Source organism: Trachurus japonicus, chromosome 3, assembly GCF_045865225.1.
Source record: "Trachurus japonicus isolate A0001 chromosome 3, Traja_1.0".
Classification (NCBI taxonomy): Eukaryota; Metazoa; Chordata; class Actinopteri; order Carangiformes; family Carangidae; genus Trachurus; species Trachurus japonicus.
Genome location: NC_140909.1, coordinates 40,053,818 through 40,340,942, shown reverse-complemented (window position 1 = coordinate 40,340,942; position 287,125 = coordinate 40,053,818). Strand labels below are relative to the sequence as shown.

The window sequence follows — 287,125 nt, the reverse complement described above, 5'->3', positions numbered from 1 at the left end:
ACCACACTGTGCCTTGTTGACCTCATCCAACCAATATTTATTTGATGCTTTTTGTCCTTCTACTCTGTTAATGTACATACATGAGTTGAGTTTTTCATCAAAAGGTCACTTCATACACAAATTAACGGGAAAGTGGGCCCATAGCATGTGGGGAGAAAAAGATGCCCCCTTGTGGTTGTATGAGCAAGAGCTTTCATGTCACATAACACTGGTGGAAAGCAACTCACAATCCAGCAAGTACTATACTCACAAGCTCCAGTATTATTATTATTATTATTAAACCATCACCACCTGAACTGTACACATTCATAATTACAATTCAAAAATAGATCTGTGTTTACTCTGTGTTCTGATGTTAATACTCAACAACTCAACTTGAGCTAGATTTTGAGTGCAGAACATGAACAGAGTATGTATATGTTGCTACTTTAATTTACATAGGACTTCTACCACTACATAAAGTGGTCAGTTAATCACTCAATAATTATAAGCTATAAGTTCAAAGCTGATATAACAAACAATTGTTTTTTAAATGTATGCGTCTGTGGATTAATGGGCACTTTAACCAACTGCAGTCATTATCAAATGTCCTGCTCTGTCAACAAACAGGATAGTGTTTTTGTTTCCCCACTAACCCGCAGTCTTCTTATCTGTGCTACTGTGTACTTTGAGGAAATATCTAACCAAATGCTACTGCCTGTTCAATGTGTGTCTCCGTCTTTGTCTACAACTCCATGGCAACATTGTTACCATGGAGTTACCATGGAGCTGCCACTGTCTGTCCTGGCTGCAGCTCATACACACACTGACATTGTGATACCAATGGGAGTATAAACCCACAGCTCAGTGGATGTTGTCCTCAGTCCAAACTATTACTAAATCTTAGAGTATTTTCTTTTATCTTTTTTCCCCCAGAGCGTGCCTATGGTTAGTTCTGCATGTTTGAAGTTTACATCATGTCTAAGTAAGGGTACTGACATTAACATGGACTTGTACGTGTTGTGCTTTTTCGCTTATACACAGAAGCAACAGCAGGTGTCTGAATGATATATCATTAATACAGGGAACTTGACTTCAAATTACTGTCACAAGGTCAAGAGAATGTCACTGGAGAATTCAAACCATCCATAAGTTAGGAAATGGATTTCTGTTGCCAACTCAATTTCTTGTAATCATTCATTCATAATCACTTATTCATAGTGATCTTGGGATATGACATTTGTAGTGTGTTATCTTAAACCTCTAACACACTGTCAGCTGGTATGAGAACGCTCTGTAATATTAATTTTTCACCTTGTTTGACAAAGGGTTAAAGACTTTGTTGTGAACATGTTGGATCGTTTGCATATTCATGTGGAGAACTGTCTTGATTACTGCTCCTTCACGTGGCACTTGCACATTTTTAAAAAAATATATTTCACGAACTGAACATGTGCATCAAAGATAGATGTTTTTGCTCAGTGTCTTGTCAGATGAATATCAAACCATAATCTATGGAGAAAGTCTTTGATGTCTGAAGTGCTCCACAAACAACACTGTGCAAAATGCATCTTGAAAGAACAGTCAGGACACTAAATAATTTACGTGATATGAAACAGAGACCACAGTAAACAACCTAGAAACTGTGTAGAAACTTTTTTTCTTTTTTCTTTTTTTTTTTAAACAAATTGATACAAATACACAAGATACAGATACAAAAAACATTAGCTGCTGGGCGCTGACCATGTGGCTCAGCGTTAAATTGCACCTCATGTGGCAGAGGAAACACTAATAAATACGGACATGCAACAGTAACAAATATCTATCAGATGGAATGCACAAAAACACCAAAGAGCTGCTTGTGGGAACTGTAATTTTTCAACAGAAACATTTTTTTCTTGTGTCTTTTCAAAGAAGTGGGACAAAACAGACAAGGAGGGAGAAAAGCTAAAAAAAAATAATAATAAAGTAAAATAAAATAAAAGGTTTTGTCAAATTTTTGACTTCTGAACCGGGACGAGCTCCTGAGACCGCCATGGTAGAAGCGCATCAGTTCAAGTGAAAAATCTCATCGAAGTCTGCACTCAGAAGGGTAGTAATGGTTATTTTACATGTGCTCTGGGAGAGGGGGGTGACGTGCCTTGATCGGAGCACAGCCTGCTGAGAGCTCTTACACAGCCTTGCGGTGGTACTCTGGGGGTGCGACTTCGTAGTCACTGGCACTGAAGAGGGTGGATGAATTCTTTACCAAGTACCTGGAGGAGAAATTGTTTGTCAATGTGAAGCCGGACTGAAATGGTTAGTGATTTTTATACTAATAGTGCAGGCTGCCATTCTTCCTCTCCTCCAGGGGAAAATTACTCAGCCGCTCAGCCCTCAATCCTTTCAGATTAACATCCCACCAGGAGGCTCCTTTAAGGCAGATTTTAAAAATATATTTTTCTGGGATAAAAATTAGATGCGACAAGAAATACCAAAGTTATTTGCAGAACTCACACAGAGCAATCCACTGGGGAGTGGATAGTTAGAAAACATAGATAAAGCCTGTTAGGAAAAAATAACTTACCATATTCAAAAATATCTAATAAGAAACCTGACGAGAATGAAGGAAATGACTAAGTGGAGAAAGTTATTCTAGATTTTGTTACTTGTTACTTCTTATATGGCTACGGTCAGACTATTGAGCAAACACTGCTCTCAGTCTACAACATAATCTGTACAATCTACAACTGCACTCAATGCAGTGTACATATGCAATACTGATTGACAGAATTATTTACTTTGCATATACTGTCACTGGACTGTACATACTATTTGCTTTTTGCAATTACATTAACCTATAATATATCTGTACAGAATGAATTTCTTCTATATATTGTCATAGACACCACTGTAAAGTACATTCTTATGAATACTGCTCTTTTTATTTCTTTATATTTATTATCTCTATTGTCCCCACAAAGGATGATCTTGTTTAAGATAATTATGGTTATGGTGTCTGACTCTGTAGTGTATAAATACATTTATCATGTTTTTCTACATATTCCACAGTGCTGTGCACATGTTTTAACCACAGAGCATTAACCCCTATTTTAAAAACCATGAATGGGGCTACATAATCATTTCTGCAAAGGGATTAGTCATGGTTTTTCTAGCTACGTAATCAGAATAAAATCCATACAGGCCTCTAAAGAACTCTTTTCTCTAGGTGATGTGATGTCTCTGGCTCATTAACAGTATGAATGACAGCGGTCAGCACAAGGCAGTTTCATTCCTATAAGGAAAAGACAACCTCTATATGCTCACAAGTTATTGATTTTTCAATTTTTCTAGTCTTGTGTCTGACATGTACAAGTTTTGTCAAGTGAAATGAGCAATTCCTACAAACTGTACATCAAATATGTCGAGTTTGTTTTTCCAAATCATTTCAAAAGATACAAAACACAGTGTTGCCATGCTTATTTTCATATAAACAAACTGTCCTAGGGCTATATGAAAACATGCAAAGCAGAGAGACAGTAGAAAAACAACTGAAATATGCAAGCATATGTATGTCTGGGTGTATGTTATGAGTATTTACATTCACCTGTATGTTTATGAATAGGATGTGGCATGAGATTTGTTAACCCTATTGTATTGTTGACATTGTTTACAGTTTATTTGCCCCTAAATAAAAACTGCTGCTTTATTCATTTGTTTTGTTGGTTGTTTGCACACCAGACCTCCCCTCAAGTAGCCTACCGTTGTTTTGTAATGCAGTAATTAATTGTTTTGAACACAGCATTCATTGTGTCATTGTGTTGTTGTCATTATTACACAGCAGCAGTAAAGGTGTCGCCATGTGTGTCTTAGTTGGTCTGTGGTGGACGTTGGAGCTTACTTGAGGAAATCTTGGAGGTAACTGAGCAGCAGAGCCAGGCTCTTCTCGTCCAGTGGAGTGTAGGCCAGCATGGCTCCAATACGAACTGTTGGGGAAACCACATACGTATGACAACAATGCAACAGGATACTTCTTCAGTACTGATTTTTTTTTTTTTTTTTACATACCATGCTAAAGTAAAAATGGTGAGAAACAATTCATTTTGTAAAAAGAAATTATGGCAAACAACATAGGGATACACAGTCTCAAATCTATTACTCAATGTGTTTAATACGTCATTTAACGCATGATGCCTGTCCTGGGTGAGGGATCCCTCATCTGTTGCTCACCCTGAGGTTTCTCCAATTTTTCCCTGTTAAAAGGGTTTTCCATGGAGTTTTTCCTCAGTCGATGTGAGGGTCTAAGGGCAGAGGATGTTGTTGTGATGCCATGTAAAGCCCTTTGAGACAAACTGTTTGTAAAAATGGGCTATACAAACAAAATTGCCTTGCCTTGCCATTTTGGCAAACTGGCCCATTGCCATAATCCCTATAGTTTTAGGAGTAGGTTCATTACCTTTAATTGTCAGTGCAAGCTGTTTTTAGAACGGCGGAGCCGAGTCGCGAGCTGCTAATGGAATTTCTTGGTTTCCCTCATCAAACTCATCAAATACACAATCCAACAATCCAAGCGTGTTTCCGTTAGGGGCAGTTTTTCGGCAAGCAGTCTCTGCATTTGCCTTGAAAACAACTCTGTCTCGTAACGTTCTGTTATTATCTCATAGCGTGGTGAATGTGCAGGTCACAACTTGTCCACCAGAGCGTTTTGGAGTTGTTGGATTGTGTATTTGATGAGTTTGAGGGAAACCAAGAAATCATATGAGCCTCCGTAGCGTAGCTCTGACCAGCTTGTGGCTCTGCTCCGCTGTTCTCAAAATAGCTTGCACCAACAATTAAAGGTAACGAACCTACTCCTAAGACTTATGGCAACGGGCCAATTTGCCAAAATGTTGAACTATCCTTTTAAGAATTCACAAATTTAGAATTAAAACAAAATTACCACACTCCGTTTTTTTTATTTTCTTATTAACAGATGCCCAGTACATGGCAGATTGACTTTAAGAACACATCCAGAAAAATCAGCTGATCATCAAGATCATTTATCCATGTTGGTATTTTGTAGTTAACTCTATGAGAGAGAGAGAGAGAGAGAGAGAGAGAGAGAGAGAGAGAGAGAGAGAGAGAGAGAGAGAGAGAGAGAGAGAGAGAGAGAGAGAGAGAGAGAGAGAGAAAGACACACACACACACACACGTCTGTATGTGATAGACCTTTACTGGATGTGTTCATAGATCATTTCAAATCCTGTCTGTTTCATAGGACAGGCTTAATCACACTATTGAGTGTTTAGCTCTCTCCATATTGTTACCCAGAGCAGAGTATAATTGTGTGTATAAGTGTGTGTGTGTGTGTGTGTATGTGTGTGCTGTCACCAGGTCAGAGAGAGAGGTGCAAGAGGGAACAGTGAAAATGCATGTCGGATAAATCTCTCCTTCAAAGACAGAGTTTGGGGAAAGTGTTTAAGAACTTTCATGCTGTAACAAATATGAAGTCTATCAGCATCCACGTCAGCTGTTTTTTGTCGGGGAGATGAAATGTGTGGTGAAACAGAATGCGACTCAGTCACTAATCTTTTGATCTTGTTTATCTTGTTTCTCTGAATCGTTGTGAGGCGAAAGCTGAATTGAAAATAAGATTGGATGAACTGAGTCAACATGTAAGACCAGCATCACTCTCACATATCTGTAACATCATTACTCTACTGGGAAATATTGGATATTAACTGTATATTGTTGCATTATGTAATACTGTATGTGTCTTCTCAAATAACAATTCATCCTTTCTCTTATTGCATTGCTATGTCTGAGATTTGTTAAGACTCATTGGATGTTCACAGATGGAGGTATTCATTTAGAGCTTTAGTCAAATCAGTCGAGTCGTCTTAGTGTGTGATACTCACTTTAACCTCAGCATTTGTAAATATATAATTAACCTGAATTACTATACAATTAATGAGCTATTTTGCATTTTTTAAACTGGAGCTGTGATTCAAAGAGAAAAATACTTCTTGCATCTATTTTTCAGACGGGTGCATAGGACAGGGACAAGCTGATCAAGACATAGATATAAACTCCCAGACACTGTTAAACTTGCAAGGAAAATATTTAATAGCAAATTTCAATGCTAGACCTTCGTGAGGCAAACAATCAAAGGCTTTTGTCTGATGAAGGTCTAGCCCTGAAATGTTGCTATTTAATATTTTCCTTGCACGTTTACAACTGTAGCTGTGTAAGTTCAAATCTGACCCCTGCTAACAATGACTATCAACCAAGCTTCTATATTGTTTTCTTAAGGTCATTGAGCAACAGGTAAAATGTTGGGCTTACTTTAATTGTACTGAATACTTAAAGGCTCCTTGATAGAAGTTCAACATAGGATGGAGGCGTGAAGTACGCAACCTCTTGCAAATGTTTTTTCTGAATTGTGAAGAACAGTTATGTTTCTCTTTAGCCTCACAGCAATGGCTGTCAATATTGGAAAAGCTTTCTACAATTTAATTTAATGTAATTCATACAAGAATTTCCTAAGAATCAGAATATAAATAAATATATAAATATATATATATGTATAGTCCCTACCAAATAGGCGCAGCAAGTGTGGGGCTCCGTAAACTTGAGACATAGGCATGTCTGGATGTTCAGCCAGGACCTCGGCGTACTGCGGCCTCTCAAACTTGTAAAGCAGCTGCGTGCCCAGCATCACGTTGAAATACTCCCGAATCCCTGCCACCACTTCATTTACTGCATATTCCCTAAGTGAACAAAGAGGAGAAGAGTCACAGGTTTATCCAGATAGAGCTTTCATCACTGAGAGATAACAGACAATTATCGTTTCCCCTGAAATAAATCTATCCTGTTAACCTCCAGGAGAGAAAATTGTTAATGATTTGGACGTATGCACATCATGAACACTTTCTGATGTGGCTATTTGAGTCTGCAAAACAAGACAATTTAGTTTAAACTGAGCAAGCTTTTGCATTTACAATGGGGATGCCACTGAAATGAATGAATTCAAATTGGTCAAAATGACATGCCTGCAAAAATGTGGTTCGTCGGCAGAAAAGGACCAGGAGCAGTATGTATCTTATTTTCTTTTGTAGCCCAGATGTGGAACATGTATTTAGCTGTGGTAATTTAGATTTCCATCTACAGCTGAGGACATTGTATGTAAGTGTGATCATGCTGGGGCAAATTGCACAATTTTGTGTTTAAACTGCTTGTGATTCATGCCACAAAGTGGAGAGGAATGCGAGAACATACTGTGGCAGCCGGCGCAGAGAGATGGACACATGCAGTGATGCTGAGCAGATTATCAAAGGACACCACCGTGTCTCTACTTTCACACCATGTGAAGGAAGCCATGGCTTTCATCCTTACTTATTGTCCGAGTTTCCTTTGGACTTCTTATAGTTTGCATAGTCCTCCAGGACGGCCTCTATGTTCTTCTTAGCAGGTAGATGAAACAACTGCAAGCAACAGAAAAGTCTTCTCTTTATCCAAACTTTTATATTGATGGAACATCACTGTTGGGGGTCATTTTCAAGCTTGGTTGATCTTCTTTGCTAAAGTATCAGAGTACATAATAGCTCAAGGCAACGAGCCTAACAGAGGAAGGGAAAGTAAATGGGGAATAAAGATACACAGAGTTTCTTTACTGTCATTGTACAGTCACCTTAGCAGAACTAAAAATACATCAAACACATAGCCTTGTGGGGGGTTGTTTGTTTGTGTGTGTGTGTGTGTGTGTGTGTGTGTGTGTGTGTGTGTGTGTGTGTGTGTGTGTGTGTGTGTGTGTGTGTGTGTATTGTATTGTGTTATGTGGTTCTTTTTACCTGTTTCTGTCGGGTGATGAGGTCCCAGTCATCTACCAGCCAGGGCTTCAGCTCTTCGGGGATCTTCACCTTCACCTCCACGCGGTTGGTGAACATATCCTCCTGGACACACACACACATGCTATTGTTGGTTTCTTTCTTTCTTTGTTCAGCAGCAGTAATGTATTTGTCACCCACCCATTGTTAAACGCTCGTTCCATTTCTAATAAATCCCTCACTCTGAAGGAATTGTTTATGAACAAGAATATGGACATGTTGTTACTTGGCAGAGGGAAAATTAGTTTTTTCACTTAAAGAAGCTCTGTCCTCCGGGCTGCTCATCTATTGGGACTCCCCGCATGGAGCGCCGTGGTGGAGGACTGGCTGTCGTGTACCGGGACAGCCACCTGTGCAGACTGGTCAATTCAGAGCCTTTCTCCTCTTTTGAGTCTTTTATTGTGTTATAATTTATCGCCCCCCTGGCCATGTGGGAACCTTCCTCACCGATTTTACAGAATTCTTATCCTCCATTATTAAGCTAGAGAGAGTTTTAATCATTGGTGATTTTAACATCCATATTGATGTCACAAGTAACTCAGCTGCTGACTTTTTATCCATCACTTGACTGTTTTAATCTCACCCAGCATGTCTCTGGACCCACGCAAACCAAGGGTCATACATTAGACCTTGTTTTCTCATTAGGCCTAGATGTTGGAAATGTGCTCGTGGAGGACTTCCAGGTCAGTGACCATAGCTGTGTGCTTTTTAATGTAAACGTTCCCGTAAATCCTCCCCCTTTAAAAATAAAAACTCAAAGGCGGATTATAAACCAGGATGTTGCTGACGGTTTCTCTTCTATGTTTGAGCCACAATTACTGACGGGAATTGATCACCCAGATGTCTTTATCCAGTCTTTCAATATGCACTGTGCATGCATTTTAGATAAAGTCTCTGTGGTGAAAACAAGCTGTGCACCTGCAAATGCAGCTCACCCCTGGATAAATGACTCTGCCCACTCTCTAAGGAGAAACTGTCGAAAAGTGGAACGACTGTGGAAGTCAACCAAACTGGAGGTTCACAGACTCCACCTAAGGGAGCTTAGAGCCTCTCTAAATGAAATGCTGAGAAATGCCAGATCACAGTATTTCGCTCAAATCATATCCTCAAATAAGAAAAACCCTAAGGTCTTATTTGAGACTATCAGCTCCGTTGTCTCACCCTCTGTCCCGCAACTTCCTGTGTATTCAAATGCAGACAGCAATGAATTTCTTAACTACTTTTTGGTCAAAATCAGAGACATTAGAGAGAATATCTCACCACTGTCTTCAACTGACTCTGTTAGTGCACTGCCTGATTCTGTTGGTAAATTGTCCTGCACCTGGTCCTCTTTTAGCCAGGTGACGCTCCAGGACATCACTATGTTGTTGCAAAAAATGAAACCCTTCTCGTCTACTTCTGATGTTCTCCCCACTAAGCTGCTTAAAACTGTTCTCAACTCGATTGGTCCTTGTGTTGTGAACCTGATTAATCTTTCACTTTCAACTGGTGTGGTTCCAAGGTTCTTCAAACATGCGGTAGTCGAACCTGTTCTTAAAAAGCCATCCCTGGATCCATTACTACCTAAAAACTATAGGCCAATCTTTAAGCTTCCTTTTTTGTCCAAGATTTTGGATAAAATAGTGGCAGAGGAACTTGCAGTGTTCTTGGAGACTAATAATGTCCTGGATAAATTCCAGTCGGGTTTTCGTAGAAATCACTCAACTGAAACTGCCTTGACCCGAGTTTTTAGTGATATTATGATGAATTCAGAAAAGACAGAGACCCTGATTATCGCCCCCGAAACTCGCATCCCCTTCATTAAATATCACTTGGGTACCGTAGGCTCGTCCATTCAGACGAGTCTCCGGAACCTTGGGGTCATCTTTGACTCAGCCATGTCCTTTGAGCGTCACACCAGCAAGTTGATTAGAAACTGCTTCTTTCAATTGAGGAACATTTCTAAGCTGAGATCCATGGTGTGGAACCAGAGTGGAACTTGAGATGATCATCCATGCTTTTATCTCTCTACATCTAGACTACTGCAACAGCCTTTTTACTTGTCTTAACCATAAAGCACTTTATCGCTTCCAGGCTGTTCAGAACTCCACAGCTAGACGTTTAACTCACACTAGAAAGAGTGCACACATCACACCGATTTTAGCAGAACTCCATTTTATCCCAGTCCATTTTAGAATTCATTTTAAAATTTTAGTTCTTACTTTGAGGGCTTTACATGGCCAAGCCCCCTCTTACATTTCAGAGTTGCTCAAATTTTATACCCCCACACGCTCCCTCAGATCCTCTGGGCAATGCCTGCTTGTCATCCCCCACACCCATTTTAAATCCAGAGGGGACAGAGCCTTCCAAGCTGTTGCCCCCAGACTTTGGAACGCCCTGCCACTGTCCTTAGGCACTTTAAACTCCATTGAGTCTTTTAAAAAGGATCTGAAAACTCTGCTGTTCCGACAGGCTTTTATGTAGGGGTGGGTTTTCTGGGTCTTTGTCTTAATTTTGTTTTATACTGTGATGTTTTTTTTGTTTCTATGCTCCTCTGTATTTTAATTGTGTATTCTTTTTTTTCTTTTTTTAAGTATATTTTTCGGCTTTTTGCCTTTATTTGATAGTGATGATAGTAGAGATAGACAGGAAATGGGGAGGCAGAGAGAGGGGGAATGACACGCAGGAAAGGTCCGCCCGACGCGGGACCCGAACCGGGGACGCCCGCGGCGAGGACCGTAGCCTCTACATGGGGCGGCCGCTCCACCCACTGCGCCACGCACCGCCCAATTGTGTATTCTTGTTTTACTCCCTGTACAAATGTGATTTCCTGACTCTGTTGTGAAGCACTTTGTGAACCCCTTCTACGAAAAGTGCTATACAAATAAAATGTACTTACACCCAACGGGCTACTGGAAGGTGGCCTCCCTGTGTCCTTCACACACACAACAACCAAGAACATGCAGAATAGAACTAAAAGGCTTTACAGTTCTTTACCACAGCAGGATAAAGAGAGGTGCATAGTACATGAGCTTCTCTTCACTATACAAGGTCAAAACTCTCGGCTGCAGTTTCTATAGTTGACAAAAAGAGGTAAAAAACATTCTTATATTTTCTTATGTTTGTGTGTGTGTGTGTGTGTGTGTGTGTGTGTGGGGGGGGGGGGGGGCTGCTTAGGGCGGTGACACTCTCCACATCTAAATACATTATGGAAACGTCCATTTCCAATAGTTCAAATCAAACAGCCACAACAAGTACTGAGTGCATATAGATGGACATATTCTTCAGAAAGCCAACATTTCCATATTAAAAATGCTTAAAAAAAAAGGTCCTTTGTAATATTTAAATTTTGGGGGATACTGAATTTTAGGTCTGAGCTCCGTGGAAAACAGGGAACCGTGGACAGCTCCAGAGACGTGCACGATAGTAAACTGTGTAATATTATCCATTAGCAAAATGTCAGCAGTATGCCAATATAGCTGAGCACCTCCAGTAAAAAGGCAACAATGCTTTACTATCCAGTGTTAGGCACTAGTGTTATGACAACCTGATGTTATTTATCCCAAGATCTTTTTGCTTCTGACAGTCAAATTAGATAATAATAGAACCTCCACTCACGTGTTAGTTCATGTTTTACAGAAGGGTGTAACCTGATCACTGTCATTCCACAGATTTTAAAGTTCTGCTCCTGGTCTACAAATCACTGAATGGTTTAGGTCCAGAATACATGAATGACATGTTAGTAGAGTATAAACCCAGTAGAGCTCTGAGATCTACTGACTCAGGTCAGATAGTGGAGCACAGAGTTCAAACCAGACATGGTGAAGCAGCATTTAGCTGTGATGCTGCACACAACTGGAACAAACTACTAGCAGAACTGAGATCAGCTCCAACTGTAAACACGTTAAAAACATTTCTCTTTTCATGTGCTTATGGCTGAGCTCTTTTTAAGAACTTTAAACTTTATTTATCTTATTTTATTCTACTTTTTAAAATCTTTTTTGCTCTAGCTTTTAACTCTACGTTAAATGTTTACAATTTTTTTTTAATTTTCAAAAAATTGTTTGTTTTCATGCTGTTCTTTTTAAATATTGTGTAAAGCACATTGAGTTGCCTTGGTATGAAATGCGCTATATAAATAAAGATGCCTTACCTTGCCTAACAGTGACAACGATCATCTCACATGTATGGATGCCATACAATACATGAAGCAGTAGACACTATGTGTAACTGGTATCAGAGCATCTTTAAAGCTGATAACCTGGTTTGTATGCTGGTCATACTTTATTCTTCTACCAACTGCATGGCGCCACCGCTTTCTGTTGTTTATAGTTTTTTTTGAGGTAAACAAAGCTGTTCCTCTCTCTGCTAGGCAACGCTGCGAGCACACAGGAAGACTTGGGGACAGAGAGCAAATCAGCAGTCACCTTCTGTGACTCCTCATCAAAGTTTATGAGCCAGACAAAATGAGAGAGAGCAAGTGGACCATCATTTTAAATTTCACAGTCATTTGGACACTTGAAGGGCATTTTTACCCTGACATCTTAATATTTCCCCCACTTTGCTCGCTCCTCAGATGGTCCAGTCTGTAGTTTCATGAGAGGTCCTCTTCAAGTAATTAGTGATTTCAATTTATCCAACTATAAAGATGCCCAGTGGACAAATGGCTCCTTAAAACTAAGCCAGTAGATTCTGTCAAGTGTTAACCAGTATCTGATGGTACATACACTCTCCACAGTGGGATCGACCCGCGGCCTCTTCTTCCGTGGTCCCTGTGGCGGTTCTCCGCTGCTGGTACCTTCACCCGGCCCTGGGGCTAAACAACACACACATTACAGTTAATACATTGTGAAGAAATGTGTCTTCTTTTACTGTAGATGTAGATAAAGCCCAACTATCGTCTGATTAAATCTACTGTTATGCTGCTAATATATCATAGGACTGAATGTAGATTATTTTGTGTTTCAGGTGTGAGCGATGCTGTCAGTAAACAGGAGTTACATTTGTCACATGTCAACACACAATGTGCAGTAAACAAAGCCGAGAAATGAGGGTTGGGCCCAGCAGCAGGGCAATTATAAAAATACAAAAAAAAGAACAAAACTACAAAACAAAAAAAACTATATTGTGCATATTTCAGGAAATATGTTTGACATTATCAAATGTATAGCGTCTCAGTGCCTCAAGTGTCTCAAACATCATCTGATATCATAAAAAACTTTGTGTATTTAAGAACATGCTGAAATTTGTTGTGATTTTAAACAATACAGCAGTGTTAGAGCTAATGTGTGATGTGTGTTGCATACACAAAATGTATGTGGGTCAGTAACAAATAAGGGTACTTGGCAAGATGAGCAATTCAGAAATATCTTTAAAAATAGTTTTAAAAGCATCAGATTTGTTAAAATGTACATTTTGTATTCATGTTGGTTTCAAATAATTTGAAATGACATTTGAACCATTTCTAACAAAAGTGAGACTGAATGCCCTGAAAATGTCAAATGGTGTGACCACAAAAGAATAATAAATATTAAATATTTGATCTACCTACAGTGGATTTAAGTGTACTTATAAAATATATACCTTTTCTGAAAACATTAAACTGAAAAATATTTTTTGCTGTATATATCTAAATTTAAATACATTTTGCCAACACGGAGCAGGACTAAAACAGCACTTTATCTTCTAAAAAATGTGACAAGTTATGTAAAATTGGTCAAGAAACATATTGTTGCATTGCAAAAGTGAATTTCATTTATTCCACTTCTGGGTCCAGATTTATTTTCCTGTATATAGTCAGATGTTTATAAAAAAACCACACCACTTGTTGTGTCACGTTACTGACCCATGTGAAATCTACTATCAACATGTCATATGGAAATAGTTTACTTACTCTTCTGTTTTGCCTTTTTCACTTTCCTAAGAGCCAAAAAATACATTATGTGTGAAAATACAATATTAAATGTTTTATACTTTGTGCACAACACACAGTACAGATGGGTGACAAATTACAAGAAACATTTCAACAAACGTGTTGATAAACATAATGAATGCGGGCACTTTACGCAGGTGCAGTGCATGGTACAGTTCACTAATTCACATACAATAATTCTAAGTGGCATGTTTAAAAACTACTGAATTTACATCAAGTTGATAAGACAAAAACATCACAGATTTTCTACCACACACATTGATTGAAATGACGTCTGCATTTATGGTGTTTAGAATTAGTTGGATTACTGGGAGTGGGAGGGGAAGCAAAGTGAACACTTACAGATCGACATTTTTCTGCTGCACAGCAGCAATCTTCTTGCTTGGTGCTAAACCCCTCATCTTTCCCTCAACATAATGGTCCCTGGGGAGGAAAAAAAACAAGTGAGGATCATTACATGAATAGTCAAGTGACATTTGTCCATACTGTACTATCAAGAATGCCAGGTTGCAAATAAAACAGCAGATAATAACAAAACAATGGTCAATATTATTTAAAAACAAAAACATTGAAAAATATATTATGGTATTTCTTTGACTGTGGGGTTGGGGGTTAGTGGTCACAGAAAGATTGTATTGTCATGACAACAATGGAAACTTACTGATTAGCCTTTTGAAGCTCTTTTTGTTTTGCAAGGTTGCTGTCCACATATTTGAGAACTCTGCTTTCAGGAACCCATTCATCCCAGCTGCAAAAGAAACGCATTAAAACCCTTGAGACTCCATCACAAACAAAGCAACCTTCCTCAATAAAACACACACACACACACACACACACACACACACAAAGCAAGGTATCCGACATGAGCACTCAGGTTGAAAACAGGACAGATAATCAAAGTGAAACCAAACCAGGCTGCTCACTTTTTGTTCCATCCGCTGTAATGAATGAAGTATTTAATCTGCTTATCCTTTATGTTGATCTTTACACACTGTAAAACAAGAAAACACACGGGCCTGCGTCAGTCGTTGGCTGACGTTTGTTTCACTGTTCATATTTCACTCTCGAAGCCCATGCAGCACTGAAACACACCTTTGCCTCATACAGCAGTGGCCCATGAAAGCACAGGACTCTTTCACCTGAGAGGAGGGAAAGACAAAAGTAGGAAGTTGGGTGGAAACCGCGGCATGACACAATACACAGCATTAACAACACAACGGGCTAGCTAACAGTTAGCTTTGCGTTAACGCCTAGTTTGCCTATTTATCTTCACCCTAAGCAGTAACACTTCATAACATGTGAATTATGGGTGTGTTTAAAATAAAAAGTCACACACAACTGTGCGGTTATAAAGACCCTGACCCTCCCTGGAGACCACTATTGTCGAGCTGTACGTTAGCATTAGCTGCAGCTACAATAACAACAACAACAAACCCGCCCCCTTCCACAGATTCGTCCATTTTTCTGCACCGACCTTCTTGAAATTTAGGTTTAGGGTCCTGTTTTGGCGCCATTCACAGACTCAGCTGGTCGGATGTCTGAAGGATCAAATTCGTGCATTGCCAGAGTCCATTTCTTCCAGGCACAAACACCTCCGACATCGGAGCCAAAGCGAAGGAGAAGCCTAGACTGGCCTGCCTGCTGCTGCTGCTGCTGGGTCACCTGACCACGAAGCCTCAGGGGCGTGCTGCATTCAGGAGCTCCCCCTGAAACTTGTAAAATACAAACGCGTCTAACGTGCTCGGTGGATTTGAATTTTAATCACAAAGAAATGTGTTCATGGTTATATCATGGATATATTGATATGCGTATAGCCTACACATGTATCTATTTATACATGTATGTCTAATTGTTTATTTATCAAGTGCAACACACATTGATTTTAGACTATGTTGCAGATAGGGTGAATTTGCCTAATGTGGGACATTTTTTTAAATTCTGACTTCTGGTCTATAATGTGATATGAAGCAAACATTACATTAGCAAATACATTCCTTTTAATTAATAAATTATGTGCTATCCTTTGATTACTTCTAAACTCAAACAATTATCATGAACATTATCAAAAAAGACAAGATTTAGAAACAAGAAAAAAAAATCAGAGCCATTTACCCCTTTAACAGTGTTATGACCACTTCCAGTTATTAAATATAATTTTCTTTTGTTGTAAAATATCCCAAATAATGCATTATAACACTAAAACCATGTAAACAACCATTGTTATTGTTCAACCTATTCAGCTACACAGATTTACCTGAAAAAGCACTGTCCCACATTAGGAAAAAACACCTGTCCCACTTTAGGAAGGCATGTTCCTAAAGTGGAACAGTAGAATTTTTGATTAAAATTCAAAATATTGAGAATGGTTACACCATATTAAGATGTATTTCAATGCATCAACATTATGAATACATTTTGACAAAAAAAATGCAATAATATTATTTTTTAAAATAAATTATGGCCTTTGTCCAAACCCTATGTCACTTGCATTTTGGTGGTCTTCACACAGGGTGCACCCGGTTTGAAGGCTCTCCCTCCCAAACCTATGATTGGACATTTGAGATGTCATGTGATTCTGACCATGCAATATCACAGCTTGTGTGAGCCCCCACATTTACATTAACTTTCTTTTGCTAGAGGAAGACCTACACCCAGCAGAGAGAAACCTCAGAGTGCATGTAAGATGGTGTATTTTAAATGAGGCTACATAGGCAACAAAATTAAACAGAGCAACAGTGCGAGCATACACAGACATACAGACACAGACTCAAGGAGAGCAGCAAACTTCAGACTACATCATCACATGTGGCACTCTTTAGACTTTAAGAAAAAGACTGTCTGAGGAAGGGTTTTCAACCCAAAACATCACTCACCCCTTTTTGGGTGATAATAAATTATTGCTCTGGAGCTTTTGTTGTGCAGACTTTTCTTTTTCTTATCATTTACTTGTTTTGTCCGGCACCCAGTGTTTACATTTAGAGCATGTGCATGCTTTTTCTATTTATTCACTCTTTTGACTTTAGACACTAATATCAGGGTACAGTCCTCAGTGGGTTTTTGAGTTGTTTGTTTGATACTTTATGTTTTGTTTATGCAAATTCTTTTCATATCCAAAAGAAGTTTGCTCGCAAGACGTATAATTTTTGTCACAACTTAATGGACCAAGTTGCTTGAGCCGGAACAAAGAAACATCAGCTGAGGCCATGAGTGCAAACATCACAGTGCGTCTCCAGATAGGTTCAATATGAAGTTGTAGGCTACGTCAGTCTAAAATCACTTTCCAAAGTTTTCCCAAATTCCTGATGAAGCTTTTGTAAACTCAGCGGCCTTTGTGGAGTCTACAACATGGTTTCTCAGACTTGTCTGGCCTCCAACCATGTTTTTTAGGTCACCAATTTCTCATGCACTCTGAATTTAGCGAGTTGTCACATTGTCATGTGAATTGGATCTCAGTATACATTTGTGTTGTGTTTTTAATAGCACAGACAGACCTAATTTATCAGTTGTTCACATGTAGCCTCACATCAGTGATAGACTCTGTGCACCGCAGGATGACAGGAACTGATGTAATTTTCTCTTTTTTTTATCCATGTTTTGCAATCAGGACAAATTAAGCAGTGATAAGCAGAACGACTTTGAACATCAAGATGTGAAGTTAGAAAAAGGACTGGTGTTTCCACTAGGAGATAGGCTACAGCTGCGAAAGTCCAATAACGTACCCAGAGGAACAGACAGACCACAGCCTTGTGATGAATTACCCTTCAAGACCAATAAACATCTTTTCAACATCTCAAATAATGTTTACATTGCTGTTTGAGGCAAACTCAAGTTAAAATGGAAAATTCACTATTTATGGCATCTTCCTGGAGCGGTTATTGATGAGGAACTGCATGGGAGATAGCAAAGAATCATTACAGCCTATGATAGCAAGTGATAATTCTTCAAAGCATTATTGAACTTGTCTCATTCAGATTAAATCAAATGAGAAACCCACAATCCTTTGTTGCTGGTTTGTTTTCATTCTGCTTCTATGAAACCTGTTTTGCTGTATCACATATCTGTATATTCCTTTTGAAACTTTTGACTAGGCCTACTACTTTTCATGCTCCAGAAACGGTAAATACAGTTTACCGCAGTTGTCTGGGTCTCAAATCTGACTATCAGGGAACCGTGCCATCATGGCTCTAACGACCAACCCGAGGAAGAGCTGTACTCATTACACATCAACTCTCAGAGAGCGCTGGCATAAAAGCAGTGTATATTAATTTGTTTTAAATTTATACATTTTATCTTGTGTTTTTTAGTAATCTGTGTATTTTTGTCTTGTATTGTATCTTCTGTCAGATGGACCATAAGTCTGCAATAAAAATATGAATGAATGAATGAATGAATGAATGAGAACTACATTGGTTCTCACATCAGAAATGTTACTCACCACTCTAAATGCAGTTCTTAAAAAAAGAAAGAAAAGTAAGTTCATCTTTCCCTGACCCTGATTAGCATTTCTCATTGTACAGATGTTTCACTGCTCAAGACGTTCTCTCAATGTGCTGCATTTCTCTTCTGGCTCTGACAACTCATGAGAACCTTTGTCAGATAGAATCTCAGACTTCTTACACACTCACAGTCCTGCATCGCATTAGTGCTTTCAGTCAAATCACTTCAAACTTTCCTCATAAATGTATGGAATACCAAGGTCAGTCACTCACACATACATATACATAAATGTACTATAACATGATCTTCAAAGTTTGATTTCTATAATTTTGTGTGTCAATTTTGCAGTTTACAATTTTGGTATCCCTTAGTTTTTCAATGACAAATTCTTGGATACAGATTTTTATAACCACTTTTACACAGTTAACCAAGTCTCACTTTATCTAATCTTTACATACAAACCCCAAAAACTGCAGTCATCACATATCGGCTGCAAAATGAAACACTGAAATGAAAATAACTCTAAATCAGTGGAGTATTTGCATCAAATGGCAAAATCTTGCTCCGAATTTAAAACTTCTCTGTCTTCTATGACCTTGTATATACAGTACATTTCTATAGAAAGTGATTGTACAGTGATCAGCTGAGTTTCTGATATGTACACAGTAAACATCAATGCAATGCTTAAATACAATATAATTATTCTTTACAGTTAAAGTCAGTCAGGTTTTTATTAAAATATCAGAGCATTTGGTGCCTGAGTCTGAAACTCTGAGGAAAAGTTTTAATTGGTGAAAAACGTGGATGGATTTCAGTTATTTAACTGCTATAGCCTATTAACATTAAGATAGAGACGCCTTCTTATCGCATAAGTATCAAATACATTTTCTGTCAATAGATCATAAAGAGTCTTTTTAACACTGCTGTCATAGCTATGGCAACAAGTAAGGCCACATTAATTTTTTTTTCTCCTAGTTCATCTTACCATACCAGTGCCTAATGGTCGCAAACACTCACAACATGCAGGGTCGATTCTATTTCTGCTTGAACATTGATTGGAGGCCTGTTCTTTTACAGTAATGGTCTCATATCTCTTTTCTCCTGGTTCTTTGCCTTCATCTTCTTGAGGACACAGTGGGCAGTGACACATCTTCAGCGTCCTGAGAGGAGGCCTCCTTGGTGCTTTTAACAACCATGTTTTTCCTCCAAAATGTCAACAGGAACTGACCTTTACAAGACCCTCAGCACATCCTCATGATTAAAGCACCAGCAAAGATCAGAGGCACCGCCGACACACACTTCTATTTCAAATCCTGGTGGGAAATTGAACTATAAGAGTTCATCCACAGCTTCTGGGCAATATTTCTCAGAATCCTATTGACATCTGTGAAATAGACAACATTACACTGGTGCCTTTATTACCTCAAGGCCTATTACCTCAAGATACACATCCAGCCCTGCTATGGCAAAAGGTTGGCCTCTCTCACTGATATGATATGATGGTGAGATTGTTTATTGATTTTTATTATTGTTTTGCTTGGTGTGTTGTTTAAAGTGTTTTAGATAAGTTCAGAGTTACGTTGTGTTGTTTGTTGTGTTGTTTGTTGTGTTGTGTTGTGCTGTGTTATGAGGTTTTCCCAGTTCATTTTGGAGTCATCATCTTAGATTTTTTTTTTTTAAAGCTTATTTAATACACCCATTGAAAGCTCTTTTACAGTTTCAAAAGTCCTGAACTTTTGGGGGGATTTTATTTATTGTATTTATTTTTAATGCATCTGATTCATTTCAACAACAGATAATACAACCCCTGTGACACACAATCAGACAGCAATGTCTTCAAAACAGACATGACCAATAAGTACATACATGAAAAATAACACCACAACAAAAACATTTCGGACAGTCCCTGTGTAAATACAACAGGTGGTTCATCTTGTATTCGGTTCAGTTCAACATTTCACATTCAGATTCATTTAATTCAATCCGCAGCTGCAGCCAGCGTCCATCCTGCCAGACAGAAATAGAGCCTAGTTCCTGATATGAATGTACGCACACGACACCCAGCTGTGTGTGTGCACGTGCAGCTCGCAAAGTCACTCTGTAAGGCCTTTGTCCACGTGTGGTTCATGCTGTGCTCGTGCATGCAGCCACCTCTTTTTTTTTCCTGATGAGTGAGTGTGGAGAGTTCTCGACGCTGAGCATGAAAATCCGTCATGAAGTCTATTTTATCCACCCGCTTTGCAGGGCTGAGCCCATTAGCTGGTGCCAGCAGGTCCTTCCTTTTGAATGAACAATGAGACCAGCGGGACACAAACACCTCTGTTCCGTCTCACATGTGTTGTGTTCCCCCTCCTATTATTATGACCAGCCACTCCTGAACTGTGGACACCTGCTGATCAAATCACCTCTTCCCTTTGGACTTTTCTGACTGACAGGCAGATATTATTTATAGGTAAGAACTGACCTGTGGGAAAACATGAGCACATTCTTATTGTCACACACAGTTCATACAATTTTTTCTGCATATTTACAGCGATGACATTTATTTTGGTTATTTTGTACTGTGTTTGACACACTATGGTTAATATCCCACCCAGGTCTCTTCATCCTTTGTCTCAGCAGGTGATGAGTATAAGTACTATATAAGCTGGAACACGCAAATTGTTACCGGTTACATTATTCACTAAGACACTCACATGTGGACGCAGAACGTCACTTTTTTTTTACGTGCTCAATGAAAACACCAGCACATTAATGCGTATAGGTGATTGTCATGCGTAATTACGCACGCACTGACTTTAGATTGTGGACTACTAGAGATACCTCACTCCTAATGGTCATCAAACAAGCAATGTGATCTCAAATGTATTTTTTCCCCACATCAAATTAGCAGCTTCTGTATGCATAAAGCCCCGGACCAGCTACAGTGGTTTCTTTACTAATCAGCCACATTACGCAGGCGCGTGAAGACAAGAAGCGCAAATGACTGGAACAGTTTGTATGAGCAGAATCGAGTTAACAGGTTTATCGTATTTTCTGGTGCATCTCCTTTATGGCTCTTATGTTTTCCTCTTCTTCTTTTTCTTCTTTTGCCGTGCGCTCTCGGTGCGTCCTGGTCACTGTTCGCCAACACATTTCACCATCCAAAAAAACTCTTATCCTCGGTGAATCAGTCCTCTCAGTTTGTTCCTGAACTCTTTCCTCATGAGGCAGTAAATGATCGGGTTGAGGCAGCTGTTGGTGTGCGCCAGGCAGACGGTCAGTGGAAACACATATGTGTGCACTATGTAATACGCCCTGTCCCAATTTGCAACGTTGAGCTTGACCAGCACGCTCCACAGGGTGATGGCATGGTTTGGCATCCAGCACAAGAAGAACGACAACACGACGATGGTGACGGATTTGGTGACTTGGGATCTCCGTCTGGGGTTGCTGGTTTTCATACTCCGGTTGCGGATGAAACGCAGGAGCATGATGTAGCTGATGGACACGATGGACATTGGCAGAACAAAACCTACAAGGATTTTCTGTATGTGGTAAACTGCCAACCAGTACTGCCCACCGGGGAACCTCAGCAAACACAGTTTCTCTCCGGTTACGTTGCTGACAGTTGAGAAAATCGACGTCGGCGCAGTGGCCAGAGTCGCCAGAGTCCAGATGATTGCGCAGACCCATTTGGCGGAGCAGGACTTTTGCACGGTCCTGTTCTTCAGGGCAGTGGCGACCGACCAGTAGCGGGTCACGCTCATGGCCGTGAGGAAAAACACGCTGGCGTACATGTTCATCACGGTGATGGAGAGGATGATCTTGCACATGGCGTCTCCAAACGGCCAGCTGAAGTCCAGCGCGGTGTCCACGGCCCAGAAGGGCAGAGTCAGCACGAACTGGAAGTCCGTCACCGCCAGGTTGAGGACGAACAAGTTCACTCTGGACTTCTTCCTCTCTTTCTTCACCCTGATGAAGAAGAGGACCAGCAGGTTGCCCATCAGCCCCGCGGCGCACACCACAGAGTAGACCAGGCAGATGAGGAATCTCAGAACCGGACTCCCGTCAGCTGACACGTCGATGTCCTCTAGGTTGCTGAAGCGGTCCATGTCCAGCATGAGTGACCTGTTCGTAGGCGCGCTCTCATTCTCCTTATCCATAATGTCAGCAGCTCACACACTGCGCCTCAGGACGAACGAGGCTCCACAGCGCAGTCTGAGGTAAAGTTACACACCGACATGAAGGTGCAGCAGCTGGATCTGGAGTGGCACATCAGTGTGAAGCACATGATGCCATCCCAGCTCCTCTGTCCGCGTGCCCCCATCGCCCCCCCCCCCCCCCCCCATCTCCCTCCCTTCTCTATTCCCCAAGACGCACAATCATCCAGCACCACTTCTCTGTCAGTATGGCAGGAATGCTTCAAACCCGCCCCTCATTCACGCGGCCCGGGGGCGCGGGGGGGGGGTTTGGGGTGTTGATTGGACAACATCAGATTTGACGCGTCCGCTAATCTCGCGCGTGACGGTGTCTCCGTGGCGCGTGAGGACTTTTAATCAAAGATTAAACATCTAATTCATAAATGAAGATGTTTTCGCGTTAAGTGCGCCTCAGGCCAGGAGTTGACAAAGCGTGCGTAATTGGGTCTGTGCCATGACAGCAAGGGGATCGAACTTGATCACAGCGACTCTCTGCCGCCACCCAGTGTTCAGGTCTAGGTGGAACAGGATGGTGAAATGCAACAGCAGCATGAGAAGATAAACCCACACCAACACCCAGAGAAATAACAGAATGCATTTTTTTTATTACATCTAAACTTTTCTACATAAACAGGTAACATTCAGTAAACAACTTCTTCCAATGCAGGTAATAAATATTTTATTTTTCACTTGGTATATTTGTACAAACTGACAAGGGTCTACTGTACACCGTCTTCTCCTTTCCTTCCTTGAAAAGCCTTTTTATGATTCTTCTCGGATTGGAGCTGTGAAACAGAACTTGTGAATGTTTTAAGGCAGTGAGTGCAGATGTCGACTTGAGTCTGACTGTAAGATTATTTCAGTTGTATGAGACTCTTTATTGGCCACAGTCCTTTTTTTAATAATAATAATAATAATAATAATAGTAGTAATAATAATACAGCTTTCACTTTCTAGAAAATATATAAATTAATTTATTCTCTCGCTCTGAATTGACACACAACAAGCATACAAACGGACATCAAACACTCACGTTTGGATCGGAACTTTCAGTTTTCATGTTTCCATACAGACACAATATACACATTGTTGACTTTTCCCTTTTATCTAAGGTGAGAACCTGGCAACCTCAGAGTGGAGCCGCTTTTTATGGTTTGCCTGTGGAGCTCTTGAGAACACCATTAGGAGTAACTACTGATAAAAGTGGCCTTATTTCATCCACTTCATTCTGTGCAGTTATTGGTTTTGTCCCAGTGTCCTCACGTTAAGAGTTCAACCCAGCAAATGCAGAAGCTGCTGCTGCAAAGAACGCTGTATAGATACTCCACACACCTGTGTAGCTGAAGTTGGAGAAGGACTGAGACGGCAACAGCCCTGTGCTTATCCATCCCTGCATGCAATCTGACCTTTTCTCACACAAAAAGGCCCTTCAGTTAAAGGGGAAACAAAAAAAAACAACAACAAAACAGCTCAGTGATTACTGCTTCTACCTGAAACTAACAACTGGAAACCACAGGAGGGAGCCGTGGACACGTAATGAAACAATGTGCAGGGGGGGGGTCTGACTTTTTTGGTAATCCCACATGCATCCCAGTGTGTAGAGCACTTCAACGGAAACACATTCAAAACGGTCTGCTCTCTCGCTGCGGCTGTGATCTGCTGCATGGCCAGTGTGGGGAAAGAGGAAGTTTAAATAAATTAACGGTGATACTTCAACGAGTATCCAAATACTGGTGATTAATATTCAGACTGACACCATGGAAACTATAGGATCAGCGTCTTCATCCGTATAGGAAGTCATAGAAACACTTTATAATAATGTCACACACACACACACACCTGCATGTGACTGGTTAAGACTTATCAGTGTAGCATTCAATGAGCGCTAACTCAAAGGTATGTCATACATGTTTCATGTGCCACCAAATTGATGGGAATCCAGTTACACAACATCCCGTCACAAGACGACCACAACATGATGATAATGACCATCATCGTCATGCTTTCCTGTTTTCACACAGGGATGTGTTTTGCATTTTTGGCCTAATTGACAGGAACAGTGAGAGGCGAGGGGGCTGTCAATGTGCTATGCTTATCATTTGTTTTGTTTTTGTCTTACTGTAATTTATTTGTGGACTATGGGACTACAGATAGAAATGCATATAAGGCATATTTACAACAATGTTCATGAATATGCAGAGTCCCATTACAAATAAACAAATAAATGAAATGAAATGTAACCTATGTATATCTTTTTTTGGTAACACTTTATAATAAGTACACACTATTAAGCATTAATAAATACTGAATTCTTCATTTATAACGCATGAATACTCATTAGTATGTAGTTTATAAATACAGTTAGTGCTTATCAATGATAAGTAAAACATTTGTAACTGTGTTTATAAACTACATACTAATGAGTATTCATGTGTTATGAATGATGAATTCAGTATTTAGTGCTTAACTAATGCTTAATAGTGTGTACTCGTTTTAAAGTGTTACCCCCTTTTTAAAAAAAAATCCAATTCTTAGTGTCTACATGAGCCAATTTACAAACCAACACATGGTTCTTTTATAATTCTGTCTGTATAGTTTTGTAGTTGCTGAATTTGCCAAACTAAGAGAGACGTCAACTTTTATCTGGAGGTCATTTCTGTTGACTTTTGCAGTTGCCTGTGAATAATTATGTCCGACTTGCAGCCTGGTACAAATGGCTTCTTTTTATGTAACTGGATTCCAGATAATTTAGCTGTGTTAGAATTAATGTCTCAAGTGTGACTTAATCATTCATTTATGATCCATTAAGAGTTAACTAGTCACATAAAGTTGCAGTGACTCGATCACTCCTTAATGGTGAACAACAGGAATTCATAATACATCCTGAGTTAATTAATCTATTATATCATCATGAGTCATGCATGTATTAATTAAGCATGTGTTTTGTGCCCTTATTATAAAGTGCTTCTCGAGTCAGCTCCCAAGACAATTAACACACACATATCTCCATGACGGATAACTAAACAATATGTTTTTGAGAAACCGTGCAGCTGGCAAAGGATAATAAAATGGATATTAAATAAACTCATATCATCACAACAGCTGACTCACACTCTCACCCATGGAAAGCAAACGATTTGTAAAAATATAATATATAGAAATAAGAATACAAAATAAATAAAATACTGCACAACACAGGAAATACACAAGACTTGTTCTGGCAAATGATTGAGTCATCGAGTCAGAGCAGGGGAAGGGAGAGGGGAGGGGGGGCGGTTCCCATGAGAAGAACAGGGAATAAGAGTTAAAAATGTCAGGGGGTGGAGGGAGAGCAGGGGAGTCGATTTAGGTCGTCGGAAGTCTCCCAGTTAGTGGCTGAAGGACAGGGCGGGACAGGAGAGGGGATGTTGGGTGATGGGGAGGGATGGGGGGGCTGTCAGAGGTGATCACGTTATTGAAGTGGAGATAATTACGCTTTAAAGCGAGCTGCCTGTCTCAGACATCTGGAGGTGAAAGATTAAGAAGAGATTGTTAGGAAGGGCAGTCTGGAAAAGTTTCAAGGACGCACGGTAACAAGCCGGAGGAGTGGAGGGGGGCGGGGCCAAGTCCACTAGTGCAGGCCTCAGCTGGTGTGACCAGACCACAGTGGATCCCTACAACGCCTGTTCTGTTTAGTAACGGCGATGGAAGCAAAGAACAAAAGTGAGTCCACTCTTAAAATTGTACAATACATTCGTGAGCAAACCCTGTGTTTGAGGTTTCCCGAAAACCTTCGCCTCGCCTAAACACCTCATCCCACACCCACCCTCTCAAAGGGCTTTTAACTTCCAGACAGGTTGTGTATTTTTAAACCAGCTGGCTCTGCGCCCAGTATTAGATCACCCCCCCTTTTTTTATTTTCACTGTGGCACTAAATAGCCTGCTTACACTGTTCTGTGCTTTTCTACAAGCGCTTTCCCTAAGATTAACTCCATACACGGTTAAAAATATCAGTGGCAGGTCAAATCTTCACAAACTGCTTAGTCAGGGATGGGGCAGAGGTTGTGGCCGACCGTTTAAGACATTCTTCTGAGTCCCAAAACTAAAAGAAACAACAAAAAAAACACGCTGTGAAGCATGCACACAAACAGGCACTAGTTTAAACTCAGTCACTTGCCCCAGTGGAGCTGTGGCACATGTCACAAAACGCCCGTCCCTTTAAACTGCCACGACAGTTTCAACCTCCATCACAATTATTACTTCTGTAACATCCAATGAAGAAAAAAATAATGCTAAAAAGACCAGAGACAGAAGGACACAGCTGACTGAAAACACTGTAGCAACAGGTAACTGCAATCTGATAATTGTGATCATTTCCATAGGTACCGTAGATTATAGGTTTTTGGCATTGTGCAAAAAAAAAAAAAAATTTAAAGAACCAAATGAAACTAAAAGAAACTCTTCCAGCTCAAAACTCTAGACTGGTGAGAATAAATATTGTAAAAGTCTCCATTTCTAAATGCTCTATGCTGCCAAAGTCTTTGTAGGGAGCTTAAAATCAAGGAGTGAAAAATGAAAAACCAGAAATGGCTAATTTCCACTTACACACTCCCAACAGCATTAACCTGAAGGTCAAAGGGAATGCATATATTCATAGATTTATATATATATAGAGAGAACTGTTTAAATATCATACATAACTTAAAAGCATAATAAAATTATTAGTACATTAATGAACTGTAAATTCAGCATCTGAAAAGTTGTTGTCATTGAATAGAGAAATAATACACCATTCATTTGAAAATGAGCTCGAGCAGGAGAGAGAGAGAGAAAGGGGACAGAGATTTGAAGTTTCTGTTGGAGAAATGCAAATGGAAAATTTAAAGAGGAAAAAGCTAAAAGAGAGGAAAAAACAAAACCACATGGCAACAAGCTTATGTATAAGATTTTGTGAAAAAAAAAAACCCTCAGTCCTCCACTTGAAAACAGCGATAGAAGCAGCTCACTAGACTGAAACTGTCCCGATTTAACATACAAAAGTAAAAGAGGAAAATAGATTTTGTTCTCTGTACACGGTGCCACTCTTCGTTTTTTTTGTAAAAAAAAGAGCCGTCCTCCTTTGTGTTTTTGCTCAGGTAGCGTCTTTGCTGTTTTGTGCCAGGTTGGTTCCGCTACCGCAGGTAACGTGGGTTTCACGTGCTGGACAGGTTTCTGATCCAGAGTCACTAAAAACCAGCACGACTTCCAGAGCTGACCCGTTCAAGTTGATGACTTGTTACTGTCCTCAGGTCAGTCTAGTGAAGGGAACCCTCAGGCCTGTTACCCACTCACAACATTTAGTGCTCTTCTAGAGGCAGTCTCGCCCGTTGCGACCCCACAAACGTTTCAGTGGCTCGGCGCCAGTTTAGTTTCTGGATCAAAACTTTACCCTGCAGTTAAACAGTTTGCAACTGGGTTCATCACTGGATCATGGCTGAACCCAAAGTGAAGTCTTGACCCCTCTTGAGTCAGTCCAACGATATGACGTCAGGTATGCCGCCGTAAATGGCCGCCACCGCTGCCTCGGTGCTGCTCCGGCTGGCCACCACCCCGGGGTGTGTGTGCGAGGAGTGCGAGCCCGAGTGCGACGACGAGTGCGTGGAGTGGGTGTCGCGGAGGCTGCTGGACGACACCAGGCTGCTGCTGCTGCCCGAGCTGCTCGCCCCGTTGGTCGGCGGCGCGCTGAGCGAAGGGGCCGACGCCGCTCCCGACTGGTCGAGGAACAGCTGGGAGGCGGAGGACGAGCTGGTGCTGTAGGGCAGGAAGCGGTTGAGAAGCAGCTCGTGGTCGTCCGAGGCCGAGGCGGCTGCCGCTGCCGCCATCACCATGTTGTAATGCTGGAGCATGGGAGAAACACCAGAGAGAGAGAGAGGAGGAGGAAGTGTTACTAGTGAGGTGATCAGGAAGGTATCAGGAGACTTGGTACTGTGAGATGTTGGGACATTAAAGGTAGGGTCTGGAGTTTGGGCTCAACTGTGTAGCCTCCTGCCCCTGCCAGCAGCAGCTGTCAGGACCGTAAAGGAAAGGAAATATAGTCCGAATGAAGCGCTGGAGCCGTGGGCCGATAGCCGACCATCACCAACAACTGGAGCCTCCAGTGTTATGTTGTAACGAGCAGGGGGGCCGTTGTGGTGAGCTGGGAAGTGAGTGTTAGTGGCGGATGCTAACCGCTACCGCTAGCCAAGGTTACGACCCTCATTCTTTGCGGTCCTCAATGCTGATGCTGAGAGAGAGAGACATGCTAGCACTCGCTAACATCAGACAGCTAGTGCGGCTAGCAGCCCTGAGCTCTCCTACTCTGCTGCACGTAGCTTCACCTGAGCTCCGTCATTGGCTGGAGAGAAAACACCGACTCTCTCGCTCTCCACCCAGAAATGTCCACGACACGTGCACAACAAAACAAAGCAAAGGACCAAAATACAGGCAGGGGGAGGGGGCGCTGCAGACACAGCCACCACCACACAGGACCCATAGGTCATGATTAAGATGGATTTTATTTGTATAAGTCTTTGGGCAAAAAAAAATCCAGATTCTACCTTTAAATAACATTAAAACATCTTCACATCTCCAGGCAGCTCCACTTATGACTGACTCACAGACCTAGGCTGTCTTTACACTACAGGCCTTGATGCCCAATTCCGATATGTTGCCTATATCGGGGAGCATACATCAGTCCGACTGCCCACAAGTCCGACGGCTCATTTCTCCGACTACCCATTCTACAGTGTTGAGGTTAGGTTTAGGGTAAGGTTAAGGGTTAGGGCTACTTAAGTCGGAGAAGTGGGAGGTCGGACTGATGACGCAAAAATAAAGAAATGTATGGTCGGAGTCGGAGAAATGGGTAGTCGGACAGACGTCATGCGCCCGCCTATATCTGCATGCGTAGACGCGGTTGGCTACCAAAGGAAGTCAGCTGGCGCAGGTAGGAACAACACACACTGTCATCAATATGCGCTATTGACGCATTATTAATGACGTACGGCTTGCATTGCCGGGGAATATCGAATCTGTCTGTTTAGACTGCAGACGCGTTGGCGGATACCCGATCTGTATCTGATTTATTTCCACATATGACGGAGGCCTGAATCCGATCTGACAGTATTCAATATCATGCATTTTTTTCCTGTTTACACACTCATGTTACAGATCCGATCTGTGCCACTTCAGAGTTTGATAAAATCGGAATTGGACCACTTGAACCATGTAGTGTAAAGACAAGAGCTCTCACAACATGACGGCAATCCAACCAATCAGAGCACAGCAAGATATGATGCAGAATTCAGTGTATACATTTTGTGAGTGCAGTTTTAGAAAAAAATTGAGGAGGGGAAAAAAACACAACATTTTCCCTTTCCCCCAACCAGCAGCAGATCCATCCTCCTCTTCTTTTTTCAAACCTAGGATGTGATCTGCTGCCACTGAACTGATTACATAAATGTTCTCCATCAAAGACCTGTTGCTGCTTTACTGTATATACACCTGTCAGTGTGTTTCAAACAGATGATGGTGAATGTATCCTTCCTGCTTCTTTCCATTAATACAATAGTTAATTTCACATTCATTCACACATGCAGGTTGTCTGTCAACCTTCTGTAGAGAAAAGGAGTTGGACAACCCCGCCTGTCTTTTATCTCACGTCCTGTCTTATCAAAGTTTCTCTCGGCATCTTTGTGAACTGGTTGAAAGTGGAAACTCTGAGTTTGGGTTAACATTTTGTGCAATTTAGAATCAAGGTTGAGATATTTTATGATTATAGCTCCGGGTTTCTAAACACTAGAGTGAGTGGCAGACAATTTTTAACAATTATAGATAAGCTCTTCATATTACAAAAGAATATATACTTTATAACCTCCAGTGATATTGGATTTGGTCTTTTGTTTGTCTGGCTTGTGAGATATCCACCCCTGGTTTCTTGCTCTGCTCTTTAGTACTGCTCTTCTCGTGGCATTAAAAACATGACATTTAAAATATTCAACAGCAGCATCTTTCCAGAGGCAGCGCCACTGTTAAAACCACAGAACGAGCTGCCTCCTGCCTATAGGACACAGTCTGTGAACTAACCAGGAACACGCAGTCACTGTCACATTATTTTCAACCTCATTTTTCAGCACTGTGAGAATCATACTGTATGTAGAATCCCATTCTACATAACGGGGGTTTTACATGGTGAGTGTGACGGCAGAAATCTCAGAGGCAGATTCCTCAAAAGCAGCAATCTGAACAGCTGCATGTCGCACCACTCAAAGTAAGTGAGAAAACGTTTCTTGTAATTTGCGAGAACCAACTCTTTAGAACATGGGAGCAGGATGACAGATGGGGATATCAGAATTCAAGAGATGTCTGCATTCACATTTGACTGCCTCAGTGGATTCAACCCACCAGTAACTGTGGGGTGACAGCCATCATTTGTCAAACGTCTCGCTCTTGTATCTCCTTAAATAGCCTGTGCAGCCTAGAGCCTGCTCCTACGAGTACAAGACGTAAATCCACCCAATACCAGGATTCAAATATGTGAATTTTAGGAACAAAAAATCTCAAGAATTCCAGTGGGAGTTTGTTTCGGCTCATTCAACTCGTGATGAGCTGCTGTACGTACCTGATGATTGTCGCCTTGAAGGAAAGAGAAGAAGTTCAACTCTGGAAATCAAGAGGAAGCAGAGTCAGAGGTGAATGTTTAAATACATTTAAGATACAGCACAAACTCTATTATTCCAAAAGAAAATCTGTCTCATTTGCAAGAGATTAACCCATGGCTTCATGGAGCGTCCTAAACCTCATCGCCTGCCTGCCTGTCTGCTATTATTGATATTTTCCCACAAGACACTGCTTCTATCCTAGCAGCAGGCACGGCACTTCATCAACAGCGAGTCTTGCTTCATCTCAGAAACTCTTCCTCTCTGCTTCCCTCATTAACTACAGATGTGAACACATTTTGAGAGGATTGGATCCGCTTTAGAAAACAGTTTGACAGAGATTGGCAACGTCTCATTGAACATCTTGCAACGTGAAATCGACACTCGACACCTCTGTAACAGTTTAAGAGTAAAAATGTAAACGTGAGTCAACGTATTCATGGGATTGGAATGTTCTACTTCCTGTTAATGTCGTTAATGCTGAGGGGAAACAGTTCATTCTCAATATACGCTGCCCATTCCCAAAAAAAAGTCACCACTTGGATTTAACTAAGTTAATAGTTCAGAGCCTCCCATTGGATAATTACTGCATGGATGATTATGTTTAAGCTGGCAACAACTTATTTAACCCTAACTGATGCGGTCTCATTAAAATTAAACAAGCATGTTGGAAGACACATCCTGTGGTCATGGAGAAGATATTAATCTGTTTCAGAAGGGTCAAATTACTGGCATCAAGCAAATTAAACATCTAAGGCAGGGGTCTTCTACGTTTTTCAGGCCTGGGACCCCCAAACTGATGCAGAGATGGAGCAGGGACCCCCTTCTATATAAACATGTACAGGTACAGTGAGTAGGCAGCCATGCCACTCCCATTTATAAACACACCTTGTTAACTGATGCCAGTGCCAATATCAACAATGCCTGTCAAGTGCAAGATAATCATGCAGACAAGCTATTTAAGTTGAGGTTTTTATTTGTAACATAAATTTGGAAACGAAAAAATATTTTTTTAAATTTTCTTATCAACCAAAAATTCCACTACCCCCCTGCAGCATCTCTGTGGACCCCCTGGGGGTCACAGACCTCCTGTTGAAGACCTCTGATCTAAGGAGATTGCTAAAACTACTAAAATTGGGTTAATAACTGTCCAATGCATCATTAAAAACTGGAAGGACAGTGGGGAACCATCATCTTCAAGGAAATAATGTGGTCCAATGTGACCTCAGAGTCCAGACTTGAACCCCATTAAGAATCTTTGAAAAAATAATGCAACTCTGGAAGGAAATAAATGTTGTGACATTGCAGAAGCTTATTGAAACGATGCCACAGCAAATGCATGCTGTAATCAAAGCTAAAGGCAGCCCAACAAGTTGTAGTGTGACTTTTAGTTTTGGACAGGCAGTGTATATATTATTTATTTGTCATGTAACTTCTTATTTGTTGAGTCTGCATGTGTTTGTTATTACCTGACAGGTCGTTGGGGGGGTGGTAGTAGGGTCTGTAGTCTTGGATGAGTGGGGGGACAGGAGGGATGTAGCTGGTATCCATCGCTGGCATGCTGGGAGTCCGGCTCACGGGGGAGGCCTGGTGGTGCAGGTTCAACACTCTGCAGGCAGATACAGAGATACAGAGGGTAAAGAAGCCGCTTCGTTTATAATTAGGCTTTTATTTCATGTCAGATTTATCAGGTGGAGTCTCGGGGATGTGCCGTGTCCTCCACTGAGCTGCTAACACAAACCTCTCAACAACAACAGTCAGGGATCATTAAAGTCAAATGAAGCAGCTGCAGTTTCTGCACAGATAATGAATTTTAATTTGACCAAAAAAAAAAAAAAAGCAGCTGTTAAAGTTTCCAGGAGCCGTGATTCAGGGATGTTTCTTGAGCAGCTCAAAGTCTAAGAGGTCGAGCGTTTCGGCGAAAGCTCCTGAAGCCACAGCTGGGGAAGCGATGATCCTCTGCACGCGGTAAAAATGTGCAGATTTACTGATGTTGTTTTGGAAACATTTCACATCGATCAAGTCTGAGCTTTAAAAAAAAAAAGGAGCAAAGACACAAATGTTTCTCAGTCAGCACTCTCGGCTGCCTACTGTGAGCGCTGTCGATGTGAAATGCTAAAAGACACTCGTGCGTGTTCCAGCACAAAACATGAATCATTTACCATCCAGATACAGAACTATCCATGCAAGCAGCTAAAATGAGCTTCATTTCCACATTTAATGAATCCTAAAACTGAGGGTGGAGGTGAAGCCACAGGCCTCCGTTTTATGCGTCTGACCCTTTGTTGTTGATGACGGGCGGCGAGGTCGGCGACATCGGGGACATGGATGGACAGGCCCGCTTGGCCGGAGGGGGCAGCGGCGCCGGCGGTGGGGGCGGGGATTCCGGCCCTTCGTCCTCTGAGGAGCTGTCCAGCGTCAGGTCGATTACCTCCACTTTCTTGCCGTTGCTGCCGTCGCCGCCGCCGGATAACGCAGAGCTCCGCTGGTCTGAGCCGGAGGATGTTCGACATGAACCTGGGGAGGGACAGGAAACAGAGGTTGGTGCTCGTATGAACGTTTATAGAAAACATTAAAAAACACAAAGCGCTGCTGTGCAGTGTGAGCACGCACAAACACACACATACACATCTCCCCTGCTCTCATATGAATTACAGTATGTTTGTTACTATGGAGACAGGCCGTTTACTCAGAGGCATTATGATTGATGCCTCCCCAAATTAAAACTGACAATGCATAAACAAAGAAGGAGGGGGTGTAAATACACCCTCCCTCTCTTCCTACCACGTCTCTGTAATCCTAATTTAATTTCTTCCAGCCTGATGTAGAAGTAACCTCTGTTTTTCTTAAAGGGATAGTTCAACATTTTGACAAATTCGCCTATTGCCATAATCCCTAGTCTTAGGGGTAGGTTCATTACCTTTAGTTGTCGCCTTTCCCTCATCAAATTCATCAAATACACAATCCAGCAATTCCAAAACGCTCTGGTGGACAAGTTGTGACCTGCACATTCACCACACTATGAGATAACAGAATGTTACCAGACAGAGTTGTTTTTGAGGCAAATACGTAGCCTGAACTACATTCCAGACACGGCTGCTCAGCAGAGTGACTTCAAAAGCAAGTTGTTCCAAGTATTTGCTTCATGTGTCTTAATGTTACATAATTATACGTTATCATCTCATAGCGTGGTGAATGTGCAGGTCACAACTTGTCCATGAGAGCGTTTTGGAGTTGTTGGATTGTGTATTTAGTTTGATGAGGGACACGTAGAAATACCATTAGCCTCTGTTGTGTTCGCTGAGCAGCTTGTGGCTCTGCTCCGCCGTTCTAAAAATATCTTGCACCGACAATTAAAGGTAATGAACCTACTCCTAACAATATCGGGATTAAGGCAATGGGCCAATTGTTTGAATGTTGAAATATCCCTTTAACCACACCCTGCCCCCATCCCCTGTCCCTACACCCCTTGTCTTACCATCCAGCCCGTTGTTACAGGAAGCAGAGGACACCTCCTGCACTTCCTTCTTAGACCTCATGGGGGCCCAGCTGCCATCCTCCTTAAACTGGATCTCATCACAGTCCATGCAGCTGTTGAGGATCTCCACGAAAAGCCTGAGAGCAAACACACACACACACACACACACACACACACACACACACACACACACACACACACACACACACACACACACACACACACACACACACACACACACACACACACACACACACACACACACACACACACACCATAAACAAACCCATCCAAACACACACACACAAATTGGCATTTTGTCAACAAGGTAGAAAAGAGCCTCCTCTTAAAACTCAGAGAGAAATGAAACCCACTGAACAAAGTAGCATCAACTCTGAGCCGTGATGGCGCCTCTGCATCAAACACTTGATGGACCACTCCACCCAAACATCCATCTTTAGATATGACATTTTCTCCTCCCTGCAGGCTTTCACTGCAGCTCAGTGAGCGATGTTACTTTTAGAACATGCTGGAGAAGAGGTCTGAAAAGTTCTCACAAACATTTTCAATGCATTTTCTAAGTGACCCAGAGTCTCTGTTGTGAACTCTTGTTGACAGCAACATTCAAACCTCTCAGAACCTGATTTCACTTATACACGTGTTGAGATTTTGAAGAAATTGTGGAAGTGTGTCTGTGAAGGTCTGGATTTTGAGACCGTACATGTACACGTACATCGGCTACAGAAAGTTGCAGTTATTTCCTCTGAAAACACAAACATCAAACTCTGGAGACAGACATGAGTAAATGTGTAAACATCTTTGGAAATAACAACCACTCACTGAGGCTGTGCTTTTATCCAATGTCACTTTCAAGTGAGAGACATCAGTAGAGCTTCAGTACAGTAGAAACCTTGTTGTAAATATTAAGCGCTACTTTGTTTTCTTTTTCAGTGTTTGATGAGAAGATTGAGACCAGTCCCATGTCTTTGAATATGAGGCTGGTTGGCTAGATTAGCTTAGCACAAAGACTGGAAACAGAGGGAAAGAGCTAGCTTTCAAAATCTACCAAACAGCCTTGCTGAAGTTCACTGGTGAAATATTTGAAGAGGATGATCTGCTGGACTTTTCCAAGGCCAGGAAAGTCAGAAAGCATATTTCCCAGAATGTCCCATTTGACCGTCATTCCCTCATTTTCCCCACAGGTCAAACAGGTAGCCTGTAGGTGACTCACCCGTCAATGATGAGATGCTCGTAGGGGGCCTTCTTGTCACACACGGGACACACCCAGGTGGGCTTCTTCTCGTTCATCTGGATGTAGAGCGTGGCGTCAAAGCACTGCAGGTGGGAGCATGTCATCGCCCGGCATGGAATCATCAGCCGCATCTTCCCCAGCTGCACAGGGTGCACACAAACACAAACACACACACACAGACAGACATACAGTGTCAGGGGCGTGAAGATGACACACGCAGCGGGGTGAAGAGTGCACAGGAATGGCGTAAACATACCAAACCCACATGCAAAAGGATACGCGATAGGGGTTGGGATGACAGTTTGACAGACAGATCACACATTTATCAACCAGCTGTTACGTGCATGGAGGCATGTTGAGTCATATACAGTCATATATATATGCAGGGAAAACAACAGAAAAGAATGGACAGACATGTTTGGGCGTGACGGCTCGGCGCCTCGAATGCACAAAGAACAGGGAGCGTGTTTACCGGGCAGAGCAGCGACACTCGAAGGCTGGTTGTGGCTATTTCACTGTCGGGGTCGGCTGTTAGCTTCTCTTTGACTGCAGGACAGAGGGACAACACACAGACACCTTACCAACCTGTTCAATTTTGTATTTTACACTTAAAACTTCAGTATTTTTTCTAACTGAGGTCACAAATGTGCTGAATTCCCTCTACATCTTTATCTCTGGCATCTCTTCCCCCTATAGGATAAAACATATACAGTACAGGTAGATATAGAAAATATAATTCATTGCACAGTGCTAAAAGTGGGAAATATTTTTGACAATCTGACTGGGTGCAGAGCTCAGTCTCACACTAGTTATGGTTAAAAAAAAGAAAAAAAGAAATTTCACTTTCACCATTACAATCATTCACTCTCTAATACTGTAAATGAAGAATAACTTAACCCTCAAGCTCATGTCTACAGTAAGTCGGGTTTCTATGGCTACTGATGCATGGACAGGCTGTTTTTGTCATATTAGGATGCAACAATTTGGGCCTTCTCTCCCAAAAATCTACTCATCATTCACCCTGTTTACACCTGGAATTAACATCCATCTCGTATACAGATTGTATTTTGACCGGATAGCATTTACACCTGGCATTAAAGGGGACATATTATGGAAATATCACTTTTTGAAGGCTCTTTAACATATATTTAGGTGTTTGTCTTGACTTCCAGCCCCCAAAATGTGAGAATTTACCAAAAAAAATCTGTAATGATCAGGCTCCCTAGGTTTCCATGTGGTTTTCTGAGCTGTTCCCTCAGGTATCTCCCAGTGATGTAACTAACTTTTGAATTTGCATAACCCCACCCCTACCTGGTACCAGTAGAAGGGGTGGGGTGGGGCAAGCAGTGGTTCATTTGCATTTAAAGGGACAGACACTGAAACCAGCTATTCTTAACAGGGCTGTTTTGAGAGGATGAAAAGAGCTGTGATGTTTGATCCTTGGGGGATTTTGACCAAAGCATGTTACAGACATGTCTTTAAGACACCTGGGAACTATTTTGATTTGTGGAAAGGGGGCGTCATATGTCTCCTTTAAGATGCGTCTCCAGCGTCGACATTGAGATCCAACTGAGATCCGTCACATACGTATTTGTGTGGGTAAATTAAAAAAGAAAAAAGAAAAAAAATAGTTGTTGCGTATTTATATGTGTATACAGAACACATTACTGTTTACACTTCTGTTCAATGTGGTCACAATGCGTGCCTGATCACAATCTGTCCTCAATGTGTCTTGGGTGTGTTTACACCTGAACTTGTGTGGTCAAACACTATCTGATTTTTGCAATCCGATCACTGAAAAAGCATTAATGCCAGGTGTAAACAGGGTAATTAAGTTATGTATGTGTGAAAGTCTGGAGGTCATATTTACACATGATAACATGAGGCCAGAGACCGATGTGGTACCAGTGGAACCATGATACTTTGTCTTGTATTGCATTAAGTCTTTTTGTCTATTGGCAAAGTTAATAGAAAGGCTGAATTACAAATTAAGTTACAACACTCTATTGTATTAAATGCCAATCATCCCTATCTGGATGGTTCAATACTGACCCTGATGCCAATGTGAAATGTTGGATGAGTATATATAATAAAAGGTCGGCAGTCTGACTTACTGAGTGCCCGCGAGTGGTCTGGGTTCCTGATGCCTTTTGCCCGTAGTCTCTGTAGCAACACTGTCGACGACTGCTGCTTCACCAAGTACACCGCCATGGAGTAACTCTGTGGATGTAATGACGTCATAATGTCACTTTAAAACACACATTGAGACATTTCTGTTGCTCAGTGTCTGAGTTCTTTTCCAGTCACAGAGACTGTCCTTGAGTCTTTCTCACATGAGGTCAATTCTCTGGGCTCTAGACCAAATAGATGTCCAGCTCCACTATGTGTAAGTGTAAGGAGCAAAGGAAAATAAGAACTGACATCAGAGGCCAGAGTGTACCATCACTTCAGCTGTGAGACGTTTCCTTTACTGCCATCTACTGCCTGAGTGCAGACGGTGAGTCGAGCTCCACCAACATCAATAAGAGTCAGTGTATGAGAGAACGACTAGTTTCAGTCAAAATAACTGATGTATTTGATTTAAAATGTTTCATCAAAGGATGATTTCATCAATAGGCGCGCCGCACACTCATCCCCCTGCATTTGGATCATACAAGGTCATTGGTTTCATGAAGATGCGGTTTTCCCACTTTACTCAACCGTTTAATCATAATGTGTAAGATCTCTGGCTGTAAGAACTCGACCAGAGAGACAATAACTCACAATATCTACACCCCTGCTATTGAATCAGACCCAGACTTGTTGCATAAATTGGGATTTTCAACTACATAACGTCTTGTTTTTCCTTTCTTGCACTTTCACTTTCTTTTAACAACAGTGATTGACAGGAATAGCAGGGAAGAGGTGGAGGGGACGGAAGGCCACTCACTCAGAGTTAACACTAAGAAAACTACAGCAGGCTCAGAAGGAAATGTGCAGAAATGCGCAGATAGATTGATTATAATTATGTTATATATGCTATATTGCATTGAAGAATATGACAAAAAATAAACAGAATGAAAAAGAAAGATAAGAAAAAGGCTGGAACATTAGATTAGATCCAGAAGTTGGAACAGAGAAAACCAATGTTTTTCATTTAATTTAAAAAAAGCATTAAAACTGTCCTTATTGATGAAGAAACTACACAAGGCTTTGGTTCTTACCCTCCCGATCTCAGCGGTCCACGACACAACGATGGTGTTGGGGACAGTGGTGGACAATCTGACCAGTGAAGTAATATTAATGGGCCGACTGGGCCGCTTGGGCTCGACGCCGTTTTTGGTTGGAGGGAGATAACCCTGGAGAAGAGAGGTGAGTATCAGAGACAATACAGTTCTCATTAAGGTTGGGACAAATTATGGAAATATCACTTTTTGAAGGCTCTTTAGCATATATTTGGGTGTTTGTCAGCCCCTAAAGTGCGAGAATTGACAAAAAAATCTGTTATTTTCAGGCTCTCTAGGTTGAAATCCATGTGGTTTTATGAGCTGTTCCCTCAGTTGTCTTTCAGTGATGTAACTAGGTTTTGAATTTGCATAATACCACCCCTACCTGGTACCAGTAGAAGGGGTGGGGCAAGCAGCGGTTCATTTGCATTTAAAGGGACAGACACTGAAACCAGCCGTTCTGAACAGGGCTGTTGTGAGACAATGAAAAGAGCTGTGATGTTTGATCCTTGGGGGATTTTGACCAAAGCATGTCACAGACATGTCTTTAAGACACCTGGGAACTATTTTAATTTCTGGAAAAGGGGCATCATATGTCTCCTTTAAAGCTGCTGGGTGAGTGTGTGTGCGCTGAAGTCACTGCTCCTCACCGGCAGGTTGCACGGCTTCCCGTTGACTTTCACACACAGGTTGGGCGGGAAATGGTCTTCCTGAGGACAGCTGGTCTCCGACAGGCAAAACCGCAGCTGAACTTGAACCGAGAAGTCGCATTTGGTCCCCGAGATGTCCCTTTGAGGACAGACACAGGTTTGTTACTACATATCGGCAGGGAACCGCCGCACATTCATGAATTATTCAAAAGCCACTGGGCGTCCTGCATCATTGACAGGAGCGGCCTTACATCGAGCTGCTGATCTGCTGGACCTGCTGTGGTGTTAACGCAAAGGCAAAACACGTCTCCTGAAACCGCTGGCTGTTGTCTGAAGCTGCAGAGAGAGAGAGAGAGAGAGAGAGAACGAGAGGAAAAAGAGAGAGATTTCTTTTTAATATGTGTGAAAATAACATATAAAAACAAGATATTACAAGTTCAGTCTCAGTCACAAAACGTTGGCCAGTTATAAAAAAGAAAAAAAACAACAACAATGACCCTCAGTCATTCAGATCAGGAAACCAAACCTCTGTAAACCAGGCCAAACGCTATGATACACAGTGAATCACTGTTTGAACGGACAGAGGAGCAGAAAACAGAGAGCGAGCGACTGAGTGGGCGTCTCTTGCAAGTCGTGTGCATAAAATTTTCAAAAGCTAAAGAACACCTGGACGACAAAACCGCAGCACCCTACACAGAGGTGAAGACGGAGAAGAAAATATGTGTATGTGTGTGTGTGTGTGTACTGTGTGTGCGCGCGCTCTATTTATAGGCCAACCCACAGGTGCTGGAAATAACTGGTGCAACTAACCCAGCCCCCATTAAAGAGACAGCAGGTTCACAAAGACAAGGAAAGTATGTGTGTGTATATGTTTGCAGGAGATTAGCAAGGAAACCAGCAGCAGACTGTGTGTCTGACTCAGATCTATACTTCAGAGCTGCATGAAAAGATCCAGACCACGTGTCTGTGCAATATGCATGAAGCCAGAGGTGGGAGGTGATTAACTTAGAGGCGTAACATAACATTAAAATTGGAATAGAGGGAAAGAGCAAGAAGGACTGCATGGAAACAGAAATCTAAAAAACACAATGACAAACTATGAGCTGGAACTTGTTTATCCATCAGCATTGAAAAAGTGTGTATGTAAAACTATATATTTATGTTTTTATAGTTATAACGAACCTCTGAAATCAGACCAACCAAGTTCAAGTCTCCTCATTTTAGCAATGCACAGCATGTAAGAAGCCACTGTTCTGCTGTAAATATAATGGGAGGAAGGAAATTGATATAAAAGTGCATTAAAAGTTGCGTGTGTGGTTAGGCGTTTTAAAGTTAGTGTAGTGCAACAGAAAGAAAGCCTACCACCACGTCAACAGTTCAATCTGTGATGCACATCAACACAAACACACTTGGCCAAAACACATTATTTTATTGTCAAATTTGCAACTAATTACAGACTTTGCTCTCAGGAACTGTGATGTGTGTGGCAAACAAACAGTTCCATAAAACAGCGTTTTATAGAACTGTTTGCAGGACATCCCTCGCTGCGGAGGAACGGTTTTTCGTTCCTAAGATGAAAAACCAGCTCTACTCCACTGAGCAAAAGCTTCCAGCCCTCACCAGGAGACTGAACATTAGGCTACAGATACTATATGTGCTGTTAAAACACAGGAGTACTCTATGGCCTCCGTCATATCCAGTGTGTGAGCACAGATCTTTTGGGCTGCAGGAGGTGTAAATGACTGGGGAAGATGAGTCAAAGAATTACCTGTCATGAATCATGACTGTCGCTGTCGGTGAGTGACAGCTGTACGTGCACAATATATAAAACACACACAGACACACACACACACACAGACTGTAATTTCTTCCCGTGGAGGGTGTTGAGTGGGATGGAGTCTACAGTTCCTGTGGATGATTATTGGTCCAATCATTTTCCTCCTTTCATCATCCTTTCTAAAGGCCATTAATTTTCCCAGTAATGACCCATCTCACCGCCCACGTGATGTAGAATTTGTACAGACTGTATTTACCGTATGTTTCTGTCCCTGCATCTTTTGACGGGCAGTGTGTGTACTGCAGAGCAAAACCATGAGCATCGAGTGTGCTTTCGAACAACAGTCTTCCTCCTCTCCGGGCACACAGGCTATAAATAGAAAGTGCTCTCTCTACCTCTCTCTCTCTCTCACTCTGTCCTCGCTTGCTCTCTCCCTCCCTCTTTCTCTCTCTCTCTCTCTCTCTCTGTGGCAGTGGATTTGTTTCTGGTGTTTCAATGTGTGTGGTTAGCAGAGATATGAGAGGGGCTGAAATGAGCTTTGATTGATGTCTTCCTCTCTCTGCGTCTCTCTCACACACATAAACACATGCTCGCACATACATGTGCACCCCAACTTACTTTTAGTGTAACGCAGATGCAGACTCCCACATGCGTCTCTTTAACTCTGGTGATTTAAGATGCACATTGTGATTTCAGATGAAACTGAGCTTTGATATGAGACCACTGCTGTAGCAGAAGTCTCTTTAGATCAGTGAAACCTGTAGTCAAGTGCTCAGATTCAGGGTCAGAATTAAATCACAATGCAGAATTCATACTGTATTGTATTTGGCCAAAGTTCTCATTTGGCCGCTATTGCTGAACTAAATTCAAATTAGTTTGACAATTTGGGAAAAGCACTTTTTTTTTTCTTTCACTTTGCAGAGAATTGGATGAAGAGGTCGAAACTGGTAATTTGTCAGTTAAATGTGAAGCTCCAGCCAGCAGATGGTTAGTATGAAGAGTGGAAACAGGGGGAGACAGCTAGCCTGGCTCAGTCCGACTGGAACTAAATCAGTCTGCCAGCTTCTCTGAAGCTCATTAATTAACATGTTAGATCGAGTTTGTTCAATTCACGCAAAAAAAGTAAAAAAGAAAAAGACACTAAATGTTGATGCCCAACTAAACTATTTTTTTGAAAGTCGGTTCCCCTTTTATTCTGTGTTGTCTGTGTATCTTATTTAACAGAGAGACCGGCTAATTATGACCGCGTCTTAAAGGTGCAGTGTGTAAAATGAGGGGAAAACAGTGACATAGCACTTTGATTCTATTATCTATCTATTAAATAATTCTATTGTTTATTTATGAATGGAAACTCTTGAAACATGCTCTCTGGTTGGCTGGATTTTCCATTCCATACATAAATGGCAGCGCAAGATGGCAACACTCTCTAAGCAAGACCCTTGCTATAGGCTATGTATATATAAAAGACGAATTATAAGGCTATAAAAACCAAACAGATTTTATTCTATAGTGATTATGCACTTAAAAATATATTCATTGGTAGTAGATTCGGATAAACCTTGACAAATATTACATACTGGACCTTTAAGGTATCCTACTGGTTCTGATGAAGATGAGGATGTGACATTAAGAATTATGAGACATTTAGCTACTTGAGCAAACTCTTGTGGTGAGTGCCACACTACACCAGGAAATTGCTCGGGAGGGAAGAGTGGTCACATGTCAAACTCTAATGAAGATTTAATATGCAGGCAGGTGACTAATGAAAGGAAAAGCAACATTAGGTGTCTTAGTCTTAGTGAGGGGCTGGGCCACCATGAGCGACCAGAGCAGCTTCAGTGTGTCTGAACTCTGCTGGAGGGATGAACACCGCTCCTCTAAAAGATGTTCCCTCATTAGGTGTGATAGTGGTGGAGGAGAGCACCGTCTGACACGTCAGCCTAAAATCTACCGTAGATGTGTAAATGGGTTGAAATGTGGTAGTGAAGGCCACAGCATAAGATTCATAATGTTTTCGTACTCATCAAAGCCGTCAGTTCCCTGTGAATGACAGCATCCTCATCCTGGTCCTCCACAAATTTTTCAGCTTTGTCCTTTAATTAATCACCCGGCTGTGTGTTGAAACTTTTACACTTCAGGACTGAAGGTTGTGTGCTGTGTGTTACTGGATGAAAGTGACTGGCTGACCTTAAAGTGGTTGTGTGACTGTATTGTGGGGTTGGGGAATGGATGCGACACCCCCAATGATATTCCAATCCAATCCAATCCATTTTATTAATAAAGCACAATTTTAAATAAACACGTTAAACGGTTTCCAAAGTGCTGCGCAGTAAAATAAAAACTATAAAACATAATAAAAAGACAAAATACTAAAGATAAATAAAACATAATAGATAAAAAGACTGTTTTGTGTCTCCTTCCACTGAAGTAGAGACTTCATTCATTGTGATAACTACTTGTTATGTCTCAAACTTGTGAGTAAAAAGATAAGTGAAAAGAAAAATACTGTACAACAAACAACTTTGCATTATAGGAATTGCATTGGTGAAAAAAAACAAAAAAACAATTGAGAACATAACTATCAGTCAAAACTATCTTTAGCAAAGCATCATCTGCTTATGAATACTGAGACAAGTAAGCAAAAACAGTGCTGAAATATATTATTTCCCTGTTAAAATCTTCCACTTTAATGTAAAAAGTGTCAAATGCTTTTTTCTTCTCACTTATCTTTTTACTCACAAGTTTGAGACATAACACAGAGTTATCACAATGAATGAAGTCTCTACTTCAGTGGAAGAAGACACAAAACTAATGAGCAGGATTGTAATTACTGTTATTAAGCACTTTTCTGCCGCTGCATGTAATCGTATTTCTGCTTAGTGGTGCTTATTAGAGTATGAACATTAATAAATCAAGGGGACATTAATTTTGAGGCACAGGCCTAATTACAAAAAAAAAAACCAATAGCGTCTATCAGCACAAATCTCCAGCCGAGCTTCACAGAGGACTGGGAGTTCCATCTGATGAGACCTCACTGTGCTGTAAGGTGCAGGAGTTCAGCTGAGGTGTGATTTCCCATGGGTGTCAAGTGGACACTAGAGAGTTTATGGGGAAAAAAAGTGCTTTCCACGCTGTTTTGAAGAGAATGAACTCGAAAATGGAGACGTGATGCTTTGCAAATGTGTGTTATCACGAGGATACGTGTGCACGCTGAGGAAAAGCCGCGGTACAGCCACGGCGCGCCACGGAGACGTGTCGACTCTCGCCGCTTCGTTGGAATGGAGATGGTTGGAGCCCCTGCTGTACCGGCCACTGCCCTGCATTCACATTGTTTTATACCATTTCATACTGAAAGACAGATGGTGGGAAGGGTAACAGATGGGTGGATACCTCTAATGGGTTGATGTTTACACTGAAGAGGAAGTAAACTGAGGACAGCCCAGAACCATTTCATTAGCTCTCATATAAACAACTATTCCAGGAGGTATTTCTTATTATTTTGTCCAGCCCAGTTAGAGAAAATAATTATCAGTTTAATTTATACTCAATATAATGGCCGAGTGCAGCCCTAGTTTACTGTTAAAGGGACACAGAGGAGGTTTTTTTGGTTATAAAAAAAAGTCTCATATTAATATGGATGAATCTACGTTACCCACACTTGTTAATGGGTCCATTTTCGATAAATATATCGTTTTGTCGTTATAGTTATTTTGATATTATTATTTAGTGGTCGACTCGCCCAGCATTTCCTACTTTCGGTTTCCCGGCCCCGGCCAGGTGGGTCATGGGAATAACGCCACCGGATCGCCATTTATAGTCAGAACTACGACGGTATCTGATAGTCTTTCAACCTCTGACTTTCATTTTTGATGAAAACATTCTTGGCAAATGTTTTCGCTTTCGTCCGTCTTGCACCGGTCCAAGAGTTTCACCGTGTGTGCAGAGGCACATGGGAAATGTAGTGTGAAAACACTTAGCTTTCCAAAACTTCGCGTTGTCCGTTTATACTGTAGGTTATATTGGACAGAATTTCTTTTTCTTTTTTTAAAGTATTTTTGGGAACTTTTTCAATTAATTAACTTTTCTTTGTATATTTTTGGGGCTTTTTGCCTTTTTGGACATTGGAAGGCAGAGAGAGGGGGAATGACATGAGGCTATAAGGGCCGCCAGATTCGGGATTCAAATCTGGGCGCCTGCTAATCCCACTGAGCTATACAGCACCCACAATTAATCAATATTTATTTATTTTATTTACAGCTTAGACTGGGGGAGTGACACGTAGCAAAGGGCCACCAGGAGAATTGAACGGTGGATGCAGCCTCAAACCAGCACACCACACGGCGCCTCTTCAACACTATTTCTTATGTTACTTTTATCCTTATGAGGTGGACTGAAACAATATATCTGAGTAAACATAAGGCCCAACACTACAACATTTTAATTATATAGTATTTATTACAGGACCAGTGGATTAGGCTGGATTGGTTTCAGCTAGTTAATTAGAATAAAGACATCTTGTAAAATGTGAGTAAATAAATCAGATTGAGTACATGACACCCTGTGGGCAAAAAACTTCAACACTCGTGATGAATGAAACAAACCACGACCTATAATCTCTGGTCACAAGGAGATGAAGGTGACAGAATGGCTGCCATCTTCATTTTGAGGTTGAACATAAATTCTCTATACCCAGAGAAAAAAAAACAAAAAAACTCTGATCTGAGAGATACAACCAGCTCATGTTTGCACATATCTAGATTTATGAGCCGGTTTGGTCACATCTGGTCTCAAGGCACTCGTTACATTACAGTGAAGTTTCTCCTACAGCTACACTGAAACCAGCTGCATCGTAGCATCTCATAGTGGAAATAATGGGGGGATGGGGGGGGGGGGACTACCAACAGGCGCATTTGCCTGCTAGTATGGAAAGTATGAATATTTGTTGTTATGATGATTTTGACCTCACGGCATGTGAAAACCTAGAAACCTTTGGTTCTGGGTTGAGCTCCGGTCTGAGGAGAAGATGTGTGAGCTAAGCTACGGAGAATGTGCTCGGCTCTATAGCCTGTCTCCAGCACAACAAAGCCCAGCTGGAGTTTATTAACTTGTTAGTGGCGTTGCTACTTTTCCTCTGTTTGGTACACCGCAGACACACACACACACACACACAGACGCACACACGAACAAATGACAGCCACACACACACACATGCGCAACGTTCACAGGCCGAACAAAGACGAAAATCCTTTCAGCGTCACTCAAATTGAAAATCTACAGTGCTGGAAACATCCGCAACAAAAGGTCAAATGTGGATGTCACACCCACGCTGACAACTGAAAAAACTTTCCACAAGTGTTACTCCCCCCCCCCCAAATTGCAGTGATTACCCTTTATTATCTGCATAAGGGCGTTGTGCAGTTATATACTATATATTATAGGGCTCATTAAGGCATTCCAATGTGATGACATGCCTCCTAAGGCTGGCATTATATTTTCTCGTCCTGGCAGCTGGCCCTCCTACTCCTATCACTGTTACTGCAGCAGGCATTTCACAGTATCTCCTGAGCCGCCTTCATGTGCCACACCTCGGCCAATATACCATGGAACACAGAGTTATAACCAAGAGTCGGGTTTGTCTAATCAGGCGATGATGATGATGATGCTGGTGACGTTGATGACACATCGGCTCGGGCATTAAAGGGACTATGAAGAGTTTTGGAAAGCAAAGTGTTTTCACACTACATTTCCCATGAGCCTCCGCACGCACTGTGAAATTCTTGGACCGGCGCAAGACGAAAGAAGCGAAAACATTTGCCAAAAATGTTTTAATTAATCAAGAATGAAAGTCGGAGGGGTGGTGTTTAGCTGAGTTGGTAGAGGACCCGCCCCATCTGTTGAGGCTATAGTCCTCGCTGCAGGTGGCCCCGGTTCGAATCCCCCGTAGAGCGGCCTTTGGTCAAAATCCCCCAAGGATCAAACATCACAGCTCTTTTCATCCTCTCAAAACAGCCCTGTTCAGAACGGCTGGTTTCAGTGTCTGTCCCTTTAAATGCAAATGAACCACTGCTTGCCCCGCCCCTTCTACTGGTACCAGGTAGGGGTGGGGTTATGCAAATTTGAGTCCTAGTTACATCACTGGGAGACAACTGAGGGAACAGCTTGTAAAACCACATGGATTTCAATCAGGGAGCCTGAACATTATAGATTTTTTTTGTCAATTCTCACATTGTGGGGGCCGGACGGCAAGACAAACACCTAAATATATGTTAAAGAGCCTTCAAAAAGTGATATTTCCATAATATGCCCCCTTTAAATAAAATAATGCTGCTTTAATAGGCTCTGAGAGATGGAAGCCATTTTGTGCAGCGTGTTTATAGTAGAGCGCAGCCAGGGCTCCTTTGTTGATGTTCATTTGTTGTGAGAAGCCTGAGATGTTTAGAGTGAAGGAAAAGATTTTGCTCGGGAGCACGCAGGGGTCAGAACATGTGCTGCTAAATGTCAGGTGCTGTTCCGATGCGAGGAGGAGGCGCTCTCTCTCCGTTTCTGCCGCTGCAGATGTTTAGGAACAGCGGCGGCAGAACCTGTTGTATGCATCTGATAATGTATGTGATATACTATCTCTACCGACTCTGTGAGGACAAGGGCGAAACGTGACGTACAGAGCAACTGATCTGCGCTGATTAAAGCCTGGTTGTTCAAGGACACTCCAGCAGCCTGCTCAACTGCCACCATGGAGACTTGAACCCAGAGCTTATGGATTCATTCATTCAACATTAAGTGTGCTGCTGTAATTTTACTTTCTTTATATGAGACTTCTGGCAGTTAATCACAATAAAATCTGACTCACTTCAGTGTAAAACACTGGCACCAGCAAATCAAAAAAGCAATAAAACATGGTAGAGTATAGAAGAAGAAATAAAGCCTGGCTCTAATGACAACCTGTCTTACAGTAAATATTGACCTAAATCTACCTGTTTATTGATGTAAAAATATACAGTAATTAAAAGACATCAAATCAGACTGTGTAAAGGACAGAATGATTAAACCTCTAATTATTTTCATTATTTCCCCTGGTGTTTAGAGAGTCCACCAACATTTATCAAGATAAAGACAGGCACAAAAAAAACCTACAGCACATAAGACCAAAGCCATTATTATATAACACTTGGTAAGGAAAAGTGGTTTCATGCCAAACTTATGGAAATCTCCTTTTTAAGTGAGATTCAACCCTGAATATTGAAACCGGGGGGAAAGCACGTGCTGTGTGTTACTGGCTGAATGTTGGTGTGAGTGCTAGAAAATACAGTGATTGTGTAACCGCTCTCTGAGGTGTCAGGCCCACAGGTCTGTGTTGCCACTCATTTGTAAATGAGTGACAACATTTTGGTGATAAACACACGGATGAAAGTGTGTTTTCAGAGGCAGCTACTATATGTAACTATGTAACTATGTAACTTACATTTCCAAACCTCTATGTAAATGTGTCCTTATATGAATATCTAAACACATCTGTCTTTCACACTTTACAATCCATTCAGTGACAAAATACCACATAATACAAAGCAGATGGCCACAAACACTGAACACATAAACTTCTCTCTGGTTGTGATTTATGTTACTGTAAGTTACGTACGAAAAGTATAAAGGTAATTTAACACTTTAAGACAATAAACAGAAAATGTATTTAAACTAATCCATACAATCATTTTATACCAAACTGAGACTAACCAATATAGAATATACCTATTTTCTGTATACAAATAACACCATAATTGATATTTTATGTGAATTTCCATATGTGTCATATCTTTATGTCATATCATTTGCGTAAAGGTTGAATATCTTGGGGATTTTATTGGTTGGAAATAAAATGAGAAATAAATTGACAATAGTTAATAACAACAGCAGCAGTCAGATGTCACCACGCTGACATGACTCATGTCCTGGCACCGCTGGATGAGGAGATTGTTTTTTGCTTTTGTTTTCAGATCCTATGAAAGAACACAGAGTGTGACCTATAGTCTAAATGGCCACAAAAAAAAATCATAACGATGAAACCCTAGTGTCTAGTTTTGCAAAGCATTCAGTATATAAAAATGAAACCATCGGGTGACTCATCTTTGAAGGAAGCAACGTCTGAACATTTCTCACCACATTATTTTACTCCATTGTATGAATATCACAGCAATTTTCCCGTGTAACAAGCCATTATGCCTGAAACGCTCATCAAACGCAAAATGGACTTGCATCTTTTTCCCAGAGATATGGTGATTAAATCATGTATAATGCATGTGCACCACAGTGATATCCAATAATGAGCAGAGAGGCACAGTTCTCTACGGAGGACGGATAATGATGGAGATGAGACTGGAGTTCAACCAGTGAGGTTGCCGTGGTAATGAAAAAGTATCCAGATTGTTGACCAGTTTAGACTGGCCCCACTAACCTTTATCCTACAGACTGATAAGACTCAGCAGAGAGCACGGGGTGACACGGGAGGGAGGGATAATGACAAAGAGAGAGAGAGAGAAGGGGGGGCGGTGTTGTGTGAGTGATAATAACTGAATTTCCACACACACACACAATGCACAATGAGGTTAAGACAGAAAATCAAAGTACATGGTTACACACTGTGATCCTCATTTCACATAACTACAGTTGTGTCTAGCTCCTCTACTGTATCGTCTGAGTGGGAGATTTCATCTTACTGCTTTCTTAAATCGTTCACTTACAGTGTCCTACGGTGGCCCAGAGAGCTCAACACACTGCTACACATGCAAAGACACAAACACGCTACAAATTTAGAAAACAACTTCAATCAATTTGACAAGACACTAGGGATGTGACGATTACAGATATGATAAACCGCAGTAATATTCCAGACGGTTAGTATTACCGTTCCTAATTTTAATTATCGTTAAAACTGTGATTAATTACCATATTTTGAAAAACTCACGGTGATAATGCTCACTTCCTGGAGAGGCAGCAGCACCTGAGAGGCACTCCCTTAGAAGCAGGCGCCAGGCCAAAAAAATATAGCCTAATATGCCAAAAATAAGTGATGTATTCATTCATTCAGAAATCAATCATCATTTCCATTTTTGGAGCCTCTGTGCAGCGCTGTTTTGCAACACGAGTCAACCTGCTCCGTTGCTTAGTAACGATGTGAGTCATGTGCTCTCACAACCCAATGCGACGCCATAGCGCATTCGGGGCAACACGCTTGTTTTGTCGTGCACGTCCGACCTCCTGTCCCACGCGCCTCGTCTGTTTATGGTTTTTTTGGTGAATACCGAGTATAAGAAAGTTGTGCCTGAAAAAAATTCTAGAGGAAACACTGATATGTGTGTTGTACTTTTTAAACATTTTTAACACATTCAACAATACTGTGATAATAATGATAATAGGGCTGTGCGGTATTTGTGGTAGACGGTAGAAAATTTGGCCCACGGTAGAGATTTGCGTTCTACCGTCCTATCGTCGATGATGTCATCGCACCTGCCTCAGAGACAGCGGAGCAGGAGAGGAGGCTACAAAACCCATTCAGAAACACGTCCATTATAATTTTTACACTTAATTTATACCGTGATATATTTATACCGTTACCGTGAAGGGATTCGATATGAATTTTAGGTTATACCGCCCAGCCCTAAATGATAACTGTGATAATTTTGGTCACAACAACCGTGATACAACACATGTGCTGAAAAAACTCACACCACAGCCGAAGGGTTTCCAGGGACGTAAAAAAAGTGACGGACCAGACTGAAGCATCCTGTTGTTCAGTGTTTCTTGACTTGAGAAGTTGTGATTGTGGCTATCGGTAGGGTTCTGTGCATGTGTTGTCTTTAGTTACCAGTGTGTCGAGCTGTCAGGGCCACTGTCGTACACATCCAGATTACTTCCAAGTGGTGAGGCTCAAACAATCTAGGGACATGGTAACTCTTATAACAGGGCACATTGTGTTCATACTCAGATGAGTGACTGAACCACAGATAAGATAATAAAGCTTTAGGGGAGATCTGTTGTCACGCATGTAGGCCGCATACACACAGAAACACACACACACACACCCCTCCACAGCAGTGTCTGTGATGCAGCTTGTTTATGGATGCTATAGCAGAAGGTACAAAACTTCTGCCAAAACAAGCTCTCTTCCATTTAAAGCCCCGTGTCTGTGTCCAGACGGCAATAAAAAAGCATCCAAAGCTTCTTAAATGAAAGCATCCAAAACTTCTCTAAAAAAAGGGGGGAGTGGGACGTGCATGAGGTCACTACTGTAGTAAAATAAGAAGAGAACTGGTACACAGTTGTAGTGAAGGAGCTAGACACAGAACACAGTCTGATCTGACGCTGCATCAGGATGTCAGATCGCTTTTGTTTGTTCATTCTTTACACTGCTATTACTGTCACTTCATGTGAATGCAAATCCAAACAAACTGTCAATGCGATGCCATTTTAGCTCCATGTTGAAACAATTACTGCATCTTTCTGCTCTTTATGACATTGTGGCGCTAACCAACCCTCATCCTGTCTTGTATGGTTTTCGGCTCTGGTGTTTTGTTGGAAGCATTTCCATTTTTCTTTTTTTTTTGCCAAGTTGTTGTGTAATTGCAAACAGACCAAAACTAATTTCAATTTTAAATGTCACATGGGTCTGAATTTTTACAAATGACCTCCAGTTCTTACTGAGGAAAGAGACTTATTACTTATTATTTATTCCAGTTTTAGATGCAGGGATGCAACCAACAAGTGATAATCTGTCCTTTCACTGCACTGTCCGTCATGCATATGTGCTCTTGTAAAACCCTGTCAGGATCCCGGTTAAGCGCAAACACGGCCAACAAAATCAGACTGCTCCAGAAAAAAACAAAACAACACACACACACACACACACACACACACACACACACACACACACACACACACACACACAGCAAACCAGGAGAGTAAGCAAGTGGGGGGAAGGGAGTAAGAAAGAAAATGAGAGAGTGGGGGAGAGTGGAACAAGAGGCGAGGCAACAGGAGGAGCAACAACAATGGGAAGAGACAGAGAGAGAGAGAGAGAGAGAGAGAGAGAGAGAGAGAGAGAGAGAGAGAGAGAGAGGTACAGAGGGATTGAACAGTAATCAGAAGATCAGAGAGAAGTAAACAAGCAGAGTGGAGTCTGTGGCAGAGGAGGGTGAGGGAGTGAGGAGACCATGGCTGCCTTAAAGCAACGGCAAAGAAAAAAAAAGAAAAAGAAAAAAGAAAACCTTCCAGTCTGCACACGAGTGAAGAATCACAGTTAATCAAGTGCTTTTCATTACTGCCCTGCATTGTTATTAGGATAAAGAGGGTCATCACCTCCGAAGCTGCAGCTGAGTTTCACTTTCTGAAGTAAATTCAGTTTGCTCTAATGATGTGCACCGTCTTCCTCTGGGTTCCAGCTCCTCTTACTCATCCTTTCACTCTGGCTGCCTCTCTGAGAACAATGCGATCAACATGCATTATTTATTGGAAAGTACGTTTGCGTTTTGAAAGTGCTGTATGTGCAGACGCGTGCGCGTGTGTGTATATGGGTTTGTGTGAGAGTGGCGCGATTCAGATGAGGGGAGGGTGTGTTCTGCGGGCACAGGTGTACGCCTGTGTGATTTCATCACTTTGCATGCAAATTTTAATCGAGGACGGCCACAGAGACGGGGGAGAGAGGATGGAAGACATAGGGAGAGAGGGAGAGGGGGAGGGAGGGAAGAGCCAGAGGAAGAAGGGGAAATGTGCAGGAAATGGATAGAGTGAGAAAAGGAGAGGGAAGAGGAGAAAGATGGTGTGATGACAGAGCTGCAGGCATTGTGTTTGTACATGCATCTGCAGGCAAATTAATCACGAGATGGTCTCTTACTCCATTAAAATGCTAATGTAGGAAAATCTAGACATTTCCATATATTTGCAATACATCCCAGAGCCCAGAGTGTGTTGTCATGCTAAATGCGGGCTGGGAGCTGGATGCACAGCTAATATGATGCCAAATCTGACCAAGATTAAGCCAAGATTAAAAGCAACAATTTAAGGGGCAGACGGCACAGAAGACATGGTGCTTCCATTCTGGGCCTTCATGAAATGAATCAAGAGGAGTTACTGGATATTTGGGTTATTTAGCTTCTTACTGTCAGTGGGGTCTTGACGTGAACACAGTATTTCCACTTTCCAGCCAAAGTTGGAGTAGTTTTAGTTATTTTACATGCAAAATTTGTATATTTGCATTTTTGTGGGCGTGGCACAGCTGGAAATAAACATCTGTGCAACAACCAGGACTTTGTAGTATTTCAATCAAACCCTGTGACAGATGGTGGGTTGTGTGTTTATGACAGCTAAATCTGATCAAACCACACTCTTCAAGTCTTAATGAATATCATTTGAATATATATCTATATTATATAATAATATATACTATATTTTAAACTTGACTGTCGCATACTTTATCATTCAGATTTGATGGTATTCAGAATAACCCATTAGAAGTTGTTACAGTTAACTTTTTTTTACAGTATACACAATTGGCTTTTATTTACAAAAAAACTAACAAACATATTTAATTAGAAACATATAAAGGAGCTTCTCTTTTTGGGTTCCCTCCTTCTGTTTCTGCAACATGGGAACAAAACTGAGCTTTGTTAAGAGATGTGATGGTCTTATGCAGAGCCAGAACACAAATATTTTTTCAGGAGTGCGTCAGAGTGAGGCTCAACTAGAAGAGTTTCCTTCAAGCATCATTGATGTCTGGTCTCTGACTGCTCTCTTCATGTAGTATCCTTAAAGACACAGGTATTATATATTTTTAGATTCTAGATATATAGAATATAGATCTAGATATACGGTATATAGTTAAAGAGACTCAGATTGAATATATATGGTAAAATATGTGGTGTATATAATATACTCCCTAACACATTGGATTGGATTAGGAATTCTTGATATATGGCCAAAAAAGTGTTTTTGAGGTCACAGTGACATTCCACCAAATTGTTGTTTGTGCTAAATCTGAAGAGATTCCCTTCAGGTGTTCCTGAGACACCGTGTCCACATGACATACAGACATATTTATCTGTGGACAGACAGAGTAGCGCCTCTGGCCTCTGTCAGCAGCACAGAGGCAACAACACTGTCAACATGTGTTGTTGATGGTCCACATGCAGGGGGATTCATTAATATTCAAGTGGCTCCATGATGAAAAATTGGTCTAATAGCTACCAACATACATACAATGAAAATATAATGATGATTCATCATAACGCAGCACTGCACCACCCAGCAGAAACAGATCCCAGCACAGCAGTCCTCATGTAGCCGCACAAACACATGTACAGCTACACTGAAACCACAGAAAACCAACTGTTTGCCCTGTTAAAGTTCCTGCATTATGCTGTTCATATCTTCAATATCTCCCGTTACTCTTTCAAAATAAAAGCCCTCTAATGTGTCACTGAAGAGAAACCCTGTATCTCTCAGCAAGGCTTTTATTGGAAATATCTACATCTGAAAAACTGCATCAGATGAGTAATCCAGAATGGAAAAGTACAGAAAAGAGCTTGAATATAATGAGTATATCAAGTTAGAGCAGTAGAGATGCACGTTATGTATGTACACAACAGAACAGGGCAGGCACAAGGAAAGATTGTTTTCCCAAGGCCTGTGTTTGTGGGCAGCCTTCAACATTTTGGCAAATTCGCCTGTTGTAATAATCCCTATAGATTTAGCAGTAGGTTTGTTACCTTTAATTGTCGGTGCAAGCTGTTTTTAGATGGGCGGGGCAGAGACGTAAACTCTGCAAGGTGCGCTGTATTTTCGCCTTTCCCTCATCAAACAAATCAAATACACAATCCAACAACTCCAAAACGCTCTGGTGAACAAGTTGTGACCTGCACATTCACCACGCTATGAGATAATAACGTAACGTTATGAGACAGAGTTGTTTTAGAGGCAAATGCATAACTGGAACTACATTCCAGACACGGCTGCTCGTGCTCGGCAGAGTGATTTCAAAAGTAGCTCTGAGTACTTGCTTCATGTGGCATGATGTTACATAATTATATGTTATAATTTCATAGCGTGCTGGATGTGCGTTTTGGAGTTGTTGGATTGTGTATTTAGTGTGATGAGGGAAACATGGAAAAACCATGAGCCTCCGTTGTGTTAGCTGAGCAGCTCACATCTCTGCCCCGCCAATCTAAAAACAGCTTGCACCGTGATTAAAGGTAATGAACCTACTCCTAAAACTATAGGGATTATGGCAATAGGTGAATTTGCCAAAATGTTGAAATATCCCTTTAACCCTCGACAAGAAAAAACACCATTAAGTTAAGATTTGAAGGGAATCTGAGAGGACAAACTCTCCAGCTTTTACTCTTTTCTGATGAGTGATGTTTAAGGCACCTGATTAATTCACAAAATTCTCTCAGGTACCAACTGTGAGCCCCGGAGAGAAATGTGAAAATGATATTTTAGCATTAACTTCTCTGTGCCTGTCATCATCACATTAGCAGGCGGCACAAGACTGGCAGGAGGCCTTTTACACAGCAGAGGAAGTACAAGTGTCAGAATTAGCTGTGACTGCTGCCATAATCAGTATATGAATTATATACTGATATACAGAAAAATCCACAACCCGGCCAATCATGTTTTTAGGAGTGAGTGAGTGAATGAGTGAGTGACAGACAAGAGAGAGGGAAGATTGAGTGAAAGAGGAGAACGAGTGATGTAAAAAGTAAGAGGGAAGAATAAGGCTATGTTTACACGGAAATGATCTGAACAGAAAACGCAAAAGTGGCGTTCCATTCTCACTTTTTATTCCGCGTTTAGACAAGCGTTTTTTGTGGGAAATATGCGTGCATACGGTGACATAGAAAAGTTGGTTGAATCCGACATGTTTGCTGTCATTTTCCTGTACTGGCGCAGTGGCGCACGCCTGTGACGTAAACATGTACATGAGCATATCGGAGCAGACTTTAGACGGGAACGCGACAGTGGAGCGTTTTTAAGATTTGCACTCTGGAGGGTGGTGTCACTTTTAAGCCACCAAAATGCCGTTGCCGTCTAAACGAAAAATGAATGATTGACTGATTGATCAATTGTTTGCCCGATGTTCTTTTTTCTTTCTTTCTCTCCATCATGTGTTTTGTTTTCTCTTATCACAAGCTACCTTAATATATCTACCCCCCCCCTTTTTTTCCTTTTCTCTCTCTTTCCTTTTCTTTCTTCTTTTTTATTTGCTGCTGTGTTGCGACTTTTGCTCTTAATTGTCGTGTGCTGTGTCATGTCTTGTCATGTCTTTATGTTTGCGTTATGTCTGTCACTTGTATTGCACAATAAAAATAAATAAATAAATAAATAAATAAATAAACGAAATGCACATCCGATAAAATATTTTGTCGTTTTCACCCGCGAGGGTTCCTCGGTGTGAGGAAGAGAGTGATAGGAAAAAGAGTGAGTAGAGAAAGTGAATGAGAGACAAGGACAGAGAGAGAGATGTAACTAGGTTCCCTGGCTGAAGTGAATGTTCTATATGTTGCATTTCTATAATATTTATTTTAACCATGAGGCCAAACCTGATTCTTCTTATATACAGTGAACACACTGAAATAAAGTGAGACTCTCCTCCACTTTCACCCACATTCACTATTCAAAGACTGAAGGTCCTGATTCCAAACCGTGAAGCTGCTGAACAAACGCACAGAGACACAGGTCCTTACCTAGACTGGTGGGCTTGATGAGCTCGTCCAGCATGTCGTAGAAGGGCAGCCTCTGGAGCTTCACATCTGGATGGACCGGATGCAGCGTGGCCGAGGTGGGCAGGTGGTGCGTCAGCCCCGTCAGCTCGTGTTTCCCGGGGCCGAGCAGCGAGAGGGGCAGTAAGGCGGCGGGAGACGGGGCTCCGCCGTGACCGGCGTGACCCTCATAGGCCAGCTGTGTGAGGCCGGCGGGCAGCGCGGCCCCCCCTCCCCCCACCACCCCGGCCGTGGCTGGGTGGTGCGGTCCGGACAGGGCCAGCTCTGAGTGGGAAACCATTTTGGCAGGAAAGCGTCGTCGGTACAGCTCTTTGATCTTCATGTGCACGGCGGGGCTGCAGCCGGCTTTCAGCAGATGCAGAGCCTTGGTCAGCAGCTCATGTTTGCGTCCGTGCTTGTTGCGTCCGGCGTAGCCCAGCAGCACCTGCAGCTCCGACACCCGCAGGCTCATCACCATCTGCTGTGGTGGGAGAAGGGGGGGTGACAAGGATTAGAAGTCATGTCTGGTCCACTCTGGCATCATTGCCATATCAAAACTGTTTCAACAAAACACTGTGTGTCTAGATGGACAGGAAACAAAAGTTTTTCTGTCTCTGCACTCTGAGGAAAAAAACATGCACAGTAGGAAATTAAAAACTTGCTTGTGTGCAGGACAGAGGCCAAAGACGTTGTAAATTATGTGCGTAATTCAACAGACTGACAGAGGCAGAGATTTATGAGAGGCCAGAACCCATCTACTACTTTGTGTGAACAACACAGCTTCACTATCAGCTCATCCTGAGGGGGGGGGGGGGCATGGGGCTGCTCAGCAAGTTCTTCTGCCATGTCAACCTGGTCAGGAGTGACATTCAAATGCACAAATGTGTACAGTGGCATGCAAAGGTTCAACCACCCCTGGTCAAAAGTTCTACTCTACACTAGAGTAGCAGGGGCAGGTGGCCCAGACCTTTGCTGCAGGCCCTTTTCTTTCTGTTCTTTTCTTCCTTTTCATCTTTCACGAAAATAAAAAATGATGTTTAAAATGTAAAGGGAATGTGTCATCTGTTACTTTATGCCCTTTGGAGATCATTTCATCTTCCACTTCCAGACTCAACCTGTCTCACCTGTGAGGAGCTGCTGTTAAAAAATACTCTTTGAGTTCTATTAAAGGGATATTTCAACATGTTGGCAAATTTGCCTATTGCCATAATCCCTATAGTTTTAGGAGTAGTTTCATTACCTTTGATTGTCAGTGCAAGCTGTTTTGAGATCGGCGGGGGACAGACGCAAGGTGCACGATATTTCCCTGTTTCCCTCATCAAACTCATCAAACACAATCCAACAACTCCAAAAGTTTAGTTTAGTTTAGTTTATTATTACGGGACAGTGTACAATACCATTAATCAAGAACAAAGAAGAGATGGTTGTACCAGATTTAGCCACTAGGGCTAATTTCCATCTGTAAACGCTCTGGTGGACAAAGTTGTGACCTGCACATTCACCACGCTTTGAGATAATAACAGAACGTTACCAGACAGAGCTGTTTAAGAGGCAAATGCGTAGCCAGAACTACATTCCAGACACGGCTACTGGGTGGAGTGATTTCAAAAGTAAGTCATTTTGAGTATTTGCTTCGTGTTGTAATGTTACATAATTATACATTATATCTCATAGCGTGGTGAATGTGCAGGTCACAACTTGTCCCCGAGAATGTTTTGGAGTTGTTAGATTGTGTATTTAGTTTGATGACGGAAACATGGAAATTCCATTAGCCTCCGTTGCGTTACGTGAGTAGTTGTGCGTCTCTACCCCGCTGATCTCAAAACAGCCTTCACCGACAATTAAAGGTAATGAACCTACTCCTAAAACTATATGGATTATGGCAATAGGCAAATTTTCCAAAATGTTGAATTATCCCTTTAACTGCTCACATCAAAACAGAAATTTTGACCAGGGGTGCCCAAACTTTTTCATGCCACCATAGGTTCATCAATATTCTTTTTTATCTGGCTTCATGCGGTTGGGTCGTCTCCTAAGAGTCTGTCTGTCCGTACATTAAAATACCTTAACTCAGCACAGTTTGCTCACAGATGTTTACACAGAGCTACCGTCCTCCTGGCAGAGAAGCTACTTTTACTGAACTATGATGAAATACTCAGTGCAGAATCTTTTCATTTTCTAATGTGTGTGTGAGAGCCTGTCAGCCTTAGCAGCACCTGTTGTAATACAACACACACCACCAGTGCTGGGAAGCGGGCAGGAGGTGCCATAAGATTTCATCAGTTTTGGACTGAGAAAAAAAAAACTTTCACCAACAATGGATTTTCCCTGGCTCAACACGAAGCTGAGGCAGAACCTCCCAGGAGGAGGTGGGATGGAGAAGCTGCAGCAAAAGCTTGGGAAAAAAACACAGACTATAGGTTCAGTTTAAGGTGGCAGAGCAGGCAGCTCCTCATCAGACCAGACCAACTGTCCAGTGCTCACACATATTGTATGAGCAGATTATACAAACAAAAGTTAGTTGATTATATCCTTAGCAACTGTAACTTAGAAAAAAAAAATTAGATGGGCAGAGTGACTAAAACCCCTGGTGTGAATTTAAGTGCTTTGAGTTTGAAACCTCCTCTCAAAACCAGAGAGGAGAGACAAGAGATCAGGAAAAATGTTCTGAAAAGTAATTACAGATATTTTTTTTTCTTTTTACCTGAACATGATCATCAATCATGGTATAAACGCAAAGAGACAGCACTTCCTTCAATTATTAAAATCAGTGAGGATGTACAGTAGTTTGTTAGAATGAAATCAGAGGCAGTTTCACCACTAATAATCAGCTGTCTACAGTCAGTTCAGTCTTGGCCTGTCTGACACTTCATTACAAATAAGAAAAAAAGTAGACGCAATACTTCAACATCATCCATTGTTTTTAAGACACACACAATATACAACATGATACATACATACATAGATACAACATGCCCTTGTTTATCTAAAGGTTGAGTTTGGTGAGATTCACTCTGCTCAAATGAAACCTCAGCTCGTTAACAAGTGTCCGTCACCAGCATCTAATAACCATGTGGATACACACACACACACACACACACACACACACACACACGCATAATGGGGCTGCATGATATACTGTTTGAGCATTGCATGTGCAGTAGTCATAGGATGAGCTGCTTGCTCCTAGAATGAAAACGCCACCTGGGTGTTGAAGCCCGACTCACTAGCATTAATTCTCATCTCGAACACGGCCAAAAAACAAAACAAAAACAAAAGCCTGAGGCCAGACCCAAGTCATTTGTTGTTGTTTTTTCAGCCACCTGCGCGTCCGGTGGCGTTGTTCATGCCGGGCCGGCCCATTCAGCTCGGCTCTCTCTCTCTCAGCTCACAGTCAGCCCCTCCCCCCCATGCACACACCGTCAGCCACACACTCTGAAAATAAGCACCAAGCAAGAGGGAGAAACAGGAAAAGAAGATTTAGTCCCCAAAAGAAGGTAAACATCCAAAATATGTACAACATGTATGTATTGTATTTTTTTTAATATCGCAATATATATTGCTGAAAATAAATTGCAATGTCAGTTTTTTCCAATATCGTGCAGCCTTAGTACACAATAATGATAAGTTATGTACAGAATTTATATGTATACACTGCAGTGTCCACCCAGAGGATTTACTCCAAATCTTTATGCCTAGATTTTTTTCTCATAATGCAGCACAGTCGTGTTTGGTCTCTCCTGGGATCTGCATTCAATTGACATTTAAAATGACTGCTGTATGCAATTTCTGTGACCCAGCCATACCAACAGCATCTTACAGCTGCAGAATGAAAACACTAACACACCCAATACAAACAGTAAAGGTTATGAAGGATTATCTGAAAATCCATCATTTGGGACTGAAGTAGCCCTTACCTCACTCATTAGCTTCAGTTTGACTTCTCTCCAGCTCTTTCTTGATCCTCTTTGCAGGAGTACTGTTGGGTCAGCCTGTTTTACTGCTGCCCTACTTTGCTCTAAACACCATCCCCATCCTCATCATCAACAGTTAAAAATAACCAAAACAATACCAAAACTATTTGGGTGTTACAGGTGTGACAGCAGCCTCTTGGTCTGCTCCACCCATGGTGTATTATCACAAATGATGTATTAACAGCAGACTGGAAAGGAAGCGAAACCCCTGCATGTTGCAGTTTACTGTAAGACCTGTTCCACTTTTGCACTTCTAGCTTTCAGTGGCCACAAGTGCAGCAAACCAAGTATGTGCTTTAAATAACAGCACGACGGTTGAAGCAACATTTATTCTTTACCTGTGGACCATGAAGGCAGATAACACTGTACGTGTTTGCTATCTTTTCTTATAACATGGTACTTTTGTAACCGTGGCAAAAACTGGCATCACCAGATAACTGGATGTGGATATCTGGTTAGCAACAGGAACGGTTAAAGGGATATTTCAACATTTTGGCAAATTCACCTATTGCCATAATCCTTAAAGTTTTAGGAGTATGTTCATTACCTTTAATTGTTGGTGAAAGCTATTTTTAGATCGGCGGGAAGAGACGTGAGCTCTGCACGCCGCACAGTATTTCCGCCTTTCCCTCATCAAACTCATCAAATACTCAATCGAACAACTTGAAAACGCTCTTGTGGACAAGTTGTGACCTGCATAATCACCACTATGAAATAATATAACATTATGAGACAGAGTTGTTTTTGAGGCAAATGCGTGGCCGGAACTACATTCCAGACACGGCTGCTGGGCGGAGTGACTTCAAAACAAAAGTGCAAGTTGTTCCAAGTATTTGTTTCATGTGTCGCAATGTTACATAATCATACGTTATTATCTCATAGCATGGTGAATGTGCAGGTCACAACTTGTCCACGAGAACGTTTTGGAGTTGTTGGATTGTGTATTTAGTTTGATGAGGGAAACGTGGAAATACTGTGTGCCTCCATTGTGTTAGTTGAGCAGCTCGCGTCTCTGCCCTGCCGATCTCAAAATAGCTTGCACCGACAATTAATGGTAATGAACCTACACCTAAGACTATATGGATTATGGCAATAGGTGAATTTGACAAAATGTTGAAATATCCCTTTAAAGGAAAGAGAGGCAGATTGTTTGATAGCTGTCATTAAAATGAAAGCTGCTTTAAGAGCATATAATGTTTGGCCTCCATCTCTGTTACAGGGTTGGTTGTGGTCCACCAGTTGTCCATGAGCCACAGAGGGAGAACCACTGGTTTTACATAAAGCAGATCTAAACAAATCAGAGACTTGTTGACAGGAGAAACAAATCAACAACAGACGGTAACAGTAAAAAATGTTCCTTGCAAATCCCCAAACACCAAGATGATGTCATCAAAAGTTATAAAACTAGCAGCTACTGTCTGTAGATTGTGTTCTCGACTCATCTGTCTCACATGACAACCAAGAGCTTTATCTCCTCACTGTGTAGAAGCTGGAATAAGTACATCTGATTTACTCAACAATTTCTCCACTATCAAAACAGTTGCAGGTTCATTTTTCTGTCCATTGGCCGGTCACTGAATTGTTGCAGCTGCACACACACAATTATGCGATGGCCCAGTTTATGGGGATGTTTGGTTCCTGCTCCTGCATGTAAAGGACTATTTTAGACAATCTGGGCTCCAACCAAGCTTCACACTGCCCAGTGTGACAGAGCGGAGGCTGCTGTTTACACACCAAACACTGCATCTTGTGTACAGCTGCCACATATGCATAGCCACACACACACACACACACAGAGTTGTGTTTCCAACACTTCAGGGGACATTACATTGGTTTACATTTCCTGGAGACTTATGCTGCATTCACACAGACACCCCCCCCCCCCCCGTGTCCATTCACATACCGAGCGGGTGGGACAGTGGATTATGACCGTGTGAAGACTAGGGATGCACATTTTGAATGTTTTTTCTGACCAATAACCAACGCTCGTTAACCGATTATTAACCGATTATTAACCGATTATTAACCGTTAACCGATAAGACTACATGTGTGTTAACGGCAAAAAAATAAATAAATTGATCGCTCCAATTTTTTTTACACACGTGCATTGTGACAGCTGATCAGTGCCACATCCACTGTGCTCTGTCTCAGCTGATGGTGCTCATGTGGAGGTTAGATCGTCCAATGTAGAACTGTTTTATACAAAGTGCAGCCAAACACCAGGCTGAAGAGAGAGGAACATCTGAATCTTTTTGTACCACAACCGTTTTAGTGTTGTTTAAGCTTCATAAATGGGGGGGTGGTTAGGTTGAGTGACAGATTCGCAGACAGTTTACCGGCCGTTAATTGGTTGCTTCGAGTTCAGTGGGCGGGTTCTCGGCCGGCTAACCACTGCACCTCTCCAAATATGGAAAGTAGACTCCACCTAAAATCCAACATGGCGCAGTTCAAACCCCCATAGTAGAGGCACAAAACAGACTCCCCCAAACCAATGGGTGACGTCATGGGTGCTACGTCCATTCTTTTTACAGTCTATGTTGGAGAGTAGCAAAGTCCTCTTTTTTTCTTTTTCTTTTTTGCAGCGGCGTTGTTACAGATAATGCCAGTGTAGGCTACATTTATTGTCCGACCTTCCTTCACGGGGGCTGCTGCACATACTGTCAGTCCTCCTGTGTAACTTTTTGCTGCGAGGTATGACTCAAGGCACGTGGAAGTCTGCGCGTGTTGACAAGCCCCATGAGTTGACGACATAAGGAGCTAATAAAAAAAAGAAAGAACCGATAGTATTAATCGGTCAAAGTTGTTGTTATCGGTTAACGGTTAAACGGTTAATCATGTGCACCCCTAGTGAGGACAGATTTACATCTTTAAATGCCAAAACACAGCACGTGGTTGGTGGTGATAACACACAGACAGGATTTTACAACTCTGGAAAGTTCAGACAACCGTTGAGACAATCTTGTGGTGAGCAACAGAAACACAGCGTTCATCACTTGCATGTATGTGATTGGCCAACACAACGACGTGTGATGGTGACCCAACACATCGCTTTGGATGACCCCACTTGATTGATCCACAGCGCACTTCTCCTATTCACACGAGTGTGTGTGTGTGTGGGGGGGGGTTATTCACACACACTGTTGGTTCACAGACTTACCCAAACTCACACACTTAGCTTAGCATTAACCCTTCTTGTCCCCAGAGGGAAGTCAAGTCCCCACAGTGTGACTGTGTAAACAGATTAATGTCTCTCCAACGTGAGCAGTGCACGTACATACAACACACACACACACACACACACACACACACACACACACACACAGGTATTAACAAGTGTATTAAATCCAGATGAAGCTGTCTGTCCTCGTCTCTGTCACACAGTAAAGTCGGACTCAGGAGGGGAAAACAGAATCAGACCCATATGTGAAAGTAATTGTGATGCCTTCAGTGTGAAGCAGAGTGCAGCTCTACAAACACATCAGTCAACCAGACGGCTCCTGCAGCAGGACATCAGCCTCCATCACAGCCTGGCAGCAGCTGTCCGTCTATGGATTTCTAACTGAATAATAATCTAGATAATTCAATATTTTTCTTTTTAGTTTCCCTACACTTGGACGGAGCAGAGTGTGGAATAACACACACACACACACACACACACACACACACACAGTGTATATTGGTTTGGCCAAGGAACTCTCCTGTTGGCGACATAAATGACCAGTTCCATGAAATATGCATGTGGAAGAGAAGCGGGAGGGGGGGCTGTGTGAAAAAAAATGATGACACCGGCTGCCCACCATTTCTCGCTCTCATGCACGCACACACACACACACATACATGCACACACACATACACACATATCCCTCATCCCCACCCACTCTCTCTGCTGCAAAGCAAACACTCACAAAAGAGAGACAAATGCACACAAGCACAAACACTGGCTCACATAAACCTGAAACACACACACACACACACACAAAAAAAACATGCACACATGCACACTCCTCCACCATACTGCGGATGTGTAACATTCCTCTGGCTTCACACACACAAAAAAAAGAGGGAAAACAAACAGAAGAGAGAAAACAGTGGAACGGGTGGTGGTGGAGCTGGAGGAGAGACAGATGAAGCTGGGTGCTCTCTCTCTCTCTCCGTCTCCTCTGTCCGTCGCTCCATCACTCAATCAATCTCCTCCTCCAGGACAGGTGGCCCCCAAACTCCTCCGTCAACAATCACTGAATGAATCTGTGTTCCCAGCTTTGTTTACACACTGATTTATTTGACGCGACGGTTTTTCTTACACACAAAAAAAAGCACCGTCTTCTACCAAAGTCACAACAGCAGGTTGTTAAGAGACAATGAAGCTTATAGAAAAAAGGTCATACCAGCTTAAAGCAGATATCATCGGCACGGCCGTTTCGGCTAATGCTGTGTTCAAGGCAGGCTTTTGAAACCGTAAGTTACAGCTTCAAGTCACAACTACGACTTGGTAGCGTTCCAGGTAACCCGTAGCTCGTGTTTTTACCGTCCTGTTGTCTGTGAAAGTTCCCTATAACGGCCACTCGTAACTTCCGACCCGTGAACTCGTACCAGATCGAACTGGTATGACTTCACAGGAAGGAAAAACACAAAGTACGAGTTTCCTTGAACGCACCATGAGTTAGCAGCCCCCGCCCTTGTCAGGCATCAATTGGTCCTCGTGCTACGTCACCACATTCACGCGCATCCCTTGGCTGCACACACAGCCCTTCATGCCGTTCTCTCCCCTCATTGGATAACACTTGTATCCCACAAGGAAAATTTTCTCCTCGGGTTACAGCAGAGCAGAGTGACGGAGAGACTCGTGTTTAGGCTGAAATACTTCATGTAAGTGATTGCTGACGGAAAATAGGACTATTTAGGACTTATATTAACAAAAACATTCCACTGATATCTGCTTTAATTTCTCATCCTTGAACTGCTGATCACTGGGGGTGGGGGACACTTGGAGAGCCCGTCCACACGGATACGGGTTCAAGTGAATCTGCATACGTTTTTTATCGTTTGGGCGTTTCGTTCAGATGGAAACGGCGTTATCAGGGGGGAGAAAACGGGTCCCAGAGTGGGAAAATCTGAAATTGCTGCCCAAGCATTATTGTGTAGACACCTAAAACGGATCTTTCGTGAAACAATGATGTCATACCCCCCCTGAGCCACACCGCTACACAACAGTCTATGGACGTAACGTAACAACAACAGCGGTGGACTACTGTCGGTCACTCGGACACTGCAGCTGAATTGCCTCCGTTAAATCATCTTCAATCGTCATATTGGCACTGACACGACTCCCAGTCAACATTTAATTAGGGGTGGGCGATATGGCGATATTAGATTGTGAAGGATTAAAGTGTGTAGACGATCTGCCAAAGTGCAGAGATCGTAGGATCGTCTGGGGCTCATTCTATAAACTGCAGTTCTATGCTGCAAAGCGCAAACAAAGGACATTTGCAGAGTTTGCTAAAAGAGATAACAACAGTTACTTTAGTTTGTATCTTTATTTGACCCTTTTCAATCAGCTATTTAGTGTTTTGATACACTTAAAATCCTGTTAAAATGACTGTGTTGAATAAAACAAACAGTAATGTCTTCATTGATATTTTACTTTCATGTTTATTGAAAGCTACCCACTTTATCAGAGTGTTGTTGTTTACCTTCTAGTATGTTTACGTTGTTTGCACATGTTGGCAAAACTGCAACTATTTAGATTAAAATCTGTTCAGAAAGGTTCTTTGGCCTAAATTGTCTGTTTTTCTTTTTTCGATTTAAGATCGTGATGAAATCGAAATCGTGACTTCATTTAAAAAAAATCGTGATATGATATTTTTGCCATATCGCCCACCCCTACATTTAATCAACTTATTTTGAGTTTGAATACAGCGGGGGCAGTCTGGGGCCGTTGACTCGCTGTTTTGCTAAGCAACCGGATCCAGGGCGAGAGAGACAGGCCTTTCCGTCAAAATAAAAGCATCAAGCTAATAAAATGCGGTGAAACTCTTTAATTTAAGGAATATAATTTACAAGAAAGTCCCTGAGCCATTAAGTTAACCTTTTGCTTTCATTATATTACAAGTTAATGTCTATTTTATAAGTTTTATGTTGGTGAACACTTTTACTTTGGTGAGTTGGGTGATTTCTGGATCTGCTAGAAGACAGGAACCAGAATGAAGACAAAATTCGGAGTAAACAGAAAGCAGGGTCTTCTCCTCCTCTCTGAAGAGCCTGGTGACGCGAGGCTACACCGGGGGAGTTTTCCTCTTCTTCTCTGTTTTTATTGTACATGTGTGGCAGTGTTACAGCGCCACAGACACTCCACACAGGCCTGGAGTATGAACTACAGCATTTTGAGTCGTTTTCAGTGGATCTGTGTGTACGCAGATATTTCTGGAAACTATGTTTACGGAGATTCTTTTCAAAACGAACAAGAAAAAGATTGTTTTGGGTGAAGCTATGTTTCCGTGTGGACAAAAGAACTGCTGCTGTAGCCTACTGTCTGAGAATGTCCTGATTTTCCCCATTTTATACTGCTGAACTAAAGATATTTGGGCTTTTGTGGGACAAAACAAGCTGTGTAAAAAGGGGCAATCTTGGATTCTTGATCAATTCATTGAAAAAAAATAATAATTAAGGCATTAATCAATAATGAAAATAATAATTACTTAGAGCTCTAACTTGCTTATTAATTTGGGTTAAAAACGCAATTGCAGCAGCAAATCCTGCTGCATGAAACTGATGAAAGGACTGGGCTGTATCTGAATTAGTTGGTTTAGTCACGACAGTGATCAAAGCCACTGAAAAACAACAAGTTAATGTTTTAAAGAAACATCACAGGCATTTTGACTTTATAGTGTCATAACATTATTTCTAGTGTGGGAGACAGTGCTCACTGATCTCCTGAAGACACCAGAGTGAAGATCATTTTAATGCTTTTTAACATGTTTGCATAATTCCGAAACAGAAAAACGAGTGCGAGGCTGTAAACAGCATGTGTGTGAGAATGTGCTCCATTGTGGTGGTTCACTGAAACAACCTGACATGTAGGTGCAGAGGGAAGCTGCAACAAAGGAAGGAGGGTGAAAGGGGGAGAGCGAGGATACAACACAAAGAGAATAGCTGCTGGTAACAGGGGAGTTTTTACACACAAACACACACACACAACAGTGTGGCTTTCCGAGATCCAGAGGAAATTCTTTAAATTTACCTTACGCCTGGTAAATACTCCACTGCATATGTGGAGTATATTTAAATGTGACAGTTTCTGTCCCAGGATCCACTGTCCACAGAACGGAAAGGCCCCTGAAACAACATATTATCAACACATGGTGCTGAAGCTGAAAGCCACAAAAAACCCAGAGTGATGAAATCACTTCACACAGTAACGAAAAAGCTCAATTCACTGTTGTTCTACTGCTTTAAAGAAGTACCGTCGTCTCATCAGGCTAGAAGAGTTCCTGTGTTCTAAGACTGCTGCATTCATTATTAAACATGCACATTTATCACCATACGTAGACATTTAAAAACTATAAATAATTAGGTGAGGAGAGAAATGCCCATGTGTGAGCCTCTGCATCTTTTACACTGTAAAATTAAACAGTAACTTTTTGCATATTAATTTCTGGCTTGTGAACAATCATCAGAGAGGCTGTAAAAGGGGTTAACTTAACTAAGACATGAATCAAGCAGCATTTATTTCTAATTAACAGCCCATGGAAATAAATGAAGCTCAATTCACTTCAATGAATTCAATTAAAGCTGAGAAAGAGACGGAGAGAAACAGTTATTACTCTTCAGCTTCTTTTTTTTTCTTCTTTTTTTAACCTTCAGCCATGGCCTTTATTTTCAAAGTGGGAATTTTTTAAGGTACTGTACGTTTTTGAGGAAGTCTGGTATGTTATCTGCTTTTCAACAGCAGGAGTTGAGTTCCAGTTTTGGCAGTTTTTAGTCCCCCCCCCCCCCCCCCCCCCCCCAAAAAAAAAAAAAAGAAAAACTCCCCTGCTGATGTAGTACTTCCTGCTGCCCTGGGCACTATCCAGGTGGAGTTTGCACTTCTGAATTTTGCTGATTAATCAAACACAGGCCTCAAAACTTGTTGTAATGGAGCTGAACTTTAGACAGGGTTTTCTAATTGAATTCTTTCACCTATAAACTAACCGCCATCTATCAGATAAGTGATGCTCACCCTACCTGGTTTTCCTCATTGCTAAATTCAGTCTCTTTTTTTGAGTGTATGCGTAACAAAGATAAACTTGAGTTCATTTGTGTAACTGTGCTACATGAAGAGGAAATGACATGGAGCAGGTGGCCCCATCAACTCCATGCAGCTGCAGAGGTACGACAGCTCCATGTGTTGGTTTTTCACCACAAGTCAAAGCAGCTAATCTTTCAAAAAATGTTTTCAACAAGAACAGATGGAACAGGATCCAAATAAAAGCCCATGCTCGTCTCCGCTGGCACAGCAGTAAACATTAAAACATACAGTTATGCTTCTCAGTAAAACGCTGCTTCTCCTGAAGACAAGAAACAAGTGATGATGATCTTTAGATGTGTGGCAGCAGCAGGCTGACCAGAGACACTAAGACAAGACAAGACAATTATAAAAGTCCAGTAGAAGCTGCTCTTCTAGCTTTAGGCCTGCTCCCCTCAGCTAGTCACTCACAGAGTGATGTTTGTGTTGGCATGTTCCTTCTGTTCAAACATGTCAGTCCACTGGACTCAGCTTCAGGTCACTTATAAACCCTGATAGTAAAAACTGGGGTTTCAGGTCCTTCAAGCTGGACAGACAAGCACAGGAGGGGAACTGATCTACTGACTGAAGTACGTCCAACTCTATACCATAGGTTCTTCCTGATTTCTTACTTTTTTGCATATTTGTCACACTTGAGATCGTCAAACAAATGTAAATATTAGAGGAAAAAACCCCAAGGATATATAAAATGTAAGTTTTAAATGAAGATTCTATTTATTGGAGGGAAAAACAACTATCCAGCTGAGTTCAATTTCACTCTCCACACCCAGGCCTGATCACCACCAGACCTGTCGCTTCAAGAAATCACTTCAATAGAATCTGTCTGACAAAGTGAAGGAGGCTGAGAGATCTCAAACAGCAACACATCATGCTGCGAGCTAAAGAAACAAGAACAGATGAAAAAAACAAAAAAAAATCTATCAGTGTGAACAAGCCATTTCTAAAGCTTTGGAAGTCCAGCGAACAGCACTGTACGTCACAGACCAAACAATCAACAAACACGTGAGCTAGTGGTGTAAACATGGACAACGTCACAGCTCTTTTTTTTTTTTTTTCTTTTTTACAATTTGTCAGACTAACACATTTACATGTACGGTATTTCAAAAGTCTGGTTTTAGTCAAACTCACAGTGTCATGCCCGAGTGGATCGCTGGAGCTGTGGGCCGATACCCGGCCATCACCAACAACGGGAGCCTCCAGTGTTTTATTGTAAGGAGCAGGAAGGCTGTTGTGGTGAGCTGGGAAGAGGGTGGTAGCAGCGGATGCTAACCCACTGTTTCCCATTAATTAACAAGACACAGTCTCGTTTGGGCCCACCACAGTCTCTCACAGAAAAAAAAAAAAAAAAAAATGAAAACAGCATTTCACCATCTCTCCCCCCCTGCCGTCTCTCTCGCTTGTGGTCGCACCACACGTACACACACACATGCGTATACACGCATGTACACACACAGACAGGGGCGCATGGACAGGTCGTGCTTGGCCGCTAATAAACTGTTAATGTGCTATATCGCGCCATGGTCTCCTGAAATCCTGTGGGAAACACTGTAACCGCTACCGCTAGCCGAAGTTAGCATCGAGCTAGCTCATCAGACAGCTAGTGCGGCTAGCAGCCCTGAGCTGCATGTAGCTTCACCTGAGCTCTGTCATTGGCTGGAGAGAAAACACAGACTCTCTTGCTCTCCACCCAGAAACGCCCACGTGCACAACAAACCAAAGCAAAAGACCAAAATACAGGCAGGGGGAGGGGGCGCTGCTGACACAGCCACCACCACACGACTAGAAGCCCATAGGTGATGATTAAGACGGATTACATTAAAAATAACTTTTTTGGGGGCAAAAAACTCCAGATTCAACCTTTGATGAACTTGTATTCTTCTGTTGCTGCTGCTGACTGCTGACTGCTGACTGCAACCCCCAAACCTGGGTACAAACCATGTTAATCAATAACTTTCTGAAAAACATCAGTTTTATCAAAAAATATCAGTTTTTCAACAGCTAAAAAATGAAGATGCATGTTTTCCTCTGCGTCTTGTGTCCTTCTGTCTCTCATTAAACCAACACAGAGCTTTTCAGAGAGGACGGCCGTGCTGTGAGACGGTGTGTGGCGGTGAAGTTAGGCAAGCTCTCTGTTTAAAATGTCAACAAAGCTGATCCCAGGCTGCACTTCTGCACTGTGATCCAGTCCCCTCCTGGTGCCGATGCAGCTGTCTAATGAGAAAACAGCAGTACAGGTGATCACAGGGAGTGGGAGAGGAGGGGAGGGGGGCGGTGGAGGATTAACAAGCAGAGAGCAGCACAGACAGCGGCTGCATCAGCTCCCCCCCTCCTCAGCTGATGGTGTCTGTGATGCACACTTTCATTGTTTTCTGACCAACAGAGAAGGTGGAGGGAGAACTCTAGCAGCATCCTGTTGTTTCTGTGTTTCAGTGTGGACAAGGATCTTTACAAAAATAAACTAAAACATATGGAGGCCCTGCTAACTGGCTTCCATGTAATTAACCGGTTTACTGTGGACTCTCAGCTCTGAGAGCTTGACTTAAATAAAGCTGGCTCCAATCTCATCTCTCCCACAGTGTTTGGTAGATTTGGGTGCAGGGTTCACCAAGATAAAAGCAAACTTTTTTTGACCTTCTGAATGTTTTCTTTTCTTTTCTTTCTTTTTTTTTTTTTAGTTCAATGTTTACTAAGATTTTTTCAAGACCTGAAGAAACCCTTTAGATCCTTGTTAGTCTGGAGTGTGCAGGGTAATAATATGCTATGTCCAGAGCCGGTGAGAATGACGGATGGAGGAATGAGATGATGGGGGATGGGGGATGGAGCATGGGGGATGGGGAGAGAGAGCAGAGGAGAGAGAGAGAGAGAGAGCAGCTGAGCCTCCAAACCAAATGAAATTCTCCACAGCTCCAGTGAAAACACAGCGGGGAGGGGGAGGGAGGATAAGGGAAGATGGGAGGAGGTGGTGAGGCTGGAGGGGGGAGCTTAGATGGACATGTTATCAGAGAAATAAAGGCTCCTCAGTTCTGCACTGGTGAGGCAGCACTGAACTGCTGGAACTGTATTCAAACTTTTTGGATTATAAAAATTAAATGTTGCTCATAATTATATGTCATACAATATATTTTATAGATAATAAAGTTTTTAACTATCAAACATTTTAAGTAGAGTTGTTAAGTGGCAGAAGCAACTGGAAGCTTTAGCTCTCTAAAGTCCAATTTCAGTTTTTTTTAAAAATAAGATAATATCAACAATCTGTCATTATGTTATGGCCAAGTATATGGTCTCAGAGAAATCTGGATTTCCCTGCCAGTGTGTGGCTGGTGCATCAGTAATAAGACACTACAAGCTTCATGTGCTGCTGCCACAGAGAAGAAACAAGTCAGAGGCACTCGTCAGAACAACTTCAGACTGATTTGTCTTTGCAGCTGGGGGAAAAAACCCATCTGACCACAGCAGCCAAAACCATCCAACACAGATCCAGGATCTGATCTTGTTTTCTCGATTAATCCATGTGACTATAGAAAAATGTTCATCACGTCAATCAAAGGGAAATCTCCCATTTAAAAAAGCACTCAAACCCTTTGGTGACTCTCTGCCATAAATACATGTGATTACCTCAGGGTCATTTAAAGGAGATATATTATGCCCCCTTTCCACAAAATAGTTCCCAGGTGTCTTAAAGACATGTCTGTGACATGCTTTGGTCAAAATACCTCAAGGATCAAACATCACAGCTCTTTTCATCCTCTCAAAACAGCCCTGTTCAGAACGGCTGGTTTCAGTGCCTGTCCCTTTAAATGCAAGTGAGCCACTGCTCACCCCCATTTCTCACATTTTGGGGACAGAAGGAAAGTCAAACACCCAAATATATGTTAAAGAGCCTTCAAAAAGTCAGGGCTCCAGACTGCCCCAATATGGGGGAATTTTACCCTTAAAATTTGAGACGGTGCAAGCTAATTTTTCATCTACTTGCGTATACAGCCAGTACATTTTGCTGTTTGCAAAGAATCTGGACTCTGTCATTAAAGGTGTCAGGCCAATGAGTGTGAGGATCATTAATGAAAAGAAATGTGAATATTTGCTTTGCAAGTTTATGTCTCTAAATGTTCTGCTTGTGCACAGTTTGGGGGCACTGTGCTCCGAGTAAAATTGTGTTAGTCTGGAGCCCTGAGAGTGATATTTCCATAATATGTCCCTTTAACACAAGAGTGCATGCCATTTGTAGCCTCACGTGAGCAGGTGTGAGCAGGTAAGTCTAACTGTGCGTTCACACCAAAAGCTTCCAAAGCATTAAAAAACGCTCAAGGGTGGGCTTCAGACAAGACAGCTCCCAAAAGCCGCTTTGGCCGCTCGTCACGTGACTGACGTCAAAGTTCGATTGCGCTGGTCACTGGGGAGCCGAAATACAAAAAAAAGAAAAAAAAAGGCAGCCGACGGACATCTCTATTCTGACAGGTTGCCGCCGGTTACCGCCGAACCGCGTCATAGCTAATTACCCTAAAGTTAACCATGGCTCAACTTCTCGTCTGGTGACGCTTTGGACTCTTTGGAAGCGTGGTGACGCCAGTTGACGCTTTGGACGCTCAGTGTCGCCGGGCTCTCTTTGAAAATGAATTGACTTTCGGCGTTTTGATGCTTTGGAAGCTTTTGGTGCGAACACACAGTAAGGTAAGTCAACCACGACATGCTTTAATTCTTCTGTCAGGTCATCAACATCATTCCTAAGTTTGCTAACTGAATGCTTTTCACCTGGATGCAGCTCCTCTGGTACTGGTTTCAGTGGGAGAGTTTCACGACTGCCTAAATGTCAAAATGTCATCTAACACAGACTATGCACAAAAAAACCCACTCAAAGGACTTTTTCTTTTCCAGGACGCTTGGAATAACACCACCCACTACTCAATTCTATTACAGTAATATTTTAAAAACAGAGCACTAAGCTAAATATAGCACGTTTCCATTCCTATGTGTTATCAGGCACCAGGAGACAGGATTCAGAGTGACACTGCACCGGTCAGAGGCTTAGCCTACATGTTATCAAAAACACCTTTATACACAAAGATTGCTGGAACATGCAAATTAACTCTTGCATGCATGCTCTTTCACTTTCTCACAAACAATCTCACGCTCACTTACACCAAAGAAGAAAAAAAAAACCCAACTTCTACCGTCAACACACACCTGTTAGCGGCACTGTGCTGCAGCTCACAGCAGTCGACTGCAGTGGAGCCATAATGAAAGGAAACAGGCCCGTTTGATGAGGAGGGACAGGTTGGAACTGGCCAGCTGCCGAGCCGCCCTCAATGGGCTGTTTTATCTGTCAGGAGAATCACTGGCCTCCAAAAAAACTGCAGAGTGGCTCTAGTTTCTGAGAAAGTCCTGCCCGGTGCAGACTACCACTCTCACATCTGCCATCATTTACTTTCCAGAATTCGTCTTTTTATTTCCCTTGTTATTTTAGGGCCGTCAAGATGTTTGATTATTTTCCTGCTGTCATTTCTCTGGTCTCTTTTTACACTTTGTTTTTTCTTTTTAAAGCAGAGACTTTTATTGGCTTCTCGTATTTCTACATCACATGAACAGATTACAGGCGAGTGCCCAAACAATACAATGGCTCAGCAAATACAGCTCACCACATTACACCCAGCGAGCACTTTAACTGTAACACCTGTGCACCTGCTTATTATCCAACCAGCCAATCATGTGGCAGCAGTGCAATGTCAAAGGCTGAGTCTGAATTCACTCTCTAGTAGAGTCCACTATGGTGAGTTTTATTTTTTCTAGTGCAATTACAGTATTACACCCTGTAGAGTGGACACAGTCTCCCTCAATGCATTGTGAAAAATAGTGCATCATTTACAGCTTACTAGATGAGCAACAAATGTTGACTATGTGCTATGAACAAACAGACAAACTGAAATGTCCCATGTTGCATTGCGGCTCTTCAAATTATAATGGCAAAGTATGAGGGGGAGGTTTGTAAAAACTCCTGGCTGTCATCATCACTGTTGCTGCCAGTTTATGTGAAATGCATTCTGGGATACTGGCTGTCTACTTCACTGTGAACACAGTCCTGTCCAGTCCGTCGGTCACTGACGAAGCCATATTAACCATCATGCATTGCATTCATGCTGAAAGGCAACGATCAGTGTCCAAAAGAGTGCATTCACTTTTCCAATGAGCTTGCTACACTGACCTCTCTGGACAGTGAGCAGTAGGAGCTGCACCATTAATCTTATTTTCATCGTCATCGCGGCATGCACAGTGAACACATTGCAAAAGGTTGTCTGAAAAGTGAAGAGTAAGTTTTATTTACAGTCGCATCTCATACCTGTAACATAACAACAACAAGAACGGCGGGTCCCATGGATACGGCGCCTGAAACGCGTCCATGCGGCATTGATCGGTATATTTGTACTGACACGACTTCTCCTGTTTACGCTCAAGCTTTCCACTCTTCTTCTCTGTTTGTGGTACAGTATTTGTGTGGCAGCGTCACTACAGGCCTGGTGTATGTACTACAGCGTATTGAGTCATTTTCAGAAAGACACAGGAACTTGTTGGGTAAAAAAAAAAAAGGAAAAGCACTGAGCTCTGATACAGCAGAGAAACAGAGAAGCGAGGGGTGAGCATGAGGAAACCAAGAGAGTGCTGAGGAAGCAAGGGAGGAGTGGTCAGAGTGTACGCATGCGTGGGAGTGCATCGTCAGGGTGTGCGCATGCGTGGGAGTGCATTGTAAGTTTGGTGTCTAGGTGCCTACAGAGGGAGTCAAGGGGGGTAACGTAGATAACGCCCGTCAGCAAGACTGTGTGGCGCCAATGAAGCTGAACTTGGGATGAACCCCAACACGTGCCATAGTAAGACACGTCCATGAAGGCGGGGATTAGCATCGTGTGATGTCGTATAATATTAGTTGAACAAATCAGCGGGACAGATCGTAGTCGAACCATCATCGTCAACCGTCATTTGAATAGAAGGGAGGATCGTAAATAAAAAGCGAAGACAAAGAGGTAAGAACTTAGTCTGGTCCGGAACAGGCTCGGGTTTATGTCCATTTTTCATAAAGCGGCGTAAACTCTACTGCACCAAAGCTCAGTCTATTCTGATCGTCTTGTGGAGCTATTCTGATACTTTGAGGGGATTTTTCTTATAACTTTGATGAACAACTTTTATAACTTTTGAGCATATTCGATACCATTATTTTGTACTTATCACATGTTGGAATAAAAGGATCCTTGATCGCAACTGGCCCTGTTTTGGATCTTATTTTTCCTCCGACAAACTGTACAGTTAATATGCACACCTGAATATTTGCCCAATGTTCAGACACAACCAGTGATGGAAATAATGGCATTATAAAATAAGGGCCTTACTAACGCTGCTACTTTTTTCATTAAGTAATCAAAAAAGTTACTGTTGTCTGTTTCCCCATTTATAATGCTGTTACCGTTACTGACATTACTTGACATTATGTACACATTTTTGTCCTGTCCATCGACGAGTCGGAAAAAAGCTGTTTATCTGGAACTAACCGACTCACTCAGTATTCTTAGTATTCCTCAGCACAGACTGCACCGCAGAGCCTGCCTGTGCGGAGGAATACTGAGAATACTGAGTGAGTTGGTTAGTTCCAGATAAACGGGAGGTTAGGGTTATGGTTAGGGGGGCGAGTCCAAGTAATTTCACATAACGCAATAGTTACTTTTCCTGGTAATTAGTTACTTTTTTACTGCTTGTTTTTTATTTTTTTTACTCTTTATTCTCCTTTCTTTTCCTTCAAGACGACACGCTACAGCCACTCTTGAATGTATGTATTTAAATGCTTAGTGTCTTATAAGCCCATGTGGGTTGGGCACACAAAACAAGAAAAATTATGACCCTTAAATAAAACAATCAATCAATATTTTTAATTCAGTTACTTTTAGGAGAAAATAACTAATTACTTGGTGATGCAGGTAACAGTGACTCTTCACAGCTGCAGTGAGCTGACGAAACATTGAAGCTGCAGCAGCAGAGGAGAGGACCACATCAGGTTCCTCTCCTGTTGGCCAGCAACAGAAACCTGAGGCTGCAGTGGGCACAGGCTCACCAACGCTGGACGGCTGCAGACTGGAAAAACTCCACCTGGTCTGATGAAGCTGCGTTTCTAATGAGGCGTGCAGATGGTCGGGTCAGGATCTGGAGTCGACAGGACAAATCCTTGGACCCAACCCGCTTTGTGTCAACACACCAGGCTCCTGCTGCTGCTGGTATGATGGTGTGGGGAACATATTCTTGGAACATTCTGGTCCCCTTATTCCCAAAGAAATCTGAATTCATTTGAATGCCACAGTCTATGTGGGTGTTGCTGCTGACCATGTGCATCACTTTATGGCCACAAATTGACCATGGCTTACAGCATGATAATGCACCATGTTGTGAAATATCTCCAACTATAGCTCTTCAGAGTATAGCTCAGTGGCCTAAACCCAATTCCACACCTCAGGGATGTGACAGAATGGAGGAGTCGCAGCAGCTGACACATTACACAATCATGTCATGTCAGAAAAAATGGGAAAAATTCCATTTACAATTTCTCAAAGCACAAACTGATGCAATTAAATGTTACTGTTTGTGCCACCAATGCAAAACAAAGCCATATATATGTTGCTTTAGGTTGCTTATAAACAATAGAGAACTCAAACTTAAAGAAACTTAGAGAGCCAAAAGCAGCTGCAGCCATTACTCACTTCATTTGCACCTGTGCTTTTCTGGTGTGAAACATCTTGAGTGAAAAAGGTCTGCCATTGATTTGTGTTCCTCTTTGTCTTAAATGTCATCGCACGTAATCAGCTTTCAAATGTTCAAAGGGGAATCGACCACAGACAAGTGCAAACTGCAGATTAACTTATGTGCAGAGCACACAAGCTGTTATCATGCTATAGGCTCACTTCAACTGTGTCGACATGCAAACAGCAGAGACAGAGACAGAGAGCATGCACGCCACAGATCTGGCACACAAAGGGTTAGCATGCGACAATAACAGTTCACACACACACACACACACACACACTCATCAGGACCCACGCACAACACAAGAGATCGTTAACCTCTCAGAGATCGCATGTGCTGGTCAGTTGGCTGGTTTGTATGAGTGTGTGTGTGGAAAATCTCAAATCTACCATTTAGTCCCATGACCATCAAATGATGTGCACGCAATGACACTTACATGTGGAAATAAACCTGTAAACAAGCTGAAAACAAGTGTCCAAGGATGAAGAGTGTTTAGGATGATGATGATGAACTCTGTTTCTGTTTTAAAAAATCCTTCTTTCAAGACCGGAATGTCCCGGTACAGATTTAGCCCACGTAGGAAGACAAATTTAGGCTAGCTTTTTTTTTTTTTAACACTGCCTAAGGTGACACAGTACACCATAAATATTTTCCCTCCACTGATGACGACACTGAGAGGTAACGTGGTGAAACAGGAGTCTCTGCACCACACCTTGATCCCGACTCTTCACTCGCAGCCTGTAGCAGCATCAGGATGTTTTACACTTGAAGAGATTAGTCAGAAAACGTTGGCAGCCGTGTTGAGGTGCAGCGAAACCTCTGTGTTAAGTTAGTTGGCTGGCTGAGGAAGCTGATGGTTTCTAGGGTTCCAATTGATCAAATATCTACATTTATATATATATATATAAAGGAGGCTAAACTTCTCCAGCACTAGGAGGTTCAATCCCACAGATGTTAATCTCTTTATCAGGCACTTTGTCTCATCGCTCCTTGTTAGAAACCCATAACTCAGTTAACTTAATGTGTAAACTCTTCCTCTGAATGTATTTATGTAAATGACATTTAAATGTCAATGGGATTAAATTAAATTCCCCGCAGGGCCGCCGTGAGTTTTAACTGCGTCTCGGCATCAGACTGAATGGAGCATAGTAAAAGTCTAAAACGTCCGCTGGTGCCCCCTCGAGATGAAGCTGCCCATTAAACCTGACGTGACCGAAGCAGCAGCAGCACAGACCCACATCTTTTCCCTTTGAGCTCCACACGTTTGTTCGCAGAGCTGGGAAAGAGAAAAAAAAATCTTTTGCACTTTAGTTGGTTTTGAGGAGGTGAACAGTAATGCAGTTCTTCTGAGTCCCAGGAGACTGGGAGATGGTGAGGGCTAATAATGTTGTGCCAAGCAGTTTCTGCAGGATGTGTGCGTTTGTGTGTGTGGGTGTGTGGAGGTTGTGTAGGTGGATGAGGGAGAGGAGGAGGGGAGGGGGTGCACACTACCTGGCCATTATATAAAGCTCCCACTCTCGGGCTAGAGGGCTGTGTACTCTGTGCCAGCTCCCTCCCCATCCTCCCCCCACCTCCTCTTCCTCCTCCTCCTCCTCCTCCTCTCAGCCCTTCCAGCTTCTCTGACTCAGGCTTAACTCTGAAATACCTCCTGCCTGTTGTTTTCTCTCCCTCCTGCCTCTGTGCTATCACAACTAGTGCACACACACACACTACAGATGAAACAAAAAGAGACAAAGTTTAGGACAGAAATATGGATCGGGCCACCCCCCCCTGCGAGCGGGATCGGTTCATCCAGCCTAACTGGACCGAGTTCAGAATGATTTCTCCTTTAATCATTAGTGACCGCACCTGAGCGTACACAGCTCCCACAGGCAGTTAGCGGGTTTAAAAACTTGTCTCTTTCAAGGCTGAACGGTGTAAAAAAAGTTGTCCAAACAGTGCAGGTATACGCGCTGCTCGGTATAGCAACCAAACAAAACTGTTCTGGTGCCATGTACGAGAACAAAGACAAAGCTGGCAGGAAAAAAAATGGCACAAAGGCAAACTGGCACGAAGACTTGGGGGAGGGCAAAATGCCATATCGCTGACCCCTGTGTTGAAGAAAGGACACAACAGAAGCTACAGGGCCGAGGGCGAAGACATTCCATGCCCTAATCCTGCTGCACTGGTCTGAAGAGAAGATGAAGAGCAGGAGAAAGACACCAGTGAGCTGCTCTCGCCCTCTGCGGCCTTTAATCCCCATGGAGGTCGGCTAGGCCGGCTCCAGAGTGAAGGGGGGAACAGCAGCAGAGGCAGTAACCTGTGACTGCGGGGCCGTGCAGCAAACATGTTCCTGGCACAGAGCACACATGACTTTTTATCATTAGAGGCTGTGGCGCTCTGATGTCGGAGCTTCGGCCCGGGACCTGCAGTTGCGTTGCTGCCGTCTCGTTTTTCTGAGCTTCATTCAAAGAAAGAAGGCAGCTGGCCCGCGCTGAATGAAGTCTCCCAAATCAATTCCTACTCTGCTGCTGCACATATCTCGGTCACTACAGCTGCATGATGGGAAAAATGTGCTGCAATTTGGTCTTGCCGAATCCATGACGCACGGTGCAGGGAAAGCTATTCCAGTGATTATTTTTTCTAGCTCTGAACCAAACGTGGAGCTCAGAAGATGCTCATAATACATCACTCCTCAACGCTTTATATGCTTCCCCCATGGTGTTGAAATGATATATTATGTATATGTATTATATTATTATATCATGACAGATTGTTGACACCCAAGAGCTTTGTTTGTTGTGGTTGTTTCTTCAACCTGCTCAACATTTACATTGTTAAGCATCAGATTTAACTTGAGTTTATTGCTCGATGAATGATTTGTACCAAATTTAATGCTTTTTGTTTTCTGTATGTTTAAAACTAATCTGCACCGATTCCAATACTGCAATCAATGCTTTGTTTAAAATTTCACTGATAGGCGTACATACTGTATATTGTTGTATCATCAGAACACATGGATATTGTTGCATTTCCAGCACCAGGGGGAAGTGATTTGTGAAAATCTAAAAACAGCTTGCACCAACAATTAAAGGTAAAAAACCTACTCCCAAAACTATAGGGATTATGGCAATCGGCAAATTTGCCATGTTGAAATATCCCTTTAAGTAGATAGATAGAACCATACTATCGCTGTTGGGGTGAAAACCATTCCATCTGAGTTTATTAATTAACAGTATGTGGTCAATTACATGAAAGGCTGCACTACAGTCAAGTAATACTGTCTCTCAACCAATCTTCTGTCATTTGAGTAAAATGGTAAATGGTCTGTATTTATATAGCGCTTTTCTACCTGAAACGATACCCAAAGCGCTTTACAGTACATCACATTCACACATTCACCCATTCACACACACATTCACACACTGATGGCGGAAGCTGCCATGCAAGGCGCTAACCACGACCCATCAGGAGTAAGGAGGGTAAGGTGTCTTGCCCAAGGACACTATGGCAGCAACCGGGACAGAGCGGGATTCAAACCACCAACCCTCTGATCATTGGACGACCCGCTGGGACCTTCTCCCTGTAAGCATATTAATTAATTAAGTTTATTAGGATCCCCATTAGCAGGTGCAATTAACTTAATTAATAAATTACAGCCTCAGAGAGAAAGTCCGTCACAGATCATACCTGGTTCTGAGAAAATATATATGAGGTGTAGTGTGATGGTTGGTATTCTTGAGATAGCAGCTTTATATTGTGTATTCACGTTACTACTTTAAAGGAGACATATTATGGCCATTTTCCACAAATCAAAATAGTTCCAAGGTGTCTTAAAGACATGTCTGTGACATGCTTTGGTCAAAATCCCCCAAGGATCAAACATCACAGCTCTTTTCATCCTCTCTAAACAGCCCTGTTCAGAAAGGCTGGTTTCAGTGTCTGTCCCTTTAAATGCAAATGAACCACTGCTTGCCCCGCCCCTTCTACCGGTACCAGGTAGGGGTGGTGTTATGCAAATTCAAAAACTAGTTACATCACTGGAAGACAACTGAGGGAACAGCTCATAAAACCACATGGATTTCAACCTAGGGAGCCTGAACATTACTGACTTTTGTCAATTCTCACATTTTGGAGGCCGGAATTAAGTCAAGACAAACACCTAAATATATGTTAAAGAACCTTCAAAAAGTGATATTTCTATAATATTCTATTCTACGGGTAAATGTTTTAACTTTACACTGGCTGTTGAGGCGGACTTGGATACTGATACAACCTGTTAAGTCATACTGAAAGTCACAGACAGTACTGACTGACTGAAACAGTGGTTCACCGACGTGGCACGTCGTGCGTAAGGCTTCTTAACCAATGGACGTCTGACAGCGGTCAACACGAGGCAGCGGCGCTGTGAGCGGCTGCACTTGCACAGAGCTGTTGTGCATCCACGCACAGTTTCCGTTGAAGTGGTTAGCTTATCACTAGTGCACCATGGTATATTTTACATCACTATCTACACTTAGTGGAAACAGACACAGGTAGGACAGCACATGTTCAGTCTAATGCAGGGGTGGTCAAACTCATTTTAGTTCAGGGGGCCACACACAGCCCAATTTCACCTCAACTTGGCCAGACCAGTAAAATAACAGCATAATAACCTATAAATAACAAGAAGTCGAAATGTTTCCATTTGTTTTAGCGCTATTCATTGTATTATTCACTGTATTCGTATCATTGCATTTTTTTTTATTGTATTCAGTATATCTTATTCTATTTTAAAGCCTGACCAGGGCCAAAGACTGCAAATTAGCTGAAGCTAGAGGTCTTATGTATCACATTTTCTGTGGCAATGTTGTATGTATTGTCCCTGTTAAATAAACATTAAAATAAAAATAAATAATAAAAAGAACAAGTACATTAGAAAGACATTTACAGTTAATGAACTGTCCTTTTAGTAAAACATAACAACCTGAAATTTCTTGAGAAAAATACATGACATTTCAACAATATACCTCCTCTGTCTTCTATGTCATTTTCACACTCGGGTGTCAAACGTACAGCAATTTGCCAATAATGATAATAATAATAATAATAACTTTATTTACATAGCACCTTTAAAAACACAGGTTTAAAAAGTGCTTGACAAAAGCCAGATATAAAGACCACAGAAAACAAATCACATATAAATGTCATAGGAGATGACAGCCCAAGCAGCACAGGCAATACAAGACTACAACAATAAAATGAGACGAGGAGGACTCAAATTAAAATGCAGGATGCTACAGTTAATTAGATAAAATAAATAAAACAAATAAAAGGTGGAAATACATAAAAGGAGATAAAGAGATTACACAATTGTTCTCCCGAAAGCTGTTTTTATGATGACTGTAATAGGTTTTTGTTGATACTTTCACAGAAGTGGTAATTAGTGATGCCAATAGTGATCATTAGATTAGAATTACTATTGCTTCTGAGGCCGATCACCTGTGGTTAACACTCTGATGTTTGCAGCAGACAGAAGCACTGAGAGCTGTGTGTAGTGTGGTGCTGCCTCCCACCTCATTCACTGCACTGCCACAGGTCAGGCCACCAGAGCAACACGAGATGTCGACTGTGTGGAACTTAAACCTAACGATGCGCAAGATAAATGCTCAGTACTGGTCCTGGATCAGTCCATCTCACTTAGGGATAACTGGGGGAAAACCCACAACAGTATGATATTCTGTCGCAGTTGGTGTCAATGATCAATGATTCATCCCTTAATGTTTTTACAGTATCTATGTGTGTATTAGTTTTGTCCATAATTTACAACTTAGGTGTTAACTGACAGTGATAACTGTGACTGATACGAATCAATTATATTGTTCAAACATGTGAGGACATCAGGACCATCTGAGCAGGCCTCAGTCAACAGACTGAGCAGCAGACTCGCCACACAGCACGTCCACATGCTGCTATTTCTGAGCAACCAGCAGACAAGCTGCTCGCTCTGCTCAGGACCCAGGCCTGGCCTCAGAGTCTGCTCTGCAAGACCCCCTTTTCTTACCTGTTGTTAATATCATTGATCAGAGTGGACGCAGAGGAAGAGGAGGAGGTTGTTGTTAACAGCTGTGCGTTTTCATTTTGCTAATCTGTTTATACATTATTAAGTCTGGTTATTATTCGTTATTTAGCTGCTCAGCAGAGGTGACGGTGCTGGTTATACACAGCAGAGGATTTAATGTGTGTTGTGTTTACAGACACTTGTCTTTTCAGAACACAAGATTTTTATCTCTGTCAATCATTGGTTTGTGGCTGGTTAATGAGTTTCAGTTAAAGGGATAGTGCAACATTCTGGCAAATTGGCCCATTGCCATGATCCCTTTAGCAGTAGGTTCGTTACCTTTAATTGTTAGTGCAAGCTGTTTTTAGAACAGCGGAGCAGAGTCGCGAGCTGTTCAGAGCTACGCTACGGAGGCTCATGGGATTTCTTGGTTTCCCTCATCAAACTCATCAAATACACAATCCAACAACTCCAAAACGCTCTGGTGGACAAGTTGTGACCTGCACATTCACCACGCTATGAGATAATAATGGAACGTTACCAGACAGAGTTGTTTTAGAGGTAAATTCATGCAAAACAGCTGATGCGCGTTCCTGTCAGGGGCAGTTTTCCGGCAAACAGTCTCTGCATTCTGTCTCGTTCTCGTTCTCTGTTCGATTGTGTATTTGATGAGTTTGATGCGAGAAACCAAGAAATCCCATGAGCCCCCGTAGTGTAGCTCTGAGCAGCTCGCGGCCTGGCTCGGCCATTCTAAAAATAGCTTGCACCAACAGATAAAGGTAATGAACCTACTGCTAAAACTACAGGGATCATGGCAATGGGCCAATTTGCCAAAATGTTGAACTATCCCTTTAACACTATCAGAGTGAACACGAGCAGGATCAGTGTGAGAATATGCATGCAGAGGCTCGGCCATGTGTTTATGTTTGACTGTTGTCTGGATGGATGAATTCGATATACAAAAATGTTCTCCTTTAAGAGTCACCAGTTAATCTCATGTGCATGTGTCTGGACGGTGGGAGGAAGCTGGAGAACCCAGAGAGAACCCACACAGGAACAGGGAGAACATGCAAACTCCACAGAGAAAGGCCCCAGAAGGCTCTAACTGTGTGAGGAATGTTGTGTGATAAAACATGGCTTTGGTCCACATTTCTATCCCATCTGTCACTACCTGTTTGTCTTCCTGATTTATGCATCAGTAAGAAACTGTTTAAGCACTTGGGTGCATCGTTGTCAGTTAGAAATGTGTGTGTCCTGTGTCTTAATTCATTAGATTCATCTCTGTCAATTTTTGTCCCTTGTTGTTTGGTTCTAACTTTTAAATTAAAATCAATCACTTACAGTATGTTACTATTACTGTGTCTGCCTGCTATCCGTGATGGGAATAACGGCGTTATAATATAACAGCACTACTTTTTTCAGTAACGACGAGTAATCAAAAAAGTTACTGTTTCCCCCGTTGTAACACCGTAACCATACTGACAATAAAAAGAGTCATTACTTGACTCAAGAAGTCCAATCACAAAAATATACACGTTATATACTTCTTTTTTTTTTCAGTCCATCAACCAGTCGAGTTGGTTAGCTCCAGATAAACGGGAGGTTAGGGGGGCGGTCCCAGTAAATTGACATATTTGAACATTTTATAAAAAAGTAACGCAATATTTACGTTTCCTGGTAATTAGTTTCTAATGTAGTTATTCAGTTACTAACTCAGTTACTGTTTGGGGAAAGTAACTAGTAACTATAACTAACTACCTTTTAAAGGTAACGTGCCAGTCATTATTGCTTATGTTATGTTATCATGTGGTTGGTATTAGTTCTTATGGTGTTTCAGTCGTCTTAGTGAGTGGTTTGGTTTGATGAATAAACTAGCCGATGCCTTAACTCCTTGTGGAGTTAAAGTATCTACCTTTTGCCCGTGCGGTTGTTATTCCACAGGTAACGCGGTGACCTGCTGGATCATCACAACATTTTCATTTCATTCCTTCCTTCCATCAAAGCACACAAACGCTGTTTGCTTAAAAACACTGAGGGGAATTTCTGCTCTCCGCCGGCCACTTCCTGAAGAATGAGGAGTGTTTGGTGAATCAGTGTCTTAAGCTGCAGTCCCTCAGGTTACAGGTCACTGGAGAGGCTATGGCATGCGCTCTCTTCTATTATTAGCAATTAACCCTTTGGTTTGCCGCTCAGGACTCAATAGCAACGTCTTTACCGGCTGGATTCATTCTCCCTCACACACACACACACACATTCACACATCAGCACTTTGCCTGAGACAAAAGGGCAGCGGGCTGCAGGTGTCATGATGTGACGTTAAGCAGAGACAGCAGAGGAAACTATCAGCCGGGTGGGCATGTGCAGTGTCTTTCTTTTCATTCAGTGGCATTTTACTCAGTTTCCAACTCTCCAAATGGAGGGAAAAGAAAAACCTGTCGGAATACTTTTTAGTATGTTTTTCAGAATAAGACAGCACTTCGTTGTTTCCTGGTTCTTATAAGAGCCTGATACATCTAGACAAACAAATCTAGACAAATTGTTTAATTAAAAGTGTTTCCTTTTGTTCATATAATAGACAGAAGGAATGAATCTTAATGAAGTATTCTGTCCAAGCTTTTGTTTTTTGTTTTTTCATTACTGTCTCCCCTGTTCAGGCTGTAATTATTTCCATGCAGATGTTTCATAGTTTTTTTCCTCATTAACTTGCAAATTTATGCAGCAGGATGCAACAAATTCTTCCTAAATGATTGTTTCTATTTGTGTAACTCGTGGTGTAGGTGTGATCAGGTGTGTTACCGGCAGCGTAACGTCAAACACACCGCCCCGTGCCAGTGAAATGTCAGAGTTGGGCTCCAGATTTATTGGAAGACAGCAGCTAATCTGGATGTCATGTCTTGCACAAACCGCAGGCAACGCTGCCTCAGATCATAAGTGAATTATGAGTCACAAATTACAAAAAGTGAAAGTCGAACTAAACTCACGACGCTCCGGTTGCACAAAGCAGTGCGAGTCTGGTGGAGATTTATGGGCTGGAAGAGGGGGGGGTCTGACAAAACACACCACACTCTTAAATCCTGCAGCAGGATAAAAAAAAAAAACATGTTTTATGGTGACAGGCTTTTCACAAGACATTTTTTTAAATCGTTTATTCCTCTTGATTCACACCAAAATCTCTCTGATATTCCAAAATTACAAAAAAAAAAGAAAGAAACATTACAAATCTGCCAAGAGGGAGCTCAGTGATGCCTATCTGTCTGTTCCAGTTGGAAACACACAATTGAATTTAGAAAAAAAGCTGAAAAAAACACCCTGCTACCTAGCCATGTGCATCTCAAATGTGACACGTTTCCAAGGCAACAGGCCTGCGTAACAAAAAAAAAATAAATCACCACAGGACTTAAGAAAAAAGCTTAGCCTAAAAAGTCGATGACTGCAGACAACATGCGCTCTCACAGGACAGAAGGAGCGACAGTAACAGCATGAGCTGAATACATGGTGGTGGAGAGGAACATAAATCAGAGCGGCCGAGGTGACTGAGCCCTGGTTGTTATCTTCATCCGGCAGCAGCTGATAAACTTCACTAAACAAGAAGAAGAAGAAGAAGAAGAAGAAGGAAAAAGGTAACCAACTCAACGGTTTGTTCCAGCTCTGGCACCACTGACGTCTCTGCACCAGACCAGCTCGCGCCTCCTTCTGCCATAAATCTTTAATCTGCCTCTCACCAATATGATTCTTACATTTCCGTACTTTTCCTGCCCTGCTCTCTCTCTCATCGCCTGGTACCAGCTCAGAATCGCTCGTGGTACATCTGCACGAGGATGCGAGGCTGAAACGCAACTAACAGATGACAACAGTTATCATTCACACTGGTAATTTCCAATGTGAACATCTAATTCTCTTTAAAAGCAAAAAAAAAAAGAAAAAAAGACTGACTGCGGCGATGATGACAATGACAATGAGGGAAATAGGCAGGTGCTGAAAGGATGTAGGGGAGCAGAGATGAAGGCCTGTATCATTAGGGATTAACCTAGCCACAGGCTCTACAAATAGACTGTCTCCACCTATAAGCCGCCAGCGCGCAGACAGTTATTTGTATTGCCAGGTTGCTGCTGCAGCAGCTCCGGAGAAGAGAGGAGACAGTTCAAAGAAGCTGAGGCGGATCGGGACTCCTGTGAAACAAAATGCAATGCAACAGGACACATTTGGGGGCCTGGCAACATCAGAAGGCTTCCACAGAGCACTGAATTGTGTTCTGGGGCCGCCGCGTCGCAGACTTCTATATGCACCACTTCAGTGATGACAATATACAACCAATGTACTCCAGATCACAGGTGGAATTAATTAGTCAATGAATCAGTCATAATCAACATAATCATTCCCCAGCTCTCTCCTCTCTCAGCTGTGAGGGTTTGACTGTAGGACTGCAACTAACCATTATTTTCATTATCAATTAATCTGTCGATTATTTAAACGATTAATCGATTAGTTGTTTGGTCAATAAAATGTTAAAAAATGTTGAAACCAGTGTTTCCCAAACCACCAGATGACGTCCTCAAATGTCTTGTTTTGTCCACAAACCAAAGAGAAACTCAGTTTATTGTCATAAAAGAACAAAGAAACCAGAAATATTCACATTTAAGAAACTACTTAAACCGATTGTTCTATTATCGAAATACTTGGCGATTGATTAAATTAATTAATTAAAAGGGACAACGAGGAGTTTTGGAAAGCTAAGTGTTTTCACACTACATTTCCCATGAGCCTCCGCGCGCGCGCACGGTGAAATTCTTGGACCAGCACAAAACAGTCCAAACATTTGCAAAGAATATTTTCATTACTGTAATCAAGAATGAAAGTTGGAGGTTGAAAGACGATCAGATACCGTCGTAGTTCCGATATGAACGGCGATTCGGCGGCGTTATTCCCATGACCCACCAGGCAGCGTCCGGGAAACCGAAAGTAGGAAATGCATGGGCGAGTCGACCACTAAATAATAATATCAAAATAACTATAAAAGATAAAACAATATATTTATCGAAAATGGACCCATTAAAGCAGAAGTAAGCGATCCGGACGTTCTTGTCAGCCGATGGAGTTAGCAATCCCCGCCCTCGTCATGGATCTATTGGTCCTCGTCCCTACGTCACCACATTCACGTGCATCCCTTGGCTGCACACACAGCCCTTTATGCCGTTCTCTCTCCTCATTGGATAAAGGTTGTAGGATACAAGGAAAGTTTTCTCCTCGGCTTACAGCAGAGCAGAGTGACTGACAGACCCGTGTTTCGGACCAAACACTCTATATAAGTGATTGCTGTCGGAAGATATAACTATTTAAGACTTACAGTATATTAACACAAACATTCCGCTTACTTCTGCTTTAACAAGTGTGGGTAATGTAGATTCATCCACATTAATATGAGACTTTTATAACCAAATACAAACTCCTCGTTGTCCCAATAATAATCGATTATTGTGCGATTAATCAATCAATTGTTGAAGCTCTATTTGACCTGTCCAATAAAACAAGACATTTGACTTCACCTGAAGCATATCCAGAATGGGAGGGGTGTAAACAGATTTCACTTTTCGCTGGCAAAGACCAAACTGGGCTGAACAGTTCACTGAAATGTAATCAAAAGCTGCTGTGCCAAAATTGGCAGAATGCAATCTGAAGCTGCAATTTTTTGGATAATTTGCCTCATACTGCCATTGTGGAAGACAAACATCCATTAGAGAGACCAAAACAATAAGGAAGTCAAGGCTAAATGATCATGTTAGTAAGAGTTTAAGCTGTTTGATGATTAACAGAAACTAATTTATTTCCAAACTGAATCTCTTGGTTGGAAACACGTCACTGCCTCCTGATCATTGATAGAAAAATGTTTTAATCCACTGAAATGATGCACAAATATTAGCTGCAGCCTTATAAGTCCATGTTTTGATACAGTCTGCAGCACTGTAATGTTTCTGTAAAGTTTCTGTTGTCTTCCTCTGTGCCTTCCCTTGTCATTAATATTCTCTGCATCCACAGCCTGAGAGCTGTGTCTTTGTGGTGGGCTGGCGACTCCTGCCACACACTGTCACTGTTGTATGTTCGCTGTCAGCCCAGTGCTCAATATCACAGTTTCAAGCTCTCTGCTCCTATGGCGCCTGACAAAAGCCCCAGATGGTTCACATGCACAGAGGAGACTAATTGATTCATTATAACAACACTTTGATCTCAGGTGTGGAAAAAAGATCACGTGTATTTTATACGTTTGTGTCCTAATGAGTATAGGCAGGTTATAAAAAGGAGAAAAGGTTCTTTAAAGGAATTTTTAGAACAGCGGAGCAGAGCCGCAAGCTGCTCAGAGCTATGCTATGAAATAACAACGGAATGTTACGAGACTAAATTCATGCAAAACCGCTGATCCGCGTTCCGATCTGAGGCAGTTTTTCAGCAAGCAGTCTCTGCATTTACCTCTAAAACAACTCTGTCTTGTAACGTTCCATTATTATCTCATATCGTGGTGAATGTGTAGGTCACAACTTGTCCACCAAAACGTTTTGGAGTTGTTGGATTGTGTATTTGATGAGTTTGATGAAGGAAACCAAGAAATCCCATTAGCCTACGTAGCATAGCTCTGAGCAGCTCACGGCTCTGCTCCGCCTTGATGTTAATTTAACTGTTCATCACTGTATGTCATGGTACCATCCTGTGTCTGCAGTACACAGATCTGAAAAAATGCATGTTATTAAATATAAGCCTCCATTACATTAAATACAATAAAACATAACCACATTAACCCTGTCAAGTACAGAGGTCTCAGCTGCTGCCTGAAGAAGCTGACTCTTCAGACCTGTTGGTCCTTTACTACAAACCTAAAAATAGATTAACTATCTGGAAAATGTCAAATCAGAATATTTCGCCACATCTTCACCTATAAAGAGGACAGAGTCAAGATTAAATAAATCTGACTCGGTTCTTTCAGTTGAGTTAAAAATATCATGGTTGACCAACAAATCATCTGTAAGACGACTCAGTCGTCCACAGCGGCAACAATTAGTTAATTAACTGATGTGCAAAAAAATGAAGGACCAATAACTTTGATGACTGAACGTTTTTTTTTAGTTCCCATTTGTGTGCATTTGAGGCTCGATCTTAGTAAAGTAAAAGTCTCCGGGTTTTGGACTTGAGCTGAGCCAATTAGTGGATTAATCGAATCTCAGAAAATTGATCAGCAACTCTTTTGCTAATTGATAAATCACTGCAGGATTTTCCAAGCAAAAAGGAAAAGCTTGTTTCAAGCCATTCCATCCAGTTTGCAATTTTGGTTTTTCTAACTCTTGATTGGACAGAATAAGTGTTTGGAGATGTCAGCTTTATATTCTAACGGGTGTTTCTCTGCATTTTATAGATCAAACAATGAATGGAGAATAAATATTCAACAGTGAAAAGAACTGATAAGTGCAGCTCCAGTGTCCCACGTCTATGGTCTGTCTTTAAGTGAGATGAGGATCAGGCATGATGGTCTGGACCACTCACTTAGTCAGTCTATTTTATCTAGAGGAATGTATAAGTGAGTGGCTGCTGTAAAACCAAATAGCAGGTTAGTAGGAGCCAGCTCAGTCACCAGGAAGTCACTGCAAATCCAAACCTCATTCGTTTGGTTTCTAAACAAAACCCCGGGCCAGTGTGTGTGTGTGTGTGTGTGTGTGTGTGTGTGTGTGTGTGTGTGTGTGTGTGTGTGTGTGTGTGTGTGTCAGCCCTCAGTACTTCTACAGTGGCCATATGATGCTGTGAATATAATAGTTAAATTGTGCGTCTATCAAGGTCTCCTCACACTTCTCACAAGTCAAGTGTGCAACTTTAACACTCACACAAACAGACTAGAGGGAGCTTTCAGTTGAACATCCCACAAACATCACCTTTACCCTCAGTCACAACAGAGCACATCTGCGGATCATTGTTTCTTTCTTCCAAATATAGGCTAACCCATAACAATACATGGCGTTGTCTGTGTGAGCTACAGTCCAAAACCTCAGAGCTGAAACTATAACAATCATTTCTCCCATCAATTAATCTGCCAATCTGACTGATTGATTCATATACAGAATGTGCGGAAATAGAAAGATGCAATTAAATGCCGATATTATCTCCTGGCTGAAACTCAAGATGGTATGTTCAGATGCAGAAAGCTGGTTCTGTTACACTGTAATAAAAGTAATAAAAAGATAAATAAATCAACAAGTCAACAAGCAACTATTGTTTTGAGTCATTTTCAGATTGTCCAGGTCAAGAAATAAAACATCCTCTCAAATATAATGATTTGCAACCTCATATTCTTTTGTGATAATAAACTGTGTCTGGGTTTCTGGTTTCTTATCAGACAAATAAAGACTTGTGCAGTTCTCTTTTTTTCCCTGAGACTGTGTGGATCTACTAAATAATTTGCAGATGAGCTGACAGTGGAAATAAGTATTAGTTGCAGCCCTACCCCACAATAATGAAAAACAGCAAGCCAAGTTAAAAAAAAAAAGAAAAGAAAGAAGAAGAAGAAGAACAAGAAGCTGTAACTACCTCTCCACAGCGACTGGCCTGTGACCGTCATTAACCAAAGAAAGCCTGTAAATATTACAGATGCTGGGTTTGTCAAAAAAAAAAAAAAAACAGGCAGTGGGGCTTAAACAGCAGCTAGTAGGATGTGTGGAGCTGAGCAGCAGCTGGCACAAAGGAGCACGTATAGATCCACAGCAACACGCTGGGGGAACAGTCTAAAAATAGCCCAAGACTGTGATCAATAACTGCTAGATAGATTCCAACCCGGCTTTACAACATTACATTAAAACATGGTTTTTGGAGCGACCAACTGCACCAACACTGTGCTGTGCTGTGATGTGAAGTGAAGGGTCATCAAGGTGCATGTCTGATCACTGACCCCCACCCCACCCCACCCACCCACCTACTGCTCTCTCTACATGAACCTGCTGCCTTACAGGCTCTCAGTTTGATCTCACAGCTGTGTTTGACAATATGCTTCATACAGATGATATGACAAGCCTTTTAACTCTGGAAATACACACACACACACACACACACACACACACACACACACACGGGTCAGACTGACATGTGGCTGATGTGCAGGCGCATCCTTACATGACACTGTGCCTTTATAGTGTAAATAACTCCACACATGTATGACCACTCAAAGTGCAGTGGGGGCGGATCGTCTGGAGCAGAGGGCTCCAGCTGTGAGCTTCTTTTCCAGAGGTGCACATTCCTCATTAATTAATTTGAGATGAATTGATCTAATAATGTGGATCCAGGCCTGACCCAATGAACACACGGCTGGTTTCACCTGTGCATGAAGAGGCGTGTTGTTATTATGCGACTATCAACAGGTAACGTTAGTTGAGCTGCAGACGGACTCGGTGTGTGGTAGCAGTAAGGTTTTTAATTTTTTTTAATTTTTTTTTTTACAATACTAATTAATGTGTGATGTTAATGGGAGCGCCAATGACCAATCGCGATGGTTGCTCGGCAGGTTGCGTGTTTTTCAAACATGAGCCGAGCGGCACATGAAGCCGCTGTCACATCCAGACCGACTGACAGCGCCGGACCGAGCCCGACGGACGGCGCGACAGACGCCCCGGAGCTGGCGGTATCTCTCCCGAAAACAGCAGCCAGCGGGGACAGTCTACACCCCGAGGCTCGCCCCGCCGCCGGCAACTTAAACCAACACACACAGGACGGTTTTAAAGTGAGTCCCGCCCCGCCAGCGCCGGGTGTGCTGGAGAAAACGCTCCGTTCACACAAACCAACATCAACATAAACACGCTCCTGCAAGCGCTGCCTGGCGCTGGCGCTGCTCAGTGAAGTTGCTGCCGTGTCGGAGCCGCCGACCCCGGGGCCGGCCCCGGCTCGGCCCCCGGAGCTTTAGCTCACTGAGCCGCAGAGTCTCTACACAATCAAACGCTCGGCAACCGAGTAAATTTCAAATGATTTCAGGCTGCGCCTTACCTTCAGTTCCGCACTCTCCGCCATCTTGTATTTCTATGCGCAGGCGTGGTGAAGTGTTGTCACATGACTGGGACGCGCAGAGCGTAGCGTGAACGCGCACACAGCGGGAGGGGGTGCGTTCAGGGACACAAACGATAAAAGGGAAATAACACCTTCGCCGTGGTGTAAAATGTTACAGAATAGAACAATGTGTAGGCTAATTAATATTAATCTTCATTGGCGCTCCACTCAGGCTTTTATGGACGTTTATCAAATGACTGAAATTCCTATTTAGTTTTATATAGGCCTAGATAATAATAGCCTACCATCCTCTAACAAACTATTTTGCTAAATGGGTAAAAATAACCTAAAATTAAACTTTCTTCTAAGTAAACTGCACCGCTGGAGGTAGAACAGACTGCCTACAGAACCTGTAACCTAGTTATTACCTGTTATTTGCACCTAAATAGCTAGGCCTACCTTTGTTACATTACATTTTCTTCTCAGTATCATTATCAAAAGTGAAATATGGTACATTTTAATGTGGAATAGAATCACAGTGATCACTGATTGTTACTTGTCAGTTTGGTAGGCTACTAAATGCTCCTTGCTCCTATGATTTATCTAATGTCTACATGATCTACAAACTCAGCAGAAATGTGTTCCAGTTTCTGCAGATCTCATCCATATTCACACATTTATATGATGAAAACATTAAGTGTTGTTAATTTCCCACATTAAAGCAGAAGTAAGCGGAATGTTTGTGTTAATATAAGTCTTAAATAGTTACTATATCTTCCGACAGCAATCACTTATATAGAGTGTTTGGTCTGAAACACGGGTCTGTCAGTCACTCTGCTCTGCTGTAAGCTGAGGAGAAAACTTTCCTTGTATCCTACAACCTTTTTCCAATGAGGAGAGAGAACGGCATGAACGGCTGTGTGTGCAGCCAAGGGATGCGCGTGAATGTGGTGACGTAGGGACGAGGACCAATAGATCCATGACGAGGGTGGGGGCTGCTAACTCCATTGCCTGACGAGAAGTTAGCCAAAACGACCGGATCGCTTACTTCTACTTTAATCATTCACCAAATACAATGAGAATATCTCTTTTTTTTAGCAGCTGTAGGGTCAGTGGATTTTTCTCACTGAATGTTTGCTCTCTGAGCAATGATGTGATAAACTATGTGATTACTTGAGTAGCTTTTAAAACATTCGCTTATACTTTGCTGTAAGTTGAAGGACGCCACTTAATAAATGTGTCTCATTGTTCACAATCACAGTGAGGAACAGTTTTATTCTGAAACTGATTTGTTAACTGTGATAAATGCAAGTCCACAGTTGTCATGGAGTAAGCTCATGCTGAACAGACTCCACTAATAAAGATTAGATGCAACTGGAAGCTCCAGAAAGTTAGCAGGCCTACAGATGGACTGCTACCTAGAATAGAAAAAAGTTTGTCTTTGTTTGTTACCACCTATATTACTACTGGTGCTTTTTAAAAAAAAAAAAATCATAAATCTCAACTGTGGCTTTTTAGATGTCAACAGTTGAGTTACTTTCAAAGCTCTTCCATTAGTTTTTCAGTGACTTTGCTCTACTGCTCTCATCTCATCTCTGTCTCAAATATTAATTAACATCTTATTTACCATCTTTAAAACTATACCACCAGTCCCTCATCTGAACATGTGCACCTTCTCCCAGACCACAGGCCTGTATAACCAACACAGACACACCTCTGGTCCAGATATGTCTGCTATGCAAGTTAATTCGTTCTTCTTCAATGACAGTTAAATCTTTTCTTCCATCCAGCCTGTAACTGAACCACTGAGTTACAGACTGGATGGTGCTGTAGAATCCATACAGTGGAAGATCAGAGTAGATCATCTGACCCAGTGTAGTAGATCTACTCTTTCTGAAAAAGAAAGAAAAAAAACACACAATGTACTCAAAAATTGTACACTTAGCTACATATTACCTGTCTTACTACTGGATTTTATTTGTGGATTTCAGAGTAATGAAAACTAAATACCAACATCTTGTCAGTGTCCGTTGTCTGGTTACTTTGGACCAATAGATACTGTCAGCCAGGTTTATGAAAAACTAAACCCAAATAAAGACCACAAAAAGTGAAGTGGTAAAGTGAACCTTGAAAAAGATATTTATTTATTCATATACTTACAAAACAGGCAAGAACACATAGGGAAGCTGAGGCCAAGACACAGGACATCAACAGAGAGCATGGACAACAGACAAACTAATGGACAATGAGGAAACACTGAGGTAAAATACACAACAAGACACATGTGGTGCAATCAGACACAGGTGGGACACATGAGGTATTCACAGACAAGACAGGAACTTCAAAATAAAACAGGGAACAAGACAAACCACCACAGTTACCACTGAGGTACTGAGAAACTGGAGCTATTGCTGATATGAGAAAACCTAGCTATGGAGATATTCATATCCTGCACAAGAATACACTTAAAAAAAAATAAAGATACAATTGACATGCCTACTTTCAAATACTGATACTAACTGCAGATTTTAACCTTGAACATTTGTTGCAAACAATATTTCATCGCAGACAGTCAGCGCTCTACTTTATTCTGTAATAGCATCAAATGCTAGTTCCTCAATGCAGATATGAATACATAGGCTATATACAGTTGATCTTGGTCTAGGTTATCAACTGCTAAAAGTTACATTCTGGGCTCAAAAACTTTCACTTCTAGTCTCAAATGTAGACATGAAATTCATCAGACTTGTTCAACAAACAACCTTGGCCTTGATTTTTTTTTTTTGTGTGAACAAGCACAAATATGTTCTTGCAGAGTGACATAACCCTGGATAACATGTAAGGATTTATACAATGTAGCAGATGTATCTATGATGGACTATTCCTTCTCTGCACAGGTGACGGATCATTGGAAACTTTAGATTTTCTTTTAAAATAGGTAAAAAGCAGAACGAGAATAAAAGGAGTTTGTCAGAGCCTCATGTCCACAACAAGAGCCTGAGCTCAGGGAGGGTTTGTAGGCTACTTCTTGTCAAACCTTTTGAGAGAAATGATCAAAAGCATTGTATGGGTCTGCACGCTGAGGGGGGCATTTTGATTGGTACTTTCTTTTTCTATAGTGACTCATACTTCATGGTTAGAGCAGTTATGATGGAGAATCTCCACTGGAGAGAGAGATGAGAGACAAAATAACCCTCAGCTTGAGACCAGAGATAGAAAAGAAGTTAGAAACTGGCTGGTAGGGACAAACAAAGATGTTACATTGTGTTCCATCAGACAGCACTGACCAGAACTAATGTCTGTCTGTTGATCAATCTCTTACGAGTTCATTACTGTATTTGCACGCCTTTTTTTCAATGTTAATACCAGTGTGCTTTTTTGTGAAGCACAGACAAAACCAGGATTATGGCTACAAGTGAGGAAAATAAAACTTTGTCCTCTGTATGTTGTTCCTGGAAACTTTTAAACCTTTATAGTAACTGATGATGATGAAGTTCTCATACATGCAAATTCTAATATTTCAGATTTTTATCTGACTACGTTTTGCCTCAAAAAATGACTGAAGGATTTAAATTTTCTTGACCATGGAGAATGTTTTGAAGTAGCATTTGCACTGGTCTCAATCTGCACCCAATATGGCGTCAGTCAATTTAAGATACTGCATCACCTTCATTTCTCCAGAGTTAGACTCTCTAAAATGTTCCCAACTTGTGGACTCTCACCATCTGATGCGCTCATTCTGGCCTTGTCCCAATCTGCACACCTACTGGAGCTCAATTTTCAGTACATTATCAGATGTTTTCAAATTGGCTAGATCCAGCCAGATCCACGGATAGCCCTTTTTTGGCATAGTGGGAGAGAACAATAATAATCTTTCTGGAACCAAGCTTGAAATAACAAAATTGGTCACTTTGTTAGCACAGAGACTGATCCTTCTCAACAATCCTCATCCACCGAGCTGGACTCAGTGGCTGAGGGAAGTGATGCAGCTCCTTGAACTTGAGAAATTAAGATTTACAATTCATGGCTCCTCTGATAACGTTGAGAAAATCTGGAGGCCATTCATGGACTGCATCAGAGCTATGCTTTAATTCCCCTCTTTTCTGAATGGTACTCCACCACTCCAACTTCACATTCTGTATCCATTTGCCTGTAGCATGTTCTGTTCTTTTCTGTTGAGCTGTTATTTTTATTATATTGAAAAGACAAACAAACAATAAAAAGAAAAGAAATAGTGTAAAACTTAAAGCAGAAGTAAGCAATCCAGTCGTTTTGGCTAACTTCTCGTCAGCCGATGGAGTTAGCAGCCCCTGCCCTTGTCATGGATCTATTGGTCCTCGTCCCTACGTCACCACATTCACGCGCATCCCTTGGCTGCACACACAGCCCTTTATGCCGTTCTCTCTCCTCATTGGATAAAGCTTGTAGGATACAAGGAAAGTTTTCTCCTCGGCTTACAGCAGAGCAGAGTGACTGACAGACCCGTGTTTCGGACCAAACACTCTATATAAGTGATTCCCGTCGGAAGATATAACTATTTAAGACTTATATTAACACAAATATTCCACTTACTTCTGCTTTAACTGAAACTTTAAATGACTACATACAATCTTAAAGGTACAAAGGATTAAGAAGAGAGGTGTTGAAATCTTATGACCAGAGTATTTGTAAAATTCATGTTATAAATCCACACACACAGTTCACTTAGGGACTTAATTAAAAATACTTTTTATACTTATTCAATGCTACAGCTTCTCTCATTCAGTCAGCTTTAAGTAAAGTTGGATAAAAAGTCTAGATTGGACACTGGAGAGCTGCATCAGGGTGAAACTCCAAGTGAGGTAAAAGAGTTAGTCCTGGGTGAACCAGCAGGTGGCGCCCTATCATTTCAAATGAAGGTGAATCAAAAATAACATGAACTGAATCCTCAGTACATGCAGCCCGTCAGTGATACAGCCCGTAAGTTATTTGTTCCCATCACCTTTGTCTCCAGAAGCCAAAGATCTTCTATGAACAATGAAAAATGATCCTTATTGGATTTGAGTGAAATAAAGGTCAACACAATAACACAATAACCAGAAGATTTGTGTTTGTTAATTTCCCCCACATTGATCCTATTCATTCACCCTTCACCAGTTTACCCAGTTGTCATCCAAGCCCCCCATCCCCTGCATCATTTGAATGTGGAGGACACGCCCCCCCCCACTTTGAGGACCAGTAATGGTTTTACACTTCCATCCTGAACAAAAATTCACTATAATACCAAAACGCATTAGGCTTTATGCCCAAATCCATTATCAGAAAATGCTTCTTCCCTCAAGGTGCAGACAAATAATCTATTGACAAACTAGTTGTGCTGCTCGTTTTATACACAGAGAATCACACAGGTTTTTATTATATCATTATGTATTGCTGCCATCTGTTGTATTGTTGATGCCCAGTGATGGGACAGGTGTCTGCTGACCGCACATGTTTATACAAGCAAATGATTAATCATTAATGCACACGGCAAATACTGAGAGACAATATGCCCCACAGCAAGAAAAAACATTGTTCTGCTTTTGAAATGTTTGTTATTACAGTGCATTGATTTAATGTTTGTTTGCTTGTGTAAAAGCACTTCAGGTATACTCACTCCACAAACATGTACAACACTACTGGATACACAGTTTATACTGTGGCATGAATAAAATACAGTGAAGTATTCAAACCCTGCACTTTTTGCACACTTAAGACTGAGAACGTGTAAAACTGCCATTATTGTTCTTCATGTATATTCAGAGCTTTAATTTAGTATTTTAACAGAAGCGTCTGTGTCCCAGTTACAGTTTTGAGTTACCCATGTCTCACAACAGGAACTGCAGGCCTGGGTTTGGACAGTTTATCCTCAGTCTTCTTGACACATCTTCTCAAACTCTAAGGAAAAATGGCTCTGATAGTCTGTGACCTTCCATCTGCAGGTCCCTCCACAGCTGTTCTATAGGGTTTCTGTCTGTTACTTTGGCCCCATTCAAGGTCAGAGGACAGAAGCAGCACCACCATGCTTCAGCACAAGGATGCTACTAGCCAGGAGACGAGCAGGGCCTGGTGCTCAGCAGACATAGGGAACTCTATATGGTTGTCCTTCTAGCAGGCTGTCCTGCAGAGGACGTGTGAAGCTCTTGTCAGTGAAAGTTGGGTTCTTTTTGTCACCTCTCTTCAGGTCACTCAGAGAGGGGAGTCTATAGGTGTTTCCAAACTTCTTATATTTCAGAGGACCTAACCCTCAAACTCTAACTCTTACTTAAGAGATGGTTTTATACCATTACCCTGATCTGTATCTGACCACAGTTCTCTCATGGAGGTCTACAGAGAGTTTCTTCGTTTTACCACAGCTAGACTCCAGCCAAGCTATGGACACATCTCAGGGTTAATTAAAGGAAACAGGCTGTAAGTAGAGCCAAAGAATGTATCTCCAAATGAGAGATTTAAGTTTGGTTTTTATTGAGTTTGCTCACATTTCTAAGAACATGCTTCACTTTGTCAGTATATGAGATTCAAATTAAATCTACAATATAATATGTAAAAAAAAAAAAAAAAAAACCTGAATGGGTCTGAATAGTTTCTGAAGCCACAGGAAACCAAATAAAAGATTAGCAGATAAACAGGTTATAGATAAAATGACAGACATATGACGACAGAAAATACTGCTGTTAAATATCAATGAATTGGTATTTTATGTGCATAATAACATTTTACATAATGAAAGTTGTGGTTCTACACTTTTAAAACACACGATTGCTTTAAATATCACAAACTAGGATAGTTTAAGAAGCAGCTCCAGCTATAATATTATAAAAGCAGTTTACATGTAAATGCATCAATGATAAATAAAAAAAAACTCAAAACCAGACACGGGGGCCATAATAGGCTACATGATTTTACTTTTGATGCTTAGGTACATTTTGTGAGCAAGACTGGTTATTTAGAAAAATTACAAAAAATGTCATATAAATATCCAGGATTGCCATAAAGCAGTCCTGCTTTTTACATGCAAAAAATCCATTATGTCAGTCATTGAGAAAGCAATATGACAAACTGTCAGAGGATGGATTAATTTGAATATTCTCACAGTGTCTGTGGTCACATTATCCAAACAGTTTACAAACTTGCATATAAAAAGAAAAAGTTTGATTTGAGATGTTGCTAATGATAACAAAGTGTGTGTCATGTGAAATCACAGATCTACAAGGTAAGAAATATTTTTCATTGTTTTATATCTCACCTGTTTGAAACATTATTCTCCTCAGCATCTTCTTGTGATTTCATATTGTGTGTTTTTTGTACTTTTGTGAATGATGTTGTATTTTGTAATTGGTAAGGACCACAAAGTGAAACAGTTTTGAATTTTTTGTGTGTGTATAGTTTAGTTTAGTTTAGTTTATTATTGCGTGTCATGCCATGCGCCGTGGAGCAATGTGAGAACACAGGGCACATTTTCAATGAGCCCCTTAAGTCCTACTTTAAATTTTAAAGTTTTGATAATTATGAAATTATAATGAAATAATTTATCATGTCATTAGTCAGCAGCTTTCAGGCCCTCTGCCCTTAAACTCACTACAGACTCAGTTTGCAGTTTAACTTTGGAGGGTTGGAGAATAGCCTGAAATCACCATGTAAGGACAGATTGTTTTCCACTTATCACCACAGATGCATTATGGAACAGATCTATTGGTACATGTGTGCCGAGGGGCTCAAAGGGTCAGGTGGCCACAAAACAATTACAGAGAAGTAAAAAAAAAACTACCCCAAAGACAGGGAGGAGCACAACAGCCACAAAGAGACACACAATGACTACAAAGAGACATAAAACAGCTACAAAGACACACAACACAACCACAAAGAGTCGCAAACAACTACAGAGACACAACACAACCACAAAGAGACATAAAACAGCTACAAAGACACAACACAACCACAGAGACACATAAAACAACTACAGAGACACAACACAACCACAGAGAATAACTACAGAGACACAACACAATCACAGAGAGACATAAAACAGCTACAAAGACACAACACAACCACAGAGACACATAAAATAACTACAGAGACACAACACAACCACAGAGAGACATAAAACAACTACAGAGACACAACACAACCACAGAGAGACATACGTAAAACAACTACAGAGACACAACACAACCACAGAGAATAACTGAGACACAACACAATCACAGAGAGACATAAAACAGCTACAAAGAGACACAAAACAACGACAGAGACACACAAGACAACCACAGATAGACATAAAACAACTACAGAGAGACACAACACAACCACAGAGAGACACAAAACAACTACAGAGAGACACAACACAACCACAGAGAGACATAAAACAACTACAGAGAGACACAACACAACCACAAAGAGACACAAAACAACTACAGAGAGACACAACACAACCACAGAGAGACATAAAACAACTACAGAGAGACACAACCACAGAGAGACATAAAACAGCTGAGACACAACACAGCTACAGAGACATGACACAACCACAGAGAGACATAAAACAACTAGAGACACAAAAAACAACCAAAGAGAAATGCCAGTGGGATGCAGCGCAACAAGATCAGAGGCCAAAAAACACTACAAAGACAAAAAGCTTGAACACAAAGAGACACAAAACAACCACAGAATGAGACACAAAATGACTACATGTGTAAATTGAGCAAAAAGAATGTGCAAAGTGAAGCCAAACAACTACAGAGACACAACAGCAGCTACTAAGAGATAAGAAAGGCACACAATGACTGCACATGCAACATGACTACAGAGTGAGCAAAACAATGCAGAGTGAGGCAGAATAACTACAGAGATATAAAACCACCACAAGGACAAGTTACCACAGAGCTACTATAAATAGATCAACATCACCACAGAGATGTAAAATAATGAGAAGAGGTGAAATGTGACCAGACACATGTACATACGACACACAATCCACTCATGCATGTCTCATATGACCCTGAATCAGGATGTGGATGATGTTAAACATGGAAATAAAAATGCAGCCCAGCCGCTCCCCACAGGTCTGAGCCCAGTTCAGCTTCAGAGAACTGGCTTTAGCATGGAGGACCCTCACCATCACAGAAAATTAACATTCATTGTGCGTCAGTGACATTATGTGAGTATCTGTCTCACTATGAAGCATCCAGGGACCGAGAGCCGTGTAATCAATATCTATTAGTCCTCCCATCGGAGAATTAAATTTCACTATTAGATCAGCCTGCTCCCCTGACTCAACGTCAAACATTATAAGTTGACTGGACATGTCATGCACTGATGTCGCCGCCTAATGAAAGAGATCATGTTGAACTCACATACAATAAGAGGCAATATGATCCGTCTCATGAGGAGCTGTTCTGTGAGGAAGCCAGTAGGTGTCAGGATCACACCAGGGACACAGATAGGAAAAAAAGTAAGGCCATAAAGCAGAGAGTGGCTTTCACATTTTATTAATATTGACATGGATACATACATAAATGGTAAACTTATTGTTAGACTGTGTCAGAAACCAAGATTCATTTCTTTCAGACGTACTCTGTTGTATTTTTTATTTTTTTTAAATTACAAACCGAATTCAAACAAATGGGAGAAAATGCAATGCAGCGGTGTGAATGGCAGTTTACACATAATTCATTATACAGAGTCTTCCTCTTATAAAAAAAGACCATCGGATGATGGGGAAAAGTTTTGGTTTTTGTCTGTTGTGACTCACAGATGCATTTGATGGTAGAAAACCCCTGAAACAGAGAGCATTATGGGACCAGCTTTGTGTTTAAAATATTCTAAACTGTACATGATATCTAGAAATGGCTCAGGACCAGGTTTCCGGTGAGAGAACGTGTTTCACTGTTTGATGTCAAATCTGACCGGCCGTTGTAGTTAAGTGCTCACGATAATGTGCTCCATTTGAAATAAAACAATCCCTCTACTCTGGATCCAGTAATTTGGTATAGGATGGCATGATCAAATTCAAAATGTTGCCCATTTAAAGTGCTTCACAACATATGCAGTGTTACAAATAACCTAGACAATAAATTAAACCAAAGTCAGATAAATAACAAATATATGTAAAAACTCAAAATATTCAAACAAGCAACAAAAAGCTAAATAATGAGATACATTTTGAACTTAATATCACAATTATACAAGCCATTGCACATTGTCACATGATATATATATATGTATATGTATATGTATATAGTGTTGTTTTTTTCTTCTTTTCAGAATAGCTAAAGAGCAGACAGCTTTGATTCAGAGAGACTCCTTGGTTTCAGCTTTGCAGGTTCAGATCAACAATCCTTTTGTTTCACAACATAAAACAAACTCCAAGTTTAAATAAATCCTGATCGAGTCTTCAGAGGAGACGTCGCTGCTCGCGTCTTCTCTGCGCCCACGTGTTCACACAAGTGCTAAAATCAGTAGTGTATCTATACAGCAGGTTGGTACAGTAATCCTTGGGTTAAAGGTGGGAGGAGGATGCATCAGAGCTCTCGAGGTGGACCTGTGTGTGTGTGTGTGTGTGTGTGTGTGTGTGTGTGTGTGTGTGTGTGTGTGTGCAGGTGTATGTGAGTGTGTACTTTTTTTTTTCTTTCTTTCTTTTTTTTAAGTTTTAGTTTTTGGCTGTGCTGGGATCAGGTGCAGGGGTGGTGCTGGGCACTAGGGAGGCAGCAGCGGGGGTTTGAAGGTGCAGGCTCCGGTACACTGACGAGGGGTGAGCATCTTGCAGGAGAAATGATGAAGGGCGTCGTGAGCTTCTGGGGAGGAACAAGTCCAACAGTGAGAACATGCAGAGCAGCACACACACACACACACACACACACACACACACTCAGTACTCCCACAGAACACAGAGTTCTTCTCTAAATGGCGTCAAAGGATAGTTTCACATTTTTAAAGGCTGTCTTAAAGGTCCAGTGTGTAATATTTGTCAAGGTTTATTGGCAAAATCTGAATATTCTACCAATGGCTATAAAATAAAATCTGTTTGGTTTTCATAGCCTTAGCCATTTCTTCTTTTATATATATACATATAGCAAAGGTCTTGCTTAGAGAGTGTCGCCATCTTGCGCCGCCATGTTTGTACGGAATGGAAAATCCAGCCAACCAGAGAGCAGGTTTCAAGAGTTTCACATTCATAAATAAACAATAGAATAATAGATAAATAATAGAATAGGAATGCTAGATGTCACTGTTTTCCCCCCATTTTACACACTAGACCTTAAAAAAAAAAAAAAAAAGCAAAAAAACCTCACATGTCCATTTGAACCTTTTGACCACGTTTGATCTGTTTTGGTCTTTCTATCTGTTCTCATGGCTGGATTCACCTGCTACAGGGCCCTCAGGCAAAACAACTGTTTTTGGACCCCAGCTGATGTCGTCTGACAGTCTCATCATGTGTGCACACACACACACAGATTAATTGACTAACAGGAAAAACATAGCTGATTAATAGTTTACATCATTTTTGATTGAATATGCAAAATTTGTTTCCAAGGTTTTTTTTCTCTATGACAGTAAATTCAACATATTAGATTTAACGACTGTTGGTGAGAAAAAGCCAAAATAATAGAAGCTTTTTCATTATTTTCTGGTATTTTATACGTAATGAATCAACTGTTAAAAAGGAAAACTGTCATGTGTGGAAAGAATTGTTGACTACAGCCTTAAAATTCCTCTAGTGGAATAATATGACTGTGCCTGAAGACTCAAATGTGTCCTGACATAAAGAAATGAACAAAATACTTTCTAAAAAAAACAAGCCCAATATAAACTAAAGGATTCAGAGTCTTTAAACCATGTTGACACAGGGAACGTCTGCACACCAGGTCCATAAGCTGGAGGATGAGCAGAAATTAAAGCTACTGCAGTGATGCAAGTTTCTGACAAATCTGCAGGTGATCAAATGAATGCAGACTTGGATAGACGCCCTGGTTGGTTGGTGATCCAGCCATGATTGCTCCTTCTCTCTGTACTGGTCATAGAGAAATCTAAAAATCCACAGCGAATCCACAGCTCTCCCACAGTTAAGAATCTTTTCAGTACGAAACATCTTCTCATGGGCCAGCTTTCCATCCAAATGTACTGAACCGATGTGTGTTGCCTTCAGTTAATTGAAGTAATTAATGTGCCATTAAACCACTACTGAAGACCAGGATGCTGCAGTCAAACATGATCAAAAGAAAAATAAGAAACATATTCTTATCGCTCCATGTCGATGTTTTCACCTGCTGCCAGTTTTCATTGTGGTTAAGGTGCGTGTGTGTGTGTTTGGAAGCCTCTCATACAGTACATGTTACATGCCAATTGAAAATGTACTGAAAAAGCCAGTGGATGGAAACACACTATGGAGAGCCGTGGTGGAGCTGCAGTGACAAAAAGAGTTTGTGTGGTAAAAGGTGAGTCTGGGAGATGAACTCATGTTTGACTGGATTCAGATGATAAAAGCTGTGAGTGTATTTACAGTTTAACAAGGACTGTGGCTTTTCCCATCACATTGAGATCTCTATATAGCCCACTGAAGAGAGCTGCGGTGCATTCAGTGTACGGTGGACATGTGAGTATCGCTTTAAGACTGAGAAAAATGTCAACCTATCCTTTAATGGTGTCTTACTGCAATTATTGATCACAAGAGATGTTTATAATAATAATTTTTAAAAAGTAGCACTTGCATATTTATGTCCGTATAGGCAAAAAAAAGAAGACATGTGTTCATGTTCCTTTTTGGACCAGATAAAATTACCTTTTAGCTTCTGCTGTATTGCATAACGAGCCTTTCTCTCTTGGTCCAACTCGCTGCACAAAGTGTCTATCGGAACAAATAAAATAAAATGAATAGATATAAAAAAAAAGGTCAAAAAGGAGGAAAAAGGAAATTGTAAGTGGCTGCGTAGCATCTGAAGCGGAGGAGTGTAATGTATGCCGTTTGCCCCTATGGTATTTAGAGTGACCCCTCTGTGTACTTGAACCCTGTATTTAAACTACTGTAACATTACACCAATCCTTTAACGGGTGGCATTAGTTGCTGTCTACTGCATGTAACTGATACAGCACGACATAATGGTCTGTCTATTCAATTTTCCAGAGCATGATTTAGGAGAAAATAACCTTTGCATACAAAACAATGTGGTTTCAGTTTCACCTTTTGATATCGAAGAATTTAATTCAACTGCAGGAGGAAAAAAAAAAAGGAGTTTACAGGAAAAAGGCTGGGCACATATCGCAATATTTCAATATGCAAGTGTCACTTTTCCTTTCTTTTCTGGTTTGGAGGCATGTTGGTTCGGATTGATTGAGACGGCCTATGTTATTTAAACGTTTTTGTTTTCTATTGTTTTTTTCCCCATAAACTTAAAGAGCATTGATCTACATCTGCCTTCCAGTCAGAGTCTACGAAGGCACAAAGTTTTAGAGAGAGACCAACCTCGAACAATCTGCAGCTGCTGGACCATTTCCTCTCTGTAGGACAGCTCACGCTTCATTTGATCCTGAAAATTATCTGAAGAGCATAAAGGACAAAATGACTCACTCTGCTCCCAACGTGTACACTGAAGCGGAGGGGTTCAGGTCTAAACTAATATATATATATTTATATACACTGTATATATATACATACATATAGTATATGTATGTAAAGGCTCTCTTCCTTTATTCTGTCTTATGCTTCTTTTTTTAATGTTTTGTCTTTATGTAAAGCACATTGAGTTGCCTTGGTATGAAATGCGCTATATAAATAAAGATGCCTTGCCTTGCCTTGCCTTACATACATACAGTACATACAAATATATATGTGTTATATATACATATATACACACACACACGCACACATATCTCTGGATTTCAGACTCACTTTGGGTCCTACCTTTTAAATGCTGAAATTCCCTCTCCAGCTTTTTCCTCAGCTCCACTTGCTCCACCAGCTGCTTCTGCAACTCCTCTGCAAAGAAAAAGAGCAAAATGCATCAAATTCAGCACTGGATATTTTTTTCATTTTTATCTGCTGCATGAAAACAGGCCTAAAACACAGAAACACATCCCAGCTGACACCTACAGTGCTTCTGAATAACCAGCAGGGATGGAAATGAAAATGATGATGATAATAATGATAATAAAAAAAATTGAAAATATCAACAAAAAACATATTTTTTTTTTAAATCGGGGGAAAAAAACGTTCTCCACCCTCATCTACCTCACATCAATTTAGTTCCACTTACTATGATATATTTTGAATTTCTCCACATAAAGATGATTTATTTGAGCCCAGTAAACCGATTTCAGGTGCGTTTACACCCTCCATAACAACCATCTCACCGCTTTGCTTTCGCTCGCTGCCACAGTAATTGCCATGCATTGCCTGGAGCTGCAGATGATAATAATGGAGTCCCAGGGTTTTTCCAAGCGTTGTAAAATAATTAGCTGCCGTGCCTCGGGGTTATGGCTCTGTTCCTTAAAATATTAATAGCCTCTAAACGATTTCCTCTTACAATAATAAGTCAAAACTCCCACATCTCGTGATTAAGTGGTTAACAACTATAGAAACACTTTAGGCCCATAAAATGTAAATTCACATTTAGATTTTGGCACGTCATCTCGGGCCGTGGGCTTTGAGCTGCGAACACAGACTTTTATATGATGCACATTTGAATTTATTTTAACAAGTAAACATAATAATATATATTATAAATATGAAAAACAACCTAATTAGCAAATAATGAGCTGCATTTAGTTAAATTAGATGGCCTATTTAATTTTGAGGTAAATAACATGTTTTGACCAGGCCCTACAGCTGCTAGCTGTCCATACATCGCCCCAAATTACAAAGTACACAGGAATCTTATCTGACAATAATCACCATAGCTGCCTCACTTTCACATGCCTCTGCTCCTGAACGCAGCCTCTTACCTTTAGCCATGTTCTGCAGGTCTCTCTCGTGCACACTGATGTCGATGCGCAGAGCTCCGTCAGCTGCGCCAAAACAACAAAACACACATTAAACCTACAAATGAGTTATTTGTATGAGGAGAGCGTGGAACCACAGGACAGTGATGATCAAATATGAAAAAAGAAAAAGAAAAAAGAAAAAAAACCTTGTCTGTCCTTTGGCTCCTGGCAGGATGCTGCAGAGCGCAGGTTCTGCGCGTCGCACACGTGATGAGCACCTATAGACACAAGCAGGCGCACATATATATTTTTTCAGTTAAAAGAGAAAAAACCGCCTCAATTTTTCATGAAGAGCCAGAGCCTACCAGAAACTGGTTAAATAATCACCGTTGGATCTGCGGGGGCTGCTCGATTGTTTGGACCCAAACGACGAGGGCTCCTTCTCCTTTTCATGCGCGTACACCTGCGAAATGAGGCACAGACCGAGTTCAATGTGGCGCACCAATTATATGTCATTTAACGCACTTCTTCAAGTAATTGGGGCGTCAGTTCTTCAAAAAGCACGAGCCCTGTAATTTACTAATTCTCCAAAAAGAAAAAAAGGAAAGTGAATAGATTTGAATTAAAAAAAACAAAAACATTAAAGTGGCGAGAAGACAGGAAATAATTTCTATAGAAATACACTGGGAATGAAATCAGACTGAATTAGGCTGTTGTACTTGAATCACCCTGATTGGAAACAGCAACATTAAGGTGGACTCTAATAGATGTTTTGGAGCTAAAAAGCACTTAAGCAGGACACGTGACCTCTTATTTAGATTTATAAAATGTGCCAATCAAATATCTACATCTGTGTTTTTTTTATTATTATTCTAATTCCGGCCCACTTGGTCTTGATTACATTTTTATCGGCCTCCTCTTTTCCATAAACTCTTGTATTCTCCACCACTGCGACAATTCAACTTCCCCCCACGGGGATCATTAAAGTTTCATTTAATCTAATCTTACTTCATGAAGAGGAGAGCCATTATGCATCTGTCTGTCCTCGTCTGATGACCCAGTGTGCGCGGAGTCCTCCGGTGATGCTGCCGCTGCTGCTGCTGCTCCGGGGCTGGAGGGATCAGGATGCTCCTGGCTCTCCTCCCCGCCTGAGGGGAGCCGGTCCGGCACATGGTCGCCCCCCGGTGAGATCTGGATGGTGTCCTCATCGTCCTGACCCCGATTGGACTCCACATCCACGTCTGGGTCGTCGTCGTCGTCCTCCTCCACCACGCTGTCCCTGTCCGGTGATATCGATCTGTAACTCGAGCTCTCGCTGATAAAATCCGGGGACAGGTAGCCAGGGCGCACGCCGTAGCTGTCTCGGTTGCCATAGAGTTTGGCGATGGTCTCCGCGTCTTTGACCACGGGTCTGAAGGCCGAAATGTAGCTGATTTTCCTCTGGGGGGTCTCGTCCCCGGATTTGTCCTCGTCGTTCCTGGTGGAGGAGGACTGGGAGCTGGGGCAGCGCTCTCCCTCCAGCTGCGGGTGCGCGTGGTGGTGTCCGGGCTCTTTGGGTGTGTTTGCGCCTCGGTCGCTTTGGTCCGATAGGTCGAGCTCGGCCTGCCGGAGGCCTGGCAGCTCGGGGGGAGGTTTGGGTGGAGAGCCCGGGTAGGGGGGCAAGGGGAGGCCGCCGGGTGTGGGCCAGAACATGGGGAAGGCGGGGTAGAGCGCGTCCTTCGCGCCGGGCCAGAACACACCGGACACGTTGGTTTTGCTCGCATCCGGCACAGCGTCACTCTTTTTCTGACACAGGCCGTAGCTGGGGAAGCCGTAGGGGTGGTGGGGGAACAGAGGCGGGGGGATTTTCTGAAGCATGCCAAAGCTCTTGCTGGGCACCGGGATGACCGGGTAGCTGCGCGCGCCGCCCGCCAGACTCAAGTTATTACTCCCCTGATCGTCGTCGCAGCGTAAAGTTTTGTGGGGGATCTCTGGGGAGCTGGTCCGGGCCAGGCTGGACGAGGCCTGGGATTTAATCGGCGAGGACATCCCCGACCCGCTCATGGGCAGAGTCCTCTTTCTGCTCCCCCCGTTGAACATGGCCTTTACATCCTCCCACGCGTGGTTAATGTCATCAGCTGAGCCCTTTTCCGTCAGTTTCAGGTGGCGTCTCCACGAGTTAAAATTGGCCGCGTCCGGCTGCAGGTACTTGGACTCTGGGGTGCGGTGCGAGTGGAAAATGAATTTATTCGGGGAGAAATACATGTTGCAAAAGCTGCACTTGATGCACTTGGCTCTGGAGCTGTTGTATCTGGCGGGGATGAAGCTTCCTCTGCAGCCCCACGCGCAGTCGTGAGTCACGTCAAATGCGAAGTTTTCGGGCAGCTTTGGGGGGCTATGCGCCCCCAGGAAGGACTTGCAGAGCCTCTCGGCCTCCCGCTTGGTGATCATGCCGCAGCGCCTGGAGGAGATGGGCATGGCCCCCGCGCGCCGCAGGAGCTCCAGCTGCACGGGGGTGCACTGCACACAGGTGATGCCCAGAGCCACCCGGCGGTTGTGGATCTCGTTGTAGCTGTAGTTCTTCAGCAGGGTGTTAGAGATCTGCGCCAGGCACAGTCTCTCCTTGCCGTCTATGACCAGACACACGATGGGCACCCCGTACAGGGAGGTCTCGCTCACTTGGTTGGGTTTGAGGGAGCTGGGGGGGCTGGAGAAACTCTGCGCGTCCTGCTTGGAGCCCGGGGAAGAGCTGGCGTCTCGTCCAGCGTCTCGAAGCTGTCCGGGCATGGACTCCATCCCTGGAAGTCTGTCGGTGGGAGAGGAGAGAGGAGAGAGGAGAGGAGAGTGGAGTGAACAAGGAGGCCACACACACACACACACACACACACACACACACACACACACACACACACACACACACACACACACACACACACACACACACACACACACACACACACACCATCCACTGCGACGTCTGAAAACGATTCAGTTTGTGGGGTGGAAAAAACCAACAAAGACACCACACAAATTCCATGTAAATAAATTACACATGGTATTATAAGAATATCAAGTCTTAAAAACATACGACGATAATAGGTTTGATTATTAATATATTTAAAATTGTTGAGTAAAAATGATGAGTAAAAATATTTATAGTTTATAATTTTCACGGGGTATAATAATAATAATTGTCTAATAATAATAATAATAGTAACAACAACAATAATAATAACAATACCAATAATAATAATAATAATAATAAAGGTGATCATTTTGATTTATATTTACGATTATATTCGATTTAGAAATGAGCAGACAGTGAAACTAACACGAGACTGTTGCACGAGGTCACGCTGTCTCACTGAGAAGTGAAATCAATCAGTCGTGTTGTTAATTATTTCTCGTATGGTTTCATTCCTCCTCTCTCGGGTTATCCGGGTTCCTGCGCGGAGGTGGATCTGCTGCTCCTCTTATCTTCAAATCGGCTCAGCACTTATGGGGCAACTGCTTAAGAGTCACATAAGATCCTTACAGGCGGATAAGGACAGAAGGAAAATGCAGCATGAGCTGCGCCAATGCGCTTAGCAGAGAGGAAAAGAACAACTCTAAGCTGCTTTCCTGGTAATTACACAGATCCAAGCGTGCGTCTTCGCATTGTTAATAAAAGACTAGCCCTATATATAATTAAAGCTTCAGTGTAGATTAGCCTCAGCCAGTCGCTGGAAATTAGGTTGAAGCGGGCCTATCTCACGTTCACCTGACCATACTTACTTTTTACCTCGAGTCACTGGACACTAAAATACGAGGACGCAGCTCGCGGCTGCGTCAACACTCACCCCCACTGATTGATGTGATTAACAACTATTTTTTTTAAGAGTGATTGATAATCGATATTCGACACGTTCCGATCACATCCCAAATTCAGAAATAAAATATACCATAAAAACACTCACAGCAAAACCAGCAGGACTTCAGACTGAATAGAGAGAAGAAAACACATACCCTCTTCTCCTCAGCAGACGACACACTCCAGCCGGACTTAGGACGAGGGGGGTGGGGGAGAATAAATAGGACGACTATTACGGGATGTAAAGTGAGGCCAGGTGAGTCCAGAGAGGGACGGAGGTGAGAAGCAGCGGGCTGGGCTTCAGTGAATGTCGGTGCAGGCAGCAGCAGACAGGACCTCCATCCTGTTGGAGCCCGGGGAGGTGAATGGTGTGGAGACAGGAAGCACATGGCATCTCTCTCTCTCTCTCTACTCCCCCCTCCCTCTCTCTCTCTCTCTCTCTCTCTCTCTCTCTCTCTCTCTCTCTCTCTCTCACACACACACACACACACACACACACACACACACACACACACACACACACACACACACACACACACACACACACAGATATGTAGAACAAGCGCTACACACCAGTTTTAATTTACACTGATGTCGCGTTGACGCACAAATATGATCAGAAACAGGACTAATTATGACCCCCCCCCACACACACACAGAACCACTCTGACCCATTTGTTACTGCAGCACCTAGAAATAAGAAAAGAGCGACATAAATAACACCAGCACAGGAAAACCATAGAATACAAATGAAATCCAACAGTCATAATTACGGCCCTCGCCCCCCGCACCCCGGACCACGTCAAGGTTGGACCCTCTGGGGGCCCCCGGACCCCACATAGAGAAGCACCAGCGGCCTGAAGTGATCGGGCTCAGTGTGCACTGAGGATTATTTGTGCCGCAGCAGGAGCGAGCTGACAAACAGTGGCACTTTGCAGGGAGGGCAACAAGAACGGCAGAAAGGCCCGGGCTCATTTATCAAGTTACACCGCCATCTGTTAGGCTTCCACCGGCCACGCGCAGCACTCTGAGGCCTCGGCGACGGCGGAGCAGCACGAGAGGGAGATCATATGAATAAAATACATTTAAATAAAAAATAAATAAAAATAACAGGCTTTCGATTTGGTGCCTTTTGTTCGTGCGTCTTGTAATTTGGAGGCGGTTAAAGGCGACACGTTTTCTACTCTGCAATCAAAGCGGAGTGAATCCGGATGAGCCGCCGCCGCTGCCGCCGATGATGATGATGATGCCTGAGGCCAGACTGTCACACACACGCACACAGGCAGAGAGGAAGCCCAATAATCTGTAAACTGAAAAGGAAGAAAAAAAATCAGCGGTGTAAACGGGAAGAGTGAAGCCCATTGTCTGCTTTAAAGACACTCACTTATTATTAATGAGCGGATCCATGACTTCAGTGAGATCTGCTGTCACATATAGAGGAGTCCATGTACCTGCAGCAGGTGGGAACACAGGGCCACATTGAGGCCCTGGAGGGCCCCGGAGCCTCACAGCACACATTCATTATGTTGTATAATGGAAGGGACACATGAAACCATCATCTAGAGCTGAAACTATTAATTGATCAACCAGTGATCAAACAATTTTGATTGGACTTTTTTTTATATCAGTATTTACATTTTTGATTAAACAAGTCAGAAGTCACGACAGACTAATATTTTAATATATTCACTTGTGCTTAATATTGGACTAACTGTATCCATTATTGTCTAGGCTACTTGGCAATTTCTGTGTGTTAATTACAAGAAAAATAAAAACAGTTAATAAAACACTTTACATCAACTACTAAAACAATTCAGATCTGAAAACTAGATAGGATGGAGACCATGTGAGCTTTAGTGGAGCTGATATAGTATCTAAAAAAAAAAAAATTCACCATTAATCAAATGGCATGGACCCCAGGGATATGAAGTCAATGGGCTTTTGGAGCGCCCAGGCAGCTGGCTATCATGCCTGGCTGCTAATCCATCTTTGCCTCTCCTAGCAGACTCAGGTTGATGTTAGCTTCCTGCTGATATATCCATGTCAGTGTTTGTGTTGTCTGAATTTAAAGGACCCTTATCTATAAAATAAACAAAAAAGTGGGGAAAAAAAACAAAAACAAAAACAAAAAACTTGTTGGCATTTGTGCAAGGAAATCGTTATGACCCAGATAGCCTGCATTTTATTTTCAGCGACATTAGCGCTGTTTGTGATTACAGCGGCCTCTAGTGGTCTCCATGTTGCTACTGTGGGAGGAGATTGACAAAACATTAAATTCTTTTCTTTTTCTTTTTTTTTTTACCTAATAATAGACATTATTATTATTATTATTATTATTATTATTATTAGGGCCTGAACCATCATCATCACAGCTGGGTCATATCACAGGTTAGACGACCTAAGAAAAGACCTCTGTCAGGCATCTGTCTCATACTACAAAATAACATCATCAAAGCAGAGCAACAGGCTGCAGCAGACATGACCTTGACATGAGTAAAGTTCAACATCTGCTCTAAGTTTGACTCCGTTCTTCTCCTGCTTTGAGACACAGTATGAAACTTCTGCTTAATCTACACTGTACCCGCTGTTTCAGGGAATGACTGAGGTTGTTTTTGACAATAATATATTTATGATGTTTAATTACATTTACAAATGTGTTTAGAGCGGAATGCATGTCCATTTGAAAAGAAGAAAAAACAACCCTTTTGAAAGTGGCTACAGTAATTCACATTATTGAAGTTCACCATAAAAGTTAAGTAAAAAAATATAAACAATGAAAGGGAGAGAAAGACTATTGCAGTTGGTTACTATAGTTTATCAATGTGATGCTTTGAAGAACTCCCCATAACTTCCTTTAATCTTATGTTTCTTTATAATATAATTAAGTCAATTTTCAATCCACCACGCCCATTAACAAAGGCCACACCCACTCCTACCTCAAATCCGATTACAGATACGTACTGCTCATTTGGGGGTTAAGTAGACACCGATAATGGTATCGGAGTGTGTATATTTGTTGTGGGGTGGGGCTTGGAGGGTTGAAGCAGCCCGTCAGTAAAACTTGATCCTGGAGCCTGAGAAAAGCGCAGAACGGCCCTGGACTCAGTGAGCGGCTGCACCTGTCAGGGCAGAGCAGACAAACGGCCTCTGACACCGTATCACAAATAAACAGACAACAGTTCATACTTCATACATTTGGACTGATGCCAGTGCGTGTGTGCGTGTGTGTGTGAGGAGTTTGGAGAGTGTGAGATGAGTGTGTATGAAGCATCATCAACCTGTGTGTGCAGCCTGAGCTCGCCAGTTTTACCTCCCTGCAATATTGATGCTGAACCTGATCCTGAGCGCATCCTCTCCTCTTTCACCATCAAGAGGCTTCCCCTGCAGCCCCCGCCAATAATTACAATTTTATACTGTAATTATTCCTCTCCTTTTAATTATTTAGACCGCCGACTTGAATGCAGCCATTGTCGCTGCTTATTCCGGGGGAAACGTGAGCTGACGTGGCGGGATCAGCAGCGAGGAGTTTTTAATTAGACATTTCAGCGGTAATTTTAGGCGAGCTCTTTATTATTACTGTTGGATACAAATTACCCGGGCCTCATTCATATGCGCTCGATTGTTTAAACAAACCTTTAAGATGAAATATTCATGCGCTGCAGGTTGAAGCGCCTGCACGAGGAGCCCCACCTCAGCAGGTGAACAGGGAGCTGATGGATTATTGAACAGGGACCATAGTGAGGTTTGGAAACAAGGTTTGATCCCATTTAGGCTACAGGCGCGGTGACATGGAGGCTGAGGACGTCTGTACAAGAGACTGGAGACTTGACTTATTCCTCAAACACCGAGATGGAAGTCACAGTGAAATCAGTATAAACTTTACACGAGAAGCTGCCCAAGTCTTTCTGCTCCATCCTCTTCTTCTGTCCCTGTCACACTCTCTGTTTTCATCTTTTTATTTATTTTATTTATTAATCTTTCATTTTCGCTTTAGCTAATTTATACGCCTGACAGATCCCTCCCACTGACGCCTGAACACACACACACACACACACACACACACACACACACACACACACACACACACACACACACACACACACACACACACACACACACACACACACACACACACACACACACAAGTCAATGACTGCTGCTCAATGCCAGCGCCTGTTTTCTCTTTTAATTCTTTTGTTAATTCTTTTTTTCCTCATTGTTTTCAGGTGTTGCAATAAAGAATTTCTGTCTTGTGCCAAACACTTTGAAAGATGTTAGAAAAACACACACGTCATTTTGCTGTAGTATAATTATGACAGTGAGGTTTTTATGAAACCTTATGACAGAACTAGAGCCTGTTTTGTTTTTATACTTGATTTTTTTTTTTTTTTTGAAGATCAAGTCCAGACCTCTTTTTAACCAATGTCACATCACTCATTTCATTACTGTCCAAAGCAAACCTATAAATACTGGAAAAACATATACGCCTGCTGCAGGAAACAGCAATAAGAAAACGAGGCTTAACACCTCTATGAGTAAAACATCCAGCGTGTGTGTGTGTGTGTGTGTGTGTGTGTGTGTTAATGCCACGGATCGTTGATTTGAGTACAAACCGCGAGGTGGGATTGGAGGCTGCTGAAGTATCATATTTTTCTGCAGGGCGTGTTTCATCTTTTTGTGAAAGCTTTATTTCCTGAACATATATATATATATATTATTATGTAGGTGTCATATGATGTAAAAAGAGAAATCAAGGCCGCTTCAATCAGGACAGGTCTAATAACAGCAGCAATTGAGGCCAAATGTTTTATAATTAACAGTTGTATCAGCACCCTATAAAACCATGACCCCTATAAATCCCATTTTAGAGACCAATCAATCCTCCTCGTGGACGAAAGGCCCTATTGATCCTCTGTGCTCGGCTCACTTAAACGCTTTCTCCGGATCCTTTTTTTTTGTTTCCAGTGAAAAGAGCATTTCGATTGCACTTTTTATTGGAGGAAAGATTCCGCCGAGAGGGAAAGCGATGGCTCGAAAATGAAACGGTGACATTTTAATTACAGGACATTGATAAAGGGATCTGGGTAATGGCTGTGTACAGGGGCGGCCGCTCATTGTCCCGCCTGATGTGCTAATCAAGTCGGACTGCTGTGGAAGAAAAAGGTCAGCGGCCGACACAAAGCAGAGACGCTGCACGGTGGGAATTTGGGAATATGGATGTCCCGGACCGCCGGAGATGAAGACGCATCTCCAAACAATGCGCGGTCAATAGGGAGCCGCCACATGAGATCATGGAGCGTCAACATTTTCATTGCGGACATATTATCGCTATAGGTCACAGCACAGCACAGCCATACATCACCTGATGCTCAGTGATGGGAATAACGGCGTTATAATACAACGACGCTACTTGTTTCAGTTACGAGTAATCAAAAAAGTTACTGTTTCTTCCTTATAACGCCGTTACCGTTGCTGACAAAAATGCTCCGTTACTTGACTCAAGAAGTCCCATGACAAAATAATACACCCGTTAAAGGGATAGTTCGATATTTTGGCAAATTAGCCTATTGCCATAATCCCTATAGTCATAGCAATAGGTTTATTACCTTTAATTATCGGTGCATGTTGTTTTGAGATCAGCGGGGCAGAGACGCGAGCTGCTCAATGAACACTATAGAGGTGAACGGTACAGGTCCCCTGTCCCTCATCAAACTCATCAAATAGCTACACAATCCAACAACTCAAAAACACTCTGGTGGACAAGTTGTGACCTGCACATTCACCACACTGAAATAATCATATAGTAACATTAAGACAAATAAAGCAAATACTTGGAACTACTTTTTGAGTAAACAGAAGCTGCACTAAACGTGCACTTTTGAAATCACTCTGCCCAGCAGCTGTGACTGGAATGTATAGTTTGGGCTATGCATTTGCCTCGAAAACAACTCCATCTCGTGATGTTATATTATTATTTCATAGCGTGGTGAAGGCGCCTTAGTTCAGCCAGCCGGCCAACTGGCAGGTGAGTTAACGCTTGTAATAGTGTCAGGTTTATTATTTAATGCAGCGTCCTTTTTCATTTTCTCTTTTGAATAATGTTCTCACTCAATCTATATCTTTTGAAAAACAACTAAACCAAGTCAGGTCTGTTTTTGTTTAGAATAAAATATAGAATAGAAAATCCAGCCAAGGCCTGATCACGTTAACCTCTACTAAATGATATGCTCCTCTTTTTTTCAAGTCTGCCATAACAACACAGTACTCACATGTACATATGTACAAGGAGAGTTATTAAATACTGCACATGGAGCGCAATGCTGTCCCTCATATTTAAATAGCATAACAAATGAGTAAATGTTAATGTCATAGCTCTTATTCTGATTGCCAGTGAACAAAAAAAATATTTTCAAAGCTGCTCCAGTGTGTGAGAGATGAGGGTCAACATCTGCAGGCCTGTGTAAACATGAGTTTCAAACTCAAGTTTAATAATATGAGTGTACCTCTTTGTGTTAGACAGCGTTTCCTTGCTGAGCTGCAGTAGACCCACAGGAGCTGGAGAAGAACGCTGTCCCCAGAGATTATGCTGTAGGAATCACCAAGGAAATGTAGGATTCACCTGCTGAGGACAGTGAACATGTGCAGACAATTAACCATTTGACAGTTGTTGTGATATTTCAGAGTCAGGAGCTGATTTTTAAAAACTTGTCCAACAGGGAGGAAATGTGAGAGCAGACCCTCATTGTCCCTGGTGGATGAACCATAATGGACATAATCTTCACACACAGGCAGTCAGACGTAAAGCCACCACTATACGACCCCTCACATCCACTCCACAACTCTTTCCAACTCCTTCCCTCAGGCCGTCGCTACAGGGTCCCTTTAGCAAGGACAAACTTGGTGAAAAAATCATTCATCATCAACAACTCACTATGAAATCTTTTACGTAATGTTCCTTTAAGGTCTTACTCTGTATTTATCTGTGCTATTCTCTATCTGCTGTTTGTTTTATGTTACGTTAAACTGTGTTTTTCTTAACTTATGTTTCTTTTATGCACACGTCAAAGAAACATTTCCACTGCTTTTTGCAGGGGACAATAAAGGTTTTCTGATTCTGATTCTGATTCTGGACCTACAGTGATCCCCGGACTTCTCCTCCAGTACCATAATCTCCACATTGGCCACAAGGCTTGGGTGAGACATCTTACCAACCACTGGATGCAGAAATTCATGCCTTGCTAAAAAAAAAAAAAAAATCCCATCTGGGTTATTTGGTTTGGTTGAAATATAACATTTCCATCAACCTGTGCTGTACTTTGTGTTCTTGGAAAATGCTAGCATACTAAGATAAACGTGGTGTCTGAAGGAAAGTCATATCAACACATTAACTTTAGCATTTGCATATGTCTTTTTTTTTCATTTGAATCAAGGTTATTCTAAAAAAGCAAAGAACTGGTTCCACCCAGCTACACATGGCCGTGCTCTGTTCCATCTTGAACAGAGCATCAGAAGAAGTTTTGCAGTTCTATCCAAACTTCTGCGGAGCCTCTTGTAGGCAGCATCATGCAGCTATTATAGGACAACTCTGTTAATTATCCTTCAGCAGGTGTCCAAGGTTTTTTTTTTTTTTTTTTTTAAAGATCCTGCAGTAAATGTGAGAAAATGAAACGATTTCCTGCCCGGCTGGAGTCTCAGTGAAGGATTTTTGACAGACAGCACATTATCAAACATGAAACACTTAATACTCTACAGAGGCGGTTCACTTTCTCACTGGACAAGAAAAGAAAAGAGATACAAGGACGAGCCGTATTCTGGCTCACAGTGAGTATTTGTTGCACCACACTGCAGCATGAAAAGGGTCACATGGGAAGTAAAAGTGTCCGTCACAGCGGGGGGATCAGTCAAGTTAACCTCAATCACAGCATCATTTTGCTTACGCTGATTTTCATTAAAGATCAAATAAAGCTGAAGAAGAGAGATGAAGTTCTGTATAATCATATGATATCAGAGTATGGACGAGATGTAAAAATCACACACGCTGTCCTTCTGCTTTCTGAGACGCCTATTTAAAAAGCTGATTAAACGCACAATACAATGCAGCGCAGACCCACTACATGCTGCTTAGGCATGTGTCAGGGTCCTGAAACATCTTCATGTTACACACAACTACATAATTATTAAATCAGGCTGTCTTGTCAATAGACGTGGAGCTGCATTCATACAGAAAAATTGTATAAATAACATTGTACAAGGTCTCTGACTCATGAAGAAAGTATGACCGAAATGAATTAACTCTAAAGAAGCCATGAAGGCCTCCAGTATGTGTGGAAGCTCAGAGCGCACATGGCTAAATACCAGACTCGTTTGTTGAAATATGAGGTGATAATCAAAAGAGAGCTTTCCTCTGATCTTGACATGAGCTTGTTTTCTTCAGATCATAGCTACTTGATGCCAAAAACAACAAAAAAGCCATTTTGAGAGACTGATAAAAAAAATGCAGTAATTAGAAAAAAATTAATTAACATGAAATAATAAAAAGACCTCTGACACTCAGTAAATGAATCATTTATTTGTGTTTGATGAGCTTATGTGAGTTTGTACTTGAAAACATGAACTGTTTACCAAACCCAGTAAAACACAACAATTTCTTTTAATCTTTTAAGAATACAGAAGCTTTTTGTCACCTGCTGTAAGTACTGCAAATTTAATTTTTTTTAATTTTTCAGACTCCATTGCGTTAGCTGAGGTCTCTGCCCCGCCGATCTAAAAACAGCTTGCACTGATAATTACAGGTAATGAACCTACAACTAAAACTTTTGGGATTATGGCAATTGGCGAATTTGCCAAAATGTTGAACTATTCCTTTAACATGTAAATGAATATATTTGCCCTCAGTCTATTGCCTGGCTCATATTGGTAGCTCTATAACTGTTTACCAAAACCCTGTAAAACATGACAACTTATTGGTTTTAAGAATACATTATAAAAAATTAGCTTTTTGTCACCTGCTGCTAAACTCATTGTTAGGTGAATGCAACTTCCTCTCAGTGTGTTTTATAACATGGCTGTTTGTTTTTGCACTTTTATGATCTTTATGCTTCCAGTGGTGGAAACATCCTTGACTCTAAATAAAACTTGGTTCTTCTCTTCATGTTGTGGGCTGAGTGGGAGTGAGATGTGAACACTGGTGTTTTCAGTATGTAGCTGAATCAAGAAAGGTGTATGTAAAGGATGTCAAGGCCTTGGTTATCTGAATACTTTTTAGCTTCATACCTGCACTTTTAAATGTTCTTTGTGATTTGTTGAAGGCCACAAGCTGAAACACACTGATCTGATTCTTCACACTAGCAGAGCTGTCACAATCCTGAGATTTTAGCTGACGATCAGTTGCCAAAGACATAATTGCACCGGTTAAATTGTTCTATTCTGATCATTTTTTGCCAACATTATAGTATAAGCCTAAACATAGTTAATTTATACACATACACCTTGTGGAGGATTCTCCTCCAGCTCCAAATTTCACTCCACTCACTCCCTTCAGCTCTTCCATGACTGGGCAACTTCAACATTTCTCTTATTAATAGTTAATCTCTGCAGCATTAGTTTTGTAAACCCTTGTGCCTTATCAGAAAGTGGAAACCCCCCTATGTCAGAAGGTTTGGCCTTGACTGGCATCAAACTGCCCAAAAAACAAACAAAAAGAATCTAAATTTACCTGATGATGGCGCTTGAGGCAAAAGTCATCACCGCAGGCTGTATGGATCATCCTGTGGGGAACATGAGTGTGTGGACAACATTTCATTGTTTTCCATAGAACAGTACAGTCAACATTTTTAAATCTGGACCTGAGTGGTGCACTGACCGGCAGAGTGATGTCACCAGCGCTGGAGCCAGAAGACAAACATGGCAACAAACCTGCAAGAAGTCAGGATGCTGCGGCGCTTGTTGACTGTGAGGTCAGAGTGTCTCTGAAAGACAGAGGCTGTGAAAACACATCAAGGTGAAATACACTTTAACATGAAGAAATTAATCAAAAGTTGTTTAAATAAGTCAACATTCATATTCATTCAGCCACCTTGAGCTTCAGTGTTTACACAGAAAAAGCTTTTATAAGATTAATTATTATTAATTATAGAGAGTTTATGTAAGATTGATTTTTTAAATCATTTTTTTGGAAGACTGTCTTCTATTTGAAAATGAGTGTTAACCACATTAATCAATCTTTGATTCTAGACATTCTTAAAGGTTAGTTCAACATTTTGGCAAATTTGCCTATTGTCATAATCTCTATAGTCTTAGGAGCAGGTTTATTACCTTTAATTGTCAGTGCAAGCTGTTTTTAGATCGGCGGAGCAGAGATGCAAGCTGCTCACGAAAAGGAAACCACGTTATGAAATAATAACGTATAATTATGTAACATTACGACACATGAAGCAAATACTCGGTTGCGTTTTTGAAATCACTCCACCCAGTAGCCGTGTCTGGAATGTAGTTCCGGCTATGCATTTACCTCTAAAACAACTCTGTCTGGTAACGTTCTGTTATTATCTCATAGCGTGGTGAATGTGCAGGTCACAACTTGTCCATGAGAGCGTTTTGGAGTTGTTGGATTGTGTATTTGATGAGTTTGATGAAAGAAAGTCGGAAGTACCGTGCGTCTCTGCTGCGTTAGCTGAGCAGCTTGCGTCTCTGCCTGACGATCTAAAAACAGCTTGCACCGACAATTAAAGGTAATTAACCTACTCCTAAAACTATAGGGATTATGGCAATAAATTTGCTGAAATGTTGAACTATCCATTTAACATTTAAATGAATATATCTGCCCTCAGTCTATTGCCTGGCTCATATTGGTAGCTGTGGAATTTATGAAAACGTAGAATAGTAAACACACTTAATTGTTTATGTGTGATTCTGCAGAGGACGCTGATTGTGTGGTTAAATGACTGGAGGGAACTCCTGACTTTAGGGTTAAAATCAAGTTAATGGCAGGGTTTCATTTTATCACCTCTCATAAAACCAAAAGAAAAATGTATTTGTATACTTTGGAGTATTTACCACAGGTTAATGCACAAATTAACAGCCAAAGATCACAGTAAAACTAAGATCGATTATGAAATGCCAATTTTAAATGATATAACAACAGCAAGGTGTCCACAGGTCTGAGACATGTACAGAAGTCACTCTATCAATAAAAACACCGTCATCATCCTTCTACTAGTTCTACAATACATATCTGCAGCCATTTAAAGGGTTGAAGCTGCATTTTAACGAAAACATCAAGCTGCATGTATGTAGTTTATACTCAGCTGGGAGGTAATTAGGAACACCAGGCTGAACTAACACACCTAATTCTGCTCTGCTGTTTACAGTGTCCAGGTTTAAGTCAGGTGTGGATTGGATGACCACTTTACAGGTTGTTGCAGTGTATTGATACTGATACTGCGATTTATAGTCTAACCCACTGATATCACTGTGATGATGGGTTGTGATTGACACTAAATCCATTTATAGTCAAACAAATGCTGTACATACTTAAAACCTACATGTACTTACATCTCAGGTGATACCCAGATGTGCTCCATAAAGCCATGTATGTGCTGGTATATTGGACTGAAATGGAGGATAACCTATGATTAATTTTATTTTTGATATACTGGTGTTATTTATGATTTTGTTTGTTAGTTTGCTGTTTTTTCATTTTGTTTTTTCCCTTTAAGTATTTTTCTTTTTAATGTAATATTAAAAAAAAACTATGCTGAGCTGATCGGTTTACGGAGACCATTTGTAAAATGAATTGTCAACCTACTGGATGTTGAATTACTTTTGATGTACAAGTCGATGTGAGGAAATATAATAAAGAACAATTTATATAGTCTGCATCTCTACATAGTGAACACACCTCTTAGTGTTGTACAATGCTACTTGCCAGCAAAACAAGCAGATCACCATTAAATTAAATGAGCACAGACCTCGTGAGAGTAACTGTTGCACCGCTGTGGTATTGCACTGTATTAGTTTCCATTTGGTGTCCCTAATAAACTGGTAACTGAGTGTAACATAATGATCAATTCATCATTTCTCATTTGTAGTAGGATTTGACACAATTTGGAAATCAAAAGCAGCAACAGTTTCCAGGCTGATAAACAGAGTGAAAGCTGGAGTCAAAGCCAGACAGCGACAGTCCTGTAAGAAGAAGAGAGGCCTGATGGTCACTCACTGGACACACAAACACAAACAGTCGATAAATAGTGTAGACAAACAACCTACAAAATAAAAGACTGTGAAGCAATCTCATAAAAAATAATGTTTAAATACACTTTATTTGATTTTATTTGTGCAGGTTGGAATATGTGCCAACACGGATAATTACAGGAAAGGCCATAATCAGCCAGTAATAACACAGCACTAATAATTTCTGCTGAGTCCCATCACTGACTTAATGCTTTGTGGTTTAGGCAAACAGAGGTAAAATAACAGAGTCACAAGAGGAGAGCTCTGTTAGAAGCAGGCTAAAAAACAACAAATAATAATAATAAATATTCCCACTGATAAGGCAGATTCATATTCAAATATCACAGTCAATGAGTACATAGCCAATAAAAAGATGTGTCTGATCTGTTCAGAAATATGAATTTTTTTTTTTTTTGGTAGTCTAATTTAACATTTCACAGAGAGTTCATCAGCAGCCAATGGCCACCACACACTCTCTTCATAGAACAATAATTTAGTATTTACATCTTCAGTTACATTTAAGGCTGACTCATTAGCAGGTTCCTGTCTCACAGATGTATGAACAGTATGACAGAAAGTACCCACAGTGACAGTTGAATACAACTAAAAAATATCTATGTGGCAAAATGCAGAGTACATGTTCCATTCATTGTGCAACCATTGGGGAATCCACACTGATTTATTTCAGTGAGAGCAACTTCTTCAAATGTTCACCAAGAGCTTCACAGAATATCAGAGTAATATTGATGTCACCATTCTGTACAGACGTCTTTCACAAAAGAATATTTATGTACATTAAGGAAAAGGTTGTGTCTCATCTTCTGGTAAATAATGGCACTAATGCAGTGATTTTCAACCTTGGGGCCGGGACCCCACGTGCGGTCGCCTGGAATTTAAATGGGGTCGCCTGAAATGTCTAGTAATAGATAATAAAAAAAATATATATATTACTGACTTTTTTTTAAAACAAATTATTATTCTTTTAATTAAAGCAGAAGTAAGCGGAATGTTTGTGTTAATATAAGTCTTAAATAGTTATATCTTCCGACAGCAATCACTTATATAGAATGTTTGGTCTGAAACACGGGTCTGTCAGTCACTCTGCTCTGCTGTAAGCCGAGCAGAAAGCTTTCCTTGTATCTTACAACCTTTATCCAATGAGGAGAGAGAACGGCATAAAGGGGCAGTCCTCTCTGTGTGTGCAGCCAAGGGATGCGCGTGAATGTGGTGACGTAGGGACGAGGGCGGGGACTGCTAACTCCATCGACTGACAGGAAGTTAGCCAAAACGACCGGATCGCTTACTTCTGCTTTAAGGGTTAGGGTTCAAAAACACCACACACAATCTTAAACAACTGCATCTATACTTTCACTTTCTCAAATATAAATCGAGTTAAAATAAAATGCAACATATAAAAATATCTGAGCTGGCGCGTCTTGATAGACGGCCGCGAACACGTGACTGCACTTGATCACGGGGGCGCCAGAAATTCGTGACGTCAAAATGGGGTCACGAACCAAAAAAGGTTGGGAACCACTGCACTAATGAGATGTGTTAATAGGGGTGGGGGGTGGGGGTCCTCTACTGGGCCACTCAACTAATAGAAACAGTGTGTCTGGGAGGACTGACTGCTGTAACAGAGAGGGGACTTAAAGGTGTACAGAAATGGCCGTTTGTCCCATTTGTCGCGCCGAGTTGTCACGAGCTGCAACACGAGTTTACCCGAGTAAGGAAAACAAATTTGATTGGTCGTTATCGAGCGGGCGGGATATTCAAAGTTTGGGGCGAGCCCGAGCTCTGTGTGTGTGTGCGTGTCTCAGACATTTGAATGACGGATTACGGATCCAATATCAGTGGCTGGTGAATCGTGTGCAGGCTGACGTATAATCCGTGCGCCTGCATTATCCAATGCGAAAAAAAAAATACACACTTTCATCCCGGATTTACTCAAAAATAGAATTTTGCACAAAGTTTGGCCTACAACGTCTGAAAGATGAGTTATCACATTAATTTTATGATCCAGAGTGGGCTCAAATTCAGTTTTCTTTTCTGTACACCTTTAATGTTGAAATAAGCAACATTTATTAAACATAATGAAATGTTGGATGTGAAAAATGTTAAAGGGATACTTCAAGGAAGGGTTCGAACAACTTTCGGAGTTATCAAAACACTTTTGGAGCTCACTTTTGAATCATCCAAAACACACACTATACTGCTTGTCCGTACTGACCTGAGTGTTGTAGTAGTAGCTAACAGTGGCTGTGCAAGATTTGCTGCAAGATGTTCTTCTGTGTTTACATCATACATCCAGTGGTTTACAACAACGAACAAACATCTCGCAGCAAATCTCCAGTTCCAGTTCTCCAAACCCTTCCTTGGCATGACGGTGAGTCGAAAATTGGTGAATTATCAATTATCAAAAAAACAAAAGAACAAAAAAAAACAAACACAATCTAGTCTCAGTGTGTCCAACAAATTCTTCTGACAGAAATACTCCACTGAAAACCTATTACTGCCTTTAATCATCTTGTTAGTTTTGGGAAAAGCTCACGGGTGAACCTTGAGTTGAGACTGATTCTGTCAAATTGTTTTTCTCCTTCTTGAGACATTTATCCTGCTTTAATTATTTGTGGGCTTCACTTTGTAGTAGTAAAGCCCACAAATAATAATAATAAAAAAATATCAAGTTAAAAAAATAAATCCTACGTTTTATATGCACTGTTTTGAATGCACTCTCTCACTCCCCCACATATACAACAGGTCTGTCCATTCAAAATCAAAGAAAATGTTCAACAAAGTAACAAAATGCTAAATGAATTCTCCGTTCTGCAAGAAAGTGAGTTCTTTAAAGTATCAAGGACATGACGGAGGCTGAGTCTGAGCTGCTAATGAGTTCTAGTAATAGACCAGCCATTAAAACCATCATATCACCATATGTAACAGGGTATGTACAGTAACTCCACTTGTGAAACGGTGCTTTGACGTACTGCTGTTCTTTTTCACTCATCAGCCACTGTCGGCTGAGTTTATTAATGGCATCTACTAGGAACTTAAGCACAAAACATTTCGTCAACACCCTGTGGAAGCAATTTATCTAAGTCACTTAACACATTGTGTCATGAGAAATCTGTTTCATTCATTGTTTGGCTCATTGTTGATCTTTGGCGTTACGTGCACATCATTAATGGTTTTCCTCCACGTTACCTAAACTGATCTCATTGGGCAATAAAATAAAATAATTTCCGTATATATTTTTTTGCTAAAGGGAAAGATTTGCTGGTGGATAAAACAATTACTTCAATAAAAGAAGTGTTGGTTTCTACAGAGAGGAACAGTTACAGTGTGCAGTTTCTCTTACTCTTAATAGTTTCAAAAAGAAAATCAAATAACTGCTGAATGGGAGTAGAGACCTGCTTCAGCACTATTTCCTCTCCGACAGTTCATTCAGTGGCGCTCAATGTCAGGCATGACTGTGCAAATGGAAATAAAAGATATGCAACCGGGTTAAAACCGGAGTAAAAAGGAAATAAACCCTGGTTCCTCCTGAAGAGTGTGAACAATAAATTGTTTGGTCAGTGAGCTTGAGAACCGAAGAAAGACGTGTCGATATTTCATTCCACTGTAATAACGCTGCAGCGCTGCTTCACACTCTCCACTACTGCCGGCTTCTTGTCGTCCACTCACTTTAACCAATGGTCTTGTGAGGTTTGGTTTTACCAATGCTCCGAATGCTCCGGCTCAGGAGGTTAAGATGAGTACGTTTTTAGTGGGGGAAACGTCGCTATTAAGAGTGACAACATAAGTTTGCTGAGGTAATAAATTACACCAGTGGAAAAAACAGGCACACACATGGGCAGTTACTCACAGGCAAAAACCTTAACATTCACTAGAGGGCTGTCAACAGTAAAGCACAAGACGGTAATTTGAGATGCCATCCTCGAGACAGATCACAACTCTGCCGGCGTGTTGCAGTCTTATGCTTTGAAGTTGTTTGCTGCCGCTGATCCTTTAAATCAGGAGCATTTATCTCCATCCACCGCGATGCTCAATGCATTTCTGTATACATGTGGGGACAAAGCTTGCAGATGGAGACCCACATTAGGAAGAAAGCACAGACCTCTGCTCGTTTTTTTGGATGCAGAGAATAATATTCAGTTCAAACAATGTGAGTTCCTCATTGTCTCGGCGCACGAGTGCTGTTAAATTAAGAAGTACTCACATGAAGTATTTAACATCTAGAGATTTTTTTTGTCCTTGTACATGAAGTCACATGTACAGTACTTGAGTACTTGCTCCTGAAGACTTTGACAAAGATTCAGTATCAAACATCCAGGTCCGTTGAGGGGGGAGGGGGGGGTCAGACGCGTCCCTGAGCCGGCTGAGCTCGTCTCTCCTCCAAACAGCGACACACCCACATCGACACCACCTCCGCGTTACCGTCATTGTACTGTATGATGAAGGAATGATCCTGAAAAGAAAAGAGAGAGACACAATGAGGTGGTTTTGGTAGAAAGTAAATACGACCTGTGTGAGGTTGCAACGTCTGTCCTTTTTTAATAAATTATATTTTTCTACATCAAGGCTATGAGTTGAGCGACTGCTTCTTTCTTCCTTCACTGTTTTTGTTAGAATAAAGTTAGTCCTTCAGGGTTTTATCTGAAATGCCAAAATGTGAGCAGCTGAATTCAAAAAGTAATAAAGAGGTGAAATTTCAAGATTAATATGGAATGATGATTTACTACTCTACAGTTTATTTTTTCAGACTGAAATTCCACAAAAGAGGCAGATTTCTTAAATTTATCCTCGACTAATTTTAGATAATGAAAACCGCATCCAAAAACATAAAATTAAGTAATAATCAACCCAAACTTCCAGGTAATTTAGGAATCACATCTTTGAATGTATTCAATGGCACATGTTTTTGAGTTAAGTCACTCATCTTAAAATGTTGGAACAATGAATGCTCTATACTCAGAGAATGACCTTCAGAATAAATATCATCTATGGAAAAAAAAGGAGCTATTTACCACAAGTTACTCATTAAAACAGCTATTAAAAAATCTTTATACCTAATTCTGCAATCTTATTTTTATTATCAAACAGATTGGAGCCACAAACGTTATTACACCGTTGTGAGAAATGTGTTGTTTAGTTCTATTTGTATAATTATTCTAAATCATGATTCAAGGAATAATAGTAAAAATACAAATAAACTAAATAGGAACGTCATTAAACCGTCTTAAATATTAATGTGCGCCAGATTTGGTTTTAAATGCCACACGTTTAAGTAATGGCTTGTCAGGGCGGTTTGTAGGGATAACATTGGAGTTAAATCTTCCACATGAGTCAAAATAGTTGTAAAATGTGATGAACGGTAGCAGGTGCACTAACAAATCATTTTGTCAATCACTGAAAAATGATTTTCGACAAGAGAACGAAGACTTCACCTCGACTGATTTTCATCGTTAGTGCCATTAATGAGCTGTAGAAAGCTCACCAACATGACGTGTGTGTGTACTGGGAGCTCATCGACTTAGTTAAGTGCTGCCAGTGTTCAACTTGTTACTGCTGCAGGACCCAAACAGAGATGTCACATGTGATCTCTCAATGACAACACTTCCAATCACTGGCCTCATCTAGACGACTCTCCGGAGCAGAGCGAGGGGCCACGGAGGTCATGGGGGGGGGGGGCAGTCAGAGGTGAGAGGGGAGGAGGCTGTAAATGAGACAAGTCAACTGAGGCTGACCATGAATTTTATTTGCGCTGTCTGGATGTCCAATTAGATGCAACAACCCTGCAGCTGGTCAGTTTAAATGAACTTGTCAACAGTGATTTCCACGACATCTGTCCTTAACAACAAGAGACGGTCGCTGCTGGACAGTGGACACTGTTAACAGGAGCTCAGCTCTGAGGAAGGAGGTCGCTCACAACTGAGGTGTTTGTGCGACAAAGACTTCTCCTTGTCTATTTTTGTTCACAATTGTAACTCGAACAATAAATCATCTGGGATGTTGCAGTATATAGGCCGGATCCCATCATTAACAGATGTATCAATATTATTGCCCCATGTCAGCCTGTAACAAATTTCATCAGAAACAGTGTCACTGGAAGAGAACAGAGTTTAATTTTAGCCGTGCTGGTGGCATGTCTCTGTTGATGCCAATGTCAGTCCAACACTTTGGTTCAGACTGAAATATCTCCACAACTCAGAGACAGATTGCTATGAAATCTGGCACCGGCACTCACCCCCCCCCCCCCCCAGGATGAAGGTCTGTGTCCGGTCCTTTCTGTAACTTTCTGAAACTGTTGAGATGACATTCAGAGTGGCCGGCTGAACTGAAGAGAGGGAGGATCCAAACTACTCTGTAGCTCTTTTTCCTTTGCTATGTCTTATTCAGATAATTAAAGGTGTTAGTTACAAGTTTAATTCCTTCCAGCCAGTAGATGTCGCACTCCCACTCACCCGCCATTTAGAACTAGCCTGGCTCCACCCCCCTACGAACTTCTGTTCAATTTTTACTTCCCTTCATTACTTCGCCTGGGACTGAAATGTTTTTGTGGCTTTTGGCTTTGGCTTTCCTGCAGAGAATCTACCGGCCAATCAGAGAACAGAGGAAGTGGCTGATGTTGAGCGGACGATGAACAATTTTTGAGTGCTGATGGAACGTAGGCGACTGAGCAGAGCTTTGTTTTGGAACGTGATATGAGACGTGCCTGGTGCGATGTTATGACGTGGCGTCACGTAAATTAGCGGGTTGACCCGGGTCTGGCGTTCCCACTGCAAGCCGATCGGAGCCGAGCCGAGTCTAGCATTGCCAAAAATGGAAGTAGATGTTTCTCATTGGAGAGTGGCCAATGTCTTTGCACAAATTAAATGATGTGCAAGAGACTGGTTGGGACCACGCTAATTCAGAACAATGGCACTGTTGACCAAAACCAGTTCTGAGAGACCATAGACAGGCCCACACAAACAAAATGGTAGGATAGGATAAAAAAAGTATATTATGTGTTAATGTGAATAGAACTTACTGGTCACCGAGAAGTTTATGTGACCAGCTGGCACTCATGGTGAACACATTCAAGGACTAACACTACATTGCTGTAAGTACTTTTCTGTTCATTTAAACATGAACACAAACCGTTCACAATGATTTCTGTTCTTTGCAGAGCTAGAGGTCTGTGAGCAAACACACTAATCAGAAAAAAATCCTCCTCTCATCATAGCGGCGTTACTAGCTTGACTCAAATTAGAGGTGGAAGGCGACTCCAAGGTGAGCAGTGTTGTTGTCAGCTCTTTCATCTGCGGTCAGGTAACGTTAAATATCCCCAAGCAGCAGCCAAACTGGTGCAGACAATGTAAGATTAGTAACAAAGTAGGACAGACTGGTGGTGACGGTCCACTTTGTTCCTCCGGAGATCACTTGTGTCTATTTGTGGTCACACTGAAGACTGTGTATATGAAAAGAAAGCATGTGAGGAACACTGAATGTTGTTGGTAAGTTTTTTGTCGTATCATGATTCCTATCCAATCAGCTCGCTTGGACTTTGTTGTCCTTTCTTTCCTAAGTTTAGATTCTGAACCTCCGACTGCCACATGGGTAGTCTGATGTGATTGTGTATCTCAAAGAAAAACACTTTTCACTGGGCTCTAATCCTGCACAAACTGTAAAGATTGTGAAGGACTGGGGGGAGCCCCATCAATCCTGTTGTCCTTCTAATGGGCAGCTGGGGTTAACACAGTCTGAGGTTAATTACTCTCATATCAGTGGAAGCGTGTGTGTGTGTGTGAGTATGCCACGGGTGGAGTGGACGCTCCTGGGCGCCCCTATGTGCTGAATACCCATCTCATCAATCATTCCTCCTTGCCTCAGTAGAGAGGGAGTGGTACAGAAATAAAGAAGGAGGTTCTTGAGTGATGTTTTTAAAATCCAACTCTCCACCTCTGCTCCAGAGATTAACCCCGGCAGGCCGGAGACATCCGCTGGACTCTGACCTGGATGAAGGTGTGCGTCTCCTCATCCCACACTCACACACTGTACATACACAGGACATTTTAGAGGCACAGCATCTAAGTTTTTTGTCCAAGGCGAAGTCCCACCCTCTTAATTTAATAAACACCTCCACACCAGAGCAGTGCCTCCCCCAGAAGATAAAGTCACAGTCGTATATTACAAGTTGCCACCTGCTTGCAGATAAGATGGTATCACACCTATGATTAAAGTTATGCCTGATCTCCTTCCACCCAACATACAATGAATGACTGCTACATGGAAGCATGTTTATGGATTAGCTTTAAAGGGACAGTTCCAACATTTTGGCAAATTGGCCCATTGCCATAATCCCTACAGTTTTAGGAGTAGGTTTGTTACCTTTAATTGTTGGTGCAAGCTGTTATTAAGAACAGCGGAGCAGAGCCACCAGCTGCTCAGAGCTACACTACAGAGGCTAATGGAATTTCTTGGTTTTCCTCATGCGCGTTCCTGTCGGGGGCAGTTTTTCGGCAAGCAGTCTCTGCATTTGCCTTGAAAACAACGCGAATGCGAGCGCATCACGGCTGCCACACGTTACCTGCTTTCGTTTGATGCGTCGGCCGCGACCCAATGCACATCTCGACGTGAGGTGAATGAACATAGTGACGAGATCAGAACAGACAGTCACTGTCAGAGCAATGGTGGAAACTTTTGAAGAGAGGCTGACAGACCTGGTGCGAAACTTTATGTTTCCATTACAAATATGGCAACATATACTTGTTGCAGCACTACACAGCCAAAACGCACAATGCTGGCGGTCTCCACTTGGGGCAGACAACAGAAATTTAACCCGGAAATTGTGAAAAGCCCCACCGATCTGTCACCATTGGTCACAGATCTAGCAGCAAGTATATCGCCCTTATCGGCCCTTATTATCTCATAGTGTGGTGAAAGTTCAGGTCACAACTTGTCCACCAGAGCGTTTTGGAGTTGTTGGATTGTGTATTTGATGAGTTTGATGAAGGAAACCAAGAAATCCCATGAGCCTCCGTAGCGTAGCTCTGAGCAGCTCGCGGCTCTGCTCCGTCGTTCTAAAAATAGCTTGCACCAACGAACCTACTGCTAAAACTATAGGGATTATGGCAATGGGCCGATTTGCCAAAACGTTGAACTATCCCTTTAAAATGACTAAGATAAAACCAGAAAGCACAGAACAGAGACAGCAAAACTAAACACTGTTCACTTACTAGATCACATGACTGTGTTTTATGTCGTGTCACTGAAGCCGGGCATACATTTTAGCCCGTTTTTGACCCGATTTCTGAGTCGCACGACTGGGCCAGATTTACTGGAAAGTTTCAAATGTTTGTTTTTTTAATTATATAAATTTTTTCTAGATAATTATTTCAAATACATATTTTAATGAGCTGGTCTCTGTTGTTCTTGTACAAAGACAATACATAATCTTGGAGCTTGGGGGGGGGCGTGTTGAGCAGGCACCCCATATACAGAGGCTACAGCCCTCAATGCAGCCAGTACCCTTAATTCCCCCAGTGGCCCTTTGCTGTGTCTCCCTCCGCCAGTTGTCTCACTCAACTGTCAGTTGACTGTTGTGTCTCCCAACTGTCCTATCAATTAGAGGCAAAAAGCCCCAAAAAATACTGGAAAAAAAGATCCTGATTGACAGAAAGCTTTAGAACAGTTACTAAATGGACACTGATCAGGAATGAGCTTTCAATCTAAACTTTTACGCCGACACGTACCAGAAGCTTTGGACTGAAATAAGTCATTACAGTGCTCAGAAACAAAGAAATTTAATTATCCGTCATGTACATTACCATGACAACTGTGGAAATCTCCAGTGGCTTTCAATCATGTGATTTGATTGAAATTTTCCAGAACAGCTTACTAAATGGACCCTGTGTTGAGTTTGCTTTTGTTAAAGTGAAAATTAATTATTCATGGTTCTTTTTTTTCTAATTGTGGTTAGTTACTACATTAAAAAACTGCACAAAAACGCACACAATATGTGTCACACAATTAGGATCCAAGAAAAATGACAAAAATTAAGCAGGTTTTAGGGACTGGACACATTTAAATGCTGTGGAGCAGAGAGATGCTGATCTTTACATAGCAGAAAACATCAGGAGTGAGATCTGTGTTATGAAAACACATCTGGAACAAAACACATGATCTAAATTATTATTTTTTCTTAAATTTGTGCATCTCCGAATGGCCCCATCCCCCAAAATACAAGACCACAAAGCATGAAAAAAGTGTTTAAGACTGTGTGGGGGTGAATACACACGACACATACACACCATGGTATTGAATATATTACGCATACATCCTCTATCTCTCACAATCACCTAATAATTACATGTCCTGCAACTTCAATTAAGTTTGAAACCTGTAAGGGAGGAGTACTAAACACACAGTGAATAACTACTCCTCGTTAGGTCACTGAAGGTGTTCTCACTTTCTCCTGTAGCAGAGTGGACAGAGGTGAGTCGGGGGAAGGACTCATTTAAAAGTTACATTAATCACCGTCTGGCCACATCAGAACGGGATAATCACCTGCAACTACTCGGCTCAAATAGAAACGGCTTAAACCCAGGGGAAATTCTACCTAACTGTTTAATTGTTTGAAACCTTTGAAGGGTCCATTTAATCTAAGATTAATTTATGCGATTTTAAATAACACCATGTATGATTAATACCCTCAGAAGAAATTAAAAGCAGTTTGAGGCAATTATAATAAGAGACTGGTCATCACCTCATTAGAATAATGTTGGAGGAAACATGGTGTGTGTGTGTGTGTGTGTGTGTGTGTGTGTGTGTGTGTGTGTGTGTGTGTGTGTGTGTCAGTGTGTGTATGAGAGAGACCGAGAGAAGGGTGAAGAGGTAGATAGAATAACTAGGGCTTTACAGATTTGCATGCTAATCACCAGCTCCCTCTGGAAACTAGCTGGCATGTGTATGAGTATATACTTGGGGAGATCTTAGTGCACAGGGAATGTCGGGAAAAGAGAATTATAATGCTGTTTCTCCTCTAGATGTAATGATCCAGGTATCCAAGTGTCCATTTATCAAAGCTACCTGTTGCTTTCAGGACTGTGCATAGGCTGGGTGTTCTCCAGATACAGCACCTATATGTCGACAAACCCCAATATTATGGCTCATTGTCAGCCACCAACACAGAGAGAAGCAGAACAAAAACAACAGCCAGAAAGGGCCAACTGGACTCTATAATTCTTATTGCATGGTCAAAAAGTTCTGGACCCCAACAACACATTTTTCCTAAACCTAGGGTTCCTACACATTTGAAAATTCCATACTTTTCCAGACCCAAATTTCCAGACTTCTCAGAAAAAAACTTGTTGTGTTTGTGATATACAAGTAAATAGATAGCATAACAAAAAAATCATTTGTTTTCATTATTCTGAATGTGTATGCCAGTATGTAACCAAATACTTATAACGCATACAAAACAATAACCCAAATAACTTCAGATAAGACCAAACCAAGATAATTCAATACAATAGTTAGTTTCCATTTTCCATACATTTCCAGACTTGGAAATGTATAAAATCAAATTCCATACTTTCCATACTTGCATAAACCAATGTGACTGTAATGTGCACAGGGATTCCTTCTCCAGCTCTCTTTTTATTTGCTACACAACAGTTTGTGGCACATTTCATGTCAACAACAAACTGCAACATTGTGTGTCTTCCAGGAAAAACTGTCTAAAATTGTGCACTTCTATCCTCACATGTAAACGTACTACTACTCGCCTTAAAAGTGCGGCATGACCCAGTTCTGACAGACAATAAACCAGCCCTAGGAGCATCATCATTCACACACCTAGGTTTACTCATCAACCATGTATAAAAAAGATAAAATACAAAATGTTTTTGGTAAAAAGTTGGTTTAAGATAAAATATTGTTGGGCCGCCAAACCAAGGATTTTGGCTCAACAAAAACATGATGATTTCTTTGTTATGTGGAGTCCAGGTATCATTCAAAATGATGTAATTGAACAGTTGCACAGTAATACCAAACTGTAGTTCAAGTAACACTTAGACATTTCACATTCAGAGAGTGCAAACTGCTTCCAAAGTTTGAGATCCACAATAACTAAAACTCAAGTACGACACCTAGCAAAGAAAAACAAACAAACAAAAAAAAAAACTACATGATTAGATGTGTAATGTGACATCCTCAGGAATTCTTTCACTAAAATACCAGGGTATAATCAAAAATGTGAAAAATGTGAAAGCCAGGAATGTAAGAGCACCTCCATCACTGTTGAAGAATTCAGGCAGTTCAGGAAACGGAAAAGGAGGCTGAATGAGCGGCTCCATCTGCTGCTTTCTTTATCCAAATTAAAAAGCACAATGGCGGTTATCTTGTCGACTGCATGCCTCATCTCATACATGTCCGCCTCAACAAAGTGGTGTCACAAAGTCAGTCAACAGGGACGTTTCTCCAGAGATACAGGATTTTGGCTCAGATGTACAGCAAAATACGAAAAACCGATAAACACGAAGAAGAAAAACAACAAAGACAAAAAAACAAGGAAAAACCTCTATGACTGCAGGTTATGAGTGGTTTTCATATGTCTTTATGTCTCCTGATTTAATGAATGGATGGAATCATTCAATGAAGGAGTAACCTAATAAACTGTGCATGCCATGGTTTATAGGACAGAGCGTGTTAATATTAACTAGTCAGAGGACGTTAATATCCACCATCGTTTTTTGTGTAGCACTGTAAATGGTCAAAAACACTGTGTGTGCTTGTGTGTGTTTAAGTTGAATCTAGAATTGGGTAAAATTCAGAGACAGGAGGGGTTCCTTTGTGGAAAAACCCAGGGGCTCATCTGGTGTCTCCAGGGTTGAAAAGGGGCAACGAAATGTGTGTGTGTGTGTGTATGTGTGCATATGAATAGAGGAGCAGAATAGGAGGGCTGCGCTGACAAGGGTGCTAAAAGGCTGTTTGAAGGCTGCTGGCTGGGGAGTGAGGGATGATGAGGGGAGAGAGAGGGGGAGGGAGGGGGAATGAAATGTCCATCAAATCACAATCAACCAATATACGGTTGTGAGGATCATCGCGCTCTATCTTCTTTTCTACACATAATTCTACACATAAACGTATGCAAAAACACGGTTCACAAACAAAACAATGTTGCACCGTTTGCATTTGCTTCTACAAATGAACCAGTTTTCTTACACTAAATATAATTAACGAAGCAGACAGAACAGGCTTTGTGTTTAAGGAGCTTGGGGGAGAAAAAAATACGGCCTGTTTACAACAAAAAGCAAGAAACTTCAGACAGGACAGGTCATCACCAAATACCTGCAGCTACCGTCCTGGGAGCGGGCCAATGGAAAGTCTCCTCAACTGACCAACGTCATGAGCTTATGATGACAGGATAGGGTGTCCACAATGAAAGATGCATTAGTATGAGGAGAGAAAAAACACCCTCACTTTCCTCTCTGATGGCTCATCATGTCATTCTTTACAAAAGAAGGGACAGAAGAAATGAGGAAGAAAGATCTCTGAGTGATACAAGAGAAGCACCGGGCCTGACACAGCCAGACAGAGCTCAGTTAGAGATTTCATCTTGATTAATTAGAGTCCAACTAACTGACAGACAGATTATGAATCATGGTGTAAACCATCTGCGCTCGGATCAACTCAGTGCTTCCGCTGGTGTTAAAGCTTTTTGGGTTAGGTATCAATTTACAAGGCACTGAGTGCTACTCACTCTGCACCACAACACTACAATACAGAGGGAGAGCACAGTAATGGGTGATTCCTAACACTAAAAACTACCATAGATTGTAAGAGCCATAATCTATGAAGTTAATAATAAGTTTTGAATAAACAGATATTTTAATATGTTTAATATATCGTTTTGAAATTCATACATTATATTTTTAGTGTTTGTACTTAAATGATGTCACATGCAGTCCAAGTAGGTTTTGGATAGAGCTGCAGCAGGAATGGGAGCAAACATTTTTCTACCGTATGATGAGGATGTAGTTGACTTTTTTCTTTAAGTAAACCTTCAGTTTGAAATGGTTTACATCTCCTGTTTTCATTCGTGAATGAAAACTTACCTTTCCTGCAGCATATAAGTGGCTTTTGACACTATAAGGAAAGCCACAACACAAAATCTAAAACACAACACAAAATTCTAAATTGACTGACTGACAAACACGTGCACGTGCAACAATTTAGATATGGGATTCTTCAGAAAGGGAAGTCGGCTTCTTTTGTGTTGCTTTGGTTTGACACTGAAAGTACACACTAGAGTTTTTGACAATGCCACGTATGACTTGTTGCTGTGTGAACACATGGTTACACACTTTGCTGCAGCTGGTTTCCAGCCTTATACTGGTTGAAATAAAAGGAAAAGTGTGCTGCAAAAGAATCGGAGAAGACCTCAATGCACTGCAGTACAGTGACTGTACACAATGCATAATAACGCATCAATACTTTAGCGTTAGGAGGCTGTTTTTTTTGTATTGGTTGAAGAAACAGTGTTTTATCAAGTACATGTTCTCATAGCTCAATAGGGTTCGTTGTACGGCTGTCAATCTCCCCCCAAATCAGATTTGAATTTCTAAAGTTTCTTATGTTAAATATTCAAATTATATTTGAATTTTTAATGGTTTTTTTTAGTTCATTATATACACCTATACCAGCTTATTATTACGTCCCGTGTCCACAAAAGGGCATTTCAACCAAATCTGTTATGTAACATTTGCAACACACTCAAGTTTTTTAACTCAATTAAGTAGTGGTGCAATGGATCACAGTTGATCCGTGATCCGTTCTGATTGCTCTCCACGGATCAGTACGCAAGTGGTCCTCGGATCGATCAATGAAAAAAAAAGATGTGCGTGTAGTATAGGTCCACCGCCCCAGCCGAATAAACAGGCAATTAAAAAAACTCTGCTCGTAAATTTGAAGCTGCAGCTCTACTTCGTGCACAACAACAAAATTGTTTGTTTTATTAACATGTTTACTACCCCGAACGTCGTGACACACAACGTTAATTTGCGTCGTTGTGGAAGGCACATGTTTGAAAGTGAGTTTCCACCTTCGAATGTTCTCATTTTGAAAATAATCAGAATTCTGTTCGAATAGCAAAGTTCACTCTGACAGCCCTAGTTTGAACTTAGAACTGCAATTCTTATTAGCTTTTATATCTCAGGCACCTAGTGATGCTTCTGAAGAAGATGGGAGAATACTACAGTCCAAACATGTCAAGGTATCAAGAAGAACATGTTGTCTGACACATAATAAGTATTACATTTTCTCATGTTAATCCTCATCTGATGTGTTACTGCCATCCTTCCCCCTGCACTGGTTCCCCCTTGATTTCATGCCAGTAATATAATATGATGCCAAGAAAAAAGGTTTGTCTTTACCTTTAGTTGGGTAAAAAATGATAAGGTTGTGAGTGAGATTGATAGTTTGAGCTAAGCGTTCAGTGTCGTTGTAACAGTCTGCGTCAAGCTTCAGGGACAGAACCCATCAAGAGCAAGCAAGCAATCAAACAGCAGCCCTTTAAAGAGTGTCTAATAGGATAAAATCCCTGTGACAATAATGACGTCAATAAAAGCTATACCAGTGATTAGAGGAACCACATGCTGAAACCTGATGAGCAAACAAGCTTTACTAGGTGAGTCTGTATGCTCATAAAATTACATTATTTTCTCAGTGTCTACACTATTGTGTGATTTCAACGCATTACCTTCCAGGAGAAATGAGTTGCTGGGATAAAAAACTGAGAGCAAATGGCAGCACTTTCTGTACAGCACAGGGAGAGGAGAAAAGGGGAGCTGTGTCTGGCTGCATTAACATACAGATAGAATAGGTAAAGAGTTTTAATGTACTCAGGAGGCTGGGGGAATGGGAGAGTGGAGAGAGAGAGGTGGAGGAAAGAGGGAATGAGGAGGAGAGAAAGACAATCAGCAGGCTGGTGCCACAAAGGCAGGCATCCATGACCTTACATCAGTTCAGCACAGGCAGAGGGAGAAATGAAAAGGCCTACAGGAGGACAAAAATATAGGTAAGGGAAAGAGAGGGAGCAAGAGGGCTGAGGAAAAGAGGGAGTCGGAAAAAAGACAAAACTGTGAACATTTGAAAAACAGCACACAATGAATATGAAAAAAGTGGGGCGAGCTGCCACAGCTCCAGTCCACAACACAGATTCAAAGAACCTTTAATAAAACTATGCAAAGACACATCTGGTTAGGAGGGTATCCAAATGGAAAGAGTTTTTTTTGTCTCGGTTCGTAGCTTACTCACTAAGAAATGAGGATTTGAACTGCACCACATGGTCAAGGCTTCCTCTATTGTATTTTTCGTCAGAATTGTTCTTAAATAGTTCCTCTGACATTAAAGAAATGAATATATATGGTACAGAATTACAAAATATTCACGCTGTAGCGATGAAGTAGTGGATAGCTGAGAGAACCGGAGCTCTGGATTAATTGTATTCATATCCTAGAGGATAAATTGACTATTCACAGGAGGAAGTTTAATATCGTCTGTTAAGTATTGGCAATGGATGCTTGAAGAAACCTTTGTCCTTGAATAATTCTGTGTCTGAATGAAGCTTTGGTTGTTAAACCAACTAAGTATTGAAGGACACACAGGCACAAGAACACACTGTGAAAATTCAGTCTCCTCAAGAATGATCATATTCTTGTTTGAGGTACGAGTACATTAGCAGCTGTGAAATACGTCGGGCAAACAGCCAGACTGAGACAAAGGCTGATTGATTTTTCAGTCAAACTAAAGACGGCATCATCTCCGCTACAGAAATGATACAGACTGACACACTAAAGTGACTGGAGTCAGAGGTGTCGCTCAACACTTCAATGTAAGCTGCGTTAAAACAAAGGTCGACAAGTCACAAAAAAACTGAGCAGGATGCTGCTAAAAACAACGAGCTGAACTTCTTCCACTTTTGTCTAGAGGCGAGGAATTCCCAGTGAGTGTCTCAACAATATTTCCTGTTACTCCTCTTTTCGTGGTGTGAGACTGAGAACACGGAATCTGTTAGCAGCTCTGCATTTACACCCTCCAGTCCTCACTCTCCTCACAACACAAACCTTCACCCCTCTGGTCTCTGTGGACCCAGCCGTCGCTGTCCTTGGCGCTGACATAGAAACCAGAGTGCGGAGCAGCTCTTAAAAGGCAGTTTGTGCTGTGGCCTAGTAATACTAATGCCAGAACAACAAAAAATGGTCAAGATCCTAAACTCTGGTATACACTGGGGCAGGGAGGTTTGGAAGGGCTGGAACTTATGGCCCCTTTCTATTACAGTTACAGCTCGACTCGACTTGTTCATTTTCCATTACAAACACATGAGTATTTCATAGTGCCTCCTCAACACGGCTGCACCGGTCGCTCCGTCTTGCTCTCTTTTTTGGAACCTCTCGTCAGCCACCAAACATAGTCGTCTACACCTGGTTGACAGACCACAGTGCGGTTTTCCACACAGCAGCTGTTTAACTTGTGTGAAAGAATAACAACAGTGGCAGCACAGATCGGTGGGTGCTGCTGCCAGTGTGTTTTTAAAAATAGCAGGTTTGATTCTTGTGTTGGATGTCGCACTCATGACTCTTCCAGTGACGACACTCTCTGGCCAATCAGTCAGTTGGCAGTCGGCAGTCGGTCACATTTTAGTAGCGACGCAGCTTGCTTTGAACCCCGGCTGAGTGGTAACCAAAAGAAAGAAGAAAAAAAAAAGACCAGGTACTATCCTGAGTGGAAAAACAAAGAGGAGTAGAGTCGAGTTGAGTACTGTCAGTACAGTGCACTGTTCTCCCTTAATTACAAAACTCAACCACAGCCTCAAATTGTGCAGCTCTTGCATTTTGACAAACTGACTTCTTGGACTGTTAAAACCAAGATCTCAAATGACACCTGCTTTATTCTGTCAGTGATTCAATTGTTGTCTCTTCAACTTAAAACTGTTCTATTTCTATTTTACCTTCCATATGAGACAAAATTTTAATAAAGTAGAAGTATTTTACAGACAAACCTACATGACAAGAAGTATGCACTGAGTGTCATTCTAGTTGTGTTAAAGCAGAACAATGCATGTCGGCCGGAAATAGCTCGCTCCTTAGTTGGTTTCTCTTTTTTTCCCTCTCCGGAGCTCCCCCACAGTTCTGGTAGGCACATGTCACTGTCGTAAAAAAAAAAAAAAACCTCGCCGCCACCACCTCCGCCCCCTACACGTGCTTGTGTTTACTGCTGTTTGCTAAGCCCTGCTAACACCGAGCTAATGCTAACACGGAGCCATGGATGTATTATGCACGGAGCTAACGGAGCTAATGCTAACACGGAGCTAACGCTAGCACAGAGCTAACGCTAATACAGCCACACACAGGCACAAAGACACAGACATACACACAGATGAATAAATGTTCCAAAACGCGAAGATGTGTGTGTGTGTCATGATGTATTACATTATCTTATAAAAGACCCATGGTGTGTGTGTCTGTGTTAGCATTAGCTCCCCGTTAGCCACAAGCTGAACTTCCTCAGTACAAACATTTCATGTTTCCATGGTTTCCTCCGACTTTCCGAACTCAAACCAATCACGATTCATGACATGCATGACGTCATATGCGTTCTTATCTCGTACTGCCGTAAGGCAGTTTCTCGCGATACTTCTATCCATTGACGAGATTTGTAACACCGAGACGGACGACTGATCTTGCAAGTGCGGTTTTCAGCCAGTGGGGGGGGTGAGCGCATTGGCCTAGACCCCATTCACTTCATAACAGGTCACTCAACCATCACAGTGACTCTGAGCCACAATAATTACAGCCCAAATCCTGCATAGTTCTGCTTTAAGGCGGGCTTACACTGCACGACTATTCGTCTGTTCACATCTCAAACTGCACGAGCTTCCCTCTTCAGTCCTACGTCTCAGATCAGTCTCAGACCTTCACTAATTGCACGTCGTTCTACGATTGCTCTCCACCACGATTACCCTGCGATGCCGCTGAGATTTGTGCTGCTCTATAATTGCTCGATTGTAAACCTCAAATTGACATTGGTTCCTGATGTTGGTTCCTATAGCGGAGTCCATGGTGGAAGATCAGACCGACAAACACACAGACAAACAGCGTGCATCACCTCCAAGGACGGTGCTGCTGGAAAAAAAAAATAGAACAGCGCTACTCTCCAGCCAGCTGACGTGTAGCTCACCTGCGGCTCCCCTGCAGCTGTCAGAGGAGCCTCGCTAGTTCTCTCTCTAGCCTGCACTTTGTTTAAAAGAGTTCAACATGTGAAGATCTAACTACCATCTGAACACCGGTCAGCTGAGCCAGAGCACAGTGGACGTGGCTGGTGTGTGGGGTCGCTATTTTATACTGTAACAGCAAGAAAAAAATAATGGTCCTCAATTGCTGATTGTCTGATAGTCTGTGTACATTTGTCGGGCTGATCTTCCATCACGGACTGCGCTGCATTACTGATCATCACCCCGTCACCCTGTCTGTCACAGCTACAGTTGTGGCTCTAACTTCACCCTGTCACTCCTCTCTCTCTCTGCCCGTTCTAACTCCATCTGACAAAGTTCAGCATCACATTCAGGTTCATAAAGGTCTCATTGGCTCTGTGCTGAAACAATCTGTCATGGCAAAAACTTGTCGTATGTGCAGAATCGTGACGTAGGACCCCATACATTGTCTGTCACGACGAGAAATTTTCTGGCATGTCAGAAGAAATTTGTCGGGAGGTCGGCGACTCGTCTGTAGGACGTCTGGACGTGACGCAGCGCCTCACTAACTATGCGTCCCGATAAATGCTCACGACCCCGCGACCCCTCTACAATTATGCAAATTATGCTGCGACTCGTCTGGAACGACAAAATCGTACAGTGTAAGCCCGCCTTTAAAGAGGAACTATGCAAGTCTGGTCGCTTTTTTGCTGTTTTGCTAACCCTCCACCTGGCCATGTGCATTTGTTTTTAATGAAGCTGGCGAAAAATCAATCCATGGAGCGGTGGATAACGTTATATAACACACACGATGTTACGACGTGTATATTTGTGTAGTCCTAACTGTCATAAACAAAAGATTGCCGGTTACGGAGTGCATTTGCAGAGACGAGAGCTGGGACACCAGGGCGATGGCCAGGTACTACACTGATGTTGTAAGGTTGGTTTTCAGCATGAGACGCCAGGTGAAGACAGAGAGCCTCCGTTCTCACTCGTACAAGTCACAAGTCATGTAGTTAACTATCACAATTACTCTGGAGCTTTTTAATTAAGGTTAAAATGTAGCATAGCCACAGGAGAAATCCTGATTAGTTCCTCTTTAAGAGGATAAAAAGGGCCATGAACAACATACTTTGCAAAGATCATCTTGGCTATTCATTTGTCCTTCTCTACAGTCTATCTACAGATTTAGGCTTAGGCAATAATGTACTAACATATTCCTCTTTAAATTAACTAACTATACACTCCAGGACATGGATGAATAGATTATTGTATTGTATACATTATTCCCTATTCACCTAACAATTTCGATGACCCTGTCAGCTGAATGAGGAGTAAAAACGTTGTGTATGACTAATTTGCAGATGACCTGATCATGACGTGAAGTCATTTACCTTTAACATCCTGACAATTAATCACATTTAGTACAGTATCATGTCATAATGACACATTTACATGGTGTTGAGAACTTTCTCTGACCGACCAACAGCAGAACAGGCAGAAGCACAGAATAATACTTTCCTCTTTGTCCCTTGATCAAATTTTCACTGGGTTATAAAACTTAATTTTGTAAACCAGAATTAGTTGACTCTTGCACTGCACCTAGGCCTGATTCATTCAGTTTGGCTCCAATGTGGTGAATTAAATGAATAATTGCTGAAGTAGGTCTTCAACCTGACTCAAGGTTTCTGGTTGACCTCCCTCTGACATCTTTCATTGGGAGCAAAAAGTTCGTTGCTGTTGTTTCCACATTCGCAATGGCAACTTCGTGGGTCCTTGACCCAACACCACCTCAATCTTTGCGAAAAAAAACAACTGCATAATCCAAAAGCTACAGAGATAATAAAATTACGTTTAATTGAATTCTCGGTGGAATTATCACCTTCTATACACAGTTATTCAAAACTTAGATTTTGTGGTCCTTGGAGCTGTTATAATGGAGGGCTTGGTTTTTACTCACCATGAGGTTATTAGGAGCAGGCCTCTCTTTGGGTTGCCGTCGCATACTGAAAAAAAAAAGAGACACAAGCAGTATATATCCAGCCACTATTCAAGCTGTGTTTGTAGAGTGCAAGACATTTTCTTTTGTTCTAACTTTCATTTTTGGCAGCGTGAATACTCAAGAGGAGTCCTGACACAAAACCATTAATGCCACAGAAACTAAAAGTACTTTCACAGACCGTTCTTTTTATCAACAAATACAAACATGTTTTAGAAACATATTAATTAATATTTCTAAGTTCAATTAATATTCCCTTTTTGTCAGGACCTTAAAATTGAAGTAGTTGGTCAAGTGAATTTGTGTGTGTGTTTCTGTGAGCGTCCTCCACAGTGTGTACACATACAATACACAATCTAGGGGGGGGTTATCTGCAGTTAGTCATGTGGCTGGTTTATGTATCAAAATGAATGGGCCGTGACCCCATAAGAACAGCCTGGGAGAACGCGGTGCTAGAAGCGCACCCAGGCAGGGCAGGGCACCTGTACCTCCGTGTGTCCTGAGAGAGAGGTGCCCTGTCTGAGTAAATAAACACACATGGGGGGTTTAAACAACAGCTGGTACAGCCAGCTAGCGAGCGCTGAACACACACGGGCCCATCGCATGTGGTTTGAGGGTGTATGTAAATGTTTGTGCAATGTAAAGGTTACAAGAGGCTAATGAATCGGAGGGTAAACACACGTCTTTGTCCTGTTGCATTAGAACCAGCAGCAGCGAATGTCCTCACTGAAACCATTACATCCAAAATGCATCCACATGCGCAGACTAATGCACTCCAATGCCATTGTTTACCTTTATACCTTTGATTCAGCTACAACAATTCAGCTGATAGATCCATGTTTTATAGATCTTGTGGCCTTTGTGGGACTCAGATGTTTGACTTGTGATTATAATTTGTACTAGCTTAATGTGTTTGGCACAAATAATGCAGCACACAGACAAGAGCCACTGAACACAGAGGGATAGTTCAACATTTTGGCAAATTGGCCCATTGCCATAATCGCTATAGTCATAGCAGTAGGTTCGTTACCTTTATTTGTCGGTGCAAGCTATTTTAAGAACGGCCGAGCTGAGCGGCAAGCTGCTCAGAGCTACGCTACGGAGGCTCATGCGATTTCTTGGTTTCCCTCATCAAACTCATCAAATACACAATCCAACAACTCCAAAACGCTCTGGTGGACAAGTTGTGAGATAATAATGGAACGTTATGAGACAGAGTTGTTTTCGAGGTAAATTCATGCAAAACCACTGATGCACGTTGTCTTCAGGGACAGTTTTTCAGTAAGCAGTCTCTGTATTTACCTCTGTCTAGTAACGTTACACTATTATCTCATAGCGTGGTGAATGTGCAGGTCACAACTTGTTTTGGAGTTGTTGGATTGTGTATTTGATGAGGGAAACCAAGAAATCCCATAAGCCTCCATAACGTAGCTCTGAGCAGCTCGTCGCTTGGCTCAGCCGTTCTAAAAATAGCTTGCACCGACAATTAAAGGTAACAAACCTGCTGCTATGACTATAGGGATTATGGCAATGGGCCAATTTGCCAAAAATGTTGAACTATCCCTTTAAAATCAAAAGGAGTTCGGTGAAAAAAAAAAATCAGCATCTGTCCTTCAAGAATCAAATCTTATTAAACAGTAAGAGCAAATGACTCACCACTGAGTGATGAAGTGAACAAACTTTTCGCTGAACTGGTCGACAGGAAGAACAGGGGGATCCTGCGGAGAAGAACAAATCAGACTACGTTTCAATCTGCGAATAGGATAACCTGCTCAATCTTTAAAAAATACATTATCCCAAAGCATTCAATACTGTGTTCAGAAGAATGGAACGGACTTGAGGTCACAGTCACTTTGACCTTTCACTGCCAAAATCTAATCGGTTCAAATTATATTTGTGCCGACTTTGAAAAAAGGTGCTGCCCCCGCCCGAGGTGTTTGTATGAATGGGACGATTGGACCAACAACCCAAAGACATGGCGTCTCTGACCACGGCTGGCACAGAGGCATGAAAAGGTTTCAAAGGCATGCTAGTTGGGTGATATCCATTGCAAGATTTAGACATCCATTTGTCTACTGTGTTGATCCAATGTATGTATGTTGTATGAGTGTAAACCATTGAAGGGTCTTGATTCAAAGAGGTACAGCTTTCTTTTGCGGAGACCTTATATTACAGTAACGTCTGACCTCAACACTACATGCAGCGCTCTTTATTCCAAGGCAGCAGTGAGTAGTTATGACCTGTCAAGTTCAGGTGCAACAATTGCTGAGTGACACATTTGTCTCATTTTGTCGACCAAAGAACGAATCCTGCGATCCACAAAGTTCAAGGAGGTGAATTAAAAGCGAAAACGTGGTATGTTAGAGGTGTCATGGCCCTTACAGCGAAAATAACGAATGTCACCCCTGGACCCGTTCTTTTATTAAAAGTGGAAACATTATGGTATGGAGACGATCTGAGGGCCTTTTGACTGAATCTAGATTAATTTCTACCTGTGAAAAGCATATCAAGCTCTTCTTCGGTAGTAAAAACTGTTTAAATGTACAACATCTTGATTCTGATTCTTCTTGATAACTGGCTGATTTATTAAACATTTTTGCTCAACTACAGTGTCTATAAAACCTTAAAGCAGAAGTAAGTGGAATGTTTGTTTTAATATAAATTAAATAGTTATATCTTCTGACAGCAATCACTTATATAGAGTGTTTGGTCCGAAACACAGGTCTGTCAGTCACTCTGCTCTGCTGTAAGCCGAGGAGAAAACTTTCCTTGTATCCTACAACCTTTATCCAATGAGGAGAGAGAACGGCATAAAGGGGCGGTCCTCTCTGTGTGTGCAGCCAAGGGATGCGCGAGAATGTGGTGACGTAGGGACGAGGACCAATAGATCCATGACGAGGGCGGGGACTGCTAACTCCATCTGCTGATAAGAAGTTAGCCAAAACGACCGGATCGCTTACTTCTGCTTTAACCTTTTGTCAGACCTTTTATGAAAAAAGTGCCACACTCAGTCTTGTTTAAGCTATTCAAATAAAAAACACCTGGATAATTCTGTGGCCATGCGGAAAAAGATTTTAAGGTCAGACAATACTTAGATTGAAATTTTTGGTCCAAACTCCAAGCGCCATGTTTGGCAAGAACTAAACACAGCACATCATCCATAATACGCCATTTCTGCTGTGAAGCATGGTGGCAACATTATGTTGTGGGGATGTTTGGAAAACGGATGATGCCAAGTACACCCAAATTCTTAAGGAAAGCCTGTGTCCCGCTGCACAACAGCTGAAGATGGGTAGGTTTTCACCTTCCAACATGACAATAATCCTAAACATACCGCCAAAGAAACAATACAGTGGGATAGAAAGATCCTAAGTGGCTAAGTCAGAGTTCTGACTTAAATCCAATAGAAAATCTTTGGATGAACTCTAAGAGAGAAGTCTACTGCCATCACCACAGTATTTGACTGAACTTGAATGGTTCTTCAAGGAAGAGTGGGCAAATATTCCCTGATCTAGGTGTGCAATGCTATAAAACACATGTCCAAAGAGTCTGGTTGGTGTTTTTAAAGCTAAAGGTGGATCTATGAGGTATTACATCAGGGGACTGATTATTTTTCCAAGTCTGTTATTCTAGTTTTTTTTTAATTTCTATTAATTGTCAGAACTTTAAAAAAAATTATTATTATTAGTTTTTGATGTTGTAAGAATAAATTCATAAAATGAACCTGGAATAAGTTTGTTTGTAATGGGGTTTGATTTCAGCCTGTATGACAAATAAAACTAGAAAATTTCCTCTCGGGAAATTTTGAATGGGCCACGGGAGCTACTGCGGGTTGTGCCATCTCTGTCAACATGGGAATCAAACCCACGATCTTAAGGTCAAGACAGAGCTGATCAGACAGACACATGATCATCTTTCTATAAGCACTGATATGGAGGAGCTGTAACCACATTAGGTTACCTGTGTGTGTGTGTGTGTGTGTGTGTGTGTGTGTGTGTGTGTGTGTGTGTGTGTGTGTGTGTGACTGTAATCACATGAAGCTGGCTCTAGAGTCTGTGTGTGTGTGTGTGACTGACTTGTCACATAGTTAGTTAGTAGCTGCATCCTGTGTCAGTCTGATTTAGCTGTGTCTGTGTTTATAAACATTTAAACGAGCGCCAGGTGGATTGTTTATGAAGTTAACGAGCCCTGGCCTGAGGATCAAAGAGGTTACCACGGCGATAGGGGCCCCCGCAGGCTGAGACAGACAGAAACGTGGAGAAAAACAGCCATTTTCTGCCTCTAAACCGGCCTCACAATTAGGCTTAGCATGACAAAACGGTAACTCCTATCAGAACAAAACACAGATCAACGTTGCTCTAAGGACTTACTGAAAATTTCGGTACGATTTGGTGTTTCTACAGTAAATATTTTGGCGACGCTGGCAGTTTTAAAACATCAGGCCGTTCTGCTCCTCTCAGAAAATATTTGTATTGGACTCAATGAGGAGCAGGGACAGACGTGGCCGCACTCAGAGGCTGATTCTGTAAGTTCTGTAAGTCTCTCTGATATTTTGAGCACATGACATGAGAGATAACAAGTTTGTCTTACAAATTCTGAAAAAATTATGTCTGTAGAGTGTAAATTGTGGCCGTGGTGGCAATTTATCCAGAAAAAATACAGAATGTTTCTTCACTCTCTCCCACTCTAACCGATGATGTCACGCACTCTGACACGAACATTCCATGCAATACACACCCATTATAAACTCATAATTTCTCCAAAAATGATCATGGTCATTGATCAGGGATTGATCAAAAACTATATGACCTATCAAAACGTGGAGTAATACGACAATACACAAGACTTGTGTCTACTGTTTAAAGTTTAAATGGAGTCTCTAGGTGAAAGTATGCCTGAGCAGTAGACGTTTGTTAAACTCCAATGATTGGTCTTTTTCGCTCTTTTTTTTCCGGCCGTCCCATTGACTTACATGCAAAATTTTTGCGCAGTTTTTCGCGACTACGTCGCGAAAAATTCGTAAACTGTTGAGAAAAGTAATAGCACAGCGATCCCGATCAGGACGCACGTTTTGATATATAATATGTCTCTTCGAGTTGCAGGACTAGTAGCGAATCGAAATCTGGCCGGAAGTGGAAAAATAACTAGAAAAAGCATTTCCAAGAATGGAAATGGTGTGACTGCTGACAGCAACTGAACGCTGTTGCAGAATTAGCAAATAGTGCAAGCAGTGATCACCATACAAATGTTTGACCAAGGTCGGAATCGAACCCACATCCTCATGGTCATTAGACTTCCACTCTGCCTCTAGGCCACAGTGCACACACAGTTGCAGAGACTGTTGTCTGTTAATGATCTGCACACTGTCAACATCAAGAAAGCTTGAGAGTCAAGCTTGAATGACTTAGAATGAAAATGTCTGTGAATTTCAGGCTGAGCACTAACCATATGGCCACAGAGAACCTGAGTTACAATGAGCTTTATACTATGAGGAATCAAAGACTGTCCAATGACAGCTGAATAATTGGAATCAAAAGTCAAGCAATGAAGTGAAAAGACTGAGGCAGGAATCGAACCCATGACCATATGATCACTAAACCTTTACTCTGCCACTCGGCTACAGAGAGCACACTGCTTTCAAGACTGTTGTCATTCATTGTAATGTGATGATGTGCTGCAAACTGGTACGAGTAATCAAGGAGATAACAAACACCTGTAACCAATTGAAGGCGGGGGAGGAGAGCAGAATTCAACATAACATAACAAGAATTCTGCCCTTGGATTCGAACCAGTGACCTTAGGGTTGGCAACCAGTTACCCTACCCCCTACACTACAGTGGAGTTGTGAAGAAGAGAGGTTGAGACTTTGATGAATGTGAGATTTTTTGTGAAAAAGTTAAATATTTGAAAAAGTATAAATAGTTAAAAAGAGAAAAGTAATGCCGATAAAGTTCAAAAAAAGCTGCACGTTTTGATATATGAATTGTTGAAATAGCACAAAGTATGAAGGACTAGAAGAAGACCGTAAAAAGGCGGAAGAAAATGGCCAAACAGAAGAACAATAGTGTGACTGCTTCAGCAGTCACACTAACTAGAAAAAACATTTCCAAGAATGGAAATGGTGTGAATGCTGGAAGCAATGCTGAATGAGCTGAAGAAATTGTTGAAAGAAAGAAAGAAAGATTGAAACAAGAGAGAAAAAAGAAAAGGACAGAAAGAAAGAAAGAAAGAAAGAAAGAATCAAACAAACAAAGAAGTAAAAAGACAGAAATGGAGTGAAAGAAAGAAAGAAAGAAAGAAATGGAGTAAAAACAAAGGAAGAGAAAAGGAGTAGAAAGAAAGAAAGAAAGAATCAAACAAACAAAGAAGTAAACAAACAGAAATGGAGTGAAAGAAAGAAAGAAAGAAAGAAATGGAGTAAAAACAAAGGAAGAGAAAAGGAATAGAAAGAAAGAAAGAAACAATCAAACAAACAAAGAAGTAAAAAGACAGAAATGGAGTGAGTGAAAGAAAGAAGGAAAGAAAGAAAGAAAGAAAGAAAGAAAGAAAGAAAGAAAGAAAGAAAGAAAGAAAAAGAGAGAGGGGGATGATAGATAGAAAGAGGTAGATGGATGGATGGATGGATGGATAGAGAGGGAAGGATAGAAAAAGTTACATAAAATACAAATGAAGGAGTAGAAGAAAGAAAGAAAGAAAAAAAGGAGACAGAGGGGTTAAAAATAGGGAGGGGGGGGGATAGATAGATAGATAGATAGATAGATAGATAGATAGATAGATAGATAGATAGATAGATAGATAGATAGATAGATAGATAGATAGATAGATAGATAGATAGATAGATAGATAGATAGATAGATAGATAGATAGATAGATAGATCGATAGGACACATGTTAAAAGCTGCATCCTATGTCCCAGGCTCCACCTGTAATTGTACTACTATTAATAGAGTTGGAAAGACTAAACGTCTGAACTTAAATTCATGAGAAAAAAATTAATTGTTGGAGATGTTTACATCAAAAGTATAAAATAATTGAGAGCCTGATGAATTTGAGCTGAAAACCTGTGTGTGTGTCTGGGTGTGTGAGTCTGACGGTCTCTCTGTCTGCGTGTACATGTGCAGAAAGTAAAACTGTTGATAAGCGCCACAGAACTCCTCTCTCCCTAATGATCTGATTGATTGGCAGCCTGCCCTCAGAAGTTACCATGGCGACTACCATGCTTACATTTTACTGTGTGGAACAGTGTTGTGTTTGTGTGTTTGTCTGTTTGTGTATGTGTGTGTGTGTGACTGACTGTGTGTGAGCGTCTGTGTGTGTCTGTCTGTGTGAGTGTGATGCCTGTGTTTGTGCGTGGACATCCTCTGTCAGTCTGGTTTATCATGTGTGTGTGTGGGGCTGTGTTTAAAAACATCTTAACGAGCGGCCAGGCTGCACCTGCACTGTTCTAGACTTTGATAACGAGCTGGCCCCTACAGCTGGACCAACTGCACACAGAGCAGAGCAGAGCAGAGAGATTTGTGCTCTGAGCAGCTTCCCAAAACAGCCCAGTAAAAGAGAACCGTAACTCTTATCAGAATGTGGCCATCTGACCATCTGGGCAAGCAGACCTTCCTGAGCGAGGCAATGTGCATTAAATGTTTGTAGGGCAAAAACTTTTCTCAGGGTCGCAAGGTAGAAAAGGGGGGCATTTCTGCTTTTCTAAAAAAATCAGCTCCTACTTTTCTATTGAAGTGGATGAGCCACTGGAGCGGGTCTAGCTGGACAATTAGGCTCACAGAGACAATTCTGTAAGTCTGTCTGCTGTTTTGAACACATTAAATGAGACACAACAAGTGTGGCTACAAACCGGTGAGGAAATCATGTGTCTAGAGTTTAATTTGTGGCCGTGCTGGCAATTTATCCAGAAAAAATCCTGAATGTTTTTCGATCCCTCTCACTCTAACGATGATGTCACTCACTCTGACCCAACCCCATACACACTCATTGAAAAGTGTGAAATTTGTCAGAAATCCTCATGTGCTTTTAAAGGATTTATCTCAAAAACGGTACAAGCTATGAAAAAGTTGTAAATACAGGATGAATACATTAGAAGTTTGTCTACAGCTCAGAATTTGAATGAAGTCTCTAGCTGAAAGTATGTGGACGCTTTAAAGGCTGAAAGAAGTAAGAAGATTTGAAGAGTTTCAAGACTGTTCCAATGCATTCTCTATGGGGGAAAAAAAATCAGAAATAGTTGAACATTGCAAAAAGTATGAATAGTTGAAAAGAGAAAAGACATAGCACACCTGTCCCGAAAAGGCTGAACATTTTGATATTTGAATTGCGCCGGCGTCAGTGCGGTTACTGCGAATCACGCGAGATTTGGACGGACCAGGAAGAGGAGCTTCGAGAAGCTTCCGCTACAAACAAGCTTAAAATATAGACTTATTTAATTTTTTTCGGGACAATTACGCAATTTGGGGCTTCAGCACAAGACGGACATTACATACGAGCATCATGGAGGTATTTGGATGTTTTTTTGTGTGTGTTTTTTTACGAAGAGCTCTGGTGTCCCTTTACAACCGTTATATGGACATGCACTGCTACGCTGAGACCCCCTGTAACTCAGAGAAGGGACGGAGGACTCTGAAACTTCTTCCAGCCCTTAGTCCACATGAGGGTGAGTAGATACAGTAATGAGCGAAATATCATTCTAGGGTGAACTATCCCTTTAACAGCAAGTTACAAAGTTGAGCTCCTTCTCCTGCTCTCATTCAGCCCATGAGAGCAGAGAGCTCCCTGGCTGCATTTAAAAAATATTTAGGGCCCGAGCCTGTGTCAACGACCCAGGGAGGTCCCTATTGTTATTCGACATCCACATTAATCAACGTGCAAGTCGACGAGTAACAACAAGTAAGCAAGCAAGTAACCAAGTACTGCATAGACCTGGCGCAAAATATCCCAGATATTGTAAAGTTTATTTGTTATTATTAGGGCCCGAGCGGCGACTGCAAGTCGCCCAGCGAAAGCCCTATTGTAATTGCTATGTTTATTAGGGCCCGAGCCTGTGTCAACGACCCAGGGAGGTCCCTATTGTTATTCGACATGCACATTAGTCAACGTGCCAGCCGACGAGTAACAACAAGTAAGCAAGCAAGTAACCAAGTACTGCATAGACCTGGCAGCAAAAACCCCAGATATTGTAATGTTTATTCTTATTATTAGGGCCCGAGCCTGTGTCAACGACCCAGGGAGGTCCCTATTGTTATTCGACATGCACATTAGTCAACGTGCCAGCCGACGAGTAACAACAAGTAAGCAAGCAAGTAACCAAGTACTGCATAGACCTGGCAGCAAAAACCCCAGATATTGTAATGTTTATTTTTAGGGCCCGAGCGGCGACTGCAAGTCGCCTGGCGAAAGCCCTATTGAAATTCGTTCATGCCCCAACGTGCAAGTGACCCCAAAGTGCAAGTGACCCCAAAGTAATCAAGTAGTGAAGTAATCATGTGGTATGGAAGACCCCCCGGGGAAAAATTGCTATATTGAAATTGTAATGTTTATTATTATTATTATTATTCTTCCGACATTTCGTGCCTCAATTTCGCCCCTTTCCCAAATGCGAAAATGCGTATACTTTTGCACGGACGTCCGGCCTGATCCGAAATTCGATATTTTTGGGTGGTCGCACATGGTCGACGCGAAATGGCGAAATAGCGCCCCCTACAAACTTTCAAAATCCCCATAGGGAATTTGACTGACTTTGTCCGATGTTGATAAAATTTGGTACACATATGTATTATACCCAGATATGCAAAAAAGCCTCTTGACCTCATGACCTCAACCCAACAGGAAGTCGGCCATTTTGGTGTAGATTTTTCCCGCCTAAAATTAACTCCTCCCAGAGCGTTCGCCCGATCAAGTTGAAATTAGGTATACCACATCTCCAGACCTAGCTGAGCTTTCGTTGTGCTCCGTGAGTCCGTAGGTCAAAGGGCGTGGCTGCCAGCGCTCATCAGACTTTGGCGTTCTCGCCATGTCCATACGTGTGGCTCTCACGCCCACATACTTCATCCAATCAACTTCAAACTTGCTGGACATGACGATGGCGCCGCCCTGAACGTCCCGATATATTAACTTCCCACGTAACTCATAGCGCCCCCCGGTGGTAACAGGAAGTGTACTAAAATTTGGAAAATGTACATACTTTGCCCTATCAACTTCATTCCACTTCTACAACATGCAGAACCAGTTGGTGAAGCTACATCATGAACGCTGTGAGGCTACGAGTAATGGCGTCCCTGTGGGGGCGTGGCTAACATTCCTCGCTATGACAATACGTTTGCCCTTTGGATGGCTTTATTGAACTCCTATCAACATGAAAATTGGTACACAGGTCCAGGGTCACGACCTCAACGTTTCTATGTACTCATAGGCGATCTCACTCATTCGCCCCCTAGTGGAAACAGGAAGTACCATATTTTGCATCAACATTGTCCGATTTCCACGAAACTTCACATGTGTGATGAGGGACTGACTCTGAACACAGCTGCACGCATCCCATTACTGCCCCCTGGTGGACGATCCTTTAACTGCTCATAACTCCCTCATGCTTTGTCCGATTCACTCCAAACTTCACATGAGTGATGAGGGGCCGCCCCTGAACGCACCAGACCACATGCGGTGACTGCCCCCTGGTGGATGAACGAAACATTGCAATTTTGGCCTCCTTCCAGGTTTTTTCTCCATTTCTGCTCCGCGCCACAGCCCCGGCGTGCCTCAGGCCCCGCGGTGGCATGGGCGAGCGAGGGCCCGCCATCGCCGCTTGCGGCTTTAATTAGGGCCCGAGCCTGTGTCAACGACCCAGGGAGGTCCCTATTGTTATTCGACATGCACATTAGTCGACGTGCCAGCCGACGAGTAACAACAAGTAAGCAAGCAAGTACTCAAGTACTGCATAGACCTGGCAGCAAAAACCCCAGATATTGTAATGTTTATTATTATTATTATTATTATTATTATTCTTTTTCCGCCGCTTTGAACGCGATTTCGACCCCTTTCCCAAGCCGGGAAACGGAGGAAAATTTACACGCACGTGGGGACTGTGGCAACTCGGCGTACTGTGGTGGTCTCGCATGTGGGCGTGGCCAAATGGCACCACAGCGCCCCCTAGACCGCGCATAGGGAATGAGGGTCTGCGACACCGATTTGTCCGAAACTTGGTAAACATATTCATCAACCCGAGATCTTCAAAAAATTTCATAAAATGACATACCCTAAAACCAACAGGAAGTCGGCCATTTTGCTTCAAAGTTGGTTTACGCAAAACGAACTCCTCCGAGGGGTTATGCCCGATCGGCTCCAAATTGGGTCCAGAACATCGCCAGACCTAGCTGAGCTTATCTTGTGCTCCGCAGGTCTGTAGCTCAAAGCGCTTGGCCTCTGGCGTGCCCCGAAGTTTGGCGACTGTTTCGGTGCTCGCCATGTAAATACGAACGGCTCTCATGCCCTCATACTTGATCGTAGACGCTTCAAACTTGGTGCAAAAATCTATGGAGAGACCCTGAACGATCCGACATATTATTTGCGTACGTCGCTCATAGCGCCCCCCGGTGGTAACAGGAAACGTACAAAAATTCGTTAAAAATACGTAGTTGACCAAATCGACTTCGTTACACTTCTAGTACATGCAGACCCGGATGGTGAAGCTACATCATGAACGCTTTGACCCTACGAGCAACGGCGTCCGTGTGCCGCCGCGGCGAAAGTGTATCATCCCAATTTAAATTTCGTTTGCCTTTCACGCGCACATACTTCGTCGTAGCCACTTGAAATTCAAAGGACATGATGTTGGCTCCTCCCTGAACGTTTTGATGTATCGACTTCCTGCCTGGCTCATAGCGCCCCCCGGTGGTAACAGGAAGTACGCAAAAATTCATTAAAAATCCATACTTCACCCGATCAACTTCATTCCACTTCTAATACATGCAGAACCAGTTGCTGAAGCTACATTATGAACGCTGTGAAGATACGACGAACGGCGTCCGTGTGCCGCCGCGGCGACTGACGATTTTTTATCGTACAATTACGTTTGCCTTTTTCGTGGCTTTAACGAAGTCGTGTCCTCACGAAATTTCATCCACGGGTCAAGAATGGCGAGCTCTTTCAGGGGATAGAGTCGTTTCCCATGGGCGTGGCTAAATGCCTCAATAGCGCCCCCTAGAAGTTTTTCCGAATTTCTTCATAGACAAATTTCGCTTACTTTATCGTACACATACGAAACTCGACACACACGTGTATCATACCCAAACATACAAAAAATTGAATTGGAGCCACGCCCTAAACCTAACAGGAAGTCGGCTATTTTGGTTAGCATTTCTTTGACGCAAAACGAACTCCTCCGAGGGAGTTCGCCCGATTGACTTCAAATTGGGCACGGAACATCTCCAGACTGAGCTGATTACGGCTTGTGCTCCGCAGGTGTGTAGGTCAAAGGGCGTGGCTACTAGGGCACGGCCAATTTCCCGAATTCAGCTAAAAAGGTTTAAATGCTATCACGCCCACAGATTTGATCGCAGCAGCTTCAAACTTGGTGCACATGATGATGGCGTGACCCAGAACGATGCGACATATTATTTTCCTACGTCACTCATAGCGCCCCCCGGTGGTAACAGGAAGTGCGCTAAAATTCATTAAAAATACACAGTTGCCCCCATCAACTTCATTCCACTTCTAAAACATGCCGAACAAGTTGGTGAAGGTATTTCGTGAACGCTATGACGCTACGGCTAATGGCCCCCTTGTGGCGGCGACAGGAATAGCGCTCCACCGTGAACTGCCACCTCCCACGGATTTTGCCCGATTGACTTCATATTCGCTACAGATCATCAGGAGACCGAGCTGGTCAAACACTATAAAAAGCTTTTCTCTACGTGAAACGGCGTGGCTGCTAGGGGGCGACAAAGTTGGTCAACTGCTCGTTTAGTCGCCATGCTATTACGTTTGCCTTCCACGCCCACATACTTGATCGTAGTCACTTCAAAATTTCAGTACATGATCAGAGGCCGGCCCTCTACGCCTCCATTTGATCGTACGCTAGCTCGCTCAATACGCCCCCTTGTGGACACAGGAAATGTCGCGTTTTGCATCGACATTGTCCGATCAGCTCGAAACTTCACATGTGTGATGAGGTCACGACCCCGTACGCAACGGCCCACATCCCGTTACCGCCCCCTGGTGGACGAACCGTAAACCTGCCGTAACTCCATCGTACGTTGTCCGTTTTGCTCGAAACGTCACGTGTTCGACGAGGGGACCGCCCTCGACGCAGCCGCCCACGTCCGGTTGCGCGCGGGGGTTTTCGAAGAGCGGCCCGGGGGTAGCGGGGACGCCGAGTGGCGTGGAGCGAGGGCCCGTCATAGCCGCTTGCGGCTTTAATTCTTATTATTATTATTATTATTATTATTATGCCACTTCGAACGCCATTTCGACCCCTTTCCCAAGCCGGGAAACGGACGAAATTTTGCACGCACGTGGGGCCTGTGGCAACTTAGCGTTGAGTGGTGGTCTCGCATGTGGGCGTGGCCAAATGGCAAAATAGCGCCCCCTACAAACTTTTCAAAAACCCATAGGGAAAAAAATGACGTTAACGAAAGCGGACCAAAGTCGGCAGACATATTTATCAATGCGAGTTGAACAAAAAATCCTCTTATGGCGAAGCCCAAAACCCAACAGGAAGTCGGCCATTTTGGTTCAAATTTCGTTTACGCAAAACGAACTCCTCCTAGGGGTTACGCCCGATCGGCTCCAAATTGGGTTCAGAACATCGTCAGACCTAGCTGAGCTTATCTTGTGCTCCGCAGGTCTGTAGCTCAAAGGGGTTGGCCTCTGGCGTGCCCCGAAGTTTGGCGACTGTTTCGGTGCTCGCCATGTAAATACGAACGGCTCTCATGCCCACATACTTGATCGTAGACGCTTCAAACTTGGTGCAAAAATCTATGGTGAGACCCTGAACGATCCGACATATTATTTGCCGACGTCGCTCATAGCGCCCCCCGGTGGTAACAGGAAACGTACAAAAATTCGTTAAAAATACGTAGTTGACCAAATCGACTTCGTTACACTTCTAGTACATGCAGACCCGGATGGTGAAGCTACATCATGAACGCTTTGACCCTACGAGCAACGGCGTCCGTGTGTCGCCGCGGCGAATGTGTATCATCCCAATTTAAATTTCGTTTGCCTTTTACGTGCACATACTTCGTCGTAGCCACTTGAAATTCAAAGGAGATGACGATGGCTCCTCCCTGAACGTTTTGATGTATCGACTTCCTGCCTGGCTCATAGCGCCCCCCGGTGGTAACAGGAAGTACGCAAAAATTCATAAAAAATCCATACTTCGCCCGATCAACTTCATTCCACTTCTAATACATGCAGAACCAGTGGCTGAAGCTACATTATGAACGCTGTGAAGATACGACGAAGGGCGTCCGTGTGCCGCCGCGGCGACTGACGATTTTTTATCGTACAATTACGTTTGCCTTTTTCGTGGCTTTAACGAAGTCGTGTCCTCACGAAATTTCATCCACGGGTCAAGAATGGCGAGCTCTTTCAGCGGATAGAGTCGTTTCCCATGGGCGTGGCTAAATGCCTCAATAGCGCCCCCTAGAAGTTTTTCCGAATTTCTCCATAGACAAATTTCGCTTACTTTGTCGTACACATACGAAACTCGACACACACGTGTATCATACCCAAACTTACCAAAAATTGAATTGGAGCCACGCCCTAAACCCAACAGGAAGTCGGCCATTTTGGTTAGCATTTCTTTGACGCAAAACGAACTCCTCCGAGGGAGTTCGCCCGATTGACTTCAAATTGGGCACGGAACATCTCCAGACTGAGCTGATTACGGCTTGTGCTCCGCAGGTGTGTAGGTCAAAGGGTGTGGCTACTAGGGCACGGCCAAGTTCCCGAATTCAGCTAAAAAGGTTTAAATGCTATCACGCCCACAGATTTGATCGCAGCAGCTTCAAACTTGGTGCACATGATGATGGCGTGACCCTGAACGATCCGACATATTATTTTCCTACGTCACTCATAGCGCCCCCCGGTGGTAACAGGAAGTGCGCTAAAATTCATTAAAAATACATAGTTGCCCCCATCAACTTCATTCCACTTCTAAAACATGCCGAACAAGTTGGTGAAGGTATTTCGTGAACGCTATGACGCTACGGCTAATGGCCCCCTTGTGGCGGCGACAGGAATAGCGCTCCATCGTGAACTGCCACCTCCCACGGATTTTGCCCGATTGACTTCATATTCGCTACAGATCATCAGGAGACCGAGCTGGTCAAACACTATTAAAAGCTTTTCTCTACGTCAAACGGCGTGGCTGCTAGGGGGCGACAAAGTTGGTCAACTGCTCGTTTAGTCGCCATGCTATTACATTTGCCTTCCACGCCCACATACTTGGTCGTAGTCACTTCAAAATTTCAGTACATGATCAGGGGCCCGCCCTCTACACCTCCATTTGATCGTACGCTAGCTCGCTCAATACGCCCCCTTGTGGACACAGGAAATGTCGCGTTTTGCATCGACATTGTCCGATCGGCTCGAAACTTCACATGTGTGATGAGGTCACGACCCCGTACGCAACGGCCCACATCCCGTTACCGCCCCCTGGTGGACGAACCGTAAACCTGCCGTAACTCCATCGTACGTTGTCCGTTTTGCTCGAAACGTCACGTGTTCGACGAGGGGACCGCCCTCGACGCAGCCGCCCACGTCCGGTTGCGCGCGGGGGTTTTCGAAGAGCGGCCCGGGGGTAGCGGGGACGCCGAGTGGCGTGGAGCGAGGGCCCGTCATAGCCGCTTGCGGCTTTAATTATTATTATTATTCTTCCGACGATTCAATTGCCATTTTGACCCCTTTGCCAAGCCGAGAAACGAACGAAACTTTGTAGCCTCGTGGGGCTTCGCGAAAATTGATATATGATGCCAGCGTCGCATATGGGCGGGGCCAAATGGCTAAATAGCGCCCCCTACAATTTTCCCAAAAACCCATAGGGAAAAAATGACGTTAACGAAAGCGGACCAAAATCGCCACACATGTTCATCAATGCGAGATGAACACAAAATCCTCCTATAGCGAAGCCCGAAACCCAACAGGAAGTCGGCCATTTTGCTTCAAAGTTTGTAAACGCAAAACGAACTCCTCCGAGGGGTTACGCCCGATCGGCTCCAAATTGGGTCCAGAACATCGCCAGACCTAGCTGAGCTTATCTTGTGCTCCGCAGGTCTGTAGCTCAAAGCGCTTGGCCTCTGGCGTGCCCCGAAGTTTGGCGACTGTTTCGGTGCTCGCCATGTAAATACGAACGGCTCTCATGCCCTCATACTTGATCGTAGACGCTTCAAACTTGGTGCAAAAATCTATGGAGAGACCCTGAACGATCCGACATATTATTTGCGTACGTCGCTCATAGCGCCCCCCGGTGGTAACAGGAAACGTACAAAAATTCGTTAAAAATACGTAGTTGACCAAATCGACTTCGTTACACTTCTAGTACATGCAGACCCGGATGGTGAAGCTACATCATGAACGCTTTGACCCTACGAGCAACGGCGTCCGTGTGCCGCCGCGGCGAAAGTGTATCATCCCAATTTAAATTTCGTTTGCCTTTCACGCGCACATACTTCGTCGTAGCCACTTGAAATTCAAAGGACATGACGTTGGCTCCTCCCTGAACGTTTTGATGTATCGACTTCCTGCCTGGCTCATAGCGCCCCCCGGTGGTAACAGGAAGTACGCAAAAATTCATTAAAAATCCATACTTCACCCGATCGACTTCATTCCACTTCTAATACATGCAGAACCAGTTGCTGAAGCTACATTATGAACGCTGTGAAGATACGACGAACGGCGTCCGTGTGCCGCCGCGGCGACTGACGATTTTTTATCGTACAATTACGTTTGCCTTTTTCATGGCTTTAACGAAGTCGTGTACTCACGAAATTTCATACACGGGTCAAGAATGGCGAGCTCTTTCAGGGGATAGAGTCGTTTCCCATGGGCGTGGCTAAATGCCTCAATAGCGCCCCCTAGAAGTTTTTCCGAAATTCTCCATAGACAAATTTCGCTTACTTTGTCGTACACATACGAAACTCGACACACACGTGTATCATACCCAAACATACAAAAAATTGAATTGGAGCCACGCCCTAAACCTAACAGGAAGTCGGCCATTTTGGTTAGCATTTCTTTGACGCAAAACGAACTCCTCCGAGGGAGTTCGCCCGATTGACTTCAAATTGGGTATAGAACATCTCCAGACTGAGCTGATTACGGCTTGTGCTCCGCAGGTGTGTAGGTCAAAGGGCGTGGCTGCTAGGGCACGGCCAAGTTGCCGAATTCAGCTAAGAAGTTTGCAATGCTATCCCGCCCACAGATTTGATCACAGCGGCTTCAAACTTGGTGCACATGATGAGGGCGTGACCCTGAACGATCCGACATATTATTTTCCTACGCCACTCATAGCGCCCCCCGGTGGTAACAGGAAGTGCGCTAAAATTAATTAAAAATACATCGTTGACCCCATCAACTTCATTCCACTTCTAAAACATGCCGAACAAGTTGGTGAAGGTATTTCATGAACGCTATGACGCTACGGCTAATGGCCCCCTAGTGGCGGCGACAGGAATAGCGCTCCATCGTGAACTGCCACCTCCCACGGATTTTGCCCGATTGACTTCATATTCGCTACAGATCATCAGGAGACCAAGCTGGTCAAACACTATTAAAAGCTTTTCTCTACGTGAAACGGCGTGGCTGCTAGGGGGCGACAAAGTTGGTCAACTGCTCGTTTAGTCGCCATGCTATTACGTTTGCCTTCCACGCCCACATACTTGGTCGTAGTCACTTCAAAATTTCAGTACATGATCAGAGGCCGGCCCTCTACGCCTCCATTTGATCGTACACTAGCTCGCTCAAGACGCCCCCTTGTGGACACAGGAAATGTCGCGTTTTGCATCGACATTGTCCGATCGGCTCGAAACTTCACATGTGTGATGAGGTCACGACCCCGAACACAACGGCCCACATCCCGTTACCGCCCCCTGGTGGACGAACCGTAAACCTGCCGTAACTCCATCGTACGTTGTCCGATTTGCTCGAAACTTCACGTGTTCGACGAGGGGGCCGCCCTCGACGCAGCCGCCCACGTCCGGTTGCGCGCGGGGGTTTTCGAAGAGCGGCCCGGGGGTAGCGGGGACGCCGAGTGGCGTGGAGCGAGGGCCCGTCATAGCCGCTTGCGGCTTTAATTAGGGCCCGAGCCTGTGTCAACGACCCAGGGAGGTCCCTATTGAAATTCGACATCCACACCGATCACCGACAAGCAACAAGTAACCAAGCAAGTAATCAAGTACTCAAGTGACCTGGCAGGAAAAAACGCTACCTTGAAATGCAAATGTTTATTATTATTATTATTATTATTATTATTATTATTATTATCCGACTTCGAACGCCATTTCGACCCCTTTCCCAAGCCGAGAAACGGACGAGATTTTGCACGCACCTGGGACCTGTGGCAACTCGGCGTACTGTGGTGGTCTCGCATGTGGGCGTGGCCAAATGGCACCACAGCGCCCCCTAGACCGCGCATAGGGAATTACATTTTTCGTCTCGGATTTGGACGAAACTTGGTATACTTAACTATCAACCCGAGATCTTCAAAAAATTTCATAAAATGACATACTCTAAAACCAACAGGAAGTCCGCCATTTTGCTTCAAAGTTTGTAAACGCAAAACGAACTCCTCCTAGGGATTACGCCCGATCGGCTCCAAATTGGGTTCAGAACATCGTCAGACCTAGCTGAGCTTATCTTGTGCTCCGCAGGTCTGTAGCTCAAAGCGCTTGGCCTCTGGCGTGCCCCGAAGTTTGGCGACTGTTTCGGTGCTCGCCATGTAAATACGAACGGCTCTCATGCCCACATACTTCATCGTAGACGCTTCAAACTTGGTGCACAAATCTATGGAGAGACCCTGAACGATCCGACATATTATTTGCGTACGTCGCTCATAGCGCCCCCCGGTGGTAACAGGAAACGTACAAAAATTCGTTAAAAATACGTAGTTGACCAAATCGACTTCATTCCACTTCTAAAACATGAAGACCCGGATGGTGAAGCTACATCATGAACGCTTTGACCCTACGAGCAACGGCGTCCGTGTGCCGCCGCGGCGAAAGTGTATCATCCCAATTTAAATTACGTTTGCCAATTACGCGCACATACTTCGTCGTAGCCACTTGAAATTCAAAGGACATGACGATGGCTCCTCCCTGAACGTTTTGATGTATCGACTTCCTGCCTGGCTCATAGCGCCCCCCGGTGGTAACAGGAAGTATGCAAAAATTCATTAAAAATCCATACTTCACCCGATCAACTTCATTCCACTTCTAATACATGCAGAACCAGTTGCTGAAGCTACATTATGAACGCTGTGAAGATACGACGAACGGCGGCCGTGTGCCGCCGCGGCGACTGACGATTTTTTATCGTACAATTACGTTTGCCTTTTTCGTGGCTTTAACGAAGTCGTGTCCTCACGAAATTTCATACACAGGTCAAGAATGGCGAGCTCTTTCAGCGGATAGAGTCGTTTCCCATGGGCGTGGTTAAATGCCTCAATAGCGCCCCCTTGAAGTTTTTCCGAAATTCTCCATAGACAAATTTCGCTTACTTTGTCGTACACATACGAAACTCGACAGACACCTGTATCATACGCAAACATACAAAAAATTGAATTGGAGCCACGCCCTAAACCCAACAGGAAGTCGGCCATTTTGGTTAGCATTTCTTTGACGCAAAACGAACTCCTCCGAGGCAGTTCGCCCGATTCCCTTCAAATTGGGTACAGAACATCTCCAGACTGAGCTGATTACGGCTTGTGCTCCGGGGGTGTGTTGGTCAAAGGGCGTGGCTGCTAGGGCACGGCCAAGTCCCACGAAGCAGCTAAGAAGTTTGCAATGCTATCACGCCCATAGATTTGATCGCTGCGGCTTCAAACTTGCTTCACATGATGAGGGCGTGACCCTGAACGATCCGACATATTATTTTCATACGTCACTCATAGCGCCCCCCGGTGGTAACAGGAAGTGCGCTAAAATTCATTAAAAATACATCGTTGACCCCATCAACTTCATTCCACTTCTAAAACATGCCGAACAAGTTGGTGAAGCTATTTCATGAATGCTATGAAGCTGCGGCTAATGGCCCCCTTGTGGCGGAGACAGGAATAGCGCTCCACCGTGAACTGCCTCCTCCTACGGATTTTGCCCGATTGACTTCATATTCGCTACAAGTCATCAGGAGACCGAGCTGGTCAAACACTATTAAAAGCTTTTCTCTACGTCAAACGGCGTGGCTGCTAGGGGGCGACAAAGTTGGCCAACTGCTCGTTTAGTCGCCATGCTATTACGTTTGCCTTCCACGCCCACATACTTGATCGTAGTCACTTCAAAATTTAGGGACATGATCAGAGGCCCGCCCTCTACACCTCTGTTTCATCGTGGGCTAGCTCGCTCAAGTAGCCCCCTTGTGGACACAGGAAATGTAGTGTTTTGCATCGACATTGTCCGATTAGCTCGAAACTTCACGTGTTTGATGAGGGGACCGCCCTCGACGCAGCCGCCCGCCTCCGGTGGCACGTGGGGGTTTCGAAGAGCGCCCCGGGGGTAGCGGGGACCGGGGGGTGTGGGAGCGGGACGCTGAGTGGCGTGGAGCGAGGGCCCGTCATAGCCGCTTGCGGCTTTAATTAGGGCCCGAGCCTGTGTCAACGACCCAGGGAGGTCCCTATTGTTATTCGACATGCACATTAGTCGACGTGCCAGCCGACGAGTAACAACAAGTAAGCAAGCAAGTACTCAAGTACTGCATAGACCTGGCAGCAAAAACCCCAGATATTGTAATGTTTCTTTTTATTATTATTATTATTATTATTCTTCCGACGATTCAATTGCCATTTTGACCCCTTTGCCAAGCCGAGAAACGAACGAAACTTTGTAGCCTCGTGGGGCTTCGCGAAAATTGATATATGATGCCAGCGTCGCATATGGGCGGGGCCAAATGGCTAAATAGCGCCCCCTACAATTTTCCCAAAAACCCATAGGGAAAAAAATGACGTTAACGAAAGCGGACCAAAATCGCCACACATGTTCATCAATGCGAGATGAACACAAAATCCTCCTATAGCGAAGCCCGAAACCCAACAGGAAGTCGGCCATTTTGCTTCAAAGTTTGTAAACGCAAAACGAACTCCTCCGAGGGGTTACGCCCGATCGGCTCCAAATTGGGTTCAGAACATCATCAGACCTAGCTGAGCTTATCTTGTGCTCCGCAGGTCTGTAGCTCAAAGGGGTTGGCCTCTGGCGTGCCCCGAAGTTTGGCGACTGTTTCGGTGCTCGCCATGTAAATACGAACGGCTCTCATGCCCTCATACTTGATCGTAGACGCTTCAAACTTGGTGCAAAAATCTATGGAGAGACCCTGAACGATCCGACATATTATTTGCGTACGTCGCTCATAGCGCCCCCCGGTGGTAACAGGAAACGTACAAAAATTCGTTAAAAATACGTAGTTGACCAAATCGACTTCGTTACACTTCTAGTACATGCAGACCCGGATGGCGAAGCTACATCATGAACGCTTTGACCCTACGAGCAACGGCGTCCGTGTGCCGCCGCGGCGAAAGTGTATCATCCCAATTTAAATTTCGTTTGCCTTTCACGCGCACATACTTCGTCGTAGCCACTTGAAATTCAAAAGACATGACGTTGGCTCCTCCCTGAACGTTTTGATGTATCGACTTCCTGCCTGGCTCATAGCGCCCCCCGGTGGTAACAGGAAGTACGCAAAAATTCATTAAAAATCCATACTTCACCCGATCAACTTCATTCCACTTCTAATACATGCAGAACCAGTTGCTGAAGCTACATTATGAACGCTGTGAAGATACGACGAACGGCGTCCGTGTGCCGCCGCGGCGACTGACGATTTTTTATCGTACAATTACGTTTGCCTTTTTCGTGGCTTTAACGAAGTCGTGTCCTCACGAAATTTCATACACGGGTCAAGAATGGCGAGCTCTTTCAGGGGATAGAGTCGTTTCCCATGGGCGTGGCTAAATGCCTCAATAGCGCCCCCTAGAAGTTTTTCCGAATTTCTCCATAGACAAATTTCGCTTACTTTGTCGTACACATACGAAACTCGACACACACGTGTATCATACCCAAACATACAAAAAATTGAATTGGAGCCACGCCCTAAACCTAACAGGAAGTCGGCCATTTTGGTTAGCATTTCTTTGACGCAAAACGAACTCCTCCGAGGGAGTTCGCCCGATTGACTTCAAATTGGGTACAGAACATCTCCAGACCAAGCTGATTACGGCTTGTACTCCGCAGGTGTGTAGGTCAAAAGGGCGTGGCTGCTAGGGCACGGCCAAGTTGCCGAATTCAGCTAAGAAGTTTGCAATGCTATCACACCCACAGATTTGATCGCAGCGGCTTCAAACTTGGTGCACATGATGAGGGCGTGACCCTGAACGATGCGACATATTATTTTCCTACGTCACTCATTGCGCCCCCCGGTGGTAACAGGAAGTGCGCTAAAATTCATTAAAAAATACATCGTTGACCCCATCAACTTCATTCCACTTCTAAAACATGCCGAACAAGTTGGTGAAGGTATTTCATGAACGCTATGACGCTACGGCTAATGGCCCCCTTGTGGCGGCGACAGGAATAGCGCTCCACCGCGAACTGCCATCTCCCACGGATTTTGCCCGATTGACTTCATATTCGCTACAAGTCATCAGGAGACCGAGCTGGTCAAACACTATTAAAAGCTTTTCTCTACGTCAAACGGCGTGGCCGCTAGGGGGCGACAAAGTTGGTCAACTGCTCGTTTAGTCGCCATGCTATTACGTTTGCCTTCCACGCCCACATACTTGATCGTACTCACTTCAAAATGTCAGTACATGATCAGGGGCCCGCCCTCTACGCCTCCATTTGATCGTACGCTAGCTCGCTCAATACGCCCCCTTGTGGACACAGGAAATGTCGTGTTTTGCATCGACATTGTCCGATCGGCTCGAAACTTCACATGTGTGATGAGGTCACGACCCCGAACGCAACGGCCCACATCCCGTTACCGCCCCCTGGTGGACGAACCGTAAACCTGCCGTAACTCCATCGTACGTCGTCCGATTTGCTCGAAACTTCACGTGTTCGACGAGGGGACCGCCCTCGACGCGGCCGCCCACGTCCGGTTGCGCGCGGGGGTTTCGAAGAGCGGCCCGGGGGTAGCGGGGACGCCGAGTGGCGTGGAGCGAGGGCCCGTCATAGCCGCTTGCGGCTTTAATTATTATTATTATTCTTCCGCGCGTTTGAACGCGATTTCGACCCCTTTCCCAAGCCGAGAAACGGATGAAACTTTCGACGCAGGGGGGGAAGCCCGAAAATTGCGATTCAGTGGTGGTCTCGCATGTGGGCGTGGCCAAATGGCACCACAGCGCCCCCTAGACCGCGCATAGGGAATGAGGGTCTGCGACACCGATTTGTCCGAAACTTGGTAAACATATTCATCAACCCGAGATCTTCAAAAAATTTCATAAAATGACATACCCTAAAACCAACAGGAAGTCGGCCATTTTGCTTCAAAGTTGGTTTACGCAAAACGAACTCCTCCGAGGGGTTACGCCCGATCGGCTCCAAATTGGGTCCAGAACATCGCCAGACCTAGCTGAGCTTATCTTGTGCTCCGCAGGTCTGTAGCTCAAAGCGCTTGGCCTCTGGCGTGCCCCGAAGTTTGGCGACTGTTTCGGTGCTCGCCATGTAAATACGAACGGCTCTCATGCCCTCATACTTGATCGTAGACGCTTCAAACTTGGTGCAAAAATCTATGGAGAGACCCTGAACGATCCGACATATTATTTGCGTACGTCACTCATAGCGCCCCCCGGTGGTAACAGGAAACGTACAAAAATTCGTTAAAAATACGTAGTTGACCAAATCGACTTCGTTACACTTCTAGTACATGCAGACCCGGATGGTGAAGCTACATCATGAACGCTTTGACCCTACGAGCAACGGCGTCCGTGTGCCGCCGCGGCGAAAGTGTATCATCCCAATTTAAATTTCGTTTGCCTTTCACGCGCACATACTTCGTCGTAGCCACTTGAAATTCAAAGGACATGACGATGGCTCCTCCCTGAACGTTTTGATGTATCGACTTCCTGCCTGGCTCATAGCGCCCCCCGGTGGTAACAGGAAGTACGCAAAAATTCATTAAAAATCCATACTTCACCCGATCAACTTCATTCCACTTCTAATACATGCAGAACCAGTTGCTGAAGCTACATTATGAACGCTGTGAAGATACGACGAACGGCGTCCGTGTGCCGCCGCGGCGACTGACGATTTTTTATCGTACAATTACGTTTGCCTTTTTCGTGGCTTTAACGAAGTCGTGTCCTCACGAAATTTCATCCACGGGTCAAGAATGGCGAGCTCTTTCAGGGGATAGAGTCGTTTCCCATGGGCGTGGCTAAATGCCTCAATAGCGCCCCCTAGAAGTTTTTCCGAATTTCTCCATAGACAAATTTCGCTTACTTTGTCGTACACATACGAAACTCGACACACACGTGTATCATACCCAAACATACAAAAAATTGAATTGGAGCCACGCCCTAAACCTAACAGGAAGTCGGCCATTTTGGTTAGCATTTCTTTGACGCAAAACGAACTCCTCCGAGGGAGTTCGCCCGATTGACTTCAAATTGGGCACGGAACATCTCCAGACTGAGCTGATTACGGCTTGTGCTCCGCAGGTGTGTAGGTCAAAGGGCGTGGCTGCTAGGGCACGGCCAAGTTGCCGAATTCAGCTAAGAAGTTTGCAATGCTAGCACGCCCACAGATTTGATCGCAGCAGCTTCAAACTTGGTGCACATGATGATGGCGTGACCCTGAACGATCCGACATATTATTTTCCTACATCACTCATAGCGCCCCCCGGTGGTAACAGGAAGTGCGCTAAAATTCATTAAAAATACATAGTTGACCCCATCAACTTCATTCCACTTCTAAAACATGCCGAACAAGTTGGTGAAGGTATTTCGTGAACGCTATGACGCTACGGCTAATGGCCCCCTTGTGGCGGCGACAGGAATAGCGCTCCATCGTGAACTGCCACCTCCCACGGATTTTGCCCGATTGACTTCATATTCGCTACAGATCATCAGGAGACCGAGCTGGTCAAACACTATTAAAAGCTTTTCTCTACGTGAAACGGCGTGGCTGCTAGGGGGCGACAAAGTTGGCCAACTGCTCGTTTAGTCGCCATGCTATTACGTTTGCCTTCCACGCCCACATACTTGATCGTAGTCACTTCAAAATTTCAGTACATGATCAGAGGCCCGCCCTCTACGCCTCCATTTGATCGTACGCTAGCTCGCTCAATACGCCCCCTTGTGGACACAGGAAATGTCGCGTTTTGCATCGACATTGTCCGATCGGCTCGAAACTTCACATGTGTGATGAGGTCACGACCCCGAACGCTACGGCCCACATCCCGTTACCGCCCCCTGGTGGACGAACCGTAAACCTGCCGTAACTCCATCGTACGTTGTCCGTTTTGCTCGAAACTTCACGTGTTCGACGAGGGGACCGCCCTCGACGCAGCCGCCCGCGTCCGGTTGCGTGCGGGGGTTTTCGAAGAGCGGTCCGGGGGTAGCGGGGACGCCGAGTGGCGTGGAGCGAGGGCCCGTCATAGCCGCTTGCGGCTTTAATTATTTTTATTATTATTATTCCCCGAGTTCGAACGCGATTTCGACCCCTTTCCCAAGCCGAGAAACGGATGAAATTTTACACGCAGGGGGGGAAGCCAAAAAATTGCGATTCTGTGGTGGTCTCACATGTGGGCGTGGCCAAATGGCACCACAGCGCCCCCTAGACCGCGCATAGGAAATGGCAGTCTGCGACACCGATTTGTCCGAAACTTGGTAAACATATTCATCAACCCAAGATCTTCAAAAAATCTCATTACGGACATACCCGACAACCAACAGGAAGTCGGCCATTTTGCTTCAAAGTTGGTTTACGCAAAACGAACTCCTCCGAGGGGTTACGCCCGATCGGCTCCAAATTGGGTCCAGAACATCGCCAGACCTAGCTGAGCTTATCTTGTGCTCCGCAGGTCTGTAGCTCAAAGCGCTTGGCCTCTGGCGTGCCCCGAAGTTTGGCGACTGTTTCGGTGCTCGCCATGTAAATACGAACGGCTCTCATGCCCTCATACTTGATCGTAGACGCTTCAAACTTGGTGCAAAAATCTATGGAGAGACCCTGAACGATCCGACATATGATTTGCGTACGTCGCTCATAGCGCCCCCCGGTGGTAACAGGAAACGTACAAAAATTCGTTAAAAATACGTAGTTGACCAAATCGACTTCGTTACACTTCTAGTACATGCAGACCCGGATGGTGAAGCTACATCATGAACGCTTTGACCCTACGAGCAACGGCGTCCGTGTGCCGCCGCGGCGAAAGTGTATCATCCCAATTTAAATTTCGTTTGCCTTTCACGCGCACATACTTCGTCGTAGCCACTTGAAATTCAAAGGACATGACGATGGCTCCTCCCTGAACGTTTTGATGTATCGACTTCCTGCCTGGCTCATAGCGCCCCCCGGTGGTAACAGGAAGTACGCAAAAATTCATTAAAAATCCATACTTCACCCGATCAACTTCATTCCACTTCTAATACATGCAGAACCAGTTGCTGAAGCTACATTATGAACGCTGTGAAGATACGACGAACGGCGTCCGTGTGCCGCCGCGGCGACTGACGATTTTTTATCGTACAATTACGTTTGCCTTTTTCGTGGCTTTAACGAAGTCGTGTCCTCACGAAATTCCATCCACGGGTCAAGAATGGCGAGCTCTTTCAGCGGATAGAGTCGTTTCCCATGGGCGTGGCTAAATGCCTCAATAGCGCCCCCTAGAAGTTTTTCCGAAATTCTCCATAGACAAATTTCGCTTACTTTGTCGTACACATACGAAACTCGACACACACCTGTATCATACCCAAACATACCAAAAATTGAATTGGAGCCACGCCCTAAACCCAACAGGAAGTCGGCCATTTTGGTTAGCATTTCTTTGACGCAAAACGAACTCCTCCGAGGGAGTTCGCCCGATTGACTTCAAATTGGGCACGGAACATCTCCAGACTGAGCTGATTACGGCTTGTGCTCCGCAGGTGTGTAGGTCAAAGGGCGTGGCTGCTAGCGCACGGCCAAGTTCCCGAATTCAGCTAAAAAGGTTTAAATGCTATCACGCCCACAGATTTGATCGCAGCGGCTTCAAACTTGTTGCACATGATGATGGCGTGACCCTGAACGATCCGACATATTATTTTCCTACGTCACTCATAGCGCCCCCCGGTGGTAACAGGAAGTGCGCTAAAATTCATTAAAAATACATAGTTGCCCCCATCAGCTTCATTCCACTTCTAAAACATGCCGAACAAGTTGGTGAAGGTATTTCGTGAACGCTATGACGCTACGGCTAATGGCCCCCTTGTGGCGGCGACAGGAATAGCGCTCCATCGTGAACTGCCACCTCCCACGGATTTTGCCCGATTGACTTCATATTCGCTACAGATCATCAGGAGACCGAGCTGGTCAAACACTATTAAAAGCTTTTCTCTACGTCAAACGGCGTGGCTGCTAGGGGGCGACAAAGTTGGTCAACTGCTCGTTTAGTCGCCATGCTATTACGTTTGCCTTCCACGCCCACATACTTGGTCGTAGTCACTTCAAAATTTCAGTACATGATCAGGGGCCCGCCCTCTACGCCTCCATTTGATCGTACGCTAGCTCGCTCAAGACGCCCCCTTGTGGACACAGGAAATGTCGCGTTTTGCATCGACATTGTCCGATCGGCTCGAAACTTCACATGTGTGATGAGGTCACGACCCCGAACGCAACGGCCCACATCCCGTTACCGCCCCCTGGTGGACGAACCGTAAACCTGCCGTAACTCCATCGTACGTTGTCCGTTTTGCTCGAAACGTCACGTGTTCGACGAGGGGACCGCCCTCGACGCAGCCGCCCACGTCCGGTTGCGCGCGGGGGTTTTCGAAGAGTGGCCCGGGGGTAGCGGGGACGCCGAGTGGCGTGGAGCGAGGGCCCGTCATAGCCGCTTGCGGCTTTAATTATTATTATTATTATTTATTATTATTCTTGCCTACTCGAAATCGCATTTTTGGGGACGTTCCCATGCTCCAAAATGCATGTAACTTTGCACACATGTCCAGACGGCCCAAAAATTTCATAATTTGGGGGCGTCGCCCATGGTCGACACAGAATGGCGGAATAGCGCCCCCTACAAAGTCAAAAATGCCCATAGGGAATTTTGCTATCTAACTTTGTCCTATGCTCACAAAATTCGGTACACAGCTGTATTATACCCAGATATGCAAAAAAGCCTCTTGACCTCATGACCTCAACCCAACAGGAAGTCGGCCATTTTGGTTTTGATTTTTCCCGCCTAAAACAAACTCCTCCCACAGCGTTCGCCCGATCAAGTTCAAATTAGGTACGCAACATCGTCAGACCTAGCTGAGCTTATCTTGTGCGCTGTGAGTCCGTAGGTCAAAGGGCGTGGCTGCCAGCGCTCAATACACTATGGCGTGCTCGCCATGTACATACGAGTGGCTCTCACGCCCACATACTTCATCCAATCAACTTCAAACTTGCTGAACATGATGATGGCTCCGCCCTGAACGTCCCGATATATTAACTTCCCACGTAACTCATGTTGCCCCCTAGTGGAAACAGGAAGTGCCATTTTTTGCATCAACATTGTCCGATTTCCACGAAACTTCACATGTGTGATGGGGGACTGACCCTGAACACACCTGCATGCATCCCATTACTGCCCCCTGGTGGACGAACCTTTAACTGCTCATAACTCCCTCATGCTTTGTCCGATTTCCACGAAACTTCACATGTGTGATGAGGGACTGACCCTGAACACACCTGCACGCATCCCATTACTGCCCCCTGGTGGACGAACATTTAACTGCTCATAACTCCCTCATGCTTTGTCCGATTCACTCCAAACTTCACATGAGTGATGAGGGGCGGCCCCTGAACGCACCAGACCACATGCGGTGACTGCCCCCTGGTGGATGAACGAAAAATTGCATTTTTGGCCTCCTTCCAGGTTTTTTCTCCATTTCTGCTCCGCGCCACGGCCCCGGCGTGCCTCAGGCCCCGCGGTGGCATGGGCGAGCGAGGGCCCGCCATCGCCGCTTGCGGCTTTAATTAGGGCCCGAGCCTGTGTCAACGACCCAGGGAGGTCCCTATTGTTATTCGACATGCACATTAGTCAACGTGCCAGCCGACGAGTAACAACAAGTAAGCAAGCAAGTAACCAAGTACTGCATAGACCTGGCAGCAAAAACTCCAGATATTGTAATGTTTATTATTATTATTATTCTTCCGCGCGTTTGAACGCGATTTCGACCCCTTTCCCAAGCCGAGAAACGGATGAAACTTTCGACGCAGGGGGGGAAGCCCGAAAATTGCGATTCAGTGGTGGTCTCGCATGTGGGCGTGGCCAAATGGCACCACAGCGCCCCCTAGACCGCGCATAGGGAATGAGGGTCTGCGACACCGATTTGTCCGAAACTTGGTAAACATATTCATCAACCCGAGATCTTCAAAAAATTTCATAAAATGACATACCCTAAAACCAACAGGAAGTCGGCCATTTTGCTTCAAAGTTGGTTTACGCAAAACGAACTCCTCCGAGGGGTTACGCCCGATCGGCTCCAAATTGGGTCCAGAACATCGCCAGACCTAGCTGAGCTTATCTTGTGCTCCGCAGGTCTGTAGCTCAAAGCGCTTGGCCTCTGGCGTGCCCCGAAGTTTGGCGACTGTTTCGGTGCTCGCCATGTAAATACGAACGGCTCTCATGCCCTCATACTTGATCGTAGACGCTTCAAACTTGGTGCAAAAATCTATGGAGAGACCCTGAACGATCCGACATATTATTTGCGTACGTCGCTCATAGCGCCCCCCGGTGGTAACAGGAAACGTACAAAAATTCGTTAAAAATACGTAGTTGACCAAATCGACTTCGTTACACTTCTAGTACATGCAGACCCGGATGGTGAAGCTACATCATGAACGCTTTGACCCTACGAGCAACGGCGTCCGTGTGCCGCCGTGGCGAAAGTGTATCATCCCAATTTAAATTTCGTTTGCCTTTCACGCGCACATACTTCGTCGTAGCCACTTGAAATTCAAAGGACATGACGTTGGCTCCTCCCTGAACGTTTTGATGTATCGACTTCCTGCCTGGCTCATAGCGCCCCCCGGTGGTAACAGGAAGTACGCAAAAATTCATTAAAAATCCATACTTCACCCGATCAACTTCATTCCACTTCTAATACATGCAGAACCAGTTGCTGAAGCTACATTATGAACGCTGTGAAGATACGACGAACGGCGTCCGTGTGCCGCCGCGGCGACTGACGATTTTTTATCGTACAATTACGTTTGCCTTTTTCGTGGCTTTAACGAAGTCGTGTCCTCACGAAATTTCATCCACGGGTCAAGAATGGCGAGCTCTTTCAGGGGATAGAGTCGTTTCCCATGGGCGTGGCTAAATGCCTCAATAGCGCCCCCTAGAAGTTTTTCCGAATTTCTTCATAGACAAATTTCGCTTACTTTGTCGTACACATACGAAACTCGACACACACGTGTATCATACCCAAACATACAAAAAATTGAATTGGAGCCACGCCCTAAACCTAACAGGAAGTCGGCCATTTAGGTTAGCATTTCTTTGACGCAAAACGAACTCCTCCGAGGGAGTTCGCCCGATTGACTTCAAATTGGGCACGGAACATCTCCAGACTGAGCTGATTACGGCTTGTGCTCCGCAGGTGTGTAGGTCAAAGGGCGTGGCTACTAGGGCACGGCCAAGTTCCCGAATTCAGCTAAAAAGGTTTAAATGCTATCACGCCCACAGATTTGATCGCAGCAGCTTCAAACTTGGTGCACATGATGATGGCGTGACCCTGAACGATACGACATATTATTTTCCTACGTCACTCATAGCGCCCCCCGGTGGTAACAGGAAGTGTGCTAAAATTCATTAAAAATACATAGTTGCCCCCATCAACTTCATTCCACTTCTAAAACATGCCGAACAAGTTGGTGAAGGTATTTCGTGAACGCTATGACGCTACGGCTAATGGCCCCCTTGTGGCGGCGACAGGAATAGCGCTCCACCGTGAACTGCCACCTCCCACGGATTTTGCCCGATTGACTTCATATTCGCTACAGATCATCAGGAGACCGAGCTGGTCAAACACTATAAAAAGCTTTTCTCTACGTGAAACGGCGTGGCTGCTAGGGGGCGACAAAGTTGGTCAACTGCTCGTTTAGTCGCCATGCTATTACGTTTGCCTTCCACGCCCACATACTTGGTCGTAGTCACTTCAAAATTTCAGTACATGATCAGGGGCCCGCCCTCTACGCCTCCATTTGATCGTACGCTAGCTCGCTCAATACGCCCCCTTGTGGACACAGGAAATGTCGCGTTTTGCATCGACATTGTCCGATCAGCTCGAAACTTCACATGTGTGATGAGGTCACGACCCCGTACGCAACGGCCCACATCCCGTTACCGCCCCCTGGTGGACGAACCGTAAACCTGCCGTAACTCCATCGTACGTTGTCCGTTTTGCTCAAAACGTCACGTGTTCGACGAGGGGACCGCCCTCGACGCTGCCGCCCACGTCCGGTTGCGCGCGGGGGTTTTCGAAGAGCGGCCCGGGGGTAGCGGGGACGCCGAGTGGCGTGGAGCGAGGGCCCGTCATAGCCGCTTGCGGCTTTAATTATTATTATTATTTTTCCGCGACTTTGAACCTCGATTTGACCCCTTTGCCAAGCCGAGAAACGGACGAAATTTGGGACACACGTCGGGACCTGAAAAAATTTCGATCTGATACTATCGCCGTTTGTGGGCGGGGCAAATTGGCACAACAGCGCCCCCTTGAACTTTTGACCCCCGGCCATAGGGACCAAAATTTTTTTTCTCGCAGGCTGCCCAAACTTGGTACACATATGTATCATACCCAGACATGAAAAAAATTTGTTTCGTGCGAAGCCCAAAAACCAACAGGAAGTCGGCCATTTTGGTTAGCATTTATTTTACGCAAAACGAACTCCTCCGAGGGATTACGCCCGATCGGCTCCAAATTGGGTTCAGAACATCGTCAGACCTAGCTGAGCTTATCTTGTGCTCCGCAGGTCTGTAGCTCAAAGGGGTTGGCCTCTGGCGTGCCCCGAAGTTTGGCGACTGTTTCGGTGCTCGCCATGTAAATACGAATGGCTCTCATGCCCACATACTTGATCGTAGACGCTTCAAACTTGGTGCAAAAATCTATGGCGAGACCCTGAACGATCCGACATATTATTTGCGTACGTCGCTCATAGCGCCCCCCGGTGGTCACAGGAAACGTACAAAAATTCGTTAAAAATACGTAGTTGACCAAATCGACTTCGTTACACTTCTAGTACATGCAGACCCGGATGGTGAAGCTACATCATGAACGCTTTGACCCTACGAGCAACGGCGTCCGTGTGCCGCCGCGGCGAATGTGTATCATCCCAATTTAAATTTCGTTTGCCTTTCACGCGCACATACTTCGTCGTAGCCACTTGAAATTCAAAGGACATGACGATGGCTCCTCCCTGAACGTTTTGATGTATCGACTTCCTGCCTGGCTCATAGCGCCCCCCGGTGGTAACAGGAAGTACGCAAAAATTCATTAAAAATCCATACTTCACCCGATCAACTTCATTCCACTTCTAATACATGCAGAACCAGTTGCTGAAGCTACATTATGAACGCTGTGAAGATACGACGAACGGCGTCCGTGTGCCGCCGCGGCGACTGACGATTTTTTATCGTACAATTACGTTTGCCTTTTTCGTGGCTTTAACGAAGTCGTGTCCTCACGAAATTTCATCCACGGGTCAAGAATGGCGAGCTCTTTCAGCGGATAGAGTCGTTTCCCATGGGCGTGGCTAAATGCCTCAATAGCGCCCCCTTGAAGTTTTTCCGAAATTCTCCATAGACAAATTTCGCTTACTTTGTCGTACACATACGAAACTCGACACACACGTGTATCATACCCAAACATACCAAAAATTGAATTGGAGCCACGCCCTAAACCCAACAGGAAGTCGGCCATTTTGGTTAGCATTTCTTTGACGCAAAACGAACTCCTCCGAGGGAGTTCGCCCGATTGACTTCAAATTGGGCACGGAACATCTCCAGACTGAGCTGATTACGGCTTGTGCTCCGCAGGTGTGTAGGTCAAAGGGCGTGGCTACCAGTGCACGGCCAAGTTCCCGAATTCAGCTAAAAAGGTTTAAATGCTATCACGCCCACAGATTTGATCGCAGCAGCTTCAAACTTGGTGCACATGATGATGGCGTGACCCTGAACGATCCGACATATTATTTTCCTACGTCACTCATAGCGCCCCCCGGTGGTAACAGGAAGTGCGCTAAAATTCATTAAAAATACATAGTTGCCCCCATCAACTTCATTCCACTTCTAAAACATGCCGAACAAGTTGGTGAAGGTATTTCGTGAACGCTATGACGCTACGGCTAATGGCCCCCTTGTGGCGGCGACAGGAATAACGCTCCATCGTGAACTGCCACCTCCCACGGATTTTGCCCGATTGACTTCATATTCGCTACAGATCATCAGGAGACCGAGCTGGTCAAACACTATTAAAAGCTTTTCTCTACGTCAAACGGCGTGGCTGCTAGGGGGCGACAAAGTTGGTCAACTGCTCGTTTAGTCGCCATGCTATTACGTTTGCCTTCCACGCCCACATACTTGGTCGTAGTCACTTCAAAATTTCAGTACATGATCAGGGGCCGGCCCTCTACGCCTCCATTTGATCGTACGCTAGCTCGCTCAATACGCCCCCTTGTGGACACAGGAAATGTCGCGTTTTGCATCGACATTGTCCGATCGGCTCGAAACTTCACATGTGTGATGAGGTCACGACCCCGTACGCAACGGCCCACATCCCGTTACCGCCCCCTGGTGGACGAACCGTAAACCTGCCGTAACTCCATCGTACGTTGTCCGTTTTGCTCGAAACGTCACGTGTTCGACGAGGGGACCGCCCTCGACGCGGCCGCCCACGTCCGGTTGCGCGCGGGGGTTTTCGAAGAGCGGCCCGGGGGTAGCGGGGACGCCGAGTGGCGTGGAGCGAGGGCCCGTCATAGCCGCTTGCGGCTTTAATTATTATTATTATTATATTCTCCCTAAAATCGCATTTTTGGGGGCCTCAACATGCCCCAAAACGCGTGAATTTTGGCATGCACATCAGGCCTCGCGAAAAATTTGATATTTTAAAGTCGTTGGAAATGGGCGTGGCCAAATGGCTGAATAGCGCCCCCTACAAACACGTGTCAATGGCATCGCCATCGTCTTACTTTGTCATACACACACAAAATTCGGTAGACATATGTATTATACCCAGATATACAAAAAATCCTCTTGACCTCATGACCTCAACACAACAGGAAGTCGGCCATTTTGGTTTTGATTTTTCCCGCCTAAAATTAACTCCTCCCAGAGCGTTCGCCCGATCAAGTTCAAATTAGGTACACCACATCTCCAGACCTAGCTGAGCTTATCTTGTGCTCCGTGAGTCCGTAGGTCAAAGGGCGTGGCTGTCAGCGCTCAATTCACTTTGGCGTGCTCGCCATGTCCATACGAGTGGCTCTCACGCCCACATACTTCATCCAATCAACTTCAAACTTGCTGGACATGATGATGGCTCCGCCCTGAACGTCCCGATATATTAACTTCCCACGTAACTCATAGCGCCCCCCGGTGGTAACAGGAAGTGGACTAAAATTTGGAAAATGTACATACTTTGCCCCATCAACTTCATTCCACTTCTAAAACATGCAGAACCAGTTGGTGAAGCTACATTATGAAGACTGTGAAGCTACGAGTAATGGCGTCCGTGTGGGGGCGTGGCTATCATTCCTCGCCATGACAATACGTTTGCCCTTTGGGTGGCTTTATTGAACTCGTATCAACATGAAAATTGGTACACAGGTCCAGGGTCACGACCTCAGCGTTTCCATATGGTCGTAGGCGATCTCACTCCTTTCGCCCCCTAGTGGAAACAGGAAGTGCCATATTTTACATCAACATTGTCCGATTTCCACGAAACTTCACATGTGTGATGAGGGACTGACCCTGAACGCACCTGCACGCATCCCATTACTGCCCCCTAGTGGACGAACCTTTAACTGCTGATAACTCCCTCATGCTTTGTCCGATTTCCACGAAACTTCACATGTGTGATGAGGGACTGACCCTGAACACACCTGCACGCATCCCATTACTGCCCCCTAGTGGACGAACCATTAACTGCTCATAACTCCCTCATGCTTTGTCCGATTCACTCCAAACTTCACATGTGTGATGAGGGACTGACCCTGAACACACCTGCACGCATCCCATTACTGCCCCCTAGTGGATGAACGAAATATTACTTTTTTTTGCCTCCTTCCTGGTTTTTTCTCCCTTTCACCTTCGCGCCACATCCCCGGCGTGCCTCAGGCCCCGCGGTCGCATGGGTGAGCGAGGGCCCGTCATCGCCGCTTGCGGCTTTAATTATTATTATTCCTCGTCAATTCACCTCGATTTGACCCCTTTCCCAAGCCGAGAAACGGATGAAATTTGGGACACACGTCGGGTCTCACTTAAAAGAGATCTGATGCCATCGCCGTTTGTGGGCGGGGCAAATTGGCACAACAGCGCCCCCTGGAACTTTTGACCCCCGGCCATAGGGATCAAAATTTTTTTTCTCGCAGGCTGCCCAAACTTGGTACACATATGTATCATACCCAGACATGAAAAAAATTTGTTTCGTGCGAAGCCCAAAAACCAACAGGAAGTCGGCCATTTTGGTTAGCATTTATTTTACGCAAAACGAACTCCTCCGAGGGGTCACGCCCGATCGGCTCCAAATTGGGTTCAGAACATCGTCAGACCTAGCTGAGCTTATCTTGTGCTCCGCAGGTCTGTAGCTCAAAGGGGTTGGCCTCTGGCGTGCCCCGAAGTTTGGCGACTGTTTCGGTGCTCGCCATGTAAATACGAATGGCTCTCATGCCCACATACTTGATCGTAGACGCTTCAAACTTGGTGCAAAAATCTATGGCGAGACCCTGAACGATCCGACATATTATTTGCCGATGTCGCTCATAGCGCCCCCCGGTGATAAACAGGAAACGTACAAAAATTCGTTAAAAATACGTAGTTGGCCAAATCGACTTCGTTACACTTCTAGTACATGCAGACCCGGATGGTGAAGCTACATCATGAACGCTTTGACCCTACGAGCAACGGCGTCCGTGTGCCGCCGCGGCGACTGACGATTTTTTGTCGTAAAATTACGTTTCCCAATTACGCGCACATACTTCGTCGTAGCCACTTGAAATTCAAAGGACATGACGTTGGCTCCGCCCTGAACGTTTTGATGTATCGACTTCCTGCCTGGCTCATAGCGCCCCCCGGTGGTAACAGGAAGTACGCAAAAATTCGTTAAAAATCCATACTTCACCCGATCAACTTCATTCCACTTCTAATACATGCAGAACCAGTTGCTGAAGCTACATTATGAACGCTGTGAAGATACGACGAACGGCGTCCGTGTGCCGCCGCGGCGACTGACGATTTTTTATCGTACAATTACGTTTGCCTTTTTCGCGGCTTTAACGAAGTCGTGTCCTCACGAAATTTCATACACGGGTCAAGAATGGCGAGCTCTTTCAGCGGATAGAGTCGTTTCCCATGGGCGTGGCTAAATGCCTCAATAGCGCCCCCTTGAAGTTTTTCCGAAATTCTCCATAGACAAATTTCGCTTACTTTGTCGTACACATACGAAACTCAACACACACGTGTATCATACCCAAACATACCAGAAATTGAATTGGAGCCACGCCCTAAACCCAACAGGAAGTCGGCCATTTTGGTTAGCATTTCTTTGACGCAAAACGAACTCCTCCGAGGGAGTTCGCCCGATTGACTTCAAATTGGGCACGGAACATCTCCAGACTGAGCTGATTACGGCTTGTGCTCCGCAGGTGTGTAGGTCAAAGGGCGTGGCTGCTATGGCACGGCCAAGTTCCCGAATTCAGCTAAGAAGGGTTAAATGCTATCACGCCCACAGATTTGATCACAGCGGCTTCAAACTTGGTGCACATGATGATGACGTGACCCTGAACGATCCGACATATTATTTTCCTACGTCACTCATAGCGCCCCCCGGTGGTAACAGGAAGTGCGCTAAAATTCATTAAAAATACATAGTTGCCCCCATCAACTTCATTCCACTTCTAAAACATGCCGAACAAGTTGGTGAAGGTATTTCGTGAACGCTATGACGCTACGGCTAATGGCCCCCTTGTGGCGGCGACAGGAATAGCGCTCCATCGTGAACTGCCACCTCCCACGGATTTTGCCCGATTGACTTCATATTCGCTACAGATCATCAGGAGACCGAGCTGGTCAAACACTATTAAAAGCTTTTCTCTACGTGAAACGGCGTGGCCGCTAGGGGGCGACAAATTTGGTCAACTGCTCGTTTAGTCGCCATGCTATTACGTTTGCCTTCCACGCCCACATACTTGGTCGTAGTCACTTCAAAATTTCAGTACATGATCAGGGGCCCGCCCTCTACGCCTCCATTTGATCGTACGCTAGCTCGCTCAATACGCCCCCTTGTGGACACAGGAAATGTCGCGTTTTGCATCGACATTGTCCGATCGGCTCGAAACTTCACATGTGTGATGAGGTCACGACCCCGAACGCAACGGCCCACATCCCGTTACCGCCCCCTGGTGGACGAACCGTAAACCTGCCGTAACTCCATCGTACGTTGTCCGATTTGCTCGAAACTTCACGTGTTCGACGAGGGGACCGCCCTCGACGCAGCCGCCCACGTCCGGTTGCGCGCGGGCAGTACCGGTTCACCCAATACGCACACTACGCACGTTGCGTAGGGCCCCGCAAACTGATAGAGGCCCCGCGGGGAAAAAAAAAAAACAAAACAAAACCTGACGACGTGACCGTCCGTCGCGCAGGTGTGCCAGATTCCCAGCGCATACAGCCTGATCCAGCCTAGCAAGACAGCGTTAAAAACGTCACGATGAAGCGGAGTTATCCCTCAGGGAATGAAAAAAGGAGGAAGAAACAGCTGACCTGCAGGAACAGCAGTCAGGTAACTCTCCTCTCCGGGTGGGAGAGTGGGAGGGACTAGTCCGTGTTTGACCTGCATTAACAGAGCGCTGAGCCCTGGGTGAACCCCGGTCTCTGTGTGCATCTTGCTGGCCTCTATAATTTTATTTGTAGTGTAGTTACAACTGCACTCATACAAAATGGAAAGTAATGGATAAATATTGACTAAGATTGAATTTTGTTTGCCTGAATAGCTAAATTGTAGATGCAGATTAGTGAATAAATAAAACTTGTGAACTATTATGACAATGGCAATAATATATAATAAATAATAATTTAAATAATTACCTACATTTTTTTAAACCTACATTTGAAGTAAATGAAAGTAGAGTGCAGCCAATTTTATGGAGCTGAATTAATAGTAGCCATATCTATATTTGAGTTATTACAAACATTAACATGTTTACATGCCCAACATTTAAGACTGTATGATTGTTTGTTCACACACAATTTGATTTGTTCTGAATTTACTCTTAGTTAGACCAACAGTGCAATAGCCTATGTTTAAAGGGGGGATGCGCGGAAGCACTGGGTGTCAGGTGCGACTGTTGAAAATGTTTGGAGTTCAGTTAGGAGGGCCCCTTAGCAAAATTTTGCCTAGGGCCCCATGGAGGTCTGAACCGGCTCTGCGCGCGGGGGTTTTCGAAGAGCGGCCCGGGGGTAGCGGGGACGCCGAGTGGCGTGGAGCGAGGGCCCGTCATAGCCGCTTGCGGCTTTAATTTAAATTATTATCTAAGAATGGAAGAATGAAGAATGGAATGGAATTGTCTGTTTGTGTATGTGTGCATGTGTGACTGTGTGTGAGTGTCTGTGTGTGTCTGTGTGTGAGTGTGATGCCTGTGTTTGTGCGTGGACATCCTCTGTCAGTCTGGTTTATCATGTGTGTGTGTGGGGCTGTGTTTAAAAACATCTTAACGAGCGGCCAGGCTGCACCTGCACCTGTTCTATTTATAGACTTTGATAACGAGCTGGCCCCTACAGCTGGACCAACTGCACACAGAGCAGAGCAGAGCAGAGAGATTTGAGCTCTGAGCAGCTTCCCAAAAAAGAGAACCGTAACTCTTATCAGAATGTGGTCCTGACCATCTGGGCAAGGAGACCTTCCTGAGCACATTCATGTGCATTAAATGTTTGTAGGGCAAAAACTTTTCTTGCCGTCGCAAGGTAGAAAAGGGGGGCATTTCTGCTTTTCTAAAAAAAATCAGCTCCTACTTTTATATTGAAGTGGATGAGCCACTGGAGCGGGTCTAGCTGGACAATTAGGCTCACTGAGACAATTCTGTAAGTCTGTCTGCTGTTTTGAGCACATTAAATGAGACACGACAAGTGTGGCTACAAACCGGTGAGGAAATCATGTGTCTAGAGTTTAATTTGTGGCCGTGCTGGCAATTTATCCAGAAAAAATCCTGAATGTTTTTTCGATCCCTCTCACTCTAACGATGATGTCACTCACTCTGATCCAACCCCATACACACTCATTGAAAAGTGTGAAATTTGTCAGAAATCCTCATGTGCTTTTAAAGGATTTATCTCAAAAACGGTGCAAGCTATGACAAAGTTGTAAATACAGGATGAATACATTAGAAGTTTGTCTACAGCTCAGAATTTGAATGAAGTCTCTAGCTGAAAGTATGTGGACGCTTTAAAGGCTGAAAGAAGTAAGAAGATTTGAAGAGTTTCAAGACTGTTCCAATGCATTCTCTATGGGGAAAAAAAAATCAGAAATAGTTGAATATTGCAAAAAGTATGAATAGTTGAAAAGAGAAAAGACATAGCACACCTGTCCCGAAAAGGCTGAACATTTTGATATTTGAATTGTTGAAATAGCACAAAGTATGAAGGACTAGTTACATGACAAAGAAAGGCAGAAAATGGCCGAACCGAATAACAATAGTGTGAATGCTTCCAGCATTCACACTAATAACTAGGAAAAAATCCACACAATAACAGTAGTGCCCGGGCTTCGCCCGGGCACTGGTCCCTGCAGCTATTTCATAGCTGTTGGGACCAGTGCCCGGGGCGATTGCCCGCGGCCCTAACTAGGAAAAAATCCACACAATAACAGTAGTGCCCGGGCTTCGCCCGGGCACTGGTCCCTGCAGCTATTTCATAGCTGTTGGGACCAGTGCCCGGTGCGATTGCCCGTGGCCCTAATAAGCTTGCAATTTCAAATGGGGTATGATTTTCTACAGTCAACTGAAGGCTTGAAGGCTATAAAACCACAGCATGATTTTGTGTCATGGTACTGAGAGAAATGTTTAAGGCCTTAAAATATCACCGATAGATCACACAACAGATACCACTTTTTACTCCTGCACATGGAAGTTGGGCTATTGTAACAGGATATTTCAAACCATTCAGATTAAGGCTACATTTCTGAACAGTAGTGATTCATGTGGGAGGCTTGTCTTGATTATTCCTTTTTCTTTTAGATAGTGTTCTTCTTTAATTATCTCATTCTGGAGGATGGTGTGTGAGAATGCTTTGTGCCGTCTCTGCGTTGAAAGGCAAAGAGTGGCGGTTACTCCATTATGTCAGGATTTTACCAATTTAGTTTTTATTTGGACTTGGTTGCAATGAGCTGACAAGGAACCATGGTCTTCATGAGCTTACTGTAGGGATAGAGGTGTGGATTTATTTTTTATAGGATGAAAGATAAATATTTCGTTATTGTATCAACCAACAAATCGAACTTGCTGCTTCATTTTTTATTAATTGTACAGCAGATTAAACATCCTTCCAGAGCTAATGGCAAACAACATCAAACATACATAATGTGTATGTTTAAATGAATTAAAGCTATAACCGAACAGAGTGAAATGTCGACAGATCCCTTAAATGAACTACAACGGATTCACAATATGAGAGCTGAAACTCACCAACGGACTAAATCAACCTCATAAACATTTGAGAATCAAGACAGGATCTGAAAATTGCTGACAAAATGAACAACAGTCAGGTGTTTGTGTGTAGGTGTGCGCGCATGCAAGTGTGTGTGTAGCTTGCTATACATGTTGTCACTGGAGAGTCTCTGAACCGTGTCATGTAGAGCAGCTGTGCCAGACTGACCCTCTATTAGAGCCCCTCACCTCATTACTCCATCCATTTCCTTTCTCCTACTCTGCTTCTTTCCCTGCCTTTCACTCGCAGTAAGAGGAGCTTTTAGTACTTACACTTATTTTCACCCTTGATATTCTTCATAGCAATAGGAGTAATAAATCGACTTATTCTCTCTCTGACTACCAGTAAATTCCAGCAGAGGCTGAAGTATTGAATTGGGTGAGAGAAGGAACTGGAGTAGCCTTCTTCTGTTTCTAGTGTTGAAATGTAGTTTTTAAAATTCTCAATAAAGCGGTAGAGGTTTCAATAAAGAAACAGACAGGGAATGATGAAAATGATGGTACTAGGGAAGTAAGTTTAACCCCTTTATGGTTAATAGCCTACTCAATTGGTTGTTCCAGTTAGAGCTGTACCACCCATGGCTCCTATAATGCTATACAAAGAGACTCAAAAGTAAGTTGACAAGCAGGTGGAGATCTTACAAGAATTAAAATATGCACAGTGGTGACATCCAAAAATATATGTCACAAAACCTCATAAGATATGCGCAAAAATCCTAAAGCCTGGGTCCGCAACCAGGCGTTTATTTAAATGCAGAGAATGAAACCTCTCTCCATGTGAAGCCCCGCTGCGCCATTAAAAACACCTCTGGGCAGTGTGCGCCATTCCTTAATGCTCTGATCGGCAGGCTCCCGCAAAGCATGATGCATGAACCCATTTAAATTAACAAAGGAATGGGCTCCTTCTAATCTCACTACACCTCACAGTAGTGCCGCCACTTGGATGAGAAATATATCATGGAACAAGCACAGAAACATCCACAAACACACACACAAATGCCCTAGAGCTCTGCACACCACAAGCTTGTGTATACACTTCGTTTAGAGGGAGAGTGCCAAATAATTTGCAACCACTGTACTATACTGCGCACGCACACACACACACACGCACACACACGCACACACACGCACACACACACACACGCACACACACACGCACACACACACACACACACACACACACACACACACACACACACACACACACACACACACACACACACACACACACACACACACACACACACACACACACACACACACACACACACACACACACACACACACACACACACACACACACACACACACACACACACACACACACACACACACACACACACGATCAATTTGGCCCACAGTTTGTGGAAAGTGTTGACTACATAACTAATTTATGGGTTGTGTAGGCTAAATCTGATACAAAATCTCTGTCTGCACTTTCCTCGCATATTTGCATGCACATGCACCTTTTTGCAGACACAAACACACACACAAACACACATTTATGCATGTATTCATGTCTCCAGCTGATAGGAACACCGCTGCAGCTTTGATGTGGCAGCAGGCGACGGCACAAAAGACAAGCAGGCTGATGAAAGTGGCTCGTCTGTGCGAATTATTCCTCTGATTGTCAATGTGCTCCACTATGAGACAGAACACACACACTGCAAGGGTACAAGGGTACAAGTAAATATACATGTCATTGCCATGAAGCAATTATTAGGCAAAATTAGATCAGTAATTACAGGCTTGAAAATAAAGTGGGAGTTCTTTATTAGTGGAGCCACTTGCTATTCAACAAATGGAGGAGAGAGGCACATTGATGAGATTGGACAGCAGACAGATGGGAGGAACTACAACACGGAACTTCTCGTAGGTGACCAAACAGGTCGACTATGTTTCTTTGTCATGCACTCATATAAAAAGATGCACTGGATAATTCAAGATGGAATATTTGTACATATACAATCAGGGCCGCCCATCCCTAAACACCAGAACACAGAGCACTGTGCGTAGGGCCTCATATTTGCACATAGGTCCGCACTTTGAGCAACTGGGCTGCGAAACATGAGGCGCGTGAAGGGCATCAAGTCAGTACGAGGCCAGAGAACACCGAGCTGTAATCTGACACCACATGCACCGCTGCAGTGATTGACAACAACTAACATCTGACCGATCACTGAGGCTGCAGGTGAAGAAACAACGTCACCAATCAGGAGCAACAAAGAGAGAAAAAATTAAAACAAGAAGGGGCCTGCATGAAATGGACTCCCATCAGCAGTGTCCTGAATGTACTGAAGGGCTGGATGAAATATATACTTAAAGGAGAATTTCGGCCATTTTTGACCCCTAAATTGTTTTCCTGATGGTCACCCAGTGTTGGGGGAGCAAAAAACGTGACTGAAATTGATGCAAAAAATAAACAGTCTGAGATATTTTGGACATTACCACTGCACTGCTCGACCGTTTATATTTGTAAAGAAATCATCACAACAAGGAAAAAGTGTTTGTTTCTGTGGCGGGGAGAGCAGGCGCTCTGTGATTGGATAGTAATGTCTTTCCAGGAAGTTTATACTGTTTATACTGTACACTATATGAGTTCAGTGGTGTCTGGTAAGGATTCCAGTCATGTACCATAGATATTTGATTGTTTTTTGAGTGTTTGTTGTGGTTGAAAAAATTGCCCCCATAGGTTAGCGTTGTCGCTATCACTTGCGCCGGGTAGCCATGGTGTAACTCCGGTTTGCCTGCTTCAATTTTAGTCGCATTTTTTGCTCCCCCCAACACTGATTTAGGGGTCAAAAACAGACGGAATTCTCCTTTAAATAATAGACTAATTAAATTGTATGAAATTAAACATACAATGTAGGTAAAAAGCCCTGGCACTGCCGTTTGGCTTGAGAACAACTTAAGACTTGAATCTGTGTTGTGTTCATCTACTCCATCAAAATGATCTCATATGGCTATTATACAGCCAAAGGGTTACAGCATCCATTGTCTTTCTCCAAATACTCGGCCGAATTATGAAAATCCAACCAAGCTGACTGATTTTTTTCCCCTCCTCATTCAGGGTTCCATGTTCTCTTTGAACCTGCTTCCGTGTCTTTGTGGACTGGCCTTGGATAAAAGGAGTTTCTACATAGGCAATAAATATTGCTTTTGTTAAGCGCACAATGTAATATTTTTTCTTTTGTGGCTCCATCCCAGAGGTAGGCATTCAACTGTTTTAATTCCTACTTTCAACCAAAGAAAAGGGCCATTTTGAAAAATGTAGACAGCTTGTACTGAGGACAAACTGGGAGATATTTGAAGAGCTCTTTTCCAAAACGCGATAAACGCCAAATTTAAAAAAAATGAGTTTGTCACGCCATTTTGCTGTGTACTGAGCCTATTACACTGCTCCATCAACGTATCACGTCAAATCGCTACATTTCCCTGTTTAAAAGGCACCGCAAGATGCAGTTTCCCTCCAAACCGCGATAAGCGCCAAGTCTATTTTCAGCCAAAACGCGACATCTCCTCCCTCTCTCAGAATTCTATGAGCAGCTCCGTGCAGTCCAACATGGTGGTGCTCTGAACCCAGGTCTGTTTTCAGTCATTCATTCAGTAGTTTCTGGGTTCTGTGTTAATTACTGTATCTGTTTATGTGGTGGACACTGTGCCGTTAAGTATACCCCCACAGCCCCCACATACCGTACGAGCCCCGCCCCCGCCTGTAACGCCGCGTGTCCTCCGTATCAACGATCGATTTTTTTTTTTTTTTTTTTTTTACAGCAAAGACGTAGTTTTGTTTACAGCAACATGTGCTCACATCATTATAGCGTCTGTATTTTGACTATTAAAACTTCCATAGTCCATAGTTCTCTTTGTTTAACATGTAAAGAGACAGACATCATTACCGCCCCCCTCCCTCCCCCCGACGTGCACGCGCGCACACACACACACACACACACACACACACACACACACACACACGCACACACACACACACACACACACACACACACACACACACACAGAGACACGCAGCACCTCAGTGATGTTCTCATGTCATGTTGGTTGGTTTTTCAAGACAGAAACCATCAATTTTTGTTTTTTTAAATGTGGATTTATAGCGTTTTGAGAAAAAATAAAATAAACTTTGAGTTTTTAATCAACAATATTGTTGTTTGATTTAATAATCATTGTTCAACATGTCCAGACTGAGCCAACAATCATTTTAACAGGATAAATTGAATATTAACAAAATGGGTGGGTCTAGGTAAAAAATGTCATTTTCTGGAAAACTATTAAAATGGATTTATAGCGTTTTGGAAAAGAACTCTTCATTTCTAGAATGAGAAATTTCTTTTGAACTTTGAAAATGTTTTTTTTTTATTCATCAAAACTACATCCAGCTCCATTGTGTTGGGATGTTGACTGAATCTGCAAAGCCAGATACCATTAAGTAAGCAAGAACATTTTTGTTACTTGGCTGACCCGTCCAAGGGTCCAAGTATCTGTAAGATGTGACTTCTGTTAAGCTTCTCTTTGTTGATGTAATGACTTTCAAGGATATACTCACATAAAATGATTTCGGAATCTTGGTAAGACTTTTTATTGTTAAACTTTTTGTTCACCCTATTTGGTATTTATTGTGTTTCTCTTTTCTCTGCCACTGTGTGCTTGTGTCTGATAGAAAAAAAAGAAGAAGAGCTAGGGTGTTACTTCACCCTCATCACAGACATACACATTCAGAAAGTATAGTCAAACCCAAGTATTTCAAGCCTTTGCTATAAATTTCTCTTCATCATCTTTGAGATGTTTCTACACCTTGATTGGAATTCACCTGTGGGATATTCAGCTGATTGGATATGATATGTAAAGGCACATATCTGTCATACATACCGTATATACTCATACACTGTATATATAAGGCAATATTCATTAAAAACCCAAGCTATGATGTAGAAAGGAACCTCCTACAGAGATCAAAGACATGATTGTGTTGAGATTCAGATCTGGGACTTGGTAAGAACCTGAGACCCAGAGATCTAATTTGGAGATGATCTCTCCTGTTTACACAGGACAAGAGTGGGACACACCCTGGACAGGCTGCCACTGGAAAACACACAAACTCATGCAAAACAAATTCAAACCTGGAACCTTCTTGCTGTGAGGTGATTGTACTAACCACTGTAGCTCAGGGATTCTCAGATGGAGAAACATGATTCACTGGTTGGCCAAAAAAAAAATCATTAAAGCAGAAGTAAGCGATCCAGTCGTTTTGGGTAATGCTGCGTTCCAGGCAGGCTTTTGAAACCGTAAAGTACAGCTTCAAGTCACAACTTACGACTTTGTAGCGTTCCAGGCAACCCACTCGTGTTTTTCCGACCTGTTTTACCGGTGAAAGTGCACTATAACGGCCACTCGTAACTTCCGACCCGTGAACTCGTACCAGATCGAACTGGTACAACTTCACAGGTCGGAAAAGCACGAGTTACGGGCTGCCTTGAACGCACCATAACAGTCCTCGTCCCTACGTCACCACATTCACGGCATCCCTTGGCTGCACACACAGCCCTGCATGCCGTTCTCTCTCCTCATTGGATAAAAACTGTAGGATACGAGAAATGTTTTCTCCTCGGCTCAGAGCAGAGCAGAGTGACTGACAGACCCCTGTTTCGGTCCAAACACTCTATGTAAGTGATTGCTGTCGGAAGATATAACTATTTAAGACTTATATTAACACAAATATATCACTTACTTCTGCTTTAAATTATAACAACTAAATCATCCAAGACATAAAATAAAAACAAGAATAAAATGAAAAGTTGAATGCTTAAAACTATCTGAAAACTGTGAAGAAAGATTCAGAACTTTTCTGGGTGTAAACACTGAGTGAGCGACACACCAAAACTGGCGAGGCCTCAGGCCTTGATGGCCTGAGATGTTGGAAACAGTCCTCTGAGATTATGCTCCATGTTGACATGATTACAGCGCATGTCTGTTTTTTTTCACAAGAGTTGACAGCTGCACATCCATACTGTGAATCTCCTGTTCTATCACATCCCAAAGGCCTTTACTGGATTCAGATCTGGCCATTGATGTACATCATGCTCAAAGTGGCTGTTGGAAGATGGTAAACTGTGGACCATAAAGTGATGCACATGGTCAAGAAAGGCTGCGGTATTCAGGCAATGATTGATTGGTATTAATGGTGCCAGGAAAAGGTTTCCTACACCACCATTACACCACCATCAGCAGCCTGGGTCCATGGATTCATGCAGTTGACTCCAAATTCTGATCCAACGATCTGTGAAATCTAGATGAATCAGACTATGTTTCTCTCTCCTGCTGTAGCTCATCTGCCCCTTGTCTGCAATGTTATACATTCTGAGATGCTATTCTCCTAACCACAGTTGTAACGAGTGCTTATCCATCTGAGTAACCATAATCCTTCTGTTGGTCCTAGAGATGGCTCAATCCAGCCCGTCTGCCACAAACAATCCCAACAATCACTGCCAAGTCGGTGGGATCTCAGTTTTTCTCTCCAGTGCATTGAACTACTGCCACATGACTGCTCAAATAAGTGCACAGGTATTCCTAATAATGTGCTCTGTGAGTGTATAACCCTAGTGCAGTCCTCAACCTTTGCATTCTCACTCAGCGGCTTCGTCTTTGTGAGTGCTTATCCTCTTGTCTCTTCCTCTAAAGCACTGCATTACCTAGGACAGTAAGGCGGCGCTGATCGCCAGGGACAACAGAGTGTTCTCTCGCCTCAAGGGGAGACGGCAAAGGGCACAGGAAAAATAGTTTGAGTGATGCCTCCGTCTCGCTGACTAATGAACAGGTCAGCCCGGGTCAATCCATTACAACCAAAAGCATTTAATTATTAATTACGGCCATTCTATAGGCAGTTAAGGACAAGTGACATTGTATGTTTAATGTGTGATATGGCTGGTGATGGGGGGCTTGGGGGAGCTGGTTTAGGCTTGAGAGGTGTTGTGGCATTTTTGCTATTATTACATGTCAGCACTTGAGCAAAAAAAAAGAGAGTGAAGGGGAAGGTGATGATGAAAATGCAGAATATGTGCAGCATGTAGCGAGTGTGGTTACACGTCCGTGCACAGACACACACACACAAAAAAAGATGCATCAAACCAAAAACTCTCCAGGTGTGGTAGCTCTGCACAGCAGCCTGGAGTTCTTGTTATTTCAAGTGATTATCCATGCATGTGAAAAACAAAAGCAATTCATAATCAGGCGCAATCAATGTACAAGGGAATGATCAATACACCAGATATCACTTAAAGGGATAGTTTAACATTTTGGCCCATTGCCATAATCCCTATAGTTTTATGAGTAGGTTTGTTACCTTTAATTGTTGGTGCAAGCTATTTTTAGAACGGCGGAGCAGACATGCTCAGAGCTACGCTACGGAGGCTAATGGAATTTCTTGGTTTCCCTCATCAGACTCATCAAATACACAATCCAACAACTCCAAAACTCTCTGGTGGACAAGTTGTGACCTGCACATTCACCACGCTATGAGATAATAACAGAACGTTACGAGACAGAGTTGTTTTAGAGGTAAATTCATGCAAAACCGCTGATGCACGTTCCGGTCAGGGGCCGTTTTTTGGCAAGCAGTCTCTTCATTTGCCTCAAAAACATTTGATGAGTTTGATGAGGGAAACCAAGAAATTCCATTAGCCTCCGTAGTGTAGCTCTGAGCAGCTCGCGGCTCTGCTCCGCCGTTCTAAAAATAGCCTGCACCGACAATTAAAGGTGACGAACCTACTGCTATGACTATAGGGATTATGACAATAGGCCAATTTGCCAAAATGTTGAACTATCCCTTTACAACCAATTTTGTCATACACCGATGTATGTGCCATTGGGCTGTGTATGGTACAGCTGGTGCAGTCATGACAACAGTCCTGGTTAAAATCATTTTTATCTGCTTTGGTACTGGCTCTACAGTATACCAAATTCATAGCTGTGTTTGGCAAGTGTGTGTGTGTGTGTGTGTGTGTGTGTGTGTGTGTGTCACTCATGATGGGTCCAACCTCCACAGTAATGTGCGTGTGCATATGTGTATTGCCTGAGGCAGTTGCATAGGGTGAAGGGTTGAATGAATGGGGAGCAAAGCCGCCTGAGTGGTTTGCTTCATTAGGAAACAAAATATAAGCTTTCCGGGCCATTAGGACTGACTTTAGATGCAAAAGCACATAAGACGACGACTCACCTCATCAACGATGCATTGCAGTAACTGGAGAGGCTGAAAGAAGAGAGACACAGAGAGATGAAGAAAAAAAACAAGGCAGCCTACATGGAATTTCTTGGCAATAGGGAAAATCAAGTGTGATAAAAAGTATCTACTTAGATTAATCAAATGCAGCGAGCTCAGACAAAGCCCTGCTTCCCCTTCTGAATGTTTTTATTATTCCATAATGGCACCTAATGTAATACCAACAGTTTAAGCATGATCTAATATTTCATTGCGGAAATGCAATTTGCAATGCAATTTTTTTTTTCAAATGAGAGAGCCACCCAAGAGTAACATGACTATAGTGTGGGAGACCTCTATTTTCTTACCTCCTATTCTAATGCAGTAAAACTTACCATTAAAGATCCTTGGTTTTTCTGAATCTGCAGGGCAAGACAGAGAAGGAGAGATGAGGCAGTATGTAATTAGCCTTTCATAATCAAGACGATACACTTGGACACATTATGATCAGTAGGAGAAAATTATTGCTTTTGTGTTGGCAATTTGTGAGTATACATTAACACCATTTACATAATGAAAACACACAAATGTTAATGGCCTTGCTCTCATTTGTGGAGAATGGGGGTAAAAGACCTGCTAATACTGATCTTAAGAGCTGTACTTTCCTGCCCTCCAGGTTATCGAGACGTGCAGGATGTAGAACAACTGTTAAAACAATATGAGCAAGGTTTGCAATGAGAATACTAAATGGGTCTATTTCACAGGTGTGGCTCTGACAATAAATGGACCAGGACAAAGTAAGATACCTTAACACGTGATGAGAGCAAGGTTAATAATATCTATCATTTTGGACAAAGGGAAAAAGTGATCAAGAACACCCAAAATAAAACAGGAGAAACAAAACAGAAAATAAAATCTGATTCAAAAATTAAACAGTTTACATTCTCTAAGTGGACAATTAAAATGTAGTAAATGACTCATTACTTTGAAAATATGTGCAAGAAGAAGAACTTCTCATTTAAAAGATGTGGACAACCCCACTAAAAAATATATCTTCACATGTATGACACTACTGTGAAACATAAACATGTGAATCCACTCCAATCATTTTCCCAAAACCCCAAATTGACAACATCACCACATTTCACCTGAATGATATAAGGCCGAAGCCCGGGCTCAGCTAAATGTCTAATAATGTTTGGTAAATAAATTGCTCATTTCTCCAAGTCTTTTGACAGTGCATTAGAGCACTTATTGATTCACTCAATTAAATACAGGTTTTCCCACTCTGTAAATACCAAGAGACTCTTAAACTGCCTCTATATCCAGTTTTGCCTGATTCAGACACATTAAAGGCAACTATGGAAAACTAATTTGTGCTGAAATAATTACTAGGACAAAATTGCGTGCTGCTACAGGGGTTGAAATTGGATAGAGGGAGGCTAACTTATTCAAGCATAATTGAGCACTTATTCTTGTACTAGGTAGCTTGACCACACATCAAAAGAGATGTTTAATAATCCCTCCCCATCTTTCACTCTTAACAGTCTCTCACCACTGTGGGCTGATTATCTGGTAGACATTTCATGATCTGTTCATCCTGGGGGTAAACATGGTTTTAAGATGATATTTATACTTAAACATGATGTCCCAATTAGGCTTTTCTTCATCTTGATCTAAGAACAACAAACAATGTGATGTTTGACATGCAGAGGAGCTGTGTTCTTGCTGCATCCAGCTGTTTGTATTCAGTCTATAAAGGATTGTGCATGAGAGGGTAAATAGCTGTGAGTCAATAACCAAATGATGACTGTAGATGTGTAGAGCTGGAGAGGCCTGTTGCAAGCCACTCCAGTGACTCTGTGATCATTTGTGAAGCGCGTCAGGGCTTTCTTCGTCATCTGAAAACATCACACTGAGCTCAGTGTGATAAATAACTAGTGAGAAAATCAATTTTTGGATGCCAAATCATTTCTTCTCTTTTGAAGAGGAACACTTCTAAAAGATCAGATGGGCTGTTTCCCTCCTTAAGAATTTCAAAGACATGTCTTCAAGGGTAAGGAATCAGACAACAGTTAAAAAAGACTTTTCAACAAAACCATCAATTTCAACAAAGGCTGATGGGCTTGGTGTGGTTATGTGTAGGTAGGGGCACTCCCACGCTGCCATTATGGCGACAAACATTATGAGGGGGGTGTAAATGTCAAGGTGCTGTTCTTTATGATTAGGTCAACAACAGTTTACTAATAGGCCATTAAGAAACATCCAACAAACTGTCAGCTTCACAGAAATAACTGATAAATATAGGCAGGCATGATCTGTTTGATGAATGAGAAAGCTCTATTGAGTAAAATACAACTCTTCATTCATACAGTAGGCTGCCCAGACGTGGTGCATTATTCTAACAGGGCCTCCTGATAATTATTTGTATGAATATGATTAAAGTGACAGATGTGGTTAAAATACAATATATATAATATTTTTCTCATATAGTCTGTGGCTGAAAGGGAAGTCCAAAAAACTGAGGGGACATTTCAACCAGTGTCCTAAAGGGAGACATGATCAAGACTATGAAATTGGCATATGGTGCAGAAAAATTACAGCAAACATTTTTTGTGTACTATGGCACCATTTCCTCTCAATTTCATTTGAGGAGAAAAAAAATGAAGCAACAAAAGCAAAAGCGTGTGTGGTGTTTGATGGATGCAGTGATGTGTAATCTAAGCCCCTGAAACAGGCTCCCAAAACAACAACAACAACAAAAAAAACTGACATAGTATTTCATCCAGAAATTCATTCAAATTTGAGAAAATATGACAAAAAAATGGAGAGAAACAAAAACAACCACAGAGCAAACAAAAAGACAACAAATCAATCAGAAGCAATAGCGCTGGCGGCTGTATACACATCACATCAGGTCTGGTGTCTTCAAAGACTTTCAGAGCGAGCCGTGAAAAAAACTCCATTAACTCCTGACAAAGAATACAAATGAATCCCGACATGTGGTGAAGAGGAATTAAAGAGACCATCTCTAATCTTGACAAACATGAGATGATGAGTCAACTGTGTGTACGCACACAAAAGAACGAAGGAGAGATGATGCATCAACTAAACAACATCAAGGAATTAAAGCCACACACTTCGACAGGATGTAAAGGGTGAATAAAAGACCTAAAATTAGCTTGTCAAAAGTGCAACTCGTGAATGCCCCAAAGCCAAATTCAACTTCAACAACTTATTCTACATATTCCACTAGTCTACAGTGAAAACTCAAGATGCCGCTGCTTCCCTTCCAGTCTCTCTCTCTTTCATCTCCTCCAACTTCTCCCTCAGTCTGTACTAAAATGTTCTCTGTGAAGTGTAGCAGGGGAGTTTTGCACAGACAGCTGTGCCAGCGTCTGCAGAAATGACAGCTTAGGCCCGAGGACTTTGGCTGGCTGCGCCTGACGAGCTGGATCCGAGCACTCTCGCCACACCACTCTGCTACAGCCTGCAGGTGAAAAGTCTGCAGTGCCATATGGAGTTAGGGGAAAATTAACACTAAGATGAGTAAAGCTGCATGACAGTGGAGAGTCTCAGCTACTGATATTTTGTCAACCCTCTTTATATCATTGAGTTTACACTAAACCACCATTCATTTCGCAAAACTACACAATTAACGTGTTACAGCGAGCATTAAATGAAGGAAGGAGCAGCAGGCCCTGGGCTGCAAACACACCTTTGCTCCCTTAAACACAAACTTTTGCAGTAGCTTAAGAATTAATGATCAACACCTAAAATAAGTGAAGAGCTTGTCATGGCTGTAAAGTGTCTCCCAGATGGTTGTTTACCATGGAAGTACGCAATCAGGTGCTAAATGAATTATTGTAAAAATACTCATGTTGCTTTCAGAATGCGGCAGCCAACATATATGGGATAACACCTTCAGAAGTAACTCAGACTAACATTTAAAACACCTATGAACAAAAAGGAAAAGAAAAAAAATCAACACATACATGCTGAGACATCCAAATGAAACATTTAGTAAATTAGTTCTCAGGAGGAATAATTGGCAAACGGAGAGGAAGCAGTCACTTAGGCAAGCTCTGAGCAGATAGTAGACTGGTTACGTCACCCTGCTGCTGCCTCTGTAGTTTAATTTGACTGAAGAAGCAGCCCAAATGTTTCATACATTACATCTGCAGGACAATTACACAAAATGATCATGTGTCAACTTGCAGAATCCGCTCAAGATTTGAATCATTTTCTAGTTCATCAAACCATACAAGGTCAAAGTGTCTATGTGCTGGAGTAGAAATCATAAATGATAACTTTGGTATGATATGTTTAAGGTTTCCAAAGCATATTTTAAACATAATCATAAGATAGTTTTAGGAACAAACTCTTCATGAGACACAATCTTCCCGTTCACATTTCATGACGGCGGGTGGCCAGGAGGTAACCTGAGGTAACCAGACTCAGATTGCTCATCTAGGGATTGGGGAGATAAACCCATCTTAAAGGACTAATTAAGACTTGATGGGATTGGGAAGTCACTTCTGTGGTCGGCAATTACATTTGAGCAGGATTTTATCTTCGTGTAATGAAGGAAAACATGAACCCATGAACTTAAGACAGTTAAAGTTCTACGTCAATATTCACCAATTAATGCTGAAACAAGTGTGGATGAAATTTTATTTCAAAGTCAACAGACATTCAAGGTCTGTGAGAAGCATGAATGATGATTAGCGCCTGATGTTATATAAAGTCTCTAAAAAAATATTTCACAAAAATCAAAGTATGGACTTATTATAAAACCTGTTGTTTAGCTCAGTTGGTAGAGCAGGCGCCCCATATGCAGAGGCTATACTGAATCGAATCCCGACTCAGGTGGCCTTTGCTGCATGTCATTCCCATTCTCTCTGCCTCCAATTTTCTGTTTCTTTCTCGACTTTACCATCGATTAAAGGCGAAAAAGCCCCAAAAATATACTTTAAAAAAAAGAGAAAAAAAGAAAAATCAAATTTAAAATGCAGCACACACGTTGTAGCTTCATCACTAAGGATATGGTTTTAATATGCTAAAAAGAATCTGCTCCTTCTTAAAAGTCAACTTTTAGAGTGAGAAAGAGAAAGAGAAAGACTTAGCCATATTACCAATACCAAAAATGGAAATTACTCACCTGTGGATAGGGGAACATGCCTAACGCCAACTGTGTAAAAAAGAAAGAACAGTATAAAAACAGTATTCCTTCTGATTCCTACGAAGACATTTGAAAGAATGGAAATACTGGGAAATAAGGAAACATCTGTAAATACCTCAAAATGTCATAATAATGTAATGAGGGCCATTTTAGCCTGTGCACTGTTTATGTGGGGGGTGGGGGGGTCCTTGATTCAACAAGAAATAATAGGCTTAAAGGACATTAAAGATGAGTCAACAACTCTCTGACAAATCATTTACCTCACAAAGGCAGAATTTCCTACATGTCTGCTGGATTGGACTCCACCTAAACAGGCAGGTGCTCCTTATAAAGTAAGCACCTCCAGACAACAGTATACTGTATGTAGACAAACATTAAAGTACTATACATGTCTCTCCAGTGCTATTGTCTTAATTGTATAGAATTCTTATAGGCACAGAGGGAGAATGCTGCTTAAGCCACTGATGCGTGCAGAATGAGAGACTTTCAGTCTTTGAGGTAAGCTCAGTGCCCACATGCTGATAACACCACTTCATCAAACAACATCAGCTATTAGTTAATAACCCCCCCACGATGACCCCCTGCAGAGAGCAAAATAAAGGGATAAAGAGAAGGAGGACAGGATTGTGGGACGGTTGCACGTAATGTGTGCATGTCTGTTATTTTGGCTTGGGGCGGGGGGTTGTGTGACAGTCCTCGCTAACATTTGACAATACACCCGGGGTGAGCATTTTTTCATCTTGGTCAAGGGCAGCTTATTGGCAACATTATGTTATTAAAATGTCAAAACACTCACAGGATTTCCTTGAACATAAATAGACCAACTAGTAGGCTGAAGATCAATCCACATCGAGGGGGACAGCAAAGACATTTCATTTAGCTTAATACACACAGTCACAGCTAGAACTAGAGAAAACGGGGGCGGGGGAGGGGGGTCCACTGCTATAAAACTCTATCTTTATCACAGATATTATGTCAATAATTTTGACATGGCCTCTTCTGTGTGAACTCATCCATTATTGATATAATTGTAATGATATAACATTATTGACAAACAAAGGCAAGGCAGTAGGCCACATCATCTGTTATACTGCAGGTGGAGGAGGGGGGGGAGAGGGGGGCTAAGTGAAGGGGCTGGGGACAGAAACAGATGGAGAATCAATAGTGTCAGTGGGAGGACAAGAGACCAGGGAAGTATAATACTGAAATTAAAATGTTATTTGAAAACGCAGGGTGTCAGTCAAGCAGTCGATCAACTCTATGGGGAGAGATGAGCACAGATATGGATGCACACACAGAAAAAAAGACAGAGTATTGTCTCCTGTCTGAAAACTGTGTGATTACAAATAGATGGACCACTTTCACTAAATTTAGTACCATAGACATAAATGTGCCACACTGCTCTCTATGCACAAACAGCAGGTACAGAATGAGGGTATATATATATACACTGTCGTACCTCCATGAAAGAGATTCCCACGCTCCAGACGTCTGCGTGGATACCGTACTGTTCTCCAGATATCCTTTCAGGCTGTGGCGCAAAAACAAACAGCAGAAATTGTTTTTTTTTTCTTCTCCGGTAGAACTTTGAAATGATTTGACATAAGACTGAAATGAAGCAGTCACTCACCGCCATGTACGCGTTGGTTCCCACATACGTCTTGGCGATAGAATTCACCAACTGCAGGAGAATAACAGTAAATGAGCGTATAATTAAGCATCATATTAATATTCAACCAGCTGTAATAAGCAGCATAATCTCCTTTTTAGTGTCATCATTTCATTGTAATATGATGGGAGTGGATCCAGCTTACATAACCTAAATGTACTGACATTTCAGGTTGATATTTTGGGCTGCTCCCAATCCCTGCACAACGGAACAGGAGTAAGACGAGGAGACATTATCTGTGTGTGTGTGTGTGTGTGTGTGTGTGTGTGTGTGCGTGTGGGGACACAATGGCACATGCCATCAATGACAGGACTGTGATAATGACTGTCTGTTCCCTTATGGCTGTGTTTTTTGGGGGGTTTTTTTTCAGCGTGCCCTACTGAGTGTGAGAGAGGGAGAGAGTGTGTATGTGTGCAAGAGAGAGACAAACACAAACACACAGTTAAAAAGACAGAGAACGAGGCAATGCTGCTAGTGTTACACATACAAGGTGTAAAATTCACCTTGGAGCTTCTACGGAAGTGGAGGTTAAACATGAATAACAATTTGCCACAGAAGGAGTGCGCGCGTGTGTGTGTGTGTTTAAATGGGAGACAGAGTCCCCAGGGTTGATGTTTTTTGGGAATGCTGAAGGTCTGTCCCTGATGATTACATTACAAACACACACTGCCACACACACACGCACACAAACGGACCAGGCTATTGTCTGCTACCTACGCCTTCCCCACGTCTACTGAATACATATAAATGAGGCTTTGCTGTTGTGTATGTGTGTGTGTGTGTGTGTGTGCGGGTCATAATTATAACAAGTGATTTTTTTTTTTTTGGAGGCTGCAGAACAATGGAGGTGGTGGTGGGGGGGAGTTAATGTGAGAGGAAGACCCCTGGGACAGTGCTGATAGTTTTGAGTTGAAATTGAATGCAGTGATTGACAGATTGACCATATGCATGAAGATCCATGCACACAAACCAGCACACGCGCACACAGACAGATTGCACAGGTCTGGCAGTGCAGCTGGAGACAATTGTTTTTCTTCTTCTCTCCTCCACCCCCCCCCTCCCCTCTCTCTCTCTCTACACAGTGCTCACACAAACAAATCAGTGTACCTGCGTGCTGACACCAAAGTCACAGAGCTTGACTTGTCCTCGGGTGTTCACCAGCATATTGGAAGGCTTGACATCTGCGGAGACAAACTGCTTGATAGAACTGCAACATCAGCACTCTGCGGCGTGTCTTTATCAACTCTGCTCTTTTTTTTTTAATAACATGAGCCTACGCGGTTCCTTACTCACCTCTGTGAAGTATCTTCAGGCTCCACAGATACGTCAGGCCTTTGACTACCTACAGACAGAGGCAACACAAAAAATATATTACAGGAATTCCGACAACATTCAACCAGCACACTTGACCTTAATCTAGAATTTAGAAAAAACACAAGACTTGAGCCTTGTACTGTTCTGAGAGAGCGGCTACATCTGACCAGCATGTCCTGAGCAGATATGAACAATGATAATGGAACTGATCATCCCTCCCACCGTGGTGCGTGCACATGTCACTGAGGTGGGGGGAAGCTCCTCGGGGGCCGTGGGGGGGCGGGGTTAGACGAGGTTCATCTTGAAATGCTGAGGATGCTGAAGGCTCTGGATGCTGCTGTGCTGTAATGGTTCACACGTGTGCCTAATGTCGTATTGATGCTGCTCTCGGATTGGCAATCAGGAGTGGTGCAGGAGTTCTCTAGTCGCTGCTAATGAGAGAATGGGTTTACGGAGCGAGAGCTGCATTCTGGGCAGTGGTTGCATCTCTCTGGTCTGTAGACTGTGACCGTGGACTTTTACCAGTGTGATGCCCTCTGATTGTGCTCTTCTTGGGACACGTTCTTCTGCTCAGTCAGACCAGGTACCAAGTATTTGAACTTGGCTACCTTTGAATATACAATGGGAAAAAAAACATCTATCTTTAAATGCAAGGACCGTTTGTCTGTGTTAACTGCATAGCTCTCTAAGGGTTCACCAGATTGACTTTAAACTGTGCAGGTGTCTTGCCAATGGCAATGACTGACTGCAGTGCAGAGTTTGGTGTTGTTTGGATAAGAAATGCAAAAGATATCACTAAAGAGACTCCAAGAAGTTTTGCTTGTTCATGGTCGGAACTATGACGGTATCTAATTGTCTTCCAACCTCCAACTTTCATTCTTGATCAATGAAAACATTTTTGGCAAATGTTTTCGCTTTTGTCTGTGCGCGTGGAGGCTCATGGGAAATGTAAACACTTTGCTTTCCGAAACTCCTCGTAGTCACAAGTAAGTAAGAAACACACTTTGGCTTTTGCAACTGCAGCCACTCCCCCTCTCACACGGCAGCATCGATCATCATCACTGCATATGCAACCTGAGGTGTTTGGATGTAGCCTGTTTGGAGGATCATACAACAACAACATTCTCAACAACTGTCATCAACTTCAAATCAAAAATTGAGGAATGGGCATATTGCATTTTGTGGATGGTCATTAAATCTGTAACTTGTCAATGTCTCAAAGAAGTTTTTCTGCATTTACAACGTTTTGGTGTTTTCAAATCTGTTGCGGTAGATGTTATCGCCAGTGTTCGTGATTTTCAACTGAAGCACGTCTGTTCTCAAACATAGCCATGTCTCTTTCCTTATAATTAATATGGGAAATTCAATACCGTATATACACATGCACATTTTCAACAGGTACTGCACAAGTCTTGATTGATTGACTGATTACAGTTTAGGCATATCAACCACACTAGTGTAGACTGTAGGTTCCAGTCCTCAGTTCTGGTCAATTTGGGTAGCCATTTATGTAAGAAGACGACAATTAAAATGTTTCCACCCAGGTTGATTCTTCCCTCCGCTGGGTCAAGAGGGAGTCTACTGGGGCTTGGTTTTCTGATACAGTTCTTTTACAATGAAAGAAATTCATTGCGTTTGTTAAGACGGAATCAGAAAGACATGATTTTAAGTTAGAAACAGAGGATGGAACTTGTTCTTCACGTTAGCGCAGACCTCATACAGTAAGTGATATGTTCATCACACTCGTATATATGACTCCATAAAGCTGGACGGATCATTATATTTCTCCTTACTTCCAACTTGTATTACTGCTTTGTGATGATTTGTTCATTCATGGGATATGAGAACTCATTTAAGCGCCTGGTCTTCTGCCATCCATCCCTGGTGCATTACAGCCCCTGAGATAAAATTAAGACAGCACAAAAGCTCTCTGAAGTCTTGCTGCCTCAAAAGGTGCGATCGCAGCAACCGGCGCGTGCAGCTTCACTCACACCCTCTCGGGTGCTTATCCTTCTGTGATAATTAACAACTGTGACAGTGGAAAGGAGGGAAAGCTGTGAATTAGAAGTAACACTGACTAAATAGCTGTCATTGTTTGATTACGGACAAAGTTAAAGGGGCGAGACAGAAAAGAGGAGGCAGAGACAGGAGAGGGGGTAATGAGTGTGGAAGAGAGACGCGCATTTATCAACTTCAAGGCCATTTCTATCAAAATGCTGGATTTTAACTGAGAGCAGAAAAGGAGGGAGAAAGGAAGGCGGGTCAGAATAAGGGGAACACGCCGACTTTGTCCGTCACTTCACCCAATAGAGGCTAATTGAAAATTTCACACCTGTGGTTCTCTTTTCTTTCAATTCATTAATAAAATGAGCGTGTTTTTTTAAGCAAAAATGTTCTGTATCCAACAAATGAATAACAGGTCACAGCGAAAACTTTCACGCACACGTAGACAACTGCACTCCAATAAATTACACACTGAAAGGTCTTAGAGGTCTTACAACCCCAGAAAGCAGCCCTTCTTGTTTTGAAGGCTTTTCACTCACTAATCTAAATACTAATCAGGAGATTGAGTATTTCATCCAAACTTACTGCCACTGCGATCCTCCCCAACACATGCTCTGGAATTCGTTTGTACACGTCCAGAGAGCCACCTGCAAAAGACACATTATTCATTAAGGAAGTGATTTTCTTTCTTCTTTCTTAACTAATCTCCCTAATGGCCTCTTTGGCACAACACAAACCCAAGTAACCGGCAGGTTGCAGGTTATAACGCTCCACACTCATCTTTACAACTGACAAAAAAATAAGTAAAAAAAACTGCTATAACATATACAATGTTACAACGTGTGTATTTTTGTAGTCGTAACCATGATAAACAAAAGATTGCCGGAGCATGGAGCGCGTTTGTGTCGCCGTGCAGAGACCAGAGCTGGGACACCGGGGCGGCGGCCAGGTACTACACTGATGTTGCAAGGTTGGTTTTCAGCCATGAGACGCCAGGTGGAAGGCAGAGAGCCTCCATTCTCACTCACAACAAGTCACAAGTCTTGTAGTTGTTAATCACAATTACTCCAGAGCTGTTTAATTAAGATAAAAATGTAGCATAACCACAGGGCACAAATCCTGCCTAGTTCCTCTTTAAAACTCTGAAGGAACACATGTGGAATTAGATAGTAAACACAAAAGTGTTAAACAAGTCAAAATATGTTTCATATTTTAGATTTTCCAAGGTAGCCAGCTTTTGCTTTGATGACAGCTTTTTGCACACGCCTTGATTCTCTCATCAGCTTCATGAGGTCATCACCTGAAACCGTTTTGCAACAGTCTAGAAGAAGTTCCCAGAGGTGTTGAGCACTTGTTGGCTGTTTTGCCTGCACTTGGTCCAACTCATCCCAAACTATCTGAACTCCATCTCAGATGACAGACAACACTTGTGTCTACTACATAATTCCATAAGTGTTTCCTTTATTGTGTTGATGTCTTTAGTATGAATCTACAATGCAGAATGTATAAAAATAAAATAAAGAAAAACCACTGAATGAGAAGGTGTCTAAACTTTTGACTGGTACAGTATACAGTATTCCAAAATTAGAACAACAAGTGAAGACAACCATTCATGGCAGTAGCTGCTTATCCTGGAAGCAAAAAGTGTTTTACTGACGTGCAGCGTGACTGTCTAAACCCCAATAAATAACAAGTTACTCAGAAAACAGCCAAAGAAGATCACGACAGAGAAGCCTGATACTTTAAACATTTTACAAATCAATGTGGAAATTCTCCGAAAAGCTGCTAGTGCTCCTAATATTTGACAGGTTCCAGCTGTATTTAAAAATAAACTAAGTCTACACAATCATTTGTTATGAATCCATTTGCTCAAATTGTATTCCTTCTAATATTAGTAAAAGGAGAAACAAGCCAACACATTCATTGATTTGTTCCCTGATGGAAATAAGTACAACTGAAAATGACTGATCACAGAAAAGTTTCATAAAGTCAGAGTGTGCTCAGAGGTTAGACAGACTTTGCTGACAAGCTGCCGAATGTGTGAAACAAGGGAATAACTGCATTAACACACACTCGGACAAGCACACACACCTTAAAAACATAGGCAGTCTCCCATCTCACACCAATCCAAGCACACGCATACAAACACACCTACAGATGCACTTAAGTCAAGGTTTATCGCACCCTTGTAGCTTTTAGCACACACACATGCTAAGCAGCTCGCAAAGATGAGACGTTCTCTTGATCTGCAGAAGTGAAAATGGATACACAGACGAGACACAGACGAGAGACAGTCGACAGGTCCCCAAAGTCTCCTCTACGCAGCTGTGGCGAGCAAAACGCACACGTGTGATCTGCTGGCTTAAGCTACAGGAAAAACTCACCGTCCATAAATTCTGTGCATATGGATATCCTGTTTTCAACGAAAAAAGCGCTGAAGAAAGTGATGATGTACGGTGAATCACACTGCAATCAGGAGAGGAAATACTGTGATTATTACAGAGCATTTCAAAATACAGTATTTATCTGATACAAAAGAAGTTGCTTATATGTAATCTTCAAGCGAATTTGAGCAAAATGCAACATTTGAAGTTTCTAACGATCAAGTAATTATTAAAATGATTGCAGCAGATGTTCAAAAGCAAATATTAAATACTTCTATCAACTGTTGAGTTTCATTTGTTTGGTTAAGAGAGAGCATGTCCATTTAGTGCTGATTCCTTTCTTATGTTGTAAACACTTTGTTAGCTACATTCATGATTAATTAACAACACAGACGTGGTAAGAAAGCAACAAAGGGAAACCGTTTCCAAAGAGATGTAATGAATCCAAACCAACCTTGTAGAGAATTTCTAATTCTGACATGATCTGTTTCTGTAGTTCCACCGTGATGTCCAGTGGGATGACCTGTAAAGAAACATCCTTTAATAAACAACACTAATAAGCTGTGAATATCATCTGATGAGGTCAGTGGTATCCATAATATCATCCATATGAAAAGAAGTTCTTACCTTGACAGCTAAAACCCGCTTGCCGTGAATGTGGTACGCTCTAGAGGAAGATAAAAGAAGATGATATGAAACAAAACGATAAAAAGCAGTTGCGTGAGTAGATGGGAAACATGGGTTTTGTCATTTATTTTTCATTTGGTCTAGTTTGATTTAAGTCTTTCAGTCTAATATTCTTCTCAGCTTTCCTCGTAGCACTGATCACAACATACGGTAATGTGCAAAAGTTTTAGATACTTCAGCTGTCTAGATTCTTATCCATCACACAATTCTTCTCTGCACCGAGGCAACATCTCAAAACATACAAGCAGTCATAAGAAACTGTCTTCAGCGACAAGAATGACAAGGAGTCCTGCAGCAGGTTGTCTGGGATCTGTAAAGGCTGAACTCACAATCATGAGCCGCGTTTCCACTGAGGAAGTTCCTGGTAAAATTTAAGAGGGAGGAACTTTAAAGAAACGTCCTCTCACTCGGCCTGTGTCTCCACTGCAGAGTAGGACCCGCTGGACTCTCGAGGCAACGTAATCCTTGTGCAACAGTTTTGATTGTTGTCTGCTCACTTATCATACATCTTGACTTCTGTTACTGCTCTTGTTGTTGTTGTTGTTGTTTGTGTAGACACTTGCTATGCTCCTCTCTGGCTCAGTTCTAAGAATTCCATTTTTTTGCAGGTTCTGTTGCTGTTGCATCACGCTGTGTATACCCGAGTAAACCTCAACCCCAACCGGGAGTTTTTTGGGGCTGCTCGGAATACCTACCCTGTGACAGGGACTCGTTCAACCCCATAAAAGTTCTGGGTGATTGTCCTTCCGGGATGGTTCCTGATATGGAATTCACACCAACCACCTCGGCCCCATAAAATGACCCTGAAGTTTGGCCCTGAAAGGGTCCTATGCTGTCAGACACTTGGAATAAGCTTCTTAACAGATAAATAAAAATGCTAGAGCATGTAGTCTGGTACCCTGATAATGCTCTGTAGAAATAAAAACTCAATGCAAACACAGCACATTAGTGGTGTGACAGACTGACTGTGCACATTTACTCCCAAAAGAGTTAAAGGTCCAGTGTGTAAAATGAGGGGAAAACGGTGTTCAGATTCTAATTTACAGTGCTGCCGCTGCCGTACAAACATGGCGCCGCAAGATAGCCACACGCTCTCTAAAGCAAGACCCTTGCTAGAATAATTATGAGGCTACGAAAACCAAACAAATTTGATTTTATAGCGATTATACACTTATTCATGGGTAGTATATTCAGATTTTGCAAAAACTTTGCCAATTATTACACAATGGACCTTTAAATAAAGGTAAAACTGGTAAACCTGTTGCAGTCCACTAGAGATCATACATTTATATGCCATGTGGTAATTGATACAAGTGAATCCAGTGTTTATTCATACGCACAAAGGGTAATGTAACTGTACTTTCAGAATAAAACAGAGATGAAAATTCACAAATTGCATCAAAAGTTGCCTGAAACTCCACAGGGCTGGGAATTTCTGAGCAGCAGTCGAGTATGAAGCCATACGAAAAAAAGATGCCTGTCATTTCCCTCAAAAGGTCAAAGGTCACCATCCAAAACCAGATCCAGTTCAGCTTAGTCACTGGGTGTTCCAGACAGAGTTTTGAATTGCAGGTAAAGCAGCAGCCACAGACCGTCCCAGTAATGATTTAATTATCAAAGTCCTTAATGCCAAACGTCGGCTTTAGTTACAGTCCTTGAAGGTTAGTTTACGGTACCTCTAGACCTTTCAACATACAATCCTCAAGGACGAACACTGTCCAACAGCTGTCAGGTGATGGGGATGAGGCGGGGGCCGTGCACGTCATGAGGGATGGCTAGCTTGCAGGCAGGCTTGGTGAATGTGATACCTGGCTACTCACCTGTCCGCCTGCCTCGCAGAGAAAATGTGTATGGTGCGAGGTGTGATTAATGCATCTTAGATTAAGAGTATCAAGTAGCTCCTTGGCCAGACACCTCTGAACTGGCCCAGGCCTTTAATTAATGACACCTATTAGTGCCATGTCAGGTATTTACCCACAGTTGGAATAAACACTGGTCTGTAGGTATGCCATGCTGTATGCAAGTGGTAATTTACACATCTGATAACAGTTTCAGGATTGTTGAAGTCAAAAAGAAACTACAGACTTTTCAGAAATGATCGAAACTTAATATCCAAGCTGGCTAGAGAATCCACAGTAATTATGTTTTTTAATAAACTATCCATTTAAGTCTTTTTCTGCCGTTTCTTTGTAAAAGTTTACAAACAAAAAATGTGACAGGCAAAAGACTTTAGATAGTTATTAGAGCAAATCCTGCTCTTTCTTCTCAGTTAACTGCACAATGTCATTTTGTTTTGCCCCGAGAGTATTAGTGTGTTTTTCTTATTTTTAAGTGTCATATTTTTCTCAGAGCTCTTTTCACATTAATGCTGATGGCCTTGTTTCCATTCTGACGTCTCGGTCTTCCTTTAAGCTACAATCAATATCAGTTAAGCATGACTGCTGCCTCTTAATTAAGATGAGGATGTTAATTGAAGCAAGATCGCAGGGGTAGACATGTTAAATACTGACTGGGCAGGTAGTGCGTGTAAGGCAACCTGAAAAAGGCATTAAACCAAGGCGTCGCAACATTAAACAACTTGTAGTTGTCAAGAAGTAGTGCAGCACGCTGACAGATAGGCCTATACCCATCCTAAGGCTTCATACACCTAACTGCTGGTTACATGAGTTATAACATGAGCACAAGTTTTTTCTGAGTGTTTGTTCTAGTTTAGTTTTTGGGTATATGATGATAATTAAATGATATACCGTAAACACGATATGTGGAAGTTTTAACAGTGTTTTAAGGGCTGGCATGTTTTAGAAGTGGAGATGTAGTGTGACTACTGCTTGGTTAAAGCTTTATCGTCAGACTGTCCTTGACCACCTCAGGGCAGAGCGTCCCTGTATGAGTTACAGTGACAGGCCTGTGACAGCAGGAGACGTGGGGACAAGGTTACATAGCCACCCCCCCGCCACTTCCCCCTGATCTGACCCCAGTAAACGTGCCCCATTGCCTGGATCTTATTTACACTCCAGCTCGCTCTGTAATAAAAGCTCAATCATGCAGTATTCATAGGGCCTCTCTCGATGTCTCTGAAGTTGGAGAGACTGGCCTCCTGGATCAGGGCTAACGTGGTATGTTTACACTGCCACATGGAGGATGGGCCGCCTCTCTCTCCCTGACCGTCTCACCTGACACAACCATAATGGCTGTCTTGACTGGCACGGACAGACACAGTCCTAGAGGCTGACATGCATGTACACAAAAAGGCTTGTAAAATATCCAACACGTCTGAAGCAGCAAAAAAAAAGGTCAGAAATTCTCAACTGCATGAATTCGTAATTTGAAACCATTTTTAATGCAGGCATCCTACTACATCTATTTTCATAAAGACAATGATTGCTGATGATGATAATCTTGCTCTATGGCACTTGCTCACTGTCACACTGATAACACCAGGTATGGACAGTGGCTACTTCAGGCGTCTGAAGCTTGTTTGCATACATTGGTTTTTTAATGTGTGTCCCATAAATCATATCATGTTCCATTCAAACCAAAAAAAGATTAATAAATTGGAGCAGAACTGTGTCACTCTAACCTACAGTGAATACTGACTACACAATTATTTTAGAAACCATTCATTTTAAAATAATTTAGCTTGAGGCTGTGAATTACTAGATGTCCCTTTTCGAAAGTTAATGTATTTTCTAGACCCAGGTTTCAGGTCTAATTTATTCAGACAGAATCATGATATAATTTAGCCCAATAGTTAGTCTACCCATAAACAAGAAATTGTACAAACTACTTCTATAACTCACAAGTTAGTTGTTGGAATATTCAACACCATAGGAAAAAGGCCTAGGGTTTTAAATGATATCCATTTGTATCTACATTTCCTTTTAAGGTGTTCAAAATGGTTACAGTAAAAGTATATTTTCGGTAACACTTTATTTGACACCTATCTCTATAACGCATTATAACCATACTTATGAGTTATTATAACTTTACAGCACTCATAAATGATCAATTATGCTTTATAACAATAATCATAACACACTATAAAGCATTTTATCATGATTTATAAGGTCAAGTATTACCGTATAATGCATTATAGTTCTTAGTAACTTGCTGACAACGCCCATTGCCCACATTGATAATGCATTATAAATAGTTATGTGTTATAATTGGCTTATAAACGTGTTTAACTATCATTATAAACACTCAAATTATCATAAGGCTTTATAACAATAAGCATAACACATCATAGAGCATTATAACTCTATTATAATACTTGACCTTATTATAAAATTCTATATGATGTGTTATGCTTATTGTTATAAAGCCTTATGACAATTTATGAGTATTTATAATGATAGTTATACACGTTTATAAGCCAATTATAACACATTATAACTATATTTATAATAGGCAATGGGCATTGTCAGCAAGTTACTAGCAATTATAACATATTGTAATAGCTGACCTTATAAGTCATGATAAAATGCTTTATTGTGTGTTGTGATTATTCTTATAAAGCAGGGGTCTTCAACGTTTTCCAGGCCAAGGACCCCCAAACTGATGGAGAGATGGATCGGGGACCCTATATATATTGTATAAAATTGTGTTTTATATTTAACTGGTTCTGTAGTGCCAGCCAAAAGTGCCATATTCTGGACTATAAGTCACGCTTTTTTTTAGTAGTCTGGCTGGTCATGGGACTCCTATATTTCAAAGGGACTTATGCCATGTCATCTATGATCACAACAGGTCACAACTACGCTCGTGGTAACTGAACGCTGCTACTGCACCAATGAAAGAATTACATGACTAAACCATAAAAAGACAGAACACAAAGCAGTGCCCCCCCCCCCAAAACACCGCGGACACTGGAGCACCGTGTGTGTGCACGTGCGACCGCGATTGGGCTGATTTTAGAGGGGGGTGAGGGGGTGTGAGAGACGCATGTGAGCCAGAGAGAGTGAGAGAGACAGTGCGCCGTGTTTGTATCGGATACAATACAAAGGCTCACCTGACACCTATATTATAGGAAAACAAAGGACTTGTATGTAAAAATCCAGCTGCAGGGAACACCCCTATATTCACAATGGATCTTTTTTTCATAACTTCCATTTTTTCATATTTTTTTTTCCCTCAACCAAAACTTTCACGACCCCTCTGCAGTACCTCTGCGGACCCCCTGTTGAAGACCTCTGTTACAAAGCATTATGATCATTTATGAGTATTTATAACTCTAGTTATACAGTGCTATAACTGCATTATAACTCATAAGTATGGTTATAATGCGTTATAGAGATAGGTGTCAAATAAAGCGTTATATATATAATATAATATAATATTATATATAAGTGTTACCATATTTTTAATTATGAAGCAAATCAACTTTGTCTTTAAGGTGACTTTCCGGATTTATTTTGCCAATTTAATAAACAAATTATCTTTATGGAAACACTGACACTGAACTGTGTACTACTAAACAACCTGGGTATAATGACTGAAAGTGACAGTGTGAGTGTCGCTGGTAATTAGCTTAACATTATAACCTTCAGTAAGGCTGGATTTACTGCAGAGATGTTATATAATGGAGCATTCAAGGAGTACCTTATCATCTTCACCCTTTGGCATACAGTACATCATACAACTTAACTCCAAATTAAAGCTGCGGCACCAAACAGTCACCACAACCTTCACCTCTGTTTTCTTTGTTCAGAGGTCACAGTGGATCTACCAAAAACAAGAAAAATGAATATGAAAAGCGACTAGCATCACACCAATTAAACATTCACTCTAAATGTGTGTTATAGGCACTGTGATGCCAGCAATTAACTACAATGCTAAAAAAAAATCTAGATCTGAGATACCAGGTTACCACCATTTAACCAAACATGTTAGGCCCTTCAATATGGAGTCTAATCAATGAGGTAAAACACTAAAATCAATGGTGAGAATGGGCTGAGACATTAAAAGGACAACCAAGGGTGTCTAAGTGGATGTCATCACAGTCACAGCTAGGCCAGTGTGCTAGTTTTAATTGCAAAGCTGGATCCATGAGTCACAAAAATAGCCTTTGTGTCCTTGTTATTGTATTTATAAGCCACAGAGTCGGTTAGATTGGTGGACAAGATGGACCTCTGAGAGAGTGTGTAATAAAAAACAGAGGCCGACAGTGATGGATGGCTAGGTCAACGTGTGGCTATGGAGAGCTGAGGTGTTGGTAACATCCAATTGAGTCTAAATGGCTCTGGGTCATAAATGGGCTAAGAGGTTAAAAGGTGGGGAGCCTTTGGTAGTGCTTTTCAAACGTGATAAGCCTAATATAAGATGGAGCAAAGGGTAGAGGCTGAAGAGAACTGAGAATTGATTTCCTAGTGAGCAGGAACCCTGTCCGGGCCTTTCAGTATTTCTAAACAAATGGCTCATTTCCTGCTCAATACAGCAACATTTGTTAGGTATAGTGGGCACCTAGAACTTTAAATACTAATTTTCAATGGTTTTCGGAAAAAGTGTGCTGCATTTTGAGAAACGGTGCATGTGCAAGCATGATATTGAAAACATGGATCTGGCTAGTTTACCATGAATACACTTGCCTACAGTATTTTGCCGACTGAGATAAAAAAGTGTCACTGGAATTTTTCATAAGCTGTTGTTGCTGCTATTAAAGGTGTTCAGAAATGGCCGTTTGTCCTGTTTGTCCTGCCTCCTTCCACAACTTTCTGCACAAGTTTACACGAGTAAGGAAAACAAATTTGATTGGTCGTTATCCAGCGGGCGGGATATTCTATGTTTGGGGCGGGACCAGGCAGGACACAGTGTTTCAAAGGAATTTGATTGGATGTTGTCCAGCTCGGTGTGTGTGTGTGTGTGTGCCAGTGTGTTTAGCTAACGTAGCTAACTGTTAGCTAGTAAGCTAGCTACCTTATAGCTTGCTAACTTAGCTAGCTCGGGATCTGGAAGAGAGTGGAGTAGGGACGGAGGAGAGTTTGTGTCGGTGGTGGTGGACAAGTCTCCTCCATCGTACCCCTCGTTTTCCTCAGACGTTTGATTGACGGATGACAGATCCTGATATCATTGGCTGATGAATCGTGAGCAACGTGACGCATAATTTGTGCGCCTGCATTATCCAATGTGAAAAAAATCGACCCCACTTTCACCCCGGATTTACTCGAAAATAGAATCTTGCACACAGTTTGGGCTACATCGTCTGATAGATGAGTGACTACACCAATAGTGGGATCAAATTTAATTTTCTTTTCTGAACACCTTTAAAAATGAATTGTTAAAGTTGGTCGAGGCCGAACACGTATTGATGGAGCAGGATGCATCAACACGTCTGCACTCACTGTATTCTATGCTCACACACCAGTGGTGGCTACAGTAACATTCAGTGTGTCCTTCTCCTGTGCAGCCTCTTAAGAAACTCCCCCAATAACCAGTGAAGCTTTTGTGATGACAGACTGGGTGTGCTTACCATACAGTACCACAGTCTCCTATACATAGGGTGTGCTTTGGTTAAATTATAATAAATTGTCTGTAATTATTTAAGAATGTAGCCAAACTGAATAAAGCACAGTGGACACTTAAGCAAGATGCCATTCTTTAGTAGCTGACTGACTTACAACACGGCAGCAATACATCAAAGTTAATGTCAAGGGAAGAGTGGTATCGAATATTTGGAGTTTCTGACAAAATAATTATAATAAAAGTGACAGGGAGGCAATTACCAATTTAATTTCAAGGACACCCACACAATTAAGACAAATGTTGTTAATTTTACAGGCCTTAATACTGTTATACCACACTGTATTATACTTGGCTATATTATGTGTTCAGGTTGTACACCAATATTATTTTTATATAATTACAAGGTAAGTCATTGACAGACTTTACCCAAATATGATGATGAAATATGTACGGTGAAGCCGCTCAAAGTTCATTTGAATTATATAATCATGAACAAAAAAAAAATCACGATTAGATTTCCTCTGCGTTTTCGAAAAGAATAGAAGGATTTAGGTGCAGTTTATTTTAGGCACCTGTTTATAGTCTATGATATTGTATGGACATGAAGTTACAGTTATTATTTGATGACATCAGTTTAGTTAATTCATATATTTAACCATTTTATACTAAATGATATCCAAAATGAGAATGATTCTCATGCTGCTTTTCCAAATTCAGTGTGCATACTGACTGTGTCACTTAAGTGTGAGAACTACATGCTCATAACCTGCTTAGTGTGTAGTATGAATTTGGGACACAGCATGTGTTCAGGAAAATGCTCAAAGGGCTACATCTTCAAGCTGTTGAAAAATAAAGAAGACTGGGCTCCTCTGTTTGCCCTGATTGTTCTGACCTGAAAAAGCACCTATGAATTGATTAACATTTTCTTACATCTTAATTAAAACCTGAATAAGGTATCTGAATTTACATGAACGTGACATGACGTAATGTGCAATTACCAGGCTTAGGTTTAGATTTTTTTTTAAATTCAGCACCAAAACATGTTTTTTTGGAAATTTGTTTTGTTTTTTTGCTTGTCTAAACTGACAGTGTTGGCCCTACATTATCGGCCTTCCCTGTGCTGTGTAACCGTTTCTTGTGCCAAACTGATCTGCAACCTTTATTCTCCTACAACTAGGAGCGACTGGCAAAGTAATAAAACAGTAAAAAGGAGGTTGAAAAGAGGGGGATAAAAGTAAAAAAAAAAAAAAGAGTCTCATGGATTTGCTGGATAGGATATTTACTGGGTTTGTTGGTGAATGTGTGAGGCAGACCACTCTGTCAAGTCAAGGTTAGTCTGAGCAGTGATCAATACTTCAATCTCAATAAAACAGCTCAATAGCTGAGGATTGATGGGAAGGGTGAAGCACAAGGTGCAGAAAAGAAAGATAAAAGGAGCAACACAAATGCCAACCTTGTCATAACGTTAACAGGACAGTCATACATTTGTCTAACCAGCGGGGTCGGAGCTCTTCCATGGTGGCAGGTAATATGCTGGACTATAAACCGATTAAGTCAACTGCTGTCATACCTTACAGCCTCCAATCAATACCATATATTTGCAACCTTCAAACCAGAATAAATAGATGAAGGTACAGACACAAAGCAGCCTGACAGATGTCACACCAAACAGTGGGAGATAAATGGACGGATGAGGGAACAGAGGGAGGGTGGTGAAGAATGGAGAAGCCCTCGCAGAACCCAGCTGCAGAGGGATGTGTGCCATTTTGTCATAAAATTTGTGCAGGAAAAAAAAAGAAAACTGGTACTTATTGGTCTCAAACTAGACACTGAGACATTCACCCGTGGTATTTGTGGAGGCTCAAACTTACTTGTAAACTGTGCCTCCGTTCCCATGGCCGAGCTGCTCTTGATAGTGGATATCTTGGGCATTTATCTACAGAGCAACAAGAGAGAGTGAGAGAGAGTGAATGAGAGATTGGGGTGGGGGTGGCTGCAGGCTATAAACAAGACAAGCATTCAGGTCACTACAAGTTCAGCAACATAAGGAGAGAAAACAGGAGGAGAAGAAGAGATCAATACAACATTTGCTGTCCAATTTATAAAAGGACATTGTATCTGGGTGAGTGCGACAGTGAGCGATGTAGACTTTAATGACGATTTGTTTGCTGTCGTCATTCCACTCTACTTTCATAAAAAGTGTCAGTGGTGGGAGATATAACGCGGCTCTAACTAACATGAGTGATCTGGGAAAAAACTTCCTCCCTCTTGCCCATAACCAGTCTACATCTTCCTAAAGGTCAAGGAAACTCCTCTAAACAGTGCACTCAAATAATCCTGTAGCTTCAATTTGTATGAAATGACACTTCAAAGTGAGTTAACAGAATATAAAGGCCAAACAACTAAACTAAATACCTTATCCTCATGTAAGTGTGGAATTTTTATAATTAAACTGGACAGATACTAGACACTTTATATGGACTGATTATGATCTGTTGATACTATTGAGTTACTTATTTTCTTTGAATCTGTTCTGTGAAAAATTAAATTTACATGTATTTGTTAAAATTTTAAATAAATGTAAAATACAAATCAAAACCATAATCTGCAAAAAAAAAGAAATATATACATACAGTTAAGTGATATCAATGTAGGGATGCTAAAATTAAATTTGCACAGCCATAATATGGCAGACATTGCAACATACATGCTATCATGTAAGTACAACATGACATACATGCAACCCCTCCTCCCCAAGTTCACTTCAACTGACTTGATAACATGGTGAGAGGAAGGAGGTAAAGAGAATGAGAAAAGATGGATGAAGGCCGAAGCAGAGGGGAGAGAGCAGCTCTATTAGCTCACTGTGTTACAGCAGCAACCTGAGAGGCTGCTGGCTTAATTGTCTCCCTGACACACTAGCCACAGTGTGTGTGTGTGTGTGTGTGTGTGTGTGTGTGTGTGTGTGTGTGTGTTGGAGCACGCGCAAGAGCGAGCGTCTTTTTAAACCAGAGACACGACGGTAGCAGCTTGACGCTGGCAACCCGCAGACCCCCCCTGCTCCCAGTGCGGCACAGTGAAGAGCCAATAACCAGATACGCTCTGTGTAACATGCCTACAGTTGGAATCAAAAGAAATCAATAGTGGAGCATGCGGCCGGTAAGGATGTGCTCCGGTGAGTGGAAACTAGGTGTGAGAGGAGGGGCAGCGAGGCAGCAGTGATCAAATACTACTTAAACCAAAACACAGCCTCACCTGCCCATTTGTCAGGATCCTCTTCAGCTCAGCAGATGACTTCTTTAAGCTGCAGGAGGAAAACACGGCACAAGTTTTACTGACGCAGGCATCGCACACATGTTTGTGCTCATCTATCAGCTCATCAGTTGGAACAAGCTCCTCCAGCCCCGGCAAAGCTCACCTGTTGTTGGCCATGGAGTCTGGGACTGCATGAGTGCAGTCGTTGGCCGGGTTAGGTCTTGTATTAACCTGCAGGGGTGCAAACACATACACACAAATGTGAAAGGACACACACTCACAAGCACACACTTTGCGGTCAAGGCCAAAAGACAGACAAGCAGACAAGACAGACATATGGCCAGACCCTCTAATGTACCAAAAAAAAAAAAAACACAGGCTCTCAGTTCAGCCATGAGGTTAATTGGCTTTCGTAGAGAGAGAGAGAAGTGAGGCGGGCGAAGAAGAAAGAAAGTGGTGTCTACATAGAGGATGACAGACAGCAGAGAGAAGAAGAGAAGAGAAGGAGTCTTCACATTAGAGGAAGTAAGACAGACAAAACAAATTTGGGCAAATGTGGGAGTGAGATAAAGTCAGGCCATGAAGAATGTCATGCCCCACTGGGGACATTGTTCTTTACATCTATTCATCTGCATCTATGTTTATTCCAAAGCCCTCTGCACTAAACCCAGATATTGAACACAAAAGGAGAGACAAGACCCTGTAAAGGCGGACTAAAAATAACTCATTTAATTGAGGTCAAAAGGCCGGCGTGTTGGGTCTACTAAAGCACAGGGAACCTCTCTTTAATTAGTGCCCAGGAAGACCTAATTTAAACAGTGCACACGACTCTCCTTAGCCAATTACTTTTATATTAAAATGGGAGAAAACAGGGGGAAGATTATCAAAGGTTTTTGAGAAAATATCATCTTCTCCAAACAGACCTTTAACCCTAAAAAAAACACTGACACAGTTCAGTAGTTGTTTGCCAAGCTCCTCAGAGGATACATTAAATAAAGCACTTTCAGTGGGGTGGGGGTAATTTTATTACTGAAATTGAGATGATATAATATGGATCATCTGGAGAGATGGAGGTGGTGTCAAGTCATTTAACCCAAGATAATTAGCAATGAGTTTCAATAGTAACATATGCCCAGCGTAAAAGAGGAAGGTCTGTGGAAGGCCGTTTGTAAATGGGAGAGGGGGGGCACGTAATGACAATTTCATGGTTGAACAATAACATCTTCTTAGGTTTTGGCCAAAGCTGACCAAAGCTGATGTTCCTCCTATCACATGGACTGAGAGGATCACAGTTACTCTGGGGGTGTCTGCTCCAGCACTGACACCTTGTTCATAAGTGACTACCCCGGTGTAAGAAACACAAAAATAAAGGGAGACAGGAGAGAGGATGAGCCCCGCCACAGTGGCAGCCAGCCATCGCCATACATAAACATAGACAAGGGGAGCAAGAGAATGAGTGAAAGAAAAGGAGAGCCTTGACTTCAATTGACATTTCAATAAGTGGAACACAGCGTTACCAATCCATTTGCCTCAACTTCCCTCCCTCCCCTTCCCTCCTTCTCTGTGTAAGGCAGCTGAAACAATTATTGAGATACGTACCTTCAGGCCATGTATGTTCCGGATCCCTGGAGTCTTGCCGGCTGAAACAGTAATTGACTAGATTGTAGAACACATCACTGGACCATTTACAAATGTGCTGAAAAGGAATCAGTCCTTTATAAAGAAAAAAAAATGAAATGAAATGAGGGTTACTCTGAAATTAGTTGCAGACAAGAGTGATTGAGATGTTGGGCTCTTGAGACGGTAGGTAGGTAGGTAGGTAGGTAGGTAGGTAGGTAGGTAGGTAGGTAGGTAGGTAGGTAGGTAGGGAAGGGAAAACAGAATCACAGAGTTGGAGAAAAGAGACAGAGATAGAAAGACAGAGTGAGAGGGAAAAGAAAGACAGACAAAAAGATATAGAGTAAAAGAGACAGACACAGTGATATACTATTTAATCATGCTGCCCTTGGGGTCTGTTAGCGATTATGTATGACTGGTGAGAAAATGATATGAAGATGTAGAAACATATATATTTGAAAAGGCCTCCTAGTGAAAACCAGCTTTGGAAGAAACGACACAATGTCGGGAAAGGCTTAGTCTGAATACAAGCTGGGAGTTTCAATGTCCTTGAAGCAAACGAAATGCAGATTTATAAATGACAAGTCATCGCAATAACGGAACGAGCCGCTGAATTTTAATGTTGTCCAGAGGCTGCGTTGTTATTTCCAGCCACCAAATGCTCCAATTTCCCTATTGTTTGAACACAACACAAGTGATTCACCCACATTTCAACATAACAGTTTCAGTTGTTTTTATATATTTATTTAATATTTAAATCTACTCATGATTAATTGTGAGGAAATTAATTGCAAAGATGTATTGATCCTTTCAGCATTTCCAATCTATGATGAAATGTTAACATGTCACTGTGTACCTCTTGGAAAAATCTGGAGAGGGTCAGGCAGCAGTCCATTCATGCGCTGTTCATTCATTGTGTTGCAGTACTGAGGGCAAAAAAAAAAAAAGAGTCATATAGTGCGTAGTAAACATTTGGAAACAATGATAGTTTGAAGTGATTATTACACATACTTTCACAAATAAAGAATGACTTAAAACGTGAACAAGAGTGTTAACAGAATGGAGAAAAAAAACAAAACACTCCAATGTAACAGCCTAAAACAGATGGAACAAAGCCGCGGTAATTTTGCAATTTGACTGCGCTCTACGCTCGCACACAAAAAATGTTTATTTAAATGACGTCAGAATTAATCCACACTGCTCCCAAAAATGTGGGCATGCTGTGCAGAAGTCTGTTGCCGATGAGGACCAATGCCCTGTGGGCTTGTTCTGAAGGAGTGTAGCATTAACCCTTTTCTCCTCCAGGTCAACAGCTCACCAAACACTCATATCCTACAGGACTAACACGTGCACACACACACACACACACACACACACACACACACACACACACACACTCTAGGGCCTCTCAGACGCTTGCCAAGGCAATGCAATAATTGATGTTTCAGTTAACCAAACCATCTGTTAAACTGTGAGTGTGTGCGTGTGTGTGATTGAGTGTTTGTGTGTGTGTGTTTTTTGTCGCCTCCTTTTCGAGACTTCAAACCAACAAAAATAAACATCAAACTCTTACACAAAACACAGAGACACTTTCACAGATGTGCATCTACAAGTCGTCCACAAGTACGTGTGTTCATCGTGTTTCGTCTACAATCCAGTAGTGCTGCAACTTATGATTATTTTCATTATTGATTATTTAAACGATTAATCGTTTGGTCAAGAAAATGTTAAAAAAATGTTGAAAAATGTCAGTGTTAATCAATCAGTGTTTATCAGACCACACGACGACGTCCTCAAATGTCTTGTTTTGTCCACGAAGACTCTGTTTATCGTCATAAAGGAACAAAGAAACTAGAAATATTCATATTTAAGAAGCTGGAATCAGAGAAATTTGACTTTTTTTTCTTAATAAACTACTCAAACCGATTCTTCGATTATCAAAATAGTTGACAATTCATTTAATAATTGATTATTGTTTTCAGTTTTTGTTTAATTGTTGCAGCTTTAAGATTCAGTATGAGCTACCAAGTCATCGTGGCAATATGTAAATTTGCTCTCTCATGTTGGGGGAGGGAGGGTGGTGGTGGGGGGGACGCTGGGACTGGCTTGGATGGGAACGGATCAGAATGGCTCCCCAAGTGGCACAGCTGTTATTAAAAGGCCTATTTATCACTGTCAGATCCCTCCTCGCTCCAAGCCCTCCGCTTTCGCCCTCCAGCGTTCTTACTAGGCCACATCTGAACAATGGGCCTGATGTGTGTGTTGGTGCTGGGGGGTGGGGGGGGCGGGCTTCATGTACCTTTAATTTTCCACTCAGCTAGTTTATTGATTAAGGCTGCAATTACCACCTAATCTGCGGTAGGTGTGTTATTAAAAGACATTCTCCATTGTTGGCCAATAACTAAACAGTGTCCGATCCCAAATACCATCACTCAGCCTTGAGGGACAAGTGGGAGAGTGAGAGCAAAAGAGCGGGCCTCATCATCATTAGCAGACTGAGGGGAAATGGGAGTAAGAACGGTAGAATTAGAGCCACTACCTCCGGAGGGGGGGGGGGCGGATGAGGTCACATGTTTTTTTTTTTTAGCACCTGACACAGGCCAGTCTTTAACTTTGAAAAGGGGCGTCTGTCTTTCAAGGTGTCGAACAATGATTAGAGATGCCTCCAAGACCAGTGGGTCTCACAGGAGCATGTAGCAATCAATGTTCTCAGTGAGGGGGGGATACTTTTTCACAATAAATGCCCTCTGCAGACACATGTTAATTAAGTGCTGAATTTGAGCATTAATTTTGTTCGGCAATAAGGAGCGTGAATTCTTTCGTGGGGCAATGTTAGAGCAGGGATCTAGGCTAAGAAGAAGAAAAGCATTTTAGCGTTTTAACTAATTATTATCACAAATTTACAAACACACAAAGCAGCCGCCAGAGAATGAATTCTCCCACCTTTCACCTAACACGCCGGTTTGCCTTAATTCCTATTAATTTCACATAATGGCTGTCTGCTCACCTGGAATTAATAACACTAAAGCAAAATCCACCGCGCTCTCTACGGAGGCCAAATGGCAAACGCAGCAAACAACCACAACATGGAAAAAAAACTCACTGAATACGAATGCAAATGAGTGCTGAAGTGCATAGCCCTTGCATAAGACATTTAAAATACTCTGCAAGTGTGAATTATATTTGAGTGGGCCCGGTATTTTCCAGGTGATCAGCAGCTTTTCCTACACTTGGCTGTCCCACGAGAAGTAGAAAACTTGGCTATCCCATGAGAAGTAGAAAAACCATTATGGCGCTTCTGGATTCGCTTGCCAAAGATTCACTGCAGGAATGGCTTTTGAGATGTGTGGAGGTAGCAGTGCAGCGGCGAGGATGCTGATATATTTGCGCTGGAAAGAGTGAGGTCAGGGTCAGAAATCACGCTGCTCAAACTTGTCACATCATTTGAATAAAGAACGAGATGGTATTTGGAACAATGAGCTGATGGTATAAATTGGTATTTATGGAATAAAAAACAGAATCACAGTGACTATGTTTACAGTACATGCAGTCAATATTCGGGTTACGATCATTATTCCGGTTTCAAAAACACTGGGAATAAGCCATTTACATGCGTGAGCAAACAGAGTTATTCCTGTATGGTAATTGTAATCAATTGGGATATCCCAATCAAAACAGCGACGCACAGAGAACGTCTCGACGCACGGACAACGTCATGACGCATTTGAAGTGAATGAATTGAAGTGATTTATGATGTGATTTGTTTCCTCCTCGCTCTAAAAGTGTGGTTTCACCTTGTTTACAACTAGTTCCTGTACTCAAAAGACCAAGATTCCTTGCGAATAGAACATGCGCAGAACACAAATGAATGTTCCTTACGATGGGGACATCCCAATAGGCGTATACATGACCAAATATCGGGTTAGAAAAGGAGTAACCCAGGGGTCATTTTCAGGTTTTTAAAAACCAGAATATTAACATATTCTGGTTTTTAAAGGGACAACAAGGAGTTTTGGAAAGCAAAGTGTTTTCACACTTAATTTCCCATGAGCCTCCGCACGCACTGTGAAATTCTTGGACCGGCGCAAGACAGACAATCAAGAATGAAAGTCGGAGGTTGGAAGACGATCAGATACTGTCGTAGTTCTGATCATAAACGGCGATTCAGCAGCGTTATTCCCAAGACCCACTGGGCAGCGTCCGGGAAACCAAAAGTAGGAAATGCTGGACGAGTCAACCACTAAATAATAATATCAAAATAACTATAAAGACAAAACGATATACAGTATTTATCGAAAATGGACCCATTAACAAGTGTGGGTAACGTGGATTCATCCACATTAATATGAGACTCTTTTATAACCCAATACAAACTCCTCGGGGTCTCTTTAAAAAGGATATGGTGTTTACATGGCTGTGTGCAACCAGGTTATTGCTAATATTCCAGTTATGAAAGGGTTACTGCCTTTCCCGTGTCAGTTGAACACTTTTGCCTGACTACAGTAACATAGTCAGTGGACGTTAATTGTAGTACCGGTACTTGTTCTGTCAATTGAACGTACAGGTATCGACCTCTGCTGATATTTGGTCAAACATTTTGCAAATTCATATAATGATTAAAGAACCACAGTTATTTATTATGCTACCTTAAATTATGTATTTATATATTCCTGGAGAAAACAAAAGTAATGCAGCATTTATTTCATAATTAGATGATTAAATTAATGTTATGATGAAACTTTCCCATGGAATAGAGAAAATACTGTTGGTAATACCCAAACATCCCGGAAAATTCCTGAAATCTCATTGGTAGATGAGCACCATGCCTTTCTCACAAACTCTGACACAAACAGGAACGACAGCACAACAAGGCAAAACAGAACCTCAAAACATTCCTGCATGATTTTTGAATAATGACGGTGGCTGAGGTCAGTGCTTTTTCCATCCCTGTTTCACAGTGCTCTACAGCAAGACAGCTGTCTCCTTTTGCTTAATCACCGTGCTACCCTATGCTACTTAATGATTAAAAAGCAACCACAAGTGAATGAATCCATGATAAAAATGGACAAAAAAACAACGAGTGTAAATTGTGCCTATGGCTCTAGCAGCATCATTGTGAGCTGATGGGGGGTAAAAGACATCCACAGATGAAAGTAGATTTTGAACAATTCTGCAGCCCAGGGGGGCTGCTCTCTAATGAGGCAAAACTTTAAGTACTGAATAATAAATAATAAAAATTGACAGTTCATTTAGCTTTCAGTGTACCTCGTAGAGAAACACATTACACGCCATTACTCTTACTGTCCGTGGCATGAACAGTAAGTATGGTGGAACATGAAAACGTACAGCTCTAGGTTGGGGAGCTGAGCGGGTAGTGTGTGTGTGTATGTAGTTATGTGTGAATTGCTGAAAATAAAAATACAAATAGATGATGAGGATTAATTGTTTCTTAACACTTTAGAAGTTGCTGAGCTGCAGATAAATGTCCGTGTGAAGGTGAAAGTCAACCTTTGTTAATCTTATCAAATCATCACATTCAGATGTTGTTCTACCAGACCACTCGCACCTCTGACAAGTTTAACAACATGTCTTTTCTGACAGTTTTATGTGCCACAGTTTAAAGATGTCTGTCTCCATAAGGATTTTGCCCAGTGAAGGTGAGATGCTCTTTTATTGTGCAACACAAAGCAGAAGACAAACACAGGACATTTAAAAGAAAGTGCTTGTTACAGCTGCCGCCTATGCATAACTAACGAACTAACTAACTAACTAACACTTATTACATTCATATAAGATGAACTGACTCAGGGCACTTACAATCTGTACAATATTCAGGTCTATTATTTTCTACCAATGATATGGGATTGGGTTGCAGGTTGGGTAACAGACGTTTCAATCACAGTACTGACTCCCACATGTGAACTTTGCATATCTGCCAATACAGAGTACTATTTTGATACCGGTGCAATAAAAAAAATGACAATTTATGTTATGCATACTACTAAGGCCTGGCTCAAGTTGAAAACTTTTCAGATCTTTTTACATGAAGCTGTATGACATCCTTATTAGTAGTTGCGTGCATCAACAGTGACTTTACCCCGACTGCGTCCTGTGAGCAGAGTTCCGGCCTGGTTTTGGTGTTGACGAAGCAAGTTCGGCTAGTTGGCTGGGGTCACAAAAATAAAACGTTTTGCTTCTCAAAACAATATGCGTTCAAAAGAGTAATACATTTGCATTACAAAACCGCTGTCCACGAAAAAGTCTTTACTCTTTTGAACGCATATTGTTTTGAGAAGCAAAACGCTTTATTTTTGTGACCCCAGCCAACTAGCCGAACTCGCTTCGTCAACACCAAAACCAGGCCGGAACTCTGCTCACAGGACGCAGTCGGGGGAAAGTCACTGTTGATGCACGTAACTACTAATAAGGATGTCATACAGCTTCATGTCAAAAGATCCAAAATATTCCTTTAACGTGAGGTTAGAAATTCATCAGAGCTACTTTTTAATGAACAAACTGTCTCTTGGAAATTAGTTGCAACATTAAAAAAACAACCCAACGTTCAAAATGCAGGGTAGCTGTCTGACATGATGAATAGAACATCCATACTTAGTTTTGTCTTTTCATTATATACTCACATATGACAACATGGCCTTGAGTTCTTCGTCACTTCTTACAGTGATTCTGTCTCCCACCTCATCCTCATCTAAAAAACAAAGAAGCATTTTAAATTTTGATTTAAGAAAAGTAATAAAACATTAACAGCCACCAACAATAAGCAACAGTAAGAGTAGAAGAGAATATGTTTCTGTTATAAAACTAGATTGATGTAGGTGATGTGTGAACACTTGATACTATGATTTTAGATAAGAGTTAGATTAAGATTTAAAAAAAGAAAAAAAACTTTGCACATCACACTGTGAAAAAAAAAGTAACACAGCTAAATAAGAAACTACTTTCATTTGACTGCAACTGTGAAGGTGTGTATCTCATTATTACACTGTGTCGTACTATATTTATTTCTGCCTTAAAATGTCAACAGACAGAATAGACTGTTACTTTGGTGTACTTACTGTATCCTCACCTGTATTACCTACCCCCTTAATAATGTTACATGAGCTAAAACTGACCATTTGCATCAATGAGAAATTTAGCATTAATACCTTCAGAACTATTCTTTTAAAGGGGTTGCTTCTGGGAGATATGAATAATATTGAGGTAAACACCAGAGAATTGGAAAAAGTATAGTACTGTGAATGATACACTGACTACCCAAATAGTTGATTATTATCTTTTCCATTGACTAATGTATTTTTTAACTCATTATTCCAGCTCTAGTAGGGGCTGACAAAGCACCATGGTGTATTTTGTCATTCTTCAAAGTTGAATGCTGTTTTTGAATAAGCCCATTTCTGCAGTAATGCAATACAAACTTTAAAGAGACACTTACATTCAAAGGCCGTGACAGTGGCCTCAGGCATGACATCTCTGATTGCAACCTAAAATGTTAGGAAGAGTGGATTTATAACAGGGACAATGGCAGCAGATATAAAAGCTGGACACTGTAGTGTAGACAGTTACAGAGAGTTTGACAGGAGCAACGAGCAGTGATGCCACAGTATTGTACAACTAACTTCACTGTTACACCTTTACCTAGACGTTCAGACAAAACAGGAACTGTCATCAAACTGTATGTGACTGTAAGTCATTTCACTTTGTCGCTGTTTGTCTTAAAGACGAATAAAGAGGTACATTTAGCTGGTTGTGTAGCATGTTGAAGACTCACCAGCAGGTCATTGAAGTTCAGCAGAGATGGACAGTCGACGGACGAGTCCATGTCCCCCGACGGCGTCTTTATACGTATCACTATCGCCTCGGTGTCCATTGTGAAGAGGTTCTTTAAATCGCGTATGAACATAAAGAGGCAAAAACGAGCCTCATGCTAACACTTGCTGACTGTCTGGGCTAAACGAAGCAGTTTCCTGCAGTCAGTGGCTGGCTAACGACACATGCTAGCATCCTGCTCAGCCCAAACACTTGTGTTGAGTGATGCGAGGATTGAAAAACGTGAACGGTTCAGCTCAATAACTGCTGACACCGGAGTCACGACATAACTCACTGCACCGGGAGGTCCAGCTTTATCTGTAAATCTGTATCAGTCCGCTGTCCGAGGCAAAGAGTGACAATGTGTTATCTCAGGTAGTTAGCCATGCAGCTAGTTTTGAGGAAGTCACAGCTGCAGCGTTTCCAAATCAACATCCGCTCTAGACATTTCAAAATAAAAGCCCTACAACGCCATTCACTTAAACGTTTATGCTTTTACTTCCTAGTCAGAGGTCTGGTTTATGCAAATGTTATATTACTACGGTATGTGGCAAAAATTATGACATGTATGCAGTTAAGTGTTCACCTGCCATTTAAATAACAGCGTTCAAAATCTACATACTGTAGCCTACCTTTTGTAGTCAAGAAAGACCAAGTCCAAGACTGAGAGCAAACCAATGCCAGACCATTTTCAAGGCCTACTATATTCAGTGCCAGTACTCATAATTATCAGGTGGCTTGATATTTACGTTATTCCTCAGCTAAAAAGAAAATATAATTTAAATAAAATCTAAACCATATTTAATTGAAACCTAGTTTGGATTGAATAGAATAAAACAGTAGCCTACAGAACCTGCTAAAATATCAAGTTTTTCAGATGGTTACACAAGCAGATACTTTTGTAGAACAATTTGAATTATCTTAAATGTATTAAACTACAGAAGTGAGCGAGTGACAGAAAGACATTTGCAGTTAACAAAAAGATGTCACTGCAGCTGTGGTCCTGACTGGTCTTGAGAAAATATCCTGAGTCCAGCTCAACCGAGACCAAGACAAGATCGAGTAAAAGTAGTCGATTCCGAGACAAGACCAAAGTGGTCTCAAGCTCAAGACCGGTCTTGAGAACTATAACACTATTAATTAAAACAGTTTGTTTCAATGGCAGTATAACTTTCTGCTTATGGCCTAGGTTTAAATTAAGTCAGTTAGAATTTGTAATTGTTGTATTGTAGGTTATTGTTTGACCGCCAACTAGCCTACTTACATGCTATAGATTATCATTAGGCTGTTTTATTTAAGAAAATGGAACGTGAACATGTTGTGAAAGTTGGATTGCCTATGTGTAGTGGATGTGCACTCACTCCACCCATAAAATACGTGCTAACCAACCCACCAAGTGGTTGTCAACCTCTTGGCGAAGAGGTTAGCATCGTCGCCTCCGGTGCGGGAGGCCGTGAGAAACACAACGCAGAGGGCCAGATATGACATCGGCAACATATGCCTATAATATGTTTGTATCAGTGTAATTAGCCTATTAGTTCCTGACAAAAAATGAAAATGTCATCCTGATTGTGAAAGTGTTTCTGACAAAAGTGTTGAATTGAAAAGCTTTGCAAAGAAAAGGGAACACACTAGAAATGTCTGCAACTCAGGCTGTCATAATGAATTGAAATCACTGAATGCTCCATCAAATGCCACCTTGGACTGCTTTTGCTGTACGTGGCACTGATGTGACATCAAATACCCAATAGCTCTTCTAGGAAGGTAAATATTAATTATAAATGGACCTCAGATTACTATTCTGAATGTTCAGTCATCATTTGATGTTTACACAGCTGCAGAGATGAAAAATTGACAAGGATTCTCTTCTTAAATGCTTCTCCTTTTAAAAAGTGTATGTAGCCTAGAGGAGTGAATGCACCAGTGACCATCAATTCCAAGTATTCATAGAGTTTCTTTTCCTTTTCAGTCCGCATTACGTAACACAACATTAGTATTTAAACGTTTCCACTCAACGTGAGTCATTTGTGTATACAGTAATTGAATGTAAAACAAAGGGTCAGTTAATACCTTTGTTGATTAACGCCGTATGATTGAGGAGCTGCATCGGCCTGTCTGCCCGCTCACCAAAGAGCTCTGATTGCAGTTCCAAGAACAAGGCATTGATCCCTGGGCAAAGTGAAGTCTCCTTTTCTGTTAATTTACAGCAGCCTGCTCACAGAGCTGATACCTAAGACTGTTGACCGAGGTTCTGGGTGATGACAAGCAACTTGACAAGCTCACTCTGGTAAACCATGGCTCAAACCTGGCTTTTATCTTATCTTATCTTATCTTATCTTATCTTATCTTATCTTATCTTATCTTATCTTATCTTATCTTATCTTATCTTATCTCATCTCATCTTATCTTTTCTTTTCTTATATTTTCTTATCTTTCTCTTATCTTTTGTTCTATCTATATCTATCTACTGTATCTATAAATCTATGCACACACAGTGTTTACGCACAGTTTACAAGTTCACTGCATTGACCTGCTCTGAACTAAACTCATCATTTGTGCCTGTACCAACAGCTGGGTTAAAGACCCATTGATTTACATGTAATGTCTTAAATTATTACTTTGCTTAATTGTTACAGGAGAGTAACGGGGGAAAACAAAGCCGGCCTATCAAGCGCTCTGATTAATGCTTCCACCAGCACTGGCCTGTGATGAAAAACAGAGGATCTATATGGCACTTTGTCAAACATACTCTCCCAGGACTTGACGTTAGGTCCTTCTGCTTTAGGGGCAACCAGGATGAAGCCCAGTCAGCAATCCACATTATCAGAAATCAAACTCCTGACTTAGCTGGGAGGAGAAAGTGGGAAAGGAAGGTCCAGCATTCACTGTCTGGTAATTAAAAGCCATTTTATCAGACCTCCTCTCCCGCCTCGTACCTCTTTTCTAGCTATTGACAAGCTGCTTAGCACAAAGTGAGCTCAGTTTGACTCTAAATATATGAGGCACACTTATTTAACTTTCTAAGCAAAGAGGGAAAAGCAAGTAAACAAGACAGCAACATAATTGTCCAAAAAGATTGACCAATATTTACTTTAGTTTTTCCGTATTTTCATTTCTGTTATGTAATTTCTGCTTTTTGGGTGTAACTAATTCTCTTCCTCTGTGTCTTCATCCTCCTCTGATTCCAATGATGATTATTATTTCATCACTCTAAGCCAAATGTATTGGTTGGCTTGTGTTTATTGATTCATGAGCCAAAGTCAGTGCTGTCTTCCGTCACTGTAATGCTGATATAGAAGATCTTGAAATACTGTTTGTCTGCTGGTTAAACATTGATTGCTCTTGCAGATATCGAATGTTACTTGGTAGCTTTTTATTTACTGTGCTCCTTAACATTAATGTAATTATTTAAAGGAAAAAGGTCAGAGTTTGTGCATGAAGGCCTTATTTAGTCACATAAAAGGAAAGGAGCATGCAGCACCAGCTCTGTGTTCACTTAAAAAAAAAAAGTCATATGTCCAGGGCCACGTCCCAACTCAGGTGTCCAGATGCGAACACTCCTTCTGAAATAGAGATGTGTCTCCTCAGCCTTGAATCCTGAAGCCTGTTGTTTATTGATGCTGCCAGAGTCGCTGCTCAGATCGATACCATCTCCCTCAGATGGGCCTTCAACATGCAGACTCCAGATTGAGGTCAGGATATTTTGAGGGTTATGGCACTTCAGCAGATTCGAATTGCTTGAGAGGCTGCGATCATTTGTTACATCTTCCTTTAAAGTTCATCTCCGAGTTGACCTGTGATGAAGCATGGGGAGTTTGTGAGTCACCGGTGGGAGAGTTATGAGGAAACGCACCAATATACGGACAAGCCGGTGCAGAGAAATGGATTGTGTGACTACCTCTCAGCTCCCTCAGCAGCATGCTTCCCCTGCCATTGCCACTCTTTTCAGATTCACCTCTGAGGTCCCCTTTATGGCTGTATGTTGGTTCTGTTGTTTCTAATAAAGAGGAAATATTGGTGCCTTCCTGACCTGCTCATAGGGGCCATAGAAAAATTTATGGGGTGTGTCTCCTCCGTAGAGGCTGCTTTTGAACTGAGCTGGACATAAATAACCCATCACCAGTTCACCACAGCTCTATTGTCTCCTCTTTCATCCCGTGGTCAAGTGACTTTATTGAATACAAGATGTGAGCACGCTGGTGTTTTTCACATGATCAAATTGAAAACGAAGAGCCATAAAATATTTCGCTTTTCTCGAAATGTTTCACATTTGTCAAACATCTTTTGTGGTGAACATTGCACAATTGATTGCTTCAGTCCAAGAACATTTTTGTTACTGTAAAAAATGTACATTTTTGTACAAAAAATGTACAAAAGGAACATTTTTCTTAAAAATGTTCTAGTTATAGGTTTCATCTGATGATTCCCATTAAGTTTCATTTTATTTCAGGCAAAATCCTCTGAAAATCTCTCTGCATTTTTGATCTTAGCACTTCATGTGATTCAGCCACAAACTAAGGCAGTAGGTTCCATCTTCAAAGGTTTTTCTTGATTTCACAGATTAGCCATTGGCCAGGTTTTATACTGTAACTTACATTGCTCACACTGTCCCATGTTGCTCTTCTTCCTCTGGGACTAAATCACAGAGTGACATGTGTAGTGCTGGAGTCACAGAAAGTACTCCTTAATCATCAACGTGGCCTCTATTTCATAATACTTAATTATGATTACCGGTTATTTACAGTAATTATATATTTTATATATTTACAGTATTATACCTGCTGATTTTACAATGCTTTTGGATAGTTACGTAATCAGATTGTCAGCAGATTGTATTTTATAAGATCATCAGATAGATAGATAGATAGATAGATAGATAGATAGATAGATAGATAGATAGATAGATAGATAGATAGATAGATAGATAGATAGATAGATAGATAGATAGATAGATCACACACAGTCAAGGGAAATGAATGTAAATGAACAGTAACTAAAGCGTTCAGAACAGCACAGTCACAACAACAACAATGTAACAGTATATACATGTGCATGCATATGTGCATGACTGTGGCCACGGCGAGCGCCCTCTCTAACCACACATTGCTTTGGTGCAGAGTGTCAGGTGGCCTGTTTGTCAACTGAAATATTCATCAAACAGCTCAACGGAAAGTCTGGCCGTCTTTTCAACTGACAACTGCATGTCAATAATTGATAGGGAATGAGGTAAATGACTGAGTGAGTGTTTGGGGTGGGGTGGGGGGTCCTTCTCTTTCTGTAAGTGATGCCTCTGACCTTTGGTGTGTGAAAGAACCCATCATGGTCAGTGCGCACATGTCATATATAGCCCAACACAATGAACTGAACAGTGAAAGTAATAATAAAGAAAGAAAAGTAAAGAGGAATAATATGATGAAAGAAAGAAATTACTTAATTGTTTGGTATTTCTAAAAAAAAAAAAAAAACATATTTTCTGTGAATGAGTGCTATAATATTGCTTTTCTGAATAATAATAAAAAAAAATATCACACTGCAGTTGTGAATGACTGTATTAATATTTGTCTAAATTGCAACAACAGGAGGTGCTGAATGCTGAATTACTGCTGGTGGTTGGATATTATGTGGGAACATTACACACTGCTCTCACAAAAGCACAGTTGATTTGTTTATTTGCTTCAATTTCGATATGAAAGTAAGAGCTGCACATGACTGACCGTCTGTTCAAGGCCTGTTCAATTTAAAATGAGGCTTTTTATGATACAAAAATCATGAAAGCCCAGTGTTTTTAATCACATTTCAACAATAAAGTGTTACCAGAATGGTGTGATATTTATCAGCAAACATGGTGATAGCGAACAATATTTAGATCAGCACTTTCCTTGAAAGCTGAAAATATTTTAAGGCTAATAACTTCAAAATGATCAGTTTCATTCAGGGTTAGGGTCTATATCAGATTTCCTTGCACAGTACTGTATTATCTGAGTATCCCTCTTTATTTACTTCATTACCAGTTAAAAAAAATACTTTCACTCCACACTCTCTTTTAAATAGACACTTTAACAGCTACATGGAAACTGTGCTATCACTTACCTGACCTTTGACCTCTCTGGAGGGAAAGAGTTTAACAGAATCGGTAACATTTCAGATTATTATGTCATTGTTATCAGTATGTGAGGTTAATAAGATTGACCATTACCACCTACACACATGCGTTTGGTCTACCTCATAACAGACAGCGTACCTGCTGCTGCAGTGAGTCAGTGTGAAGTTGTGTTGGGGTTGGTGTGCGTTGGTTCCTCCTGTCAGATGAGATTCTCCTGACTGCCAACACACTCAGATCTTTATCCCTCTGCCTGGTGTCTGACCTTCTGCTCACAACAACCAATAGTGGATGAACAGCGTTTTTATGATTCCAATTCCCTCCGCGGCATCTGCAGAAGAGAGTGTATTTAAGCTTTACTGTCAGCATCAAGTTTTTCAACTTATCAAAAGCTCTTACCTGCAGAAATGATAAATGACACCCCACAGCTCACACAGGGCAGACGCAACACAGACTACATCGCATTATTTGATAGAGAAAAAATGATTGCAGAGTGATCTTTCGGACAGGAACATGAAAAGTCAATGAAATATTACAATACTATTGAAATACAATACAAAGTATAATATAAAATTGTGACACTACAGGTACAATCTTTATACTGGAGCTGAAACTGATGAAAAGCTAACACAATGTATACATTATTCCAATTCATTATTAGATAAATAAATAAGTAGTGTAAAATGCCAAACACGTGCATTTTTTCTTTATAATCCCAAACTGGAATTGGCAACATTGTTTTGTCTGTTCATGTCAGACGATCAGAGACATAGAGGAGGATCAGTGTTAGATATCATCATTTAAACTGATCTGTTGCGATGTCTGGAAGACTGCAGTGTGTGAATGGACCTAAGACTTGCCAGCCGTAACATTCCTGAGTCCAATAACTGGACTTGCCATTGCACACAATCGATGAAGGTTGTTCTGGGGGAACTTTTCTTATTAAAAGAGGCATCAGATTGCTGTAGATAATTATATCAACATATTATTATTGTTTTCTTAGGATGTTTCCAGACTGCTGCGACTCATCAGCAGTTGGTAAAATTACAACTTCTACAGTTAGTATCATTATTATTTCATGGGGCTTAATGCCTCCGAAGCTGGCTGTGGACAGGTATACAACCTTTGTGTTGTGATAGGGTGATAATCCATGTATGTGCTTATGTTTGAATGTGTGTGTGGGAGAGTGTAAGAGAATGAGTATGTGCTGCTTGGCTAAGGTTCAGACTTTGTGTATCACCATGACTTGGCGCTCGTGTTCCCTGTTATATTTCAACCATTTTAATATTGTTATCTTTTGATCTGCTCATACCTGCCCGGGGCCTACAGGTGGAAATTAGGAAATGATGCTCTAACCTGGCTCATGACATCTTTTTTTGTCCTGCAAGATTTATGTTTTTTGCCTGTTTTACCATTTTTCTCCGTTGGTTTGGCTCATTTATTGAAACAGAAATGACATTCTCAAAACTCTCAAAACGATCATTTGGCAACAGTCTTACAGTCACCACAACACCGTATCTTGTGCCTTAAACTACAGTAAAGAGAGAGAGAGAGTTACACTAACACTGTTTATCAGCTGATTGGTCAAATTAGAGGAATGGAGATGCCCGCTGGATACCTCTATCAAGTAAAAGCCACTTACTACTGGCCAAGTAAAGGTAATCATCAGTTTTATGTAAATCTGTTGCTTCAAAGTAAAAGAAAAAAAAACTGGCAACAAAAAATATGTGCAGCTTTTTCCTGTGTGTGGTTACACTGTGGTAAATGTGTCAGATTTAATGTGAGGTGTCCAGCGAAAAGGAAACACAGTTTAAAAAGGTACGCTGACTCAAAATAATTTAGATCTGAATTAAACCTCAACAGAAACTGATTTGTGTGTTTATTTTGGGGGGTGATGTTTTACATCATTGTGTGCACATTACTAATAAAATCCAAAAACCAGGAGGAGAATGAGGATAATTTGTTCACCACTTATCTCTACTGAAGGCTGACATTTGTTGCCGATTCAAAACTAGTTACCAGTGAGAGGGTGAAGACAAGCAATGCTCATCTAGGAAAATTACTACATTTGGAGGCATTTCAATTACTAGCAATAAGACTGAACAAGTCTGGCCTTGAACAACACAATTAAATGGACCAGTAAAGAACTCCTGAGTAACTGTCTTCATTATATCATTTATCATTATATTATTATTTATTATTTCCGTTTCCTAACTGGAGAGAAGTAAAACGTCAATGGACCCAGAGACTGAAAAATGTATATATGATGGAGCGAATGATGGCTAGTCTGCAGCTCACAATGGACACTTTCATGCAAAGATGGACTTGGATTTCAAGGTACAGTACCTGGGTGTACAATAGATGGGACGATGTGATGGAGTACTGTTGGAGACTCCTCTTTGGAAAATCCTGCTCAGCTACCATCTGTAGATATTTGCTCTTCCCATCACTGTCAGTGCTTTTACTATTGTTAATATCTGCTAGTCTGCGCGATATTTACTTATCCTGTTTTAATATATTATTTTTACGCATTAATATACCTATTTACCTTAATCTAATTATACATATGTATATACATGTTTGTGTATACATAAATGTGTAGGATGATGAATGTATGTGTGTTTTATTACTTATTCTTATTTATCTAGTTAATCATTTTATTTATTAATTCATTTTATTCATTTCTACTCTCATTATTTATTCTTATTTATTTTCAAAGTCATATGTCAGGAAATGTTTTGTAAAACGTTTAAATAAAAAGTTCTTAAAAAAAAAGAAGATATTCCCGTTTCCTCTGTGATGTTGGCTGGACTTTTGATAAGCTCAGATGTTTCTTATGTAGTTGATGGGAGTTTTGATATGTGTGTGATATCTAATGCCTGTTAGAGATTCTTTTAGATTATCAAGGATACGCCCAATCTTTGCTTTTTACAGGGAAATGTATGTGTGTGCTCTCATTGTTGGGTTACATCTGTGTGCGTGTGTGTGTGTGTCCACGCTGCCTCATTGTGAGATATAACAAAGCCCTGGAAAAACAACCTCCAGGGGTCTTACCTGGATGTGGCGGCCCCCACTTTTTCATTAAAAACTGCAATCCTGCAGCTGAGGCTCCGTTACACCACAATGTGACAGAACTATACAAGGGCAAACATATGCGACCTGGACCCAACCTTCAATTATGCCCTGAACAGATAGATCTTTTGCTCTTCTCTATTTTACAACAAGTTTGAATGCAAATGAAGGCAGACCGTTTTCAAAAAGAAAAATATATGTGGGGCATTGTAGCTGCCTTTGCTGTTCTGTTTTCTCAAGCTGGCTTTGTTTAAGTATTGAAATGGAAGGATTTATAGGCCTGTCTAGAAGGATGCGTGAGGGTTCAGGTTTTTGTTTTTTTATCCCCCTGAGTGTGCTAAGTGCACAAAGAGTATAATAACACTCCCAAGAAAAAATATTCACCTCCATCTATTTCACGGCTTTCTCGTAACATTTTCTTTTTTGTAATGGCTTTTTGTTTGGCTGTGGCACATGTAGTAAAATCTGGATCAGTCCATTCCCTGGACTATCATTATGATTTTTGCTGGGCATGTGAGAGCAACAGAGGCATTGAAGTGAGGTAATTGAAGTATCTAAGACCAACCTGCTCTGGAGAGATGTGAGAGCAGAGTAGCAATGTAATTACAGGTCATAAGTTGACCACCTCAGGACCACAGCGGGCGCAGGGAGAGCTGAGCCTGTCAAGCTGGCTGCTGACACACACGCACACACATGCACGTACGCACACACACACAGCCATAATTTCAGATTTTTATTTATTGTTTTGTTATAAATCAACAGAATCAAGAATCCCTTCAAAGTTCAGGCCTGTATGACTGTCCTCCTGTGCTGTGAATAGATTTACTGAAAACATTATCTGGTCATAGCTGAGCAGCCCTTTGCCAGGAAGTCAGAGTGTTTCATTGAGAGCTCTATCCAAGTCTGTACATATAACACTCCCCCCTAGTGGTGAAATAGGGGACTATAAGTCAAAGAGGGTAAATTGAAGTTAAATTGTAAAATTGAAAAGGAGCTGTCTTGAGAATAGATAATAAAATAAAATAAAAAAACTTAAATGTTCAGATAAACCGAAGTGAAATATTTATTTAAATTAGAATAAACCTGAAATGCTGGTTCTAAGATAAACAATTGATTCCTAATGTGTGAGCTGACCTATTGCTTTGGGACCAGATGAGATGGTGAAAGTGGTGAGGAGGGAGCCTGGTGCTAACCCCACCCCAGCCCCCCACCCCCTTGAGCTGTGTCATTTGTTATCACCTCATGACTCCTCCAATGCACTGTGCAATTGGCCGAGCTCCTCCGGGGTGAGGGGTCAAGCCTTTAAAAGGGAATTACTTCATTGACACAATAAGAGATGACAGTTTATTTGACGTCTTACCACCACTTTACTCCCCTCCTACATCCAGCCCCGCCCTGCGCCCTAACTGCTCCCCCGGGTGCACTGGATCTTTGTGTGTGTGTGTGTGTGTTTGTGGGTGTGTTAGTTGGCGGATGCACCAATGTGTGCATGTTTGTGTGTAATTTTATCTGTCTTGGTGTGTTCTCTGTGTTCTTTTTTCCTCCAACAAAGCGTCTGTGCCTGAAGAAGCTGTGACTTAATAATAATACTGAGGAAAATCAACATATCATTAGAACCTGCTGCGGTTATAAAAAGACACATTAAAAGGAAATAGAAGTGTATTAATGTTTCTAGTGTTAGTAGTGCTGTGTCCAGTGCTCACAATGTATTATTGTATTTATTACTGCATCCCTGTCAAGTGAGTTTAGAATGAATAGACTGCAGATGTTGCATTCAATCGTAGTCCCGGGGCTTCTGTTTGTATGTGTGTGTGCATGTGTGTGTGTGTGCATGTGTTCGTCAGTGTGTGCAAAAGAGAGAGACGGAGAATGAGTGAGTGATTGACACCAGACATGTGTGTCACACCCAGGGGGACCGGGAGAGGCCATGCAGCCAGTCTGGCAGGTCATTATCAGTGTGTCACATGGCGGCGTGACGGCTACTTCCTCTGAGACAAAACCTGCCACACACACACACACACACACACACACCAACTCCTTCCCTGAGTCATTGAGGAATGCCTATCCAAGCCAATCAATTGGGCGATCAATCGAGGACCAACTGGCAATCCCCTGCAATCAATACGCCCCTTGTTGCATGGCTCCAGAAGTGCCACAATGGCTGTGGCACTTAATTAAGTTGTTAATTGCTGTGTTAAGCTTTCTCAGGTACCCTCCCTAGACAGTAATTGAGAGTGGCTGGACAATTCGGCTATCGGCAGCACTTTGCTAAATTTAATCACAAATCCAAGTAATGGCAGAGACTGTGATACAACGAGCCACGCAGCAGTGACAGCGTCAGTTTACATGAAGGAGAGACGGTGCAGGCCGCTGCTGCCAGATAAGACTTCTGGAGAGGTGACATCATGCACAAATTCTCTCTCTGGTCAGCGACTTGGGCAAGAAAGTAGATTCCCTCTATGACCCTTGCTTAAAACTGTTCTTTTTTGATTGAAGAATTTCTTGTTTCTTGTTGTTGTTGTTCACTTTAAAGCAGTGGTGAGTGTATGGCAGACACAGACAGGACAGGTGCCACAGCAGAATATGGGCGAGCATCTCTCAGTCCTCCACAGTTAAAGTGGGTAATAGTATTTGGCATGGCAGTTTGTTGGCCGTCTGTACTGACATATAGAGTTTATTTGATGTGGTTATGGTAACATTGATGCTCAAAGAGTATATACTTTCATCTGAAAGCTGCAGCACCAAAAACAATTAATTAATAAGTCTGCAATCCATAGTATTAGAATAAAATATTTGTGGTGAAATGTATTTAATGCACATCCACTCATCCTCATTGTCTCAGAGGACAATTCTATATTCAAAAATGATGTGCTATTGAAGCTGCAGCAGGAAAAAAGGCTTGATGCAGACACATTTTAATGAAACAAGAAGAAGAAAAGGAAGAGGAGGAGGAGGAGGAAGAAGATGAAGAAAAAGAGGAGGAAGAAGAAGAACAAGAAAAGAAGAAGAAGATGAGGAGGAAGAAGAAGAAAAAAGAAGAAGAGGAGGAGGATGAACAAGAACAAGAACAAGAAGAAGAGGAAGAAGAAGTAAAAGAAGAAGAGGAGGAGGAGGAAGAAGAACAAGAAGAAGAGGAAGAAGAAGAAAAGAAGAAGAAAAAGAGGAGTATACCGAGTTATTATCAGTTGATGTTGATGTTGTGTTAATAACACTGTGTGTTGTGAGTATAAAGCATTGGCACCAGCCTACAAGATCAACATGTAACAAAGACAGAGCTCGTCACATGATTAAATCTCTTATGAAACCGTTAACGCTGCAGGGACCGGGTTCCATGAAAAACATCTGTGAGCGCTTCATCTGGACAAAAGTTTGAAAACTGCAAAAATCTGGATGGAGGCCTTAAAGTCACCAGGTAAAATCACTGAGCAGTGGGAGCAGGGTGACCTGATCTACTCTCACATATGGAGCTGCACAAGACGACTGCAAACCACATGAATTGTACTTTATAACCATTACATACCACCAGATGCGAGACAGCTCCAGCTCTCTGCTCCGCTGCCTGATTGCTGCTCTGTTAATACGTATCTAGTCTGACATTAAAGCAGCAGGTCCTTCATTTCAGGTATAGCTTTTCCCTGTGTTGTGTGTATGTTACAAAATGGGTCTAATTTAAAGAAAATACCATGTTCTTGCATGAGTTCTGTGGTGAAATCACACACTCAGCCTGGGCCTTTTTCCTCACTCCTCAACGTGATGCTTAGTCAGAGGGGGGTGATTACCAGAACTGCCTCCACTCAGGGTGGGGGTTACAAAGGAGTCAGACCACTGCTGGCTGGCACATTTATGGTGTTATTAGCACACTTCCCAGCGTCTCGGTGTTAACACGCCTTTTGTAGCCTAATCTCATTACTTTCGACACTCAAATGGAATTCAGATGGAATCTCCATTTTAAGAAACGACTCCAAACACAGCAGGTGTCTCCGTTCTTATTCCGGCTTTGCTGGGGAAATTGGACCATACAGCCGAAAGCGTATCAAATCATCATTACAATATAAGGGGCTTTTACCTCGCGCACAGTGCCGACGTTACGTATTCTCCGCAGCACATCCACTTCTCCGGCTTCCAGACAGGCCTGAAAGCTCTTCAGAGATTTGGTAGGAAGTGTTGGGGTGTAGTGGAGCAGGAAAAGTGGAAGTAGCAGTGAGACAATGAGAAACAACCACTGCTGCTCTAGGCTCTGTGAACAGGCTTGCCATTGATTAAAACAGCAAGGTGTGCAATAAAGCGCAAGGCAAAGTGTTGCCTTCCATATGGACCCCGGACCCTTAGGCTCTGACCACCAATTGGGCCTTTCTGTCTGCCACCGTTCCCCCTTTCTCCTTTCTGCTTCCCCTTCTCCCTCCCTCGGTCCCCAGATGGTAAAAACAATTTTCCAGCCCTCTGTCTCTCTCTGCTGCTGCCCGCCACTCTCCAACCACAAAGGGCCCTGGCCATGATTCAACCGTTTACTCCAGTAATTAACAGCACCCATACCACAACAATTACAGTCACTGGGCTACTACACTCCAAATGCACACACACACACACACACACACACACACACACACACACACACACACACACACACACACACACACACACACACACACAGTGTTAACAGTGTCATGGTGTGAATTAGAAGGGAAGGTAATAGCCGGAAGCTGTAAAAATAAAATTAAAATAGTATTAACAAAAAGGTGAGAACAACATGCTGGCACTACAGCAATGATTACCTCATAATTAGACAAGACAAAGCTCTCTCCCTTTCCAGTGGCAAAAAAAACGGTAATTACTGCCGTGACAGAAAATCAAAGGCTACTTTGTAAGCAGCAGGAAAAATTAACATTTCAGGCCCTGAAGCTGTATGTCCTGATTAGAAACGTATTAAATCAATGCATTGCTAACTGCTGGGCATAAATACGTCCCCTCCTGAAGGGGCCTATAATTGCGAGAGCGAAAAAAAAAAGTGGGTTTCAATTTCAGAAGGGGTGTAATGGCAGTATTATGTGGCATATGTACACTGCTTTTGTCGTAGCGTGATGCACTTAAAGTGGTGCTGTTTTTTGGTTGAAGTGGAGATCAAAGAGTGTTTTACATAAACTGTTGGAGACGCCCGATCTGATGTTGCTCTCAGAGCGTTGCAGTGCACCAAAGCAACAGAATTTGTATTAAACTGTATTTATACAGGTCCACTAACCTGACTGCACTTTGCTTAATGCTTCTTGTGGGAGACTGACTGTTGGAAAACACTGTGAAGATGATATGATGTCTAATAATGCAGACAGAGTCTATGTGCACATGCAGATCTCTGTCCTGCTTTTTTAATGTTTTTTTCTTCTTTCTGTCCCATCTCCTATTTAAGACTCCTTCTGGTATTCAGGTTGACTGGGTAAATAGGAATTTGGTCCCTGGTTGGTTGAGCCAAGGTTAAATAAAAAGAAAATTAATTATGTGATGGCTATTACCTACAATTAAAAAAAATACATGCAAAAAGCTGTTGAACTGTGCCCCTAGTCACGGCTACGAGCAATAAAAAGACAGCTTTGCTTGTTTAATCTCACAAGCTTGTGAGTGTCTGTGGAAGAAGCAGCCACGTCTCACATCAGAAAACCTGGCTCTGATTTAAATTCTCTGCCATTGCAGACATTTCACCTTGACTAATTTCCAAATCTACGCGACGGACGTGACTCATCAGAAGCCACATGGGCCGTGACCCACCTAGCTTCTGTTCCTGTGCAAATTGATAAAAGCTGCTAGCAGGAATGCCAGCTGATCCCTAGCATCTTTAACATGCCCACAAAAGGCTCATTGGGAATACAACTAATTATACCACATCTGTATTTATTTGATCCGCGTGGAATTCTCCCTTCTGTCACCAGTGCCGAGCTATGCCAGCTTGGACTAACAGTGATTTATCTAAGTGACACTTCTGGCTCCGGTTCAGATCAAAGCAGCGCCAAAATCAATAGGGAAACATGGGGAAGACGCAGTGGAGGAACTTTTTTTTCCCCTCAGCAAAACTGTCATGCATAAAATCTACCAGCATAAATAAAGCACGCCTGTGCTTGCAGGTTTGCTGAATCAGATAGGGCGGAAATAAGATACAAGCTGTTTGTTAATGGCAGCTTAAAGACAGACTTTCACAACAGCACACAGCATATTTTGGGAACTGTAGTTCACAGCAGTCAGTGTGGCGGAGCGCCTCCGAGGAGGAGGGAGGAGGTGCTGACTTCATCCAACAGGAGTTTCTACTGACCTCTGTTGCATTCTCAGTGAACTGCAGACATGTTGTCCTGGTGAGGACTGATGGGGCCCAGAGCAGAGGACCAGCTGGTTGGACAGTCTGGGAGGCTGCATTGCAAAGAAATTTGAAGTCTTAGAGGACGTGAAATACATCACACACATAATACATCACATACCACTAATACCCATACACACATCTCATCTCACACTTTAAAATTCAACTAAAAAAAACACCCTTGATGTCTGATTGATGTGAATAACAACAGCTTGATGACTGAGAGGCTGAGTAAAGTAAAGACTGCAGCAGCCCCCTAGAGGCTACGATATTCATTACACCATGTCAAGGCACTGGACAGGATAAACAACATACTGATTGACTATTTATTACTAGAGCCTTGGAGCTAATATACTAGACCTGCAGGTGGCTAAGGAAAGGGAGGTCATTTCATACTAAACTGCCCTGGCGATTTTTGGATTAGATTTTGAACATGTATAGTCAGAGTGTGGAAATACATGTTTGACTGGCAGAATAAATCTGCAAGTTCAAGGGAGAAGGAGTAGGTTCATTACCTTTAATTGTCAGTGCAAGCTGTTTTTAGATCGGCGGGGCAGAGACGTGAGCTGCTCAGCTAGCGCAACGGAGGCACATGGTACTTTTGCAAACCTAATACACAATCCATCTCGTGGACAAACTGTGACCTGCACATTCACCACGCTATGAAATAATAATGTAGAATTATGTAACATTATGACACATTAAGCAAATACTCGGAACTAAATTCCAGACATGGCTGCTGGGCAGAGTGATTTCAAAAGTGCAAGTTGTTCAAACTATGCATTTGCATCAAAAACAACTCAGTCTCATAATGTTACATGATTTCATAGCGTGGTGAATGTGCAGGTCACAACTTGTCCACCAGAGTGTTTTGGTGGTGTTGGGTTGTGTATTTAGTTTGATGAGGGAAACACGAAAGTACCGTGTGCCTCTGTTGTGTTACAGTAGATGAGCAGCTTGCGTCTCTGCCCCACCAGTCTCAAAACAGCTTGCACTAACAATTAAAGGTAATGAACCTACTCCCAAGACTATAGGAATTATGGCAATAGGCAAATTTGCCAAAATGTTGAACTATCCCTTTAAAGAGCAGTGGTTGCACATACGTTAGTGATGACAAAGTTCATGTGAGCAAGGTAGCAACAGCAGCATCCAGCTGTTTCAGTGCAGCTGTAGTCAGATGACCGTGGTTGTAGTGGTCAGGAATGAATGTCTGTCATAGTACGAGGCAAATTCTTTCTGTTTGTGTAAAGAAAAAAGTTTTTAAAAATCAAAAATCAAGGCTCCCCCAGTGTACACAACTGTCCATAAGTTTCACAACAACCCAGCCATGAAGAATGCTGCTGATTACAGACACATCCTCAGATCTGCACATTTTGTCCTTGTCATGGTACAGAAGTGAAATTGCATAGATCCAAGTGTGCGGAGATCTTTTTCTTCAGTTTGGACACTTTTGATACCTCCAGCACCTTGGCAGAGAGCCAGCCGGGTGAAGCGGCAGCCCCCTTTTTGCAGTCCTTGTCATGGTACAAATGAATGAGAACAGTCACTCCACTTCACTTCAGTTCTGATGGATGCTGACTTTAGGGAGCAGAGATATTTACTGTTAATCTGCACTGAAATAATCAACGCTAGTGTTAATGAAATATTCACTGAAAATAGAGCACACATTTTATGAATAAAGAGGAAACTAACTTTTGACTGACTGAAATGAACCGATGTTATAGAAAAGTCAGAATAAGTCAACACAACATTGTACAGTGGAAATGTGTATTTTCATTCCTTTGAAATCATATGAGCACACTATGGAAGCTCATGTGTTATGGTAACTATTTGTTTTTTTGGTACATACTGTGTATACACACATATAAATACAACAGTATTGTCTGAGTTGCCGTCTCCACACTAAGCCCTCAGGTATCATGATATGTCTCAGCATGAGGCACTGCTGCTTTCCTAACAACAAACTAACAGCAAAGTAAAATGAGGTTTCAATAAAAAAAAAAAAAAAATGCACACCATCACAACCTCAAGGCTTACGTGTGATGGCTGCCCCTGGCAACGCATTCATATAACTATATAGTTAATTTAAAACAAATTTATATCATAGTGTTGATTATTTAAACACAAGTTGGAAAAAACATGACTTTAACTTCTTAATTATTCTTGTTCACACTGCATTTCCCATGCACACAGTCGCCTTAAGTGCAAATAAAGCCTCCCATCTGTTGGTAATTACAACTACATAATTTCAGTCATTGTGGCTAATCATTTTGACTGCACATTCGATTAAAACTTGTGCAGCAATGGCGCAACTTTGAGATTCTGGGTTAAAGCTTGTACGTACAGATGAGAGCAGGAAGTATATCAGACAGAGGTCTGACTGCGAAATAGAAACTTAAAATCTATAAAAACCTCGTCTAGGCCAACTGTTCCATTTTGCACCATGACTAGAAGGCTGTACTTCCTAGCTTTTTATTTGCCAATAATCCCTAAATTAAATGATGTTTGACGCAAGAAAATTTAAACCTCATGTCATCAAGCCTCTGCTCTCATCATGTCTTATTTCCCTGTGGTGTCCATGGAATAGAACAGGCAGGCTGCATGGCAGGCTACTTCAATAAAAGGAGTTGAGAAACGTCATGTAACATCGCTTTACTGCATCTCTATGTAAGCTAACGACATTATGAACCCCGGGGCAATGGTGAAAGCTAATGATGGGAGGATGATGGCAACGCAATGTTGCCATAGAAGCCAATTTCCAGTGGCTTGCCAGATGTTAAACATCTAAATGTGCATTGATCAGTGACAGGATAGCCCATAGAGGTTTTCTTCATTTGCCCAAAAAGAAAACAGGAAACTATGTCCCTCTTCAATTTAACAGGAACTGAGCGAAGCATAACTTGCATGATTTAGATTAATTACATATATGAAAACATCTAGTCTCAATTAATACAGTTAGCCTGCAACACGATTTCACTAGCAAGGGGTTGATTAGATGGTGTAATTAACTGAAAATGCATCATAGAACACACATACACAGACATACACATACACACAGAGGGAGTCAATCCTAATTAAAAAGTAATCAGCATTTCCAAACAAATGACAGTTTTGAGTTAAAAACTGTTGGCTTTAATAAGGAGAAAGTTCACAGTGCAGTGCTCAAGTGACTGGGTGACTAATCAATCACACATCAACTGGCATTAAAACAACAACTAATTCATCTTTTAACCATCAAGGAAAAACAGGAAACAACTGTTTACAGCTATTTCAGACATGAGTTTTTTTCTACTGTCATTGTAAATGGAATATACTTGATAATATCAAGACATCTCCATGGTACTGTGTAATGGAAATCTTTCCCAATTCTGTCACATTTCACTGATTGTTTTCTAGATCAAAAGGCCCTAACAAGACAGAAAAAGTCATGTCATCAATAGTTCATCCAGGGAATGCTGGCCTGCCTTTACTGGTTCATCCTCTTCTGTACACCATCTACATGCGCCTCCTTGTACAGTACTGTACTGTAATAGAGTATCATCACATCATTTACCATGCAGATACAGAACACTGTTTGCATTATATCTGGGTGTTTTTACAGTATGAGAAGGATCAGGGCATGTCCAGCCCTGATTTTAATTTCATCAATATTAGGTCACATGTTAAAATATCTGGGCAACTGCTTCTCCTAATTGAAATAATTAGTTTTAAACCAACACTAAGGAACTTTTCAACCTTCATATAATATTTTCATACCTTTTGTGATGGTACATCGACTTACAACAATGACACCTCTGTCATGGCCTGAGGGGGTCTGTATCTCCTTCACTGGCACTAAGCAACTTTGAGGAGCATGGTAGGAACCCGGCTCTCACTTAAGTTTCACTTTCACTTTTGCAAGTCACGACGAGGAGGGAGCAGGCAATGCAGCACCTTTCCGTCGGATTGTGTATGTGTGTTTACTGTGAAATGATCCGCTGGTAACAGAAACAGTTTGGACGTCTTCTGTTAATTTCCATGCACCGGGAGATCGGGATGTTTACGGCACTACGTGCTAGCCTAGTGCTCATGGGGAATGGAGTCTTCCTTCAGGCAAAACACTACCGCTTTGGGCCACTGGCGCCGCCAAACTCAACCAAAACTGAAAGTTCTTTAGTACTGCTTTAATCAAAAGAAATCAGAACGATGAATCTTGATGAAGTAGCTGACTTTAAATTTTGACAACCACATAAACACTATAGGCTACAAGAATGACCGCTTTCTGTCTGATTGAGTGTAATAATGCTTCAGAGGAAAAAGGCTCCTCAACAGTACCAATCCAGACTGTGCTGGAGGATACCGTGTAAAATCCTACCACCTGTCTTCTATAAAGCACAGAGTGGTCTTTGACCTCAAACATTTCTGATTAACTTGTATGTTACAAAGCAACCAGACTCTGCAGTCACCCAGGACAACCCTAACCCTGACCCTAACCCACCCTGGACTAACTGTTCCCAGAATCAAAATCAGACAAGGTGAAGCAGCTTTTAGTTTCAATGTCCGCCACTTCTTTTAAATTGTATTTTAGAGTCTTTTTAAGGTGTTGTTTTAATGTATTACTATGCCTTTGTACAGTAAATTAAAGTACAGTGTCTGAATGGTGCTGTATGAAAAAACTTGCCTTGGCTATTTGACCCAAATAGAGACAAAAATGAATTAATCTTCTGAATGAACCTTCAGTAGAGAGGATAATATGTAGCTGGAGCTGAAACAAGCAATGGATCTGTCAATCACATGATCAAGTGAAAACTAATCTGCAAGTGTTTTGATAATCAATCACTCACTTAAATAAATTCTCACACAAAATTGCATAATGCTTGTTGCTGTGTCTCCAATCTGAGGATGATCTATCTATTTTATATGACTGCAAACTGAAAATATTTGAGTTATTCTGATCAGACATTGGGGATGTTGCAGATCTTTTTTGTTGGAGGCTCTAAAACATGAGGACACGCCTCCTTTTATGAGTTTCCACGAGTTGCCGCACGAGTTTACCCGAGTAAGGAAAACAAATTTGATTGGTCGTTATTGAGCAGGCGGGATATTCAATGTTTGGGGCGAGACCGAGCTTGGTGTGTGTGTGTTGTCTCAGACGTTTGATTGACGGATGACAGATCCAATATCAGTGGCTGATGAATCGTGAGCAGGTTGACATACAGTATAATCCGTGTGCCTGCACAAATACCACACTTTCATCCCGGATTTAATCAAAAATAGAATTTTGCACAAAGTGGGGGGGGGGCTACATCATCTGATAGATGAGTTATTACACGACCCACAGTGGACTCAAACTCAATTTTCTTTTCTGAATGCCTTTAACATGGAGGGACAGACTGGTGAGGAGGACAAGAAGAACTGGTGCCGGTGAGTGGACCAGGAGGACAATGAGACACAGGTGCAACATATTGCAGGCAGGAAACACAAGAGTGTTAAGAAGACAGGATTTTCAAAATAAAGCAGGAAACCTCCGGTAGACCTGTGATTTTCAGGCTGTTATTCCAAAAAAATCCCTTCATAACATTGTGACAGTTGGGAATGTGGCTGTCAGGTGCTGATCCCCCTGAGTTGAATAAGAAAAGATAACTGTCACATTCATGTCCTACTCTGTCTACTCAGTCCAGTAACTCTCAGGCTGTTGTTTAAAAAGTCCCATCCTGTTCCGGTGCCAGCTGAGACGCCTCTTTGAGGACACACGATGACACATTTTCATGTCAAACAACTTGATTATGTAAAAGATCAGCCATACTGATCTTTGAGAAATAATCAATAACATCATCTTTATCTACTCCCAACTGACTCCAGACCAGCGAGACTGGCAACAGCAGCTCTAGTTACTGTCAAACAGATTTTTCCCAGCTACACAAAAGATGACAACCAGGTGACAGGGCCTCGTCCAATGAACACGAAACAAGCAATTAACCCAGCTATCACCCTATAATCATGAATCGACTGTGGAGCTAGCTGCTTCCCACTCTGATAGCCATCCTCCTCATTTTGGCAGCGGAGCCTCTTGGAGGGAAAACATGGAACATCTGGTGGAAGAAACAGGGGCTGGCACAACATGATGGGAGAACAAGTGCCTCACAGCTTCATTATGTCCCAGCTGTTGGGCTTGCTGTTGCCCTCAGCGAAAACAACCACGGCAGGATGATGCTCCTGGCAGATACGCTGCAGAGTGTCTGAGGCAGGACCCTTTTTTTGTGTGTGTGTGTGTGTGTGGTGTTTTGTAGGAAACGTGAGCAGGAGCTGGAGGTGATTATGTTGTGTTGTGACCTGTGTGCATGGAGACGCTGAGCTCTCACTGCTGGGACATCAACAAGTAGATCAACATGGAAACTCTGAGGAGGCTCATTTTTCTCTGGACTCTTCCTTCAGGGGCTTCTTTCTTTCTTGAATTGGAATTTATTTTCGAACATTAGGTCAAATTAAACGTAGGTCAAATGAAATACAATATATATATATACACAAAAAAAATAATATCATATCAAAAAATCATAATATGCACAAGTTCGAAAAAGGAGTGGGAAGAAATCATTATCTCAACAACAGTAACAATCATTACTCATTATGGTTTATATATCTATCTACTACATAAATATCATATCAATATCAATATATATATAATATATATATAAATATCCATATCAATAAAACACATATACCACATTTCTTTCTTTCTTTCTTTCTTTCTTTCTTTCTTTCTTTCTTTCTTTCTTTCTTTCTTTCTTTCTGTCTTATACAGTACATTTCTCTCTTTTTTTTTACTAATATGGCCAGTCTAGGAGCAACCAGGAAACATTTCACTGCATGTTACTCTGTGACTTGTGTATGTGACAAATAAAGTAATCTTTCTTTCTTTCTTGTTTTTATGAACTCAGGTCCAAAATCTGGTCTTTTTTTTTTTTTTAAGAATCAGTCTCTGACCTACACAAAGTTATGCATACTCTGCTTGACTGTTACTTACCCTGCACTTCATTCAAGTACCAGCCAGGCCTCCATCCATCCACCATATCAAACTCATGCTGCTAATTACAGGAATAATCATATTCAGTCACAGAACTCCAGTTTCAGATGTGTTAGGCCATATTCCATTTTTGATGACTGCAACGCAAAACAAAAAGGTCAAATAAACACATTCAAATGATAATGTAAATTATAATCCTTCCACAGGTTTTCAAGGATGTGTCGGTTCCAGTTGTGACACCACACCCATCAGTGATGGTGTTGAATGATTGATTCATAAGTATCTGAAAGTTAGTGCTCACCACGTGCACCATGTGGAGAATAGTTAATGAGTGGACAAAGTGATTTTGAACACGAGTGGAGTCAGGCCAGGTGCTCAAAGTCCAAATGTTGTGATGTGAACCCACACACCTTCTCTCATTCGTTTCCCATTTCTAACTTTTCTTATTTCCTACTTTTTTTCTTTTTTTCCCCCTGCCCGGTGCAGCGAAGCCCACTTTCTCAGGTTGGACAGCTTGTTCAAGTCGAATGCTATTAGTTCTGGGTCAACGCCTGGGCTTTCTCTACACCCCAACAACACCTTTTCACCAGGCAGGGATTCCAACCACCATTAATCAGAGTGGTGACAGCCCATGGATGTCAGTAAATATGTTTCCCTCACTGCCTCTTTTCTTTCTCACTCTCTCCATCGCTCCTTTGATTGTACTTTTCCCCTCTTCTTTGGGGTTTAATGTTAACATGCCCTTCTTTGGATCTTTACTACTATCACCTTCCCTACACACACCGAAGTTAGCTATGAGCCTGTGAGTGTTTGCATCTGGTGGGGAGGGGAGCAGAGACCATACTGGGAGCAGGAAATAGCTTTGAGGGATAAAATGAAACTCTTTTGCTTGTTCCCCGCTGCATCAAACAGCCAGCTTTCTTTTAGACATTCTCTATGCTTGTTTTTTTTTTTTTTGCACTGAACATAAGTGTTTGCCAGGTGCTTATGAATGAATGTATGTCTGAACAAAAATGTCTTCTCAGCTGAGACACAGTGACAGTTTCCTCTCCTGCACGAGTGCTGCAGCTGACAGCAGCGAGGGGATGAGTGCTGGCTTGCACAGCGGCTGGCTGCTGCTGCTGCTGCTGCTGCTGCTGTGTGTATGTGTGTGTGAGTGGGTGACATGCAGGCACAGGGCCAACAGCAGCCGGTTGGAGAAGTGAGCGCCCATCTTGGTTTGGCACGCCGGGGCCGGGTACCTGCTGCTGTCCAGAGACAGCTGTAACGCATCCACACCCGCCGAGGTGCAAAAGGTCTGTGGTGATAACGCTGCAGTCTGCACTTTTCTCCGCCATGGGAGACGGAGCCGCAGCCGACCAATGACAGGCATTCCTCAAGAACATAACTAAGGCCAGGGAAGTAAACAGAGAGCAGGAAGAGAGAGAGAAAGAAGATGTTAGATGTTAGAGAGAGAGAGAATGCCATGAAACAAATGGCGACCTTTGCAAAGATGGATTCCCGTGCCAACACCTGCTCCACCGTGACCTTCACATGGAGGCAGAGCTGACGCCTCTCATCTGTTCATATTTGTGTCCACTTGTCAGTACCAAGTCAGATCAGTCCTCCGCTGCGTGTGTTGCTTTCAAACAGTCGTGTTCACTTGATCACTATTAGCTGTGATCGTGTGGCCCGACACACTCTCATCACTGGCTTGTGATGGTAATTCTGATAATAATTTAAGTGTTGCATCAATGCATCAAGCAGCTACAACCCTCAAACCTCTGGACTCCATTTATCACTCTGCTCTCAGATTTATTACTGGGGATAGATGTGACACCCATCATTGCATCCTATAAACAATGCTGGCATGGTCCTCCCTCTCTGACAGATGCATGAAACACTGGTATTTGTTTATTTTACAGCGCCCATACATTTCATTCCTATTAGAATGGTGCTCTGGATCTTTCAACTGGTTCCAGTAGTTTGATTTCTCTTAAGGTCCCGTTTGTACATTCAGAGCTTGGTAAATCATCCTTTTCTTTTGATGTTCCAAATTCATGGAATATTCTTCAACTGGGAAACCTCAACGAGTTAAAATAAAGGTTTTAATAAAAAAATAAAATAAAATTAATGTGTAACAAAAGCAGGAGACGCTGTCTATTGTCGCAGTAATGTATGAGCCTATTGTGTTTAATAATCTCTGAGTTCAATATGTGTGCAGTCATTGGATCTGCTCCCCATTAGTATGTATTGATCTACGTATATTGTATCACCATTATGTTGTCCCATTATGTGCTGTTTTGTTGTTATGCAAGGTACCGCCTGTTGTCAGTACTGGAAATGTGCCTTTAATAAATACACTGTCCTTTCATATTTGACTAGAACATGAATGACTCAAGTTTCTATTTAACACTCAAACCCACTAGAGGACATGCTCTGACTTGATGCTTATATACAGCATGTAGTATGTTTATTGGCTGTTCTACCTCTGTCACCTTCACTCATGTATGCGCGACATGAACACTAAGTAGAAATAGGAAGGTCATGTCATCAGGACGACTGAAGCTGGGAAACTTCATGTATAGAGAAGTGAGAGGTGAGCCTTGATTCTACCGCTCTGTTGGTCTGAGGCTCTAAGATCCTTGTTTGCGTCACAGCTTTAGCATCCACTGTTTTTAAAAAACAAAAACTCAAATTAATACTGATAAGTAAAATACTGTAATGAGAGTTTGGCATCACAACATGAAACTGGGCTTCTTTGTGTTTACAGCGGTCATGTTGTATAGTCCCTGCAGCAAGCAGATGGCAGTATTGAGCTAAAAGAGATCATTAGGAGGAAGCCTGCAGCTGACTTGGGAGAGGAGTTCAAATGAGTTTAGAGTGTGATGTATGATTTGTTAAGCTGAGCACAGAGCTCACTCTTTACTTCCACCTGTCACCTGCATCTTTTCTATATGCAGTGACTTTCAGAGGTCACTGCAAAGAAGCAGTGTCAGTGATGTGGTATCATCTAATCTGTCTGAACTGTAAACATAATTATGTTTTAATAAAAACATAATCCATTTTAATGTATCTGATATGACGTCTTCTATAACTATCATACTGTATACTGCATTTATGTATTTATTCATTCATTTAGTGATGCACTGTATATACTGTGTATGCTGTAAAAGTCATTCACTAGCACCTGTAGAGCTGAAAGTTTGTGGATTAATCCTTTAATTATTGATTAGATGTCAGTTACTTATGCTTAAAAAAGTCAATAAATTGATCGACAGAAAACTATCAGCATTTGTTTTGAGATTGGATTCTTTTTCGTTCTTCGGGCAAATACCGTATGTTGTCAAATGTTGTCTGTTTTCCTCATCAAACAAAAACTAAACCTGTGCAGACGTCGCCTCCAGCTCAGCCTGATGTCTTGACAGTGTCACTGTTACACAGGCTGATGAAGCATTGTTGAATAAATAATTGAGAAATTCATAACTGCGAGGTGCTCATTTGTTTTGTGTTAGGGGCCAGTTCAGATTGCATCAGACTCTGTTGTGCGTGTGCACATGCGCTCACAGTCTTAATCAATGATTCATGGTGGCCTGGGTTTGACTCTCCAGGAAACTAGAGTTAATTATTAAATGCTTACGTTGTCTGGAATGGCAACAAACACTGAAGCTTTTACCACAGAGGAGACACTGAGGCCTCCAGCTGTCTCATGTATACGATTATACACTGGAATCATGATGGACGGCTTTGCCACTGCACCGCTGCAGACATTTGGCTTTGGTCCTGCCGCACCTCTCACTTCAACAATAGATTTTCTCATGCACCTAAACTATTTGTCACCACAGTGAAGTGGTTTTTGAAGTGCCTCCGGGTCGCTCTCTCCTCTTTACCTCTCGGGCATCAGAACAAAGCACACATTCACGTTCAAAGCCGTGCCCCGACACAGCAGGAGTGGTTTAGGTTTGTATTAGCTTGTAGCATAGCAGTAAGTGAAGAAACAAGAGTGTCTGCTGTGTGGGTCTGTAATTATGGTTTCTGTCTGTTTCTGAGGACGGCTCCAAATTATTTACCGCACACGAGGAAATCCCCCAACTACAGAAAGGAAACAGACAAGAGGAGCTGAGAACCTGAAACGTCTCCAGAGAGGCCTTGTATTAGGAACACCTTGTGCGAGGAGAACTAGTTATAAAGTCTAGTTAGCACAGTTTGGGTGTTGAATTATTCCACCACAAAGTGAACTGAAGTGACAGAATCAAAGAACAAACTTTGACAGTTCCTGAAATAAAGATGTGTTTTAACATTTAGGATTCGTACAGCCCGTCTCGCTTTGCACGTTGACCCCAGATTTCACCACAAGATATATATTTTATTCATAGACCAACAATTATAAACAAAAAAATATAAAGCATCACATCAACCTTTATAGGCAGAGAAAAATAAAAGGGTATATTTTTTTTTACAAGACATCTAAAAAGACCAATTTAGAGCACAATAGCAGAAATCACAACTAATATTGATTACAGTGAAAATTTTAAACAAAGGGGAAAAAACACAAGCACTATAAGTTGAGGAGTGTATAAAAATGACAAATTTGCTTGCAAAATATTCCCTACTGGGTAATTACATTGGCTATGGGGTTCAAAAGCCCATTAGGATCAGGACTGCTGTGTTCGAGGACACTAGGAGCTCTACAAAGAGCCGTCTTGTCTCAGATTGGTAGATGCTACTGGTTCTGAAACAATACGCGTATAGTTTGAAGGTTCATCAAAATCTACCAGCTTTAATTAAAAGTTCAATCTCATGGCTTTGCTGTTCTGTTGAGTCCCTAAAATGTTAAAGATTAGCACCACTGGGCTGATGTTAACATCAAATGCTGGGTTAATGTAAATAAGTATTGTAAAAAGAATCAAAATATTGTCCATGTTCACCCACTGTGTCTTTGTCTAGTGTTATGGAACCAGAAGGAAATCAATCCACTTCCACCAGAGTGGGTGGCTGGAAGCAAATGGGATCAATGCTAAGACTATGTTTTTCTACTTCACCAATAGCTTTTCCCAACCTACACATTTTTCTTATTTTTCTTCTCCTGCTTCCAGAACCATCAACATTATAAAGGTTAATGGTCATATAATAACACATGTATGTACTACATGTACATAGACCTACAAAAATGAGGACATTAGAATATGAGGAGCTACTGTTATTTACATGCCTCTATCTAAAACGTTTCCCTTTGTAAAAAGCTGTGCTTTGTTCTGAAACCGCCTCGTCTTCACAGGTAGAAAAATACAAGGTTCATGTCCCCAGACCTGCCGGCAGTATTTTCTGTCATGTCATGCAAAAATACTTGGAAGAGGACAAAGTCGTCAACACGCTGTCTCCTTATTGTCCTACAAAAATAATCGGTAGCAAAATAGACTTTAAAGCCTCAAGAGTCATGCATCTGTCATTTCACTGGTTTCTGTACATAATTCTGCTGTTTTTTCTTTTACAGTCCTGAGTGTGCAAAAAGTCAATATTACTGATGGTTAAGAATAAGACCAATGTCATGGACTGCTGAGAGAGAAAATTAAAGATAAAAAAAAGCAAAGGCATCTTGCTGCTCTCTTTCTGTGGAATATTCCTATCACATACACAAGTATTCCTACGTGCCTACACTACATCTTGCATGTTCAATGTGTAATTTCACTGAAAGTTTGTGGAACAGTACAGTATGTGAAACGTTTTCAAGTTCGGTATAAATGCCTGTTATGTACTTTCTACTACACAATACAAAGCTGCAAACAAATATTTTGCATATTGGCAAAGCTTCCTGAAATGAACGCTGGCTGTATTTCACATCGCCGCCTGGAAAGCACTAATGAAGCTATAAACTACAACTGTGGTTGGATGTTTCCTCAAAGAATATTAACATTTTACAAAAGTGCATCATCTTCCTGATGACATGTGATGAATATCTCTGTCAAGCTCTCACATATGGGTTTCAATAGTTGGAAGTCCTGTCTGCTCTAATGCCTGAAGCATCAGACTGTATTGTCAGACTAATTTGGCGCACGGTTCAATTAAGTGAATAATTGATCAGAGGGAAAATGTTGAGTCTATAGTTGAACACGTTTCTTACTTTAGAATGAGTTTCTTCCTGAAACTTACAGGTGTAGTTAAGCATCCTGTTATTTGCTTATTATATAGTATATTATAGACTAAACAGGGCGCAAAAATGACAGTATGAAACCCTAAGCAAATATTTGTCCTAGGCTACAGTATAATCCTTCACACAGTGTTTACAAGTGATGGTTGACCATTTCCAATGTCTTCATAACCTATCAAATGCCCAGATACAAAAACAAAATCAAGTGAAATGCATTCAACGTTATCTTGTATATGCTTTACAAAATTGGTATTAATGCTTAAAAAAATTAAATTCATTTTGAAATCCATGGTTCACTTTTACGTCTGTACAAAAATGTAAAAATCATGGAAATGAAATTTCAACAAAAGCGCAAAGAGAACACATTTCTCTTAATAATAATAATAGTAATAATAATAATATAATAATAATAATCCCATTTCTACAGATTTTCTGGCAGGTTGATGCCAAAGAAAAATATTGCCATCAAAATAATTCTGGACAAAATGTGAGATCATACTAACATGGTACGGCTTTAATGCACTTGTCCCCTTTTGCCACAAACAACATGAATATAAAAAGTGCTACTGTCAGCTGGTGGGGAGGAAGGACTCTGTTACAGATTGAGGCTTGGCTGAATGAGGGAGGGGGGGGGGGGGCTCATCATCTTTCTGTACTGGTGTAGCCATTCTTGTCTGCATGAAGTCTGTGTGTTTTTAGTCACTGACAGGAGATGTGTTGTACAGGACGTGGATGGCTGAAGGGTTTCCCTAAGAGACGCTGGAGCAGCGGATGCTGGGGGAGCCCATCTGTGTGAGCACCTTGTCCAGCCACTGCAGGGGGCCGTTCAGGTGCAGCTCGATCCAGCAGGGGGTGCTGGTCACCGTCTGTCTCCTGGGAGGGACAGCGGGAGAGACAGGTAAGTACACACACAGAGCCATGGAAAGGACAGGAGCAGGTCAGTTCACTCACAAGTTTCAGCAAAGTCAAACTATGTTATCTTCAATTCTTAAAAAAAACACACAACACAGATGAATGCAGATTTCTGAGTTAGACAGAATTTCATGTCAGTGTTTTCATTGAGAATAGGAAACCTAAAATCTAATCTATAATTGATGTTATATGGTGATGGGCTGAACTGACTCAGACTCAGTCTGCTACCTACGTCCTTCTAGAGATCAAGTGATGCCTTCATAGGAATCATTCTGCAACTGAAAGGAAGATGTTTAGTTTCTTAAGCTTTTGTCACTTTTGTCTTTAAACCTCAGAGGAAACCATCGGATGTGATGTTCCACTTGTAGCACATGGTTTGAATTTTTAATTTGTTTCTTTTGTTCTTGATTTTTTGAAAAAGAATCACTTTAGAAGAGGCAGCATTAAAAAAAAAAACTTTTCCAGACATTCAGCCCTTTGATCTCCATATCCTTTGGCTCTTCACTGATTCCCCTACAGACGTCATCCAAAAACTGTTGGTGCTTTTCGCACAGAGGAGAGGAGAGGCCATTCAAAGTAATATGATTTATGAGGTTAAGTGGAGTTAAGTGACAGCTCTTCGAACAAGAAAGGTCACATTTCCAAAAACACCCAGTGATAACCCTGTCATCTCTGTCTCTGTGCTTTCACTCCTTTGTGTTTTTTTCTGGCAAATCAAGTTTGACACCAGAGTTGAGTGGGATTCGGGCAGCAGCAGGAGACAAGAGGGATGTTTGTGGAACTAAACATTTCCATGGGTTTAAGCTGAGTTAAAACCAACAGCAACAATCAGTGTCAGCAATAGGTTAAATGTATTTTGCATGTAGAAATCCATCTCATTCCCCCTCTTGTTTATCTGAAGAAGGTTCTTGGTTAATTTTTCCATGTATCTGCTCCCATAAATTAAACCTGAGTTACTGCCTTGTTGTTGTGCGCCTCTGCCAAACAGTTGTGTTGTTTCCAAGAACATGTTTTGTAAGGTCACACTGACTCCGACCTTCGACCAAAATCATCTCACTTCAGTTGTGTTGATGAAAATTACAAAAAAAAAATGAAAAGTGGGGGCGGAGGGACAACCTGAGGGAATAATGCCTCCGGACACAGCTGCTGCTGACACAGTCAGTGAGGAGAGAGACAGAGGGAATGAGGAGTGGGTGAAGGTGGAGGTGGAGGTGGAGGAGAAGCAGGGCATGGCTGCTCCATAGCCTGAATCCTGTTTTTGAGTGTATCTACATGTCAGTGTTTGGTGTGGACGGGGCTGAACAAAGGTTTCCTCGCTGTGGAAACCTCCTGTGCAGAGCCAGCCTTCGTCCAATCATCTGCTCCCCTTTGTTCCGTCTCCTCCTCTCTTACTATCAGTGAGTCAGACTGGGTGGAAAACAGGGAGGGGACGGAAGAGGGAAAGTCTGACATCTTTTTTTTTTGACACAGTACATGTGTGTTTGTTTAAAAATAGTCTGGCGTGCCAACTGGTGCCTGTTTCTATTGATGAGGGCTCGGCAGCGTCATCCACCGGATTCAGCAGAGTGTGAGCAGATGCCTGGGAGCGGGGGACTGCTGGATTCTGGGATATGATTCACAGTCTGTTTGTTTCTATTGTCTGTGTTTACATATGGGCTTGCTAAGGACTTGATCTTCAGCACTCGTAACATCGCTGACAACTTGATTACGGGTTTTATCTTCTCTTAAGCAGTTCAGCTCTGTAGTGGTTGAGGTTTACCGTTATGGAGATGGATGAGTGGTTCTGTCACTGCAGCTTACCTGTACTCTGCTCCCCAGCCCTTGACGAAGCTCATGCGGATAGTGCACATCCTGGTGAGCTGGTAAACAGCCTCGAAGCCCTGGTTGACTGACTGGGCCAGCAGAGCAGCAAACTCTTGGTTGTTGAAGATCTTCAGGTTACATCCTGGAGGAAACATCAGACCGGACAAACCAAGACACTTTTACTATCTCCTTCTGTTTTTATAGAAAGTAGAAAGAAAGGTTTTAGCTCCTCACAATTTATTTAGAGATCTGACCTGAGGGGATTCTCTCTGATGTTGTTAAATCAGCTGATCACAGTGTTTTAAGCACAGCTCATACTAATAATGTAATAAAAGTTATCTAAAGCAGGAAAATATGATGTGGATGAATCTAATTTAATCTGTGTATTAAACCTTGTGAAACCATTGCATTAACTTAAGGACAGTTAATTAAGACTAATTATGGTCAGATCTGATAAGACTGCAGTGAGTTCTAGGTTTAATGTGCTGGCACTTTTCCAAAATGTAACTGAACTGAATGAAAGAGGTGTGAGTGCCAGTCTGAAAGGTCCACATGACTCAGACAACAAATGTACAAACGTTTGCCCTGACAACAACTCTCCATTCAGATGTAAATGTGTTGCATTCAGGGAAGTCTTTTCAAATCGTACAGTAAAAGCAGACAGACTTCAACACATAAAAAAAAACTGCCTGAAATCCACTTGAGCTCCAGAGGACAGCGCTGGACTGGTGCAGCCTAGATGTGGCCTCTGTTGATCACAGTTGCGATGATACAGGCGCAGTAAAGCTGCTCTCAATCACCCATTTTAAATTAACTTAACTTAGATGAATCACAGCTTGGCTCGCTAATAATAAATGTTGTCAGTTTTGCCACAGACATGGAGAGTTGCTCAAACTGGAGGACTTTGGCAGCAGCAAGCCATCACCACCACTGCAGCCTCTACTAGTTGTCTCCAAATTTTTATTTTTCCCCTCACCATAGATGACTACACCCAGCTGTGGAGGCTGGGGACGATGCAACTTCACACTGGACGTTTTTATAGAACACATAAGGAGAAAGGTCAATAAAGGCATCTGCAAAACAAATCTGATTTTGTATATGTTGGCCTCAACATTTGAGGTAAGTGAGCATTTACAGTTCGTACCACTTCATCATTAACAGACACCCAAGTAGCTGAGGATCAAACCGCCAACCTTGTGATTAGTGGACCACTCTCTCCTCCTCCTCCAGCACCACATCTTCTCTCCCTTTCCAGTTTCGCCCTTCTGTTTTTTTGTTTTCCCACCAACCTCCCTCCCCCCTCGTCTCTGCTTCGTGCCGTTCATCCCGCTCTCTGTTCTCTCCTCTCTCCCAATTTGTACGTCTCTCTGTCCTGATCCCTCTCCCTCTCTATCTCAGTTAGCTCCACACACACCTGGAGGGATCTTGCAGACCGTGGCAGGGTGCCAGCCGTAGCGCTGGTTACAGTTGGGGCTCTGGACGAAGATGGCGCTGTCGCTGAGACACTCCGCAAATACTTCTCCTCCGATGTAATACAGCCGCACACCACGGCCTGGAGGAAAACACAGACACAACAAACTTCTCAGATAAAGCTCATATAATGCCAAAGCACGGTGTCTCATGTATTATTTGTATAGTACAGGTGTGTCAGTAAAGACTATGACTCTATGATTATGACCCGACTGCAGCCATACCGATATGTCTGCGTGTCAGCTCCACAGATGCGTTGCGGTTGACGTTGGACAACAGGCCCAGGCAGAAGCGTTCCGAGTTGGAGGGGTCTGTGAAGCCGTCCACTGTCAGCGAGGGCTGTGAGGCGTGGAAGGTCTCTCCTACCCGCTGGTTGAGCTCATAGTAAGAGATAGAGCACCAGAAGGCCGGCTCACAATATGTCACTGGCTGAAGGTCTAACACAGGGAGACACAGAGACACCGTTTATTATATGAATCCAACAAAAAATAGAGGAAGAGCTGGAGGAGAAACTATAGAGACTGAAACAAACAGGTAACAGAGACAGACTTAGACAACATCAGAGAAATAAAGTCCATGGTGGACAGAATAGGAATGAAGAGCAACAATGAAGAGGCTAAGGGGGTGAAACGTGGGGAGTGAAGGGGCTGAGGTGGATGTAGAGGGGGAAGAAAAACACCAGCAAAGAAAACATCAGGCTGAGCTTGCGTCACGAAATGTCAAACCCATACGCTATTTCCCAGAAGCTTTCACCAGACAAAATGTGGAAACTCAGCCCTCACTGATGGGACGCTGCAGCCAGAATGGTCAAATTACAGGCTTATCCACAATAGTTTTCAGTAACTTCAACTGGTTTTGGTAATTTGCTCTTTTTCCCTCCTCGACATGACCACTCTCTAACAACTTCAACATTTTGTCCTTGGCTTTGAAGTTTCAGAACAGAGCCGGACGCCACTGCCAAATGAAACTGGTGTGATTTTGTTATTTCACCAGTTGCTTTCCAGCCAAGCCCCCTGGCGTTTCTCCATCCTGATAGAATAAACGTAGGATATTGTCATTGATGTTAGTGTCGGCTGGATGGTGTCTTGGCCCAGTCGGCGGCTCACGTGGTGCAGGGAGGACAAAGGCTTCTTTCATCACCTGGTTTCCTCTTACAAAAATGGAGTTAAATCAAACAGAGAATTCCCACTGGGGAGATGCACTATTGAATCATTTGTCTGTAAGTAAACGCAGACAGACAGAAAAGTACACAAACACACGCAGTCCGTACCTAAGTTGCTGTGTGTGGGTGAGACGGGGTTGGGTGACAGGTTGGGGGAGCTCGTGTCCATGCTGTGGGTCATCTGGTGATCGCTGGTCTCTCCATCCTCACTGAGGTAGCCTGGTGGTGGCGTTTCTGAGACACACAAAAGAGACACACACACACACAGACAACATCTCATTAGGTTTGTGGCAAGCTTCCCAACAACATCTCTACTGGGAACGCAACACATGAAGACAGAAAAGAATAAATACTGGCCAATACAAAAGAATTGAATTACATAAAAATCAACATAAAATACAGAAAGTTTTGTTTCGTTCCCCTGCCAACTATGACTCATTGTATTATGCAGTTTTACTTGTGGTAATGCTAATAATTTCACACCTCTACTCATCAAATAACAGAGCTTTTTCAGTGCCATGGTATTATTACTTGAACTTGTGTTCTGAGTACGTCCACCTTTAAAGCTGTTACAATCTGATGTGTGTTTACCACTGGGCTGGAGGGAATCACTGTAGCCATGTTAGATAACAATTGTTTATCCATTCACAAGTGTAACAATGTATCACTGTGTCAGTCTTAAAGTTGTACTGGCCATTCAAATCCACAGCCAATCTGGATTAATCAGTGGTTTTCTGACAGAGCGCAGCAACAATGGTGTGATCTGAGACCACTCAGAATGTGACAGTGTGTGTGATGCAGGTGCAGGAAAAGAACGGTCAGTGCTCATATGATCAGCCTAATGTTACCTAATACAGACCACACTCCAATGCCCCAATAGTTTAAACAAGTGCTGGTCCACAAGATGATTCAACAGAAAACACAACAAGGTGATGTGTTGCCTGATCCATGTATAATATAATCTTTACAGCTGGGCATTGAGATACTGTGGGTAATTAGACTTATATAAAAGTGATCGTTACATCCGTCTTGGTCCTAGCTGAGTGTTGGTGTGAATCCTGTAAGGAGGCATGCTGGTACCTGGTATGTAGTTGCTCTGGGGCTCAATTCCAGCAGGGAAGTTGGTGTTTTCAGGGATTGAATGGCTGTAGTCATCCAGCGGTGGGAACTCACTGGGGATTTCTGTGTGTCGGGGCACCAGCACTGGTGGGAGTACTGTGTAGTGGACATAAAAATAGACACAACAGCCAGTTCCTTAGAACACAGTGCAACGGAGACTTAAGAGGAGAACTAAAACAAACACATTGCAAGACAATATAAAAACAAAACGGTTACATTATGATAAAAAACATCAGAAAACAAAGAATAAACAACATTTGATCTGGATAAACTGTAAAACTTCCTCCTTTAAACCCCAGCTCATCATACCTGGCGTCTCTACTCTCTGGTAGTGGTATGGGTTGACACACACTTCGTCCTTCTTTGTGTGGAAGGCATACTCGCACAGCTCCACCGCCCGCAGCTCGTGGTGAGACTGCAGGTCGGGCCAGCGCCACAGACGGCAGTAGATGACGTGGGGCAGACCTTTTCTGTGGGAGACCTGCAGACGGCCATCCAGAGACCTGCAGACAAGAGGAGGGACAGAGGAAGACCAGTTTGTCAATAATTTGTCAAAGTTTGTCTTTGGAATCACCAGTTATGTTTTTACCAAGCATTTTTAGCCAAATTAAAAGTTTCTGTTTTTGGTATGTGTGACATGTTACGTAACATCAGACTAGATGGGGACTAAAAAGGAATGCATAAAAACAAATGTCAGAAAAAAAGACACTGACATAGACATTTTTAAGAAAAGATCATGTTGGCAATACAAAATACAGGTAAGTGGCTTTTAGTCCAAATCCCAAATACTTATAATATTGAGAAAAGAAATACTGGGACAATAGAATAAAATTCTCTAAGGAAACGTGAAGTAAATAGCCTAATATTAAATATTATATCAAGTCAGTGTTTCAGGTTTCAGTATATTATAATGAAGGAGATATAGAGTATAGGGAAAAATATATTGGACAGCAGCATACACAGTTCTGTCCTCTAACACAAATCAAACACTTGGTGTGGGACTGTTGCTGCTAAGTCCGGCCTCTGACACTGCCTCCTAGTCCTACTGACGAGGGTCCCAGCTGTGTGTGCGCTGCTTATGAGGTGATGTCTAATAATAAACACCCGGCAATGAGATTACGTTATGTATAACAGGAATTTCATTGTGTTGTATAACATCTGCACTCTGCATTGACAGGGTGATGATTTAGGCCGTCAGATATTCATAAGATGCAGTTTGATGTTGCAGATTGACATAATGGGGTTAGAGCCTGTAAACTCTTAGCACAATGACCCATGAAAGAAAAAAGAAAAAAGAAAAACATTACGCAAGAGGCAACAGCCACATATGTCCCTTCTATCTCAGCCACTAGCACACAAATACAGAGTAAGGGTCAAAGGCTTAAGCTAAAGCCCTTCAGAGGGACAAATATCTGTCCTCCAAATAAAAACAAGTCTGTGTAGTGTGTCACAAATGAAAGCTCAGCAGTGCCCCATTTGGGTCAGCCATTATATGCCCAGCAAGTGATGAATAGTGGTTTAATTTTTCATGGCAAAAGCTTTCATTCACTGGCTCTGTACTTTAAAAGGGTTCTGGGGGAGTGTGTGTGTTAGGGTGGGGGGTTGGTGTGTTGAATTTTTCAAATGGTGTCCGAGTACTACACCAGCAGACAGTTGAAGATGGAGGCAGTTGCTGGAGGAAAGCTGGAGAAGATCAGGATCTAAAAAAATGTCCCAGAAGAAACGCAAACCCAAAATGTAAAAAATGATCCTGTAAAAGTAAAAGTCAGTAGAATCCAGAGGAACTCTACTGTACTCTACAAGCCTTCTAAGAAACTTTCCACAGCTGAGGCCCGGTGGCTTATCTACTGTCTGAGAAGTTAAGTTAGGCTGCACAGTTTGTGAAACAGCAGTGAATTTGAGACCATCTGAGAATTTAAGGTTTGCTTAACCAATGGACACTATGGTCTGTCAATGACCCATAAAACTGCACTTCTTCCTACATTAGTAATAGGCTGTAGTGTATCTATTAAAGCTTGTTCTTGTTTTCCAGAGTGAGCCACAGCAGCATCACTGCTGAGTGTTGACACATAAGAAAGGGAAATGAGCAACTTAATAACTGTAATAATGACAAGAATAATAAATATGCTACGTAATGGCTAAGAGCGTAACAATGTAACACAACACAGACACGTGTGTGATCAAAGAAGTCCGGGCCTTTTCAGTCCAGGACAAAAAACAGATCTTGGCTCACCACTCAGCTTTTGATCTGATCTGTGTTGAGAGATGTGGCTTCTCCCACAAGGACAAACTGCAAACTAACACAGCAGGAATATCTCTATCTGTGAATGTGGATTTATACATCAGACATACGTATATGCATACAGACCCTTTCAGGGAGTATAAACAAATACAGGTGTTACCAAGGATACTAATTAAGGCTCCATTCCATTTAGTGTACCAGAGCGTTTTCTAATGAGCCACACCTGTCTTTGTTTATACTCTCTGAAAAGGTCTATACACATCTAGCTCATACAAATGTGTATGTGTATGCTTATAGACATACGTTATGTCATACAGATTAGGGATCGACCAAGATGGGTTTTTTTTCAGGGCCCATACCAATCATAATTAATCAAGGAAACCGTTATTTAGAACTGATATTCATTTGCAATAAAAATGAAAATGTTGTTCTCAAAATTTTAGAATAACACACAAACTGAATACAGTATAGTACTGCTTGTTTGTGTTTTGGACACTGTGAAAATCTGTGATAAAAAGACCTTAAATATTTGTAGAATAACACAAACTCCACCACAGATCTCGGTTCAGTGGGCGGGACATTGTTACACAGCCAAGAGTGGTGACTTCAAGCAAGAAGACGGCTGCATCAGTCAAAGGAGCGCCTTTTAACGTACACTGATTTTATCAGTCAACGGTGAATATCAGGTGAAGTTATCAGCCAAGCTGATGATTGGTTGATCCCAAATACAAATATATACATCCCAAAGTATGCTATACGTCCACAAGTCTGAGGCCACTTTCCCAGAATGAGAAGAAAGATAATTAACATTTGTAAAAAAAAACTTGTTAAGTTTATGTTATGTGGTTAAATATTAAGTTTAACCAGTTATACAATATGGAAACTAAATTAAAATCTTACTATGGGTATTTCATGTATCTTATATCTTGATATAGGGACATATAACTGCTGAATGAGAGGAGACAAATACATTTACACTTTGGCTTATTTTGCATTCAAGTACACAACTGCAATATTGTCAACATTTTAGTTGGATGACTTGTGGTTAAGTGTGAAGGCCTTGTGATACTTGTGACTGCTGTTCCTCTTTTCTATGGCAGTTTTCCTGTGTTTGGCCTGCATCAAGTCATGATTTATAGAGGCTTTCCCTTCAACACGTTGCATTACTTTGCAGTGTTTCTGTTCAGTAACCTCAGTAAGTTGCCTCAAAAGTCCCTTAAAAAAAAAGAAAAAGTTGTCATGCCTTTATTAAAGCTAATCGGTTTTACAAGAGTTGGACAAAATAAAACGAACATAAAACCTGTTTGTGGTTTAGTAACAACTCAATCACAGTTACAAAGGCAACCAAAAAAGTGAACCGTAGGAAACTGTCCAAATTCATGATGCCACGAGGGAAACACATGAAAAATACATCTGCAAAGAGGAACAGTGATCACATGTAGACTCACACACACACACACACACACACACAATCACACACACACACACACACACACACACACACACACACACACACACACACACACACACACACACACACACACACACTGACTGCAGGAAACAAGATTAATTACAAAACAAACTGTGTGCACCTTGGAGAAATTCCTCTCTGACATTATCCACAGACAAATTAGTGTTAAAAGATACAAAGAAATATAAAGCAGGATTGGATTATTGTGCTTACTGTAAGGTGTTTGCTTACTGTGTTAAACGTTCAGACAGGACTGATCTGATGTCAGTGGTATGTGTGTGTCCCTGCTGCTGAGTGGGTGTTTGGTGGGGCTGGGCTCTGTGCAGGCTGAGGCCTTACTGACTCGCTGCTGTCCTACTTACTGCCCTTGCTGTTGTGAAGCCCGCTGTATCTTCACCTTCTCAAGGTGTCATTTGTCCCTGATCTGTAGTGTTTGCTCGTAAATAAGCACAACATCTGTTTACATTCTTGTGTTTGAGTGGGAAACAGATTGAGTTCATATCTGAGGTCTCAGAAACAGACGAGCTCCTCACAAAACACACACAACAGTTTTAGAAAGATTATTTTCATTATTACTTGACCTGTCGTTTATACTATGTATTGTAATTCATCCATTGCTTGATTCAAAAAATCATGAAATGGCCACAATAAATAAATAAATAAATAAATAAAACAACACAACACTATGAAAACTGTGGCTCGACATCATTCAACGTTCACGTGTTATTTCAATGTTTTTTCAGACTATGACATTTCAAAGGATCTATCTATATCTACAGATAAAACGAAAGATGAAAAAAGAAGGAAAACCAACGGCAACAGTCAAAACACAGTGTTTATGAAACACACAGACAGGTCCGGGCACACACACACACCATACCCTTCTCAATCTGACTGACTCACTTTATTGAGGAGATTTATGATGACGTGCTGAATGAGACTTTGATGAGAAACACCTCTGTGACAGTAAAAAACCACTCCTGCACCACAGCCAAGCCTCAGCCTGTTGTTGAGAGGAAGAGCCAGTGACACTGTCTAAACATCCCACCTCCTGCTAAACACTTTAAAAAGCTCTGAAAGCTCAGAGTCCTTCAGCTATGTAACGGGGGGAGTCAGAGGGGGGAAACTATGACCCCAAATTCCCTGGGCTACTCTGCATATGTGTGTGTGTGTGTGTGTGTGTGTGTGTGTGTGTGTGTGTGTGTGTGTGTGTGTGTGTGTGTGTGTGTGCTCCAGACTGAAGACTGGAGGGACATGGGTGGGATCTGGAGGCTTCCAAGAATCTATGAATTGAGTCCAGGAGTTTTCAACCTTCAGCTGCTCCCTGAGGCACCAGAAACTGTTCCGCACAGACTGATTTTATTTACAGGCAAAGTCACAACTCACTCTGAGAAAATAACATGAATACAAATAGATATTCTTTTATGCTCTCTTCTGAATGAGGTGTTTTTTTCTCCATTTGTCAAATGCTTGGCTTTTAATTAAGTAAACAGTGGCTCAATAAAACCTGAGATGAATGGTGTTTAAGGCCAACCTCAGCGTGTGTCACCAGATAAGTGCTGCTCAGACTCTTCCCAGTTATGCCAGGAGCCAGTGAAGAGATCTAAGAAGACTAAGTGATGTGATTGTTAATTTGACCTCGTCCTCTGAGGAGCTAATGAAGCATTGTGTGTAAAATATCAGAAAGCTGTGAAATTTACCAAAACACAGGTTTAAAATCTTCATTTACAGTGAAAAGGGGAAAAGTAAGCACATTTTGGATTCAACATGAATTTAAATGCAATTCTTCATCCAGTTTTACAACAAAATTGGCATAATTCTAGTAAGTGATGTGAACCTGTGTTAAAAATATTGTACTCAACTTGATGTAACATGTATTTTTAGCTGGACCATGACAGCAAACCTGGTCTGACAAACACATAGATGACTGACTAACTGATGCAGTTACACAAATGGTCAGTCCGATTCTGTGCAACCTGGTGATAACGTAACACCATTGGTCGGCAGACCGAGTGCTGGGAGTTCCCCATTGGCTGCTGCTCTTTCATAATGAACTGGCAGCAACAGTTTCTCTGACACGTCACGAGGGGACGTTTGCAGGCAGAGTTGCTAACTTTGCATCTTTTACTGTTTCAGTCACAATTTTAAAATTGTTGTGTCGTAACAGCGGCAGAATTGTGATTTTGTTGCATTTGACACTGTTTATGTGAGCAGGAGAGTTGTATAAAAGAAACAAATACAGATCTGAACCTGGCATCAGGAAAATGCTTCAGCTCCTCATAGGTTTTGACCTAGTTAGACTTTGAATAGAACGGGAAACTGTAATCAAATCGAGAAAATCAGTCCCAAGGTTGTCCCTATTTTATATTGATCCGTCTTTGAATTATTTTCTTCTTCATCAGTGAATTGTCCAAGCCTCACATCATAGAAATAAAAACAGCAAATGCCCACATTTGAAAGGTTGAAAGTCCAACAGTAATTCTGTTTGGAAACTCATCGACTGATCAAATCTTAACACCAATAGTTTCTTTTTTGTTGAGAGACTGATCAACTAATTGAGAAGTGAAAATATCTGTAACTTCTGCTTATGTCCAGGACAGATTTCTGCTGACCTTTGTGACAGTGAAGTTCATTAAAACGTGCTCACTACTGAACATCTTCAGGTCGCCTTGGTTCCCTTTCTGACTGAGAACAAGAGTCAACGTATGACGTCTCTCTGTCCGGGGACGGTCAGAGGGACATTGACATCAGAAAGTGAAAGGGACAAATTAGTATGGATCTTTTTTGGTCTGCCTGAGGGGAAATCGTGTTGACATCATTGTGTTCTGTGACCTGAGGCCGATGCTGAGGCTGACTTCAACGCCCTAACCAGCACATCTGTTTTTGTCAATGGTGGGCCGTCCAATCTGTGCATACACACACACACACACTAGGGTATGTGCAATGCTGAGATTAAGTAACTATGCTTCCAAGAGGTTTGCACACTTAGTAATCGACTACGTAAAGAGACTGTTTGAAGATGAAAGGGAGGAGGATATGGAAATGTGTGTGTGTTGGTGAAGAGGAGTTTTAGATACACACATTTTAGTATGAATGTTAGTTTGGTTGACTCATAAAACAGACTGAGACTGAGCAGATTGAGCTTCCCTGAGCTGGGAGGAGGGGAGAGGGGGGCAAAACAAACACTCTGAGGCATGTCCAGTTACACACAAAGACACAAACATACACTGTGGTCCTAGCAGTGTGAAACACACACACACACTGCTTGTGGGTTAAGACCTTTTGACGTGGACCTTTTACGACTCTCTGCCAAGATCCAAACTCAAATGAAAAGCTAAGCTCACTAAAAAAAAAAGTGCCAGCAAACACTGTGAGCTAAACTTAACGCCTTTTAGGGTCAAGTCTTTTTATGAAATTGAAATAAAATAAGATAAGTAATCTTGTACATTTCAGTGCCTACTAATAAATCAGGACGTCCAGTCACAATCTGTCCTTTTAGAGCGGAGAGCAGGGAGGACAAAGTGGGTGATGGATAAAGAAAGGAGGGTGCTGCTGGACAATAGGGCTGGCAGACTGTCTCAACAGCTCAGGGCAGCTCAGAGTGTCTGTGACTGGGCCCCTTAACCCCCCCCTCCCCCCTTCCCTGTCCTCCGTCTGTCCCACTATGCCTCCGTCCCAGTGCTGAGTGAGGGCTGAGGGTGGCGGTGGTGGAGCTGAACTGGCCTTTGTGCCTTTCATAAAGTCTGTGCAGCCACGAGCCACAGGGCTGCGGTCCAGAGACGGGCCAGAGACAGGCAGCAGAGGACTGCCGTCTTCCAGCAACAACACTAAACACCAATCATTCACTAATTCAGACCAGGATGATTAAAGAGTTGGGTGTTCAAACCTGACACACTTCACAGAACCTGTGGATTTCAGTGCATTTCATGAGTGATTTAGCAACAAAGAGTAATCCCACAGTGTTGTAGATCTCATTTCCCCTAAAACTGATTCATCTGCTTCTATTGCACTTCCTTCCTTTTATACCAGAGGCCTACGTCATGTTAATGAAGGCATTTTCAGGCCCTGTTGAACCTGTTCTCGTATGACTATTCACTATCAACTTAATCCCTTGATGTGCTAGCATTCAAGGAATCTGCAACCACTGATTTAACTCTATTACACAATTACAAAATAAAGACGCTTGCAGTTTGAGCCCTCTCTTCCTCTCCCATCTGAGCTGGAGGGAGGTAGTTAAATGTTAGTTTAACTTCAACTGAGAAAACTCATTAACAACCAACACAATCACGTCTCTATAGCTGCTATATAATGAAAATGAACTTCATTAAGTATTACATTTGACAGGACTTTAGTCACTTCAGTCACTCTGAAGCAGTTACACATTCTCAAATATGTGGATTTGCAGCTTTTAGTCTAATGCTGTTTGAGATTAATTGAGAGATTTACTTGAGAGAACAATCAAGAGACTCATCAAAAATGGACATCTCAGTTTGGTGTCGTCCCTGAAAGTGTTATCTCTTTGACAGTTGGTAAATCCTTTTATTTCCACATTAATAATGTGAAAATAGTTTTCACTCTCACTTGCTTTGGTTAACAAATGTTTTATCACTGTGCGCCAGCAGTGATCGACTTTATCGCACAAAGAAAATGCTCAAAGTGCACAAATCTTGGCTTGCGAGTGCATACCGGCAGTGGAGCAAATCACACAGAGGAACATATTCCACACACATACACACACACACACACACACACACACACACACACACACACACCTCCCACTCTCTCTGGAAAAGCCATCAGACTTCTCTTTTTCTTACAAAAGAAGGGGGGGGGGGCTTGTGGGGGCGAAGGAAGCAAACCAAGAATAGAGTGTGAGAGAAAAGCTCAGTCCCACAGGTGATATCATAGGGCTGGAGTGTGCTGGGACCAGTGAAGGAGGGTCTAATGTGAAATAAGAAACCAGGAGACAGACGACTGGCAGGGCTAGACGACAAATAACAGAGTCTGGGACGATAGAGGACTGGCAACCATTAGTTTTACTGCTAATGGTCAATGAGCTGAGCAGCCTGTATCTCTATTTCTGAATCAAAGTGATGAATGACTGAAAATATTCCAGATGCAAGTCATCAATAATTTTTCCCCACAGTCCAGTTAAATCATTTTTCCTACAGTAGACGGTGTAGGAGTGTGGGCAGATCTACTAGTCCAGTGATGGCCCGTCCTCCACCTGGATATCAGATCTACAGCAAATTCCTACCGTTAACCAAACCTATGCTTTCTGTTATGTCTTTTGTTGCTGGGTTATCAACCATATCTGTTCTTCTGGAGGGACTTTTACTAAATAACTTTAAATCCCATGGTCAGTCCCACATCTTATGTTATTGAATAACTGTTGATTCTGAGCTATGTAAGATGAGATGTGGCTAAAAATAAGATGTGGTGAAGTGAAGCGCTTCATGTCTGATTCACAACAACAAGACACAAAAATGAGAATATTCTCATAGTGACGATTATGTGTTCACTATTGTTCCTTGATCAGAAGTCAAGGACTTCCCAGTCCAATGGTTTGGACTGGGAAACATTTCCAATGCCAGAAGAATCTGAAGGTTGAGTCAATAAAAAATGTCAAAATTAAAGACGGTGTCAAATATAAAACAAGCAGCCATAGCAGAACTGAAATAGCGTTCAATTGGCAGGAAATATGATATGTGATTCAAGAGCAAGTTTACAAAAGTCTTTTAATCCGATCCATCATGTCTATTGTTAGAAATCGTTTTACAGGTTTCAGTACAGAAAAATAAGCTCTGACACATGTGTGGTAACTCAAAATGTCAGAGAGAGAGGCTAAAGACACTCAACTGAGAATTTGAATGGAAGATTTGATAAGAGTTCATAATAAAACTAAATGATCTGGGTAAAGGAACCAGCTACTGAACCCATTCCTAGTCTGCTGTGGACCAACACGAGGAGAGCCTCACAGAAACTTAATTCTGCTTCTTCTTTGACTAAAGTATTTCTCTCATCTTGAGAGCAGATTGTTGCAGACAACTTAATAAAATAAATGCTCAACACGTGATTTTTTCCCCCGACTAGTGTCCTACAAACATTCATGTTTAATGACTCATCTGTTGAGGCTTTTCGGTGAGACCATGGACCACTACGGAATCACAACACTGCTTATCTTTCACCAAACCTCTCAGCCGTCTCTTACTCAATTTCTATATTTTCAGACTTTCACTTGTGCTTGTGGCTTAGAAGTAATCTCCCTCTTTCCACCTAAAGCCCTGCTCCTTCATGTCAAGTTGTTTTCCCACACATATCCAGCTGTAGTCCAGCAGCAGCAGCAGCACTAGTGGCCAGTGGAGGACAAAGGCAGGTTTGTTGTCTGGTGAACGTGTCTCTGTGCGTGTGACTCTGTGTGTGTGTGTGCGTCTGTGACGTGCACACGCACTCCCCCGCAGATAGTGAGACGGCCGGGGCCAAGTTGAGGCAACGCTGTCTCTCTAACCCCCTCCACCCCTGGTGCAAGCCACAAACCAAACAGCAGCCCACGCCCTCCTCAAGGCCCCGGCAGGCAGAGAGCATTCCTCTGAGCTGACTAACCACACACACACACACACACACACACACACACACACACACACACACACACACACACACACACAGCCACACACATATACAATCACATATAGAAAATCTCAACTGAAAGTCTAGCACAATAAACTGTGAAGACACTAAATACAGTCCTATGTGATTTAGTGTGAATTCAATTCCAATCTTCCTACAGTTCATTCAAACATCAGTAATATTAGTCAATATATCAATATTATTATGCCACTATATGACTCCAGCTATTATCCATCTATTTAATTAAATTACCATTCAGCAGTTACATCCGGCTGAAGCCAATGAAGTCAGAACTCTCCCACTATAACTCTGGTAAACACACACACACACCCTGTGTTTGTGCATGCCTTGACTCAGAGCATTATCCTATTTCTGTCGACCAAATCAAACAATGTCAGAAATCCTGAACCCGGCTGAAGAGGGTCAATTATTGCCGTCGCTGGAGCAGCCAACCGCACACAGACAGACAACACACATAAACTCTCTATAACCTGTCTTGTATTGCGTCTCTGTCAGACAATGCCGTCTCAGATGACTCAGGTGTGATACCTGACGTGAAAACAGCCTCGCTGAGTGAGAGAGACTGTGCGTGCTAAAGAGAAGATGGCATACCTCTGATCACACAGGAGTACCAGGACTCCTCTTCTGTTTTTATTTTGCAATTAACGCTGACCAATTGACCATACGATGACCTTGTGCATGCACAGAGCAAACTGTCTGTGATCACTGTGAGAAAACCACAGCATGTGTCAAATATGATGGCTGACAAGTAGCTCAAGAAAACAGACAGGAAATATATTTTCACAAGGAAGCACAAATACACATACAGTAGTTCAGTGTGCACTGCTAAAGAAGACAGGATGCACACACCTCCGCTGCTGCTGCTGCTGCTGCTGTAGATCTATGTTAAATTGCAGAATGTGTAGGACAGCTGTGTGTATTGTATATATGATGGGCAGCATTACTACGGGAGTATGAAACAAAGTATCAGTATCAAAGTAGTATAGACATAGAAGCTGCAGTGTGTGTGTGTGTTATCTGTGTGTATTTAATCTAGTCTGTCATCCAGACACACACAGACACACTTCATTTGATGTTGAACTGCCGTCTAGCAGGAAAACAAACCAGTTCTATCTCAGCTATTAGAGTGTTTCTTTATTTTCATGCAAACCACACTAACCATGCTCTCCCTCTGATAAGCCGGGGAATCCGTCGCACTCGGCTCTTGCCAAATATTCTGTCTCCTCCACTTCCTTCACCTAAACCCTCGGCTTTCTGGTTTACCTTTCCCTTTCACACCCTGATCCCCTCGAATTTCAGCCTCTTTGCTCACCTATGTCGCTTTCTCTCTTTTTATTTTGTCTTCTCCTGTCTATCATTTATGAGCTGTCCTCCCTGATTAAAGCACATTCCTCTGCTATGATGACAGGTCTTCCCCTCCAGCACCAGACACAGTGGGAATTCCCAGCTCCTCTTCAGAGCTCACTACTCCCCTTTTATCTCTGGCACAGTTTCTCTCATTCTACCTCTGCCCCTCCATCAGAGCCTTTAACACTGTAGCATTAATCTGGCTGATAACAACTCACACTTGTACGCTGGTGTTACTGCATGAACTGATACCCGTGGAATGGCCCAGTATGTTACAAGGCCGCAAAAGTGTTAACCAAAGCATGAACCGATAAAGAAGACGATAAGCCTGAAAACAACACACTATTTTGATTTGATCTATTAGACCACACATTATGTCAAATATACTTTATATTCCAGCCTTCGGTTCTCTGGGACACAGATATATTTATGTCAGTACCAAAAAAGTATTGAGGTTCAATACTCAGCCTTACAACTCAACTTTTCCACTTTGGCTCTGGGTCTTATTTAACCAGGTTTTACTCCAAATGTAACCACGGGTTTCTATAATTAGAGGATACCCATGAGACGACTGTTTACTCTGAACTTGAGCTTATTCCAAATTGTCTGCAACCCCCATGAGTCTCAACAACCCTTTAAAGCACCACACTTGTGGACTGAGGTTTTGTCCTGTGGAAGGTGATGCTTGTTCTTTTTTTTTTCTTTTTTTTGTTAATCATCTGCTTCCTCCCTCTCTCTCTATCTCCCCATTTTTCATAATAATGGCCATACTAGTCTTACTGTTCCCTGTGTCTCTTGTCTTATCCCATCTTTCATTTCTGTGTTTGGGACCTCTTCACTCCCTACCTCCTGTCCTGACATGCAGCAGTGTGAATCAGACAGCAGTCTTGCTGCCAGGAGGGATGTGTGTGGACAAGACACAAGCACTACCCAGCACTGGCCCAGGCCCAGAGTAAGTTCAGGTGTTGGAGTGAGGAATCCACTCCCCCAGGCTCTGGGAAAAGAAGACACAACACACACATACGCGCAATACACACCTCTGATAATTTCCGTTAATATATTAGCAGTGTTCCCCCACCAAACTGCTCCTTGAGCTCCTGCGCAGCCCGAACTTAACTATTAAACCACCGTCAGGCATCAAACTAATGGCTGTATCTTTCTGTTGGGTTTCCTCATAGTAGAGTTAAAGCTGTCTCTGTCACAACATGACAGGACTATTGCCATGTTTACCTATGTGACAATTGGCATTTGGCACACAAGACTAGACAACGCAAGAAGTTATCACCTTCCATTTTCAACGTTGGATTCATTTCTTTTCATATTAGCAGATGTAGTGCAGCTTATACAGTTTGTTAAGGTCAATCAGTCTCATCACCTCAGGAAATAATCCATCCTTTTTTCCAGACAAAGTTCAAGATTTACTCACTGAATGTCTAAGCACTTGACTAATTAACTGTGCCTCTGACAGAGTGCACCATCCGTCTCTCAGGGTTCACAGAGGAGCTTGTTGAGGCCTGTGTAGCCTGAGATGTATGCAGTCACTTCAAACAACACATCTGATGTGGTGTGTTGAGTAAGTGACCAATTTGGAAACTTGAAGTGTGCCATTGTTGCACCATAAGAAGAAGCTTCAAATAAATACTGAACAATAACTTGCAATAGGACGTCAATCAGCGCTTGGTTCAACCGTCTGCATCCCCTATGGCTTAGAGAACAAAATACACCGACAAGTCTGAAATAGTCTTCACGTGAGTGTTTTCTGTTTGTTGGTACAGTTACAGATCACTGCAAACTTAAAATTGGAGTTCCTGTCCTGACACCACTATGGTTAAGGTGTGGGCACACTTGCACTCAGTAATGGCTTAGTTCAGGTTCAGAAAAGGTCATGGTTTAGGTTTAAGAAAGTCATTGGTTAAAATTAGGGGAACGTTGTGGTCTGGGTGAGAGTTACTGCTTCCTTTAACTCAGGGGACCTTCTTCATCTTAGTTAAGTTAAAGGAACATTAATGGCTGGAGAGGGAAACGGGACCCAAGCAGCAGCGTGGTGTTTTGTCGACCCACCAAACCTCCCCGACCTTCTCCTTGGTAACTTCGCTGTAAGAGTATTTAGTTGTTGAGCCGCTGTGCTAGATATTGACCAACCCACATGGGATATCTGAAGCAGACCTGGCTTCTGTTTACAAATGCACCAAGAAAGTCATTGGTTAGTCATCCTGTCACATTCAGCCAATGCAGGCTACCACACTTCACATCCACGCCCCCACACCACTGGAAACTGGTAAGACTTTCATGGACTGACGCACTTTACACACCAATGTTTGTGACTAACCCCAGTTTACAGCTCATAGGAGGAGAGCGTTTTAAAAGGAGAAACAGAGAGAAAAGGAGGGAGGGAAGCGAGGTCAATACCACAATGCCACAACTGCTCGTTGTTGAGTGACTAAGGCTTGAACTTGGACAGCGTTCACTTTGCTCGATGCTCTTCAAAAAAAAAGCAAAAACAACTCATTGTGAAAAACCACAGTGACCTAAAAGGCAAGTAAAGCAGTAGCCCTGCCCAGGAGATAGGACAAGCCTTATATACTGTACTCTACACTTTGTTTTCAACTTTGAATGGAGTTGCAATTCAACGTGACTGCAACTAATGTTTTTTTTTATGGGATGCAAACTGTATCTCCACTCTAAACATTTGGGAAACATATACACACACACACACACACACACACACACACGTGGAGGCCGCCACAGTGCCACTTCAACCACACACACACATAACCAACACCCCAAAATAACTGTATCTAACCAAAGTCAGGCAGTTTGACGTGTTATTTTAAATGTTATTCAGCAGTACACACAGCTCTGTTAAATCAGCTGGCTTTCCAAAAGCTCATTTTTACTGTCTGGCGAGCTCAACAGCTGCTAAGTATGATCTATGAGAGACGTAATACAGACATAAAACTCACAGGAAGGAGTGGCTTTCGACAAAAACGTGTAAACATCGTTAACTCTGTTTGACAAAACAGGAAAACATTAACCTTGAGATTTCAAAATCTCCTCTTGGTATTTGGCTCATGAAGATATGATCTGAATCAGCTGTGATGAGTAATTCACCTGTTTCCTCCCTGAAATGACCGCAGCAGATACCTGATCTATTCTTCCACCACAAGGCTGCCACTCTTAACTCTATCAATGCAGAGCGCAGGCCTGCTTCCTGCACCACTCAGCATCACAGCAAGAGGGGTAGCGGCCGGCGAGCCTCATCTGGGAGTTCATGTGTCAGAGGGATAGGAGCTGACCCCCCCCACCCGCCCTCCACGGACAGGCCTGAACATGCAGGCAGCTGCTGTCAGTGGGCCAGAACGTAGGGGAATTAATAGAAACAGCAGCTCTCCAGGGACAGTGTTAGCCCACACTGACAGCCAACTCTGATCTGGGGTCATCTTAATGCACTGTGCCTCTTCCCCTCCGCATTAGTTGGTGGGAAATATGAAACCTGGATCACAGCAAACATTATTTAACTTTCCGGGTAGGCTTAACTCTCAATGCTGGCCCGGGCCTGTGCAAGCTGTGATATGCACACTTGTGGCAATCAAGAATGTGGGAGCGCCCTGCGTGAGGTTCAATTTCCATCTGACACACTGGGTGCTATTAAGTCTAAATTACCCACAGATGCAAGTGACTGATGTTTTGTACAGGAGCAAAACTTTGAGCCTTTCTTTGTTACTTACTACAACTTACAAAACTGGTGCAGACTTTAAAATAGCTGTGGACACACACTCTGTTGGCACTCTATGAATTACACCTGACTGATGCTAACCGGATGACTTCATTAAATCCTGCTTTGTAATAGGCCTAACTCTTCCAGTTTTGTTACAAAATGATTTAACCTGTCACTATATTATATCATATTCATATCAACATATTCACATTGTATTGAGAGGTCAACTACCCTCATTTAGACAGCAACTTATTATTACTTTTATTACTAATCAATCATCTCCCAAGTGTTTCCAAGGAGATATATTGTTTGATGTGACAGTACAAGATATTCAGTTTACTATACAGTACCAGTAATAGGTTTGTAGTGCTTCAAAAGTTGGAACCAGTAGTAGTTAGGGTTTGAAATCTTTATCAAATGATTGACTGAATGATGATTGATCAAAAATCCTTGCTGATTTATTCTCTGCTAGTTAAGTTATTGATGTATAACTAATAATTTCTGCCATACCCTCACTGATGTGCTGTACATTGGTTGGACAACATGTACTTATGTAATAATAATTTAGCCTTATTTTAATGGATGTAAAATAAATCAGAGATGATGACTTCAGTTTGGGACGCAGTGACTTGAGACTAGACTTCAACTTGAGATTTGGGACCCCGGAACATAATAATAATAATAATAATATTATTATTATTATTGTTATTATTATTAAAGGGATAGTCCTCCGTGCCTTCTCTGAGTTACAGCGGGGCTCTGTGCAGCACTGTACGGTTGCGAACGGAGCTCACTTTTCTTCGTCTAAAAAGACACACCAAAAAAACATCCAAATACCTCCATACTGCTCGTCTGTGATGTCCCTCTTGTATTGAAGCCCCAACATGAGAAATTGTTCAGAAAAAAATTAAATAAGTATGTTTTAAGCTTGTTTGTAGCGGAAGCTCCCAGCACTGCTCTTCCTGGGGCCTCATTTATCAAAGAGCGTGTAAAAGTCCTCTTAAATTTTCAGTACGACGGAAAGGCAAAATGTGCGTACGACCAAAAAATATACACTCTTTTCAGATCTATCAAACTCCGCGTACACACGGCTGCACGGTATTTCCCTTGATAGATCACACCGGACCTGAGAAAAGCGTGGATGAGAACACGCCTCATACCCAGCCCCCTAAACAGCCCCACACAACCATATGTGGTCAATGCAAATCAGTTACGTGCATATTAAGTAGCCATGTGCACTCTGGAAACGTGTGGAATGACGTCAGTGGAAGACGGTGAAGACAACAGACGGACGGAGAGCGGAGAAAGAAGCGGAATTTCTCTGAAAGCGAGATACACGGTAACACGGCAATATCAGTCAGAAACATCATCTTGCATTGAAAGGCTACAATAAATACAAAAAACCTCCCAAATCTAAATGAAACAGAACAGAAAGAAGAAGAATCATATTTATTCTGCCCCTTATTTTAGATTATGTCATAATAATTTAAAGCAGGGTTTCCACTGCCAGTTACTTTGCACCCCTTTCCACTAACCCCCAACTTCCGTTCACTGGAAGACTTTGACTTTCATTTGTGCATAGCTATATATTAAAAAAAAACATTGAAGTCCACCAGTCTGTGACTTTTCCTAAAATGATGTTGGGCAGCACCCATTTTTGTTAAATACAATAAATATTATTCACACAAAAAATATCGATCATGTTTTCTCATTTGCTTTGATTTGCGCCGACATTATTGGGCTTGCTGCTTGCTTGTGTGTGTCCAGTCTGGCTACGTAACACACGCACGTCGCAGAAATTATTTTCCAGACTGGACAGACTGGTTGTGGAAGAGGTGTAGCCTACATGCAGGGGGAAAATATATGATATCAAAAGAAAACGAAATTCGTTTTATAAAGCCAGTATTTAGGAGCAAACTAGTGTAAATGCACAGGGGAAAAATCTGAGTCGCTGTGCTTTTCATGTAAAGTGCCGACGTCAACACGTGTGCGGTGGTGGTGGTGGTGGTGGTGGTGGTGGGGGGGGGGGGGTCATCATCACCACCACTACTTCAAACAGTGTCCGCGCTCCTCTCTCCCTCGCATACTGCAGTTCTCTGACTCTGCAGCGGTGTCGCCAATTCCTCTTGTTCTTCAAAAAGCGTGTAAATGCCGGTACGCCATGGTCTGACTGGTCGTAAATTTTTGCTCTTACTCCCGACAAGTTTTGGTTTGATAGATCCCAAATTAGGCGGAGAAAAGTGCGTACGCACAAAATGGGGGAAAGAGCGTGTAAAAAAGCGTGTATCCACAATGATAAATGAGGCCCCTGGTCCGTCCAAATCTCGCACGATTTGCAGCTTCCGCTACAAACAAGCTTAAAACATATACTTATTTAATTTTTTTCTGAACAATTTCTCATGTTGAGGCTTCAATACAAGAGGGACATTACAGACGAGCACTATGGAGGTATTTGGATGTTTTTTTGGTGTGTCTTTTTGGACAAAGAAAAGTGAGCTCCGTTCGCAACCGTCATATGGACATGCAGTGCTGCACGGAGCCCCGCTGTAACTCAGAGAAGGCACGGAGGACTCTGAAACTGGGTGAACTATCCCTTTAATGTCATTATTATATTCATCTATGACGTCATGTGTTTACCCATGTCAGTCATGTGATGTTGAACTTGATGGAGGCACAGTGCCTGAATCAGGGAAGAACCCATTCAAAGTGGGGCAGGATCATTTACTATGATGACTTACCCTGGTGTGTGTTGTTTGACATTGGCCCTGATGGAGCACAGTGCTCCAGTGGGGACATTTTGTAATTTTTTATAAATGTTTGGGGGCATTTTAGTGACGAGACCCCAGTATTTGCTTTATATATGGCAATGCAACTTTCTAAACATGGTACACAGTGGATGATCTAACACTGGTGAGTGCTCTACTATTGTACCAGTAAGACAACCACACAATAGGAAATGAACCCAATAAACATAGGTCATGACAGACATGACAAAGCTAAATGTAAAACATTTAACTGCACACAGAGTTTAGCTAAACTGCTAAATTGCACTAAAAAAGGTAAAACCCAATAGAATCTACATATTTTATTAAGTTATTTAATAGTTTTTCCAGGCCATGCATCATTAAAAGTTCTGATGGCATCAATCATCAAGTTATAACAACTGGCAGAAAATGCATGGAGACCCAGCTGAAAATGATTAGTCTTTATTACCCATACCTACAACAGCAGTGACAGCATTTGCTGTTGACTAGATCTCAACCTTGACCAACGTCCTGCTGCAGCAGCAGCAGCACCACAACCCTCTGTCACACCATCCCTACTTCTAGTTTGTATTTAACCATCAGTAATCTCGAAGACTTCGACATGTCTTCTAATGCACAGTTTTTTGTTGTTGTTTTTTTTACAGGAAGCTGAAATCAACCTCTCAACTTCGTGAAAAAGAAACAAAAAAACAACTTTCGAGACCTGCAGAGAGCCTGACAGAGGCACCGAGGAGATAAAAGAGCTCAGCTCCATAGTCGCCTACGCACTAACACTACACAGCTAGAAAGCGTCCCAGATTAAGGCCAAGTTATATAACTTGGACTCCATTTGTGCTTTTGCATTGTATGTGCGCTGCTGGCCAGTCCATGCACAAACACACACACACACACACACTGCATGCCGTCCGTTTTCAACCACACCACTTTAGTTAAATGCTTTGATGACAGGAAACTGCAAGGAAAAACAACAACTTGTTTTCTGAACTCACTTCACTGATGGCATGGAGCTAGCTGTCCTATTGGACCAGTGTTAGCCCGTTAAGCACCATACCCCCCCGGCCACCATGTTACTGTATAATAAGTGTGCAATAGTTTGCAGCACGGGCACGAGGGACCAAGTGGAAACGTCACCTTCTCGGTCGATGGAGGATGAGAGGTGAGCAGACACCGGGACCCGGTTAGTTTGTGGGTAACAACAACTGAGAGGTTCCAGAGGCTGACCTGCCCCCCCTCCCCTCCTCTCCCCTCCGGGATGCTGCTCTGACGGCCGCCGGCAGCACAGCGCTCAACCCCCGGCCCTCCTCCTCGCTTACCTCGGTATAGTGATGCATTTGGTGTTGATGTTCTGGGTGGTGATGGCTTTCTCCAGCTCGTCCAGCTGTCCCGTCTTCTTCAGCTTCTTCACCAGACTTTTCACGGCTTTTTCGCACCACTTCTCCTCCTGGCCGTTCTGCTCTCCTTTCTTCCAGCCCAAAAGTCTTTTGACAATGGGGGGAGTGAAAGGTAAAATTGACATGTTGAGTTTTAGTTAAGTCCTTCCAGTGTCGAGAAGTCCGGTCGGTTTGGACGAAACACGGACGGACGGGCGCGCGGGCGGGCGGGCGGCTGCTCTTCAGAACGGCCCAACAGCGGAGAGGGAGGCGGTTATTTCAGCTGGAGTCCGGTTGTTGTTGTTTATTAAACGACACACGGAAGCATCCCGGAGTTAAACCCCTCAGTTTGAGCGCACTCAGTCCGTCTGGATAGAGCTCAGCGGCGGACTGTGCACAGAGAGACTGTTGCGCTGTGGATTTAGTGCTCCTCCGCCAGGAAACCTAGTCCCGTCTGCGCTCCTTCAAACCGTTGCTCTTTTAACGTATTTTCAACTTGAGTCACACCCTCGCAACGATTTTTTTGACTAGTTCGAGAGTTCAAACACCAAAGTGAAAGTACTCGGTGAGCGTTTTACTCCGGATGCACTAAACCCCTGAGCAGCAAAGTTTTGTCAAGTTCATCCGCGGTGCAGAGTCCGCCGACTGAAGTCTGCTCGAAGTCTGCATCAAATGCTAATGCAGGGGGCTGCTGCTGAGAGTCCCATTCAGGCTGCACAGCAGAGCCGTGAAAGGCCAGTCTGAGCAGCTGGCCAAATGTGCAGCGCTGATGTTGCACAATCCCCCTGCCTTTTCCCTGCTATTGCTCACTGATAAAACTGCATGTGGCTAGAACTAAACAGGCTGTCAAAATCACACACATACACAAGCACGCACGCACACACACACACACACACACACACACACACACACACACACACACACACACACACACACACACACACACACACACACACACACACACATGGCTTGACTTATGTAATAGTTAGCAAAACAGTTTATTGCGAGTAGATTTTGAAAGTTAGATTTAATCAAGCCTTCATTATTTATGCATTTATTTCAAATATTTACAGAACTGAGCAAGGCTACATACAAGAATGTGGGTAACTGCCTCTGGGGCCCAAGACCCCATGGAGCCCTTAAAGGCTTCATCCTTTTTTAGCTACATTTAAACACATTGCTAATTTCATCTAAGATTCCATTAGATCTATCTACTCATATTTATACAGGCAACTTTATTCCCACTGTGGGATTATAGCAAAAAACAGGTTAAATTCTGGGTGACAAAAAGATGAAGGTTGGGGCCTAACAATACATTTTTGCCTTACAACCCCAGTTTACCCAGATAGAATGGCGCTATCTAATCAAGATACAGAGGTTCTGTTTAAACTGGGCAAAGACTACATTTCCAAAGGCAGAAATGCTTTATTTATTCTTTGTGAATAGTCTTGAAAACTCCCCAAATTAAATCATCCATCTGTTTCAGTTTATCTGTGCAACATAAGTATAGTCCAAAGAGAGCCATGATGTTCTTATTTCCCTCCACAGAGTAATAAAGTTTTAGTTTTTTAACTTTAAAAGGAAAATGGACTCATTTTTTCTTTTCCATTTTATTTTTGGAAATCCACATATTCTTAATTATGCAACTGGCAGTTTGTAGCTGCTGTTGCATAAGGATTCATCCCTGTGTATGTGTGTGTGTGTGTTTGTTATACAAAGGCTTATGGGGTTTGACATTCGGCATCTCTAACACAAGACTTTCCAGTAATTGCTGCTGGGTTGTTTGTCTCCACATGGGTAAATAACTTAGGAGCAGTGGTAAGATGGAAGACGATAGAAGTCACGCACACCCACAAGCTGAGCCACTGACTTGCCTCAGCTTGTCAGAGGCACGAACAAACTACACCTCCTCTACAAGGTGGCAGTTTGGTTTGCAGCACGACTCAGCCCCCAAAACCACAGCTATAGTGTGACATATGCACACTCTCTCTCTCACACGCATGCAGACGTACATCCCCCTCCCTCACACACCCACTGGCCCACAGACACACACACACAGTGTCAAGGAGTCAAAGTGCCAGATGTACAATAGAGTGTATAGCACAGCTGAGCTCACCACAGAGAGAATGATAGTCGGACAGTTCTGGGTGTGAGGCTGCCTTTGTTCTTCAAGCTTCAAAAGACAGACTTTATTGTGTTAAAGACCGTTTTCCAAACTTGGATGCCCTATTTGCGCGTGCTTGAAAGAGTTGTAAAAAGTTGTGAATCCTCTGCACAAAGAGACGGGTGCATTTGCTGGGTGTTCATTCACCAAGTGCAGTTTTCAAAGCAGTGTGATGCGTAAAAAAAGGTGTCAGCCTTGCTGAGCCAAAGCAGAAAAACCAGTGCATTCAATTACACATCAAAACATTTAGTCACCTGTTTCTTTCCCATCATTCACTATACTGAACTCTGTGATTAAGTCAAATTAAAAAAACGATCCAGGCCTGCACATGAAATGAAGTTCACACGCGTTTTTTTTCTCATCCGAGTGTCTTTTGTTTTCTAAGTACAAATCTTTAATCACTGTCTCCATTGACAGTTCACAGTGGAACAAGAATAGTAGCATTGACTTATGGTTACCATTTTGGTATGTGTGTAGGCCTACAGCCACACTGACATGCATGCAGCCGTGCCCCTCTCTGTGCACAGTGTGTAGTTTGTGCTAAAAATACAGCTGGCTTGAGGCTCAGCAGGACAGACACCTTTCCTTTTATCTATTTTGGTCACACACATCAGTGTATATTTTTCTATCTGCTAAAGGCATCTCAAGGTTCTTTCTTCATACTTACAGTTTTTCTTTTTTTTTGGATGAATATATTTTACACTGCACAACAATGTCTTGAGTTTAAAAAAAATACTCCTTGTTATAATAAAACTGGAGGATTTTAAAACATGCTGTTAAATCAGTAGTGTGTTTTGATAGTTTGACCCAGTGAGAGGGTTTAATATGTGGTGGTTTTCGTACTAATGGCCATCAACAGCTCTGTGTCTGTGGTATAACAATCAAGTCTACAGCTGTAAAACGCACCACTCTCTCCCTCTCTGGTGTGTTGGCAGGTTGGAGGAGCGGGCTGGAGGAGCGTGCGGCCATGTGTCACATGCTGAGGCCCTGCGGACCCTCTC

General features: G+C 42.4%; 6 protein-coding genes across 10 annotated transcripts; all 6 read right to left on the bottom strand.

The window, feature by feature from the left end:
• Positions 1–1,673: 1,673 nt before the first annotated feature.
• On the bottom strand, positions 1,674–15,419 carry LOC146990403 (mortality factor 4-like protein 1). 2 transcript variants are annotated; one of them, XM_085772712.1, is made up of 12 exons: positions 15,209–15,419; positions 14,827–14,873; positions 14,658–14,725; positions 14,396–14,482; positions 14,077–14,157; positions 13,696–13,721; positions 12,530–12,618; positions 7,788–7,889; positions 7,333–7,421; positions 6,535–6,707; positions 3,860–3,944; positions 1,674–2,234 (listed from the first exon to the last, which is right to left on the bottom strand). In XM_085772712.1, exons 1-12 carry the CDS (start codon positions 15,246–15,248, stop codon positions 2,150–2,152), a joined length of 972 nt encoding a protein of 323 aa, XP_085628838.1. In that variant the 5' UTR covers positions 15,249–15,419; the 3' UTR covers positions 1,674–2,149. The 2 variants fall into 2 exon arrangements, with proteins under 2 accessions (XP_085628838.1, XP_085628843.1); XM_085772717.1 differs by having other exon boundaries at positions 14,658–14,750; positions 15,209–15,412.
• Positions 15,420–21,268: 5,849 nt separating this feature from the next.
• On the bottom strand, positions 21,269–22,328 carry LOC146990402 (relaxin-3 receptor 1-like). The gene has a single exon (XM_085773168.1). The coding sequence runs from the start codon at positions 22,314–22,316 to the stop codon at positions 21,327–21,329; it is 990 nt and encodes a 329-aa protein (XP_085629294.1). The 5' UTR covers positions 22,317–22,328; the 3' UTR covers positions 21,269–21,326.
• Positions 22,329–27,792: 5,464 nt separating this feature from the next.
• On the bottom strand, positions 27,793–94,250 carry LOC146990401 (E3 SUMO-protein ligase PIAS1-like). The gene is made up of 13 exons (XM_085772704.1): positions 94,162–94,250; positions 57,095–57,590; positions 39,841–39,925; positions 39,590–39,728; positions 38,937–39,071; positions 37,848–37,953; positions 36,206–36,279; positions 35,713–35,873; positions 34,482–34,618; positions 33,283–33,520; positions 32,473–32,612; positions 30,967–31,007; positions 27,793–28,207 (listed from the first exon to the last, which is right to left on the bottom strand). Exons 1-13 carry the CDS (start codon positions 94,183–94,185, stop codon positions 27,839–27,841), a joined length of 2,145 nt encoding a protein of 714 aa, XP_085628830.1. The 5' UTR covers positions 94,186–94,250; the 3' UTR covers positions 27,793–27,838.
• A 10,516-nt stretch (positions 94,251–104,766) lies between these two features.
• On the bottom strand, positions 104,767–113,293 carry skor1a (SKI family transcriptional corepressor 1a). 3 transcript variants are annotated; one of them, XM_085772687.1, is made up of 9 exons: positions 113,080–113,187; positions 110,104–111,880; positions 109,483–109,558; positions 109,302–109,373; positions 109,117–109,179; positions 108,077–108,151; positions 107,639–107,713; positions 106,958–107,023; positions 104,825–104,972 (listed from the first exon to the last, which is right to left on the bottom strand). In XM_085772687.1, the coding sequence occupies exons 2-9, from the start codon at positions 111,868–111,870 to the stop codon at positions 104,875–104,877; spliced, it is 2,292 nt and encodes a 763-aa protein (XP_085628813.1). In that variant the 5' UTR covers positions 111,871–111,880; positions 113,080–113,187; the 3' UTR covers positions 104,825–104,874. The 3 variants fall into 3 exon arrangements, with proteins under 3 accessions (XP_085628821.1, XP_085628818.1, XP_085628813.1); XM_085772695.1 differs by lacking the exon at positions 106,958–107,023 and having other exon boundaries at positions 104,767–104,969; XM_085772692.1 differs by lacking the exon at positions 106,958–107,023 and having other exon boundaries at positions 104,797–104,972; positions 113,080–113,293.
• Positions 113,294–128,915: 15,622 nt separating this feature from the next.
• On the bottom strand, positions 128,916–229,736 carry map2k5 (mitogen-activated protein kinase kinase 5). 2 transcript variants are annotated; one of them, XM_085772666.1, is made up of 22 exons: positions 229,257–229,736; positions 228,921–228,969; positions 228,109–228,176; positions 222,327–222,396; positions 221,453–221,493; positions 220,017–220,084; positions 219,854–219,902; positions 218,470–218,534; positions 209,078–209,117; positions 208,905–208,973; positions 208,451–208,532; positions 206,652–206,713; positions 204,042–204,090; positions 203,856–203,929; positions 202,710–202,760; positions 202,539–202,610; positions 201,059–201,088; positions 196,293–196,319; positions 195,916–195,948; positions 148,045–148,106; positions 146,350–146,395; positions 128,916–129,623 (listed from the first exon to the last, which is right to left on the bottom strand). In XM_085772666.1, exons 1-22 carry the CDS (start codon positions 229,386–229,388, stop codon positions 129,513–129,515), a joined length of 1,350 nt encoding a protein of 449 aa, XP_085628792.1. In that variant the 5' UTR covers positions 229,389–229,736; the 3' UTR covers positions 128,916–129,512. The 2 variants fall into 2 exon arrangements, with proteins under 2 accessions (XP_085628792.1, XP_085628783.1); XM_085772657.1 differs by lacking the exons at positions 128,916–129,623; positions 146,350–146,395; positions 148,045–148,106; positions 195,916–195,948; positions 196,293–196,319 and adding an exon at positions 199,118–199,402 and having other exon boundaries at positions 229,257–229,733.
• Positions 229,737–256,861: 27,125 nt separating this feature from the next.
• Positions 256,862–284,771, bottom strand: LOC146990398 (SMAD family member 3). Its single transcript, XM_085772626.1, has 8 exons — positions 283,904–284,771; positions 264,709–264,902; positions 264,361–264,495; positions 263,389–263,514; positions 262,343–262,555; positions 262,063–262,200; positions 260,646–260,790; positions 256,862–258,806 (listed from the first exon to the last, which is right to left on the bottom strand). Exons 1-8 carry the CDS (start codon positions 284,104–284,106, stop codon positions 258,683–258,685), a joined length of 1,278 nt encoding a protein of 425 aa, XP_085628752.1. The 5' UTR covers positions 284,107–284,771; the 3' UTR covers positions 256,862–258,682.
• Positions 284,772–287,125: the final 2,354 nt, after the last annotated feature.

What these genes read in the sequence shown, in the direction of transcription:
- LOC146990403 (XM_085772712.1), bottom strand. Translation starts at nt 15,248, where the DNA reads ATGGCGCCAAAACAGGACCCTAAACCTAAATTTCAAGAAG. An exon ending in GAGCTTCAAAAGGCTAATCA is followed by an intron (nt 14,158 to 14,395) that starts GTAAGTTTCCAT and finishes TTTCCTCCCCAG; the next exon opens with GGACCATTATGTTGAGGGAA. An exon ending in CAGCAGAAAAATGTCGATCT is followed by an intron (nt 13,722 to 14,076) that starts GTAAGTGTTCAC and finishes TTTGGCTCTTAG; the next exon opens with GAAAGTGAAAAAGGCAAAAC.
- LOC146990402 (XM_085773168.1), bottom strand. Translation starts at nt 22,316, where the DNA reads ATGGATAAGGAGAATGAGAGCGCGCCTACGAACAGGTCACTCATGCTG.
- LOC146990401 (XM_085772704.1), bottom strand. Translation starts at nt 94,185, where the DNA reads ATGGCGGAGAGTGCGGAACTGAAG. An exon ending in GGAAGCCGTGCAACCTGCCG is followed by an intron (nt 39,072 to 39,589) that starts GTGAGGAGCAGT and finishes TCTCTTCTCCAG; the next exon opens with GGTTATCTCCCTCCAACCAA. An exon ending in TTCAAGGCGACAATCATCAG is followed by an intron (nt 28,208 to 30,966) that starts GTACGTACAGCA and finishes CCCATGCTCCAG; the next exon opens with CATTACAACATGGTGATGGC.
- skor1a (XM_085772687.1), bottom strand. Translation starts at nt 111,870, where the DNA reads ATGGAGTCCATGCCCGGACAGCTTCGAGACGCTGGACGAGACGCCAGC. An exon ending in CAGCCCCCGCAGATCCAACG is followed by an intron (nt 109,374 to 109,482) that starts GTGATTATTTAA and finishes TTGTGTCTATAG; the next exon opens with GTGCTCATCACGTGTGCGAC. An exon ending in GCAGCTGCAGATTGTTCGAG is followed by an intron (nt 107,024 to 107,638) that starts GTTGGTCTCTCT and finishes TTGTTCCGATAG; the next exon opens with ACACTTTGTGCAGCGAGTTG.
- map2k5 (XM_085772666.1), bottom strand. Translation starts at nt 229,388, where the DNA reads ATGTTCATACGCGATTTAAAGAACCTCTTCACAATGGACACCGAGGCG. An exon ending in AATTAGAAATTCTCTACAAG is followed by an intron (nt 208,533 to 208,904) that starts GTTGGTTTGGAT and finishes TCCTGATTGCAG; the next exon opens with TGTGATTCACCGTACATCAT. An exon ending in GAACCAACGCGTACATGGCG is followed by an intron (nt 202,611 to 202,709) that starts GTGAGTGACTGC and finishes TTTGCGCCACAG; the next exon opens with CCTGAAAGGATATCTGGAGA.
- LOC146990398 (XM_085772626.1), bottom strand. Translation starts at nt 284,106, where the DNA reads ATGTCAATTTTACCTTTCACTCCCCCCATTGTCAAAAGACTTTTGGGC. An exon ending in AAATGCATCACTATACCGAG is followed by an intron (nt 264,903 to 283,903) that starts GTAAGCGAGGAG and finishes TCTTGTCTGCAG; the next exon opens with GTCTCTGGATGGCCGTCTGC. An exon ending in GGTCTGCAAGATCCCTCCAG is followed by an intron (nt 260,791 to 262,062) that starts GTGTGTGTGGAG and finishes TGTTTCCTCCAG; the next exon opens with GATGTAACCTGAAGATCTTC.